Source organism: Podarcis gaigeae, assembly GCF_964106915.1.
Source record: "Podarcis gaigeae genome assembly, chromosome: 4".
Taxonomy (NCBI): domain Eukaryota; kingdom Metazoa; phylum Chordata; class Lepidosauria; order Squamata; family Lacertidae; genus Podarcis; species Podarcis gaigeae.
In genome coordinates, this window is record NC_139677.1 from 88,487,458 (window position 1) to 88,775,815 (window position 288,358).

The following is a 288,358-nucleotide window of genomic DNA, read 5'->3' on the forward strand; positions in this document are numbered from 1 at the left end:
ACTTGCATTGCCATCCCTCTGGCTGAGGGAGTCTCTGTCTGCTGCCCCCAATAACTGAAGCCTTCCCCATTTCCCCAGCTCAGAAACATGTGGAAATACTGTCATGCGAAGCCTAAACCATCAGCCTTATTTATTGGCTTTTGCTGCTTTATGTCAGGATGACCTAGTATCAAGCACAGGGTTTGTTTTTAATTTAATTCTTCTCCCTCCCCAAGCCCTGCGCCTTTCTTCAAATGGAAAGAACAAAACATGTTCTAAGGCTGCTAAAAGAGCAAGCATGTTCTTTATTTGTGGCCCCTTTTCAGCTAAAGGTCTCTAGCATCTGTGGTGACCTGAACTTTGGGTCCATAGTATGGATTGTTAAAAGGAGAGGCGAAAAGCAAAAACAGAAGCGAGGGGGTGCTTCACTGTCAACGCCGTTGCTGATTTTTCAGATTTTTCTGGCTGAAGTCAAGCCGAAGACTTTTCAAATGGTTTATCAATGGCTATTAGCCGGTGCTGTTTTTCTAGAGAAAGGTGCTGGAACTCACCAGGAACACCTCCCTCGTTCTCTGACAATGGCAATGGCACCCACCTGAGAGGTGCCAGAGTTGAGCTCCAGTGAGCACCAGCTGGGGGGGGGGGGAAGCCCAGCCATTAGCCAAAATAACTGCGCCATGCCTCCACAGTTTGATGCAGCAGCATTTCTGAATACCAGTTACTGGAAACCACGAAAGGGAAGAGCTTTCTTGTCCTGGAATCCTGCTTGTAGGTTTTGCACAGATTGGCTACTGCTAAAACAGGGACTAGATGGGCCATTAGCCTGATCTCGTGCTCCTAATTTTAACACTGACTGAGATCCGTCCTCTGTGCTTGCAAGACATTTTGCAAAAGAAACATCGGCAGCTGCCATAGACCAATGTGTTGATTAGCCAGTGCAGGCTTCTCCTGCCTCTCCCAGTTTCCTGCGCTGACCAGCTCCCATCAGCTTGGCTGTCATGCTGGCTCGCTCTGATAGAAGTTGTCCAAAATACACTGAGGGAACCCAGCTGAGGAAGGCCAGTCTTGCCTGCAGCAGTTCTCTTGGGATTTCAAAGGAGGGCCTCTTTTGTTCTTCCAGCCAAGATCTTCAAGGGATCGAAACTGGAAATTCCTGTGCACAAGCAGCAAGGCCAGGCCTTCACAGCTTTCACAGGTGTGCAGAAGGGAGACTATCATCCGTCTGGCAAGCATGCTGAAATTCCCTCTGCTGCACACCGTGCAAGAGCTCTTGCAGACTTTAGCATCTATATCACCCTCTCCAGCACTTTGCCAGCTTGTGGCCTTCAAAGTGGGAGCAACAAACTTTGCATATACATATGAAGGTTTCAATGACCCTGATGTTTATTTCCCCAGGTTTTCTTTATTGCTTTGAGCCAACAAATTGAGTATTCTCTCTCTGCAAGGCGCCTGGGTGCCATTCTTTTGGAATCACTGCCATTTTACTTGGAATATCATTGCTCTTTCACATGTCCCAAATTAGACAGCATGCCATGATTTTTAAGAAGTCTCCTTAGGCAAGTGTTTTGCTGCACCCTGTTTTTTCTTTTTCTTTTTAAAAAAGCTTTCTGGAAGTACCATGTGGCCTTCAGCATAGGAAACTCTTTTGTACTGAGTCAGGCTCTTGGATTTCAGAAAGGAACTGTTCCTAATCCTACCTGGAGATGCTGGGGATCAGACCTGGGACCAAACCATGCACTCTGTCACCATGTTTGATCCTTCCCTAAATTGTGGGCTGCATAATTGCTGTGGGCAACAATGACTTTATCATAACATCTTAAAAGTCCCAGGTATGAATGTCTGCAGCATTTGGGGGCGGGGGGGGGGAGGGGGGAAGAAAGTAAACAATAAATTTTCTGTGTGTTTCCAAACACAATTCAAAGTTTGGTGCTGATCTTTAAAGCCCTAAATGGCCTTGGCCCAATAGCCATGAAGGAGTGTCTCCACCATCGTTCAACCCAGACACTGAGGTCCAGCTCCGAGGCCTTCTGGCGGTTCCTTCACTGTGAGAAGTGAAGTTACAGGGAACCAGGCAGAGGGGCTTCTCGGTGGTGGCGCCTGCCCTGTGGAACTCCCTCCCATCAGACATCAAGGAGATAAAGAATTACAAAACTTTTAGAAGACATCTGAAGGCAGCCCTGTATTGGGAAGTTTTTATTGTTTGATGTTTTGTTATGTTTTTATATGTACTGTAAGCCGCCCAGAGTGGCTGGGGGAAACCAGCCAGATGGGCGGGATATAATAACTATTGACAACAACAACACAAGCATGAGTTTGACCAAACTGCGGGAGGCAGTGGAAGACAGGATGGCCTGGCGTGCTCTGGTCCATGGGGTCACGAAGAGTCTGACATGACTAAACAACTAAACAACAACAACAACTTGCTGCTACCTTTTCTTTGAGTATCAACACACTATTCCCAAATCACAGTCACATTAAAACCCCTGATACCTGAGTTGATTCCTTGACCAACCACATTCTTTTTCCAGCACCCCTGTGGGGCTCAGGAGCCCAGTTATGTCACCCCTTGCTTGCAAAGCCACAGCCTCTCACCCTTTCTTGAACCCTTGTGAAGTGTTCCCTCAGCCTCCTCCCCTCTCCTTGGGAGTCCTCTGGGCAGCAGCTGCCCCCCCCCGGTCTCTGAGCTCCCTCCCTGCCCCAAAGAGAGGTGCCTCCTCACACTGCCCCACAGGGCCTGCGAAGAGGATGCCCCCAGCCTTACTGGCCCAACGATGACTGGCCAAAGGTGAATGTGAGGCCAGCATCTTACCTTGGGAGGCAGTAGTGGGTGCTGCTGGGCCTGCGTGGCAGAAAGGCTCCCCTTCAGCACCGGGCACTCAGCTCCCAGGCAGGCCTTGTGCACAGCAAGTACAAGAAAGGCCAGTGCAGTGCCTGCCTGCCCAGCCGCCCAGTTGCCTCCCTTGCCCACTTGTTTGCTTACTCTGATGCCACCTCAGCTCCTGGCAACCAGGACCCCCTGACCAGTCTCAGAGGCACCATTCGCCAGGGGAGCTTGTGGCCAGGGCTGCTGCAACAAACAGCTGTGCAAGCCTTTGGGAGGCAGAGACGCAAGAGGGCATCAGAGGAGGGAGGGAAGGAAAGAGGGACAGAGGCCAGTGTTGCCCACGGGACCCCGGCCATCATTCAAGGCACCCCAGGGTGCCACAGCACACTGGTTGAAAACCACTGTCCCAAGGAATACACAGTCTAACCTTGAAGGAGGGTGTGGCGTTTGCCCTCCTATGTGTGTGACATCATACTGGATTCATAGAGAAAGGGTTAACTAATTGTAAAATGACTAACCAGTGGGAATCCAGTGGGCAGAGTTAACTGTGTACAGTGGTACCTCGGGTTACATACACTTCAGGTTACATACGCTTCAGGTTACAGACTCCGCTCACCCAGAAATATTACATCGGGTTAAGAACTTTGCTTCAGGATGAGAACAGAAATCGTGCTCCTGCGGCACAGCAGCAGCAGGAGGCCCCATTGGCTAAAGTGGTGCTTCAGGTTAAAAAAAGTTTCAGGTTAAGAACGGACCTCCGGAACGAATTAAGTACTTAACCCGAGGTACCACTGTATAAGGTTTAAGCACAGAGGGTTTTTTTTAGGGAGTTAGAGTTGTTGAGAAGACAGTCTGGAGTTAGAAGAGACAGAGAAGATAAGTCTGTGGGTTGGGCTCCTCTGGTGTGAGAGAGTGAGAGAATTTGTTAAGAGGAGTCAGTCAAACAGTTGAGATAATCAGTCAGAAGGTATTAGGAAGTTATAGGCCAGTAAAGAAACTAAAGTTAAGATACTGACAGGAATATTATCTGAGAAACCATAAACTTGTTAATGTTTGTAAAATAAACTTGGTTTTTTTGGTTCACTTTTAACAACTGACTGGACTCAGTGTTTTACCTGAGAGTAACGGGTTGGTCGCAGTGGGGAAGCGAGGACAGTGGTGGTGCAGGGATCAATAGACCGTTAAACATAGATCGCCACATAGGGGAACTGACTGAGATTAGGCAGATAAACTGAGCGAGGGCAAGAGCAGAATAAGCCCCATTGCAGGTGTATCTTCTTCGCCTCTGTTTTTTTGTGAGCGGTGGTGACTCTTCCACACAAAGAGGTTGTTAGTCCTCAGGGAAACAGCTCCACGGTCCTTGTATACCACCCAGGGCATACTTATGAATGGGTCTTGGTTGAAGACAACAAACTCGCCCTATTGACCTGAGAAGCTGAATGGACATTTGCAGCAGGGGAAGCTGAGATGTTAACCGAGTTAAAGATCTCGAATCAACGATGTGAAACTGCTACTTCATCAAGGTATCTGTAATCACCCAGGCAGCTGAAACCTTTGAATTACATGGTGGGGCTATCAGTCACAGCCTGCAAGGAAGAGGCTGATTCAGTTACAGCTTTGAGGTTTTCTATACTTTTTCATTTGATTTTGTAGGTGAGTAGATTAAATCTTTTTCCAAGGGTCCCCGGGCGGCAGCTGGGCAGGAAGGAAAAATGGAAGCCATGTGCCTTAAGTGAAAAGAGGATAAGCTTTGGGATGATAGGGTTTCTTTCATTTTCGCTTTCTCTCTCTCTCTGCATTATTTAACTATTAACCTCAGCTAATTAACTCGGGTTAGGATAGAAGGATTACAGAGCAGATCAAATGCTTCTGCGGAGCAGTGAAATGAGGTCAGACAGGGAGGGAAGACATTTTTCATCCACCAAGGCACAAGTGGCAGTTTATCCTCCTAACAACCCTGCGAGAGGTTAGGGTGAGAAAGGGTGACTGGCTCAAGGTCAGCCCAGTTTACTTTGTGGCGAGGCAGAGTGTTTAATCCTTAACCATCACAACACACCAGCTCCTCTCAAGTTTCTCACCCACACGTTTTCTCCCCTTTGCTGTCATTTCTATCCTTCATTCCACCAATATCCATACCCTATCCCTGCTCTTCCTGCTACCCCCCCCCCACTGCTGTTAGTCTGCCTCATCTTTTCCCATAGCACACTGGGTAATTTATTTCCCAGCGAGACTAGTAAGGTAGGGACATTTACTTAACCTGATTTAAAAAGCAAAAAACCGCAAAACACACCTAATGTGTCATTCTCAGATTAGAATGCAACTATGCACGTCTCCAAATTTTGCAATGCGGTTTTGGTTTTTTAAAAATTGTCTAGCAGCACCTTATAGGCCAACTAAGTTTGTTCTGGTATAAGCTTTCACACCAGAATAAACTTAGTTGGTCTATAAGGTGCTGCTAGACAATTTTTTAAGATTTAATTTAGTTATTTATACTCCGTCCCTCTGGCTGGGTTTCCCTGGCCACTCTGGGTGGCTGCCAGCACGTATAAAAACATAATAAAACTTTAAGCATTAAAAACTTCCCTACACAGGGCTGCCTTCAGATGCCTTCTAAAAGTCAGATAGTTGTTTATTTCCTTGACATCTGATGGGAGGGCTTTCCACAGGGCGGGCGCCGTTACCGAGAAGGCCCTCTGCCTGGTTCCCTGTAACTTCACTTTTCGCAGTGAGAGAACCACCATAAGGCCCTCGGAGCTGGACCTCAGTGTCTAGGCTCCCAGACACTGCTCCCAGTCACCAGTCTAGTTGCCACATTCTGGATTAGTTGTACTTTCCAAGACGCCTTCAAAGGTAGAGCACATTGCAGTAGTCCAAGCAGGAGATGTACTACTCCGGTGAGACCGTGCGCAGGCGGGTAGGGTCTCAGCCCGCGTACCAGGTGGAGCTGGTAGACAGCTGCTCTGGACACAGAATTGACCTGTGCCTTCATGGACAGCTGTGAGTCCAAAATGACTCTCAAGCTGCACACCTGGTTCTTTAGGGGCATGGTTACCCCATTCAGGACCAGGTAGTCCTCCACACCTGCCTGTCCCCAACCTCAAGAAACAGTGCTTCTGTTGGAATTCAACCTCAATCCCTTAACCGCCATCTATACTGTGCAGGTCTAGCAGCACAGCTTTAGATACAACAAATCTCGGCCATCTATGTGATGCATAGCACAAAGCAGCTAATGGGTATGCTGGCGGCTAATTACAAATTTGTAATTGGACTGACCTGCATTTCCCCAGAAATAAGAGCCAGGCTAATGAATAACATTCAAAAAAGGAGACTCAACGGAAACCATTGGGTTATTACTGGATTTTATTTTTTTGTTGAGGGTGAGGGGTGAGTCCCTCTATCATACAAAATAGATCTTCATTATCTTATTTATCTCATAGACTCTTGTAAGGAGCCTATTCAGCTATTGATAGGATCTATTCTTTGATGGAGAATTTCAAACCTTTTCTTCCCCCTCTCCCTTCCACAAGACATTCGGAGGAAGCATTCAACGGGGAAAATTGCTCCATCTCCTCATAATAGTTCAGCATCCACCTGCTGGGCTCTTGCAAGGTGAAAGCATTATTCCTGCAAGCAGCGGTCTCTTCTGGGAGACTGTAATCTGAGTCGAATGTTGCATTTGCTACTTCAGTGCTGACCTGTGTAGAATCAGGTGCAGCAAAAGCCGCAGAAACTGTTTGTCACCTCGCCCCTCTTTTTCAAGTCTGCTGCATGTGCACTCATCCTGCAAATATGGAATTTAAGGTACAGAAAATGGCACCATCCAAAATGTCACAACAAGGTGTCAGCATCGCCCTTGAGCCAGTGCCACCAACTGGACTCATCCACTTCAGCCTGACTGGGCTAGGCGAGCTGGGTAGCACTTCCAGAGACCACCTTCTGCACAGGAACAGGTCAAAGTGCTGTGGACTCACAGCTTAGAGTTGTGAGCACCAGATTCACTTCCACAAGAAGACAGTCGTCACACAGCAGAGTATAGCAGAGTATAAACGACTCGGAGAGCAGCTCTGTAGAATATCTTCTTTATTCTATCTACAACTATAATACACAACTATATACAGAGCTAAATGAGGTCTAAACGAAAAATGCTGAACTGCACTGAGTGTCTGCAGCTGCTCTTAGCAGCAACCTTATCTATACACACAATCTCTCTCCAACACTCAGTCTCTCTCTCTCCGACACTGGCACTTTGATGTGAGGCTGGAGCGGAATAAGTAGAGAGCAGATAATCGCCCCTCCTCTCTGGAGAATCAGCAGAGAACATCAGCAGATTCTTGGATATGGGAGGGGTGAAATCTCCTCACAAGGAGGTATTGGTGAGCTTGGAGAAACCCCAAAGTTTGAAGAAGCACAAATATGGAAAAACCAAAGGAGGATCCCCCCCCCCATCTCTTCAAAGCAGCTCTCAGTAAGGACTGAGCATATTCAAGGGCCACACAGCCCACTGACTTTTAGGGAGACTGGAATGGAAAATCAAGAGGGGAGGGTGAATCAGATGGTTCCCTGAACCGAAGCATTCTGCCCTCCCAACATTTTGTTGCAGTCTCTGGAAGATAGCAGTAGAACATCAAATTTCCACACCTACCGGGGCGGATTTATGCTGCCTTTTATAGCTACATGGCACCCAAAAATTCAGGAAATCCATCTTTTCTCAAAGTATAGTTGGAGTGAGGAAGACAATGCCACCTTTTAAATTCCATGCAAAGGAACAGATGACTTGTCAGAAATGCTTCTTCTTCTTCTTCTTCTTCTTCTTCTTCTTCTTCTTCTTCTTCTTCTTCTTCGACCACTCGTAGCTGAGTAAGATTGTCTTCCATGAACACGGCCTTAATGGTCTGAGCATAAGTGACTGTGGAAGCCAATTCTGGATCCACACATCCTTCCACAGTGGGGACAAAGGTTTCCAGGTGGGAGTTGATCATGGTGATGATTTACTAAATGTGCCTTCCTCTTAGCGCGTTTCTCCCTTTCGTCCTGAGTTTGAGCATCTTCAAAGTCTATGACACCTTTGGTAAAGGCTGTTCTCCAGTTGAACTAAAGAACACCTGGTGTATATAAAAAAAGCTCAAGAGATCTAGCACTTAGCTGACACTCATGATGTGCAGAGTTTCTTCAAAGCCACGAAGATCATCTATGTCAGAAAAGCACAAAGATGCAGAGTAATCCAATTTACTGATGACTTCCTGGAGTGGGTGGCTAATTTTTGACAAAAATATCCTGCTGCCGAGTTCACAGCTGCCCGAAAGCTGTACCTTTGAACCTGGAAGAACCTATATCTCCCTGGTGGATGAGCCACAATTCTGTTTTGTCCAGGTTCCTGTTTCTAGGAGTGGTCAGTCAAATCTTCTGGAAAGCCTATAAGCAGGGCATTGGGGCTAACAGCTCTTGACAGATCTATCTTTCATGACTTTGACTAACCCAAATTTAAGGCCATCTAAGGCAGAGGCATGGTTGGTGCTGTGGTCTAAACCACTGAGCCTTGGGCTTGCCGATCAGAAGGTCAGAGGTTCGAATCCCCGTGACGGGGTGAGCTCCCGTTGCTCACCTAGCAGTCAAAGTGCAAGTAGATAAATAGGTACCACTCCAGCAGGAAGGTAAACGGCATTTCCGTGCGCTGCTCTGGTTCGCCAGAAGCAGCTTAGTCATACTGGCCACATGACCCGGAAGCTGTACGCCGGCTCCCTTCGCCAATAAAGTGAGATGAGCGCCGCAATCCCAGAGTTGGTCACGACTGGACCTAATGGTCAGGGGTCCCTTCATCTCTTACCTTAAGGCAGAGGTATTCCTCACCATGAGCTATGGCACATGCAACAAAGGGATAATTATTTGCAGACTGTGTTGTTGCATGTTTTCCTGGTGTTTTATACTCACGGACGATACCTTTTAAAATTTATTTGCAGAGCTGGAGTCAGTATCTGGCACCCTTGGGATCCCAGGACCACGGTTGGGGGACACGACTGCTGTCCATCTTGTGCACTGTTCTGGCTTTTATATATATATTGCACAGTGTTCAGTGTAGATCACAGTGCAGTAACACAACAAAAATCTAGTATTATTAGTTGATTGAACAGGAGCTTGAGACTGAGAACAGGATCTTAAGTACAAGAAAAGAGGGAAAGAATAGATGCAAATACTCCAGAGAGTACAAAATATGCAAGTTAACAAAGAATTGACAAATGACTTTTGTCCTGAAAGATGTAGGTATTTATTTATTTAATTTTTATTCAACCTTTTCCTCCAAGGTCAAGGAAATACATGATTCCCTCCCTCCTCGTTTAATCTCCACAACAACCCTGTGAGGTAGGTTAGGCTGAGAGGCAGTGATTGACCCAAGGTCACCCAGTGAGTTACATGGATGAGTCTCCCAGGTCCTGGCCCAGCTAATTGCTACACCACACCGACTCAAATTAAATCTGAAACTGATCAAATATCAGGTGAACTGTGCCTGATAGGGTTACAACGTATGTCCCCTTCTTTTATAATAAGGGAACGTCTATAGTGTGAAGGGATCACAGTTGCCACAATGCAGAAATGTAAAGTGACTTGGCTGCTCTGCAGTTGTAATTCTATGAAAAAGGCAGTTGTGTGGATCCACTCAAAAATGTGTTTTCTCTGTGATTGCTCATTATGGTCCTTGAAAGGACAATCACCGTTTCAGTTCTGATCCCTGCTTAAATTCTTACATTGCTGATAAGCTCCAAGGTTTTGGTGGTGGGGTAGTATACAGAAAATAAACTTATTCCCTTCCTGGAAAGTTTTCAAAGACAAAATATGCCATCTTCGGTTATTAATCTAATCTAGGCTCTTCCTGACAGGAAGAGAACTTGATGCCGCAACAGCAGCAGAAATAACACATATTATTCCTTTCTCCCAGGCTGGATACCAGTCCCTTATAAGGAAAACACCAAATAATGCCATGCAAAACATACTGTAACCAAGTAAATCAAACTAATTGACTTCTCATTCGTGCTGGCAGATTTTCTCAGCCTCCAAAATGCTTCCAACGAGAATAAAAAGACTGGCTTTTTGTACAGACGGCGAAGGTCACCCATGAATCCTTTGCTGTTTATAACTGAAAAGTACACCATGATCTTTGGCAAAGGGTCTCCTGCTAAGTTAGTTATGCATCCTAATTCGTTACTGTAAGGACACTAGAGAACCAGGAGACTTGACACCACCGCTAAAGAATTCAAAGCAATATTTCAATCGGAAGACGATATCAGAAGTTAAACGCCGCCTCCTGCTGTTCTGCAAAGTTTTTGTTGCAGACAACCGAGCTGCCATTTTTGTAGCTGGAACCATAACAGATAAAGCTGTGCAGCAAAAATAATGTGACCGTGCCTCAGTGCCTGCGCTTAACTCGCAACACTTCCTGGAAGGCAAATGGTTCCTGAAGGCCATAGCAGTCAGGCTCCAGGGGCAGACAAACTTTAGCAAGAGCCACATTCTTTCTGGGAAAGGGGGGACAAGTGCCCGTGGTGGCAAATGTACAAAAAAGCGAGCGAGGCTTCAAATGTAGATGTTACCTTCCTACAGTTTTGGTGTGTATCCATCTGTCTTGGGAGCCAATGAAGGACTGCGCCTTTGGGGGTGATGTCAGACCGCTGGAGAGTTACAGCGCCTGCTGTGGCTGTAGAGACCGATACAGGAGAGACATGTTTTTGTTGACTGGTGACTGGGAGTGGCCGCTGAGACCACATAATACCAGTCCTGAAAGACCTACATTGGCTCCCAATAGGTTTCCGAGCACAATTCAAAGTGTTGGTGCTGAACTTTAAAGCCCTAAACGGCCTCAATCCTGTATACCTGAAGGAGCATCTCCACCCCCATCATCCAGCCCAGACACTATGGTCCAGCACCGAGGGCCTTCTGGCAGTTCCCTTCTTGCGAGAAGTGAGGTTACAGGGAACCAGGCAGACGGCCTTCTTGGTAGTGGCGCCCGCCCTATGGAACGCCCTCCAATCAGATGTCAAGGAAATAAACAACTACCTTGAAGGACATCTGAAGGCAAGCCTGTTTAGGGAAGTTTTTAATGGTTGATGTCAGGACTGCCGCTAGGTCCCAGCTCACAGAGGACCAACGCCCAGTGGATATTATATACAAAAGTCTTTATTGAAGTTTAGTTTCCATTTCCAAGCTCTGGGCGCGCAGACCCACGTCTTAACGCTAGACCGGCTAAGTCCCCTCTGACTCGCTGCTAAAGCCACACCAGTTTAAGATTCTCACTTTGCTCCACCTTCTACGCTGCTCCTTCCTACGCTGGGTCCTTCTGCCCTCTGGGGTTATCTCCTTCCTTGATTCCTCTGAAGCTGACCCCCCTGAGTCCCGCCCTTCCTTCCGGCGGGCTTTAGGACCTGGCTCCCTGTCAGGACTCCCTGCTGTGCCGCTCGCCTGTACATTTGAACTTGGCGCGCGCGCCCAGCCGGTAACCTTCCTTCTGACCGTTTCCCCGCTTCCGGATGTGGGCGTGGCCAGCCCTGCCTCCTCTCCTCCCGCTGGTGGCAAGAACACTGGTTCCGACTCCTGGGACTCCCCCTCCCCACTGCGCTCTGGTGGGGAAGCTGGTCCCGATTTCCAACTGCTGCTCAGGGACTCTCCGCTGGCCCCTCCCTCTTGAGGTTTCTCCCCTGGAATCTCCCTTGCTCTGGCCATCGGTGCTCCCTTCTGCGAGTCTTCCGATTCACTAGAGAGGCTTGCGGAATGACTCTGGCAGCTGTCACTTCCTGCTCCCCCTTCGTCCTCTTCCTCCTCACTCTCCATTTGCTCCCCCTCCTGTGTCTCTCCTTCTGAACCCCTGACAGTTGATGTTTTATCCTTTTTTTAAATATTCTGTTGGGAGCCGCCCAGAGTGGCTGTGGAAACCCAGCCAGATGGGCGGGGTATAAATTATTATTATTATTGTTGTTGTTGTTGTTGTTGCTGCTGCTGCTGCTGCTGCTGAGGCAGATGAACACCTCCATACAGGCAAGCAAGGTTATCTGAGTCAGGCAAAAATACTTAAGGTGTGTGAATGGAGTAGCCTTGAGAGGAAGGCTGTGGCTAAGGAGTGGGTGTGGCCTGGAGGGTCACATTTGGTTCCCTAGGTTCGAGGTTCCCCATCCTTATACAGTGGTACCTTGGTTTAAGAACAGCTTAGTTTATGAACAACTTGGATTAAGAATGCTGCAAACCCGGAAGTAGGTGTTTTGGTTTGTGAACTCTGCCTTGGAATAAGAACATGTTTCCCTTCCTGTTGAGTGTTTTCCACTTGTAAATTGAGTCCCCCGCTGCTATGGGAAAGCATGCCTTGGTTTAAAAACGCTTTGGTTTAAGAACGGACTTCCGGAACGGATTAAGTTCGTAAATCAAGGTACCACTGTATTACATCTAACTTTAGCTTCTGCTCATCTCAGAAGAAGAAGAAAAAGAGAACTTGCCCACCATTCACCCTAAGGTCCCAATGCAGGTGACAACAACTAAAAGGCAATCTTAAAAGCAGTTTAAAACAACTTACAATCACAAATATACATCTCAGGAGTCAGGCAGGGTAAAGAGGAGGATCTTCTGCATTTGTCAAAAGTTCCATAGTGAAGACGCCAGACATACCTCTGTGGGGGAGAGTTCCACATCTTAGGGGGCTGCCATAGAGAAGGCCCTATTGCAGGCCACCACCCTGAGCTTCTGAGGGTGGTGGAACAACCTAGCCCCACTGATCTTAACACTTGAAAGGGGTTGATATTTCAGATATCTGGGACCTTAGTCATTTAGGACTTCAAACACTAACGTGAGAACTTTGGATTGGTTCACAAAGGAAGGGACCGAAGCTCATAGGCAGACGAGAGGGTTTGCAGGCAGTGCATTGCCTGGCACTTAAATAATAAATAAGCATATACAAAAGGAGGAGGAACAAAAGGAACTTTTAATTATTTTAAATATTTCTTACATTCTTAGTGTAAAAGTACTACACAGATAGATGGAAGTAGCAAAATGCACCAGGAAGTACATGCTGGTGGTTATTATTTACACATACACATATAGGTGGCTGTACAGGGTGCAGATAATTACTAAATCACACTACATATAAACAAAAAAAAAAGTTCTATAATTTACTTGCAACCACTTCTTAAATATATTCGACTTTGTGGTATTATTGGATACAGATTCCAAATATTAAAATACAAAACAATACCTCAAAATTATATAAAACTCTAGTAGCTGTATTTTTTTTTTAATTTTTATTAATTTAAATGGAATTTACAGGTGTAGAAACTGCCAAGTCCTATTTGCATCTTTTACATTCCAAAGCACGGAGGACCTTCTTGCAAAAAGGAACCTACAAAGAGCATCAGATAATCAGAGCAATGCCATATAAATTATGAAATACTGACATGTGCAGCAACTGTATTATGCTGCATGGTAGTTTTCAGTGGCCGACAGAAAATATTACAAGGGACTCCAGTTTTCTGTGAGAAAATGAACTAAAGCTGCCATGAACAATGTTACAATTAAGTTAGATTTGGCAAACTGGAATTGCCCCAATCCAGCCAGGCTCAAATAAAAGTCAAACAAATGAGCAAATTGATCATTTGAAACCTTAGCTAATACAGGTGATCACAAGTCGAAGTGAGGGGATCATTCCTGCTTCACTTGTATAGGGAAGATGTTCTTGTCCACCTGGAGATTCAAACCTGTCCTCTACCTAGAGATTTCACTTCGGTCTGGTAAACTCAATTTCCAATGGAGGAAATAGTAAAGGTAAAGGACCCCTGACCATTAGGTTGTCATGGCCGACTCTGGGGTTGTGGCGTTCATCTCGCTTTATTGGCCAAGGGAGCCAGTGTACAGCTTCCGGGTCATGTGGCCAGCATGACTAAGCCGCTTCTGGCGAACCAGAGCAGCGCACGGAAATGCCGTTTACCTTTATCTACTTGCACTTTGACGTGCTTTTGAACTGCTAGGTTGGCAGGAGCAGGGACCGAGCAACGGGAGCTCATCCAGTCCTGGGGATTCGAACCACCGACCTTCTGATCAGCAAGTCCAATTTGCCAGCACAGTTTAAGCTCCTGTCTTTAAAATGTATGATGAGATGCACATGTGGGAGAGATCCATGTGTACCCAAATGCAATCCCCACCTGCCCTGGACAGCATGTTCGTTAAGAATTGACTCAAGCAAGTGATGTGTTAGTCACACCTTCTCCCTCCCTATTGGCTGAGTCTGCCAGCTTTCCTGTGCAATTCATATGAAGTCTCCCAATGGATTTGCCAAAATGGATGGTAGCCTTTCCCAACATGGTACCTTCCAGATGTTTTGGACCCCAACGCCAATCATCTCTGGCCATTTGCCATGCTGGCTGGAGTTGATGGGAGTTGAAGTTTTTTTTTAAAAAAACAAACACTCGTACTTGACCCTGTGGTTCATCATAACTGGGAAGATTTAAAATGCCTGAATGTGGCTCATGTTGTGGCATATTCCTGTTCCAAACAACACAAATAATGCCACAGAGGCTCCAAGAAGAGCATTTTGTGTTGATGTGTCGTTAGTTCCTTTAAGAGGCCCGGCACAGCCTTTATTTTATGTGGCCAGATTGAAAATATGTGATATAAAAGCAAGGAGCAACCTTGCAATCCCCTTGATTTTTGATAAATAACACCTGCTTGCTCAATGGCTCAATGTTTATCCAGTGAGCTCACTAGTTTATCCATCAAAACTCACCTCAGAGAGACTCTATACAGAGAAGGTCTAAATTAAATGTGTGGCAGCAGAAGCAGGGAGTCAAACTGTGGTGCTCATTTTTAGCAGCAGAAATAGTTTTTTGTTGCTTCCTTTTATTATCGCCATGACTAGTGAAAGTCCTTTCCTCAAGGGGATGGCACAAAAAACACAATTAAAGGTGAAGAGGAGCATTGTGGGTGAATGGAAAAGTAGCTGTAGTCAGGGTTACTTGGACCATCCCCCCTGGCCATAGTGTACTACGAAAGTGATTTACACAAATGAATCTGTGGAGAATAAGAAGAGTTTGGATTTGATATCCCGCTTTATCACTACCTGAAGGAGTCCCAAAGCGGCTAACATTCTCCTTTCCCTTCCTCCCCCACAACAAACACTCTGTGAGGTGAGTGGGGCTGAGAGACTTCACAGAAGTGTGACTGGCCCAAGGTCACCCAGCAGCTGCATGTGGAGGAGTGGAGACGCGAACCCGGTTCCCCAGATTATGAGTCCACCGCTCTTAACCACTACACCACACTGGCGCTCTGGAATGGAATAAGACATGAATGTACAGTCCAAGCACCATTGGACATAAGAAGAACCTCAAAGGCCCATTTTATCCAAGAGGACAAGAGTGCAATGGCTCCTGAACGCCTGAATTTTTGGCAAGTTGGGACCATTTAATACTGCACCACATAATCTTGCAAATTGTCGCAAGAACATATGGCAGTGCATACTGCCATGTGTGAGGAAACAGGCTTCACCTGGGGAAATATTCCTTCAAATACTTCAGCATGTCAGAATGAGACAATGCCTGAGCACCATGTTTCTCCTTGTAGATTGGTGGAATATGGCACAGACCATGGGACAGCACCTCCAAACAGATCTACAGCCCTAACAGTCCCCCTTTCCTCTCAACTGTATAAACGTAAGCAATGACACAGAACTATAATATTTATTTCTAAAGTCTCACATTTACCGGGAACTATTACGAACGCAACCTAAGACCGTTCAGAGATAAACTGAAGGGGACTCTTGTGAAGGGTAATCACAATTCTGTCCTACGAGCAGAACGTGCGATGGAAGTTCATGGAACTCTATACTCAAACATCAACACACAGAATCCAAACAGTACCTCAACAGAAATGCCTTTACAACCGATCATTCCGTTTAAAAAAGAAAATGAATTTCTGGTTGCCAGCAGCAGCAGATGACCGAAAGAGTACCATGTTCATCAAAGAAATAAAGAACTATTTCCACTAGGTTTGTTTAAGAGCTACAAAGTCGTTCTTAATAGGATAGCTATGTGTTTATAGGATGGTAAGCTTTGCCAAGGAGTCCTTTTCACTAGATGTCAAAGGTTAATGAGAAGAGGGAGGAGGTAGATTATCACTTAAAGCTTGTGGCTTTACTAGGCACTTAAATATCAACCAGGGTAAACCATTAATGCCAATTGCCTGGGCAATACCCTTTCTTGGAATGCATACTGTAGTGGAGGAGTGTAAAATAAGAAGTGGTCTTGCTGCTAATTTTATTTGTTGGCTGCTTGGAGTTGTCTATTCTCAGTTACTTCCGTTGCTCCAAGACAAAACAGATCCTTCTCAGTCTACATGAAACAGCGAATGGTCCACAATGCATGGCCATCGCTTGATTCCTCCACACATGATTATGGGCAGGCGAAATGTGTGATGTGACACCGCTGAAAAGCATGGCGTGCAAGCCTATACAGTCACACCTCGGGTTGAATATGCTTCAGGTGGAGCGCTTTCGGGTTGTGCTCTGTGGGAACCTGGAAGTAATGGAGTGTGTTACTTCCGGGTTTCGCCGCTCGCACATACGCTCAAAATGACGTCATGTGCATGCGCGGAAGCAGCAAAATGCGACCCGCGCAGACGCGCCACCGCGTCTTATGTTCCATTCAGGATGCAAACGGGGCTCCGGAACGGATCCCGTTCACATCCCGAGGTACCACTGTACATGCAAGATTTATCTGTAGCATTTTGAAAGGCTTTGACGGTACTGTTAGGCCTGCAGTGGTCCATTCGCACATGCAAGTCATCAGTGGAGGCTATGGTCCAACGATGAACAACCAGGTGTGAAACAGATGAGTCTCTGTGGAGATGTGTAGCCACATTTCGGTCGAGGCACCATTTATTTAAACCAGTAACTCCACCTGAGTGCTGTCTATCTGGTTGGCAGCTCTGGGTCCCACTGCTATCTCTGTTTCTATTGTAATGTCTTACCATGGATTTTGAGCGGACCTCTTGTAATACTGAATTTATTAATACGGAATATATTTCGTATCGATCAGCCCATCGAAATGTTTCACTTGTTGCGAAAGTGCTATACATACTTGTTCTGGGCATAATTTTCAGAACATATGAAACGAAGACACTCCACAAAGGTATTTGTTAAATTTGCGAGAGAAAATAATTCAAGAGCCTAAAACCATTGCATGTGTCAATATGAGCTAACAGAACAGATTTTATTTAAAGGCTCAAAATTACTAGTTCTCACTTGTTGCCTCGTGGACAGTGTAAATTTCAGGGTCCTCTTTGCTTTATTTGCTTTTGTTTATCCAATGGAAAAACACCACACCTTCCCCCAGTCTGAAGGACCAAAGGCAAAGGAAATATAAATAAATAAAAAAGCCATAAATTACTCCTGTTGTTGGTGTTCCAATTTAGGATTACAGCATTTCAGGGAAGACGGACTCTATAAATATAATTTATTAATAATAATTATATGGAAAAGACACAAAGTAGTGAACATACACAAACACACAATTGTATTTAAAAAATGCTTCTTAAAAACGAAAAGCACGCTTTTGATTAAACTGGTGCTCCAACTAATTGCCTTTGCAGCCCTATAAATGACATGTATTGCATCTGCAAATTGTGATCTCTGCGGACTTTTATCGCAAGTTTAAATAATATAGAAAATCAAAGACCTCTCTGAAATGGCTGGGACCGATTGAGAATCAAATGCTTAGTTGCTGGGGGCTAAGGCAGAGCTTTCCCAAGCAACAACGATTTGTTTTCAGCTCCTTATTTTTTTGGCTGCTATCATTTTGTCTTAAAAATAAAATGAATTTCTGGTTGCTAGCAGCAGACGACCAAAAGAGTACCATGTTTCAAACATCCCAAAACAAACCCAGTTTGAGTATTTGCACCAGGTTTGTTCCGTTTATAAGGAGCTACATTGTAAGCGGCTGCAGAAATCAAATCTGCCACACACAGGGCTGACTGGCAGACCCCCATATCTGTGTCAGATTAAATATATATATATATAAATCACAGTGCTTATTGCTTGTTACCATGGATACCATGAAGATGCTGCTGTCTGCTAACTATTACTAGAGAAAGACAACGTAATTCTCTGGAACAAGTCCTGTTTTGCCTTCATACGTCGCTTTGAGCCATCCCGGTTCCACAGATGGATATACTATGAAGAAGAAAATAAAAAGAGAAGGTGCCTCAGTACTCTCTTGTGACTACATAATGATGACCGTGACGCACAACAACACACATGGCACCTAATCTGAAAGGGGAGAAGTCTGTCTTGTGACACCTTAGAAGCTAACAAATTTGTCAGGCCACATTCACACCAAGATACCACTTCGAACTTCCCCCAAAGAATCCTGGGAGTTGTAGTTTCTTAAGGGTTCTGAGACCCCTAATTCCCCTGACAGAGCTACAGTTCCCAGAGTGGGTTAGCAAACTTAACAACCGTTCTTCCCAGGGAACTCTGGGAATTGAGGAGGGGAATAGGGGGGGCGTCTCTTAAACAACTCTCTGCACCCACAACTCTTTGGGGGAAGCCATGACTGTTTAAAGCGATGCCGTAGTGCTTTAACTGTATAACACGAATGTAGTCCTTTTGGTGCCATAGGACTCTCTGTTGTTTCTGCTATGACAACAACAACAACAACAACAGCAACAACAACGGGAGAAGTCTTACCATTGGAAAATATGGCTCCCTGAGGGAAGGAGAGTTCATGACTGTGTTCAGCCTTGCAGGAATACATGGCTTTGGCTTGCCTGAAAAACAAACAAGCATGGTTTATGTTGCTACAGAAACAGAAACATTCACACTGTGAACGCTGCTGGTAGCAGTCAATGAAGTGGCCATTGATTGAGAGGTGCAAGACAGAAAAAAGTGGGGCACTCTGAAGAACTGTGCATGCACACGAAAGCTTATACCCAGAACAAACTTAGTTGGTCTCTAAGGTGCTACTGGACAATTTTTAAATTTTTTAAAATTTATTTCGACTGCGTCAGAGCAACACGGCTACCTACCTGAATCTGTGTACACACCACACATTGAAAACAAATTTGAAGCACATCCCTGCTGTCAAAGAATCATTGGAACTGTCATTTACCCCCCCAGAGAGCTGCAATTCCCAGCAGCCTTAAACTACAGTTTCCAGGATTTTTTGGGTGGTGGGAAATGTGTTTTAAATGTAGGATGTGTATGCAGTTTGTACAGTGGTACCTCAGGTTACATACGCTTCAGGTTACATACGCTTCAGGTTACAGACTCCACTAACCCAGAAATAGTGCTTCAGGTTAGGGACTTTGCTTCAGGATGAGAACAGAAATCGTACTCCGGCGGCGTGGCAGCAGCAGGAGGCCCCATTAGCTAAAGTGGTGCTTCAGGTTAAGAACAGTTTCAGGTTAAGAGCAGACCTCCAGAACAAATTACCGTAAATACTTAACCTGAGGTACCGCTGAATGCAGTTAGTGACCGTGCTAAACAGTACTTTGGCCTAGCGGCTTATAAGACAGCCCTGCAACCAGGTAATCTATTCAAGATGGCAGCATAGAAGGCTGGCATGCAAACTGAAGAATGAGAAAGGCAGAAGGGGGCTAGAAACTGCCCTAGCAGAGAATGAATGTTTATTTGCGCCAGCCATCAGCCATAGCAATAAAACAACAATACGATTTACGAAGAGTAAAAATAAAAAGTCAATTATATAAAATACATTTTAGGGCTTTGAATCAATAGTCAAATAGTAGATCTTATTCTAATTGCCCCAGCTAAAAACCTTGCAACCTTTGCTGTCGCCTGCTCATCTTGATCTGCCAAGAGAAAGGATACTGTGGCAGTGGTTGGGTGACCTGGAATGGACAATAAAAGAGGGGTGATGACCTCATTCCTCAAGTCTTTTAAAGAGTGGAAGCCAGAAGGGCATGCGCCACCGATTCTGTACTGCCATCTCCACAGAGACATAAGTGTTTTTTTGTGTGGAATTTGTTGGAATCGTCCCTCAAGTACAGCCGAGGGCAAAACATTCAATCTTACGAGAGTAAAAGAGAGTCTATATTTTAGAATTGCTAGATTATGCAGACAGGGTGCCAGAAAGTCAAAGTGGGTAGGTGGAAAATAGTCATACCATGGGCAAAGTTTCCTTATTGTGGCCAAGTTGTTCCGGCACTCGATATCATTTAGGAGAAGTGAAAAGACAAGGCAGAGAGGGAAAGGAGCTGGGGAGGGGAGCCTCAGGAGTTCACTGCTAATACGATTTAAATCATGTATCATTTATCCTTGATAGTGCTGGGAGTTAGCCCATGGTCTCCCAGATGCTTCCTGCATGCAGCCCAGGGAAAGCTCTGACTTCATCCAGAGCTCCTTCCTAATCAGCACTGAATTTTCTCTCAGACACTACATCAAGAAGAGTGACTTGGTAAGTTTGCCTGTATGTCTGGAATGCAAAATACAGCTTGGTGGTTTGTGCAAACCATGACTTGGCATTCTGACTGCAGCCAGTTCATCTATCATCTAGCAAATGGTGTTTTTGTTATCTCTGGCTTGTTCTGCAGCCAACTGTTGCGCCTGCTCTTTCCCATCTCCTGAGCCTGTGGACCGAAATGCGATTTGCTCCCGATTGCTAATCACCCACCTTGAACTATTAGCAGCCTAAGGAGCTTTGATGTTCTGAGAAAAGATCTCACTGTGTGCATTTGTGAAGGTGAGATGCTATCTTTTTGCAGATAGCTTCATTTGATGCAGCCAGGAAGAGAGGGTGTGAAAGTAACATTGTCAGGTGGAACATGTCCTTTAGGAAGTTTCTCTTTCTCTGGAATAAGATAAGGCCTTCTAGTACACATTAAGATGGTTATATAAAGGCACCTCTATTTTTAAGAAGCTGGTGGTTTCCTGAGTCTGGCCTTTCAACTTGTTATAGTTACATTTTGTGGGCTAAAACTTATTTTGTTTACATTTTAATTATTTTATTCCTTTTGTAAATAGCCCATAAGGTGCAGTATAAAAATCCTTATAATAAATCAGCCAACCCACCGATGAATATTCCTAATGAAGCATAACAAGGAACAGAGAAGATTCTGTGAAGGTCAGCTATGGGGCCAGATCAACCAATACACCTCTTGGTCTCTCCTATCTGTACTGATATCTTTCTAGCACTGTTTAACCCTCTCCTTTCTCAAATGGAAGGGTTGTTTCTTTGGAAATAGAAAGTGAGTTGGCAGAAGGGCTGTTTTGAGGACAAACCCAAATCCGAGCAGGCCTGAGTTCCGCTTCAAATGAAGGGAGGCTTTCCCAACTTTTAAATTTCTTTATTTCATAAAATTTATATGCCACTTAATTGTAAACAAACAAACAATCAAGCAAACTTCAAAGTGGTTTACAAAATAATAAAACCATGAAATTATCTGTAACACCCCGCAACTTAGAACCTTCAAAAATATAAGCTAAAAACCACACGTCAGTATTCTACATGTCTGGATAAAGGTAAAGGGTAAAGGGACCCCTGACCATTAGGTACAGTTGTGGACAACTCTGGGGTTGCGGCGCTCATCTCGCTTTATTGGCTGAGGGAGCCGGTGTACACCTTCCGGGTCATGTGGCTAGCATGACTAAGCCGCTTCTGGCGAACGCCGCCTGCCTTCCTGCTACAGCGGCACCTATTTATCTACTTGCACTTTGATGTGCGTTCGAACTGCTAGGTTGGCAGGAGCAGGGACCGAGCAACGGGCGCTCACCCCGTCGCGGGGATTCGAACCACCGACCTTCTGATCAGCAAGTCCTAGGCTCTGTGGTTTAACCCAAAGTGCCACCCGCGTCCCATACATGTCTGGATAGGCTAGCCTAAATGAAAAGCAGGCACTGAAAAGAGAACAAGGAAGGCACCTGTCCAATGTCAATAGGTGGAGAGTTCCCAAGGTGTGGGCACTGTCACACCAAAAAATAAAATAAAAATCCAAGTTCTTTTTACTCTGAATACTTAGATTTGGGGTGTTGTTTTTTATTAAAAAAAGTTTTGGGCCTTCATGATTGCACGGTGGAAACAAGAGCATGATAATGAAACCATGTATATATACGGAACACTGAAGAAGGAATTGTGAAGTGCAACTTACCTTCCTGAGGGAGCCTGCTTAAGTGAGCCACCACTTTCAAACAGCTGGGCCTTCGCTGCTACCCTGGAACATACAAAATAATTTCTGGTTTACACACGCTCTTCAGAGCAACCCGAGGACCCAAATGCCTGCATGCAAACATGCACCACAACCCTCTGGGTTGACTTACACAGATCCTGGTCTCTGGTAGCCGTTACTTGATGCCGTATCGAGCCGCAGTCTCCTGCACATTTTTGGAGGCAGGTCTGGGTTTGCTGGGGCCTTGGGCGTCTCTTTGGCGTCGAGAGAAGTTAAGCTCTGTACCGAACCGCTGCAGCTTTTGTTACCTGAGTAAAACAGCGTCACACAAAATGATCTCAAGCATATTAAAAAAAAAACATTATTGAGCATCTGGCGAGAAAACAAAAGGCCACCACCTCACTGCAAGACCACAAGGAGCTGGGCGATTGGCATTAGAATAATAGAATCGTAACTTCTGTGAGGTGGTATATAATGAGATGAAAAGATGTTGAAATATACATTCATTAAAAAGCCAGAAGCATTTTTACTTGGCATTGTAGGGAATGATATTAATATTAATAGAAATGGAGACAAGAAGAATTACCGAAGAAAGAAGAGTGGCAAATGGAGTTAATGGACTATGCAGAATTAGACAAATTGACAGGAAGGATTCGAAACCTGTGGGACCAGAGATTCTTAGAGGACTGGAGTAAATATTTGAATTATCTGAAAAGCAACTGTAATAAACAGATTACGCTAGTAGGACTGCAAGAAGTTTTGTAAGGAGGATTATGCGAAATATTGCAAGGAAGATTAAGAAGAGAATATTGGTTAAGCATAATTAAAAGTAATAGAGAAATTAAGAAATGCAGGTTAAGTGATAAAGAATGGAAACTCTTCAGAGGTAGTTGACGGAAGTCTAAAATATTGTATAAGACAAAATGTATGTTAAATGACTGTTGGAAATGATATGTTAAAAATTAATAAAAATGTATTATTTTTAAAAAGAATCATAGAATTGTAGAGTTGGAAGGAAAACCAAGGCTCATCTAGTCCAACCTCCTGAAATGCAAGAATCTTTTGCATGATATGGGGCTCAAACCCATGACTCTAAGATTAAGAGGCTCGTGCTCTACTGTCTGTTTCGCTCAGGGTAGTACTTGACCTCCCCGTTGGTTTGTTCCAATCGCCTGTTTGCCGCATGCAGTGGAGAGAGCAAGCTGAGAGGCAGTTGTAGCGGAAAGCTCAGTGGCAGAGCATCTCTCCTGCATGTAAAAGGTAAAGGTAAAGGGACCCCTGACCAATAGGTCCAGTCGTGGCCGACTCTGGGGTTGCGGTGCTCATCTTGCTTTATTGGCCGAGGGAGCCGGCGTACAGCTTCCACGTCATGTGGCCAGCATGACTAAGCCACTTCTGGCGAACCAGAGCAGCGCATGGAAACGCCGTTTACCTTCCCACTGGAGCGGTACCTATTTATCTACTTGCACTTTGATGTGCTTTCGAACTGCTAGGTTGGCAGGAGCAGGGACCGAACAACGGGAGCTCACCCCATTGTGGGGATTCGAACCGCTGACCTTCTGATCAGCAAGTCCTAGGCTGTGGTTAAGTCCCAAATTCAATCCCTGGCAGGGCTGAGACTTCTGCCTGAAACCCTGCAGAGCTGCTGCCAGTCCGTGTTGACAATGCAGAGCTAGATGGGCCAATGGTTTGACTTGGTATAAAGCTCCTATGGTAAGGAAAGGATTGACCTTCGTCTTGCTTCTACCTTGCAAAAACGTAAATTAAAAATCTACCTTCCTGGACTTTGCGGCAGAGAGGCAGAGACCAAGCCTCTGCAATTTGCCCCTGCTGCATATGCACCATGTATTGCTAATGCTCAATGACATGTTTGCCAGAGGAAACTTCCTGCAGTATACAGAAACAAGCCTACACTATAATGAAGCAGCCTGATCTTTATCACTGGGTGAGATGAGAGATAGGCTCTGCAATGTAGTCACTGGAAATGATAAAGATGTTTCTCAAGACGATGCGTTTGCCAAAGTTTCCAGGATCGGTTAGCATAAAATCCAGACATGACTCAAAAATGGTGAAGAAACTACTGACACCCCAGGTTTTGGTGACCTGGAATTTTCTGTTTGACTAAGCTTTGGTGGGGTATCTTTTTTGCCTTTTTTCTAATTATCTAAACTTACAGCAACGGATAAATAATCATTATAGCCAACGTCAATTTAGATACATTATAAACATGGAAGTTTAACACAGAAACGCGCAATTATTGCAAGCAGCATTGTGATGATTTGTTCTTCAACGATTCTATCCTTATGAGGGATTTTCAAAACATGCCCAAATAGCTGTAAACACCCTCTATTTATTAAACTTTTTATTGGTGCTCTGCCAGATCTGTCTAGTTAGCCAAAATTCAGTGGAGAAAAACATCCTTATGGGCTGGTTGTTTTTTTTTTTAAAGGAGCACCACCAGTTTCATTTTATATTCTTCATTGTTGGTTTTTTTTTTTTTTTGCACATAATGTTAAATATGCCAGGTAGTATGCAACTAAGGCAGTGCAATGATTTTTGCTTCTGCAATGGGACTTCTCTCCCACTCCCTCCCCTCCCCTCAAATGTGATCCAGAGGGTTGGGGGGGGGGAACCCCCAGAACAGATGGAAGTGGCAGGAGGGGAGAAGAGGGAATGCTCTGCCAATCAAGTACATATCCTTGCAGTAATCAAAGGTTCACGTAGTGTTACTTTGGATACAACCCTAAATCTTCCTTATTAACTCTAAGCCAACACACAACACACAGGGCTCACCTTCGGCGGAAGGGATGGACCGGATGGAGGAAGCCGCTGACCTTTTCAATCCGGAGAGACTATATAGTCCTCTTTTGGTCAGGTCTGTTGGTGGAGTCACGGTCTCCGGACCGGTGACAGACGTGACACTATGGCAGTCAGACTCCATGTCTGTTTTGGCTGTGTCCTCCTTTGAGGAAGATTCAGGACTCGGCGTCCAAAGGCCTGAATTTTTCTGCCCGTTGGATGATGGGGACGAAGCAATCCATGGAACTCCTCCGGCTTTATCCCTGGGCTGAGAAGATGGAGGTTTCGTGGTGCTGTTTTGTTCCGATGAGTGAGATGAAAGGGATTCTATGCTGCCCATCGGGGTGCTGTCTGGGCTACTGCTGTAGGAATCAGCTGTAAGGTGGAAAGGGTGAGGAGGTGGAAGAACAGATGATGTTTACCAGGGTGCAATTTTGCTTTCTTGTGGGCAGGAGGGCAGCACTACTTGCTCATTAGCATCCAAGCATGGTCTAAATCAGGGGTGAGCAATCTGTGGCCCCTCCATATGTTGGGACTCCAACCTCAGCAGCCCCAACCAAGTCGGTCAACACTCAGGGATTATGTGTTCTGGAATTCAACACCATATGAAGTACTACAGGTCTAAATGGAGAGTGCCAGTCTTCACCAGGACTTGAGTTTTTCCAATAGTTCTATTCCTTGTAAATGGGTAAAACTGGTGGTAACTGCAACCAGACAGGTTATAGCGAGTAATTGGAAAAATGCAGAAGAGTTAGGGGTGAACCAATGGAGGAAAAAACTGAATAATATTATAATTTTAGAATATCTAACTGTGAAGATACACAGAATGAAAGGGTTTAAATGAGAAAGGGGAGGATTGGTTTGAGAAGATATTGAATTATTTGGGTAGGTTTGAACAATTTGGGGCAATTAAAATGTTAAAAGTTAAATAAACCTTATGGATGGAGGAGTCTTAACATATATAAAATTGTACATATGGTTGTTTTCAATATGTTATTATTGATTATGTGTACCCAATGAATCAGCCGCTTTGGGGGGGGGGGTTCACTGTTTGTGTTTTGGTGGTTGCTAAAAAATAAAAAATTTAAACATTAAAAAAAAGTTCTATTCCTTGGCACGAAATCCAACATAATTTGGTATTGGCTAAAGAATCCAGAGAATCCTGGCTTTAATTTAAAGAGGTAAAAGAGCTCTTCTTGTTATGATGATGGGTTTTAAATGCATGGGCCATACTGAGTGAAGGCTCAGAAGTCAGAGGACTTAGTGGGGCTCCCCCACTGGTCAGGAGGTAGAACTGCAGCATTCTGATCAAGCTTAGTAACCCTTTGTGATTAGAGGAAGCAGAATTTGCCAACTAAGAAAATACGTGCAGGTTTGCACCCTTACTTAACACAGGTTGCATATGCCAGGCTTTCCTCAAGCAGAATTTGGATGACATTAGGAGCTAAAACTATCTTTATAGCCTTCCAGACATAGAAGTGCGATAAGCCCTGATCTCAATCCACCAGCAATGAATGCAATGCCACCATTGGGCAATAAACACTTGCAGTTCCTCTGCCAGGCATGCAGAAATCATTCCATCAACACCTCTAAAACGCACAGTGACACCACTTCATAAATCTACTCCATTAACACCCAGCCTTTCTTCCATCCTGGAGCTGAAGGCAGGATACATGAGCTCCCACACAGTCTTTCGCCCAGGCAATGACCCAGACCAGACCAGTTTATTTTGAGCAGGGATGCTGCACCCTCTTACTCTGAAGACTGTGCTCTGCAACCAATCATGCATCTCTCTGCTGATGGGATGGCACAGAATGGGAAGCTATTTCCTTGGTGGATTTCACTGGTGCAGAGGGCGAACGAATGGGGATAACTCTACCTGTCTTTCGAACTAAACCAATTCCACTCTGCCTTAGCACATCAAGATGGACTTGCTTGGGCCAGGGTGGGGTGGGGTGCAGAATAGTAAATTGAAACAAACAGCAAAAGCTTGGAACCTTTCAGGGGATAATGCAAGATTTGCCTCTGCATACACACACACACACACACAGAGAGAGAGAGAGAGAGAGAGAGAGAGAGAGAGAGTGCTCTGTAGAGCAGCACCCCTTTATGCTCAGAACAAAACAACTGCTACCATCCATTAACTGCCAACTTCAGTAAGTGAGAATGTGCTAGTGGAGTAAGATTCACTTACTGTCTGGGTCTGCCAGGCACGGGGTATATCGTCCTTTGGGTTTGCGAGTGCCTGTGGAAAGGCAGATTGCTCTCGTCCTTCTTGAGCCCGATCGGGATTGAGGCTGTGGAAGAGGGATGTTGGGGTCTGGGGCTGTGTGGAATATCTGTCAGTTAAAAGCAAGGATAACTGAGAATCTTTTAGGAGCAGCTATATTTCATTTAGGGTCAAGAGACAACGGCCAGCCTAATGTTTTGATTTAGCAGTAAAAACTACTACTACTACTACTACTACTACTACTACTATTTATTACAGTGGCACCTCGGGTTAAGTACTTAATTTGTTCCGGAGGTCCATTCTTAACCTGAAACTGTTCTTAACCTGAAGCACCACTTTAGCTAATGGGGCCTCCTGCTGCTGCTGCCGCGCCGCCGGAGCATGATTTCTGTTCTCATCCTGAAGCAAAGTTCTTAACCCGAGGTACTATTTCGGGGTTAGCGGAGTCTGTAACCTGAAGCGTATGTAACCTGAAGCGTCTGTAACCCGAGGTACCACTGTATTATTATTACTATATTATTATTACTACTACTACTACTACAACTGATACAACACCCTTCATCCAAAGAGCACAGGGAGGTTTACAACATAAAAACACAAAATACATAATATCAAAAAAGCAATCCCCCTTGACACATTTAAACGGTAACAGACTGTTTAACCAGTCAAAGTCCGGTAGGAGAGGAATGTTTTCGCCTGACACCTAAAGATAAGTAATGAAGACGCCAGGTGAGTCTCTCTAGGGAAAGCATTCCATAAACAAGGTGCCAACACAGAAAAGGCCCATTCTTATGCTGTCCTCCTCTGGACCTCAGAAGATGATTGCAGGGTCTACCACAAACTAACATAAGAATCAAGGAAGAAGAAGCTGCTCTTGCCATTATCAAACATGAACGGGATGTAAGTTAGGCTGTGGAACAGCAATTGCGAGGTTCCATATTTATTGGCTTTTGAATTTATTTATTTTTTAAGTGTGTGCCTTTCAATAAGTTTTACAAGATTCCAGTGTTCTACCTTTTCATAATGCTCGATGAGAATCTCAACCACAATATTCTGAAACTTGATGTTCATCATTGCAGCCACGGTTTCCTCCTGGGCTCTCATCAGTGTGGGGCCAAAGATAACTCCAAGGTTGGAGATGGTCATGAGATTTTGCTGACTATGTAGTGATACCCTGAAAACAAAACAATTAAAACAAGGAGGAAGTTAATCATCACCCACTAACTTCCTGTTCGAAGAAGAGGTGCAGCAGAAGTGCAGGGTTATTATTTATTCTTTCTATCAGGCTTATAATTTTGACATGGTAAGACACCTCAGAATGACGTAAATGTTTCCCCTCATGGAAAAGAAAGCTGACTGGAAGAATTCCAAAAATATTCTTACTGGTTGTGCCCTGCATATTTTAAGAAAGGCTGCAAGTTTCAATGCATTTCTGCAACCAACTCGTGCTAGGCAACCCTGTTTAGGGAAGTTTTCAATGTTTGATGTTTTATCGTGTTTTTAATTAATATTCTGTTGGGAGCCACCCAGAGTGGCTGGGGAAACCCAGCCAGAAGGGTGGGGGATAAATAATAAATTATTATTATTATTAATTATTACTACAACAAACATTTTTTCTCTTGAATTTAAAAACAAGTCACTTCAGTTATGAACTTTTTTTCCTAACTGAGGCAGAAACCAAGCAAGATGCATTTTTCATTGGCTCTCAGCTTTTCTTTTCTTCTTTTCTAGAAAGGGCCACAAATAAATGAAGCTGACAGTGTGTAGCATAAACCGAAGTACACCAATCTGAATCTTTCTGCAAAAGCTACTGGAGCTAAAAGCCTCATGCCATAGACTGGGTTGGTTCATTCAAACCACTTTATGATAAACATATCCTAAACAACCACTTTCTGCATTGTGCTCCCCACACAGCATCTCCTAGGACCTATGCACACTCGGCTTTCAGAAACCTACACAACTCATTATGTCTTAGAGCATATGAATGGGATTCCTTGTACTGCAAGCCACACTGAATTCTCCTTTCCCTCAAAGAAGTTGGATTCTGTGTGACGAAGTACTTCCTTTTGTCTGTTCTAAATCTCCCAACATTCAGACTCGTTCGTTTCCAGGGAGTTGTTCCAGTCCCCTGGTCATTTTGACTTCCCTGTTTCTTTCCCTCCGCTGACGGTCTTCTGCTGGTTCCCTCACTGCGAGAAGCGAAGTTACAGGGAACCAGGCCTAGAGGGCCTTCTCGGTAGTGGCACCTGCCCTGTGGAACGACCTGGCCCCTTCAGATGCCAAGGAGATAAAGAACTACACAAGTTTTAGAAGACACCTGAAGGCAGCCCTGTGTTGGGATGTTTTTAATGTTTGATGTATTATTATGTTTTTATATATGCTGTAATAAGCCACCCAGAGTGGCTGGAGAAACCCAGTCAGATGGGTGGGGTATAAATAATAAAATTTAAAGGTTACTCATGACCACATAGCAGCTTAGCCAGTTTCAGTAAGGCCTTTACTTCCCAAAATGCACTACCAGAGTGTGTTGCAGTACACATTTCATTCCAAGAGCAGGGTTGACTTGGGGGATGATTTCATCAGCAGATGGCAACAGAAATCTACTGTCTGGGCCATGGAGGTTTCTTGAAAAATGCACACTTTAAAAGAACTCCCAACGACACAAAGGTTAGACATGATCTATGGTTAGGAACACCTAGTCGACTTTTAATGCTACAGAGGTTTTCATTTCATTATGTAGTGAAACAGACACATTGGTGAATGGACCGTGCCATTCACCAGGCATTAACAATCCTACCTGTACATAAATCAGACCATTTTCATTCCAGATGGCAGGGTTCAACGCTTCATTTAGAATGAAGCCTGTGAAAATGTTGCTTGTTTATTTGGATAAGTGATGAGCGGGATGAACCACGGGCTCATCATAAATCCTTCACTCGGCAGAATCACTCAAGATTTTTCTAGGGATTGCTACAGAAAGGTGCCATTTAGCCTGTGACACGGGTGGCGCTGTGGGTTAAACCACAGAGCCTAGGACTTGCCAATCAGAAGGTCAGTGGTTCGAATCCCCGCAACAGGGTGAGCTCCGTTGCTCGGTCCCTGCTCCTGCCTACCTAGCAGTTCGAAAGCATGTCAAAGTGCAAGTAGATAAATAGGTACCGCTCTGGCGGGAAGGTAAATGCCGTTTCCGTGCGCTGCTCTCGTTCGCCAGAAGCGGCTTAGTCATGCTGGCCACATGACCCGGAAGCTGTACGCCGGCTCCCTCGGCCAATAAAGCAAGATGAGCGCCACAACCCCAGAGTCGGTCACAACTGGACCTAATGGTCAGGGGTCCCTTTACCTTTATATGCTGAAAGGAACAGGGACCTGCTGTAATGTCTGCATATGCGTGGCAAGATTTAGACCCCAATGTAGAAGAGGGCCTCACCAAGGGGACTTTCTCGGTCCTGGGATGGAGTGTTCGCAGGATACACCTGCAGCACTTGTGTTTTTATGAAGTGGTTCTCTGCTAAACAGGGAAGCAATAGAGGAAACACCCACCAAAACAGGGCCAACTAGATTAGGTCAATTTCACATTGGGTCATTCCATGTCAAGTGATCCAATTATTTTTACCTTACCATTTTATATCGATTGCTTTCATTTTCAGTTTCCTAACAGTAGTATAAGAAAAGGTCCCAGATCTCAGTTTTTAATTTTTTTATCTCCTCTTGTTTTTGAGGGTTTTAAATTTTGAAAAAAATAAATAAATGACAATTTTGGCCTTGCCGGACTAAAAAAAACCCTTTAAAGCTCAGCCCAGAATTGATATATTTTAAAACTGAAAATACTAATCTCTTCAGAACATCATGGGCTTTAATAGGATATGGCACTTGATCAACTTAGTTTAATTTTTTAAGTTAAATTACAAAGTTTAAAATTTTAAAAAGTGATTAAAAATCCCCCCCCCAAACCCTGTATTGATTGTTTCCTATTTCTAAGAGCTTTTTGTATAGCCCGGCAAGGCCAAAATTGCGATTTTTTTTTTTGGAATTTAAAAACCTCATAACTCAAAAAACGGGAGGAGATAAAAATATATCTGGAGAGTGAGTTTTTTCACCATCTTCTCATGATTCTCCTAGACCCAGCTCTGCTTTTGGTGACTGAGGAAGACAATAAGAACAGCCTTGTTGCATCAGGCCAGTGGCCCATCTGGTCCAGCATCTTGTTGCCATGGCGCCCAAATAGATGCCTGCAGGAAGCACGCAAGCAAGACCTGAGTGCAGCAGCACTCTTCTCACTAGAAATTCCCAGCAACTGTCATCCTGAGGCCTATTGCTGCTGATGGAGGTGGACCATGGTCAACATGGCTGACACTGAAGTGTAAAAGGGAGGGAGCCTTTTCAGTTATGTGGCAAGTTATTCATTACAGAGAGTTACAGGAGGAACCCAACAAAGGCTGCCAATTTTGCCAGCAGCCCCGAGTTCGGTAAAGTATCCAGTTTCAAATTTAGCAGCTCAATCCTGCAGAACTCTGTATTTTTGAACTATATGTATTAAAAATAAAATAAAAATCATGGCGCTTCACGGCTTCATTTTGTTAAGTCAGATGGCTCCAGGGTGCTATGCAGATTTTCAGTTCCTTATCCAGAAAGGGACTTTGACAAATAGGGTCCAAACACAGGTAGGAATACTAAACCAGTTTCCCTTTCACTCTGAATTTATCTCCCACAACACGGAATATTATGTTGCTTTAGATTACCATGGTGACAAATTGGATAGTAAAGATGACAAAACAGAAAATGGAATTTGATATCATTCTAAGTAATGGCTAGCCACCAATCTGCAAACAGGTTCAAAGGCTTAGGTTCTTGCAGAAGTTTTAGAACATTACTTTTTTTCAGAACTTTTTAATAAACCAATTTTCCTTAGGCCTACTTTACTTTTCGCTGCGAAAAGTAATCTGGTATTGAAAGGTAAGGGAAAGGTGGCAATATCCTTTATTCCAAAAAAACAAAATCACTGTCTTCTGAAACTATTACTATTATTACAGGCCAATGTGAAGTTTTGGATATTGTCAATTTGCAGACTGGTGTGTGAGTTATGGGGTGATTTTCCTCCTTCTTCTTTTATATTAAGATGGCACAGCATGCAAAAATAGCTTCCACAATCCAGTCCTCAGAGTAAGAAGCAAGATCTGCTTATTTGCACAACTCTTATTTCGATTTTTTTTAACTCATCTCTTGCACTTGTGACATCACAGGTTTTTCGGTATGTAATTTTCAAAACGTACATAAAAGCATCTACATCACTTCACTTTTATGGTACTTTAACTGCTGTACACTTGGGAGCTGGTTCACACATGCACGATCATCACCTGGTGATTACGACATCATACGATGAATAATAATAATAATAGTAAATAATAATTTTTTATTTGTACCCTGCCCTCCCCGGCTGGAGCCAGGCTCAGTGCGGCTAACATAAAACTAACACAGTATACAAATAACATAAGAACATAAAAACAGGCAATCAATTAAAATACATCTTAAAATTAAAGTAAAGGTAAAGGGACCCCTGACCATTAGGTCCAGTCGCGGACGACTCTGGGGTTGCGGTGCTCATCTCACTTTATTGGCCAGGGAGCCGGCGTACAGCTTCCGGGTCATGTGGCCAGCATGACTAAGCCGCTTCTGGCGAACCAGAGCAGCGCACAGAAACGCCGTTTACCTTCCCGCCGGTGCGGTACCTATTTATCTACTTGCATTTGACGTGCTTTCGAACTGCTAGGTTGGCAGGAGCAGGGACCGAGCAACGGGAACTCATCCCTTTGTGGAGATTCAAACCACCGACCTTCTGATCGGCAAGTCCTAGGCTCTGTGGTTTAACCCGCAGCGCCACCTGCCTCCCTTATCTTAAAATTAGTTCAGAGCAAATTAAAATCTGGACAGATGGCAGTCCATGGGTAAAATTGAGAGTAAAATTCTCCAGGGCCAACTGTTACCACTGGTTTTATAAAGGACCTGTGAGCAGACTAGGAGGCCTCTTTAATGCTTGTTTTTATACAGAAAGAAAAGAATCAGACTGAACCCCAACCAAAGGCCTGGGGGAACAGCTCTGTCTTGCAGCCCCTGCGGAAAGATATCAAATCCCGCAGGGCCCTGGTCTCTTGTGAGAGAGTGTTCCACCAGGCCGGGGCCACAGCCAAAAAGGCCCTGGTTGAGGCCAGTCTAAACTCCCTGGGACCTGGGATATTCAGGGTGTTATTATTTGCAGGACTTAAGGTCCTCCATGAGGCATACCAGGAGAGGCGGTCCCATAGGTACAAGGGTCCTAGGCCGTATAGGGCTTTAAAGGTTTAAACCAGCACCTTAAACCTGATCCTGTACTCCACCAGGAGCCAGTGCAGCTGGTATAGCACTGGGTGAATGTGATCCCGCAGCGAAGACCCCATAAGGAGTCTCACCACGGCATTCTGCACCCGCTGGAGTTTCTGGGTCAGTCTCAAAGGCAGCCCCACATAGAGCGAGTTACAATAAAAAAGGGCCAGTGCAGCTGGTGAAGCTGGTGAAGCATAGGGTGAATGTGATCCCGCGGTGAGGACCCCATAAGGAGTCTCGCCGTGGCATTCTGCACCCGCTGGATTTTCTGGGTCAGTTTCAAGGGTAGACCCATGTAGAGTGAGTTACAATAATCAAGCCTGGAGGTGACCGTCGCATGGATTACAGTGGTGAGGTCAGGGTGAAAGAGTTAAGGGACCAACTGCTTAGCTCGGCGGAGATGAAAAAATGCCGCCATCATAGATCTCCTACCTTAAAGCACCAAAGGTAGTACTTTCCAGTAATAATGTGCAGAGAAATCAAGCGATGAGTATGCATGCATGTACGAACCAGGTCTTGTTGACATGCAACTAAACGTGTAAATCAAATCCACCAAAAAACACTATGCTTGAGGCAACGTGACAGAAATTGTACCCATGGTCACAGATTCACACCAGCAAAACCATCGCTTGCTGCTGTCTTCTGGAAATGAGAATGCGCATCTTAGCTAGCCACGCAGGTGAACACATATATTGACATGTGAAAGTCACCCATTCTAATTCATAAAGCAATTTATTTAGAAATAAACCAACCATCCCTCCTCATGTCTCACCATTCCTTTCTACCAACACATTCATTATTCCCTTTTTTGTTTTTGTTTTTTGGTGGGATGCTTTTTCATTTTATGAAAACAATTTATAAATAAAAATACAAAGATTATTATCAAATGTCTTTTTTTTTTTGTCCAAACTAAAACATTAATTCAGGGGCAAAAAAGAGAAAGAGGAGAGGGGAAAGAAAGAAAGATGGACAGATTCTCCATCTGTCCGCTATATATAAACATTTTTCACTTCATCCACTCCAGTATTACACCTAATTATTCCGAATAGATTTGTTTATGGGCTTTATCCCGTGATATTTTCTTTTGTAAATTAAGTTTTTATTGATTTTCAGTAAACATACATACATTCATAAATACACATATATAGGTTACATATTTAACTTAGGCTCTATCATGCCTCTGAGTTCCCTGAATTTCTTTGGTAAGTATCAAATAAAATTCTAATGTCACATACTTTATATATCATATTATCAACTACTACCCCGTGATATTTTCTGAATTGGAAAGCTCAACAAAACGAAAACGAGAAGGGAACAAGAATCCTTCCTACAGCACACAAACATTAGGCCTAAGCAGAGCAGTGCCATTTCAGTTTGTGTTTTTTAGAAAGACATGAAAGTATTACAGGAGATGAAAGGGCCTTGAGCTTCTTTTCCACAGACTCATTTTCCACAGACTCACTCCCTGGCAGAAACAGAGGGCAATTACAATTAACCTGTTAATTTAATGTGCGTTGCTTATTTGTCGAGAACCTCCAGGGCTCCAGCAACAAATACAATTCCAGTCAGCAGCTCTTTGCTCACAACCTTAGACACCTTAAGCATCATATAGGGCGGTATATAAATTCAATAATAATAATTTTCAATAATAATAATTTCATCTCTTTGGAATGAAGCAATTAGGGAAGGTGAAGAGTGGTGCCAGAAAATAAACTATACAGAAGCATCTTCCCTCCCTTTCATCTCTCCTCCCGGCCCCATCACCATAAAGGAAAGAAAATAGTTATTACTTGACCAAGTGCTTGATCAGGATGTCCAGCATCTCTCGGTTTTTCTCTGGCAGTTTGTGAACAAGTGCATGGACTGCTTCCACCCTGTAATTTTGGTCATCAGACTCTATTAAAATAATAATGGTTAAAAAACAAAACACACACAATACATTGGTTTGTTTGTTTAAAAAAAATCAAGGAACAAAACAGGCTGCATTTTAGCTCTAAGGATTGATTTAAACCAGGAATGGGGAGCTTGTTGCCATCCAGTTGTGACCAGACTACAACTCCCAGCATGTCCCCACCACTGGTCATGCCATATGGGGCTGATATTGATGGACTACAACTTGCAGAACCAGAGGTCAGGGATGATGGGAGTTGTAGTCCAACAAAAGCGGGAGACCACTGAGCCTAGGGCTTGCCAATCAGTAGGTCGGCGGTTCGAATCCCCGCAATGGAGTGAGCTCCCGTTGCTCGGTCCCTGCTCCTGCCAACCTAGCAGTTCGAAAACATGCAGTGCAAGTAGATAAATAGGTACTGCTCCGTGCGCTGCTCTGGTTTGCCAGAAGCGGCTTAGTCATGCTGGCCACATGACCCGGAAGCTGTACGCCGGCTCCCTCGGTCAGTAAAGCAAGATAAGTGCCGCAAACCAAGAGTCGTCCGCAACTGGACCTAATGGTCAGGGGTCCCTTTACCTTTAAATGATCCTCAGGGTCCTTTTCCAAGCCTACAGTTCTATGATCTATGATTTTGGCATTCCACTGGCTCAAATGCCCTAATCTAATGGTTTCAACTGTGCTTTTTTAAAAAAACCTGACTTGTTTTGTTGTATGTTTTAATCACAGATGCTCTTAATGCTTTGATGGAATCGCTTACTTCGTGCATTTTAGTTATGCATGGATTTTATCAATGGTTTTGTACTGTATTTATGCGAGTGCAAAATAAATAAAAATAACCACCACCTGTGGCCCTTCAGATGTTGCAGAACTACAACTCCCGTCATCCCTGGCCATTGGCAATGCTTGTTGGGGCTGATGGGAGTTGTAGTTCATCAGGAACTGGAAGCTTCAAGGTTCCCCATGCCTTGCCCTACCCAGGTCATTGCAGCGGAGTTAAAACTAGACCCCCAATTATTATTATTTTACATGACTGGGTTTACACATATGGATTTTACACAGTTAGCTAGTTTGGCCCTATGCCCAATATTTCCACTGTTAAGCCTTATCTCTCAAACAAAATCCCTGGGCAGCTGGTGAATGCAAGTTTCTCCCAAGGTTTCCCAAGGATTTGCGGTCACCAGCTTTCGGCTGAATTTTCACTTACTGACGGCAATGACGAAATCCTTGTGCAACTTGTAGGTCATCAGTGGCTCTGCAAGGCACCTGGGTAAAACATTTTTTTTTTGGGGGGGGGGAGAAAGAAGAAGAGTTTAGTACATTATCCAAATTTCTTGTTGGTTGCAAAATAGTCCCTTACTATTGCTCCAGGCTAAACTCGCTAAGATGTAAATGAAAGATAGCTCCAAGTGAAACTTCAAGCAACAGTACAGTTGGGAGGAGAAATTAACAGTACAGTTGGAAAAGACCAATCAAGTCATCCTGGCATGCCCTGCTGGAGTGAAACAGACAACGCGGGAGGACAGCACGCTTGCCTACTAAACTGTGGACAATTGCCAGATTCCTTTCTGCTACAGGGCTGATCATTCCAATTGTTAAGATTACCGGGCTGTGTATGTCTGGCTGCTTATTTGAATTCTCAAGTGGAAGAATCACCTGTTGATTCTTGTCTCCAGCCAGCACTTGGAACATGCGACGCTGCCTTACAAAATCAGGCCACACCTGCTACTTGGGAGAAAAGCAATGACAAACCTAGACAGCATCTTAAAAAGCAGAGACATCACCTTGCCAACAAAGGTCCGTATAGTTAAAGCTATGGTTTTCCCAGTAGTGATGTATGGAAGTGAGAGCTGGACCATAAAGAAGGCTGATCGCTGAAGAATTGATGCTTTTGAATTATGGTGCTGGAGGAGACTCTTGAGAGTCCCACGGACTGCAAGAAGATCAAACCTCTCCATTCTGAAGGAAATCAGCCCTGAGTGCTCACTGGAAGGACAGGTCCTAAAGCTAAGACTCCAATACTTTGGCCACCTCATGAGAAGAGAAGACTCCCTGGAAAAGACCCTGATGTTGGGAAAGATGGAGGGCACAAGGAGAAGGGGACAACAGAGGACGAGATGGTTGTACAGTGTTCTTGAAGCAACAAACATGAGTCTGACCAAGCTGCGGGAGGCAGTGGAAGACAGGGGTGCCTGGCGTGCTCTGGTCCATGGGGTCATGAAGAGTCAGACATGATTAAACGACTAAACAACAACAACCCAATAGTATCTACACTGGCGGGCTGACAGGAATATTTTCTTGGAAATGTAGTAAAGATGTCTGGCTGACACAAGGCTGGGTAAGCTTGGACTAAGCTATAACTAAGCTGTCATACTTCCTCCTTCAGCTGCACTATATCTTGGCAATTCAAAGTACCCTTTTGCATCAATTTTCTATCTATCCTAAATCATACTTTACCACCTCTCCTCAACATATCGGAGAGGGCACATTCCTGTGGGCCAGCCAGTCAGAGATATCCCAGGAGCTGAGACCGAGCAACGGGAGCTCACCCCATCGCGGGGCTTCGAACTGCTGACCTTCTGATTGGCAAGCCCAAGAGACTCCGTGGTTTAGATCACAGCGCCACCCACTCCCTCATAAAGCTTATAATGCAGAACACCAGATCAACCTCCTTTAGGATGGCATTCCAAAGTTAGGGCAGCACACAGAAAAGGTTCTCTACTTCGTAGAAGCATAACTTACTTCTGCTACATGAGGGTACATGGAATAGAGCCTTCCTAGAATGGCAGGCTGGTATTTATTTATTTTTTCATACCCCCACAAATGTAATCACCTATACTACAAAATTCATCAGAAGTATTCCAGGAGTTATAGTTTTGTTTACCCTACTTGAACGTCGTGTTAGGAAAGTAATGCTACGCCGTTTTGACAGAATAGATTTCCCAATTAAAGAGAGATTTACTGCCCGGTGCTGTGAACATTAGATAACCGTTTAGAAATTAAACAGGCCTCGTCGCAAGCAGAGGGGTTTATGGTGCATAATAACTGGAACAGATAGCTATTAAAATAAATGAATATTGGCTGGTTATCTCCGATATTATATGGTGCTGTTTCCCCATTATATTACACTGGGATTGCAGGGTGAAAGAAATATTGTTAAGCTAGCAGGAAACAAGAAATTTTGAAATCGCACAGCTTACTCACCTGAGGTAGTTCTTTAGTCCACTGGTAATAGTTTTGTTGTCCCAAATTTCCAAATCAATGTCCATGTCAGGAGGGGATTTTGGAGCTATGAAAGAGAAAGGGGGTGAATGTAGAATGTGTCTTAAATATCTAACATGACTGCCCCCAATACATCAGTGGAAGGAGAAGCATTGAGAGTCATCCAGTTTCTATGGTTCCAACCACTGGAAACACACAGCTCGTTCTCTGCACATGTAAGATCCTACCTAGGTTCACTCACCAGCAGCCCCAGTTAAAGAAGTTTGCTGTTCCATTGCTCTGCCAGTGATGATTTTTGAGTTTGGGATATTCATTTAAAACATTTTTATCCTACTTTCCCTCTTTAAATGCAGCATCTCTGACCCTGCTACGTATCCAGTGACTGACTTACAAAATAAATGACATATTGACTCCACCCCCATCGTTCTGCCCGGACACTGAGGTCCAGCGCTGAGGGCCTTTTGGCGGTTCCCTCACTGCGAGAAGTGAGGTTACAGGGAACCAGGCAAAGGGCTTTCTTGGTAGTGGCGCCCGCCCTGTGGAACGCCCTGCCACCAGATGTCAAAGAGAAGAACAACTACCAGACTTTTAGAAGACATCTGAAGGCAGCCCTGTTTAGGGAAGCTTTTAATGTTTAACAGACCACTGAATTTTAATACTTGGTTGGAAGCTGCCCAGAGTGGCAGATGGGCGGGGTATAAATAATAAATAATAATAATAATAATAATAATAATAATAATAATAATAAAGCACATTCAAGTTGGCGGTTAAGCAGCTAGGTTTCTTATCTGTCCTTAGAGTAGCCATGGGTGGCAAGGAAGTCCATTATATACCTCAGCCAGTTTCTCTCACCTGAGAGAAAAGGGCTTTTTAAGCCTCTACCTGCTTTCCTTCCTTAAGAGCAAATGAGATTTTGACAGGGTCCTTTGCTAATGCTCCTTGGTCTTGAGTGCAGATGAGATGCATACATAGAAGAGCTTTAATGAAACCTCTGCTGTTTATCACACTAGGGCAGAAGGAGGTTAGAGTGCTCTATATGCCTAAATCTCTACTTGCACTGGAGAAAGTGCAGCGTGCAAAGGAATTAGTCTGAATTAAAGTTTTTCTCGTGCAACAAACAAGCAAATAAACACAGAAAAATACAGAGAGTGTCTCCACTTTCAATTCATAGAGTCTCTTCCACATTTTGTTTACATTCACTATGACACTGTTGTCATGTACGTTATGCAGTTGGGAGAAAAGTGAGAGGAGAGAGGGGGAAATATTGATCTTCCGTTCTATTGCATGGTGCTTTTGCAGGATTTTTGTGTCAGCATCATGTGGGAAAGTCCTTTATTTATGGATTTATTTTTGTGAGAGATTGGAGGATCCAGAGCTTGTTTGGTTGGTTGCAGTGTGGTTTGCTTGTATGTGTGAGGGTTGGGTTTGGGTTTGAAAAAAACTCATCCTAACAACAAAGGGACACAGCAAAGGGGTGGTACCTACAATATTAAAAATACTACTCCAAGATACTACAAATCCCCTCACTGCGATTAAAGACCAATGAGAGCATGACATAGAATACAAAATAAATTCTACCATATCATAAAAAATGTGATCTAAACCTCTGTTGAAATCCATCTCAGCCAGAAGAAAAGAACTCACTCTGAAACTTATTTATAAATAGTACCTAACACCATGGAAGCTGGTGTTGATACACCCAGGAACCCCATCTAAATGCTGGAGAGGCTGTGCCACCTTTCAGACTTTGTTAAATGCAAAACATATGCAGCCACCAAACCCAGTTAAAGTGAACTGTGGACTAGGCTGCTATGTAAAATGGAATGACTGACATGCTACCTGTTCCATTTGCTCCTGCTTGTATACCCAGTTTTCACACACAGCACTATACACAATAATAGAAGAATTAAAATAAGCAAGATGGCACACAGCCACACTTACAAAATACGGTATTCATCAGCTTCTGAACTTTGGAATTCACGCCACCTATTCGGTACAACCCCAAAATTGTGATACCTTCAAAGGCCAAAAGAGAAAATGTAAGTTTTTGCCGTGTTAAGACACGGGCAGCTAATTTGATTTACTTATAATATTGGCACTGTTCCTCTCTCACTGCAGCAACTTACAGAACCAAATTATTTTTTTAAAAAAACCCACAAAGGCAGCAATCTTAATTACCTAGGAGTAATTTCCATTGAACACAGTGGAACTTAGTCACAAAATAAACATGAATAGGATTGTAGCCACACAGATCTGTGCCTTGGGAGCAGGTTCCGTTGAACTCAGTTGAATATGCTTCCAAGTAAACAGGCACAGAACCAGGCTGTATAAAGCTTGCAAATGAAAGTATTGCGGTTTAAGCTGAAATCCTCACCATTATGTCCACATTTACAATTTCATGGTTTCTGGTGCCATTGGAAGCTTGGTCTGGAAGAATGTTCTGGTTTCCTATAGTGAGTTTGTTTTGTGCAAGATCCCTCTCCTGAGTAGTTAGATAGTTCACAAACCAGCATTTTCAGTCAAACAACTCCAGATCCCTACTGTTTTCAGTATTGAAGAATCAGCTCTTTAGAAAGGAAAAGGTTTCGGAAATACTGGCAACTGTTAATTGGTCTTATGCTATTTTAGCTTTCAGCACTTTAGTTTCGGTTGGACTCAGAAATTAGCCCTACTGAACACTATGACATTTTATTCACAAAGTTAAATTGAGTACGATTAAGCACCTAAAACTGCATTGAAACTGTGGCTTACCTTCAGCTGTTTCACAAGTCACATTCAACCCCAGTTTACTTTAAACCACAGCTTGACATAAACAAGCAATACTATTCCCTGCGAGTTCTTTGCTGTGGCAAGGAGGAAACTACCCGGAGGCTGGCTTTGTGTTACATGTGAATCAGTGTTTGTGGTTTGTTTCCTCAACATTCTCTGATTTGGCTTAGAAGCAAAGGTTTTTCTTGGCTGCCTGATCACAGGGGAAAGCAAACCATAGAGGCTGGCTCACATGTAATGCAAATGGTTTGTTTTCTTCTTCTCATGGCAAATGGTTAGCATGGGGAGGAGCAAATTGGGAACATTTGAACAGCATGCACCAGTACTCGGTTCATTTTTATTAAACCATAGTTTAAAATAAGCTGGGGACCCTTTAGTGAAGAGTGAGTAAGTAATTCAACAAACAAATAACATTATTAATGTTGTTGTTTGAAAAAAACGGACTGCCACATGTAACCTCATATGGTGGGGTGTGTGTGTGTGTGTGTGTGCACAGCCTATTGTGCACAGCCTGTTCCATGTTTAAATCAAGCCACACTTTACAAACACATGCAATGGGCTATGTATTGCCTAGGTGAGATTTGCTGCAGCCCTGTGTCCAACGGTCCTTAAGGCACCAAAAATTTCATTTCTGCTAAAGCAGAACCAAATATCTTGCACATCACTTAATACATACCTCTCGTCTCCACTGCATGAATGCATTTCCTTACAAAGTTAAAGCCAGCTTCATTGAGGAACGCTGTCAAAATGGGAGGAACAAATTAAGCCAGACTTCCAATATCTGTCACAGTCCAGCAAGCAAACAAACCAGAAACTCGTGGCTTCTGACTAAGTAAATAAAATACTTATCTCAATATTCAATTGATTCATTCCAGTTATTTATTTTTTGAGGCCTAGCCCTCTTAGAACAGTGTTAGGAGTTACAGGACAGAAATTATTGCAATCTCTGGAACTGAACCTGATGCACATTTTTTCCAAACATGTTATTAGAAACCTCTAATTCTTGCAGTTTGTCTGGCTAGTTGCTGCTCAATATTGGAAGGAAAGGGGAAGGAGAAATGTGATTTGTTAATAGCCCTCAGCAAGTGTTGAAGAGATGGGGCCAGGCTCATGGGGAGGGGAAGGAGCCCATCCTGATACCTGGGTGGCTTTTCTAACTTCTAACTTCACTTATTTCAAGAGACCCTATTCACGGTCCAAAGGCACACTGTAATCCAATGGAGTTCAAGCACACATTTCAAGCACAAAATCAGTAAGACACAAATGCTTACATGTGCGCCTGAAATCCCTTGGATTTTGGTGCACCTATGTTTTTTAGGATCATGCCCACTGCCTTCACCTTTTAATGCACATCTTCGAAACATTCAATGTGTTAAAACAAAACAAAACAGTGGCATGAAGAACAAAAAGGGCACAGTGTGATAAAATTATTGTCACCTGGAATCTAAGACAGAGCAGTACTTAGCACCAACAATTCAAGAGAAAGTGTTGGAGGCTGAGAATTACATCATGATGAGCTCCTTGGGAAAGTGGAAATGTCAGACTAAACTGACATCCTAGGGCATTTGCGGGGCGGAAACAAAACAGGTTATTGCCAACATCTACTAAAAACACTTGAAGGCAGGAAAGGCGCGATTTGTTAGGATCTCTAATTAGCGCAGCCAAAATAAGCTGTTCTTCGAAGCTATTTCTAAAAGCATATCCATGGTTGATTTTGCTAACTGGCTAAATGAAGAAGAACAAAATGTATAAAAGCAATGTTCCTGACAAGATTGCCGTAACTGGTCAGGAGCTAGTAAATTTCTTACAATTTTAACACTCATATATAGTTTTGTACAGAATAAAAAGTGTTCCAGGGTCACTTTAGATAGGTAGTGTGATGAATGGGAAGTTCTTATTACTCCCTCTTCCTTGCCGGTGGAGAGGTCTGGGGAGAATGGTCAGTAAATGTCCAGCAGCAGTGACCTGAAAGCAGAGCTTTTGCTGGACGGCTAAGTTATATCGCCCCTAGCGGACAAAGAAGGGAGATGAACTTGGAATCCACCAGTCACCATGCTACTTACCAAAAGCACACAGCAACATGACTCCCCAACAAATCCCTCTATTTCACAGGGCAGATTTGCCACCCCTCATCCCCAAATCACTGAAACAAACTGTAGACAAACTAAGCTTACATATTGCAATAAAATCTGTGGTTTGTATAGGTTACTTTGAGAGAAGCCACAACTTTCAGATAGACACGGCTGTGGTTTATTGAGTTTTGTGATCTAAAACAAACTGTATGCACATAGCTGTAAACTAAGGACTCTTAGATACAGCACAAGTACATGGAAGCATCTACTAGCTGTAAGTAATTTGGGCAGGCTTTCTGAAGGCATAGTCATGACAAAAGGGAGTGTAATGGTACAGCAGAACAGGGGAAAGTTGTTAAGAAGCATTATGCACTTATGCAGAAGGACTCATAGGCATAGTTAACAATCTCATATAATTGAACATTAACTTACTTTCTTCTTTCTTGCTAATAATAGCTGGCAAGGTGTAAATCTAAAAAAAGAAACCAAGCATCACAGTCATATTTACTTGTTTAGTTTCCTAGCAGCTCAGGATGGGAAAAATTCCATTTTATCCATACCACAACTCTATGTGGAAGGGGGAGAGCAAGCAAGATGGTTTGCACACCATGATAAACCATAGTTTGCGTTTCACCAAGATTGAATTGTGAATGTGTTTCCCTCCCGCCATGTGGCAGCCACATGGCTCAGACAAGCCTCAGCAAGATTTGCTGTAGTGTCTGAACACTGGACCACGGCTTGTTTGTTCCGAACAAGTCATGAGCAGCAAGCCAGAAATGAACCCAAGAAAAAAATCAATTTATTCCTTGCTTAACGCCGCCGGCTGACTCGAAACGAACAAACCACAGTCCATTTGGGGACAAAGCAACAAGCTATGCATCAAAGCGGTTTGCAGGAATGAAACATAAAACGACAGAATAAAAAACCACAAAAAGGTTCAAATCAATTAACCATTGCAGAAGGATGTACTCTTAATTGCCTGCTGAGGCCTGGAAGGATGCAAAAGTTTTCAACAGGTGTTCAGAAGTTGGCACAGAAGGCACCTGCTGAATCTCCACTGGCAGAGTGCTATTCCACAGACCAAACCAACAAACCAAAAGCTTGGTTTCTCATTGTTGTCAAATGAGCCTTGTTAAGTTGTGGGTGAACATATCAGATGACACAGTGATTCTCCAAACAGCTCTTGTTTATTCACAGGTCAGAACAGAACTGAACTGAAGGGTTCAGCCAGCCTGCTTATATAGAGCTCCAGTACAACGTAACTGTAACAACTTTCTGTAACTATCCAATCACTGAACGTCACTTTCTATCCCTTATTTGTATATTTGGACCTGAGTAAAAACTATCTACAGTATCCCCCTGCTGGCCCAGGGTGAAAACTTCAGTACATAACAAGCCTCACCATCTTGGGGAATGATCAAGGACGCTCAGTGATCAAGCTGGGATGTAAGGGTTCAGGTGATCCCTGAGGCAACCTGGACTTCAGTTGTTCAGATGAGACCCATCTCTCGGTCCAACTACCTCCATGGTGTTAGGGATTGGAAGGGCTGTGAAGGGTGTGTGGCAGAGGCAGGGGGCCAGGGATTTGACCCAGGAGAGGAATCTATGGGGTTTGGCACCGCCAGCTAGGCAGTAGCCAAGGGAGAGGAATGGTCAGAGCAGTCTGAGAAGGAGGGAGGTGAGCAGGATGTGTCAGAGGCGGAGGAAGAGACTGTTCAGCCAAGGGATGGGCCAACTGACTCTCCGCCATCTCCCAGCCCACTGTCTTCTAGAACAAGGAGGGGCCTGAAGAGGGAGTGGCAGATTCCACATAAGAGAAGTCTCAAGGTGCAGGCATGCAACCTGTCAGAAGAAGGTAGGTTTGTGTGTGGTCCCATTGTTGCTGCAACTGCTTTGCAGGGCGCAGACCTGGGAAAGGGTGTGTGCATGTGTATCTGGAATACCATGCAAATTGCTGCAAGTGCGAGCTTTCATCAACAAAAAATGACCTATCAGACATGCGCCTTCCTTGACTGGGGTGCCTGGGACACACACGCACATCTGGTAATCACCCGAGAAAGGGCCTTCTTGGTGGCTGCTCCCAAACTTTGGAACTCCTTCCCTAGAAAACTAGACTGGCTCCCTCCTTGTTGTCCTTCCTCCTGCTGCTGATGACTTTGGGAACTGAGTGCTTTTATCGAAAGGGCTGGTGCCATTCTGTTTCTATTGTAATTATTGGTATGGCTCTAACAGATTTTATACATGCATATGGATTTAATTCTATCAATGTTTAATTGTTTTTTAACGATCCCCCTTATATTTTTAGTGGTTCTTATTTCTCTCTATAAGCTGCCTTGAGCCTCGTCAGGGAAAAAGGCAGAGTATAAATAAATGTAGAATGTGGTATCTGAGGTTAAGTACTTAATTCATTCCGGAGGTCCGTACTTAATCTGAAACTGTTCTTAACCTGAAGCACCACTTTAGCTAATGGGGCCTCCTGCTGCTGCTGCACCGCTGGAGCCCGATTTCTGTTCTCATCCTGAAGCAAAATTCTTCACCTGAAGCACTATTTCTGGGTTAAAGGAATCTGTAACCTGAAGCGTATGTAACCTGAAGCATATGTAACCTGAGGTACCACTGTATCAACATCGTCATCATCATTGGTCTCTAAGTGTTGGTGCTGACCTTTAAAGCCCTAAATGGCCTCGGCCCAGTATACCTGAAGGAGCATCTCCACCCTGTCGCTTAGCTGAGCTGAGGTCCTCATCTGAGGGTTTTCTGCTGGTTCCCTTACTGAGAAAAGTGAAGTTACAGGGAACCAGGCAGAGGGCCTTCTCAGTAGTGGCACCCTCCCTGTAGAACTCCCTCCCTTCAGATGTCAAGGAAATAAACAATTTTCTGACTTTTAGAAGTCATCTGAAGGCAGCCTTGTTTAGGGAAGTTTTTAAGGACTGATGTTTTATGTTTTTAGATATGCTGTAAGCCACCCAGAGTGGCTGGGGAAATCCAGCCAGAAGGGCAAGGGCGAGGTATAAATAAAATAATAATAATAATAATAATAATAATAATAATAATAATAATAAGGCTTGGGGAGGGGGTAACTGGCATCTTCATCCACCCAAGGTCTTTATCTACTTCATTTCTTTTTGCTGCAGCCAAAAATTGTGGAGCTTTGGAGGGGGGAAATTGTGTTGTGGGGACAGGATTAGGCCCCCATGTGACGGGTTTAGCCTCCCCCCACCCCAGTCTTAAAAGAGGCAAAGCAAATTTGCTGTTAATTCTCTGCCTGGAAAAAAAATATAATTCAAAAGAAACAAATGATAGAACAAGGATTTCCTTACCGGTTCTTTTCCATCCATTGCTTCCAGCCAGAGCTTCCGGTTGGATTCGGAATAAGCTTGTAGTGTAATGATCCCATGCCTATTTAAAAGACAACAACGAAAGCAAGTGATTCACTTGTTTTCTTTTCTTTTCACAAATTGTGAAGATTGTCTGAAGAGGAAAGTACCATGCTGAGTAAAATGAGAAGGAGTAGGCGCTAGAGCTGAACGGAGTATTTCCAGTGAATTTCTTATCCATGGAACATGTCTCTTCTCTATACAATATGCTCTCTTTCATTTTAAGAGCTTCCCAAGTGGAGCTCCTGAGGGCCAGCAGCTGAGACAACTAAACAAAACCACAGTTATTCAAACGGACTATCAAAAACAACATTAAAAGTTTCTGATATGGACCTTTGGTCACATTCTGCCTTGTCAAGGAGGCCTTCTCAAGGAGCCTGAATTAAAGCAATGACAACAAAAGACTCTAGGGTCAAACAGATTCAAGGAACGAGGGGCGGGACAGGGAAGGACCCTATTTATTTCAAAACTTCTCTCTTCAAAACAGGGGAAACATTTAAAAGCAGCCCTGAACGATTTGCCCATTGCAATGTTGGTAAACTGCCATCGCCTGGCAAGATTTTGTTACTGAGTGGCTTGCAGATGCTGGAGATGAAATAGAAACACGGGGCTTTTTTTCTAAAAAAGAAAAAAAAAAGAGCCAGCTGGCTCTAGCCCCGCAAGAGGAAGGAAGAGGAGAAGGAATGCCATCGCCTTCACCGCAGCCACCCCAGACTCCCCTCCCTAGGCACCGGTGGGGAGAATGACTGAGCTCCAGTCTGCGCTGCTACTGCGGAGACTGCTGGCATGTCGGGGCAACACAAAATGTTTACCCCTAAACATCCCCCAGACAAAAGCACTGTAGAAACACATTAACACACATATCTACTACACCTTCCCAAAGATTTCACTGTGTTTAAAACAAAAACGGCATATTACTTGAGGTACAACCGTACCACATTACTATAATTCCATAGGGCGCCCTGTGGAACATCCTCCCACCAGATGAAAAACAACTACCAGACTTTTAGAAAAGACATCTGAAGGCAGCCCTGTTTAGGGAAGCTTTTAATGTTTGACAGACTATTGTATTTTAATATTTTGTTGGAAGCCGCCCTGAGGGGCGGGGAAACCCAGCCAGATGGATGGGCTATAAATAATAAATCATCATCATCGCCATCATCGTCATCATCGTAAACATGGGGTCTCCCAGAGTGTATCATTCTACCAGCAATGCACCCCCTAGCCTTTTTTGGGAGGTTTCAGTGGGATGAACAGGAGTGACTGTGTACAAGGGGAAGTTCTGGTACCCTTCCAGAGACCTCCATGTAGAAGGTAGGTAGCACATTGTAGGTAACACAACGCATCAAAGGTAGGCTGCTGTAGACCAAGACAGACCATAGGTCCATCAAGCTCTGTAGTGTCTGCAGCAGAGTAGGGCGCCCCCTAGTGTTGGGGAGGAACAAGGGAGAGGGCTGCAACTTTTATATCTGACTTGTAGGCTTACCAGATGCATCTGGGTGAGCCGCTTTAGAAAGCAGGATGCTGGCCTAGGTGGATCTGGCCCGGTAGGGCTCTTATGTTTGAATAAAGCCAGGTAGGTTTTAGGTTTTATCTATAGCTATCTATAGAGCAGATGTGGGTGGTGCTGTGGGTTAAATCACAGAGCCTAGGACTTGCCAATCAGAAGGTCGGTGGTTCTAATCCCCGCGACGGAGTGAGCTCCCGTTGTTCGGTCCCTGCTCCTGCCAACCTAGCAGTTCGAAAGCACGTCAAAGTACAAGTAGATAAATAGGTACCGCTCCAGTGGGAAGGTAAACGGCGTTTCCGTGCGCTGCCCTAGTTCGCCAGAAGCAGCTTAGTCATGCTGGCCACATGACCTGGAAGCTGTACGCCGGCTCCCTCGGCCAATAAAGCGAGATGAGCGCTGCAACCCCAGAGTCGGCCATGACTGGACCTGATGGTCAGGGGTCCCTTTACCTTTATCTATAGAGCTAGTGTGGTGTAGTTGCTTAGAGTGCTGGCCGAGGGCCTGGGAGATCAGGGTTCAAACCCTCACCTGGCCAGTGCTTTTGGGTCAGTCACTGTCTTTCAGCCTAACCTACCTGACAGGGTTGTGGTGGGGATTAAATGAGGAGGAGGAGAACCATGTATGACATTTTTGAGCCCCTTGGAGAAAAATATGGGGTATAAATGCAATAAATAAATCATAATAAAAATATGGGGTAGGGAGGGAGAATATTTCATGATCTTAGGCTTGGAGGGGGCGTGAAAGGAAAGAGCATACAGACTAAAGGATGTACGAGAGAAGTGTTATCCACATCTTATAAATATAACATTTACAAAAGATCTGAGAGCCGATTTGAGTTAAGCTCTCTCTTTAAGGTGTAGGCTGGGTGACTGGAGAATTTTAAAGGCCTCTGGAACTTTCTGACTGGGTTGCCCTGGGCAAGATAAATAAACTAACAAATAATAATGATGATGATGATGATGTAGGGTTCTTTATTTTAATTCAACACAGAATCATAAAGGTGGGAGGGACCCAAGGGTCATCTAATCCAACCCCCTAGCATTGCAGGAATCTCAGCTAAAGCATCCATGACAGATGGCCATCCAACCACTGCTTAAAACATGATCTTTATGAGCGTACCCAGTTAAGAGTGTTATTTTCTCCACGTTCAAAGTCTATTCTGGATGAAAAGGTGAAAAACTCAATATAATTTTTCAGATGCAAATCTATGTTTTTGTCTGCTCTTAACGGTATGGCACAATGCTGCGTAAATGCTTTCATTTTCTTAAAAGGCATCTATAAAAACGCAAACCTTTCAAAAACTTCAATATCGAAGCAGAAGCGCTTGTCAATTGAATCCGTCTTTCTCCGGATGCAGGATTTCAACTTGAACACTTCCGGTGTACTCGGGACAAGACCATTCTGCAAAACATCAGAAAGGGGGAGATTGGAATGCTGAACCACCAAATTATTTGTTATAGATTTGTGGAGTGGAGTCCCTATGATGGTTGTACACCTCCTTCCAGCAACTCCTGCAGCCCAGCTGGTGCCAAACGCATTGCTCTGCTTTCCTTTGGACCACATCAGTGAGGCCAAGAGGGTATTTTTGTAATCTGAGCAGCCCAGGACCTCCATACACACTGCCTATGCTTGCGACAAAGGGAGGTCACTTTGGTGCTCCTAACACAGCTGTTTGACTTCACATCCGGAACCACACTCCTTTTTCTTTCGAGATGGACCAATGCCAACAACAAAGTAAGGCAGTAGATGTGCTGAATCAGTGCTTGGAAGAGACTGGACACGGGCCTATCCAGATAAGACTGAGCAGAGACATCACCTTGCCAACAAAGGTCCGTATAGTTCAAGCCATGGTTTTTCCAGTAGTGATGTATGGAAGTGAGAGCTGGACCATAAAGAAGGCTGATCGCTGAAGAATTGATGCTTTTGAATTATGGTGCTGGAGGAGACTCTTGAGAGTCCCATGGACTGCAAGAAGATCAAACCTATCCATTCTGAAGGAAATCAGCCCTGAGTGCTCACTGGAAGGACAGATCCTGAAGTTGAGACTCCAATACTTTGGCCACCTCATGAGAAGGGAAGACTCCCTGGAGAAGAACCTGATGTTGGGAAAGATGGAAGGTACAAGGAGAAGGGGATGACAGAGGATGAGATGGTTGGATAGTATTCTCGAAGCGACCAGCATGAGTTTGACCAAACTGCAGGAGGCAGTGGAAGACAGGAGTGCCTGGTGTGCTCTGATCCATGGGGTCACAAAGAGTCGGACATGACTAAATGACTAAACAACAACAACCGTTGGTGGGTGGTTCCTCTGACCAGCTGGGTGATGTGGGTGGCCTACTCTAGAGTTGGTCCCTCTGTAGGAGGAAGTTTGGGGGTTCTCCTGAATCTGCTGTTGTCACTTGAGGCACAGGTGGCCTTGGTGGCACAGAATGTCACCAATCTTCCAGATGTTGTGTTCCAACTCCCATCAGCCACAGGCAATGCGACCAATAGTCAGGAAAGATGGGAGCTGGAGCTCGATAACTGCTATAGGGTCACAGCTTCCTCATCAAAGCTATAGATTTTCTTTGGTCACTCATGAGTCAGCCAAAGTTGCCCCATGCTTCTCCCTGGTGAAAAATGGCCTTCCCTTCAGCTCTTCCGCTGACCCAAACAACTGCAAAGGAACAAGCTGCCCTTACAAAACATTTTAAAGCTGCCCTTACAAAACATTTTAAAGCTTTTCCCTTCCCCGAACTCATCTTCCGGTAACTGCAAGGCTCATCCCTCACCCACAAAAAAGGGCTACAATATTCAACTAATGAAAAGCATTTTATCTGGTGAAAAATTGTGATTCACACTAGATTCAGAAGCACTTAATGAATTTGTGGGGAGCAGATGTGTCCTCAGAAGGAAAGCCCCACACAGAGGGAAAGGCTCTTCGGACATGCTGTCTGCTGTGACGGATGTGGGAACTGCCCCAAACCAAGATTTCCTTCAGTGGTGTTACTTCATGACAGATGCCACCCTAAGGCTGAGGAGTTGTGGAGGCAGGGAAGCAATTCCGCCCTCTCGCCCTGCAAAGACCTTGAGCTCATTTCGGATATTTTCCCCTTTTCTTAACTTACACTTATTTCCTTCCGAATGGGAACAACAACAGGGGAACAAACCTGAATAAGCTACATCAACTCCAGGGCTGGTGTAGTTCGATTTGTGGTTTGGGAGCATGTTGGCGTATTGGAGTGGGGGGCAGCTTTGGTTTCAAACCTCCCCCTGGTTCTCCCTTGACATACTTCCAAACCTTGTGCCCTGGCATCCCTCCATTTCAGCCCAACCAACGTCGGGAGTCGACAGGGCAAAGGTTGCTAGAGTTTCCACAGTGGCAGCGAGGGAGAAAACTGGTATTGTACCCTCTTCTCCCAGGTCAGAGGTCTCTCTTCACCCGCAGAGAGAGGGAGATCTCATGTTTCCTATGGCCTGCTCTCCCTGGGGCCACTGGATTACTGGGCTGCTTGATTAATTAGCAGGTTCGTTAAAAGCTCAGCTTGGTTAACTGACCAAACTGAAATTCATTTGGTCACAATTTCTTTAACTAAGTGACGCCCCTGCCCTAAAGTGATTGTGAATTTATGCAGTTCCTCTCATGCACGAATATTCCCCCCAATCAGGAGTGCCAACTTGGCACCATCGCAGTCCTTGGCGGAGAACCCGGATCAAAATTGGCAGAGTAAGATCAGATATGATCAGTTCAGCTCGGGCTGAGGAGGGAAGATGGCGACGGTACCAGCTCTGACGCAGAAAGGGATATGATCAGAAAAAATCTTTAATGGGGGGAGAGTGGAGATATTTTTTTATTTGAATTACAAAAGGGGTGTACTTTACAGAGGTTGCATTTGCTTGCATGGAATATTATCACATACAGTTTGAAAAGAGGGTGACTGTAAACTCTGGATGCCTGCCAGCTGTCCGAGGGCCCTGGAGAGGTGGCGTGGCTTTTTATGGGGAAACCGAACCAATCTTTGTGTAACTTACTGATTTCCAAGTACACCCCTACAGTACATTTGAAACATCGGCTGCTTTGGAAAGATCAAAGGCAGTGTGACGTCGCTAATTAACTTCAACCTTGGATGGAAGCCCAGAGAGTAGTAGAGGAACAATCAGCAGAAAAGGAAGGGTCATCAAAGGAGGACTGTGCTTTAAAATGTGAAGACTGAGAACAATGTGGAAAAAGCCACCTGCGTGATTCCAGATATAAGGAATTGTTACATAAAACAAGATAGAGAGTTATAGCAGCGACTGATTGATCGAGAAAGGAGATTGTCAGTATCAGGATTGGAAACTTGTGATGTAACAAAGAAGATAGCAGAAAGATAAAGGAAGGACATTTAGCTCTTGCAATCCAGAACATGGGAGGTCTCATTGAAATTAATTAATTCAGACCCTATAATTGGCTGTATTGGTTTTTGTTTTTGAATGTGGTAAGATTGGGCTTGATTTGTTATTAATAGGAATGTTTTTCCCCTCTTTATTGGAAAATGAATAAAAATTATTTCCTAAAAAAAAGGAGTGCCAACTTGGCCCTGTGACCATGGGTACCCAGGGGCCGCGGGCACCGAAAATTGTGGGTGCCTGGCCCCTTTGTGGGGAATTTTGTGTGTGCTCGGGCACCCAGGGAGCTGGCACCTATGTTCCAAATAACTTCCCAGGAACAGTGAGACACAATGTGGTGAAGTAAAAGAGCTAGAAGGGCCCTCTTTCAGTGAGGAGTGCTATTAGGCATGCTTCCAACTTTCGAATGCAGGGTCCCTTTTCAGACAAAGAGGGCCTGAAAAGAGACTCTTTATAGACAAAGATTGAGGAGGGAGGGTAGAGAGATTTAAAGCGCAAAGCGACAAGAATCCTTCCTACATGTCTATTGCCCAAGTGGAGAATGACTGAAGATTAGGCAAAAGGAGCTATGAAAAGAATTAATAATAATAATATTAATAAATTTTATTTATACCCCGCCCTCCCCGGCCAGAGCCGGGCTCAGGGTGGCTAACACCAGTAAAATTACAATAAAAACACAATGGGGGGGGGGAAAGCAATTTAAAATACAGGTTAAAATGCAATTTAAAATGCAGCCTCATTTTTAAAGTAGCCCATGGATCAAAACCGTAAGGGGAGGGAAAACATAAGGATCAGACTCAGTCCAAACCAAAGGCCAGGCGGAACAGCTCTGTCTTGCAGGCCCTGCGGAAAGATGTCAAGTCCTGAAGGGCCCTAGTCTCTTGTGACAGAGCATTCCACCAAGTCGGGGCCAGTACTGAAAAGGCCCTGGCCCTAGTTGAGACCAATCTAACCACCTTGCGACTTGGGACCTCCAAAGTAATGTCATTTGTGGACCTTAAAATCCTCCGCGAGGCATACCAGGAGAGGCGGTCCCGTAGGTACGAGGGTCCTAGGCCATATAGGGCTTTAAAGGTCAAAACCAGCACCTTAAACCTGACCCTGTACTCCACTGGGAGCCAGTGCAGTTGGTAAAGCACTGGATGAATGTGATCCCGCAACAAGGACCCCATAAGGAGCCTCGCCATGGCATTCTGCACCCGCTGGAGTTTCTTGGTCAGCTTCAAAGGTAGCCCCATGTAGAGCGAGTTACAATAATCAAGTCTGGAGGTGACCGTTATGAAAAGTTGCAATTAGAACCTTCAAAAATCACGCCCCCCCCCCCTTTGGAAAAGTAGCCTGTCTCTTGAGGTTTGGCTTTTACTTGAAGTTAAATTAGTTGCTGAAAATTTACAGTGTACCTTGTTGGACGAATGCATGGGTGCAATGGCGCTAATGCACGGAAAAGGTTAAAGAACCCACAAATTACTGCCATTGCACTTATGATAATGAATAGAAGGTAGTGGTCAGACCCAGGAAAAGATCAGCAGAACATGTCTGGGGCTGTGTACATTTAAAGCACATTCTGTCACCCCCCAAAAAGGAATCCTAGGAACTGTGGTTTTTTTGAGAGTGTTGGGAATTATAGCTCTGTAGTGGGCAAACTATGGTTCCCAGATTCTTTGGGGTAGGATAAAGTGGTTTAAATGTATGCTGTGTACTCTGTGAAGGCCGAACGTGGAAAAGGTTCATTTTTAGTTTTCTCTAAGAAAGAAGCTTTTCTGCAAAACAATGACTGTCAATATCAGACTACCGTATTTTTTGCTCTATAAAATGCACCAGACCACAAGACGCACCTAGTTTTTGGAGGAGGAAAACAAGAAAAAAAATATTCTGAATCTCAGAACCCAGAACAGCAAGAGGGATCGCTGTGCAGAAAAAGCAATGATCCCTCTTGCTGTTCTGGCTTCTGGGATAGCTGTGCAGCCTGCATTCGCTCCATAAGACGCACACACATTTCCGCTTACTTTTTAGGAGGGAAAAAGCGAGTCTTATAGAGCAAAAAATACGGTACATAAAAACCGTTTTGATTTGGACACACTGTAACCCTCTAAGTAGCAACACCTTTCCTAGTTTATGTCCATTCCCTAACTTGAAATCAATGGAGGAAAAGCTACGGTGCCCTTTTCCAATTTAGAAGGCGGTCCACGATAACACTTACGACTTTCCCTCCAGATTTGGCTTCAGAAACGCTCATCGTGAATGCTTTCGTCCCTTTGTCGTAGGTACAGTAATGTTTTATCCAGGTGAACCCTAGAGGTCCTAAAAAAGAAAAATAAAGAAAACGGGAGGGAGGGAGAGAGACCAAGAGGTGAAAAGGAAAATTTGTACTTCTCTTATATGCATAAATGCTTCCTAAGGAAAAATATTCCTGGCAAAATAGATAGAACAATGGTTGCTCTCAGGTCAGGCTGGACCTCAGAGTCTGAGCCAGACATTTATTTATTTTTGTCAGTTTGGGGGAATAAAAGGAAGAGAGATATTCAGCCTTTTTTTAAAAAAAAAAAAAGATTTCACACATATTTAATGTATTTTCTGTTATGCCAGCTCACAGAAAAAACTCAGAGAAACCTTGGCGTGAGTGAAGTATAAACATATGTCCTGGTGTATTTCAAGTGAACTTTGCAGGCAATGCAACCCATTACTTCCACCTCCTCCTAATGCCAAATTAAGATTCTATCCTTTTTTGGGGGATAACATTCTCAACAAACCAATGTGTGCAGCCAAAGTCTATAGGGTAGTGAAACAAACAGGCCCAGTGCATTCATTTCTGAGACCAAGATAATGACTGCGTCACTTCTCCCCACCTCCTCAGCTTAAACAAATGACCAAATCCTTTCCCCCTTCAACAAGATCGTGTTGAGATGGCCTTTGACTGTTTAATAAAGCACTGCGTGTGCCCAGCATTTCATGGTGTCCTTGCACTCCTTTTAATAATGCTCAAGGTAATTTCCGATTAGCAGATTTCTTTTTAATCACATTTTGTTATTATCAGTCAACTAAAAGGTACAAAAGGTGCTCAAAGCAATCTGCCGCTATTATTAAAGTGGGGAACTCTGCTTCAGGAAAAAAACACACACAAGCCACGAAGGCCACGGGGCAGGGGGAAGAGGGTTTAGCAAAAGGCGAAAACACCTTGATGAGGAAGCCAATCACAGAATTGTAGAGAGGGAAGGGACCACAACAGTCATTTAGTCCAACCCCTTGCAATGCAGTCATAACTTTAAGCTACACTGTCATTGCACGTGCCGTTTTAGATTTGATGCTGTTATTAATGTTATTCTTATCACCATCATCAACAACAACTGCTCATTAACTATTATATTTATATCTCGCCCCTCCTCCCAAAGCAGCGGAGGGCAGCAAACAACAAGAGATAAAACTGCAAAACATACAAAAACATTTAAAATAATTCCAACCCAGGTGCAGACTGGGGAAAGATCTTTTGAGCTACAGAGCCAGCAGCTTAAGAGCCAGTCTACATTTTAGAGCTTATCACACCAGCACTGCAAAAACGGGAGGTTTCTGGGAGAGATGCTCCAAGCACAACTTTTTTCAAGTTCCTGATACAATGATGTCAACACACTGGAAGCCTTCCTGTTCCTGCTCCATGTCTATAGTGGCTCCTGGCAAGGATACTCACAATAGTCTGGTTTGCATGACACAGAAAGCCAAACGATGGCTTACTGGGAGCATGCAAACATCCAGACTTCGGGAGAGCAACTCACGGCCAATTTTCTCCTCCCTGGCCCTTTTTTATTGTAACTCGCTCTATGTGGGGCTGCCTTTGAGACTGACCCAGAAACTCCAGCGGGTGCAGAATGCCGTGGTGAGACTCCTTATGGGGTCTTCGCTGCGGGATCACATTCACCCAGTGCTATACCAGCTGCACTGGCTCCCGGGGGAGTACAGGATCAGGTTTAAGGTGCTGGTTTAAACCTTTAAAGCCCTATACGGCCTAGGACCCTCGTACCTACGGGACTGCCTCTCCTGGTATGTCCCAGGAGGACCTTACAGAGGACCTTACGGTCTTCAAACAAAAACATCTTGGAGGTTCTGGGCCACAGAGAGGTTAGGCTGGCTTCAACCAGAGCCAGGGCTTTTGGGGCTGTGGCTCCGATCTGGTGGAACGCTCTGTCACAAGAGACTAGGGCCCTGCGGGACCTGACATCTTTCCGCAAGGCCTGCAAGACAGAGTTGTCCCACCAGGCGTTTGGCCAGGGCACAGCCTGACCCCCTCCTTTGGTAATTCTTCACAGAACTCTAGCCCAATGGTTGCCATCAATTTGATTTGAACTGATTTTATAATGAATTGATTTTAGAATGCTGTATTATTTTACTGTTATTAGCCGCTCTGAGCCCAGCTGGGGATATAAATAAAATTTTATTATTTTATTTTTTATTATTATTTTGTTCCTGGGCTACACTGAGCCTTCTCCCCAATAACCATGACTTGTATCCTTTCTTACTGGTTGTGGTTACAAGGGAGAAAGTTTAACCACAAGCCCTGGTTTGGACAGCACACAAAGCCAAACTTGGGCTGAGCTGAGAGCAATAAGGAGGACCGGGAACTGCAGACGACCAAAGTGGCTCAGAACCTGTAGGTTCATGAAGTCCCAGCAAGGAATACTTTTGTTTATTGTGCTGTGCGAACCAGGCCAATGTGATGATGGCTTACTGTGTGGCTAAGGGCTGATAAAACAACTATTACTACAGAGGAAAGCTCGTGCACTCACCACTGATATTCCCTTATTGACAGCATTCCCATGGTTAGATGCTGGCTCAAAGAAGCATTATTATTGCAACAACATGTTTGCTGTAGGTAGTCGCTTTCTATACAAACACCAGTTATGTCTATGCAATGCTGCACGCTTATTGAGTTTTGGGAGAAAGTACTAGATTATATAGGGGATGCAGGTGGCGCTGTGGGTTAAAGCCTCAGCGCCTAGGACTTGCCGATCGAAAGGTCGGCGGTTCGAATCCCTGCGGCGGGGTGCGCTCCCGCTGCTCGGTCCCAGTGCCTGCCAACCTAGCAGTTCGAAAGCACCTCCGGGTGCAAGTAGATAAATAGGGACCGCTTACCAGCGGGAAGGTAAACGGCGTTTCCGTGTGTGGCTCTGGCTCGCCAGAGCAGCGATGTCACGCTGGCCACGTGACCCGGAAGTGTCTCCGGACAGCGCTGGCCCCTGGCCTCTTGAGTGAGATGGGCGCAAAACCCCAGAGTCTGTCAAGACTGGCCCGTACGGGCAGGGGTACCTTTACCTTTACTAGATTATATAAATATTTCCATGGTATTGGGGGTGGGGGGAGAGCAAATACTGTCATAGGATAATATTCTTTTAAATTATGTACTAACCATATGGAATTTGAGAACTGGTCAACCTAAATGGATTCCTCATGCCCTCACTACAGCTGAAAGACTGATATTGATCCACTGGAAGGATAAATCTATGGCCCCCTTTAATCAATGGGTAGAAGGGTGCGGGTGGCGCTGTGGTCTAAACCACTGAGCCTCTTGGGCTTGGAGATTGGAAGGGCGGTGGTTCGAATCCCCACAACGGGGTGAGCTCCCGTTGCTCTGTCCTAGCTCCTGCCAGCCTTGCAGTTCGAATGCATGCCAGTGCAAGTAGATAAATAGGTACCACAGTAGTGGGAAGGTAAACGGTGTTTCCGTACACTCTGGTTTCCATCACAATGTCCTGTTGAGCCAGAAGCAGCTGAGTCATGCTGGCCACATGACCCGGAAAGCTGTCTGTGGACAAACACCGGCTCCCTTGGCCTGAAAGCTAGATGAGCGCCGCAACCCTTTGACTGGACTTAACTGTCCAGGGGTCCTTTACCTTTTACTTTTACATAGAAGGCATGACAGCTCTTGCAAAATACAAACTTGTAGACATAGAGAGCTGGAGAGCTTGTAGTCATAGATTGTGTATGGGGAAATATACAGTGGTACCTCAGGTTACATACGCTTCAGGTTACAATCTCCGCCAACCCAGAAATAGTGCTTCAGGTTAAGAACTTTGCTTCAGGATGAGAACAGAAATCGTGCTCCAGCGGCGTGGCGGCAGCAGGAGGCCCCATTAGCTAAAGTGGTGCTTCAGGTTAAGAACAGTTTAAGGTTAAGTACGGACCTCCAGAACGAATTAAGTACCTTATTTTTCACTCTATAGGACGCACTTTTTCCCCTCCAAAAATTGAGGGAAAATGTGTGTGCATCCTATGGAGCGAATGCAGGCTCCTTGGCTTCAGTGATAGCAATGTGAAGCCTCCGAAGCGCAGAGGGAGCACTCCCTCCGTGCTCCAAAGGCTTTGCGTTGCTTTCACTGAAGCCTGGAGAGTGAGAGGCGTCGGTGCGCACCGACTCCTCTCGCTCTCCAGGCTTCAGGGATAGCCGCGCACAGCCCCTCCGGCAGGGAGAGGCTACACGGGGCTAAAGAGGAAGCCAGAACAGCGAGCGGGATCCATCCCGCTGGCTGCCTTGGCTTGTGTCATAGCCGCATGCAACCCCTCCAGCAGGGAGAGGTTGCTCGGGGCTATGGCTTCTTTAGCCCCATGTAGCCTCTCCCGGCTGGAGAGGTTGCGCACAGCTAAAGAGGAAGCCAAGACAGTGCTGTCTTGGCTTGTGTCATAGCCGCGTGCAACCCCTCCGGAAAGGTGAGGTTGCGCGCAGCCTGTACACTGCTCTTTGGGACTGGGGGGGAAATAAGATTTTTTTTCTTGATCCCCCCCCAAAAAAAAACTAGGTGTGCCCTATGGTCCGGTGCGCCCTATGGAGTGAAAAATATGGTACTTAACCTGAGGTACCACTCTAATGATATTTGCAATGTCATAAATAAATAAATGTTTATGTATTGGAATAATAATTTCATTTAAATACCTTTGCATTAGACAAGAACGTATGGAATTATAGTGTTTTTCTTTGCATTTCTTACGTGATTTTTGTTTCCTTTTTTTATTTGTTCACTTTATTTTAATTGAGATATTTTCAATAAAATGTACTACGATTGGATGCTGGTTCTCTGGATGACTAGGGTAACTCTCATATCCCTTTCATGCCAATCAAACCTTACTCAAAGATATCAGCACAGTGATGGGAAAGACAGCATCATCTGTCATAAAGGTAAGAGAGACCTGCTGGACCAGGTCAATGGCCCATCCACCCCAGGTTTCTTTTCTTACCATGACCAACCAGATGCCTATGGGAAGTCCACAAGGTAGAACCTCAGTCCAACAGCGATTCCCAGCAGCTGGTGAACAGAGGCCTAATGCTAAGTGTGCAGTTTGATTCGGATGTGTTAAATACTCACGCTTCTCTTGAACGTAGAGATAGCCTTCCATTGTCCACTGGCTTGGTGGCCTGTAGTCCTGGCTGGCAGACTTCATTCTCTGCATAAGCCGTTCTACTTCCTGCCTTGTGCTTTCAAAATTATTCCGGGTCTGTAAAACGACGACAACAATAGAAGTGATGAATTAAGCTCATGCCAATGCAATTTTGAGAGCGGCCTACCAAAATGGAACTGACGTCTGCTCTGAGGGAATTGAAGTAAAAGCAAGCCCTGTCAAATGCTGCTTTTACCACCCACCCCTAACTTGGACAGCCGCTCCAGAAGGTTACCATGGTGTTGAAAGCTGCTGAAGGGTTGAGGAGACACATTCACGTCAAGCATCCTTTTCACGCATTCATTCGTTCAGGCACTGAACGAGAAGCTAAGAAGTAGTTCAGGTCTATCAGCAAAAACCTGTCAACTCCATGTAAGGAAGCTTCCCTATGATTTCTGTTCTTCTACCAGACTGCTTGTATGAGTTTCCGAATTCCTCAAAAAGCGCAAAAATATACTGGACTGGAGAGGCGGCGTGCGAGGTTTGAAGAACACAACCCCTGTTTGTACGGAACCACTAACACCAAGTGCACAACTCATTTTGCAGCAAGGTGCTCTAAGGTAAAGGTAAAGGTACCCTGCTCTAAACCAACCAACAAAAAGAGTCAGATAAGAACAGATACTACACTTGATCTTAGCCAAAAGGCCGAGGTGGGATTGTCCGTTAGTTAATTTTGGAAACAGATTGGTATAGAAATATCGGGAATTGTGGGTAGGAAGGTGGGAATATTGAAATTAATGGTTTTTAGTTGCACCGAGTTAAAAATAAAAGAGGAATGTAAATGGGTAAAATTGATGGTAACTGCAGCCAGACAGGTTATAGCGAGTAATAGGAAAAATACAGAAGAGTTAGGGGTGAACCAATGGAGGAAAAACTGAATAATATCATAATTTCAGAATACCTAACTGTGAAGATACATAGAACGAAAGGGTTTAAGGTCAGTGAGAAAGAGGATTGGTTTGAGAAGATATTGAATTATTTGGGTAGGTTTGAACAATTGGGGGCAATTAAAATGTTAAAAGTTAAATAAACCTTGTGGATGGAGGAGTGTTAACATATATAAAATTGTACATATGGTTGATTTGAATATGTTATTATTGATTATGTACACCCAATGCATCAGCCGCCTGGGGGGTTTCACTATTTGTGTTTTGGTTGTTGGTAAAAAATAATTTTTTAAAACTTCTTAAAAAAAAGAGAGACAGGAAAATTCTCGGGTAAATCTTTTGCTCCAAGGGAAATGGAATTTGTGCTCAGGCAGAGTGGGCTGCAATTCTACTTAGCTTACTTGCAGAGCTACCCAAAATTTTGTGCTATCTACATGCCCACTAAGGGACGCGGGTGGCGCTGTGGGTTAAACCACTGAACCTAGGACTTGCTGATCAGAAGGTTGGCAGTTTGAATCCCCGTGACGGGGTGAACTCCCGTTGTTCGGTCCCAGCTCCTGCCAACCTAGCAGTTCGAAAGCATGTCAAAGTGCAAATAGATAAATAGGTACTGCTCTGGCAGGAAGGTAAATGGTGTTTCCATGCGCTGCTCTGGTTCTCCAGAAGCAGCTTAGTCATGCTGGCCACCTGACCCGGAAGCTGTAGGCCGGCTCCCTCGACTAATAAAGCGAGATGAGTGCCGCAACCTCAGAGTCAGCCACGACTGGACCTAATGGTCAGGGGTCCCTTTACCTTTACCTTACATGCCCACTAAAGAGTGGTCACACTAATTGAAGTTGCTTTGGCAATGTGTTCATTCACGGATGGGTTGGAGGGAGCTGGGGATGCATGAAAGGGACATTGCAACTCCGAATGGTGTAGGTGGCCCTGTTTCCTCTTGCACCTGTCCATTGTACCAATCAGTGCTTGTCCAAAAGTGCAAATGTTTCCTACGATGCTCCTACTAGAAACAGTGGGGGGGGGGGTTGAAATCAAGCGGGAGGCTATTTAGAACTGCAGTCCGCTTTAACTCAACACATGCATAGCCTTGAACACATTGACGTGCATAGCCTTGAACACATTTTTAAGAGCCTATCATAGGCTACACTGGATAGTACTAGACCTGCCAAGGCTACAGGAGATGTCCAGGAATAAAAGGATTAAAGGATTGCAAGAGACTCAGATATTGTGAGAACACCTAATGCTTGTTGACTTGGGTATGGCAACAACAAAGACTTTCTGTTCCAGAAAGAACATGTAGTGGATTTGTCAAAAACGTGGCAGATGCAGGAACGCGCGCCAGAAAGACGACAGGTTGTGTAACTAGCAGAAGTCAAATTCGCTTACCCCCAGGCACCCCTTTTCCTGTGCGGCAAAAATTCAACAGCAAGCACAGATACTTTCAGAAGTCCAACAGGGGCATGGAATCACCTGCCATGCAACTGAAGCTGGTGCATCTAACTGATGCACGCTCGTGGCTAGAAGCCCCCCTTGAAACTTATTAAGTGGCTTAGCTAAATAACTTATGGGCTCAGTGCATATTACGAACAGTAAAAATTGCCCTGCACCACTAGAGTAGCGACGACAAGAGTACAGAGAAGGAACGTGCTGCATGTCGTGAAGCAACAGTGACCCCTGGTGCTTAAAAAAAGTCAAGGGTTTACTTACAATCTTAATCACATTGCTCTTAATGCGTTTATCCCCTCCCTAACCTTCTTATTTGCCTCGGTTCTTTTGGGGAGGGAGATAAAGGTGGGAGGTGACTCCCACAAGGGACCATATTCTGCTCCCCCCATTTTACTAATCCTTTGCCTCACGTCGGCACTGCACCTCTATGCAGAACCTGAAGGTTTGAGCGAACAACTCAGCAATTTCTGTTACCCACACAAGTCATTTTGTTGTGCATATTTGTTTTAAAGCTGCTAATTGATGCCTTGGGCTCCTTGAAACTTGCATTGAACTTGCATTGATGAATTGGACTATGTCCAGTAGTTTTTAACGTTTGATCTTTATCAATATTTTCTCATGAATATTTCATATTGTTTTATGTAAACTACTTAGAGGTTTATAAGCCCCTTATCCACACCCTCAAGCCTTACTAACTGAAACATAAATCTTGTCAAGTAAGTAAATAAATAAATTTCCTACAGGTGGGCACTTTACTTCACTTATTAGGAGCTTATATGCCTTCAGGGAATTTTTTTAAAAAGGAAAGAAACCACTCCTAACCAACTATGTAATCTGGATAGAAGATGGCTTTTATTATCCAAATTTCTTCCATCTCTAACCGCCTACAGTATTGGATGTTAAGGGCGGAAGTTTAATTCTGTACTTTTCACAGAGGCTGGATTTGCAGAGAGGTTCTGAAATTCTGACTGCAGGTCATTCGCTTTATCAACTGCTTGCTTCCAAAGATTTCTCCCTTTAAACTATTCTTACTGGGGGAGCATTTCCAATTAACGGTATTATGTGAAGCGCTGGCAACATCAGCACCAGAGAATGGCATTGCTGGGCAGACCATGACAAGAGGAAGAGGAAGAAGATGCAACCTCCGTTTGTTAACCCAACAGCATGGATTAGGACCACTGGGAAATGGCCAAAAGGCAGACCCACGCCAGATGTGCTTGTATGTGTTTTCCACTGAAGACATTTTGCCCAAGCTGCCATCTCCTTAGATCTGGAGCCAAGATTTACCGTATTTTTCGCCCTATAAGACGCACTTTCCCCCCTCCAAAAATGAAGGGGAAATGTGTGTGCGTCCTATGGGGCGAATGCAGGCTTTCGCTGAAGCCTGGAGAGCGAGGGGGGTCTCCAGGCTTCAGGAAGCTATCCGCTAGCCGTGGGAGACCCAGCTCTCCCAGGGCTAGCGGAGAGCTTGCCTGCACCCAGAAGCTTGGGGCGCACTGAGTTCCGCATGCCCCAAGCTTCGGGATTAGCGCAACGCTCCGCTAGCCCTGGAAGAGCCGCGCAGCTCTCCCACGGCTAGCGGAGACCTTGCCGGCACCCAGAAGCTTGGGGCCGCTGAGCTCCGCACGCCCCAAGCTTCAGGATTAGTGCAGCGCACCTGGGGGGGGGGAATAATTTTTTCCCCTTTATTTCCCCCCCAAAAAAAACTAGGTGCGTCCTATGGGCCGGTGCGTCCTATGGGGCGAAAAATACGGTAGTGCTGGTCATTTGAAATCATCCCAAGGCTCACGGTCCCTTCTGAACAGCCTCACACCTCACCTGGGAAGGCATCCGAGGGCCTATGCTGTTGCTGGAAGGGGCCAGAAGCAAATTTCACCTCTGTACAGTGGGCTACATTCTAAACACACCTTTCTCTATTCTCCATTCTGACACATCGGACATCAGGCACACTGAGCGACAAGTGCTCAGGGTGCAATGTAGGGTTGCGAGGGATGTGGTCTGGGGAGAGGGGTGTGGCACAGAGAAAATTCTGTGGGGCAGATTAAGAGAGGCCTGGGGGGCGGGCGGGCTGCATTTGATTCCCGAGTCCTGAGGTTTCCCAGCCCTGTCTAAAACGAAGCTCATTTTCTCTGCACCTTGCACTCTGTCTGAATCAGTGATTCAGCTTCACACTCACTTTTTATTAATACAGTGGTACCTCGGGTTACAGATGCTTCAGGTTACAGACGCTTCAGGTTACAGACTCTGCTAACCCAGAAATATTACTTCGGGTTAAGAACTTTGCTTCAGGATGAGAACAGAAATCGTGCTCCGGCGGCGTGGTGGCAGCGGGAGGCCCCATTAGCTAAAGTGGTGCTTCAGGTTAAGAACAGTTTCAGGTTAAGAACGGACCTTCAGAACGAATTAAGTACTTAACCCGAGGTACCACTGTATTGTTATTTCAGCCCCTTGTTGAGCAGGACTGGGTGCATGCTGCAATTCTACGGATAGCAATGGCTCCGGCTTTCGGGAGCACAAAGGGTCGTTGGATTTTTATTTTTAAACATTTTTTTGGCTGGGATGGGGCTTCTATGGCCTGCATAGCTCTATCCTATTCCACATGTCTAGCAAAATAGCTTCTTCTTTTCTTTGAAGAAAAGCAAGCTAAAGAAAGAAAAATATGCAAAATGTATTTGATTTTGATCATGAAAATTGGGCCTTGCTTGGCTCCAAAACTGAATGGGCTAAGCATAGAGTTGTCCTCCCCATTCAAAGTGGGGCTCAAACCCACAACCCTGAGATTAAGAGTCTCATGCTCTACCAACTGAGCTAGTGTGACGCCGCCTGTCTACCTCTGTGCACAGGGCAGGGTTTATACATGCTTTTGCTTAACCTACTGGACATCCCGAATGGGGGTTGTTTATCTGAACTGGGAGCAGCGCAAGTTGTACTAATTCAAAGCATAGAGACGTGAAATCGATAACTGGATTCCCCACCCAAGGCAGGCAGGTGGAAATCAGCGTGACTAAGCAATACAAATGAAGCATATTGCATTTATGCATGAGCTCCCTTGATTTGTTTTCAAGAGATTTTAGCCTCGCAACAGAGCAAGGCTTTCGTTAACGCTGGAGTTCAGTGATCTGAGAAGCTGTGATAAATGCCACTCCTCCTTACATTCTGCAAGTTGAACTGCAGCTGTTGCTTGTATGGTTCAAACTCCTGGGCCAGCTCATATCCCTCGTGGTAAAAGGTAAATAATCCCTGAAGAAAGGCCAAAAGCTGAAAGGGAAGAAAAATGTAACATCCGTTATTAATTGTATTCCTTATCTGCCCTTCACCAGAAGGTCCCAGGGCAAGTTACAGCATATAAAACACAATTAAAACAGTAAAAAAACACAAACCACCCACAATCCCAGAACAATAATTCCATGCAAAGCATTACAGGGAGAATTCCCAAATCAGTAAATTTCAAGGGCCATGGAAAAGACATGTCTCTTCAGCAAACAACAGAAGCTGTAAAGAGACGGTGCCAGGCATACTTTGGTCAGGAAGGTGTTACGCATTCTTGGGGCCATCACCAAAAAGGCCCTCTCAAGAGCTGCTTGCTTCCCCGCAAAAATTCACACGCGGCAGAAGGGTGTCCTCCACCGATCTTAATCAATCGACTCATCAAAAGGGAAGGAGGCGCTCTTTCAGATATTTGAGGCCCACATTGTTTGGGGCACGCACACATGAATGCACGTATGACACAGGCATGCAGCAGAGAACTCTTAGGATAGTTTTGGAGAGGGGAGAATTTACTTTCAATGGGAAGAACATACCGTATTTTTTGCACCATAAGATGCACTTTTTCCTCCTAAAAAGTAAGGGGAAATGTATGTGCGTCTTATGGAGCAAATGGCGCTGTGCAGAGAAGGAGAGCTGTGCAGCGCCTCTTCAGCGAAGCGGGAGGAGAAATGGAAGGGGCTCCCTTCCTCCTCCTGCTTTGCTGGAGAGGCGCTGTGCAGAGAAGGAGAGATTTTTTTTCTTGTTTTCCTCCTCTAAAAACTATGTGCGTTTTATGGTCGGGTGCATCTTATAGAGTGAAAATATGGTACGTTGTTGTTATTGTAATGTCCAAGGGTGGTTTATAGTGCTGGTGAAGCCCCTTTCAGCCATTTTGCCAACTGCTTACAACATGGGCGTAGCCAGGATTTATGGTGTGTGTGTTTTTTTGGGGGGGGCATGGCAGGCTTCATGTTGGAGGGGGGAGAACCTGAGTTATTTTTGTTGATTTACTTGATTGGCTACACCCATGGTCTACAACCACAACGGGTCAAGAAAAGGAGTGGAAGATGGACTGGAGCAAAGGCACAAAGAGGAAAGACACAGGAGAGTTTGAAACAGGGACAGAAAAGGTGCAAACGAGAAAGATGCACACAGCCAGGAGCCTGAGAGATGAGTGGATTTAAAAATGTGCATTTCGATTTAGAAGACATCTGAAGGCAGTCCTGTTTAGGGAAGTCTTTAATGCTTGCTGTTTTATTGTATTTTAAATATTTTGTTGGAAGCTGCCCAGAGTGGTTGGGGAAACCCAGACAGATGGGTGGGGGTATTTATTATTATTATTATTATTATTATTATTATTATTATTATTATTATTTTCAAAACTAACAGCAAACTCCGAGGCGGGGGGAAGGCTGCCTTTAAATTTAGTTTTAATCAAATCTTGCCCAGGGATGATGTAGGTGATGTATCTGGCAACCTATCAAGAGAACAAACTGCAAAAGAGGTTTTGTTTACTTAGTTTGCTTTGCCATTTAAACAGAGGCCTGATTTTTAATCTGCGGGCAAACCTGTCAAGTAAACCTTTCAGTCTTCCTAATAATGCTCCAGGGCCAGCAGAAGGTCCAAAAAATGCAAACACCAAGCTTTCTGAATCTCCTGGTAGCCCATCTTGCTATTATACCCTCCAGGCACACCTGTTCACTATTCAAGTACTGCTGCCACCTTCAGATCAAAAACTGCTTTGTTATTACTATCATTAAAAAAACAAAACAAACCTGTTCTGTACTGAAGAAAAAGACTTACTGGCACTAGATGGCAGCAATGTCCAACTTAACATGAAACATTCAATTCCCTATACCGAAAGTTAATACAAGTTATTTGTTTGAGCAAGCAAGGTTTCCGGTGTCACAGCCCCAAACATATTTGGTTTTGTTTTTTCAGTGCTGGTGTATATGTCAACCCACCCATGTGGTCAGTGTGTACAATGTTCAAAGCTGCTTATGTACTGCTTAGTATACCTGCTGGAGATAATCTACTGGGATGCAGAGATGCTCAGTGTGTGCTAAGAGGTTTGAAATATTTCTCAACACACGTGAAACATTTCAGCCTTCGAGTATTGTTAGCCCAAAAATGAAAACAAGAAGAAATTCCTACGAAAGATGAATGGCAGATGAAATTAATGGACTATACAGAATTGGACAAAAATGACAGGAAGGATTCGAAACCTGTGGGACCAGAGATGTACAGAAGATTGGAAGAAGTATATGAATAATTTGAAGAGCAAATGTAATCAACAAATTACGCTAGTAGGACTACAAGAGGTTTTGTAAGGAGAAATATACGAAGTGTTACAAAGTAGAAAAAGATAGAGATATTGGTTATGAGTTTGAAATGTAATAGGGAAGATAAGAAATGCATACTGAGAGATTAGATTGGGAAATTTCCAGACAGGATTGATGGAAGTCAAAAATTTGAATAAGATGTAAAAGTATGTTTAATTACTGTTGAAAATGATATGTTAAAAAAACTAATAAAAATTATATATATAGAAGCAAAAGAAAAAAGAAAAAAAAGAAAAAAGGAACATTTCAGCCTTCACTAGGATTCAGTCTCAGATTTCCAGAGGCTCTCAGGCAGCAGGAATGTCATTGAATATGGCAGTTTCCTTCCACCTCAGCTTGAAAGGGAGTTTTGGAGAAAGGGAGCTTTAGCTTCCTGTTCAAAATGCAAATAGGGCAGACAAACAACTGCAATTGTCTCTGCTGCATCTAGTTTGACCCTCAAGGCCCCCACCTTTAGCCTGAAAGATGGAAGGTGTGAAAACTGAGAATTCTCTCGAGGTCCACAGACTTCACTGAGTGCGCCTGTGCAAAGTGTGAATGGCCTTCACCAGTGATTCACCCAATAAGCAAATACCCAACTTCTCCACCCAGCAGTTGTGGCCTTGCTCTTCATCAGACTCCTCAAGCAACAGAGAGAGCCAGGGAGGCACCTGGAAGAGAAGGAACCCAGGGAGGATGCCAAACACTGTATTTGAGGACCCAAAGTTCCACTTAATTTAATTCGGGAAAGGAAACACCAGTTCCAAGTGGTGTTTTGGACAGTAAAAGCAGGGGAGGCAAAGGTTTGCTTAAATGCAAACTGACTGGATCCTGCCCTGCGATCTCCTTGGCAAGGATGGGCAAGGTTAAAATACTTTCAAATAACGAAACTATTTCTCCCTGCTGTTTCTCAATTATTCTACCAATTATTCTTCCCACCCACTCCAAATTCCAGGACATGGGGCAAAGCCCCTGGGGAGGGCAATCTGAAGTTAGGCAAATAAATGGCAAGGAAAGTATCATTATTCCAGACCTAACTGCTCCTCTGGAAGTGGCTTTTCTGCTGCCGTTTTTTTTTTAAAGGGCCAACAGGGGGTAATGTTACCTGATATGCATAAGATCAGTTGTGGCCCTGAGAGAGATTTTTATTGGTAGCTTTGTTTTAAATGCAGCTGTTTTTAATTAGTGCTTTAAGTCAGATCTGGCCAGACTTCTACAGGCTGCATTCAGACACAACAATAAACAATGGATAATTCTTATGGAATGAGCCCAGACAAGTCTTAGGCTAGCACAGTCCCCTCCTTGGTGCAGCTGCAAGGAGAGCAGAAACTTCTGTTTTGCTTCCATTTTGAATTAACAACAGTTTAGTGTGACATTTCCACCCTAAACTGCGCCTAGTTAGTCTTAACTATGGTTTGCCAAAACAAGCCAACTTCAAACCTTGGTTTATGAAGCCAACGTGTTTCAATAAACTATAGTTTTATAGATTAACTAGATGCAGTTTACGGTTCGGATGTAACACTAAACTGTGTTTAATTAAAAATAGAAGCAAGATGCTTATACTCTCCTTGTCTTAGTGGAGAGAAGAGTAATACTTAAGAGTAGATCCACTGAAACCAATGGGAATCAAATTACACATGACTAAGTCACATTGAGCTTAACAGGCCCACTTTAAGTAGGACCAACTCTGAATCTAATCCATTAATGTGTTATGCAGCTGTTTAAAATGCTTTTGCTCTGCAGAAAACAAACACTAAGCAAAATTCAGGGTCCCTTATCCTTAAAGCAAAACCGTGGCCCATTTGATTGTTAGAAAACACCAATCTCTCATTCTCTCCCCTCATCCCTATATTCCAGATCACCAACAAAATCAACTTAAGACTGGATAACCAAGGATCTTTTGAGCTATCTGTATTTTTAAAATAAATACATGAACCAGGAAGACAGTAACTTTTTGACGAATTAAAGGCTAGAGGTCAAATTCCTACCCTATCCAAACTGGAAGTGCAATCTTCTTCCTGTGAGAATGAGATGACCAAAGAATCTCAGGGTCACCAACACTACATAAAAATAAATAAAGGACTTTTTTTTTGCGGGCTTCAGATGTTGTCATTTTCCCTTGCTCCTCATAGCTCAGCTGCTAACTCACCCTCATGGCTAGGGCTGCATTAAACTACCATAAGCTTTGATTTATTGCTCTGATTTATTTAGTGATTCAGAGCCTAGGTAAACATGCAACTGATAAAAGCACAACCGGGCGAAATCAGCCTCCTCAACCTCTAGCTGTACCGTGGGTCGGTTCACACAACATGTACTTTCAGCACATGGCCTGCGCATGTGAACGAGTCATCGCTGACTAAATCAACAGAGACACAAATGTAGCATCAGTGCCTTTCAATAGAGCTAGTTCAATTGCAAATGGGAACAAGGACAGCCATTGTTTGAAGTTCAGGTACAGCTCAGCTGGTACAGCATAAGGCGCTGAATCTCAGGATTGTGGGTTTGAGCCCCACGTTGGGCAAAAGATCCCTGCACTGCAGGGGGTTGGGACTAGGTGAGCATCGCGGTGTCTTCCAAACTCTACAGTTCTATGGTTCTGATTGGCCCTCAATCTTCTGCTGCCACTAATTTTAAAAGCTGATGTGTGAGATGACCATCATCTATAGCTAAGTGTGCCATTTCCACAGACACTGCAAAATCCAGTGATGTGGGGCATGTAACAACACTGCTCTTCTTCATGTGTGGCCAAAATGCTTCTCCATCTATTTGTTGAGCAGCAGAGGCATTGACCCTTTTGTAGGACTCTCTGCACGCAGAAGGTCTCAGATTCCATTCTCTGCATCTCCCTAAAAAGATCTCAGGTGGCTGGTTTGGAGAAGAACTCTATGTGAGTTCTTCTCACTCACGTGGGCAGAACCGGGCTAGATCAGGGTGCCTCAAAGTGCTGCTGAACTACAACTCCCATCATCCCTGACTATTGGCCATGATTGATGTGGCTGATGGGAGCTGGAATCCAATGACGGATGGAAAGCCATGTATTAGCCAATCCAGAAAGATCACCGGTCCGACCCACATTTGCCAGCTTTATAAATGAAGCCAGCAAAATATTAACAGAGATGTCTGTTACCATCAATGAAACTCTTACTTTGTACTTATGCAGGTTACCTGCCAGTATTCATGCATCTGTGTATTTAAGTGTAAAAAAAATAATCACTTGTTTATTTGCTCTGATCTATGTACTGTTCCGCAAATTTGCCTGCATTTAATTAAATAGTGTCCATTCCATTCCAGCAGCAATGGACTTCTTCTGCCAGGGTCAAGAGCAAGAACGGCTGCTACAGTTTTCCGGGAAATATTTTTGATAAAGCAGCTGCTAAAAAGTGAGGAGCTGGGTTATTTCTTTACGTCTCTCTCTCTCTCTCTCTCTCTCTCTCACACACACACACACACACACACACAAACGTCAAGGAAAATCTGAGCTGATTTTGTTTGCTTTGAAAATCTGCAGTTGTGTCCAATATCTTAACTCCTTGCTAAAAGTAAAAAAATAATAATAATCAGGAGTTTCTGGAAGGAGGCGTACAAGGCGCCATCCAACCTCCTTTGGGACTCCGCTCCATATTTATGTAGGTTTTACTCCTTAGCATTTTCTTCTCCTGAGGTCCAGCGCTGAGGGCCTTCTGGCGGTTCCCTCGCCACGAGAAGCCAAGTTACAGGGAACCAGGCAGAGGGCCTTCTCGGTAGTGGCGCCCGCCCTGTGGAACGCCCTCCCACCAGATGTCAAAGAGAAAAACAACTACCAGACTTTTAGAAGACATCTGAAGCAAGCCCTATTTAGGGAAGCTTTTAATGTTTAACAGATTATTGTATTTTAATATTCTGTTGGAAGCCGCCCAGAGTGGCTGGGGGAACCCAGCCAGATGGGTGGGGTATAAATAATAAATTATCATTATTATTACTCCTGGAGATGTCTCACAAGGTGGTGAAGGTTTAGGAGCATAATTTTCCTTCTCCTAGATGGGCTGCCTTCCCAGATTGATGAGCCCCATCTGCACCCCATTTCCCTCTCCAGAATGTGCAGAAACCGCCTTCTAGACTGTTGGACCCACTATTGGTCTCATCTGTTCAATCCACCAGTTCTCAAAGTAGCTAAACATGTACCTATGAAAACCTCAGGAGGACATGAGTGCATTAGCTTTCTCTATGTAAGCAACTTAAGTATGCTTACATACTCCAAAGTAAGTGTGCACAGGAGTGCAGCCTTAGAGAGTGAAGCAAGCCCCACTGAATTCAACTGAACTTACTCCCAGGTAAGTATGCCTAGGATTTCAGCCGTGATGAGGCAATCAAAGTCATATGTTGCTTAGCCCTTCCTTAGCAGTTCCATATTTTTTAATAACTTCCATACTCTCCCTTTCTTTTACTTCTTTAATAAAAGGTCAAACAGATTTATTGAAGTTTGAAGACTAATGCCTTGGTTAGGCATTCTGAGCCAATTTTTACATTATGATTTTTTTTAGTTATGTCATGTGTTGCACAGACAACACTGCTAAAGCGCAAGTCATTAAAATGTCATGCAGATAGATGGCAAGTTGTCTGCAATTTCATTCCATGCTGGATGAGGAAACTTTTACGTGACCATTCAAGGAACAGAGATTATTGTTCAGAACAGGCCTTTGACGGCTTCTGATAAATTCCCTTCTTTAATTAACCCATATATTCCACTTTAAATGCATAAACCGCAGGTTTAAGTCAGTGGTTTTCCAGAACTCTGTTCCTGGGAACCTGAGGGTTCCTCAGGAGCAAATTTTGAGTTCCTTACTGAGGTAAATAAGCTGACTTAGTTCAGGCGTCGCATTAAACTACAATGAAAGCAGCTGACCGATGGTTTGCCATGATGTATGAATTTGAAAAAAAAAAAAACCCACCATTTGCGATCAGCCAGCAAGTCAGTTCTGGAAGCAATGATGTACATTTAAAGTAGGCTTGCAACTGTAGTTTGTGCAGGCTTGGTGTGATATCTGAGTTGACAAACCATAATGAGGCCTGCTGGTCTGCCTCCAGAGACCCATGTGACTCAGAAGTGAGAATGTTCACCAGATGGAAAAAGAAAAGCAGATAAGCAGATCTAAGCCATGGTCTGCCATCTACATTAGGATAACAATACTGACAGAGGATAGAGTGGTGGTGAGACATGAGAAGAAAGCTGATTTCCAATCCTTCGAATGATGGTTTGCAGGATTTGCAATGTGCTATCTCAACACAGCCAACACGGGTGGCATTGTGGTCTAAACCACAGCGCCTAGGGCTTGCCGATCAGAAGGTCAGCGGTTCAAATCCCCACAACGGGGTGAGCTCCCATTGTTCAGTCCCAGCTCCTGCCCACCTAGCAGTTTGAAAGCATGTCAAGTGCAAGTAGATAAATGGGTACCGCTCTGGCGGGAAGGTAAATGGTGTTTCCGTGCGCTGCTCTGGTCTGCCAGAAGCGGCTTTGTCATGCTGGCCACATGACCTGGAAGCTGTCTGCGGACAAACGCCGGCTCCCTCGGCCTATAGAGCGAGATGAGCGCACAACCCCATAGTCGTCCGCGACTGGACATAACGGTCAGTGGTACCTTTGCCTTTATCTCAGCACAGCCAATGGCTTAACATTATGCCTGAAATGATCCCTTCCGTGTCATAACAATTCTTTCTCTGCAGCACCTAGCCTCAGTGCAGAATTAGGAAGGCTTTCTAGACATGTTGGGCCCTCTACATAAATGAAGAATAAACCAACCACATAATTCTTTGCAATGTGAAGGATTTTCACATACAGGCAAGCTCATCGGCAGACAGATAGATACGAAAAGAGTTTTGAGGATAGGAAATTTAAGCCACACTAACTTACAAGAAAGGAAGTGTAACACAACTATTAAAATAATGTTTAAGTGTACATATACATATATATTATGATATATCACATACTGTAAGTTTGGGTTGTGCAATTGGTTCATTCTTTGTTTATATTTCTACTTTGGTAACCACAAAAACTTACGGGCTCAACAAATTCAAACTTTTTTCTCTCTTGCACTTCTTGGATTTTAAAGACATATTCTAACGACGCTTCGTAAAAGTTTTGGTGTTCTCTGTCAATCTGTGTGTCTGCCTAAAATAAAAAGAGAAATAGAATAAAGCATTCATTTATTTACCATTTAACTATATAATAGCCAATAACGTTACCAATAAAATGCAGCTAAAAATCCACAAAACCTTAAAAAAAACAACCTCAAAGTGCAAAAAACACAGCGGTAATTTACACACTTTGTATTTATTTTTCACATGTGAAATAATGCTTTCCAGAAACCTGCATCTATTATGGAAAAAGACAGCTAGTCATTCTGGTTAAGAAAGTATCCAAACACATGCATTTATATAACTAGGCTCAAATGAAAAGACAATTCTCTACCAACACTATATTCGGAGTTCTTGTGCTCTATTTCAATGTAATTGTTGTTCAGATACTGCAATTTTATAAATAATCCATAGAAACCCCCTGCAGGGAGAAAGGTTTTATTCAAACTCGAGAGTAAAATAAGCACTTAACTCTACTTAGCCAGACCATGATTGGCTGTGAAGTATGTTATGAAACACATTCCAACTTGCTCTTTAATGGCAATTGCTTCTATTTTCCCTGCCATTAACAGAGACAGAATTACGCCCCAGTGAGAATTCTGTATGTGTAAATCCGGTACACGCAGGTAACAAAACAACTTCTCCCCCCCCCCCCGCTTGCAGTTGATTTCACCACGCAGACATCTGTTTAGTGAGTAATAATGAAGACTTAATTCCAAGTCCATAAAACAGCCTTTTACAAGTACATTACAACCTCTTGCTTATAACATGGAGGTGGCAGTAACAAATAAACAGAACAGCAGTGAATTTTAAAAGAGATGGGGTTCTCGGCATGAGCGGAATCCAGCCCTCCTCCTTTCAATTCTCGGACCCACGCGGACGGCCTCAAGTTCAATTAAGCATGTGGGGTTGCAGCTTCCCATTGAGACATTTGGTTGGCCACTGTGAATACAGTACAGACTAAATGGGCCATTGCCTTGATTTAGCAGGCTCTTCTTATGCTCTTAATCCTTCCTCTAGTTGAAAGGATCAGGTAAGCAGGTGATGGGTGAGAGCTCTCTGTTTGATGCCCTGGATAACCACTGCAAACCAGAGTTGACAGTACAGTGGTACCTTGGTTTAAGAACAGCTTTGTTGTGGTTTGGTCGTGTCCGACTCTTCATAACCCCATGGACCAGAGCATGCCAGGCACTCCTGTCTTCCACTGCCTCCCGCAGTTTGGTCAAACTCATGCTGGTAGCTTCGAGAACACTGTCCAACCATCTCGTTCTCTGTCGTCTCCTTCTCCTTGTGCCCTCCATCTTTCCCAACATCAGGGTCTTTTCCAGGGAGTCTTCTCTTCTCATGAGGTGGCCAAAGTATTGGAGCCTCAGCTTCAGGATCTGTCCTTCCAGGGAGCACTCAGGGCTGATTTCCTTCAGAATGGATCTTCTTGCTTAGTTTATGAATAACTTGGATTAAGAACGCTGCAAACCCGGAAGTAGGTGTTTTGGTTTGTGAACTTCGTCTTGGAAGCAGAAATGTTCTGCTTCCTGTTGAGTGTGTTCCATTTGCAAATTGAGTCTCCCGCTGCTATGGGAAAGCACACCTTGGTTTAAGAATGGACTTCCGGAACGGATTAAGTTCGTAAACCAAGGTACCACTGTACTAGGCTAGATGGACGAAACTGTATTTGTTCAGTGTTAGCCGGGTTGGAGAGGAAATGAACAGCTGAAGGAACTTGGCTGTTTGAGGAAATTTGGGATGGGTCAGTTATTAGTTCTGGCAACTATTCGAGGTTGAGTTTACGGCAGTCAACAGCAGCAAGAATTAAGTCTCCTGGATGTTAAATATCCAGCAAGACTCTTTCCAAAGTCCTTTGTGAAGCGTCACGCTACCTGCCTCTGCTAATTATAAAGAAACTTCCTTAGTGGACAGAATGATCTTCCTTCTATTTGACCAGAGCTGGAGGGTGCCATTCGCCTGACTTTCCTGGGGTCCACTAGTTCAAGGCCCACTGTGAGTCCAGTAGCAGCAAAAATCTGTAACAGACTCTTAGGTGACACAGCCAGGCTTAGGATAGAGAGAAAGGGATGTCTGCAGTTCTAAGGCATGAAGATTTTAAAGGAATGATGGGAACTACAAGGTGGGAGTTTGATTTAAATGAATGGGGATTTATACAAATATTTTTATTTTTTTGGTGGGACAGGAAATGTTCTTGATGTGCTAAGGGGAATATTATGGATGGTGAAAATGGTTTTGTAGAGCAGCCAAATGTGAAGAGTATGGAGCGGAAGGGAATATTATTCTACACAATCAGCCAATAAATTTCTACAAAACACACAAAATCCCACACTGGGAAGGTAGAAACAGTTGAGTTGGTCTTTTGTAGACCATCACACTCTGACAACCTGACCCAACATCTATGGAACGTCTTACCAGACCTCATCACTGCAAACTTTCTGGAAAAATCCAAAAAGAACTGCTCCCCTTGGCCTTTCTTCAATATTTTTATGCTGAGCTGCTGCCGATTTAAGTCGTATTATATTATTGCATGTTAATGTTTTTGGGTCTGATTGTTGTTTAATTTCTTACTGCTGACTTTATAGATTGATTGATTGTGCTGTGCTGCGTAATAGTATTGTGTAACTGCGCTACGGGTAGCCTAAAAATATGCAAAAGGCAAGGGTGCCGGCATGAACAACATTCCATAATCCTCAGATGATAATTCATTATTGTGTTTAGACAGGCAGGTTAATGGCAAACAACACAAACTGTGTAATTTCACTCTTTTGCTGTAAATCCTGGAAATAGAGAAGTCTATTGCAGGCATAGACAAACTTGGCCCTCCAGATGTTTTGAGACTACAATTCCCATCATCCCTGACCACTGGTCCTGTTAGCTAGGGATGATGGGAGTTGTAGTCCCAAAACATCTGGAGGGCTGAGTTTGCCTATGCCTGGTCTACCGGATTGGATTCCATTATTGATCAGAGGACACTACTAAGTTAAATCTTATTTAAGGTGTGTATTTTGCGTTTTTATTTATTTTTATTGTACAACACCTTGGGCTGCTTTTGGGAGAAAGGGTGATCTAAAAAGGCAACTAATCAACAAATGAAGTATAGTGACAAATTTATCATTATATTTAAACATATATTTAATATCCATATGCAAGTCGTTTATATGTACGTCAAATCTCTGAACAGAAGCATGGATGACTGTTCTACATAAATTCAGAAGGTGATTGTCACTTACCCTCGTTGATCCTTCCCCTTCCCCCCTCTTTATTAATGCAAATAAAATAATAATAAAATAAAAGCCCCAATGGTAAAGAGCTTACGTCTTGCAGGTGTGATTCCTTCTTCTTGGCAGATAAATTTAAGTGCTTCTCTAAGGTTGAATAATACTTTTCACTTTCTTTATCAAACTTCTTCTTTCCTTCCTGGAAAACAAGACATTCCAAAGTAAAGAACAGGAAACTAGAACCGAACGTATTGAAGAAAAGACTTCTCACCCATTGGATCAGGGATCCCCAAACATCTGACTTCACCTATCCCTTTATGAGCTTATGAAATTCTCATCAACCCCAACCCAAATTCTTGGGAAGGGAAATGAAACAAAGTCAAGAAACACCAATACATAATCAAGGTTCGTTAATCACTGACCCCCGTTACTAGGAATTGTAAAAATGTAAAAAATAAATAAATGAGGAAGTACAGTGGATGCTCGGGTTGCGAACGTGATCCGTGCGGGAAGCACGTTCGCAACCTGCAGCGTTCACAACCTGCAGTGCCACTCCTGCGCACATGCGGGTCGCAATTTGGTGCTTCTGCACATGCGCAAGCACTGAAACCCGGAAGTAACCCTTTCTGGTACTTCCGGGTTTTGCGCGGTGCAGAACCTGAAATCGCGCAACCCAAAGTGTCTGTAACCCGAGCTATGACTGTAATACTGTTGTAGTGTGGAATCCTCTTCTTAAATACAGAGGTTCCTCATTGCCAAGGGAGGTCCGCTGTGTACATGCCCATATTCGTTATTTCTTCATCGTTCACCATCACATTTTTCACACTATGCATCATTAACTTCTTTCCCACTCTTAGGCCTTTTCCATCCCCAAGGTCTACAGATTCATCGCCTGCACAGTCCCATTTAGCCATGCTGCGACTTGCATAGGTGACAGAGACCAGTGGGGATTGTGCCTAAGGAGAAAAACAACAGGCATCTTGACAAGTAATGACAGCTGCCCAGGAAGCTGCAAACTGCCCTCCAGAAGTGAAGGCCCTCTAGCAAACGTTGCTAATAATCCTTCCTTATTCCTTACCTCCCAACCCTGCACTGCAAAGTCCCATTTGATGGGAGAGCTGCATACTGCTACCATAAATTCTCACGTTTTATCTGTCCCTATATATTGACGTAGCAGTGCTACACACACACACACGTGTCTGGAAATGTTCAAGGTCAGACCAAAACTCTTATTCTTATTATCTTTGTAAGATGGGAGCCCCCTTCCCAACATTGAAGGTGGTTTTTAGAAAGCAAGGAAATAAATTCATGCATAACCACAGCCTACTGCATCTTTGCCCTCCATATGATTAAAAAAAATCAAATATCCTCTTGGTACATTTTTAATGCAACATGGATATACATCAGGTTAAGATATATATCGGAAGCCCTTTGCTTCTTAAAAGGAGGAAGGCGTTTCAGCAGATGCCAATGCAGCTTTAATAAATAATAATAATAATAATAATAATAATAATAATAATAATAATAAATTTTATTTATACCCCGCCCTCCCCAGCCAGAGCCGGGCTCAGGGCAGCTAACACCAGAAAAATTACAGTAAAAACATAATAAGGAAAAAAAACAACCCAATTTAAAATACAGGTTAAAACACAATTTAAAATGCAGCCTCATTTTAAAAGTAGCCCATAGATCCAAACCATAAGGGGAGGGAAATGTAAGGGTCAGACTGACTTCAAACGAAAGGCCAGGTGGAACAGCTCTGTCTTGCAGGCCCTGCAGAAAGATGTCAAGTCCTGCAAGGCCATAGTCTCTTGTGACAGAGCATTCCACCAAGTTGGGGCCAGTACTGAAAAGGCCCTGGCCCTAGGTGAGACCAATCTAACCACCTTGCGACTTGGGACCTCCAAAATGTTGTCATTTGTGGACCTTAAGGTCCTCTGCGGGGCATAACAGGAGAGGCGGTCCGGTAGGTACATGGGTCCTACGCCATCCTCCTAGCTTTGAGGAGATGAAGATCCACCTGCACACAAAGTGCAGCCCTCAGCCCTCGAAGCTTCTAACTCAGCTGGCATCAGAGTCCTGAGCCAGACATGTGGGTTTGGCCTAGAGCAATGTTGGCTGCTGACCTGTCCCATTCATGGCATCAAGTCCTGCCAGCATGCCCAGAGGAGCTTTCTGGTGGGGGAAAAAAATCAACAGAATGTCCTACCTACATAAAAAGGACTCTGCTGGGATCAGGCAAAAAGCCCACCTAGTCTAGTACTTTAGTCTCACGGTGGCCAGCTAGATGCCCTGATTGCGATTCCCAACAACTACCACCCACAGGTGCACTGATCCATTTTGGGACTAAGGGACGTTGCATTTTTCCGGAGGACAGGAAGTGACAATGTGCAAGGAACACCCCGGGTGAATGGGTCGGAGGCATGGGACAAACACTTCTTTTCTTCTACATGCAACTCACACCCGTTTGCAAGGAGCAACAAGTTGGCTGCTTCTGGGGTTTTTTAGTTTTTAATCTTGTCCCCCTCCAGGACATTTTCTCATCCAGACCCTCCCCTTGGGTTTTTCTCAGGCAAAGCCCATAATTTCACATTTCTTCCAACTACGCATGGTGAAACACACGGAGGAATACAGAACTAGCTACACGGCAAGAGCAATTTGAACAATATAAAAAACAACAACAAAAACCACAGAAATGTTGATATATAATCCTGAAATTTGTCCATAATGCGGCAGCTAGACTGGTGACTGGGAGTGGCCGCTGGGACCACATAACACCGGTCCTGAGAGATCTGCATTGGCTCCCAGTACGTTTCCGAGCACAATTCAAAGTGTTGGGGCTGACCTTTAAAGCCCTAAACGGCCTCGGTCCAGTATACCTGAAGGAGCGTCTCCACCCCCATCGTTCAGCCCGGACACTGAAGTCCAGCTCCGATGGCCTTCTGGCGGTTCCCTCACTGCCAGACAGCCACATCTGGAGAGCTGCAGGTCCCCCATCTCTGATCTAGAGCAGTGTCCCGCTTTGAGGCAGGATAATCTTCCTGTGAGATAGCCTAGACCACAATGTGCCCGAAAAAGTAAACACATGTGATAGATAAAAGCTTCAGATGGAAGTAAGCCAGCAGTTCTCAACCTGTGGGTCCCCAGATGTTGTTGGACTACAACTCCCATCATCCCTGAGCTCTGGCCTTGCTAGCTAGGGATGATGGGAGTTGTGGTCCAACAACATATGGGGACCCACAGGTTGAGAAAGGCTGAAATAAGCCAACCGAGGAACCTCAGAAATCAGGTGGAGATCCACTGGGTTCTAACCCACACAACCCCATGGATCTTGCTAGAGGACTGTTCCCTAAGTGGACACAGGATTACAGCCTCAAAATCCCAGTCATTTTTGCATGCATGCGATAAGAGATAGAGCTGAATTCTCTCTCTCTCTCTCTAGCTCTACATTACAACAGAAATCCCGAGGGAAGCAATTCTCACTGAATGCTCCTTTCACTCAATATTTAAGTGAAACTTACAGTTGAGAATCACAATCCAAAATGAGCTCCTGTAACAAACAGTTAAGCATTCCATTTGTTGTGACTGTGATAAATGAGCCATCTGAAATTCTGCAACATCTCACACTGGCTCCTGCCCAAATTCTGCCCACATGCAGAACTAGCAAGCATGGCTAACAGACAATTAAAATTCTTGCCTCCCTCACAGAGGCAAACAAAAGGTAGCCTGTTAAGATATGTGCAACACTTCATCCCACCTTTTATCTTATTTTTAAAAAACTGTTTTGAAAGCAGCTATTCTGAAAGAGAGAAGTTTAACAACCATGACTTCCTGTTCCTAGGGTACCCTGTGGTCTGAGAGCTGCATTTACTGGAAAGCAATGCTACAAATCTGCTTTTTAATTTTCTCTTATTTACCACATGCCAACATTCCTCTTTCAAACGACCCGAGATGGGGAAGAACGCGAACAATTGCAGTCGGTGCCTGAGCCATCGCTCAGCCGTTTTGACTGAATTTACATCTTCATTTTTATTTCGGACATGATGGAACTGCTGGGAATCTCTCCATAAAATGCTAGTGAGCCAGACTCTTCTGACTTTTAAAAAATAAATGACTTGGACAAATATTCCAGGAACGCTATAATTTATTATTATTATTTTTTTAAGCCAGGCTTCCAAACCGATAGGTCAGCAAGTACCGTAGAATTGCCAATGATTTTCAGGTCAACCTCACCCCCAGCACATGTGGAAGTTCATGCATAACCACCAATGAAAGAGATACGAGGGGGGGGGGAATCAAAAGCATATCAAGGAATTTACCTTGTAAAAAAGCCAGCGACATTTTTGAGTACGTTGACGAATCTTATGGAACAAGGGTGGGAAGCCTCAAGTCTGGGAGCTTCTCTCTTTGTCGTCCCCCCCCCCCCGCCCCAGACTCCCTCTAAGGAATGCCTCCTCCTCAGGCCACTGGCTCCTCACCTGCTTTTTCGTCACTTGGAATGTATTACAGTGGTACCTCAGGTTACATACGCTTCAGGTTACAGACTCCGCTAACCCAGAAATAGTGCTTCAGGTTAAGAACTTTGCTTCAGGATAAGAACAGAAATTGGGCTCTGGCAGCGCGGCGGCAGCAGGAGGCCCCATTAGCTAAAGTGGTGCTTCAGGTTAAGAACAGTTTCAGGTTCAGTACGGACCTACGGAACGAATTAAGTACATAACCCGAGGTACCACTGTAGGTCGTATTTTGGGGGGATGTCTTACTTTCAGGGAGAGACGGTAGCTCAGCTGGTTAGAGCATGGTGCTGATAATGCCAAGGTTGCAGGTTCGATCTCCCGTATGGGGCAGCTGCGTATTCCTACATTGAAGGGGGTTGGAAAAGATGGCTCTGAGGGTCCCTTAAAGGTAAAGTTAAAGGGACCCCTGACCACTAGGTCCAGTTGTGACGGACTGTGGGGTTGCGGCGCTCATCTCGCTTTATTGGCCGAGGGAGCCGGCGTACAGCTTCCGGATCATGTGGCCAGCATGACTAAGCCGCTTCTGGAGAACCAGAGCAGCACATGGAAACACCGTTTACCTTCCTGCCGGAGCGGTACCTATTTATCTACTTGTACTTTGATGTGCTTTTGAACTGCTAAGTTGACAGGAGCAGGGACCGAGCAACGGGAGCTCACCCCGTCATGGGGATTTGAACCATCAACCTTCTGATCAGCAAGTCCTAGGCTCAGTGGTTAAACCCACAGCGCCACCCACGTCCCTCTGAGGGTCCCTTCCAACTCTACAATTTTATAGAGAGGTATGGATGTCAGGCCCATGCAGACTGGAGGGGGGAAGCAGTCAGGTACACTTGCCCCGGGCCTCAGAAGGGGGGCAGGGGAATGCCAGCTGTTTTTCCATTTGTCTGAGTTTATAACCTTATTCTAACAAGACTCCTGCCTTGGGTATGCTCTGCATGGGCCTGGTGGATGTGCAAGCCTTCCATAGGACAAATGCACCCTATTGTGCAAAAATAAAAGTCACAATCACTTGTTCCACCCATTTATTTCATTTTATTTCTCCCTTTGGCTGCTACTCACCACTGGCCTTCCACCCCTGCCAGAAAGCAGCTGTCAGGCTGAAAAAGCTTCCAAATCCTTGTACACCCAGCAATATGTAGCTTATAGGCAACATCCATGAAGATCAACGCTACTTTTCCCTTGATAATCCCGTAACCTCCTATTTGTCAGGAACAACATGCGAAAGCAACTCCACCCCTGTCCACCATATATGCTTGGAAAGCAATGCAAAACATTTCATCACTTATTGCAGTGGTACCTCGGTTTACATACACTTCAGGTTACATACGCTTCAGGTTAGACTCCGCTAACCCAGAAACAGTACCTCGGGATAAGAACGTTGCTTCAGGATGAGAACAGAAATTGTGCAGCGGCGGCACAGCGGTAGCAGGAGGCCCCATTAGCTAAAGTGGTACCTCAGGTTAAGAACAGTTTCAGGTTAAGAATGGACCTCTGGAACGAATTAAATACTTAACCCGATGTACCACTGTATATTTATTCCTCAAACTGAATTATTTCCCCTTCCGCACTTGTTTTCACAGCTAACGGTATAAGCAGCTAACAGCATCAGAGGAGGAGGACTTTGGCCCCCTTCTAGGGTTTCCTAATTAGGCTTTCAGATCCCAGTGCCCTCCAGTTGTTTCTAACTACAACTGGGAGTTATAGTCAGAAACGTCTGTTAGGAACCAAATTGGTGAAGCGGGTTTAGCTGAATCAGTCTGAGCCTCTATTGCAGGTGTCCGTTCTATACTTCTAGGTAGCATCAGAAGGCAGCCATCCCTCATTTCAGGAAGAAGTTCCCCCTTCCTGGTGGAATGTCACAAAATCTGGAGCGCTTTCTTTTGTTTGCACAGATCTGGCTTTCCAGATAGTCTCCTGTACTGTATCTTGGAAGCAATAAATTCTTTCCAGCCTCCTTAATCAATGAGGAACACTGACCTCACCATCACTTTTGTTCAAATCTTTAGACAGCTGTTAAGCTTTGGCCGCAAAGTCAGACTCTGGTCCCCCCCCCCCCGCATGAAGTCTCTGATTCAATCTTCAATACCCACCCCTCTAAGAGACTTGTGGAATTTATAGGCTTCGCTCTTGCTTCTATGCTAAGTGCTTGGCCCAATTCTTACTGAGAAGATTCTCCCAGAAGCCACTTGGCCACGGACCAAACATTTCCTCTAATGTGTGACCACCACAGGCTTCCAGTTTATGACTGGTGGGAGGGTCATAAATTGAGGGTCCCGTAGCAACCCCCTAAAAGCAAGGTTAGATTGTCTGCCAAACACTAAAGGCTGTTAAGACAGTATGAGTGTCAAGCTGGAATAACTACAATATAATGGACCTACCACAGGCAAAGGGGCTCTATAAAGTGGGACTCTGCTCAGCACTAACCAGTCTACTTTTTCCCTTTTAAAAAGGAATATGTAACACTGGACATGATTACTGTGGTCAAATGTCACACTAAACCATGGGTAGGCAAACTAAGGCCCAGGGGCCGGATCTGCCTCAATCACCTTCTAAATCCAGCCCGCTGACAGTCCGGGAATCAGCATGTTTTTACATGAGTAGAATGTGTGCTTTTATTTAAAATGCATCTCAGGGTTATTTGTGGGGCATAGGAATTTTTTCATTCCCCCCTCCAAAAAAAAATATATAGTTCGGCCCTCCACAAGGTCTGAGGGACAGTGGACCGGCCCCCTGCTGAAAAAGTCTGCTGATCCTTGCACTAAACCATGGCTTAGCACAACATGCATGCGCAGGAAAAAGCCACAGCAAGCCCCTTCCCTGTTGCATGGCTGGGAGAACTTTTAGCTCAGCTGTGTTTTGATGGACAGACCATGGTTAACATTAACTGTACTCAGTTAAACTGTACTCAGTAAAAAAAGTCTAACCTGGTGTAAACTAACCATTGTTAATGTTAATCACAGCTCTGGTTCCAGGTGACATAGCAAGTTGTGGCTGGGGAAACCCAGCCAGATGGGCGGGGTATGAACAATAAAATATTATTATTGTTATAACAAAAGAGTAAAGGAATGCTTTCCAACTCCTCCGGCCCATGTGAACACACTGACCTTGGTGTTGCTAAAGCAAAAACGATGCTTCAACCATAGAATTAGTGAATGGTAGAGTTGGAAGAGGATCCAGGGGTCATCTAGTCTTGCCCCCTGAAATGCAGGAATTGCAATGGAAATATCCGTGACAGATGGCCAGCTGTCTGTACAAACTGTGGGGTTCATCTGCTGATTATAAAGTTGTCCATTTCCTCATTCTTATCATCTATCTATCTCAAATGGGCACAGAAACATTACAGCCCCTAGCTTAGATGACTTTCAAAGAGCATTAGACTTGATCCTCATGAATTTATCTATTTCATGCAGTCATGATAGATATAGGAAAATTATAGGCAGCTCAACATAAAAAAACCCTAAGATCATGGCCACTGGTCTCATCACCTCCTGGCAAATAGAAGGGGAAGAAATGGAGGCAGTGAGAGAATTTACTTTCTTGGGCTCCATGATCACTGCAAATGGTGACAGTACTAACGACATTAAAAGACCCCTGCTTCTTGGGAGAAAAGCAATGACAAACCTAGACAGCATCTTAAAAAGCAGAGACATCACCTTGCCAACAAAGGTCCGTATAATTAAAGCTATGTTTTTCCCAGTAGTGATGTATGGAAGTGAGAGCTGGACCATAAAGAAGGCTGATCACCGAAGAATTGATGCTTTTGAATTAAGGTGCTGGAGGAGACTCTTGAGAGTCCCATGGACTGCAAGAAGATCAAACCTATCCATTCTTAAGGAAATCAGTCCTGAGTGCTCACTGGAAGGACAGATCCTGAAGCTGAGGCTCCAATACTTTGGCCACCTCATGAGAAGAGAAGACTCCCTGGAAAAAACCCTGATGTCGGGAAAGATTGAGGGCACAAGGAGAAGGGGATGACAGAGGACGAGATAGTTGGACAGTGTTCTTGAAGACACAAACATGAGTTTGACCAAACTGCGTGAAGCAGTGGAGGACAGGAGTGCCTGGCGTGCTCTGGTCCATGGGGTCACGAAGAGTCGGACACGGCTAAACAACAACATAGGCAGTATAACACTATTGGCTGATGGTGAAAACTGGGAGTGGGCTGTTGCTTTCATTCCATTGCTTGTGTGTTTCCCATAAGCATCTGCTTAGCCAACTAGACCATTTCTCTTATCCAATAGAACTCTGCTTTTATCCTTGAGGGGATCACATGAAGATTGTGACTGATCCCTTCTTTGTGAAGGTTCATCCGTACAAAATTATGAGATGTTGCCACCAGTCTGTCAAATCTCCTGATGAAGCCTTAGGCAGCCCAGCTATCTGGACAATTTATCAGCCCAACGGACAAGCTCCCCTCTTCTTAAACCTAGCTATAGAGACTTTGAAACAGTAAGAAGTTTTAGATTTACCCCCCGCTCAAAGCCCAACTCTTGCCTTGTGAACTATATAACCTTAGAACACAAAAGGAGTGGCTTAACAACTTCACGGTCTAGAATGTCAGGAAGATTAAGTGAGAAATTCCAGAAAACTGCCCTTTAAAGCCAAATGTCAACAAATAAAGAATTTTATTTTGGGAAAAGGGAGAGGGTCAGGGTGGGGAAGAGAATGAGAAAGGAACCACACGTAAAGAAACTTGCACATCAAATCAAAATGCGATCTAACTTACGTGGTTACCTTTTACCTACTATCATAGAATCTGGGCTTCAGAGCATGTGCAGAGTTCCATGGAGAAAAGTAGCCCTGAAGCTCTCCATTGCTGGGGTCCTGATTTTGTTTGTTTTAAGAACTGAGAGTGAAGTCTAACCTTTTTATTTAATTGTCAAGACCAGTAAAAATGGGCTTTGAACAAAGACTGCTTAGTTTTGGGACAATACAAAACAGACTCGGTTGCTGATTATTAAGAAGTACCTTCATCTTCCTAATGACTCTGAAGGTACATCTCAGAACAGCTAGCCAATTCTGAAGAGTCAGTTAAGGAGGGATTACATTTAGAATGTGAATTCAGAATCAAAACCCAGGATATAGTCAATGGAACTTACAGAAGTGCAGTGCACCATATGAAAAATAGGCAGATAATCTAATAGCAAAATATGCACTTTTTGAAATATTACTTAAGTCTTTGGTGTGACAACTGCAAAAACGCTTCCTGCCAGAAATAACACATCAGAGATGTAAAAAATATTTCTAAAATTCTACTTTTCTGCATTTTCTGTCATATCTTTGAAACAAACAGCTTGAAATACGGCTTCCCCCTTCCAATAAGGAAGAAAACTTTAGATAATGCCCTGTAATATTTTTCCATACTGCGATCCATGCGAAGAGTAGCTTTCAGAAATGTAATATTTCTTAAAGGTTTTCTTCCCTTCTTTTGATTTTCTTAATTGTTTCAGCATGTTACTTGAAACAGTATCCTGTTTTGAAAACGAACAGCCAGAGGAGTGGAGTCTGGTTCCCTTCTTTATTCATCCTTTTCGAGTGTGTTTAATGAAATGTCATAGTGTGTATATATCCCTTGGACAATTCATCCTAAGAGCTGCTTTGCTTGACTAAGACCAAAGGTTCATCTGATTTAAGGTTCTGGTTCTAACAGCATGCGAGCAGACAGACACTTCTGAAATCTTGAAGAAGGAAAGAAGGCAAACGTCTTCTGCCATTTGTTCCCACTGTCTGGTCCAGAGATGCTCGTCTCGAAATATGGTGGTTTCGTTTAACTGTAATGGCTTATGGCTGTTGTCAGACCTAGCCATTATTGGTGCCTTTCTTTGAAATTGAAATACTTTATTGTCACTTGTACAACTTGTATACAGTGAGATTACACGAGCAACCCCCACTCAGCTCTCTTAGTCTTAATTCCCCTCGTTTACTGACGCACACCCACCAAACCCGAAAGTCAGTTGCCCTGTTGTTATTTTTTCATTCAGCAGCCTAACAGCCCACGGATAGAAGCTGTTTTTTACCCTGTTGGTGCGACTAATCATGCTTCTATATCTTCTGCCCAAGGGCAGGAGATCAAGAAAGTGCCGGCCAGGGTGTGAATCATCCCTGAGAATTTTCCACACTCTCCTGAGGCAACGTTCTTCTGCTATTTCTAGAAGGAAGGGTGTTAGCATGGGGTGGGCACTTGCTCAGCTGAGCACTGGGAGCCTTCCACACCTCAACCGAGCACCTTAAGTAAGCCCTTCCCCTCCGCCCCACATGAGCTGGAGACTTGCTCACCTGAGGTGCTGGAAAACTTATTCCCTGCGGGTCAAGGAAGCCGTCCTCTCTCTCGAGCTGGCATGCACAAGCAGGAGGACGCAGGTGGTCTAAACCACTGAGCCTCTTGGGGCTTGCTGATCGGAAGGTCGGTGGTTTGAATCCCCATGACGGGGTGAGCTCCCGTTGCTCTGTCCCAGCTCCTGCCAACCTAGCAGTCTAAAAGCACGCCAGTGCAAGCAGATAAATAGGTACCACTGTGGTGGGAAGGTAAATGGCATTTCTGTGCACTCTGGCTTCTGTCACGGTGTCCCGTTGTGCCAGAAGCAGTTCAGTAATGATGGCCACATGACCAGGAAAGCTGTCTGTGGACAAACGCCAGCTCCCTTGGCCTGAAAGCAAGGCCTGAAGCGTATGTAACCCGAGGTACCACTATACCACCCTTCATTCGTAGATCTGGAGACAGTTAGCAAAGCGTGTTCTCCTTCATGGAGAGCACGTGTTGCGGTGGGGTCTGCTGAGCCACCCCTCTGTTACCAGGCAGGGTCTCTAAAGATGGCCCGGGGCAGTGATTGGTTCACTGGGTTGCTGGGGTAAAAGTTATGTTGCAATTTTGGTGGGAGGGGTAAAATGTTTAAATACTCTGCACGCAGCCTAGAGCTTTCTCTTTGCTGCGTGCAACGGATCACCTGGAGCACTTGGACCGTCTGGAGGATAGTGGAGCGATCTTCTCATTGTCTCATTGTCTGGTTACATTTCTTTATTTTCCCCTTCTTTTTAATCTTCTCTAGTCCCTTAATTAATTTAATTCCCCCCTTTTTCTGTTTGAAATAGCAATATAGCAAGTTAGCAATATAAAAACACAAGTTACAAAAACAACACAGTACATAATCAAAACAAGAACAGAAACTAACCAATAACTCCCTTACAATCTAGGGATAGCCAATCTTAAATTCAGTTTTGCAAATCAGTTTGTGGCTTTTATAAGAATTCTCATGAAAATTCATCTGGGAGGCCAACATATCCCTGCCTCCCAACGACCACCTACCATCTACCATTAACCATCTACCACCGCTGTGAGTGTACAATTGTTGGACCCTAATAAAGGCCCCAAACAGAGGATGCCAAGGAAGAAAGAGAAAAAAATGAAGGGGAGTTAAAAAAAGAAAAAGAAAGAAGCAGCAAGAAGAAAGGAAAGAGAGAGAAGAAAAGGAAAGAGGAAAAAAAGACAAGGGGGAAAGGAGCAATAAATAAAAATAAAGAGGACTTCCTATTTTACATCTTCCAGTTAACATAAAAAAAGTTATTTAAGACATTCAGCCCATGATAACATCTGTCTTCTCCACTTTCTGCTACACAATATTTCTTTTAAATCCAAGTGTTTTGATGTTTATTTACAGATTCAGACTCTCTCTTTTTTTTAATAATATTCGGAAGGGCTAACAGCAGATGGAGAAACAAACATACTTTAAAAAACAGCATCTGCTAAAACAACTTTTTCCCAGCAACTATCAAGCAACATCTCGGCACAGACCTTCCCAGTTGGATGGCCAGAACCATCTTATGAGAAAATAAATCTCATGCTCAAGAACTGTTTACAATGCCCTTCCTGTTTACTGATGGAAAAAGGTGACTTAAACCAAAGGCTAACTAGGGACATGCAGGCCTTCCCTTAGGCTGGCTAAGCAACTGCCAGCAGATTTTAGAGCACGGTTGTTGCATGTCAAGGCCCCCAAGCCACCCCCCAATAACCCAAATCAATTTTGGTTTGGGTTTTTGGCACAATTTTGGCCACAACTTTATTTAAATACATCCGAGTGAGTGGTTGCTTAGGCATTGGTTCTGACTATCTGTCCTTGCCCAGGGGAGAGAACTGACTTCCGGATTCCAGCAAAAGCCAGTGCAGGAAACAAATTTTGGGGAGAAAATGAAGCTGGGCCTCAGTCCCTCACTTCTCGCCCTCATGCTCCTGGTGGCTTGCACGGCCCAAGTCCAATGCCAGGGACAAGGACGAAAAGAATGGCAAGCCCCTGGATTCCTTTAACGGAATTCCCTTTCCGCGCCACCATTGGAGGGGTAGGCACTTACCCCTCCACCAACCAATTTGAACCAATGCCTAACCTCCAACCTTACAAGTTGTGACGATTTGCTATGCAGTAGGCAAAACCAAATGGCACCAGCCAATCAGCCAAATGGACAAATTCCTACCAGGCCCCTGCCTCAAAGCAGACGACCCCATGAAAGGAATAGCAAGGTCAAGCGAACAACCCCCCCAATACAGGGAGGGAGGGTGGGCGGGTGATCCGGTGCAAGCAGCCAAGAGAACACTCAAAGTTTGGTGACCAGTGTTTAAAACCTCTGATACCTCCTTCAAAACTGGCAACAAACAGTTCTCCCCAGCGACCCGATTAACCAATTCACTGCCTGGGTCCCTCTACAAATCCGCCCAGCAACAATGGGGTGGCTTGTATCCCCCACCGCAACACACACTCTCTGTTAGGGAGAACACGTTTTGTGAAAGTCTTGAGTGCTGCTGCCCACAACACCCACTTTTTTGGCCCTGACAAAGAAATGGACACACTTAGGTCCATTCATTTTCAGGGTCTGGTGCCTCCTACCTCTTAGTGGAGATGTGCAGTTCTCAAACCCTTTGTGGAACTCCAAGTGATTCCCCAGAATGATGTCAGGGACTGGGAAGCCAAGATGAGGGCAGGGTGCATAGTTCAAGCTAGTTGCTGGTTTCCCAGACTAAGCTCAGGGGAAAGAAGGAGGCTTAGCTGGCAGCACAATAACTGTTCTAAGCTGAAACTCTCCATCACTGGGCTTGTCTGCGAAATGAGCACCAGAATAAGCTATACCTCTCTGCCTAGGAACATTTGTGAAGCCCTGGAAGAGTACCGGTATATTCCCTGTTCCCCACAAGGACTCTAAGCTCCCATCTTCCCTGACCATTGGCTGTGCTAGTTGGGGCTGATGGGAGTTCAACTCTGACAACGTAAGGCAAGAATTGAGACCAACCGAAGGACGTTTAATAGGCTTCGTCACCCAACCCCAGAAATTTGCTGGGAAGAAAAACATGCAGGGGTTTTGAGACGCGTTGGCAAATAATCTAAAATGAAGCTGGACAGCTGTTCTGCCCAATATCAGATCAAAATGCAAAACAAAGATCTTTTTTAAAAGATGTTGTTTTTAACATCTCTTTTGTGAGATTCATTTTTTTAAAAATAATTTTTACAGTGGTACCTCGGGTTACAGATGCTTCAGGTTACAGACTCCGCTAACCCAGAAATAGTACCTCAGGTTAAGAACTTTGCTTCAGGATGAGAACAAACAGACCTCCAGAATGAATTAAGTTCTTAACCTGAGGTAACACTGTATTAGTGTAACAAGATAAATTTCACATTTAACACATTAGAATTTCAAAATCAAACAAGATTCTTCCGAATCTTAGGACTTCCCTCCTCCCTTCTGTGGGTCCTTTAGATATCTTAATCAACTGCATATTATAGTTAATCCAAATTATAATCCTCCAGTGTGTCCAAAGTCTTGGTAACTTTGCAAAAGTTACTGAAAGCCATGTCAAAGAGTTCGAATGTTTACATTGGTCTTTTAAATACAGTCTATATTTGTCCCATTCTCTATTGAAGTTTTGATCTTCCTGATTTCTGATGTTCTCAGAAAGATATTAAAGCAGCCTTCTTCTTTGCCACCTCACCTCCATCAGTCAACATTTGTTCAAAGAATGATCGCAAAAGACCCCCGCATCAAATCCTGGAGAATTGTTGCCGATCAATGTACAGCGTTTCACTGAGTGAACTGGGACAACGGTCTGATCATTTACATGCTGAGCCCTGGGTTTAAGCCAAGACAGAAGCTTTAAGTAGGCAAGAAATCAAGATATATTCATGCGGCTGCAGATTTTACCTTGGTATTGAAGTATTCTACAGTATTAATAGGACTGCAGGCCACACTATGTCAGAGACTCTGGGAGAGCTGGTGTTAGCAGTGCAGTTAAATAAGCTGAGTTGCAAATCAAGATATCTGAGGAACCACCTTGTTCCCTACATCCCCTCTGAGGGTCTTTCTTGTGACGCAACAGGTATTTGTTCCACAGTTGTGCGACTAGGGTCTTTTAGCACAGTGGAATGCTTTCCTGCAGAACACACTTCCCATAACTGATGGACACGGCATTTTGTCTTCTACTGAACACTGCTCAAAACGTTTGTTTCTTCATAATTTCCCAGAGAGACAAGTCTATTCACTGACAGCATTTGGCTGGTGGTATATTACAGCAATCTTACACGTTCAAATGCACTTTTTTGCTTTAAGTTTGTACCGTTTAACGCTCTTATAAAGGCTCCACGTAAATAAAACCAAGGGGTCTCTATCTGAAATGTCACTCCTGCTGCGAATTCACTACACAGCTTAAGGCAGAGAACACTACAGTTCTCCTCCCTGCCCCAATCTGCAAACTACAGATAATGGGACGGACTTATCTTATGGGACTGGTGGAAAGATTGCAGCAAGGATAATGTACACAGAGCGCTCAGAACACTCTGAAATGCCACATCAATGCGAAGCGGAGCCAAATCAACAGAGCAACAAACAGATCTGTCTCTTGCTCTGCCAAGACCAACAGAGAGGCAGATGTAAATGTTAGAGGAAAGAGAAGGAGCCTTCTTCAGTGTCTTTAAAAAAGTATCTCGGTTTGCCCCTTCTGTCTTCTTTGATCTGACACTGGCAGCAATAAAGAGGGAGATGAGCATTTCAGCAAACATTGCTAAATGCTATTGTACAGGATGAAGGCTTTCGACTAAATGCAGACGGCACAGCAACCCGTGATCTCAACAACATTACCAGCTGGGGACCAGCAAAACCACATTGACCAAATAAGGAAAGTGACTTCGTGCCTGAAATCCTTTCCCACTTAGCTCACTCTGTGTTTTTCTGTCATTTGTGCAATAAATGATAGGGGTCACCCTCCCCCACTTTCCCCTCACAGCTCGAATGGAATAAACCGCCTAGCGACCCGTATAATGTATAGCTGGGCTTGTGTAATCTTGGGGTGTGAGTAGGAGGTAGAGGAGAGAGAGAGAATTATATTTCCAGAGACCAATCCTACACAGAATCATAGTTGAAAGAGATTCCCCAGGGGTCCAGCCCCCTGCAATGCAGGAATCTCAGCTAAAGCATCCATGACAGATGGCCATCCAACCTCTGCTTAAAAACCTCCAAGGAAGGAAAGTCCACAACTTCCTGAGGGAGACCATTCCACTGTCAAAACAGCTCCTACTGTCAGGAAGATCTCAGAATCTCCTCTCTCGTAAGTTGAAGCCATTGGTGCGAGTCTTGCCCTCCAGAGAAGAAGAAGAAGAAGAAGAGTTTGGATTTGATATCCCGCCTTTCACTCCCCTTCAGGAGTCTCAAAGCGGCTAACAACCTCCTTTCCCTTCCTCCCCCACAACAAACACTCTGTGAGGTGAGTGGGGCTGAGAGACTTCAGAGAAGTGTGACTGGCCCAAGGTCACCCAGCAGCTGCATGTGGAGGAGCGGAGACACGAACCCGGTTCCCCAGATTATGTGACTGCCGCTCTTAACCACTACACCACACTGGCTCTCAGGAGAGAACAAGCTTGTTCCATCTTCCATGTAACAGCCCTTGAAATATCTGAAGATGGCTATCATAGCTCCTCTCACTCTCCTCTTTTCCATGTAAAACATACCCAACACCCTCAACTGTCCTGTCCCTCATAAGGCTTGGTTTCCAGGCCCTTGATCATTTTGGTTGCCCTCCTCTGCACACGTTCCAGCTTGCCAATATCCTTCTTAAATTGTGGCGCCCAGAACTAGACCCAATATTCCAGGTGTGGTCTGATCAGGGCAGGATAGAATGGTAATAGGGACACTGTAGTTCTGCTGATGCAGCCTAGAATAGCATTAGCTCCTTTTGTTGCTGCAACACACAGTTGACTCATATTAAGCTTCTGGTCTACTAAGACCTCAATATCCTTTTCATGCATCTTATGAGTAAGCCAGGTGCCCCCCATCATATAGGCTTGTAACAATCCGAAGCTATTTAAACTTGCTCCATGACATTTTCATTCCACAGGACAGTTACATAACCAACACAGTAAAAGGTTCTTATTTTCTGCAAATGAAGTTCTTCCTGAAATCCTTTAGCTCCTCTGTATTAAGACTTCCAAAAATGTCAGAAATTGTTTTATTTTACTGTCCCTGTGTGTGTTTATTGAAATTAATATTTCTAAGTTGATGTTTTTAAACATCCTTCCCAAAATAGCAGAGCAACTATAGGTAAAGGTAAAGGTAAAGGTACCCCTGCCCGTACGGGCCAGTCTTGACAGACTCTGGGGTTGTGCGCCCATCTCACTTAAGAGGCCAGGGGCCAGCGCCATCCGGAGACACTTCCGGGTCACGTGGCCAGCGTGACAAAGCTGCATCTGGCGAGCCAGAGCCGCACACGGAAACGCCGTTTACCTTCCCGCTGGTAAGCGGTCCCTATTTATCTACTTGCACCCGGAGGTGCTTTCGAACTGCTAGGTTGGCAGGCGCTGGGACCGAGCAGCGGGAGCGCACCCCGCCGCAGGGATTCGAACCGCCGACCTTTCGATCGGCAAGTCCTAGGCGCTGAGGCTTTAACCCACAGCGCCACCTGCGTCCCCGAGCAACTATAGAGTATCTATTAAATATTATGGGGTGAGGATTCTAAGAATGGAAAGCTGGAGAGAGCCGTGGGGCTATGAAAATCCTGGGAACGCAAGCTGTTTATATCGCTGAAAAGGTTTCGTAACTTGGAGGGTTTCCTCCTCCGTTTTGGAAACCACATCAGAACCGTTCACCCAAACACTGCTGACTTCCCATGAACTTCAGCATCACTCAAACAGCATTTTAAACAATAATTTAATGCCGGCCTATGCTTCTGTCAAAATGCCGTATTCATTCACAGCTGCTTTGCAAACCTCTCACCTCCAATGAACATGTCACTTTTATTTTACAGCAAAAAGGGCATCTCTGTGGTGTGGAGAGATGTATAACCTGCCCCATAACTCAGGGAGGGGCAGATGCAGACATCCCCCCCCCCCTTTGAACACACTGGAATAATCCAGGGTTCCCCAAACTTGGCTCTCCAGCTGCTTTTGGACTACAGTTCCCATCATCCCTGACCACTGGTCCTGCTAGCTAGCGATGATGGGAGTTGTAGTCCAAAAATAGCTGGAAGCTCAAGTGTGGAAAACTCCGGCGCAATCTAATACACAATAACAGGCGGCTTCCAATGCTTGTTCACATTCAGAGACGTACTGCAGAGATTTATAATATTCATAGTAGTTGGGTCCAGGCTATCATATCATGACTTAATAAACCAAGCAGTGTATGTCCACATGCAGCCACTTCGCTCTCCATAAGCAGAGATACACGTTCAGGAAGTCACAGTCCGCTTTAAAACACGGCTTCATGTCCTGGCGAATCTTCTGGCGAACCAGAATCTGATCGGCAAGTCCTAGGCTCTGTGGTTTAACCCACAGCGCCACCCGCGTCCCAAATTAATAACATAATACAGCATTAAACATTAAAAACTTCCCTAAACAGGGCTGCCTGTCTGTTAAAAGTAGGACAGTTGCTTATTTCCTTGACATCTGATGGGAGGGCGTTTCACAGGGCAGGTGCCACTACCAAGAAGGCCCTTTGCCTGGTTAGAAGTGGCTGCCTGCAGATGAAAAATCATAGTTCATATCTAGAGAAGGTATCTTACATCAAGATATCTCAGAACAATGGGCATTAATTAAAGACTGTTGCTGATTCCTTTACTTCGCTGATTTCCCCCTGAAACACCAAGTGGGAACATAACATCATAATTTATTTATTTTTTGATGAGGGTGTCCTTGTGTGGACGCTGGGGAAAAACTTGCATATATGAGCAGCACCAAGTCCACCATAAACTGTGTTCCCAGTGATGAGTATTCATGGCTTCATCATGCAGTACAGTTTAGCTGTGGGGCTGATTAATTTGTTTTGAAATACTTATATCCTGTTTTATAGTCCCGAGAGGCTCTGAAAGCAGCTTACAAGTGATGTTTACAGCAAAAAAAAAATCACATTCAGTCTAGTAGCAGGGACAGAAACCACAAAATGAAGCAGTGACAATATTCAGAAACAACTTACTTTTGCTGCACCTATTTGTTCCTTGCGAAATTTCTCCAGTGGGGCTATTAAAACATCATTAGCATTCTGGATCTGAAATACATGTGAAAAAATATGCATCAGTTTGGAATACGACATTTTTAGCCAACTATAATTCCGATTCACTAACTTCTCAGATGAGAAGTGGCAAAATTCCTGAAATAATTCATAGAATTGGAAAGGACCTTGAGGATCATCTAGTCCAACCCACAACAATGCAGAAATCTATTGTCCAGTGTGGGGTTCGAACCCAGAACCCTGAGATTAAGAATCTTACACTCTACTAACTGAACTATTCCACTGACTATTGAGTCAGCTATTTCTGAAGAGCAAGCTGTATATGAAGACACCGGCTAAATTATGATTAAGTCTGTAACCTTCCACAGGCTTATTAGAGCGTAAGGCTGGATTTAGACACATCAAAGAAGCATTTCAGTTAAACGCGTTGCAAACTTTGTATGACAAATCGGGCTAGCAAAAACGGAACTCCACAGCGCCATCTGGTGTCACAGTGTCAGAATGCATAAACAACGCATATAAAGCACTTTTTCTTTGCCAATGTAGCTGAGTCCTAAGACTCAATGGATTCAGCTGGATTGATTTCTGAATAAATAAACATTAAGTATCCCGGGAACCTCTGCTTTCTTTGTTCTCACCTTTAAATGTTAAAGGACTAGAACCTTTGCTTTATGACGCATAAAGCAAGATACTAGCCCTCATGGCACCAAAATAGGCTTTGCTAATATGTGGATAAACAACCATCTCTTAACCTTTTGGCATATATATATATATATATATATATATATAGTTGGTAACAACCACTCACAGCTGAAAGTATATCTGACTAAATCAGCATGACAAATCAGTCTACTGGAAATCGACGGACTTAAGTTACCATATTTACACAAATCTAATACATCATCAAATCTATGAGCACCCTAGTTTTCTTGACGAAATTTGGCTAAAAAAGGTGTGCATTACATTCGAGCAAATACGGTAGTTGTGTCTATTTATTTCATTGGCTCTTCTCTAAGTATGACTTAGATGGAAGCACAAGAAGATAAAAGTTTTTACTTGGGGCCTCAAAGACAGAAGAGTAGGTTGTGGAAAAAATGTATTTCCATACAGCATCCACGCTGAAAAGGCCCTAACCTTGGTTTAAACTCTGAAGCAAGCCACAAATGAAGAATTTGGGGAAAAGATTGTTCTTTACTCCTTCCCATGTTTAACACTAGTAGAATCTCACCAACACACATATAATTAACACAAGTTGCAAAATCAAGCTTCTCCTGATATTGATTTTGGTTTAGCTTGGTGCAGAATATATATATATATATATATATATATATGCGCATAAAGTATACCCAGATGCCTGTTTAAAATATATTGCACTGCATATTCACTAAGAACTTGTTTTATAAAAAAAATATGATTTCTGGCCAACTGCTATGATTGTTCCCACTATATTTATTACTAGCAATCTCTCTAGATAGGAAATCTAAATAGACATTCCATCTGTCCCCAAAATTCCCCATTTGTGAGATTGAAGCTGGGTTCATTGTAGTTGTAGTTGTTTGGTTTAAAGCATATAAATATTTAAAGAGAAGAAGCATCATTATACTTAAGACTCCCAGAACTGCAGTTGTTTTAGAGTAATTAAGTTTTAGTGTTTGAGCAGTGATGTATTTCAATGCTAATTGTGGGATACAAGGGCAAGACGACTGTCTGGAGCAAAGTTTAATACAGCTATTCTCCCCGCCTCACCCACAAATAATTTGAATTCGGTGGGTAATTTTTATCTGTTATAATCGCCTTCTACTTAACATACCAAATGAACTGTTGGAGATATTTTGATAGCTGGTGCTTAAAGCTGTCGGTTGAACTGGGGGGAAAGAGGCTAACATGTCAGTCATTACTCTTAAAATCAATTACCATCAGAGTACCTTGTCCATATGGAACAAGAACGACACACACAAACACCGTCAATGAGACCTCTCTGCAATAGGTTTCACGGCCATGCTTTACAACTTACTTGTAACACTCAGTATTATATAGCAAAAGCAAACCCTGAAAAGATAAACTACAAATTAGGGATGGGGAGGAATCTGTTCTCGTTTTTGCACTGGGCGAACCCAATGTGATGCTTCCAAACTTGCTTGCGGACTGGAAGACAACTCTCCGATTACGCCCTTCTACGGATTGCAATTCATGGCACGCAAAAAACATACAAAACTATAAATTTCACTTACAGATAGGTAGCTGTGTTGGTCTGCCATAGTCAAAACAAAAAAAATTCCTTCCAGTAGCATCTTAAAGACCAACTAAGTCAGTTCTTGGTATGAGCTTTCGTGTGCATGCACACTTCTTCAGATAAATTTCACATAAGGGATAAAGTACAAAATGCATAGTTTGTGGGGGAATGCATTGAAAAGCATGTATTTTATGTAAAGAAGTACATGCAAACACATGTCCAATTTAAATGTGAGCTTATTTGTGCATCCTTTTCCAAAAATACGTGCAAAAGGTGAACCAATAATCAAGCACCAGATAGGCAGCGTGGTCTAACCCTACTATAATTCCTTGAAGAGCTCTTGGGAACTATTTTCAGCCACGCTATTCCTCCTCATCAGTAATGTGCAAAAACTTCCCTACTACAGCCACAGGGATTTCCAGCTTACCAGAAAGTTAACATTGCATATTCAGGGCATTTCTCTGCACAAGTAGATATGTAATTTTCCCAAAGCAGGATTTTCTAAGTGAGTAAGTTTGGATTCTCAAATGGCAACACGTCAGTCCCTCCTCAAAGCGCTGACTGGTCTGTTGTTTCACCATCTGCCAGAGTCTTACTCAGAAAACCAGACTATAAAAACACCCTAATAACTAATTGTGAAGCAATTCTCTCTCTCGCTGTTCTCTGTTGCTTCGTCCCGCTCCCCAAACACATGCAAATCCAGGATCGATATTTAGAAACTTGTTGGTTTATTCAAACCATGTACTGGTACTTTGGAAACAGCAACTTCTGTGGAGATCAATTGTATCCTTACTGATAATTTAAACATAGACATTGTGGCACAGCCGACTTTTTACCACAAAATTACAACACCTAATGAAGACAGCAGAGAAATCTGTGCTCCACTAGATTTAAAGGCCCAAGATAAAGCCGCAAAATCAAAATGTGCTCGATATCGTGGAATACCATTAAAGGTTGGGCAGAAGAATAGGACTAACTTTGGCAGGTGCCTAAAATCATGCCAAGCACACAAACAAAAATAAAACTATACCAACAAAAAAAAATGTGGCCAAGTTAGATAGAGTTCAATAATTTGGGTAGTGCCATGGGAAAGGTCCTTTCTCCAATTGCTACTTGCCCAAAGGTAAGGTCACCCGAAGAATTTGTATGATGTACGGTGGTACCTTGGTTTTCGAGCATCTCAGAAGCCAATGTTTTGGTTTTTGAACACCAAAAACCCAGAAGTAAATGCTTTTTGGAAGCTGAATCATTTCCGCTGTGTTTTTCTCAATTTTCTCAACTGAAATTGCTGACCGCTCTTTGCACCTTGGTTGTCAAACGTTTCGGAAGTCGAATTGACAACCGAGGTACCACTGCCAAGGAGGTTCATGGGGTTTCAGGCATGGTTGACTTGGGTTTAGTATGCCTTCCATTCCTCTTCTATACCAAAGGGTGTGTGTGGATTACTCAAAAGCTGCAATAAAAGCTCTCTACTACACCACAGAAATGAATGAGTACACAAATGAATGCTGTGTTTCCCGTAGAACACAGATTTAAAATGACAGAGATTATTAAATTTGATACCCTAGAAAAATAAGTTGGCACGTTCTGGTACCTCCATCAAGATCTGGAACTCAGCAAACACAAGAGATCCCAAAATGCTAATGTCACAAGAGGAGGTTTTGGTTTATGAGGTCATCTTAACAAGGAAAAACACACAAGCATTCCCAGGCACCCAGGCGCTGGCTCTCAAAAATTACTAAGAAAAGCCTGTAATAAGTACCTTATGTTGCTGGTCACTGATTCCCCACCCCACTCCCAGCCTTTCCACAAGCGGTAGAAGCCAAATCTTCATGCAGTGCGTACGTCAGGAATTCATAGAAAAGGGGAACTGTGGTCACAATTGTTTCTCCTTGTGAGGTCGACGTGCAAGGTGAACAAACACATGTAATTGCGTTTTTATTTTTTATTTTTTTAGAAATGTTAACAGCCTGACGTAAACAAAATACAAACACGGGTTGGGTTTTCTTTTTCAGCAAGTCAATAGAAGCAGAATAGCATCATAGGGAAGTGTTTCAGGATATAATGGTTGACTAGATAAATAGAAGGGGAAGAAATGGAGGCAGCGAGAGATTTTACTTTCTTGGGTTCCATGATCACTGCAGATGGTGACAGCAGCCACAAAATTAAAAGACGCCTGCTTCTTGGGAGAAAAGCAATGAGAAACCTAGACAGCATCTTATAAACCAGAGACATCACCTTGCCAACAAAGGTCCATATAGTTAAAGCTATGGTTTCCCCAGTAGTGATGTATGAAAGTGAGGGCTGGACCATAAAGAAGGCTGATTGCTGAAGAATTGATGCTTTTGAATTATGGTGCTGGAGGAGACTCTTGAGAGTCCCATGGACTGCAAGAAGATTAAACCTATCCATTCTTAAGGAAATCAGCCCTGAGTGCTCACTGGAAGGACAGATCCTGAAGCTGAGGCTCCAATACTTTGGCCACCTCATGAGAAGAGAAGACTCCCTGGAAAAGACCCTGATGTTGGGAAAGATGGAGGGCACAAGGAGAATCGTACGACACAATCGTACGTGTAGAGAATATAAAGGAGCGGACTGAGTACGCATCCCTGTGGTGTTCCTGTGTTAGTCTTAAGCATATTAGAGGTATAAGGGCCCAACCGAACCCTCTAGGGGCGGTCTGACAAAAAGTCCAATATCCACCCACAAAGTGATAATGGATAATAATTATTATTATTAGAAGGGGGCGACAGAGGACAAGATGGTTGGATAGTGTTCTCGAAGCTACCAGCATGAGTTTGACCAAACTGTGGGAGGCAGTGGAAGACAGAAGTGCCTGGCGTGGTCTGGTCCATGGGGTCATGAAGAGTAGGACACGACTAAACGACTAAACAACAACAACAACCGATACTATCAGGGGTGTATGGGGTGTTAAGGGAAGAGGAGTGCCTCTTGTAGGGGACATGTCATGCTTCTTCTGGGCTAGGATGCCTACCTTGCAGGGCCTTGCAGGATATCTCTGAGAGAAGGAAAGGCTAAGGAGCAAACCCTACAGAAATCCACAGGGTAGTCCCTAAGGTGGTTGGATAGTGCCTTGTATGCCTCCTTCCAGTAATTCCTACAGCCAGGCTGGTGCCAAACGTATTGCTCTGTTTTCCTTTGGACCACATCAGCGAGGTCGAGCGATGGGTCTTGTTATTTGGGCAGCCCAGGACCTCCAAACACACTGCCTACGCTTGCGCCCCAGGGAGGTCACTTTGGTGCTGCTAATGCAACCATCTGATTTCACCCCTGGAAGGGCACTCCATTGATGGATGCCCACAATATATGATCATATGTTAGAACGGATTGGAGACTGTGGTCCACTTCACCTTGCCTTTAGGTACCATGGCCATAGCTACATTATCTTGGTCCGGGTAAGGCAACAATGTCTTCCCACTGATTTTTGTAAATTGCTCTGAGAGCTCTTTTACCTAACACATAGAATATAAATGCTTTAATGAGATATTACAGATGCAACAGCAACGCCACCCCCAATTTCTAGGCTCAGTTAAAAAAAAGTCAATGGTTGCATGCAATGCTAAACCAAGGGTGTGATTGTTATTCAGCCTAAGGGCTGAATAACTGGTCCAGACTCTGTAGAAGACATCCGATGATTCAAATTTCATGCCAGGAGGAAGGACAGACTTATCTCCCAACTGTAGCACTATATTTCCACAGCATTAAGATCAGGACAAAGCTCTGCTTGAAGACAGGCTAAGAGAGAAATGATTTTGTATTCATGGCCCCTCTACATTGAGCAGCACTGACCCACAAAAAATGCTGTTTGGGGGGTTAAGGAGAAAGAACAGAAAGAATCCAAGCGTAACTATTGTGCTGGAAGAAAGTAATTGAAAGTTGTATTTTAAAATATCATTTTCATGAATGAACATGTCCAGGCACACAGCCAAAATCAACGTAGCTGTTTGTAATGGTACCATGCCTGGGAGCCCTTAGAACTTAAGAGACTACTGTGCAGTCCTCAATTCAGGAGAGTCAGAACACAGATTCACACTACGCACGCCATAAAAACATCCTGAGAAAAGGGGCACAATTATTTTTAAATGTACAGTGGTACATACGCTTCAGGTTACATACGCTTCAGGTTACAGACTCCGCTAACCCAGAAATATTACCTCAGGTTAAGAACTTTGCTTCAGGATGAGAACAGAAATTGTGCAGCGGCGGCACAGCGGTAGCAGGAGGCCCCATTAGCTAAAGTGGTACCTCAGGTTAAGAATAGTTTCAGGTTAAGAACAGACCTCCAGAATGAATTAAGTACTTAACCCGAGGTACCACTGTAATACGAATGGGTGGCCAAGCAGTTGCTTAAAGACCGCATCTGGCTCCTAAATGATTTTTTTCCTGGCCCCAAACAACCCTAAATTTTGTGCACAGATTCACTCATAGCAGGGGAAGAAGAAAATTGGTGTTATATATATATAGTTTTACACACACTTTTTAAAGGGAATACAGGAGTCCCACACTAACATTATAGCACTTTAGAATTTTGCATGTGGTGGCCTGGCTCTGGCATTGTGATGCCAAATCTCTCACGACTGGGGGGGGGGGGGGTAAGTCTGTGCTTCCTGGAGACTTGAAAGGAACCCTCAAACTCAAGAGTCATCCTTGCATTAAGAGAAAAAGACATTTATAGTCAAGTGATGGGCTCATTCTAACACCTCATGATATTTTTCATACAATTTAAGTAGACGGACAGGTGACACCCCCCCAACAAAAATGGCCCTCTTTCAAAAGGAGCAAGATTCCAACCCTCCTGAGCAAATCAGGAGTGAGCACAGAGGTTTGCAGCGGGGAGGCAAATTTCCACTGCACAAGCAGAAATCCTTGTGATAGTGGATCCATTTAGCAGGATACCTGCAGTTTCTTAATCATGAATTAGAAATCCTCAATTGGAGTCTCACCTTTGTATGCATATGCTGGGCGACCTTAGGTGAGCTGTTTACTATTGTTACACTTATTAGTTGCTTTTTTACAAAAGGTAAACTCAAAGTGACTTCCTTTAATTAAAGCCAGCATAAAACAAAGCAAAATAAAAGCTAAAAAAACATTCATGTATATACAATATGGTCTAACACATCCTACGCACTAAAAGGAGGCCGCACTATCTAAAACTCTCCAAGTCAAAGGCCAAAATCCTGGCTGAAAAGAAACGGTTTTGCCTGGCACTAAAAGTAGGCAATGATGGTACCAGGAAGGCCTCCCTTAGGAGAGTGTTCCATAAGTGGGGAGCCACCACTAAAAAGGCCTGTTCTCTGGCTGCCGTCCACCACACCTCCCTCAGAGAGGGCACATGGAGAAGGAAGTCTGGGTTGGTTGAGCTTCAGCTGTGACATACCTTCCAGAATCTAAGAATATTAAAGGCATTCCTGGTGGACCAGTCTACATGAACTATTTAGTTCAGCAACAGAAAGTTGTCTATGGTAAACCGCTTTGGGGAATTGTTGCTGTTGTCACAATCAAGCAGTGTATAAATTTTATGAAATAAAGAAAAATAAATAAACCCAAAAGCAACAGTCCTCTCCCACTATTTCCCCCTATTCAGGCATGGCCAAACTTGGCCCTCCAGATGTTTTGGGACTACAATTCCCATCATCCCTGACCACTGGTCCTGTTAGCTAGAGATAGAACCATAGAATCATAGAATCATAGAGTTGGAAGAGACCACAAGGGTCATCGAGTCCAACCCCCTGCCAAGCAGGAAACACCATCAGAGCACTCCTGACATATGGTTGTCAAGCCTCTGCTTAAAGACCTCCAAAGAAGGAGACTCCACCACACTCCTTGGCAGCAAATTCCACTGTCGAACAGCTCTTACTGTCAGGAAGTTCTTCCTAATGTTTAGGTGGGATCTTCTTTCTTGTAGTTTGGATCCATTGCTCCGTGTCTGCTTCTCTGGAGCAGCAGAAAACAACCTTTCTCCCTCCTCTATGTGACATCCTTTTATATATTTGAACATGGCTATCATATCACCCCTTAACCTCCTCTTCTCCAGGCTAAATGGAGTGACGGGAGTTGTAGATGACGGGAGTTGTAGTCCCAAAACATCTGGAGGGCCAAATTTAGCCATGCCTGCCCTATGTATTCAGAAGCATGCTGTCTCTGATCCTGTAGGTAGTATGCAACCATCATGACTAGTAGCCATTATTGCATAAGCCAGGTTTCCTCAAACTCAGCCCTCCAGATGTTTTGAGACTACAATTCCCATCATCCCTGACCACTGGTCCCGCTAGCTAGGGATCATGGGAGTTGTAGGCCAAAAACATCTGAGGGGCCGAGTTTGAGGAAGCCCGGATAAGCTAAATTACATGAGCACTTGAAAGCACAACATGAGTGCTGAGCATCACCAACGTCTTACATTTTGGGGGAAATTAAGTGCCTTGTTCCCGACAGGGTGTGACATGCTCATCGTTTCAGAAGACAGCATCAAGGGAAAGGACAAGAAAGTGATTGCTTTCATAAATGAGAAAAGGCAAGTGGCTTTGCCGTTTGAAATCCCATGCTACAATCAGTTTGCACTTTGGCTGAACCCAGCCTGGTAATATTATCTATCCCATTCCCACAGAGGATGTGTTGAGAGAGAGAGAGAGAGAGAGAGAGAGAGAGAGAGAGAGAGAGCGCACCAAGCTGTGTAGTGCAACTTTTAAAAAAATAATAATTTCATGGCAGTTTTGAAAGCTATGCAAGTTGTGTTGTGTTCTGCCACCTCAGCAAAAGGTTTTATTAAGTGAAGTGGAAATAGTAAAACCCTGAAGGGCATTATGCCCTACAATCAATATTATTTGCGTGTTCAGACCCAGACCCCCCCCCCCAAAAAAAAAATTCACACATGACTTAAATTTTGGTTTTGGTTTTTGGCAGAATTTAGGCCATAACTTGATTGATTACAGAAAGTGACTGGTTGCATAGGCTCTGATTGGACTAGCTCCCTGCCATGCAGGTAGCACTGACCCAGGGCACCAGCGTAGGTCAGCCAAGGGTGAACACCTGGATAAGCGGAAAGCCGGGCACGGGCTAACTCTGCCACCCCTGGACTCAGGCACGGGCACAATCCCCTCTCAGGGGTTGACCAAACCATCGAGTCCCTGGATTCCTTTAACGGAATACCCTTCACATAGGAATGGTGAGAGTGTTCTCCCATCCCTATCACCTGAACCAGAGCCTATCCGCAACCTTACAAGTTGTGACGATTTGCTATGTGGCAGGAGAAACCCAAATGGCAACAGCCAGTCAGCGAAGTGGGGAAAATTCCTGCCGTGCCCCTGTCCCAACAACAGACACACGACGGCATAGCAAGGTCAAGCGCAAAGCCCTAAAAGTAGGGAGAGGTGGGCAGGTGTTCCAAATGCATGCACCAAAAGAGGAAGCTCTGGGTCATGTGCATGGGCATAAATAGATCCCTCGAACCGTTTGGACTGCGTCCCATTGGCCAGATTGCACCCAGCTTCGAGGAACCTACCAATCAGGTGTTGTGGCTGGCCAATTGTACCCACCCACAACACAGGGTGTCGGTTTTCCAGGTCTCACCACAATACATGCCCTCTTTAAGTGAGGACCTGATTTGCAATATCTTTGCCGGCAGAGGGTTGTGAGGGGTTCCACGCAGCAAAAGGAAAGCACACATTTCAGACTGAAGATCAAAGTTTCCCGGCTGGTTGCGTTCTGTTGTGCTCTCTTTGTAACAGGTTGGATTAAATCATAGCATCTCAGTGGTCAGAAACAAAGGAGACAGAGAGGGCTTTTTAAAACCTACACGGGAGTTGGCAAAAATACAAGAGATCTACATCAAAAGCTTCTTGAGTGATAGGGCTGAAAATCAAGGTAATGCCGACAGAGGAAAAACAGAAAACAAATGGTGGAAGGGCACAGCAACACTACACAATCTGTGTTAATTTAAATCTGGGGCCTTTCACAACCTCAAGAATATGTTACACCTCACAAGGGAGTATTTGAGGTGTTCAAATTCGTATAGTGGTTAGTACTCTGCATTGTGGCCACAGCAACCTCGGTTCGAATCCAAGTCATGGCAAAAGTTTTATAGGTGGCGCTGTGAGTTAAACCACAGAGTCTAGGACTTGCCGATCAGAAGGTCAGCGGTTTGAATCCCCGTGACGGGGTGAGCTCCCGTTGCTCGGTCCCTGCTCCTGCCAACCTAGCAGTTTGAAAGCACGTCAAAATGCAAGTAGATAAACGGGAAGGTAAACGGCATTTCCGTGCGCTGCTCTGGTTTGCCAGAAGCGGCTTAGTCATGCTGGCCACCTGACCCGGAAGCTGTAGGCCGGCTCCCTCGGCCAGTAAAGCGAGATGAGCGCCGCAACCCCAGAGTCGGCCACGACTGGACCTAATGGTCAGGGGTCCCTTTACCTAAAGAAACAAGGGTTTGAATGGGACCCTGCCTGGCTCAACATTCCAGGTGTTCCCCACTACTGCATTTGCCTCCAGCTATGCTAGCCATAAGGAGGCCCAAGTTATTAATTGCTGTGTAGGGAAAAAGGCAGTGGAAGTAGCTGGCACTTCAGATGCCCTGGCAGAACATTTATTTTATATATTAAATTTGTATACGACACTTCATCCAGAGATCTCAGGGCTGTTCACAACATAAAAAATATAGTATATAAAAACACAAAATACATGATAAAAAAACAAAGAGGGGGACACAAACAAATAACTCCCCCTCCTACAAACACGCTTAAAAGGGGCGTAAGATGTCAATCAGCCCAAGGCCTGCTCGAAGAGGAACGTTTTTGCTTGGTGCATAATGAAGGTGCCAGCCGAACTTCTCTGGGGAAAGCATTCCACAGACAGGGAGCCACTGCAGAGAAGGCCCCGTTCTCGTGTTGCCAACCTCCGGTCCTCTTGTGGAGGAGGCACACTTTCCTTCCTGATTTGCCCCATTTACATGCCTGTGAAAACCACATACTCTCTTGATGTACACAAAGGGAAGAGAGAGTGAAGCTTGTTTTGCTAGAAAGCTCCTCCCGGTTGTTCATTTGCTCTGAATTGGACGCAGAAACCTCCCGAGTCTGGAAACCAAAGCACAGCACCACTACGTGTGACCAACCCACCAAGTTCCCATGATCTGTGCATTTTCTGGCTCCAATAATATTCATCCTGAAACGGAACTCGCAGTTCAGCCTGGAATGGAATGTTTCGTGTCACTGTTAAAAAACAGTGGTTAAAAATAAAAGCTTCTTAGACGGGAACGGGTTTTGGAGCAATTTGCTCTCGGAGAAAGAGCAGCCAAACACTTAAGTGTATCGTATGACGCTAGCATACCTGGTTCACTTTCTACCATGACCCCAGGATAAGCCAGTCAATTCAAGCACCAGGGAGAAGAGAAGAGCTCCCCAAAGGTTGCCTCATACAAAGCCTATTCTTGTTCCCATCGAGTCAACAGCAGCTCTGATCTGGATTTCAATCTCTTGGATTAAGAACACATGAAATTGGCTATCAGATCTCTTTAGCCTGCTGCTAATCATGAAACGCAATAAACAAAGGCAGCATGGACCTCATAGAACGTGGCAACACAGATGTTCTCTAAATTCCACCCAACCCAACTAGAAAGGGGATGGGGGTCAGTTCACTGCTCAACATAACATGCCACTATTTGGCTATATTATCCAGAGCTCCATGAAATCAGTCATCACCTTCATATAGGGAAGGTCCATTGTTCTGCAGGAGACCATCTTCTTTCCATGCCGAAGGTCCCAGGGTCAATTCCTGGCATCTCCTGGTAGGACTGGGTATGTCTGCAAGGATGTGCTTTCCTACTTAACTGGGGTCCATCGTGGATGCTTCCAAACAGGCATTTACTGTGATGAGATGGATATTCTTCATGCATGCAGGGTTTCCTTCTTTCTTTTTTTGTAGTGTCCTCATAGAATTGTAGAGTTGGAAGGGCCCCTAAGGGCCATCTCGTCCAACCCCCTGCAATGGCATCAAAAAGCCAGGCTGTATTCTCTACCCACCCACCCACCTACTGTATCCTTACCTATTAAATCTAGACTTGCCCTTTCCATGAAAAATCCTTTTTTTTTTTTAAGGTAGCACCTTACTGCCAACAACTCAATGGATAGAGCCTATGGCTTGCCGATCAGAAGGTCGGTGGTTCGAATCCCTGCGACGGGATGAGCTCCCGTTGCTTGGTCCCAGCTCCTGCCAACCTAGCAGTTCGAAAGCACAAAGTACAAGTAGATAAATAGGTACCGCTCCAGCAGGAAGGTAAATGGCATTTCCTTGCGCTGCTCTGGTTCACCAGAAGCGGCTTAGCCATGTTGGCCACATGACCCAGAAGCTGTATGCTGGCTCCCTCGGCCAATAAAGCGAGATGAGCGCCACAACCCCAGAGTCGGTCACGACTGGACCTAATGGTCAGGGGTCCCTTTACCTTTACCTTTATATGCTGAAAGGAACAGGGACCTGCTGTAATGTCTGCATATGTGCTGTTTTGATGTTCTAATGCAGGCTTCCTCAACCTTGGCCCTCCAAAAGTTTTGAGACTACAATTCCCATCATCCCTGACCACTGGTCCTGCTAGCTAGGGATCATGGGAGTTGTAGGCCAAAAACATCTGGAGGGCTGAGATTGAGGAAGTCTGTTCTAATGCTCACTACATACTGGGCAGAGCAGGAGATATGGCACACCTAGCATCCAATCCCATCTATGGCACCTGGTTTCGAATTGAAACCATGCTCAATTTTAATTTGCACTTTTCTGCACAACCTATATTTTTTTTGTATTGTTCGGAAACTGCTCAGGGTGTCATTGCAAACAGTAGACTAAAAATCCCGGAAATAAAACAAAACAGTCCCACAGTGATGCCTGGGCAGTTCAGGCTTTTCCACTAGAAAGCCTTGCTCCAGGTGCAGTAAGGAAGGAAAGGAAAGAAGGAAATTTCTCTATTGCAGCCTGGCAAGGACACTATCTTTGCAAATGTGTACAGTGTACAGCCACTGCCCGCTCGTCGCCACCAATAGCCTACAAGCCCACTTGCCGTAGCCGCCAATCGACTGCCCACCTCACCACAGCCGCCAATCACCTGCCCAATTGCTGCAGCCAATTGCCAGCAGGCCATGCCGCAGCCACCAATCACCCGTCCAATCTTCTGTTTCCTGCTGCCATTAATTGCACGTCCCCTCTCTGCATTCACTATCTGTGTATAAGACGACACCAAATTTTTGCCTTTTTTTAAAAAAGCAAAAAGCATTGTCTTATACAGTGGTACCTCGGAGGTCCGTTCTTAACCTGAAACTGTGCTTAACCTGAAGCACCACTTTAGTTAATGGGGCTTCCTGCTGCTGCCGCACCACCAGAGCACAATTTCTGTTCTCATCCTGAAGCAAAGTTCTTAACCCGAGGTACTATTTCTGGGTTAGTGGAGTCTGTAACCTGAAGCGTATGTAAGTGTACCACTGTACATGGAAAAATAATGAAGGGAGGAATACGGGCTTGCCACAAAATGTATGAACTACTGACTTCTGTCATAAGTCAGAGTGAGGCAGAGATGGAGAGAAGAGAAGAAAACCTCTGGACAACAAGCTTGGCCATGGCAAAGAAACTGGGGTTCATTTTCCTGCCTGCCTCTGCTCTGCTGCCCTGCTAGCTGCTTCCCAAATCGGTGTCTGTTTGTTTTTAATTTAAAATGTTTATAACCCACCTTTCTGCGGAATTATGGCAAGAGTAGTTTGAAGAGGATGCTAAGAAGTCTTCCCTCCCCACCAACATTTAAGAGTTCTCTAGAGAAAGAGAATGACTATTAAACAATCTTGATTCTATCTATCTATATATATGTAGATATGTCCCCAAGGGCTTATTCTGGCCTTCCCCACCTCCATCTTAATGCTTTTCATCTTCCTTGAGCTTCAGATAAATGGAAGGCTGATGGGAGAAAAAAGGAAGAACTATTTATAAGCTGCTCTCCAAGATAAATTACTTTGTGCGTCTTCAAGAAGAGCCTTGGAATCTATACAGAGGACCACCAGACCAAGCAGGGGAACAGGATCATCAGATAGGCAGGGACACAGCAGCACCAGAAAACGTGTTGCCCTAAAAAGAAGGAAAACGAAACTCTACAGATAGTGAAGAAAAGTGAAGTGTGGCAGCTCCAGCTCTATTACTCTTCTGTAAGTAAGAACAACAGTGTTTTGTGTAGCTCTCAGTTTCAGAAATATAAAAAGATACATGGTTCTCTCTTCTCCTACTCTGCAGTGTTCTAGACAAAAACTCCTGGGCACCCGAGTTTGTTTTTAAAGCCATTTTTCATTGGCTAGTAAAAAGCGGACTGTGAGGTATTCTTTATTTCTGGCTGTGAATGACTACGATGGGAGCATTACCGAGGCATCTCCATCTATCACAAGTGCTCTCCTGAATGCGCACAAAAATTACTCATCTAAATCTAATGCTACAATAGCAGTCCGCTCTGCCAGCAAAAACATCCATCCACTTTTCCAAGAGAGCATTAAGGTGGCTCGCATGGCAATGCTTCACGCAAGACACCAACTCTTATACACAAATTAGAGGCACCCAGCATGCCCCTGTACTTGTATATGAAAGCTGAAAAACAAACCCTAATATATCCAAGGATGGTACCATAATCTGCTGTCTACAGCTATTTAGCAAGCCCCCAAACCACATGGCGCAGTCCTTTGCCGTTTCAGACAGAAGGAAGGGAGGGAGCCGCATGTTTGAAGGCTTCCCAGTTTTTAAAACGAGGCCTATCTGAACATGCAGCGAATTTGAAAACAACTTGGATCCAATTTTACCAACCTGCTGCTCTCCAGATCTTTTGTCCCATTAGCCGCAGGAACAGATATTGGGAGAACCACAGTTTTTAAGTCAAATGACTGCTTGCATGGCGTTGAAGAATTGTAAGGTAAAGGTAAAGGGACCCCTGACTATCAGGTCCATTCGTGGCCGACTCTGGGGTTGCGGCGCTCATCTCGCTGTATTGGCTGAGGGAGCTGGCGTACAGCTTCCAGGTAATGAGGCCAGCATGACTAAGCCACTTCTGGCAAACCAGAACAGCACACAGAAACACCGTTTACCTTCCCGCCGGAGCGGTACCTATTTATCTACTTGCACTTTGAAGTGCTTTCGAACTGCTAGGTTGGCAGGAGCTGGGACAGAGCAATGGGAGCTGACCCCGTCGCAGGGATTCAAACCACTGACCTTCTGATCGGCAAGCCCTTGGCTCTGTGGTTTAACCCACAGTGCCACCCGCGTCCCTGAAGAATTGTATCCAGACCTAAAGTCATTGTACATCTCTGACACGTACAACAGAGAACCAGCGTGGTACAGTTGTTAGGGTGTCAGGCTACAGAGATGCGAGTTCCAACTCTCACAAAGCTTACCAGGTAACTTTTGGACTTGCAGTCCAACCTGCCTCACAGGCTTGAAGCATAAAAAGGTAGGCGAATTGTGAAAATACATCCTGGATTTCGCAGGAGAATGCTGGGCTGACAGTGATCACCATCGCAAGAAGCGTGGTTTGCATTTTTCCTGCCCTGCAAGCTAACAAGCATCCTTGACAAAGAAGTTGGGGGTGGGTGGAGAGGACGATCTGAACTTTTGCTTTGGTGTTCCGATGGCTTTATATTGGAGATAAGACTTTTTATTATATTTTCTTCATACAAGTCAAAGTTAAAATGTGCTCTCACTTAAAAGGTCACTGCAAGCACCTCACTAAGGTTAATAGATTCCCCATTTAAAATTTCACGTTTCAATGCCATTACCGTAAAAGGAAAACTATGAGCTGAAAGAATGCTGGATATTTAAGGAGTCTGATAGTTCACTATATATGTATATAGCTTGCAGACTTTAATGTTCTTCCTGGACTTTGAAAATAATTACTCCCTTGTTTGAAAGCTTTCCTGTTAAACTTTAGCTTGTAATAGACTTCAGAAGCAACAGAGGAATGGTGACCAGCGCCTGCCAGGTTTTAGTACTATAGAATCATGGTGATGTGGGCTGCTTGAACAAAAGAAACCTTTATCACACAACTAGTTATGATGCCTAGGGACATGGGTGGCGCTGTAGTCTAAACCACTGAGCCTCTTGAGCTTGCAAATCAGAAGGTTGGCGGTTCGAATCCCCGCAATGCAGTGAGCTCCCGCTGCTCTGTCCCAGCTCCTGCCAACCTAGCAGTTCGAAAGCATTTCAGTGCAAGTACCGCTGTGGCGGGAAGGTAAACAGCATTTCCGTGCAGTCTGGTTTCCCTCACAGTGTTCTGTTGTGCCAGAAGCGGTTTAGTCATGCTGGCCGCATGACCCGGAAAGCTGTCTGTGGAAAACGCCAGCTCCCTCGGCCTGAAAGCGAGATGAGCGCCACAACTACACAGTTGCCTTTGACTAGACTTAACCGTCTAGGGGTCCTTTACCTTTACCTTTTACCTATGATGCATACATGGCAGGGTAGCAACTGGAGGCCCTTGGGATATTAATGAAGTGGCCGCATCTGTTGTAAGCAAGTTCTCTTCAGTTCAATATTTTATTTAGTGCCTTTTTAACCGTGCCTATCCCTGAGGAAGCGAGTGATGTTCTGTCCAGGCTCAAACCAAACCTAGGCCTGCTTGCTTTTGCAAGTTTGTTGTGTCACAAACCATGTCCTAAATAGCAGCTCAACAACCATCTCCTGTATGCATCTGGGATGAACAGACCACACTTTGGCATTCAAGGGCACCCACTATGGTAGAAGGCATGCTAAGGTCAACGTTGCAAAATGTGCAGAACTCCCAATAATGCATTCATCTGGGGTTTGTCAGGAAGCAGTGAAAACAACAACAACAACAACAACCCAGATTCTTGTGTGCTGAGATTTCCATAAAGATGAATGAAAAACAGGAGCTTTTCCAGGAGAGGAAAAACACTGAAGGCGCAGACTTACCAGGCGTCTCCTCTCCTCTTCTACCGCAATCAATAACCGGGCAAACTCCTTCAGTGACTGGGCTATGAGAGAAGAGGGCAGGGGTTGGAAACAACAAGGCAGAATGAATTAATTTTATATTGCAAAGTCATGGCTGGTCTTCATGCAAGGAGTAAGTGGTGCTTATGAATTCTTCAGGTTCACCCTTGAGGTAGGGGAACGGCAGCACTGAAACTGGATTAGATTTGTCACGCAGGACTATCCTCAAGATCCCTTTCTTAATCTACAGTGCAAGGCCCCGACCTCTCCAGAGGGAACGAATCCATCACAAATGGAAGCCTCCGGGAAGAGCCCCAGAAATCAAAAGTCAAATGCTCAACATTTCGAAAACCTGTTTCGGGAGGATAAGATTGTCCTCCATACAGTGTGAGGAGACGTTCCTTCGAAATGGTCTACATGTTAAGTCTTGCCCTGGGAATGCCATAAAAAAGCACAAACAAAAAAAGCCACAGTTTCCCTGTAGGGAGAATTCAAATTTTAAGCCTACATTTCTTCTGGTGTGAAAGGCAGGCATTCTTGGTCCTTGCCTGCATGGTTTAGAGCAGGCTACTTGTTACAGCAGCCTTGGCCAACCTAGTATGCTCCAGATGGTTTTTTTTTAACAGAATCATAGACTGTAGGGTTTGAAGGGACCCTGAGGATCATCTAGTCCAACCCTCTGCAATGCAGGAACAGGCAGCTGTCCCATACAGGGGTCAAACCTCCAACCTTGCCATTATCATTGCCATGCTCTAAGCAACTGAGCACGACAGAAGCTCTGCAAATTAGATCTCCTCCTTGTTGCAGATTAGGATATTTTTGATTAAAGAGAGGAGACAGAATATACAGTGGTACCTCAGGTTAAGTACTTAATTCATTCCGGAGGTCCGTTCTTAACCTGAAACTGTTCTTAACCTGAAGCACCACTTTAGCTAATGGGGCCTCCTGCTGCCACGCCGCTGGAGCACAATTTCTGTTCTCATCCTGAAGCAAAGTTCTTAACCTGAATCATTATTTCTGGGTTAGCGGAGTCTGTAACCTGAAGTGTATGTAACCTGAAGCGTATGTAACCTGAGGTACCACTGTAAATCGGGAGAAGATGCATTTTGAAAGGTTGGTTCAAATGACCATGCTCTAAGCAACTGAGCTATCCAGCTCCCATCAACCCCGGCTAACATGCTCATTGCTGGGGCTGATGGGAGTTGTTGTCCCAAACATAAGGAGGACACCAGGTTGATAACGGCTACAGTACAGAATATCTGCCATCCATACAGTGGTAGGGAGGTGAACAACTCCCTAGGTACCATTTTCAGCATTCTTCCTATATGTAACTCAAGTGATAGGTGCACCAGCAAAAATGGTACCAAGCGAGAGAAGGCTCCCTGCCAAATGCTCCTGCCTGAATTTATTTGATTACTGCAAAGAAATAGCATCTAAGGAGAACGAGGCGGTTTCCGTCTCCTCGGCGGATATATTCTGGCCAAGAAAATATCATTTATATTCATTCTCTGAAGTGCGCAATCATCTGTTTTTCTAATCAAGAGGTGCTCTCTTCTGAGCACTGGAGGATAAGGCCACATTCCATTCAGTGGTAGGCTGGCAACCCGCAGGAGTCGAGCACAAAGGATGGAAAACAACACACAAAACAGAATGACACATAAACCCAAGGTTGATTAAGTATCTCGATTAAGCACTTTGCCTTGCTATTGTTGTTTCAAGAGCCTGTTGTTAGTTTGAGAGTGCCTAAAATCTACTAGGCACCCTAGCGAAACAGAAACAGAGGGCAATTCCAGCCCATTGGCGCACAACATAAATTAGACAAAATAAGACACTGCAGGAAAATTAGGGGGGTCGGGATAGGAATGGCATGTCCGTTTCCTGGGTCAATTAAAGTAGAAATACAAACAGCAGACTGTCAGGGGAAAAAGAGGTTTCATGGGAAATTAAAAGAAAAAAGAAAGCGTAAGAGCGAAATGAACAAGCGTAAAAACAGCAAGCAATGAAAAAGCTGGACCTCCAGATATTTCTGAACCACAACTCCCTCATCCCTGACCAATGGCCATGCTTGCTATGGCTGATGGGAGTTGTAGTTCTGCAACATCTGCCCTACCTTTTATTATATGACCAAGTATGTGCAATCAGTATAATTATATTCTTACCCTGCTTATCTTGTCCGAAATCTTGGGAGACCTTCTGTCAGCAGGCTATATTAAATCAGATGGACCAATTAGCTGACTTCTCTACGTAGAACCGAGATGGCTCAATTGGTAGAGCATGAGACTCTTCATTTCTGGGTCGTGGGTTTGAGCCCCACGTTGGGCAAAAGATTCCTGCATTCCTGGACTACATGACCCTTGTAGTCCCTTCCAACTCTACAATTCTGTCATTCTATAAAGCAGCTTAATAAGCTCCTAACTTGCAAATCCATGGGATTGCAGCATGAGTGGCTTTTCCTTAATGTCACACTACAAGAAGAGAAAGAACCAAAAAGAAATCTGCCTCTTATCCCATAACAGATATACTGTACTTTTCGGTGTATAAGATGAGATTTTTAAAAATAAAAATAAAGGTTTAAAATTGGGGGTTGTCTTATATACGGATAGTGCATGGGGGGACAGCCGCAAGCAGAAGATTGTCAGCGGCAATTGGGCAGGTGATTTTCGGCTGCTTGCAGCAAACGACTGGTGTCTTTGGCCATGCGTGCGATTGTCAGTGGCTGTCAGGCGGGTGAGTGATTGTCGGCAATCCACCCCCCCCCCAAGAAAGCTCAACAACTCTGGCCAATTTCCCCCCATTTCCTTAATTAGGAGTCCCCCAAAATAGGGGGCGTGTTATACACGGAGGCGTGTTATACCCAGAAAAGTACGGTAATCCTGCAGCATAATAAGGAACTGGAACAACACCCCTGTTAGGAAAGGTTGGGATGTTTGGGAGGAGGAGAAAGGAAATTTAAGAGAAGTGGAGAAATAGAGAGACCGCTCCCTTCTCTTCTTAATACAAGTATCTGGGGTCAGATGAAGCTCAGTGGTGGGTCCAGCAACAGGACGTAAAACTAGTTATGGAATTTGCTGGAAGATACACTGGTGGCAACTACCTGATGCTGCTTTAAAGGTGGGGTTAGACCATTTCAGGGACGCGGGTGGCGTCATAGCAGGGACCCGAGGTACCACTGTACAAAGGAGGGCAGGTCTCCTGTGTTTTTGTAATTATACAGTGGTACCTCAGGTTAAGTTCTTAATTCATTCCAGAGGTCCATTCTTAACCTGAAACTGTTCTTAACCTGAAGCACCATTTTAGCTAATGGGGCCTCCCGCTGCCGCCACACCGCCGGAGCACGATTTCTGTTCTCATTCTGAAGCAAAGTTCTTAACCTGAAGCACTATTTCTGGGAGCAGAGTCTGTAACCTGAAGCGTATGTAACCTGAAGCATATGTAACCCGAGGTACATCTGTACAGAAGAGGGAATTTTTGAAAGTGCACCTTGTTCTGCATGGATGAGACCATGAGACTTCAAAAAGTATTTTGCATCTGCTATAAATAAAGGGACTCTGTCAACGTTCCTACCTGACCCCCATTTATCTCTGCCTTTTATGCTATTTCGGAAGAAAGTCAAGCACATGAAAAAGGGAGATTGTGGTGGTGTGATCCAGCTGAGGTCAAGGCACATTAGGAGTCTTGACCCACCAGTTGAAGAACCATGATTCAAGTCCTCTTGATATTTAAAAAATCCATCCACTCTGGTATGGAAAGGGTCAAGGGAACAAAGGCAGGTTTTATCAGGAAATTAAACATTACAGGAGCTCAACATATTTCTGGGAAGCCTCTTTGGGAACAACATTTAATTTCCGAATAAAATATGGAACAAATGCTATGATGTGGGAGTCTGATGAACACAACAAGGGGAAAAAATGGGGGTAAATGAAAACAAGATAAAATGGTAAGTCAGAAAACAGAAACGGGGAGGAAAGGTTTCTGAAATTTATGCAGTAAATATTTGGACAGGTTGGCTTTTTTTGCTTTCCAAAACGGGGGTGGAGGAATGAGAGAGAGAGAGAGAGAGACAGACAGACAGACAGACCGACCGACTGAACGAACTTGCATGAACTTCTACATTGTGTTGCAACACTGGTGATTTAGAAAACAGCTCCTCTTATACTTTGCAAGCATAACCACTAATTCTTTACCAGCAATTATTTTGCATTTTATGCAGGAACACTGCATCTAAATGTTATCAAGGGACCATTAGGGAAAGGAGTGCCTCTTAGCAGTGGCATAGCGTTGGGGGTGCAGGGGGGCCCGGCCGCACCGGGCGCAACATCTGGGGGTTAGGGTTAGGGGGCGCAAATCCATGGGTCAGGGGGTGCCTTGCCCTGGGTGCTGACAACCCACGCTACGCCATTGCCTCTTAGACTCGGGTGTTCAAATGGTCCCAGCAGCTTAAGTCAGGTCCGTATGTGTTAAGTTTCAGACTGCTTACTACAATGGATGCTTTGGTGGTATGTCAGTCCAGACCCTCAGCTTGCCTATGTGGAAACCCCCAGGTCCACCAAGCATGCAAAACACACCCTTTTTTGATAATAACCCACCCCGTCAGGCCCCTGGCCAATTTCCACAACTTATCCCCAGTTCTGTAATTCTGAACTTTAAACTCCACCAATGTTGAATCCTTAACCAATGTGCAAATGGTAAACATAAAGTATGGTCTAATAAATCACCCATTGTAAAATTACAGACAGCACCAGCATTATATTCATCATTATTATCAGCACTAGTAAATCTGACATTAGATCAGATATACAATTCACGCTGGACCAACTTTTAATATTTTCAACCGGCAGGCGCCATACTCATTTGCGGTAAAGATGGTAAGGAACATATTGTTTGCATTTTCATTCATATTCAGGCAAGTACTTTGTAAAACAGTTGAGTTTCTTGTAAAGTCGGCTAGACAAAATGCTTCCAGATTATATCTCTGTGGAAACAAGCTGGTTTTAACCACAGCATGATTTGGTACTCGTCATGCAAGTTGCACTTTTACTTGTGGGCGTTGCCACCAGCTTCTAGTTGGTTCCTAACCATTTATCCGGTGACACAGACTTCACGTCACCTAGGAAGGTTGGAGCAACGACTGTTTGCTCTCGCTCTCTCCCTCTTCCCACCTCTACACATTTATTTCTGAGTCACAACTTTTCAAAGTTCACAAACACATTCCTAAGCAAGACATCAGACAGGTTAATCAATCTTGGGGAGCCTTGGTCAATCCTGCAGATGCATTCACCATGTGCCATGGCCTACTTCTCAAGCTTTCCAATCCAACCTGGGCAATCCATGCTGGAGACATGAGGACCAGTCTTTGCTGTACCCTAAGAACAGTACAGTGGTACCTCGGAAGTTGAACCGAATCCATTCCAGAAGTCTGTCCAACTTCCAAAACGTTCGGAAACCAAGGCGTGGCTTCTGATTGGCTGCAGGAAGCTCCTGCTTCAAATCAGAAGCCACGGAAGTCACGCCGGATGTTCAGGTTCCAAAGAACATTCAAAAACAGAAACAATCACTTCCAGTTTTCAACTGTTCAGGAGCCAAACCGTTCAACTCCCAAGGCGTTTGAAAACCAAAGTACAATGGTACTTCGGGTTAAGAACTTAATTCGTTCTGAAGGTCCATTCTTAACCTGAAACTGTTCTTAACCTGAGGTACCACTTTAGCTAATGGGGCCTCCCGCTGCCGCCGTGTGATTTGTGTTCTCATCCTGAAGCAAAGTTCTTAACCCCAGGTAATATTTCTGGGTTAGTGGAGTCTGTTACCTGAAGCGTCTGTAACCTGAAGTGTCTGTAACCCGAGGTATCACTGTACGACTGTATTAGGCAGATGAAGTTGGGACCTAAAGTGCAGCTCAGTATAAAGAGGTGTGGGATAGAGCTATTAATCTATATTAATATGTGTCATTATAGTAAGACAGGGAATATGCAGGAGAAATGATTCTGAGGAGATGTGGTGGATGTTTGTAGAATTTGTACTGTTAAAATGGAAAGGGGTCACACCATCGCAAGAGGTGTTGAAATTTTGGGAGGTTGGGTAGTTACAATGGCATGGTCTCAGTGGTGGGGTGCACATTTTTATTATTTTTATTCATGATTATTACTCTGTCAAAATAAAAAAGATTTCAAAAAAACACACCAAAACCCCCCAAAATAAATAAAAATAAATAAAGTGCAGCTCAGCACATCTAGAGAGGACACCAGGAAGATGATTCCGAGCAACCAGTCCCTACCTTTTAGCTCAACCTATCCCACAAGCATGTTCCAAAAATATATACAGTGGTATCTCGGGTTACAGACACTTAGGGTTACAGATGCTTTAGGTTACAGACTCCACTAACCCAGAAATAGTACCTCAGGTTAAGAACATTGCTTAAGGGTGAGAACAGAAATCGCATGCTGGCGGAGCAGCAGCAGGAGGAGGCCTCCATTAGCTAAAGTGGTACCTCAGGTTAAGAACAGTTTCAGGTTAAGAACGGACCTCCGGAACAAATTAAGTCCTTAACCCGAGGTACCACTGTAGAGAAAAAACACATGTGAACTACCCTGAAACCCTTTTAGTATTGTTTTCACAGTTTTGTGCATTTGGATGAATAAAAAAGGGCTTGATTTGTCAACAAAGTATATGGCAATGCATGGTCTAGCTTCTTTTAACATTCTCCCCTGCCTCTGGAGCTGGCAAATGTTCCCCAGTTGACAGATGTTATACAAGTGGACGGCTGAGCCTGGTAACAGCACCGACTGAGTGATCGACTCAGCCACACCTGCAGTATTCTTCAAAAAGGCATTTAAATCTAATAATCATAATCTTAATTACAAGAGCCATAATAATAGTGATTTAAAAAAAAACGTGGCGGGATTTATGTTTAGCCCAATCTTCAGGAACTGGTTTGTCCTCACTATAATAGGGGTGGGAATCCTTTTCCAGCCAAAGGGCTCGCTTTGTTCCCTGGTGGGCCAACTTCTGAGGCCCACATGCCTGTGGTGGGTGAGGCAACAGATGTGATCTTTGTACAGTAGCTACAGTCCAGCCACACACAAAAACAGAGAGTTTTCTACATACACACTACTGAACACAGGCAAGGAAGATATGGTTCAGGAATAAATTACAGCAAGTAAAACAAGAAGGTGTCCAATTCTGGGCACCACAATTTTAAGAAGGATGTTGACAAGCTGGACGTGTGCAGAGAAGAGCAACCAAGATGATCAAGGGTCTGGATATCAAGCCTTATGAGGACCAGTTTAGGGGAATGAATATGTTTAGCCTAGGAAAGAGACTGAGAGGAGATATGATGCCAACTTCAAATATCTCAAGGGCTGTCATATGGAAGGTGGAACAACTTTGTTCTCTCCTGCTCCAGAAGAAAGGACTCAAACCAATGGCTTCGAGTTGCAAGAAAGGAGATTCTGACTAAACATATGGAAAAACTTTCTGACTGTAAGAGCTGTTTGACAGTGGAAAGCCACTTCCGCCCTGCAGAGGAGGTGGGGTTGCAGGCTTCACGCTCCCAGCCCCCGCGCGATTGGGGGAATCCCCGGCCCCATCACCCCCTGGCCAGCCAATCGGCTGGCTCTGGGGGCGTGGCCTGCCCTATTTAACAGAGGTGTGCACGGGGATTTCCCTCTTTTGCTGCCTCCAGCTGCTCCTGTTTCCCACCCTCCCGCCCTTTAAGTCTTTTCGTTCCTTGACCTTGCTATGGACCTTGGTTGGTTGCCATTGAGGGGCCTGGCAGGAATTTTTCCACTTGGCAAATTGGCACCAGCCACTTGGTTTTCGCCTACCTTGTAGCAAATCATCACAACTTTCTTGGTATTGGTGATTAGGCATTGGTATTGGTATGTAGATGGAAAATGGGGAGGAAGCGCCATCACCTGCCCCACATATTGAAGGGTAGTCCGATAAAGGATTCTGGGGGGCATGGCCCTATCTGAAGCCTATGGAGGTGAGGGCCTAAGGCACGCCCCTGAGTGGTGACCCCGGGAAGTTCCTAGTTAATGTGCATCAGCAGGACGCCCCTTACTGGTGGTTAACCCTTGCCGGACTTCAAGCGGACATAGTCCGGATATAGTCGGTTAGGACCAATGCCTAAGCCAATACTGCTCATCACCTGTAACCAATAAAGTTGTGGTCTTATTTAGCCCATTAACCTTAATAATTGTGCCATGTGTCTTCATTTCCACTGGGGGCGGGGGCAGGAACTCGCCACGCAACTGTTTCCCTTGGGAGGTTGTGGACTCTCCTTCCTTGAAGGTTTTTAAGCAGAGGTTGGATGCCTTGAGGTTGAGATTCCTGCATTGCAAGGTGTTGAAGTACATAACCCTCAGGGTCCCTTGCAACTCCATGAAAGTGGAGAATTTGGGAATGAATGGTGTTCCCTGGGGAGAGAACCAAGGGTCAGAAAGAAAGGATGGGGAGTCTGCATTTGGTCCCTGGGTCTGATGTTCCCCGTCCCTAGATACTGTTATTGTTATTATTATTTACCCACCTTTCACCCTAAAGTCCCAGGGTGCATTACAACATTAAAACACAATATTAAAAACAAATCAAAACAGATTATATGAGGGCTGAGCAGTTGCTCTTCCACTAAGGGGCCAGCAGGGGGCAGGGCCTGGGTTGTTGGCACCCATCTATCTCAGTGGAGTGTGCCTCCAGGGGTGAAATCCAACTGCTGGAGAATCACGGTGCCTGCTGTGGCCGCAGAGACCACCAGGTCATAACTGCTGCCTCTTGTGTTGTTTGTGCTGTATGTTAGCAGCACCCAAGTGACCTCCATGGGGTACAAGACCCCCCTCTCGGCCTCAATGGCGGGGTCCAACAGAAAGCAGAGCAATATGTTTAGCACCAGCTTGGCTGCAGGAGTTGTCAGAAGGAGGCATAAAAGGTGATAGCTGTGCATGCAGAAGCCAGGCCCTGTGACCAGGACTGGGGCCTTCCTAAATTTGTTCTGGCGAGGCAAGGCACGGCCGCACAGGTGAGGCCGATTGGTAACTCACAGCACCTGGTGGCAAGAGCTGGGAAGGGATATAAGGTCAGCATTTCCCTTCGGCTCTTTGCCACAGCAACACGTTCCCTGCCTTGCTGCATTTGGTTCCTTGACTCCTTGATCCTCGGACCCTTGACTTCGTGACTCCTTGCTTCCTGACCCTCAGACCCTTAGCTTCTTGACTCCTGGCTCTCTTACCCTTGGACCCCTGGCTTCCTGACTCCTGGACCCCCGTTCCTGCTCCCACCCCGCCATCTTGCCCCTGGTCCTGACGTCCCCTGCCGGGACTTTGATCGCTTGTGAACTGGACCATGACACAAGGCGCCACCCAACCGTCTTAGGAACTCCACTCTAGATTTGTGTAGGGTTTACTCTTTCTTCGGCCAAATATGTCCCTCAGGTAGCGGGTAAAGGCTGGGTTAACACTCACACTTTCTCCCTCTCTCCATATGCTGAGGGGATGCAGACAGAGGCAGCACATCTTGGTGACACAGAAGGCCACTGAAAGTCCTATGTGGTCCTCAGGCCATTCACACAGTTTAAACAAACCAGTTTCTGAGAAGATGCATCCCACGACATTGGGCGAGGGGGATTCTTTTCAGAAAGTGGCCTCGAACATTTCTAACACCGGAATATCCGAAATCTAAATAGAAGCAAGTGTGTGAATTTTGTTACTTTTTATTAGATGCAAATTTTTGTGAGTGCGTGTGGTTGCATTTTTTTGTAATTGCAATTCAAATGCTTGCAACCTGCCCTGAGACCTTAGGATGAAGGGCAGGTACTAAATGAAAACCATAACAACCATCACCACAACAGTGGTTTGCTGCAAAGCATATGCTTGCTGACATATGATGAGGAAAGGGGGAGGCACAGCACACGAGACAGAAACTCACTGGGGTTTGTTCATGTAAGTGGAAACCTTTTCCTGCAAGTTCCGCAAGGAGTTATTGAGGTTTCGGAACACAAATTAAATGCAGAATATAGAAATGCAAACAACGAAACTCATAGATGTTACACTCTGTGGCACATTTGAAGTTATCTTGGATACCGTTGCAGTCTGTTTTCTATATCAATGCTGTTTTGCAAATCGAATGCAACACCACATTTTGTGCTATAATAGGAACAACGTCTGAAACCAACTTTTAACATATACAACAGGATGAATATGCAACTGTTTTTTTCTGTCTGGCGGTTTCTTTCCCCAAAGCCAAAACAGGTTTGCAGCTGTTTTCTCTGGAGCTTTCCCAAATCCAGAAAGAGCCTGAAAAACAGTACGTATTGTCTGGAGCACTTAAAATCTTTGTACTCTTTTACAGAAAGGAAACCCATTCATTTCTAGAAGCGAAAAAAAGTGGCTCTCGTTGACTAATACTAATGGAAGCTTAAAACTCAAAGTAAGGGTTTTTTTTTTGTTATGATTTAATAAATTCTCTTGAGCTCTACTCCCTTCACTCGGATTATTTATAAAATATTACCGAAGACATCATCCAGTTGAAAAATATTTTAAGGATATTAATATATACAGGGCTTTGTTTCCAGAAACAGACAGATGTTCTTTTTTATTATTATTTTAAGCGCTTTCCAGGTGTTCTTCCTAAACAGGTTTTTAAATGAAGAGAGCAAAAATGGCGGGTTGTACTTCAGGCCTAACCCCATTTGTCAGGAACATATCAGTATTCCTTCTGATTCTGCTTATATCTAAGGAAAACATGGGCGCAGGTCTTGTGCCCCACTGAATCTTGCTTAAGCCCCTGACTCACATGTGCATAGAAGCAGATTTAACAGAGAGGTCAAGTTTCCCCTCTGTGAGGTAAATCCAAGGCAGACTCCCTCAGCCGCCCTTCCTGAGACTTAAGGACCAGCATCCTCAGGTGTCAAACCCATGAAATACAAATCCCCACCTTTTTATGTTAATAATGATATAGGCAAAGAGAGAGAAAGAGCTTGCCTCATTAATTCCTGCCTGAGCTCATAGCTGTCAAGCGTCCCTTATTTGGCGGGACAGTCCCTTATCCCAGCGCCATGTCCCACTGCTGTCCCTTATTGATGATGTCCCTTAAATAAGCTACTGAAGGTAATGGTGCCCTTTCTATGTCCAGCTGTCCTTTGTCAACAACAAATTGTTGCTGTTTTTTGTGTTGAATATATGCTATATGGTAATTTATGTGCCTAATAGGTATCTAAAGCCATTTGCATGCAACAAAATATGTATTTTATCAAAGTAATTGTTGATCCCTGATTTTGGCTGCTGATCCCTTATTTTCGAGGCTGCAGGTCCCTTATTTTAAAATCTGTAAGTTGACAGCTATGCCTGAGCTTGTGTTTTATTTGTTTATTACCAATTACACCAGTTTCAAATTAGATGATGATGATGATGATGATGATGATGATGATGATTTTGACTGTTGTTTACTGCCTTGGAGCCCTTGGTGGGCAGAGAAGCTGGGTATAAATATTTTAAACCAATAGAGTATATTACTAACAACTTAAACAAAACCTGCTTGCCTAAACCAAACCTGAAAGGGAAGTCCAATACCCCAATGAAGCCTCCTGCTGTTTGCCAAAATGTCCGAGGCACTACTGTATGTGGAGAAGTAGCCCCAACAATAAAATAAATGGGGAAGCCCTTGCTTTAGAGTAGATGACAAACCCCCCTGCTGTAGACTCTGAAACAGGCAAGGTCATGTAGCTGGTCAGGAGTGGGGAAACTTTTTCAGCCCTCGAGCCAAGTTTCAGCTATTATTATTATTATTATTATTCACACACACACAAAACTCCACATCTCCTCTATATTCTATCAAGGCAAGCATTTAAAATCACATAAACCACCAAGACCAAAACCCCAAATTTTGCATTTCTACTTGAAATGCTTTCTGGTTTCATACTGCAGTTTAGGGTCCAAATAAAGCCACAGCTTCCCATTCCTGGAAATTCCATTTCAAAGTAAACATGATACAAGTCTGCAACTGGTGTACAAAATTAGGTATGGGCAAAGGCATGGGTATGATGCACATTCCTGATATAGTAATAAGCTGTATTTTATCAAGCTCTTCATCCAAAGCAACCACCAGGCCCCACGAAGTTTGGCAGATATTCATAACATGAAAACTTTGCTAAGGAGGTTAGATCTGTAGCCAGTTCGATGTATGAGATCACCCCAGGAGGGCTACAAGGATGTTGTAATGACAGTAGGATTCAGAAACCTACTACCATTAGAGAAACAGTTTGCGGAGAACGCTGGCTTGGATTCCGAGTATAACTAACTCCATATTCCCCATGCAAACTGGATGCAAATTCTCAAAGCACTTCAGAGACTGCAGGGCGTTTCAAAAAGAGTTTTGAGATAAACCAAACATCCCACTGGACGTGCCCAAACCCTGCAAATGCATGACACTGCAAGGAAACTCCAATTACAATCACACTCACTTTTTATCAGCCTTCACCAAACCTGATGCCCTCCAGATGTTTTATTAGACTGTCCTCAGTCTAGGGCTGATGGGAGACGTAGTTCAAAATGTCTGCAGACATATCAGTGTTAGAAACTCAGATATATAAGCTAGGCGCCAAATGTCTCCTTAAACCAAGGTTACAGTCACCCAAGCAGAATGTCTAGTTGCCATTTTGGGGCAAGACGGCTAGCAATTTTCATTTTCCTAGTGATGGACTGACTGTGATTGATTCTCAATTAAACATCTGGCTAGTTCAAATGACAACCTTGAGCTAGGTTAAGAATTTAAAGAAAAGTCACTTGATCCAGGGGCAGTCCATATAGATATTGGCCTGTTTCTACCTCTTTTTCTTTATGGTGACTGCTCTTGCTCAGGCTGCACAGAAAAAGCAATTTGATTCCTGAAATTCATTCTGATTGCGCAGATAAAATATAACGGATAGAATTCTACAGGATGGGGTGTTAGTGTGTGAAAAAAAGTCCAGATCCAATGATCCCCAGATGGTGAAGATCCCCAGATCCTGGCTAATTTCGAACAGTGAGCTGCCACCCCAGCTCCATCTGAACCGCTTCTGAGAATGTGAATCCAAATTCTTCCTGAATTTTGGCTCACAGGACAATGTCTCCACTTCTGATGAATTCAGGGGAAATCCAGGCTGAGAAATATTGTCTCAAGGATTCAGATGCACACCCAAAAATGCCAGAAGCAGTTGGGCAAAAACCAGGTCTAGTTGTAAATAAAGACAAGGGAAGTTCCACACTTTATAAAGAAACAGGAGGAAGTGATGGTTGCCCACTTGGTTGGCTTGAAAAGAGGATTAGGCAAATGAATGGAGGATAAAACTATCAATGGCTGCCGTTCACGACAGCTTGGCTCTGCTTCCCCAAGCAAAAGTAGTAATGTTTCTGAACACCAATTAATGGAAACTGCCGGTGGGGAAAGAGCTCTGGTGCACAGGTCCTGGTTATGGGTTTTCCACAGGCATCTGGTTGGCCACCATGAGAACAGGATTCTGGAATAGATGGGCCTAATCCAGCAAGCTCTGGATTATGGTAGCTAAAAAGGACTGGACTACAGAGCAATGTGTAAATCAATGTTTAAACACAGAACAGGGAAGTTGTTTGAGATCTCAAATGATTGCTACTTCATTATACTTTGATGCCATTGACCCTTCGGAAAGTTGAGGCCACTTTGCACGGGGATCACAGTGGCTTCCTGTGCAGGCAATGAATTTAGGTTAATCCCTTCAAAAGTGAAGCAAACTTTTGCCACAGAATTAAGTACAGTGGTGGTACCTCAGGTTACAGACGCTTCATGTTACCGACACTTCAGGTTACAGACTCCGCTAACCCAGAAATAGTACCTTGGGTTAAGAACTTTGCTTCAGGACGAGAACAGGAATCGCGCGGCGGCAGCGGGAGGCCCCATTAGCTAAAGTGGTACCTCAGGTTAAGAACAGTTTCAGGTTAAGAACGGACCTCCGGAATGAATTAAGTTCTTCACCCGAGGTACCACTGTACTCCAAGGCCATATTTTGGTCCATCTGCTATCTAGAAACTCATAAATAATACCTGTATGTATTTGACTGGAGTGAGGCAAGATGCTTATCTCAAGGGAGTTTATTCCAACCAATCGATATATCATCTTGAATCGCTGACATGGTTGCCTCCAAGTCCCTTTCCTTAATCATGTGAACACTTGATAAATCTTCCACATTTTGAACCAATTTGCACCTAGCCTGGAATGTGAACTTTTCACTTTGAGTTGAAGAGCCAAGGAACTGCCCACCCTCTCTCAGAAGATGGATTATACTGATCCACCACACATAAATCTATGCCAAGAGAAGTTTAACAATGGGTACTGTAAATCAGTTTGAAACTCTTAAAAACTAAATTATTAACTTGGTTTCTTTCCCAATGAATTTACACATGGTCTCTTTTTTACTGAATTACTTATTGCTTTCGTCACTGGTCAAGGTTGAGAAGACTAAAGAAATTAATGGGTGTGGATGTGGGTGTGAGGAATCCATCCCTCCTGAGGAAAAATGTTAACAAAGAGCAAAAACCTTGGAGCCAGGAACTGGGTGAGCATGTGACCAACACAACCCCAATGCTCAAGACATCCATGGAGCTGGAAAAGAGTTGATGGGCACAGAGGCTCAATGCTCCTCTGGCTTTGCCTGGCACATAATGCACAGGATCTTTGGCGAGCTGTGCCACTCAATTCTGGCCTCTCTTCTTAGGGCATTTGAAGGTACTTTGCTCTTTCAGGTGATGAGTGAGGAACTGGGCAAAGCAAGGAAAGGATAGCACAGGTGGGCATGAACACTACCTCATCAATGGCGAAAGGGTGGGAATTTTGTTTGCTTTCAAAAACGCATTATTTCATGAGCTTACATAGAGACTGCCTAAGTTAAGCTGTGCAGCTAGGATGAATACAGTCAAGAGTTAAGTCTAAAATTGATCCCGTAATCTGCTTTATACTCTCCACCCCCATCGTTCTGCCCTGACACTGAGGTCCAGCTCCAAGGGCCTTCTGGCAATTCCTCACTGCGAGAAGTAAAGTTACAGGGAACCTGGCAGAAGGCCTTCTCGGCAGTGGTGCCTGCCCTGTGGAACACCCTCCCATCAGATGTCAAGGAAATGAACAACTATCTGACTTTTAGGAGACATCTGAAGGTACAGGGAAGTTTTTGATGTTTGATGTTTTCTTGTGTTTCTAATATTTTGCTGGAAGTCGCCCAGAGTGGCTGGGGCAACCCACTCAGATAGGTGCCATATGCAGAAGGTGATGATGGTGGTGGTGATGATGATGACGACATCTATTTAGTCTATTTAATTCAGTATTGTCTTCACTGACTGGCAGCAGCTATTCAAGGTGTCAAATAGAAGACATTCTTAGACCTAGAGCCTTCTGCACGTACAATTATGGTGGCCTCCAGCACAACAGACCCAATGGGATGGGTTTTCACATGGTTTTTCACATGTGTCAATGCACACTTGAGCATCTTGTCAAGGGGCCACACCCAAACCGACAAAGCTCCCCGGACCTTCTCCTCTTCTTCAGCAATCGCCTCTTGCTCTGGCCCAACCAATGGTAGAGCAATAGGCAAAGAAAGTTCAATTAAGACGCCACGTACGGATTGCTCAATGGCTGGGAAACAAGCAAGAGAAGAACGCAATGGTGATTATGATGGTGAGTCTCTGCAGAGGGGAGTGTGGTTCATGGAAGCTGACATGCCTGAGGACCCTTCAAAAATGCCTTTAACTCAGTTGGTAGAGCATGAGACTCTTAATCTCAGGGTTGTGAGTTTGAGCCCCATGTTGGGCAAAAGATTCCTGCATTGCAGGGGGTTGGCCTATGATAATCTTCATGGTCCCTTCCAACACTATGATTCCATGTTTCTAAGAAAATCTGGAGCTGGCGCTGGCCTTTCCTTTTCCTTTCCGACGCAAGAGTTCAGCATGTCGTCAGCTTGTATCCTCAGCACAACTCAGATGAGGATTAGACAGAAACAAGTGGCTTGTGTAAGACCACCCAGCAAGCTTCAAGGTTGAGCAGCCAAGCTTTGAGCCCAACACTCTCCAGGCCATGTCCAATGCTCTAACCATCTCCCCTCTCCATCCCAACCTTCTGGTATGTATGCTATTATTAGTCTGCAAACAAAACCCATACCTCTTAGCACGAAAAAGCACACACGCTACAGAATGGAGAAACAATTTCTGCTATCCGTAAGGCATACGCACATTTTTAAATGAGGAGAAAACACACCTGACATCTCAATAACTGCAGCTGTATAATCTTTACATGTGGGTGGCTGCGTGTGGGTGAAGCAATAAAAAGCAGTGGAAGGGTTTTGAAAAACAAAGCAAAACTTGTGTCTCGTTAAATAGCTTCTGGCTTTCAAAAACACCTGCCCAAAATATTCTTGAACTCCGGAGGGGAAAAAAACCTGAAGAATTTTCGACATATTTTCCCACAGCCAAAGTCCTCACACTAAGCAAACTTACTAGCTGGAAAGTTGGCAGAAATGAAGGTTTGGGAGTCTGGTCAATAGATCAGTCCCAAGCAGCGGTGAACTAGTCAGCTGAATTCAGTCAAATATTGTGATGTACAAAATATTGAGAAGGACACCTTTATTTCTAGTGTTTCGCTCAAATCAGATAACAGGGGCAAGAGTAAGGGCCCCATGATCCTAGCCCTGAAAGTTTTGGGGTCACTCATGTGCACACCCCCACATTTAGGGATGGGCAATGCCTGTCCTACAAACTCTCCGCCAAAATGTTTCTAACGGCCTAAGACCCACGTACCTATGGGACCACCTCTCCTGGTATGCCCCGCGGAGGACTTTAAAGTCCACAAATGACAACACTTTGGAGGTCCCAGGTCGCAAGGTGGTTAGATTGGTCTTAACTAGGGCCAGGGCCTTTTCAGTACTGGCCCCGACTTGGTGGAACACTCTGTCACAAGAGACTAGGGCCCTGCAGGACTTGACATCTTTCCACAGGGCCTGCAAGACAGAGCTGTTCCACCTGGCCTTTGGTTTGGACTCAGTCTGATCCTCAGTTTCCCTCCCCTTATGGTTTTGATCTATGGGCTACTTTTAAAATGAGGCTGCCCTAATATATTATTATTATTATTATTATTATTATTATTATTATTAGCCTTCCAGTTAAGCCACATGGTCTTCCACCATAAATTGAAAGAAAACATGAATACACTCCAAGGTCTTCAGCTTGTCAGGGGAGTGATGGGGAGGAGGGAGTCATTCTGTGACTTTGGAAAAGCATGAGATCCTTTCCCTCCCTCACCATGCATTTCCCATGCACACCTGAGGGGATGGGAAGCTACCAGTGCATGACCTAATGGGTTCACAAAACAAATTATGTTATCTATTAACATTCAGCGAAACACATGTAGCACTAGAGGACAACACAGACAAACCCCCGAGGCCAAGGAGTCATCGACCACAGTTAATCATGAGCCAGCAATCTATGCTTCTGCTGATGACGGCAGATCAAAAACGATCTGATTCCGTGACCGCTAACACTCAGTGATCCCTTACTAATTTCCTCCACCACATCATAGAGGAGGAATTCTGCTTCATTATGCAGCCCAACCAGGAAGACACATTCTCCTGGCTCTGTGAACCGTAGGTGGCTGTGGGTTTTTTAGGTAAGCTATTCAACACCTTGCAATTTACAGCTTAAGGCTTTTGGTATTACTTTTCGAAGGTGAGAACATCTGGGAACTCTATGAAATGGCTTTGTCTCAGCCTTACTGGCTAAGAGCACTAGGTAAGTATCGTGGTAGGTTTTCAATCCTGTTTCACCCAGGATTAATAAACACAAGTGTCTGAGGATTGGTGGAAATCATTTCACAATGATCTGAAGTCTGGGGTGAACTAATAATCTCCTAAACCCATTCCTACTCAGCTAACCCCATCTACCTTCCACCACAGTCCTCTTGTGACTATCAAAATTGCCACCACTGCAGCTGTAATACTCTTCAAATCCACCCTCTACTTCCGCACTCCAGACACAAACTTCAAAAATAGTTTGTTACCATTTTGTTTTGTTTTCATTAATGAAATGAGCCTTTCCTCGACTTTTAAGTGAGGGTTGAGGGATCTTTTTTCCACCCACAAGGGCAATGGCCGCACTCTGCCCTCCATCTAGGCAAGGCAAGAGTCCTTGACACACTTCAAAGGACACATTACGGACAGGCAAAAATGCACATTACCCAAGAGGAGAGGTTTTTAAATCTATTAGCTCTAACATACTTAAAGGTGCTCAAAACCCAACAAGCTATTGAAGCCACTTCCGCCATGCGCTAAAAGTACACCTCCTTCGCTCTTAGGGAGTGGCGGGGGAAAGAGAGGAGAAAGGAACAAGGTATTTCCTCTGGCTAGTAACCCTGAGGAATATTTGTGCAAGCACGAAGGACAAAGACAGGAACCATTATATGACTTAAATAGCTGTGAGTTTACATACTGGCAAATATTTGCACACATTAGTGCCACCTAAGTCGCTCGCCCTTTTGTGATAAGAGAGACCTTGCTTCCATTTGAACATCGGAAGCTGCCTTCTGCGATGTCATTAGTCCATCAAGCTTGTTTTTTTTTATCTATACTGACAGGCAGTGGTGCTCTAGTGTTTTGGGCTGGGGTCTCTCCCAATTGTACCTGGAGATTCTGGGGGTTGCACCCGGGAAGGGCGTTCTGCATGCAACGTCTGCCCCTGATCTGCAGGAAAAGTTCTACTGTCAAGACCGGAACTTGCAGATTCAATTCTTACTTGACTTGATTTCTGAACCTTGATTCCTGCGAACTACTATGATCCACTCATGCCCAAATTTTGCTCAGCCCTTCGATCTGCATGATTGTTGTTGTTTAGTCGTTTAGTCGTGTCCGACTCTTCGTGACCCCATGGACCAGAGCACGCCAGGCCCTCCTGTCTTCCACTGCCTCCCGCAGTTTGGTCAAACTCATGCTGGTAGCTTTGAGAACACTGTCCAACCATCTCGTCCTCTGTCGTCCCCTTCTCCTTGTGATCTTTCCCAACATCAGGGTCTTTTCCAGGGAGTCTTCTCTTCTCATGAGGTGGCCAAAGTACTGGAGTCTCAGCTTCAGGATCTGTCCAGTGAGCACTCAGGGCTGATTTCCTTCAGAATGGATAGGTTTGATATTATTGCAGTCCATGGGACTCTCAAGAGTTTCCTCCAGCACCATAATTCAAAAGCATCAATTCTTTGGCGCTCAGCCTTCTTTATGGTCCAGCTTTCACTTCCATACATCACTACTGGGAAAACCATAGCTTTAACTGTACGGACCTGCATGATACAAGTGCATTTATTGGGGAACCTTGTGAAGTTAACCCTTAAGAAAAATGGGAGTGAGGGAAGAGACATTGCAATGAAGGCTTTGTACATTGCCTTTCAGGAAAGAGAGGGAAATCTGAGAATGTCCCTGTCTTGAGAATGCTTCCCACAGGATGCTGTTCCTTTCCCCAAAGAACAGTGATAAATGAGCCAGTGCAAATGGGGCTTTACAGCTGGGAGACAGAAGGAATAAGTGAGCCTGGAGAACTTTTGCAAAACACACGTGTTAGGCAGGGAGCAGAAGTAAACCATACCAAACTCTTAAACACTTTCAACAGTCATGGGCTTTCCCCAAAGAATCTGGGACCTGCAGTTCTGTGAGGGGTCTAATTCTCAGAATCCTACACAAACTACAGTTCCTGGTATTCTTTGAGGGGAGTGGTGGCTTTTAAAGAGCTTGAAATGTATGGTCTGAATGTGACCCTAAGTTAAGAAAGTCATTTGAAGCCAAGTAGCTCTGCCAACTGCAGAAATGTGTTTTTTATTTAAGGTTGGGGCAGAACTGGGTTACAAAGTCAGCCTTTCGTTTGTCACATACCCCCGGTGCTGCTTCTTCGTACCAGAATCCTGGCTGCATGACCCAAGAGGTCGCCATCTTGGAACTGAATCTACAAATGAACTTCATGGCTGCCTAACTTTTTACTGCATTTCCCCTCTTCTTTTCCTCATCCCACACATTCCTCGTGCCTTTGTGTAACATCTTGCCTGATCTAGAGTTCCAGAGAACTCAAAAGCTTTGCCAAACTCCTGTGGCATTTTGGTTGGTCCTAATAAAAGGTAATACCCAACTGTGGAATTTGAAGTGGTTGGGGTTCTCCCCCCAATAGACAAGTATTGCCAGCTATACTTTTTATGTGCCAAACAAACAAAAAAAGAAAGAGTTAATGGCCCAAATACATAGTCAGATGGACAGCATATAAAATAGCAACAATAACTACTACTACTACTACTACTACTACTACTACTACTACTATTAATCCTGTTCCCAGTGGCCACCCAGATGTCTATGGGAATCCCAAAAGGAGCACCTGAACTTCGTAGCACAGTCTAAGTGAACACACTCTCATTTTAGTTCCACTGAATTTTTATTTTAAAAAAAACCCACCAGGCACTTGACATAGAATTGATCTAAATGTCACCCATTCCCTGCCAATTTATATTTCTCATCCAGTTTCAGAGATGAAAGCTCACTTCATGATAATGCATCTTCAACAGCTAAGATGCTTGCATCTTCGCCATCTATCATCTGCGGCTGAAAGATTGCAAGTGTCATTTTGGAAGATGAAGGAATTGCAGTCATTAGCAATAGGGGGAGTGATGTATTGCGTTTTCAATCTAATGTCCATCCGGGAAGGATTAATATGGCCATATCATACCACCCCACAGATAACAGCCAAAAATATATGGGATTTTTACATGGTTTTCATTTCTTCACATTCTGTCATCCCTCTCTAGCCATCTCTCCCCATAGGTGGGGTCCCCTGTTCTTATTCAAAATGATCAGCCTTTCTTCAGCTATAGCATCTCTCTCTCACACTCTCAGATTAACCACATGTAAACATTATTTTTTAAACCCCAAAAAGTTCCAGGCTACATTTCAATATCTCATTGATTAAAAGTCAAGCTAACAGGATGGGCCATGAATCTTACGCCACTGCAGCCTTGGAAAAGCTTGAACTCACACAAATCCTTGGATATCCACAGCATAAAAACTGGTGATCCCTGATTTGAACAGTGGGTGATCCTGTTCACATGAAAGAACACATTACACAGCTTCTGCATACATTGTCCAACTGATTTAGAAACAGTGAAGCAGAATAGCAGCTATAAAAAGGATTAAGTGATTGTTGATATTAGCCAAGAATGGGAGAAACATAGCGTGACGCTATAAATTTGAAGCGAGTCCAAAACTGCAATTTATGTAGATAGCAGATTTATGCAGAGGGCAGAAAGGAGAGCAGGTGGTACCCATGCTAGATAGGACAGTCAAACTCTGTAGCTGGCTCTCCCAGACGAGACCCAATCCTAAAAGTATTCCAATGAGAATCATTATAATTATTGTCTTGCACAACCTATGCAATCTTGCAATGTCGCAATTATAATATTTTGCATTAGGAAGACTGAAAACCCATCATCCTGTCTATTCCTGGCTTCTGAACAGAAGTGCCAAGAGAACACTGGTATTGTAATTCTAACAAGTTCTACTTTGCATAGGATTAAAATCTTAGTAAGGAGAGAAGAAGCAGTGTAGAACACTCACCAATACTAATTTCATCATCCGTCTCAGCATCTCCAATGCACTCAAACTGAAAATCTTGAAGCGACTGGGAAAACTTTTGTACTGCTATGGATAGATCTGTAAAAGAAAAAGATTGAAAATGATCAGAGTGTACATTGCAGAGAAATACATATTTGGAATACACTTACTGTAAATATATATATATATATATGTGTGTGTGTGTGTGTGTGTATGTATGTATATGTATATATGTATGTGCTTTCGTAGATTTTCACGGGTACAGGAATGCAGGTTTTGGTGTCCTCGGGTGTCTTCCCGTGTAAAAGTTGGGGTGTCTAGGCGACGTTTCGACGAGGTCTCACTCGTCATCTTCAGGCTGGTGCTTTCGGCTTCTTGTTACTGGAACAGAGCGGGATCTCAATGTTTGAGTTCCTATAAATACTGTAGAGGGGGTGTGGTGTCTAGCCTCCAATGTTCTGGGCAGAGAGGAAGTTCCCAGGCTAGTGTGCCTTTTCTTCTTTTGTTCCTTAATTACTTGAGGGATACCTTGAGTGATTTCTTGAGTGATATCCTGAGTACCACTTAGGTGGGTCATTAGGTGTGGATTAGTTGCTAAAGTCTTTGTGTCTTGACCTCTTGAACTTTGTGAAGAGTTTTCCTGAGAAGATGGCTGTATTGCACTTAGTTGTGCTTTGGCTTGGCTTCGTGTATAGGGGCGAGCTGTGGTTTTGTGGCTTGTGTCAGCCAGATCTGTGTAGGGATTGCAGGGGGGTGCAGCATCCGGAGGTGCCACCATGGATTGGCTACTGGATGGTGTCAGTAATTCATCTGTGGAGAGGGTCTGGGTTTGGGTCTGGTGTGGTTGATTGGTGTTGGCGTTCTGTGTGCCTCTGGATTTGGTGTCAGTTTTTGTGGGGAGGGCTAATTTCCAGATGTCTGGCAAGCGGGATGTGTCGTCACGCTTGTTCATGTTGTGAGGGTGTTTCTCTCTTGTGTTTCACGCTTGTTCATGTTGTGAGGGTGTTTTAACACGGAACATCACCACAAGAGAATAATCATGGAAGCCATCGAGATAGAGAAACACCCTCACAACATGAACAAGCGTGACGACACATCCCGCTTGCCAGACATCTGGAAATTAGCCCTCCCCACAAAAACTGACACCAAATCCAGAGGCACACAGAACGCCAACACCAATCAACCACACCAGACCCAAACCCAGACCCTCTCCACAGATGAATTACTGACACCATCCAGTAGCCAATCCATGGTGGCACCTCCGGATGCTGCACCCCCCTGCAATCCCTACACAGATCTGGCTGACACAAGCCACAAAACCACAGCTCGCCCCTATACACGAAGCCAAGCCAAAGCACAACTAAGTGCAATACAGCCATCTTCTCAGGAAAACTCTTCACAAAGTTCAAGAGGTCAAGACACAAAGACTTTAGCAACTAATCCACACCTAATGACCCACCTAAGTGGTACTCAGGATATCACTCAAGAAATCACTCAAGGTATCCCTCAAGTAATTAAGGAACAAAAGAAGAAAAGGCACACTAGCCTGGGAACTTCCTCTCTGCCCAGAACATTGGAGGCTAGACACCACACCCCCTCTACAGTATTTATAGGAACTCAAACATTGAGATCCCGCTCTGTTCCAGTAACAAGAAGCCGAAAGCACCAGCCTGAAGATGACGAGTGAGACCTCGTCGAAACGTCGCCTAGACACCCCAACTTTTACACGGGAAGACACCCGAGGACACCAAAACCTGTATATATGTATATATACACACACACACACACACACATATATATATATATATATATATTATACACACACACATATATATGCATACATATGTGTATGTATATATGTCTATCTGTGTGTGTGTGTGTGTGTGTATTCTCTCCTGTATCCTGGTATACTTGATTACATGATTCAAGGTAAGGGACACATCGAAGGATAATGAAGGATCACATAACCTTGCTTGATGTAAACATTTAAGAAAATAAAAACAGAAAGCACACACACACCACCACCACAGATAGACAGGACACAGGTACACTTTGGAGGATGGATGGCGACTAACAGATTGAGCTTGAATCCTGACAAGACAGAAGTATTGTTTCTGGGGTACAGGAGGCGAGCAGGTGTGGAGGACTCCCTGGTCCTGAATGGGGTAACTGTGCCACAGAAGGACCAGGTGCGCAGCCTGGGAGTCATTTTAGACTCACAGCTGTCCATGGAGGCACAGGTCAATTCTGTGTCCAGGGCAGCTGTCTACCAGCTCCATCTTGTACGCAGGCTAAGCCCCTACCTGCCTGCAGACTGTCTTGGCAGAGTGGTGCATGCTCTGGTTATCTCCTGCTTGGGCTACTGCAACGCACTCTACATCCCATTGTTTTCTATTGATACACTGTATTCTCTGCAGCCCTGCTTTTGCAAATCCTGGAGAACACACTGGAAACTGAATTGCAGTTATTCAAAACAGAAGCTCATCTGGCAGTCTTCTTGATATATTGAACTGCTGCGCTGCCTCTAATATTTTACGTAATGTGTGTTCTTTATTACAAAACACGTGGAGTTAAATGCACTCTCGGCGAATGTCCCGCAGACTCACTGGATGCTTCTTATTCCTAGATATGCAGAAAACATCTACTGAAGCAATGTCTCATTCTCGTTTGACAGCTGCACATATGAGAGGAGACAGCAGAGCTTCTGCTGCACAAGTGTGAAGAGTAGAGGTTTTTGGCAAGTACCATTACCCTTAATTCTTCTTTCCGGGAGGTATCCAACTAAACAGTTCTGCTAGCACAAGGGGGTTTTAGCTGCACAGGGAGCTTCTCCGCTTTCTCCTCTCCCTGTACAACTCCTAAATCTATTCTGGGGTTTTCCCCAATCCTCCAGAACAAATACACAGGGCAGACAAGGAGCAGGCAGGGAGGGGCAAGGCTACAGTAGTTTGACTGTGCAGCTAAAACCCGCAGCACTTGCCTCAAAACTGAGAGATCCAGAAGAAGCAACAGGGACATTTCACCTACAGTGGTACCTCAGGTTAAGAACTTAATTTGTTCTGGAGGTCCGTTCTTAACCTGAAACCGTTCTTAACCTGAGGTACCACTTTAGCTAATGGGGACTCTAGCTACCACCACTCAACCACCGCGCTATTTCTGTTCTCATCCTGAAGCAAAGTTCTTAACCTGAGGTACTATTTCTGGGTTAGCGGAGTCTGTAACCTGAAGCGTCTGTAACCTGAAGCGTCTGTAACCCGAGGTACCACTGTACTCAGTTCCTGTGAGAGACCGCGCTAGCAGACCAAGACAGAAACCAGGTGAGTAGTTATACAGAAAAAGATGAAGATAATCTATTTCACCCAGGAATCACTGAGACTACCACATGCCTGCAAGCAACCTTAGTCAGAATCAAGTACAGTCGTACCTTGGATTCCAAACGCCTTGCGAGTCGAACGTTTTGGCTCCCAAACGCCGCAAACCTGGAAATGTGTTCCAGTTTGCAAATGTTCTTTGGAACCCAAATGTCCGACACAGCTTCTGCGGCTTCCGATTGGCTGCAGAAGCTTCATGCAGCCAATCAGAAGCCACACCTTGGTTTCCAAACATTTTGGAAGTTGAACGGACTTCCGGAATGGATTCCTTTCAACTTCTGAGGTACAACTGTATACCCTTCTGTAGTTAATGGAAATACATTACTTCTGGTAAATGAACCACCATAGCACTGGAGGGCCATGAAAATTTCTGCCCTGGGCATTTTAGACATTTCTACTCATGTACTATCTGAAACCAAATGGGTTGCCAGGTGTGAAATATATTGACATATTTTTAGCTCTCCTACCCCACTGATACATCACCTTGCCGACAAAGGTCCGTATAGTTAAAGCTATGGTTTTCTCAGTAGTGATGTATGGAAGTGAGAGCTGGACCATAAAGAAGGCTGATCGCCGAAGAATTGATGCTTTTGAATTATGGTGCTGGAGGAGACTCTTGAGAGTCCCATGGACTGCAAGAAGATCAAACTGATCCATTCTGAAGGAACTCAGCCCTGAGTGCACACTGGAAGGACAGATCCTGAAGCTGAGGCTCCAATACTTTGGCCACCTCATGAGAAGAGAAGATTCCCGGGAAGAGACCCTGATGCTGGAAAAGATTGCGGGCACAAGGAGAAGGGGACGACAGAGGACGAGATGGTTGAACAGTGTTCTCGAAGCTACCAGCATGAGTTTGACCAATCTGTGGGAGGCAGTGGAAGACAGGAGTGCCTGGCGTGCTCTGGTCCATGGGGTCACGAAGAGTCGGACACGACTAAATGACTAAACGACTAAACAACAACAACAAAAACCCCACTAATATGGTTGGTGCCAAGTCTAAAAAGACTTTTCCGCACCAGATAAAAAGACCTCCTTATTTACTCAGGTCTTAGGGCGAGTGTGCCTCTTAGGTTTGTTGTTAGGATTATCAGTTGTAACTGCTACACACGTTTTATGGTTTCATTATCTGATAGCTTTATCATTGCATTTGTAACCTGCTCTGGGATTCCTTTTCGTAACAAAGAGTGGAGGCCAGAAATATCTTAAGTAAATAAATGAACATGGAGATTTTAAGCTTTGGCCTCAGCATGAGAGGTCAGGGTGAACAGAAACGCCACTGCAATATTTGTAAAGTCTGAGGCACTTCAGTGAAATGGACATTCACTCTTTACAGCTCAATGGAAATGTCTCCTTTTTCGTTGCTTCTGAGTTTATCAGAAGGGGTAAGCAGGCACATGTCAGCGTGGGTGGAGGGGGGAGAAATAAATGATGGACTGCACCCAGCAAGAAGCAGGCACAGAGGGGAACTAGCCATGGGTGCAAGATGAAATGACCTCATTAAACAGAACCAAACAAGTGTTTGAATAACATTGCTATGTATAGTCTGGGAAAGGCTGCACCCCGTTCCAAAATTCAGCAACTAAATAGCAGGCTGACAGGCCAAACATCCGATCCACGGAACACAGTTGTTGCAGGGGTGTGTGGGTGTGTTTTTAAACTGGATGTCTGGAAGTTGCAGTCCTAGTTTACATCCCCCAAGTGCCCCTTGATAAATACATCTACAGACCAAGCTTCTTAAGATTCCCATTTAAATATATCCCAATTTCAGATGTAGTGCTACAGCAGCTGTTTTGCTTTGGGAAGCAAACTGGACTAGACTGTTCTCCTCACTGGTCAAATGCCGCCATTTTGGGGAAAGATATCACACGTTTCCCCATCCACACTAACGACAGGATGTGTTCAGATTGAGAACTGTGGTTGTAGTCACACTTGAGATTTCCACTCTATTCATGGAGGAGAACAGATATCATGAACATCTTGATTTAACTGTTTTGGTCTGAGCTAGGGATAACTTTTGTACTTTTATGCTGTGCACTGCCCTGAGATCTTCAGGTGAAGGATGGTACACAAATTTAATAAATAAATAATAATAATAAAAACCTCCTGCCAAAATGGCTCATGAAATGACAGTTGCTCAAAATATATACCCAAAATGCCACACAGAATATGGGAAATGACATACATTTCCTTGCACATACAATAAATAAAAAGATTCAGAACTATTCTGAGTCTTCCACAATTGGAAGTCTTCAAGCAGAGGTCGGATAGCTATCTGTCATAGATAGCTTCAGTTAAGATTCCTACATTGAAGGGGGGCTGGACTAGATGACCCTTGGTGTACCTTCCAACTCTACAATTCTAGGATTCTATGTGGAAGCATGCAGGAAAACCTGGAAAGGAAGCAGCAGCTATAGTCTGACAAACAGTACATCTGAAAAGGCCCTAAAAGGTAAAGGTACCCCTGGCCGTTAAGTCCAGTCGCAGACGACAATGGGGTTGCGGCACTCATCTTGCTCTGTAGGCCGAGGGAGCCAGTGTTTGTCCGCAGACAGCTTCCAGGTCATGTGGCCAGCATGACTAAGCTGCTTCTGGTGAACCAGAGCAGTGCATGCAAACACTGTTTACCTTCCTGCCAGAGCGGTACCTATTTATCTACTTGCACTTTGATGTGCTTTCGAACTGCTGGGTGGGGCAGGAGCTGGGACCAAACAACGGGAGTTCACTCCATTGCGGGGAATCGAACCGCCGACCTTCCAATCAGCAAGTCCTAGGCTCAGTGGTTTACACCACAGTGCCACCTGTGTCCCTACACACACAAAAAACAACAACAACCCACCACTGGTCCTGTGACCATTCTGAATACAATCTACTATATTAAACCACTACTAAACTGCACTGTCCTGCCAACCTAGCAGCTCAAAAGCACGTCAAAGTGCAAGTAGATAAATAGGTACCACTCCGGCAGGAAGGTAAACGGCGTTTCCGTGCGCTGCTCTGGTTCACCAGAAGCGGCTTAGTCATGCTGGCCATGTGACCCGGAAGCTGTACGCCGGCTCCCTCAGCCAATAAAGCGAGATGAGCACTGCAACCTCAGAGTTGGCCACAACTGGACCTAATGGTCAGGGGTCCCTTTACTTTTACCTAAACTGCACCGACATTTTTTCCCTACAGTCGAGCGGTATATAAACTTTATGAAATAAATAAATCTAATGCTGTGTGCTTCTCCTATAAAAGCCCAAGCATTATAAAACCAGCAATTGCATGGAAACATCCTCTGCTTTGGGGATTATGCGTCAACCCACACACAGCTTGATGTGTCGAGTCAGAAACATATGGCATAGGGAGGGTTTTTATAAAAGGAAATGTTATCGTGGTTGTAAAACACCAAACCCATTTGTTACGCAAAATGCTGAGCGAGATGAAGGCACTATGAGAAAACACATCCCTTGGTAACGATCGCTTTTAAAGCAGTGGTTTTCAAAAACATCCTGCTTTTGGAGAATCGCTTTCCCACATCAACTCAGATGGTAGAGCAATAGGACTCAATAGGTTGTGGGTTCAAGCCCCACATTGGGCAAAGGACTCCTGCATTGCAGGGGGCTGCAAGAGATGACCCTCGTGGCCCCTTCCAATTCTACAATTTTGATAGAACTGGATGAATCAAAATGGCAGTCCGAACTTTTCAAAACTTCACCAGGTTTGGAGAGTGGTGTTATCATTCCTGAGCAATACGCAATACCACATACAAGACTATAAAGGTAAAGGGTAAAGGGACCCCTGACCATTAGGTCCAGTCGCGGACGACTCTGTGGTTGCGGCGCTCATCTCGCTTTATTGGCCGAGGGAGCTGGCGTACAGCTTCCGGGTCATGTGGCCAGCATGATTAAGCCGCTTCTGACGAACCAGAGCAGCGCATGGAAACGCGGTTTACATTCCTGCCGGAGCGGTACCTATTTATCTCCTTTTACTTTGACGTGCTTTCGAACTGCTAGGCTGGCAGGAGCAGGGACCGAGCAACGGGAGCTCACCCCGTCGCGGGGATTCAAACCGCCGACCTTCTGATCGACAAGTCCTAGGCTCTGTGGTTTAACCCACAGCACCACCCGCATCCCACATACAAGACTGCTTGCAGGTTTATTCATCCGTCCTGCTTTTCTTTCATTGGGTGCTCAGGTTGTCTAAAAAACTAAAAACAAAGCAAGAGAAATAGCTTTAAAAAAAAAAAAAGTTTAAAGGCTTGGTAAGAGAGAGAACAGAGGCAACAGGAAAAACGTGAGGCAGTGATTCTTTGGTAGAAAAGTAATCTGAGGGGCAAGGGATAAGACCCCCTTCCCTTCAGTTTGCAGCTTTGGCAGTTGTATTATACAAAATATTTGAGATCTCCACTTAGCTGTTGTTCTGGCACACTTTCACAGTATAGAAGAGAGTGTGTGGAAATGTACTTTATAAATAAAGGAGGACAAGACTGCCAACTAGTATGAGGTGTTTGGGCTTTGAATCTCGGGTTCTCCCCCCTCTCTAATAATCATTTATTTATACCCCACCCATCTGGCTGTGTTTCCCCAGCCACCCTGGGCAGCTCCCAACAGAATATTAAAAGCACAATAAAACATCAAACATTAAAAACTTCCCTAAACGGGGCTGCCTTCAGGTGTCTACTAAAAGTCAGATAGTTGTTTATTTCTTTGACATCTGATGGGAGGGCATTCCACAGGGCAGGACCACCACCAACACTATAGCCCTGCTAGGTAGGAAAGAAAACTTGGGACTTCAAGCTACCAGAACAGTCAACAGCCAGGAAACTAGATCAATAATCAAAAATACGCTGAAGGTACAAGTGCGCCCTGCTGACATGTACAGGACCCCCAACAGCTGCCGTGCCCAATACAGCCAATTTCATTCCTGCCACTGTGGGACATCTCCCTTTTTTCACCCTCGCTTTTCTTTTTCCATAGCTAAGATTGTAAACATGCCAGCTGGTAAAGTGATTATGCTTAGCGAAGCCTGGAAGAATTAAAAATGGCTTTAAAATAGGAATAAAGAAGTATTTAGAAGAAGTAAGTTAATATTACCAGGCATATCCGGTGGGGCCCAACGATTAGAGAAGGTATCCCCAAACTAGGCCCTCCAGATGCTTAGGGACTACAACTCCCATCATCCCTAGCTGGACCAGTGGTCAGGGATGATGGGAATTGTAGTCCCAAAACATCTGGAGGGCTGGGTTTGGGGGTGCCTGGATTAGAGGAACACATAAGGGGACCCTGAAGTCTTTACTGCCACCCATCCTATTCTGTTTCACCTCAGGTAGCCCCCCCCCCTGTACAACCCTGATTTTAAACTGGCCGGGGTATTTTCCCCTTTTCACAAACACCCCACTCCTCTCAACTGCTAGAGAAAAAAGCCAAATGTGCATAAATATATTTTAAAGTAGTAGCAGTGAAATAAAAAAATGCATGCCACAAGACATTAGCAGTCAATGCAAGACATTTAAAGCACTATTCTACCATTTTAGCAATCACTGTTTCACCCCCCAAGAATCCTGGGAACTATAGTTTTTTAAGGGTGCTGAAAGTTATTTGGAGAGCCCAATTCCCAAGTGCTTTAGCAATCCTTCCCAGGAAACTCTCTGGGAATTGTAGTTCTGTGAGGGGCATAGAGACCCCCCAACAACTCTTATAGCAGCCTTAACAAACTACAGCTCCCAAGATTCTTTGATGGAAGGCATGATTGTTCAAAGGGGTACTGGTAGAATGCATTACATGCATGATGCAGGTAAGACAGAAACAGCAATAAATCAGAGAGAGAAAGAGCTGGGCGGGGGGACTCTAAACTTTTTTTAACAAAACCCACTGGCTTAGACCAACAGTCATTTAACAGTGCAGAGACAGAAACTATGCAGCCAGCAGCAGCCTCTCTGTGCAAAGCCTTTTTCCTGTGGACAGATGTGAGTTATAGTCCAAAACTAGGGTGGCCCTGTGGTCTAAACCACTAAGCCTCTTGGAGCTTGCTGATCAGAAGGTCGGCGGTTCGAATCCCCACAACGGGGTGAGCTCCCATTGCTCAGTCCCTGCTCCTGCCAACCTAGCAGTTCGAAAGCACCTCAAAGTGCAAGTGGATACATAGGTACCACTCTGGCAGGAAGGTAAACGGGGTTTCCGTGCGCTGCTCTGGTTTGCCAGAAGCGGCTTAGTCATGCTGGCCACATGACCCAGAAGCTGTCTGCGGACAAACGCCGGCTCCCTCGGCCTGTAAAGCAAGATGAGCACCGCAATCCCATAGTCGTTCACGACTGGACTTAACGGTCAGGGGTCCCTTTACCTTTACCTTAGGAGGACATCAGTTTGCAGACGGCAGCTCTATGGTCCAGCTTACCACCTTAGCAAAAACCAGTGCCTGAGCTGGCAAGCTTGAGCATTCTTACAAACAAAGATAACTCTATATCTATCTATCATCTATCTATCTATCTATCTATCTATCTATCTATCTATCTATCTATCTATCTAATCTATCTATCATCTATCATCTATCTATCATCTATCTCTATCATCTATCTATCTATCTATCTATCATCAATCTATCATCTATATCTATCATCTATCATCTATCTATCATCTATCTATCTATCTATCTATCTATCTATCTATCTATCTATCTATCTATCTATCATCTATCTATCTATCATCTATCTATCTATCTATCTATCTATCTATCTATCTATCATCTATCTATCTATCATCTCTATCTATCTCTCTATCTATTGCTTCAAAAGGATGGGGACACTTTTCTATCACCACTGTGAAATCCCTTATGATGAATCAGAAAGAGGCTATATTTTAATGCAAGGTGGGAAACCTGAGGTTTGCAGTCACCCAAGGCAGTTCATCACCCCACATAATGTGTCGTTCCCCCCCCAAACACAACTCTTGTGGCTTCCCACCTGTAATAATGCCTTTTACAGGTCAGTATAAAACCAGGGTCTCTGGCAGCGAAAACTAGACACAAACAGCCTCCACAAACCCCTCTGCTACCCTGATAAAGACAGTGACTGTTTGCTGGTTGTTTGCAAGAGACGTCAGCCAGTCAAAGGGGAAAACCCACGCTGTTGCAGAGCAGAGCACATCCTGCCAAAAAAATGTAAAGGCAAAAAGGCCTTTTTGACAGAGCGTTTGTTGTCCTCGTCAGTAAATGCTCCCTCACATATCTGCTCAATGCTTTGCATTTCCGTCGTGTGTCAGCTTGCAAGCAACGGAATAATAATGAGCCACGTGATGCCGTTTGGGTGCTGACTTCTCTCCTCAAGTTAGGGATGCAAGTCAGAACTGTTCCTAATAGAAAGAAGTGGACTAGAGGTGGGAGACAGAAAGGTTTATAAACAAGAGTCCCACTATTCCTCTTCTTCCGTACATTTGAAGTTGCTCAATAAAAGAGAAGTGAAAAAGTGATCCTCTACTGCTCCACTCTGTCTCTTTCAAAACCTGAAATATAACATTTTTCACTATGTACATTACTGGTTCGTGCACACTGATATCTGGCTTATTGCTGCCGTGATTTCAACTCTCCTCCAATGCAAACGAACCAAACAAAAATTTGCTGCTCCACACAGGCTTTGCATGCTATTAATTTTTTTTAAAAAAAATATTTTCAGTCTCCAATGGCCTACCACACTAAAAATAGACACATAGTGGTGACCGTAAGATTTAAAAATGTGCAGCTGATGCAAGGCAAAGGAGTCAAGATTTCCAAAGTTCTTTGATGTGGCGAATCGGACTTTAGCTATGGAGTTTTAGATTTCAGCTTGAGCTCAAGGCAATGAACAGTATATTGAAGAAATCTTGAAACACACACACATACAGCAGTAGTTCAAAAAAACAAAAGAAGAGAATAAAAGGATTTAAAAGTACAATAGTCATTAAAAATAATCGCACCACAGTTGTCTGGTAAGGGGGCAACCATTCACCAGTTGTCCTGTGAGGGAGCAACCATTCACGACCCAAAAGCTTCCCTGAAAAAAATAAATTCTAACCACTCAGAAGAAGGCCTTAAAGAGCCTTGAAGAGGTTACTACCTGTTCCTAAGTAGGCATATTTCTGGGGATACTGACATCACCCCTATTCTTGTGTCCCAAAGTTCTGAGTAGATGGGTAGATTTTTATAGGAAGAGAACATGTTCCTTCAGCTATCCAGGCCCCATACTGTGTGAAGGGTTTTTAAGATCACATTTGCCTTTCATGTTCTTTTCCAGTTTGGTCTAATTTGACATGAGAGTCACATGCTCCTAATACAAGGTCATTCTTGATAGCCTGGCCACTGTGTTCTGAACAAGGTGCAGATCTAGTTTGCTCATGACTGGGCAATATATTGGTAAATTGTCCGAAATTGGCATGGAGTTCAGATCGCAACACCAATTTCAGACCAGCAATACATCGCACCAGCTGAAACTGCCTGCTGGCAGGAAAGACACAAGCAGGCAGATGGAGTCTGAAAAGGTTCTGGCGAGCACCCAATTCAGTCACATTTTATATAGCGGGTTCTCCTTCATGGAGAGCACGTGTTGCGGTGGGGGCAACCATGACATACCTTGTTGCTGGGCAGGTTAATATGGATGGTCACGAATTTGATAGGCCACCTCTAATTGTTGCTGGGGAGAATTTAATGTTACAAAAATGTTTGATTGATGGGGGTGGTATTTATTCCCTGCGCGCAGCATCGAGCTTCCTCTTTTCACAGCACGCATCAGATCACCCGCCCACCCTCCCTATATTTAGGGTTTGTTCGGGCTGACCTTGCAATGCCTGTCATGGGGTCGTCTGCTTTGGAGCAGGGGCCTGGTAGGAATGTTTACCATTTGGCTGATTGGCTGTTGCCATTTGGTTTTTTGCCTACTGCGGAGCAAATCGTCACAACTTGTAAGGTTGCGGTTAGGTGAAGGACCCCTGACCATTAGGCCCAGTTGCGGACGACTCTGGGGTTGTGGTGCTCATCCCGCTTTATTGGCCAAGGGAGCTTCTGGGTCATGTGGCCAGCATGACTAAGCTACTTCTGGCGAACCAGAGCAGCGCATGGAAATGCCGTTTACCTTCCCGCTGGAGCGGTACCTATTTATCTACTTGGACTTTGATGTGCTTTCAAAATGCTAGGTTGCAGTTAGGCACTGGTTAATTTTGGTTGGTGGAGGGGGTATGGTTGGCTGTGCCTGCCCCTTCAATGCTGCTGCTGCAAGGATATTCCATTAAAGGAATCCAGGGACTCGCCATGCTCTTGTCCGGACCCCTGTCAAGGGGCTTGGGTCATGCAATAGCCCCTGGGAGATGTGAGAGTCTGGCGCCCAGCTTTATTCTCTCCCCAAAAATGTTTACCCTTGCTGACCTCCACAGGCTTGCGGTTGTCAGTTCTGTTCCTACCTCTATGTGGGAACAGATAGTCATTAACCAATGCCTAAGCAACCACTCACATACTGTATTTCAATAAAGTTGCGGCCAAAATTATGCCAAAAACTAACAAAGATGTTGTGTGAACTGGGGGTATCCTGGAGGGCCTTGACATGCAAACTACCAAATCTGTACACCGCTTGGAGGTTATCAGTTTTGAGCAAGCAGTTTATGAATCAAATTTTCCAATTAAATAAGGGCATCTGTCATCTTCGTCATAAGCAGCTACTGACAGAGGCTATGACCCAGGCTTTGTGTGCACATAGGCAGAGAGGACGCACACCCTGAACTTTGCTTCAGTAAACGAGTTCATATAAAGGCATCGGCATATTTTGAACAAGAAGCATGTTGGAAAATATGCTTCTGAGCTTTGACGGAAACATGCCACTATTTTCCAGAGAGGATTCCTCTGGCGTGGCAGCCTCACTGGTGAAATGTTTCACATGCACAGCCACCGCTCAGCAACAGCGATACCAAAGGATGGCATGTCTCATCAGACCTCTATCATGCCACTGTAGACAGAGCTTTCATCCCATGCACAGGCATCAGCCCAAAACGCCCGGTTTTTACGCCATGCTAAAATCAGAGGTAGCCCATGTGTTGACTTCCAGGTGTTGCTGGAATACAAGTCCCATCATCACCATCATGGCTAGAGCTGGAGCAGATGAGACTTCCATCTGGAGCACATCATATTGACTACCCCTACACTGAACCATGATTTCAATCAACCCATAATTAAAGCAGAGGTCAAGCTACCCATAAGTTACTTGTTACTTCGCTGCAGTCTGTCATATCAACTCACTCCAACTGACACATGAGTACGACATACAGTGGTACCTCGGTTTACAAACTTAATCCATTCCGGAAGTCCGTTCTTAAACCAAAACCGTTCTTAAAGCGAGGTGCGCTTTCCCTTATGAGGCCTCCCACTGCCAGTGCCCTTCCACCGTTCGGCTTCCATTCTTAGACCGAGGTAAAGTTCTCAAACCAAGGCACTAATTCTGGTTTTGCGGAGTTTGTAAATTAAATCATTCTTAAACCGGACTGTTCTTAAACCGAGGTACCACTGTAATGTGTTTCAAACAAGTTCACTAGAAACCATGGTTTAGCACCAAGAGTGTGGGACCTTTTTTGGGTCAAGGGTTGCATTCCTTTCTTAGCCACCTTCCAGTGGTGGGTGGTGCCACAGGGAGAAATGGATGCAGCAATGAATGTAAATTTTATCTTTGCATAGTAAGCTAGTTTCTACCCATGAGTTCCTCCTTGTCCTCCATCAGGAATGCAAGAGGCATTTTCAGAGTTCAAGTCCATATTCCAGCCATGCAAAAACAGTCAAGAAGCAAGGGTCAGGGAGGGATGTGGCCTTGGGGAGAGTCTAGAGCAGGCATCCCCAAACTCGGCCCTCCAGACATTTTGGGACTATAACTCCCATCATCCATAGCTAACAGGACTAGTGGTCAGGGATGATGGGAACTGTAGTCCCAAAACATCTGGAGGGCTGGGTTTGGAGGTGCCTGCTCTAGAGTCTAGTTCAGTGTGACATCCAAACGTGCCCAACACTTCAGTGGAGGCATTTTACGGATTCAGCACCACGTTACAGAGCAGTGTACATGTATGTATGATTCAGCTCTTGCTGGGAAGTGCTCTGTAGGCCCAGCTCATGCAATTTCCTGAAACGAACCCGACTCCAAGGATCAAGTCCAAGATTGCTAACAGCACACGTTCATCCGCACCCCAGAATTGAGCAGGACTTTAACTCTATGAAGCAACTGAAACCATTAACTGCCAAGAGGCACTTGACAGCTGCTTGACCTCCCCTTGAGCAAACGCCCAACATTTTTTGGCCGAGGTACCTTGAGATGGACCCGTATGACAGCGTTAGGCTGGGCCTTCGGCATACAAGCCTTTTCTTTTACTTTGACTGCAAAACCGTCAAGAAGCGAGACTCCAGTTCTTTCATTCAAATCGGTGGCACGTCAAAATCCAAGAAACTACTTCTTCCTGGTTCAGCTCCTTTCATCACTCCTTTTCCTTCCAGGGACTTCAGTTTATGGTACACTAATCAGCAGTGGACTTGCTTGACCTTTGGATTTCTATAGGCTATTGCCATGAGGGAACACTTCCAGTCTAGGTAAACTGGAACTCCGCGGTGTTTCAGACATACCCTTTCCAAATACCTGGTGCCATTCACAGTTCGCTGCTCCCCAATGAAGTGCAAACTCAACTCACTAGACAGAAGCAGCTTGCAATCATACATATATTTTAGAATGAAACATGGCTGCTGCAACCAGCCTTCCTTGTTAGGTGAGGCTATCATATTCCCAGATGGATCTTTAGAGAAAATAACAGAGAACGGATTATATCATCTTAACCAAACTTCTGCAAGCTCCTTGGTATGCCCAATGAGCTGTGTATTTAGAGTCTATCAAAAACAGAGGTGGGGAATCTTAGGCTCGGCGCCATATGTGGCCCTCCGATCCCCACTATGTGGCCCTCAGAACTCTCCTCAGACCACACCCTCATAAAACAGCTGGTTTTAATGAACCGTTAAAGACTGTCCATTTCTGGGACAAATGTCCTGACAGTGCAACGTGCCATGCTTTCGCTAGCCACTGCTCTTGATTTGGACTTCCAATGGGAGGCCGCGAACAATCTGGCTGCAGCAAGAAGCATAAACACAAGAGGTCCGTGCAAGTTGGTACCACACTCTAAGAATACGAGCGCCAGGGCTGGGTCTGAGAATAATATTTGTGAGGTGATAACGGAGAGAGCATCAAAATTTTGGGTCCAGAATCTCTGAACTACGCAGCAATCCCACTACATATGAAACACTGTTCCGGTGTGTCCACTGCTTTCTCTCTTTCGACCTGTTTTGCTATGGTGTAGTGATGTATGGAAGTGAGAGCTGGACCATAAAGAAGGTTGGTCACCGAAGAATTTATGCTTTTGAATTGTGGTACTGGTGGAGACTCTTGAGAGTCCCATGGACTGCAAGAAGATCAAACCTATCTATTCTTAAGGAAATCAGCCCTGAGTGCTCACTGGAAGGACAGATCCTGAAGCTGAGGCTCCAATACCTTGGCCACCTCATGAGAAGAGAAGACTCCCTGGAAAAGACCCTGATGTTGGGAAAGATGGAGGGCACAAGGAGAAGGGGACGACAGAGGACGAGATGGTTGGACAGTGTTCTTGAAGCTACTAACATGAGTTTGACCAAACTGCGTGAAGCAGTGGAAGACAGGAGTGCCTGGCATGTTCTGGTCCATGGGGTCACGAAGAGTCCGACACAACTAAACGACTAAACAACAACAACAACAAGTTCAAACACATAGAAAATGACCAAAAATCTAACAAATCAGTTCATAAAAACACCAGCCTCCACGGGGGGGGGGGGGGGGGGAGGGGAAAACACTAAGAAAAACTGATATTCACGCCTGCAAAGACTGTACTGTGATCTCTTCAAGAACAGCAGCTGTGCTCATCTGAAGCTGCAAACATAAATGAGAGCCCCAGGCTGCCTTATAGACAAATACATCTGTCTTGTGGGATGAAGAAGCTTGCGCAACAACACATTTGCTAGGCATTAAAAGGTACCACAAGCACTCAAGTTATTATAGCCTGCATCGAGCATGGTCCCCGAGCTCAGGTGCAACTGGAAATTCATGGGTGTTTTCTGGGTTTAAAAAGTTGCTCTACAGGTTAAAGGCCGGGATCCAAAGTGCACACCCAGGAATTTGCACACACCCAGTGGGATTTTTATCCTTATTTCTTGGCCTTTGGAAGAACAGGCAACGCAATCCCACAAACCATTCCCATCACCACATGTTGAGTTTCTTCTACAGCCGTTTTCAAGATGCAGAGGTTGTTTACCATGCAAGGCAGAAAGGGGCTGAAGTTTGTGAAACACAGGCCCAGAGCCTGCCTGCAGAGCACAAAAGTAGCCGTGCTGGTTTTTTTGGATCCTGGCCACAAAAACAGAAGCGTACAATTTTTTATCTTCTCATTAATCCTTGGAACAGTCCAGTGCAGTAAGTCATGTCCCACAGACAGGAATTGTTATTTTCATTAGGATTTGTTTGTTCAATGTATACCTGCTTTTCCCTATAAAAGGCTCAAAAGTGCCTACCATAAGATACACAGAAATAACACGGTAATAAAAACTTGGCCATTTGAATACGTGTCTCTAACAGCTGGTTTACAAATTTCTGTGCCAAAGCTTGTTCCTAAGAAGTTTTTAAAGTACATATTTGACAAAGTAAAATGAAAGCGACAAGCGGAAACAAGTTTGTTTTTGTGGAACACATTTATTGCATGCAGATTCCGCATTGCTATTCAGTGGAACCTCGGCTCCCGAACGCCTTGGGAGCCGAACGTTCTGGCTCCTGAACGATCGAAAGCCATAAGTAATTGTCCCAGTTTTTGAACGTTCTTTGAAAACTGAACGTCTGGTGTGGCTTCCGAGGCTTCCAATTGGCTGCAGGAAGTTCCTGCAGCCAATTGGAAGCTGCACCTTGGTTCCTGAACCATTTTGGGAGTCAAATGGACTCCCGGAACGGATTAAGTTCTGGAACCAAGGTTCCACTGTAATTACCAGAACTAGGAATCTGTGGATGAACCCTTGCATACAAAACCAGAATTAGATTCCGGTTTGTTAATGGAAATTATAAACCACAGTTTCCCATTGCATCTGAACCAGGAAACTGTGGTTTAAACAAATGTTGACTTAAAGCATGCACAAAGGGAGGGGACCAAGATGCAGGCAGGCAGTCATGATGCTTCTTCTTAGATCTGATAAGTCACAGTTTAATGAATAAAACAAAGAGCGTTACACCTGAACCAGGCCGTACAGATTTGAGCAAGTCATCATTTGAGCCTACCTCACAGGGCAGTTGTGAAGGTAATACTGAAATGAGGAGGACTGTGTATACTGCCTTGAGTTCTTTGGGGGAAAGGTGAGATATAAACGTAACCAATAAATTAAAAGGATACATAAATAGAAGGCGCTCCCACAAATCAACACTGAAATCGCTTAAGACACTCATCCTGCATGTAGTGAGTTAGGCAAAAATAGTGGCAGTCTAAGGGGAAAAGCAATGTAACTAAGGTTGGGCTGAATTTACTGCCTAGCATTTTGGAAAGCGGAGGGTGGATAAGACAGAGCACATATGGAATTAAGAGTGGTTATCTAGGCATGTCGAGTAATGAGCCCTTGGAACAACAAGAGAAGCAGCTAAAGCGAGGGTCATGGGAAAGAGAAGCTTCACTCACCCCTTTTCCTGGCAAGATTTTCTACACTTGGGTGGAAAGCAATTTGTGTTTTGCAAGAATGGGGAAAGGAGGCGGAGGACGACAACAGAATTAGAGAGCCATCTGCATATTTGGTTAAAAAGAAAAAAAGGATGAAGAAGGGGGGGGAAGCCTTTTGCTTTAAAGGAAATGAAACACATTCTGCAGCAAATTCCATCGATCCTTAAGAAGTCAGTGACACACAGCCACTGATTAGCTTTCTTTGATCGTACAGCTCAGATCGCTCACATGACATTCAGGACTGCAAAAAGCAGTTGGTTCCTCTTAAGCACACATACAAAGCAAAACTGATGTGTGCAACCACTGTTTACGCACGGCCAGGACCCAACAACTCTTGAACCCTACGTTCACTCCTGGGATTCAGCAAAACACAAAAAGGGGTGGTGGTGGAGATAACTAGACTTAGCCCACTGACAAGGAAGCTTCAGGCCAAAGAGTTCAAAATAGTTGGAACACCCTGTGCAAAATAAGGCCCTTACTGTGCAGTTAAGCAGAAGACACTCTTTATATCCTGGCATTTAAAACTACACGTTTCAGTGAAGAGAGCTGCTCTTTCATCCGAATTGCAGGCTAAACACAAAAAGATGCTCGGACGAAATTAGGGAGAGAGTAGTAACACAACTTCTATAGTAAGAAGCCATGCCAGAATTGCGCTGCAAAGGACACACACCCTAAATTTAAAGCACTGCCTTCCTCTAAATATGTTTTGGGCATTGTGGTTTGCCAAGGGTGCTGAGAGTTGCTAGGGGGCTGCCATTCCCCTCACAAAACTGCAATTCTTAGAGCGGCCTGGGAAGAGGGACTGATTGGCAAGTCACTCTGGGAGTTGTGGCTCTGTGAAGGAACAGCGGTGTCATAATGACTCTCAGCACCGTTGAGCATCCACCAGTTTTTCCGAATGTTTGGTCGGAATCTCCTTTCTTGCAACTTGAAGCCATTGGTTTGAGTCCTAGCCTCCAGAGCAGGAGAAAACAAGCATGCTCCTCCATGTGACAGCCCTTAAGATATTTGAAGATGGCTATCATATCTGCAAGGGACACGGGTGGTGCTGTGGGTTAAGCCACTGAGCCTCTTGGGCTTGCCGATCAGAAGGTCAGCGGTTCGAATGCCACGGCGGTTCGAATCCCGCAACAGGGTGAGCTCCTGTTGCTCGGTCCCTGCTCCTGCCAACCTAGCAGTTCGAAAGCACATCAAAGTGCAAGTAGATAAATAGGTACCGCTCCAGTGGGAAGGTAAATGGCCGTGCACTGCTCTGGTTCGCCAGAAGTGGCTTAGTCATGCTGGCCACATGACCCGGAAGCTGTACGCCGGCTCCCTCAGCCAATAAAGCGAGGTGAGCGCTGCAACCCCAGAGTCGGTCACGACTGGACCTAATGGTCAGGGGTCCCTTTACCTTTACCTTTAATAAAAGGTATTACCCAACTGTGGAATTTGAAATGGTTGGGGTCCCCCCACCACAGATGAATATTGCCAGCTGTACTTCTTATGTGCCAAACAAACAAAAAAAGAGTTAATAGCCCAAATACGTAGTTAGATGGGCAGCATATAAAATAACAACAACAGTAACTACTACTACTACTACCACCATTAATCCTGTCCCCAGTGGCCACCCAGATGTCTATGGGAATCCCAAAAGCAGCACCTGAACTTCGTAGCACAGTCTAAGTGAACACACTCTCATTTTAGTTCCACTGAATTTTTATTTTTTAAAAAACCCGTTGCTCGGTCCCTGCTCCTGCCAACCTAGTAGTTCGAAAGCACGTCAAAGTGCAAGTAGATAAATAGGTACCACTCCAGCGGAAGGTAAACGGTGTTTCCGTGCGCTGCTCTGGTTCGCCAGAAGCGGCTTAGTCATGCTGGCCACATCACCCAGAAAAACTGTCTGCGGACAAACGTCGGCTCCCTCGGCCAATAAAGCGAGATGAGTGCCGGAACCCCAGAGTCGGTCACGACTGGACCTAATGGTCAGGGGTCCCTTTACCTTTATCATATCTGTTCTCAGTCTCCTCTTTTCCAGGCTAACCATAAACAGCTCCTCCAAGCGCTCCTCTGCGCAAGTTCCAGCTTGTCAACATCCTTCTTAAATTGTGGTGCCCAGAATTGGTCACAGTACTCCAATTGTGGTCTGACCAAGGAAGAATAGAGTGGTACTGTTACTTCCCTTGATCTGGACACCATACTTCTGTTGATGCAGCCTAGAATAGTATTAGCTTTTTTTTTGCTGCTGAATCACACTGTTGACACATGTTAAGATTGTGGTCTACCAAGACCCCTAGATCCTTTTCACATGTACTGCTAGTAAGCCAGGTGTCCCGCCATCCTATATTTGTGCATCTGGTTCTTCCTGCCTAAGTGCAGAACCTTACATTTGTCCCTATTGAAATTCATTTTGTTAGCTTCTCCAATCTGTTACGGTCATTTTGAATTCTGATTCTGTCTTCTACAGCATTAGCTACCCCTCTCAGTTTGGTGTCACCTGTAAATTTGATGAGCATCCCCTCAATTCCTTCATCCACGTCATTTATAAAGACGTTGAACAACAACTGGCCCAGGACAGAACCCTGCAGCACCCCACTTGTCACTTTTTTCCAGGATGAGAAGGAACCTTTAAAGAGAACTCTTTGGGTTTGGTCAGTCAACCAGCTACAAATCCACCTAACAGTAACCTCGTTCTACCCACATTTTACCAGCTTCCTCGCGAGAATGTCATAGGGGGCATTGTCAAAGGCCTTACTAAAATCAAGATACACCATGTCCACAGCATTTCCCTCATCCACCAAGTTTGTAATTCCATCAAAAAAAAGAAATCACACTAGTCTGGCATGACTTATTTTTGAGACCCCCATGCTGGGTCTTAGTAATCATAGCATCCTTCTCTAAATGCTCACAGACCAATCTGTTCTAGGGCCTTCTCTGGTATCGACTCCAAGCTCACCTGTCGGTAGTTACCTGGGTCTTCCTTTTCTCCCCCTTTTTGAAAATGGGGACAACATTTTTCCACCTCCAGTCTGTAAGGACCTCACCTGTTCTCCAAGAATTCTCAAAGATAATAGACAAAGGCTCTGAAATTACATCCACAATCTTCTTTTATTCCATCACAGTGCTGAACCTGATTGCTTGCTTTGAAGCTGCGTACACAATCCATACCTCCTCTGTAGTTCCCTGAGAAATGCTGTCTGTCAGATCTCCATAGCAGGAGGCAACTTGTAGACCAACTATACTTCTGAGGCTGCTATCAAAAATACATTTGCTTAGCCCTACTGAAATGATTATAGACTTCGCACAAATGGAGCTATAAAGCCTTCTGCTGTTGAATCACGTTTAACTATGTGCCTTCCCCCAGAAATTTCTAAAGCTGTAATGCTACAAAACAGCTTCCTTGGTTTCAATGGTGCCACATTTGACCATTGTACTGAAAATGTAAACAAACAATTGGCAATCCCAGGAAAATCCCATTCACAAGGGCAGGTCCGCTGCATTATAATTGCTGCAGGAAATGCCAGCCTTACAAATTTGCTCAGGAACATAAAACAAGCACATGCACATATCTGTGAGAACTGGATCGGACAGTGTTACCAAGCAAGTGTACATGGAGTTTTTAAAACAATGCACACATTGCATCTGTATATTACATACTTGGTGTTTCCCACAATGACTACAGCATGCGGAGTTGACCCTAGAACAGGGGTCAGCAAACATTTTCACTGTCCCTCAGACCTTGTGGGGGGCTGGACTATATTTTTTTTGGGGGGGGGGGATGAACGAATTCCTATGCCCCACAAATAACCCAGAGGCGCATTTTTAATAAAAGGACATATTCTACTCATGTAAAAACACTAGGCAGGCCCCACAAATAACCCAGAGATGCATTTTAAATAAAAGCACACATTCTACTCATGTAAAAACAAGCTGATACCTGGACCATCCGCGGGCCGGATTTAGAAGGCGATTGGGTCGGATCCAGCCCCCAGCCCTTAGTTTGCCTGCCCATGTCCTAGAACAGGGGCTAGCAACCTTTTTTTAGCCGTGGTCCGGTCCACCGTCCCTCAGACCATGTGGTGCGCAGGACTATATTTTGGTTGGGGGGGGGGGGAATGAACGAATTCCTATTCCCACAAATAACCCAGAGATGCATTTTAAATAAAAACACACATTCTATTCATGTAAAACACCAGGCAGGCCCCACAAATAGCCCAGAGATGCATTTTTAATAAAAGGACACATTCTACTCATGTAAAAACATGCTGATTCCCGGACCGTCCGCAGGCCAGATTGAGAAGGTGATTGGGCTGCATCAGGCCCCCAGGCCTTAAGTTGCCTACCCCTGCCCTAGAATCATAGAATTGTAGAGTTGGCAGGAACCGCTAGGGTCATCTAGTCCAACCCAATGCAGGAATCTTTTGCCCAATGTGGGGCTCAAACCCACGACTCTGAGATTAAGAATCTCCTGCTCAACCAACTGAGCTGTCCCTTGCTGGGTTGCACCACCCTACTGAGGCTGCAGTTCTAAGCCTCTTCTAGAATAAGTGAATTATGGACTGCAGCTGCGTCGCATACCAATGTCATCCAACTTTCTGAGATACAGACAGAGACAAACAAACCAAGCAGCCAAAAATATATATATCAAATAGGTAGAAATTTGATACGGCTGGCTTCTGAAAGTGAATTGCAGAAGGAAATGTAAAAGTTTTGTTTAGGTTAAACAAAAAAATAAAGCAAAACGAAACTTCGCATGTACAACAGGGTCTGAATTGGCAGTGAATGAGCAAGAAAGAGTTGTGGAAAGGATCAGCCAGTGTTCAGCAGCTGTGAAAAGAGGTGAATTTTGTGTGAGGTATCATTGGGAACTGAACATAAGACTGCCAATATCACAATGCTGTTATATAAATCTAAGGTGTGACTATGCTTGGAATACTCTGTACGGCGATACCTCGGGCTAAAAACTTAATTTGTTCTGGAAGTCCGTTCTTAACCTGAAACTGTTCTTAACCTGAGTTACCACTTTAGCTAATGGGGCCTCCCACTGCCGCCACACAATTTCTGTTCTCATTCTGAAGCAAAGTTCTTAACCTGAGGTACTATTTCTGGGTTAGCGGAGTCTGTAACCTGAAGCGTCTGTAACCTGAAGTGTCTGTAACTGAGGTACCACTGTACAGCTGTGGTTGCGATGTACACAAAAAAGGTTACTGTAGAGCTCAAAGATGTGCAGAAAAGGGCATCCGATACTATCAAGGGGCTGGAGAAACTCTCCTCTATGAAGGAAGGCTGAGTTTAGGCTGTATTAGTTTGGGGAGTAGGGGAAGGTAAGGAGGGTCATGATAAATCATACAAAATTATGTATAGTGTGGAGGAAATGGCTAGGACTGAATGGCTCAGAAGAAGTTTGTCCATGCCTCGTAGCGTTATTTAATTGTAGCACCCCAAAGCAGTTTACAAAATGAACCTCGGAAATATTAGAAAATTAGTAAAACTCATGGTCATCCAGCGTAGCCAAATGTTGGAAGCTTCAGGGCAGACAAAAGAGAGTATTTACTTCCCACAGCTGGGATAGCTCAGTTGGTAGAACATGGAACTCTCAATTTCAGGGTCATGGGTTTGAACCCCATGTCGGGTGAAAGATTCCAGGGTTGGGCTTTCGTTTTGCCCCCCGCAGTTTGGTCAAACTCATGCTGGTAGCTTCGAGAACACTGTCCAACCATCTCGTCCTCTGTCGTCCCCTTCTCCTTGTGCCCTCCATCTTTCCCAGCATCAGGGTCTTTTCCTGGAAGTCTTCTCTTCTCATGAAGTGGCCAAAATATTGGAGTCTCAGCTTCAGGATCTGTCCTTCCAGTGAGCACTCAGGGCTGATTTCCTTCAGAATGGAGAGGTTTGATCTTCTTGCAGTCCATGGGACTCTCATGTCTCCTCCAGCACCAGAATTCAAAAGCATCAATTCTTCGGCGATGAGCCTTCTTTATGATCCAGCTCTCACTTCCATACATCACTACTTGGAAAATCATAGCTTTAACTATACGGATGGGCTAGAAGACTCTTTTTCTCCCTTCCAACTCTACAATTCTATGATTCTGTTATTAGACTGGCCTTTGGCCTGATCCTGCAGGGCCCATCTTAGGCTCTTTTTATTCCCTGCATACCTATTTCAGTTGAATGTAACTTCCCCCACCCTACAGCTTATTCTGAAACTAAAATCAGGAAACCAGGACACCGTTTTGGGGGGGCGGGGCAGGCAATCAAGGGGGGGGGGAATTCCACAAAGCATCTTCTCTCAAAAACAGACGCCTACTGTATTTTAAAGTGACATGGCAGACGTACTAATCTCTCCTACTAACCCCCACAAAGGTTTCAAAGAACATAAACAGGAAACACCCTTATGTGCAAACTGAAATGCTTTCAACTTGTCTTTTTGACCTTCGGCTTGCAGATGCAAAGGTTCGATATGTTAGAGAAGAGACCGAGCTGTAAAACGCAGAGATGGATATTCAAACAAATGGGCTCCTCTCAATATATGCTGAATTAGAAAGCAATAGGGCGTTTCAGAGAGAAAAACCATTGAATTAAAAATATACACAGAGCGGGGGGGGGGGGGGGAGACTGAATGCAAGATTCACTACAGACTCTTCAAGGCACATGGCAAGAAGGCATGTCCACTCCACTCCAAATAAACAATAGCATAGTTTGGAGTTTATATCCTATCATAAGCTACTTTGGTGATGATCCCTGAAGGGATGGCAGCCAGGCATAGAAGCACTATATAAAAACATTACAGATTCATTTTTTAAAAGAAGAAAATCCAACAAGATTAAGGACAGAGGAATCTGATCAATGCTTTGCACAGGTTCCTGGTGGAAGAGGATCATTTCAGAATGCATAAGTAGCTTACAGAATTTCTGGCCCAGAACAGAATTATGGCCACTCAAAACAGTTTCTAAACCAGGTGGGTAGAGAGGCAGGTAAAAAAATAGTTTAAATCTACTGGAGATTAATAGTTAAAGCAAACAAACAAACAGAGCATCTGAGGCAGTGTATCTTTGAGCACCAGCCCCTACGTGCAAACAAAGGACATAGTAGAATCACAAAATCACAGAATTGTTGAGTTGGAAGGGACCCTGATGATCATCTAAACCAGCCCCCTGAAATGCAGAAATATATAGCTGCCTCATTCAAGGATCGAACCTGTGACCTTGCCGTTACAAGCACCACACGTTAACCAACTGAGCCAGCCATTCAGACGCTATTGTTGTCTCCTCTCTGCACCCTGCAATATGTAATCAATTCTCCACAATTCCCAAGTTTCCACTCTTTTTCTAACTATTGCCTGGACTTGAATTCCTGTGATTCCTGCACCACAGCGGGTTGAACTTGATGACCCTTAGGGTCTTTTCCAAACCTGCAAAGCTACGATTCTATGAAATAAAATCAATGCCCTGGCTTGCACGATACAATTGTTGTTGTTTAGTCGTTTAGTCGTGTCCGACTCTTCGTGACCCCATGGACCAGAGCATGCCAGGCACTCCTGTCTTCCACTGCCTCCCGCAGTTTGGTCAAACTCATGCTGGTAGCTTCCAACCATCTCGTCCTCTGTCGTCCCCTTCTCCTTGTGCCCTCCATCTTTCCCAGCATCAGAGTCTTTTCCAGGGAGTTTTCTCTTCTCAAGCGGTGTCCAAAGTATTGGAGCCTCAGCTTCAGGATCTGTCCTTCCAGTGAGCACTCAGGGCTGATTTCCTTCAGAATGGATAGGTTTGATCTTCTTGCAGTCCATGAGGCTCTCAAGAGTCTCCTCCAGCACCATAATTCAAAACCATCAATTCTTCGGCGATCAGCCTTCTTTATGGTCCAGCTCTCACTTCCATATATCACTACTGGGGAAACCATAGCTTTAGCTATATGGACCTTTGTCGGCAAGGTGATGTCTCTGCTCTTTAAGATGCTGTCTAGGTTTGTCATTGCTTTTCTCCCAAGAAGCAGGCATCTTTTAATTTTGTGACTGCTGTCACCATCTGCAGTGATCATGGAACCCAAGAAAGTAAAATCCCTCACTGCCTCCATTTCTTCCCTTTCTATTTGCCAGGAGGTGATGGGCCCAGTGGCCATGATCTTAGTTTTTTTTTATGTTGAGCTTCAGACCATATTTTGCGCTCTCCTCTTTCACCTTCATTAAAAGGTTCTTTAATTCCTCCTCACTTTCTGCCATCAAGGTTGTGTCATCTGCATAACTGAGGTTGTTGATATTTCTTCCGGCAATCTTAATTCCGGCTAGGGATTCATCCAGCCCAGCCTTTCGCATGATGAATTCTGCATATAAGTTAAATAAGCAGGGAGACATTATACAGTCTTGTCGTACTCCTTTCGCAATTTTGAACCAATCGGTTATTCCATATCCAGTTCTAACTGTAGCTTCTTGTTCCACATAGAAATTTCTCAGGAGACAGATGAGGTGATGAGGCACTCCCGTTTCTTTAAGAACATAGGGCTTAATGTGAAGAAGCGTTCTGACTGATGGGTAATATATATTGGGTTGAAAACACATGTTAAATTCAGAAGGACACATAAATGAGGACTGTTGAGGGGATCCCAAGAAGGGAGGCTTTTCAGCAACAATGCCAGAGCAGCGAAATGTCCTCCCCAGAGAAGCCCGCCTGCAATCTACTTTAATGTTGCTTGGTACCAAGTGAAAACCTTTGTGAATTTCCCCAGCCTTTTTCATCTGTTTCAGATTTCAGCTGCCTTTCTTCACTGTGACTGCTGTTATGCAAATGTATGCTGTTGTTTTCAAGTTGTTTTTATCCCCCCCCCCCCACGAACCACCATGAAAACTTTTGTTCTGTGTCCTATAAAAAAAAGCAACACTGGAATTTAAACAAACAACAGGAACAATTATCGTGCTCGCCCTACGCTTATGACCGTTCTTGCTTCATGCTTTAAATCTGCAACATTCCATTGATTCGGCTATTTTAGGGAAAGGGCCTTGGTGCTGCAATCCTTTAAAAAAAAAAAATTATTAAAGTTTTCAATATTAATCCAATAAAAATCAAAAAGAAAAAGAAAAAATAACAAAAATACAAAAAATAAAAATAATTAAAAACACACAAAGTTTCGATTACTTATTTTCCATTAACTTATTTCCCAGACCTCCTCATACCTCCCTTTTTCGTATTCCAATTCAGATTGTTAGTTCAGCAAATCCTTATCAATAAATTTTAACCTGCTTCTAGACCTTCTTTTTTCTTTTTCCCCAAATTCTCTTAAGACATTACAGCTGGAAACCACTTAATTTCTATCCAACATCATTTTAACATTCATTAATTTTGCAATATTTCTGTAGATAGTCTTTAAATTTCTTCCAGTCTTCTTCCGCCGACTCCTCTCCCTGGTCTCGGATTCTGCCAGTCATTTCTGCCAGTCCCATATAGTCCATCACCTTCATCTGCCATTCTTCCAGAGTGGATTGGTGCTGCAATCCTATGCACTTACTCAAGAGGAAGGCCCACTGAACCCAGTGAGAAGTACCTACCCATGAGTAAGGAGGCACAGGACTGCAAAGCAGGTGGTTAGCTGCTTTGAATATAACGGAAAATGGATTAAATCGCCTGGTACCTTCCTGAAGACTACAATACCCATCAACCTCACCCAGCACAGGCTTATAGGAGTTGTAGTCCAAAACATCTAAAAGGCACCAGATGGGGAAAAAAATAGTAGCATCTTTTTTGCCAGGGTGCTGTGGACAAAGGACCAAACTTATTTGTTTTATATAAGCCTGAATATTTAACTCTGGGGAAAGTGTTGACTCTGCTAGCAGTTCTCAGCATGCTGTTCTCTTCCCCAAAGAAAAGGAAAACACAGAAATACCCTTTCAACTGCAAGAATTTTTATTTTATTTTTTTAAAGAAGAGTTTTGTCCTTGGCATATGGTTGATGAAAACAAAACCAATGTTGCAGAGAACAGCTCAGGCAGAAAACCATTTTGAATTAATTGTTAACAGGAAACTGCCAGGTTGACATAACTGGTTCCCAGTCTACAAACCCCCAAGAGAATCCATACAGGATCTGTTAAGTCACTTTTTTCCACTCTTAGCAAGGGAGGGGGTGGGGAAAACATTCACGAAAACCACTTTTTTAGGAGCCAAAACTTTTTATCTCGTAAGAAGTGTGATGCAAAAGAAAGGAGGTTGAAATTCCGTGCCGGCTTGGCTGTGAGTAAGTGCCACTGAACTCAAAGGGACTTACTTGTGGACTCACTTGCAAAAGTATGCACTGTACACCTCTTATAAAGCAGAAATGGAAAAGTCCAGATGGCAAATATTCATAACTTAAACCCTTGATTAAAGTTTGCCCTGCTGGGCGCCCTAGATGACCCTTGGGGTCCATAGCTGTCAACTTTTCCCTTTTCTTGCGAGGAATCCTATTCGGAATAAGGCAATTTTCCTTTTAAAAAGGGAAACGTTGACAGCTATGTTGGGTCCCTTCCAATTCTACAAATCTATGATTCTACTGCAGCAATCGTGGGACATTAGCCAGAGTACACTCACTGCATCATTACTTAAGTTACTTAAACCCAGCGAGTCTACTACTACCCTGTATTCTGAACTTTTAAATGGATTTATGTTTATGCTTTTAAATTTACGTTGGTTGGAGACATTTTAGGTAACAAGCAACTGGTAAGTTTAATAAGCATCAAACATACCCCACATAAAGAAACAAAAATAAAAACGCCTGATTACTAGGCTGCCTTACAAATGAGAAAGGATCAGAAATAGCTGCAGCAGATCACATCTCTGTGAAGAGTGGACACCAGCCACAGTTCAGCAACACGAAGGTTGAAAGAACCATCTTGCCTGAAGCTTATTATGGAAGTGTAGAAGAAACACAAGAACCATCTCTTTCACAAGGAAAAGGTTGCACCATCAGCCTGCATTCTGAATTGCCTTCTTCTGCCAGTTTAATCATTTACTTTAAAATTTATTCTTAGTGGAGGTATGGAACTCATTTGGAACTTTCACCCTAGTTGCAGATTAAAAGCATCTTAACTGAAAATGGTACTCCCTAGCCTTGATTCTGAGAAATATTTCTGTGCAGAACGTGGGGCACTTCTGTACAAAGAAGAAGCAGCTTTTTTGGAAGGGGGAATAAATGTGCAGATTGGAAGCCCACACTCCACAAGGTGTTATGTCTCTGGAGGAGAGAGAAGGTACACTTGCTCACTTGCCCAACATGGAAGGACTCACCAAACCCAGGAGTCTTAAGACAGCAAATTGGCTTCAAGGGATTTCAAAATAGCATACTTGGTTCTTTGCAAACGTCTCAGGGGTCCTATGCAACACCCATGTGAAATGTCCCTATACCCGACACAAAATCCAAGGGAACGGCCAAGTTGTTTCCTTGCATCGACAAAGCGGTTTCCCATAGATTTAGTGGAATTTCTCAAGCTTTGGCCGAGAGGCAGCAAAACAACAAAACTGAACATGCAACTTCCTTGCGCAGAGGGCTGTCAAAGTAAACAAATTCCAAAGCACCGTGAGAAATATGCGCTTCTTCCGAGCTTACATTTCAGGACATTTTCAACAGTAACAAGTGCGTAATTTTCAGATGTGAACTTAAATGATTACACACGCAGAATCCTTCGCTGTTACTTTAGAGCGGAGGCAAACACTGAAAAGGGAAGCACCGTGAGAGTTAGAATAGGAAAAGAGAAGGGAAAATGCAAAAGCCCAAAGCCCACCCCCATCCCTAACCGCTGAAACTGGTTTAGGGGCAAGAGTAGGCGGCTTCCAACCGAATATTAAAAACAATACAGCGTCAGACATTAAAAACTTCCCTAAACAGGGCCACCTTCAGTTGTCTTTAAAAAGTAAAATAGTTGTTTATTGCCTTGACATCTGCTGGGAGGGCATTACACAGGGCAGGCACCACTACCGAGAAGGCCCTCTGCTTGGTTCCCTGCAACCTCACTTCTTGCAGTGAGGGAACCGCCAGAAGGCCCTCAGCGCTGGACCTCAGTGTCCAGGCAGAACGATGGGGGTGGAGACGCTCCTTCAGGTATACAGGACTGAGGCCGTTTAGGGCTTTAAAGGTCAGTGCCAACACTTTGAATTGTGCTCGGAAATGTACTGGGAGCCAATGGAGATCTCTCAGGACCGGTGTTATGTGGTCTCGGCGGCCTCTCCCAGTCACCAGTCTAGCTGCCGCATTCCGGATTAGTTGCAGTTTCTGGGTCACCTTCAAAGGTAGCCCCACGTAGAGGACATTGCAGTAGTCCAAGCGAGAGATAACCAGAGCATGCACCACTCTGGCGAGACAGTCCGTAGGCAGGTAGGGTCTCAGCCTGCAGAGAGGCCCAGTTTCAAATCCAGACTCAGTCCATCCCAAGGGCCACATTCCCTTCTGGGGACCACATTCCAATGGTGGGTGGGCAGAGCAATCGTAACGTTGTAAGATAATACACCTTACCTTTGTACAACAGGCTAGTTCCTACAGTCTTCCTGTCGGAGATTCCTGTATTGCAGGGGGTTGGACTAGAGAACCTTTGGGGTCCTTCCAACTTTACAATTCTGCGATTCATCCAGGCAAACATTATGAGAGACATTCCAGCCAGGCAAAAATACTTGGTGTGGTCAATGCGAACAGCCCTAAATATAGGGAGAGTGGGCAGGTGATCCAATGCGTGCAGCGAAAAGAGGAAGCTCAATGCTGCGTGCAGGGAATAAATAGCCCCTCATCAGTCAATCATAAAATTGCTACACCAAATTCCCCCCAATGACTGAGGAGTGCCCAATAAGAGACATCTATATTAACCCGCCCAGCAACAGAGGTTGCCCCCACCACAACACGTGCTCTCCATGAAGGAGAACCATAGCTGTCAGCTTACAGATTTGAAAATAAGGGATCAGCAACCAAAATAAGGGATCAACAATTACTTTGATAAAATACATATTTTGTTGCGTGCAAATGGCTTTAGATACCGATTAGGTCCATAAATTACCATATAGCATATATTTAACACAAAAAAACAGCAAACAAACAGCTGGACATAGAAAGGGCTCCATTACCTTCACTAGCTTATTTAAGGGACATCATCAATAAGGGACAGCAGCGGGACATGGCCCTGGGATAAGGGACTGTCCCACCAAATAAGGGACGCTTGACAGCTATGAGGAGAACCTGCTTTTCCAAACTAAGCCACCTTTTGGAAGCACCCAAACTGCTCCCATTGAAATCGATGGGACGTCAGTCAAGCTTTGACTAACGGGTCTCGACTGAAATCTGTGTGAAACGAAGAAAACTCACTTAGTTACTAATAAATCAACGTAGAAGAAAGAAGCCAAGGGGAAACGTCATGCAAAAAGAGCAGTAACAATTATCTGGAATCAAAATAGTGTACACTCGTACCCTCTGAACTTACTCCTCTACAATTCTCACTATACCAGAAAGAAATATACACTTGCCAAATCAGAATCACACTTCGTGCATTGTGTGATGTGAGCTGCTAGTTTTTACAATGTCACAAGACTCCTCCATACTGTAAAGTACTAACTAGGTGAAACGGACAACTACACTTGCAGGAAAAGGTGACTCAGGATTACTGCATAGCCTTTTAAATTATCTTTACTATCGCAACGGCAATCCTGTGCCAGAGGCTGCGTAAGAGGCCTTCAAGGAATTGAAGCGGAGACTTCGCATTGTTCAGCTTGCCCTTGCTCTAACTGGGTTTTCCTTCAAAACAAGAATAAAGAAAGGCAACGCTGCCTGATACTGCTTTGAAGCAGAAAAAGATAACAAAAGCACATATCTAAAATCCCTTCTTCCCCAAAACATACCTTCCAGAAAATGAACACCTGTGCAATTATCAGTATCTGTCATCAATAAAATTGCAAACACGCCGAAATATGAATAGGCCATTTCTTGTGGGGCATCTCTACTTTCTCCTTTCACGATAAAATAATTTTGGGTACCTAAATTGTGAAATTTTAAAACTGATCCTGGCAAGGTGAAGCTATCTGGAAAAAGTAAAGTAAAGGTATTCACATATATAGTCACATACAGTGGTACCTTGGTTGTTGAACTTAATCTGTTCCAGGAGCTTCCTGTACTCAATCAGAAGCTGCAGAAGCCACGTCAGACGTTCAGCTTCCAAAAAAGTTCGCAAACCGGAACACTTACTTCCGGGTTTGCGGCGTTTGGGAGCCAATCTGTTTGGGAGCCAAGCCGTTCAACATCCAAGCTACCACTGTATATAATTTAGTACTTCCTTTTATAGGGTTGCCATACTTCAAAAAGTAAAAACCAGGACACCCCAAAAGTTGTTGAGCTTTCTTTCTTTAGAAAGACCCCAAAATTGTTGAGCTATTTTCAGGACAGCCTAGTAGTTGTTGAGCTTTTTCTAAGACAAACCCCAAAGTTGTTGAGCTTCCAGAAACGTTTCCCCTGGACGTCACTTCCACCTTTGAAATCCTGAATGTATGGCAGCCCTACCTTAAATTTTTGCTGATTTCACCTGTGCTGGTCCAACAACCTCTTCCAGCATCATCAGAAAGGGCTGAGAGACAACCTGGTCAAAAATCACGCCAGTCAGCAATTGATGCTCTGATGGTCAGACCCAGTACAGTGGTACCTCGGGTTAAGAACTTAATTCGTTCTGGAGGTCCATTCTTAACCTGAAACTGTTCTTAACCTGAAGCACCGCTTTAGCTAATGGGGTCTCCCGCACCACCGGAGAATGATTTCTGTTCTCATCCTGAAGTAAAGTTCTTAACCCGAGGTACCATTTCTGGGTTAGCGGAGTCTGTAACCTGAAGCATCCGTAATCCAAGGTACCACTGTATATGGAAGTTTCTTTGCAGTACCAGTCACTATTTTAGGTTTTATTATGTATGCTGCTTTGAGGTTTGTTTGCTTTCTGATTGAGCAATTTATACATTTCCCTAAACAGAAACAAAACAGTTGCAAAATGCACAAAGCAGCTAGCTTTGTTGCTGCCAAGTCCACTCAAAGGCGACAAAGTCGGGTTGTGTGTGTGCTTTTGTCACCGTCCTTCTAAAAGAGACCCAGAGATTCAATTTGCAGAAATTAAGTCAAGCGAGCCTTTTTCTTGCTAATGGCCTGTTAGTTTTGACAGCTCTTTCCTAAATTCATTATGAGCAGCAAGTGCTACTGAGATCAACAGGGCATGTTCAAAATCCAGCCTTTTGGGGAGCTATTTTATCACAACAGAGACAGTTGATATCTGAAGTGTAATATGGCAGAGAAGTTTCAGACCAGAGGTGAGTGGGTGGGAGGAAACTACTAGAATTATTCAGGCCATCTTTTTGCAAATGGCTTTTTATTTCTTGTGGCTTTTTAGGGATACACTCCTGGGCTGCATGCTTTATATAATAATAATAATAATAATAATAATAATAATAATAATAATAATATTTAGATTTATTTATATCCCGCCCTCCCCAGCCGAAGCCGGGCTCAGGGCGGCTAACAACAAAAATAATAATTCTGCATCTTGAAAATGCGATACAATGGGACTTCCGGAGGCGGCGCAAAATAGCAATGGCGGTCCTCTTTACCTGGTGAAGAGGGGCTCCGCGAAAAAGGGTCGTCCGCTACGGCAAAGCGGAGACCCATTAAGAAAAACCGCAGGCAGAGTGAGCCTGCGGCCGTGGGACTCGGCGGGCGCCCAAAGCCCCCCCGGAAACGAAGAAGGGGCTCCGTAAGGGGCTCCGGAACGCGAAAGGGGGAGCGGCGCTGTGAGTTCATCGCTCTTTTCGTGGATGCAAAGCCGCGCTGCTGCTGCTGATGAGCGCCGACCTTTCTTCTTGAAAACATCAAAATTGGCTGCTACATACCCGTGAGTAAGGGGAGTTAAACATCGGAAAATTTGGGAATTTGGTTGAAATTCGGCTGAAAACGGGAGGCGAGTAACAGGAAGTCCGTCTCCCGATCCTGCTAACCAGATTAAAGCAATTGCGCAGAAGAGTGCTGAAGCGCTGAAAAGGGACTGTAAAAGTAAAACGAGGGTGTATTTGACAGACTTTGTAGCGAAAAGACAAGCAGGAAATCTTTGTAAAAGTTGTGGATTTTATTTTTGGGACTTTCTTCCTAATTTTGAGCTATGTGGAGTTAAAAGAGACAACCCAGTGATCGGGCTGTCAGCGTGCAAAGGAGAAATGTCAAACTGCTGATACTGTTATTGGAGCTTAACTGATACATAGACTGAGACATTAACGTTTAAACATTGTTGCTGGGACCCTTCTTGACACCTTGTGGCTTTTCTTTAAGACAAAGAAAGCCTGTGGAAACTTCCTTTTGTGCTCTGGAACTATCAAAGACTTAACATAGGGAATATAAGAACTTCAATGGCGGACAAGAGCTCTCTCCTTCCTTGAAACTTTGAAATACCCCCACCTAGAGGATTGTGGAGATATAGAGGCCTGGGAACTGTACTTTATTGTGATTCTCTGTGGTTAAATTGTTTACACTCTGGACTTTGTCTAACTTATGAAACAAAAGAAAATTTGACCTTGAACAGAGGCAGGTGTGGAATGAGTGGCACAGGGAGAACAAGAGCAGCTAAAGCTAAAGAGAAAGAAAAGAAACCAGGGCAACTTGTTCAAACAACCCTATCTCATCAATGAAGATCATCCGTCCCAACTGTGCTGACAGCACAGGAGGTGGAATTTGAAGAGCCTGCTGCAGAGCCCGTTGCAGAAGATATGGCAACTGGAGGATCTGAAATAGTTCTGAAGCAAATCTTGGAACAACTTGGAATTTTAAATCAAAAAGTGGACAACCAATCATCAAAAATTGACCAAGCTACATCCTCTATTACTAAATTATCTGAGCAAGTTTCCCATCATACTCAGGCAATTGAAAAATTACAAGGGGCAACGTCTGAAAATTATAAGCTTGCGGTGGAAGCTTGTCAAAAAGCAGAACAGGCGAACAAAAAGGTTGATGAGATTAGGGGGGAAGTAAGGCCTCTGAAAAGACAGGTAGGGGAACAACAAGCCTACCTGTCATTGGTTGAATTGAAAAGTAAGGAAAATAATCTCAGATTAAGGGCTATCCCAGAATTGGAGGAAGGAAACCTACAGGGATTTTTAACACTTTTGTTCTCCAAATTCTGGGGGATAGAGGAAGATAAGGACTTTAAAATTGTGACTGCCTTTAGACTGGGAAAATTGATAAAGAAGGACAAGTCCAGAGACTGTTTGGTTATTTTGAGATCGAGAGAGGAAAGAGACAAGATACTAGGCCTACATTTCAAAAAATCCTTGGAGATAGAAGGAAAAAAGGCTGAAATTTACAGAGATATACCTAAACACCTTTTGGACCTTAGGACTACTTATACAGATTTGACCAAATTGTTGAGATATAACACAATCCCTTATAGGTGGGAGTTTCCGCAAGGACTATCATTTACCTACAAAGGAAGGAAGGTAAGAATTAAAACACCGGAGGACCAACAGAAGTTCCTACACGACCACGAGGAGGACCTCCAGAAAGGAGCCGCAGCTTCTTGGCCTCCACCACCACCGGGACCATCTCCAAAGCCTACACCGCCTGGATCTGGACCAACATTACCACCTCCGGGATCGGAGGGAAGCCTAGACACCCCATTGTAGACCCACCAATTAGACCAGGATGTCGCTGCAGCTTCTTAGTTGGAATATAAATGGCGGAAATTCTCCGGAAAAAAGAAGAAAAGTATTTCATATTTTGAAAAAAGAACAATTGGACATTATTTGCCTGCAAGAAACGCATGTGACAAGGCTCCACAGAAAAGTGCTAATTAATAAAAGACTAGGCCAAGAATTTATCTCTTCGGACAAAGTGAAGAAAAGAGGTGTGGTGATATATGCAAAGGAGAGCCTGTCACCGAAATTCTTATTTAAAGATGAACACGGCAGAATTTTGGCGATTGAAATTCAGACACAAGGAGAAAAATTTCTGATATTAGGAATATACGCCCCAAATGAAGGAAAATCGGAATTTTTCAGGAAGCTGCATGAGATTATGCTGGATTACTTAGATTATAACAACATCATCATGATGGGTGACATGAATGGGGTTGTGTCTGTAAATATGGATAAGTCGCAAAGTGCTAACATAACGAAAGATGGCAGACTACCTAAAACCTTTTTTGAAATGACTGACAATGTGGACTTAATTGACATATGGAGGGTTAAGAACCCCCTAGGAAAAGAAGGGACTTTCTTTTCTGAAGCTCATCTGACATGGACACGAATCGACCAAATATGGATAACTAGAGGACTGGCACCCAAGACTAGAAAGGTGGAAATCTGCCCAAAAACCTGCTCCGACCATAATGCTTTGAAAATGGAATTGAGACTAAATACAACCGGATCCTTCAGATGGAAAATGAATGACACCTTATTAAGGGACGAGAAGATTGTTAAGAAGGCCCAAAAAACTTTAAAGGACTATTTTGAGATAAATTTAAATACCACTGTGGAAAAAAGAATAATCTGGGACGCAAGTAAAGCAGTCATGAGAGGGTTTCTAATACAACAAAATACGATCAAGAAAAAATTCTGGAATGAAAAGAAGGAGAAGATATTGGAAAAAATAAGAGATGGAGAGAAAAAACTAAGATCCAGGCCAAAGTCGAAGGAGGTGCTGAGAGAAGTGAAATTTTTCCAAGCACAATATTTGAAACTGATAAATCAAGAGGTGGAATGGAAAATTAAACAAATGAAACAAAGATCCTTTGAATCAGCAAATAAGTGTGGGAAACTGCTAGCATGGCAGTTGAAAAAGAGACAAAAACTTAATACTGTTACAAATCTAGAGATTGAAGGGAGAATGGTTCAGAAACCCGAGGAAATTAGAAAGTGTTTCCAGAGATATTTCAAAGAACTTTATTCACAAGGGCCACAGAAAGATTCAGAGGTGGACCAATTTCTTAAAACCAACGGATTACAGAAAATACCTCAGGAAATGAGAACAACCCTGAATAGTAATATCACACAGCAAGAAATTGAAAGCGCCATTCAGAAACTCCAATTAGGCAAATCTCCAGGCCCCGACGGACTTACCTCCAAATACTATAAGGTTTTGAAAGACTATTTGATACAACCTTTGTTGGAGGTTTGTAACCAGATTATGGAGGGGAGGAAGGCACCGGAAACGTGGAAAGAAGCCTTCATCACATTGATACCCAAATTAGAAACTGAAAAGACTCAGTTGAAGAACTACCGCCCCATCTCACTCCTAAATGTGGATTACAAAATTTTTGCAGACATTTTGGCAAGTAGGTTTAAAAAAGTGCTTAATGAAGTGATCCATAAAGACCAGGCTGGCTTTCTCCCTGGTAGGCATTTGTTTGGCAACACAAGAAACATTATCGACATTTTGGAACTTTTACAAACAAAACTAAACACTAGAGCGGTGTTAATTTTTATTGATGCAGAGAAAGCCTTTGACAATATTTCCTGGATGTTTATGAAGAAAAACTTGGAAGGCATGGGAGTGGGGCGGGGGTTTGAAAATGGAATAGAAGCAATATATTCAGAACAAAAAGCGAAATTGATAGTAAACAATGTGGTGACAGAGGAGTTTAAAATTGAAAAAGGGACACGGCAGGGGTGCCCCCTATCCCCCCTATTGTTTATTTCAGTTCTGGAGGTGCTATTGAACATGATTAGAAAGGACCGGTTGGTACAGGGAATTGAGGTCGGAGTGAAACAATATAAATTGAAAGCATTTGCAGATGACCTGGTATTAACATTGCAGGAGCCTGTCTCTAGTACTAAAAGAGTGTTAGAATTAATTTCGGACTTTGGTCGGGTGGCGGGATTTAAGCTGAACAAGCAAAAAACTAAGGTTATAGCAAAAAATTTGACAAGTACAGAAACAGATGAGTTTGTGAAAGAAACAGAATTAAATGTGGTTAAAAAAGTAAAATACCTAGGGGTGTATCTGACCTCCAAAAATTTGAATCTGTTTAAGGACAACTACGAGAAATGTTGGTTAGAAATCAAAAGAGATTTGGAAATATGGTCAAGATTGAAACTTTCCTTGTTGGGCCGAATAGCAGCTATAAAGATGAATGTATTGCCAAAAATGCTATTTTTGTTTCAGACCCTACAGGTCGTGGACAAGGTGGAATGCTTTGGAAAGTGGCAGAGGGATATTTCTAAGTTTGTTTGGCAGGGCAAAAAGCCCCGAATAAAGTTTAAGATACTAACTGATGCGAAAGAAAGAGGGGGATTTGCCCTGCCAGACTTGAGGTTATATTACGAAGCTGCAGCCTTCTGCTGGTTGAAAGATTGGATTTTACTGGAAAACACTGATGTCCTAGATCTGGAAGGGTTTAACAATGCTTTTGGGTGGCATGCATATTTGTGGTATGACAAGGTTAAAGTGCACAAATTGTTTAAAAACCACATTGTCAGGAGAGCAATTTTAATGGTCTGGACAAAATATAAAGACTTATTGGAGAGTAAGACTCCGAGGTGGCTCTCACCGGTGGAGGCCAAGGCACGTAAGAGACCTAATATGGAAGCCAATTGGCCCAAATATGGGGAAATTATTGAAAAGATTGGAGACAATTGGAGGTTGCAGAGCTTGGAAAAACTAAAAAACAAGGTGCGAGATTGGTTGCATTATGCACAAATTCAAGAGGTCTTTAAAGTAGATAAGAAGGTTGGATTCCAGGTGGAAAAATCGAAACTAGAGACAGAATTGTTAGAACCAAAAAGTAAACTACTTTCGAGAATGTATAACCTGCTGCTTAAATGGAATACTCAGGATGAGACAGTCAAATCCGCCATGATAAAGTGGACGCAGGATTTGGGGCATAACATTATGTTTGAAGACTGGGAAAGGTTATGGAACACCGGAATGAAATTTACGGCATGTAGTGCCTTGAAGGAAAACATTATGAAAATGATATACCGGTGGTACATGACCCCAGTCAAGCTTGCTAAGATATATCACCTGTCTGATAATAAATGCTGGAAATGTAAAGAGGCGGAAGGGACATTTTTTCACCTCTGGTGGACCTGCCCGAAAGTGAAGGCCTTCTGGGAAATGATTCATAATGAACTAAAAAAGGTACTGAGATTTACCTTACCTAAGAAACCAGAGGCCTTCCTTCTGGGCATGGTGGACCGGAGAGTGTTTAAGAAGGACAGAACTTTTTTTATGTATGCTACTACAGCAGCAAGGATTCTGATTGCAAAATATTGGAAGACACAAGATTTACCCACACTGGAGGAATGGCACACGCAGTTGATGGACTATATGGAACTGGCCGAAATGACTGGCAGAATCCGAGACTTGGGAGAAGAAACATTTGAGGAGGATTGGAGAAAATTTAAAGACTATTTGGAAAAACATTATAAGTTGTATGAATGTTAAAAAATGCACCTTTTAGGAAATTCTAGCTTCAGTAATGTTAAGTTAAAGAAATGGAAATTAAGGTACAAGGAGTCAGAGATAGAATAATGAAACAACTTTATTGTGTTAAAATGAAAATGTACATGATTTGGGTTATAATACATTTGAAATTGGGTAACATGATAAAAAGGAAGATACAATAAGTATTGAAATAAGTTAACAAATTGCAGACGTTATGCATTACAGAGAATGCAGGGTTGGGAGGACGTGGGGAAGTCCAACAGATTTGGAAAAAAGAGTAAGAAAAATTTGTAACCTTTCTTTTTTACTTTTATAATACGTTCTTTATTCTTTTTTCTGTATTTTATAAAACTAATAAAAAATATTATAAAAAAAAAGAAAATGCGATACAATGTTTTCAATGACTGTATTTTTATCCTTGTGGATTAAAAAAAACACACCCACAAACCAGAGCACTTCGGAATACTGTAACCTATCAACATTGCTGTCCTTATACTAGATACGATGTTGCAGTGTGATGAAACCTTTAGAATATGATATTTATTTAATCCAACCCCTCAAGGCACAAAGTCTTATGAAAGCCACTTGCAAATATTTAACTCTTCGCAGGAAGCAAGAAGTGTTCTCACCTGATTCTAAAGACGTGGGGAGGAAGGGAAGGTTGCAATTTAGGCTGCAATCCTAATTGTACAGCCAGTGTCCAAAACTTTGCGACAGGGAATTTCAGAGCAGTTTCTAAGCTATGGGCGCAGTACTGCGCCTAAGATTTCAGATTAAAAATGCAGAGTGGAAGAAAGGGGGACCTTTTTCTGCTTCCCCACTTCCAGCTACTCTCTGAAGACTGGAGGAGAGACCCTCTTAAGAATATTAGGGGGGTGGGCAGGGGAAGGACTAGACCATGTGAAAAATGAACATAATATTTTAGCTGCAGTTCATTCATTTCCAGCTTTGTATTCTTGTTATGAAAAAAAAAGCTCCTAGACATTCTGTTGTTGCGTCCATAACCTAGCCTTAAGGTGCCATTTAGTTCCTAGTTTTCACATCTCAGTTTCTGACATTGTGTGCAGCACTTAGAGACAACTGCCATTAAGTGGTATATAAAAAGGTAAAGGGACCCCCTGACCATTAGGTCCAGTAGTGACCGACTCTGGGGTTGTGGCGCTCATCTCGCTTTATTGGCCGAGGGAGCCAGCGTACAGCTTCCGGGTCATGTGGCCAGCATGACTAAGCCACTTCTGGCGAACCAGAGCAGCACACGGAAACGCCGTTTACCTTCCCGCTGGAGCAGTATATGTTCATCTACTTGCACTTTGTGCTTTCAAACTGCTAGGTAGGCAGGAGCAGGGACCGAGCAACAGGAGCTCGCCCCATCGCAGGGATTCGAACCGCCAACCTTCTGATCGGCAAGCCCAAGAGCCTCTGTAGTTTAACCCACAGCACCACCTGCATCCCAAATGGTATATAAATTGTCTAAATAAAGACGTAACTATCTTAAAATAAGAAGCTGTCTATAGCATATTCCCCCTGGGTAGCTTAGTTGATAGAGCATGAGGCGGTTAATTCCAGGTTTGTGGATTCGAGTCCCATGATTCCTGCATTGGAGGGGGTTGGACTAGATGATCCCTGCGGTCCCTTCCACCTCTACACTACTATGCTTCTATTGTTCTTTGACTTCAACTACTCAGACTCTTGCTATTTTCCTGGCATTAAGCAATCACCTCCTTTTTAAAAATAAAAAAGGGAAAAACTGCAGTTGAATATTTGGCATACGGTGCCTTGAGTTCCTACAAATTTCCCCGGAAAGATCTGCAACAGCAAGGCATGCAGCAACCCATTCCCCTTCACTCACTTACTGAGGAGTTCAGCTTGAGAAACTTCAACATATTTAGCGCTCTTGAATTCCTTCCTCCCCCCCCACACCCCCCAAAAGAGAACTTCGAATGGCAAGGAAACTGATAGAGAAAAATGCACTGGGAAGTGTAGGATAACAACTGCTGGATGCAAAGTCATCTCACCCGCTTGCAAAGGCGGCATAACCTTCCTGCTAACGGTGTGCAAACAAATGAATCCTCAATAAACAGCATAGGCTGTGTAACCTCTCTGCAAATTTTGTGCAAACAATTTGGGAGGAATGCTCAATAAACAGGTCACTTGGAAGCGTCCTTCGTCAGCTTAGGGCCTAACAAGATGTGATGTTAAATGTGCCTTCTCCGTGGTGACTCTGGAATGCCCTCCTCCATGGAGGCTTGACTGGCACCCGTCGACACTACAGATTTACACCATCAGGTTAAGACATCGGGGTAGCCAACCTGGCGCTCTCTTGGACTACAACTCCCATCTTCCATAATCGCTAGTCATGCCTGCTGGGAGTTGTAGTTCAAGAAAATCTGCAGGGCAGCTGCAGGTTAGCGATCCTGGGGTTAAGACAGTGGCATCTACCCAGGCATTTCATTTGTAGCCTCTGACCCTAACCCTAACCCTCTGCCCAATTATTTTGCATTATTCTTGCCTCTCATTTTTATTGTTGTGTGAAGGGTTTTCCGTTGCTTTTGTTATACCATATTTTTATTGTTGTGCTCTCCATGGATGAAAGGAAGAAGAAGAAGAAGGGTTTGGATTTGATATCCCGCCTTTCACTCCCTTTAAGGAGTCTCAAAGCGGCTAACATTCTCCTTTCCCTTCCTCCCCCACAACAAACACTCTGTGAGGTGAGTGGGGCTGAGAGACTTCAGAGAAGTGTGACTGGCCCAAGGTCGCCCAGCAGCTGCATGTGGAGGAGCGGAGACGCGAACCCGGTTCCCCAGATTACAAGACTAGCGCTCTTAACCACTACATCACACTGCGTGAGTTAGATTTTTCATTTATTAAAAACACACACACAACAACAACATTAACAACATGCAACTTTTTTAAAAAAAAACCTGCAAATAGCATCAGCTGGGAGGAAGCTGATAATTACCGAGATACCAGTGGATGGGTGGGCGGAGAAGTGAACTTAACACTTTCCTCCCCATATGCGGTCCTGAGGAAAATCCCTCCCATGGAAGTGCTGTTTGCATTGGGAATAAAACTTCCCACTGGCACCTATGAGAGAATTTACTCCCCAAAGCATATTAATAGTTTCAGAACCGGGTTTTTCCAGCAGACCACAACAGGGGTCGAAAGGGTTAAATTCCCTCTCTCCTGCTTGCTGCCCTCCCAGTAATTATCACATTTAATGCTAGTTTGTCCCTTCCAGATAGCAGCTGGAGAGGAGACAAAGGATAACAGGGTTAGGCAAGGGTTAAAAACAGAGCTTCCTCTTCTTTTCCCGGGATTCCTAAATATATTTCTGGGGGAGAATTATGGGAAGTCAACTTACACCGAAAAGAAGAGAGGCAGCCAGAATCAAATTCAAGGAACAGAACACAGAAGCAAAGTAACAACGATCCCTTCACATCATGGCATGCGCTCTGGTTCACAATTCCAGATACCCGCTCATTCTATAAGGAGCATGAGACTCTGAATCTCAGGGCTGTGGGTTCAAGCCCCACTTTGGGCAAAAAAGATTCCTGCATTGTAGGGGGTTGGGCTAGATGACCACCGCGGTCCCTTCCAAATGTACAATTCTATGATGTATGAAACCATTTGGGGGGGAGATATATGTACCACTGTCGAAGCCTGGCAGAAGGGCAACAATACAGTGAAATACAGTGGTACCTCGGGTTACATATGCTTCAGGTTACAGACTCCGCTAACCCAGAAATAGTACCTCTGGTTAAGAACAGAAATCGTGCAGTAGCGGCGCGGCGGCAGCAGTAGGCCCCATTAGCTAAAGTGGTGCTTCAGGTTAAGAACAGTTTCAGGTTAAGAACGGACCTCCGGAACGAATTAAGTACTTAGCCCGAGGTACCACTGTAGTGGCCCCACCCTCTCTGGTTCTGCTGCCACCACGTCCCCAGGAACCAGCCCCCTCTTTTGTGAGCCCTGGATGAGGAAGGTATGCCAGCATATCTTGAGCTAAGACGGGTCTGGAGACTTAATGCCACAGGCTGAGTCAGGAATTAAATAGCCGAGCCAGAGATCTGCTGCATGCATCCTAAGTTGCTCATCATCCCAGAGGATCTCGCCATAACACTGCCCTCTTACAGACATGAGGCATCACCCAATTCAATGGGAGTGTGTCTAAGAATGTGTGTCACAGAACCATGCAGGATCAAACACACCCCTGTAAAAATAATAACACAAACATCTGATGCAGAAAGTGGATGAACTTCATTTGCCAACGGCTTTTACAGTAAGTTTAGGAGGAGTATTTTGCAAGTTTCGACCAGCGGTTTTTAGTTTTTACACATTTATTCTGCCTGGTTCTGTTTTTTAAATTGGTTTCCACCCTTCCCATTCATTCCGTGTTCTTTCTATAACAGCGATATACCAGAAGAGAGACACAATACTTACTTAACGCGACTTGCAAAAAAATTAGTATCTTGGACACCGCTTTGACTAACTGCATGGAAAAGGAATAAAGGCTGCAATGCTAACACACACTTGCTAGGGAGTAAGCCCCATTGACCACAGTGCAGCCTACGTCTGAGTAAACCCACTGGACAACTACAAACCCACAGGCATCTATCTGAAAGGAAGCACCATTTAATGAGTTGGGCTTCTGAGAAAACATGCACAAAGATCCAGATGCAAGTTTTGAGATTGTAAACTCCTAGGAGGCAGGGATCCATCATTGTTGTTTTGACTCTGTACAGCAACTCTGAACGCGACGAGTAGAATCATTAGGCTATCAAAAACAAGTTAGGAAGGAAAGTTTGAAACAGAAGAAAAAGTACATCACTGGATATGTCTCATACTCATAGGAACATAGGAAGCTGCCTTCTACTGAATCAAACCATTAATTCATCTACTTCAATGTTGTCTATACTGACTGGCAGCTGCTTCAGGCAGGGGTGTCTCCCAGCACTACCTGGAGCTACCCCAAATCGAACCCAACAGGCTATCCATGCAAAAGCAAAATACTTTGCTGCAGAACTATGACCCTTCTTCCTCAATCTGCCTTATACTAAGTCAGACCATTGCTCCATCTAGTTCAGTGTTGTCTACACTGACCGGCAGCAGCTCTCCAGAATTTAAGGCAGGGGAATGTCCCACCCAAATGTGGAGATGTCCCAGACCGAACCTGACACATGACCCACACAAAGCAAAACACTCTGCTACTGAATTATGACACTTCTCCTAAAGCTGTTTTCTACTAAGCTCGACCACTGGCCCATCTGCCAGCAGAGCCAGTGTGGTGTAGTGGCTCTGTGGACTGTTAGACTAGGAGCTGGGTTCAAATCCCCACTCAGCCATAAAACGCACTGGGAGCCAGTCGCTGCCTCTCGTCCCAACCTACCTCACAGGGCTGTTGTGGGGATTAAAGGAGGAGGGGAGAACTACGCATGCCACCTTGAAGGGAGGTGGCTTATAAATGCAACAGATGACCTTCTCTATGTCCCCAGTCCTGGCAGGTTCGGAGGGTGACAACACAAGAACGGGGCCTTTTCTGTGCTGGCTCCCCATCTGTGGAATGCTGTCTCTGGAGAGGCTCACCTGGCACCATCATTACATATTTTTCCCCCCACCACGCAAAAAACGTTCCTCTTTACCCAGGCCTTTGACCATTAAATAATCTATGGACTTTTAAAGCTGTGGAAGCGAGGATTGTTATGATGATTATTTTACTATCATGCTATTAATTTATTATGCTTTTAATGTTTTTATTATTATGCTCTGTAAAATGTGTTCTTAACGCTGTGCAGCACCCTGAGATCTTTTGATAAAGGGAAGTATATAAAGTAATTAAATAACAGTAAATAAATAAGAATCAATAAACGGACCAGCAGCGGCTCTCCATTCACACAAGGAGGAGGACACACATACGCACACCTGAAGATGCCACCAGCGGGACCTTCTACCTGCCGAACAGCTGCCCTGGCCCGGAGCTACGCCCCTTCCCCACCAAGCACGTACGTGTCCCAGTCCCGGGACGACGGCGCCGCGAGAGAACTTTTTCGCCTTCCGACAGGGGCGCGCTTTCTCCGGATCCATTCAAACAAAAGAACAGTTCTTCTTCCCCGCCCCCTGCGCGCAAAGGGGATCGCGCCACCGCCGGGCATTCCCCCCCCCCCCGCGCAGCGTCCGCACCCGCTTCCCCTGCAATTTACCCCGCGGTTACTTACTCCGGAGCGCCCCGATGAGCAGGCTGCCGTCCTTGATGAGCTCCTTGATGAACTTGTTGGTCCTCTCCAGCTCCACCTCGTGACATTTCAGCCTCTCGCGAAAATCCGGGCTATCCAAATACGAGTCGCTGAACTCCAGGGTGGGCAGCCCCATGGCACCGGCAGAGAGGGAGAGGAGGAGGAGGAGGAGGAAGAAACGCCGGGCCGAAGGGTCGGGGGGACGTCGGCGAAGCCCGCGGGCGCCGGGGTGCGGGGTCTCGCCGCCCGCTCTCCAGCCCAAGCCGCGCGCAAAAAGGGGACTGTCAGCTGGTTACATGGCGCGGCCCGAGGCGCATCGCTGGAGCCGCGGCGCGGCGATAGCTGCGTTCCGCTGCTGCTGCTGCCGCCGCACTCCTCTTCCGGCAGATCCGGGCTTTGCCGTCTTCCCCGCCAGCCCCGCCGCGCTTAACCCTTCTCTGAGGCTCACTCGGCCGGGCCAAGGAAACTCTCCTCCCAGGTCAAGGGAGGGAGACGCGCCGCAGGGGGGAGACCGAGAGGAGAGCGTTCTGGTTTCGCGCGTCTGGCCCAATCAGGGCGCGCGGCCGCCACCCGCCCACCCCCTCCCGCGCCCACGGGGCCACGCCCCCGCGGGATCCTGCTCAAAACTTGGGGAAAGTTTTTTGGGAAGGCCATCCCAACGAGAGAGCCTCCGTACCTCCCAAAAGGGAAGGGGAAAAGAAAAAAAGGGGGAAAGCATTTGTTTTCCATTTGCGATAGATTTCAAACGACGCTGTTCTAGGTCATAATGGGTTACAGTCGAGTAACTCTCTGGTGCTAATATGTGTAGTGCATGCTTTATATACAGTATAGCTTTTTGAAAACTCACCAGCCCAACAAAATGGGAGAGCTTCCCTACCTCCAGAAAAGTAAAACAAAAGTTTTATTTTATACTTGCGATAGGTTTCAATGATGCTGTTATATATGTCATAATGGTTTGCAGTGTATGCTTTTTAGAATCAAGGAATTGTAGAGTTGGAAGGGACCACAAGGGTCATCTAGCCCAACCCGCTAAAAATACGAGAATCTTTTGCCAAAGGTGGGGCTCAAACCTAGGACTCTCATCTTCTCCCTACTGAGCTATAAGTGGGTGGGGCGCACGCACACACTCTCTGTATGTGTTTATATTTGAAAATGCAGCCATCAGTCAGAAATTAGTGCTTCCCTCTAAAATTATAGAAGAAAATAGCTTTTATTTTATCTTTGTGATAAAATGGTGCTGCTATAGGTTATAGTGGGCTGCATATTTCTCTAGCATGTGTATAATGCGTATGCTTTAAAAAATACACATACAGTATATTATTATTTTTGAAAATACAGCTGTAAAAAGTCAATAGGATGTACAGATCAATAAAAAAGGATAAAAACCCCACAGCCATGCATGCTTTTGAACTTTACTGAGTTGCATTCAATTAACTTTCACTCAGAGCACATTCCTTTAAATTCATGAGCATGACTACCTTAGGTTCATTAATTTCAAGGGATCCGCTTTGAAGGAAAGTTAGTTGAATGCAACCCAGTAAAGTTCAAAAGCAGGCAGTATATATACAATTTCAATATATTGGCAAATAAAAATAGCAACTTCCAAACTTTTGTCTTAAGCCTATCCCATTGGCTAACGAAAGGGCTTGAGTTTTTCTACAATGGGTAAATTCTGCAAAAGTTTTCCTATGCATACATACACCTGGGTGTGGGATTTCTAATCCACCCCCACTCAGAGGATCCTGGTAGGACAAACAGGTCAGTAAAACAATACTTTTTAAAAAAGAAATCTGAAAACATTTTAAATATACTGTAAGTGTAATATGTCATGTGCAGAACACAGAAATTGATTACCTTAGTAATCCTTACACAACAACCCTGTAAGGCAGGCCAGTAATAATATAGCCCAATAAATATAGCAAACAGAAATGGAAAAATAATATTATGAGGGTTAGGGTTAGAGCTAATGCTACCGTCTAAACTATAAATATAACAATGTGTGGAAGAGGATGAAGTTATCGTAATTAGCAGCAACAAAGAGAATTGTTTGTGGCATAAGCTTTCATCGACTGTAGTCCACTTTAATCAGATGCATGAAATGTTATCCTGAGTTGCAATTATACAAGCACGCTTCTGGGTGGGGCGATCGTAAAAAGTGAGGTCACCGGGAAATACAATGCAGAGAACTTTAGACAGGGATAGCTACATATTTAGTTCTCTCTGACCTCACTTTTACAATCCCCCACAACGACGCTTCCATCGGAGCAAACTAACTGCTTTCTATAAAAGCGGATGCCATCATAACTTTACTGGTCTTTAAAAGTGTCACGAGACTCTTGGTTGTTCTTTCTACAAAGAACCAATAGTGCCACTCCTCTGGAAATAATTAACGGCATCACCATTCAGGGAACTTGGGCAAAGCAACCCTGCTAAGCGGGGGGGGGGGGGGCAGGGAGGTAGGGAAACCGAGGCAGAGGGTCCAAATCTTCCACAGCCCTTCCAAGCAGATGGCTGCAGGGGGGGAGGGACGGGGGGAGTATACATTTCCTCCCTCTGCCACTGCTTGATTGGTAACAGTTATATATACCCGATCATAATTGTACTGAAAGACAGTGTGGGGTAGTGGTTAGAGTAGGACCTAGGAGAGACCCGAGTTTAAATCTTCACTCAGCCACAAAGTTCACTGAGTGACCTTGGACCAGTCACTGTGTCCTAGCCCAACCTACCTCACACGGTTGTTGTCAGGATAATGTGTGGAGGGGTAAAACAGTTGCAGGGAAGGCGGCCCTAAAAATAAAAATATGGGGCAATATCCGACTGAATTCTTCCACTAGCACAAGGACTTTCGGCTCACCTTATTACTCCATGTGCCCCTTGCCTGACCCCTAAATCTGGAGAACTAGGGGAACACCCCGGTATAGAGGAAAGGACAAGGAAGTTTCATTTCCTAGCTTAAAAAAAGTCCTTACGGACTGCTAAAAATATTTATTTAATTTAATAAATAAATAAAATATCCACCCCCGATTTTATGATTCATCAGAGCCTCCCAAAAATTGGGTGCTGGAGAAATTTACAGTAACCCAAAAAAGCTTCACTTTCGGGGTGGGTGGGGGAAATCTGAATATTTCAATAGACTTGGCCATAAAAGTGTAGTCAGTATTTATGGGGAAAATGAGAAATGAACTTTGCTTGAACTCTTTCCCTCCACACACTCTGCCTTTTACGATGCTTTGTTATTTTTTCGATCCTGGTGTTTTCATTGCATTATGGGAGCAACGGGAGAGCCCTCCCGCAGGCAGTTAAATGGTTATCATCCATATTTTCCCATTCTGTGCGTTTTCTCCTATTCCAGTTCAGAGAGCGCTGGTGTTTTAACATCTTTCACCCACTTCACTATTTTCAGTTGCTGCCTGCAGATATTTCCTTAGGAGCTGCAAACCCATCTCCATGTTGATTCAAAACATATCACGTTCGTTATAAACCATCTTGGGTCCGTCCATTCCGAGCCTGTGAAAATAGATGATTAATTTGTTTAGGTCAACCCTCCCCCCCCCCACTTCAGGGTTCAAAATCCGAAGAACAACAGCCTGCAAGTTTGTGGGAAAATAAACAGCGTTGTGGTCTAGCCCTGAGGCATGGACCGGTTGACTTGGGTGGGCTAGTGTCTGCCGCCTGATACCTCAGGAGGAGGGAAGAGGAAGAGGGAGAAAATAGAGACTGAGTCAAAGGGAGTATTCCTCTTAGCAACAGATAGAAAATTGCCCAAGGCCACATCCACACCGTACATTTAAAACGCTATGATACCGCTTTAAACTGTCATGGCTCCACCCAAAGAATTCTGGGGCCTGTAGTTCGTTAAGGATACTGAGAGTTCTAAGAAGACGCCCAATTCCCATCCCAGAGCTACAGTTCTCAGGAAACTCTGGGAATTATAGCCCTGGGAGGACACCCTTAGGAAACTACAGCTCCCAAAATTCTTTAGGGAATGGCACGACGGTTTAAAGTGGCATCATGGTGCTTTAAATATTTACATGAATGCCAGGCAGGGAGAAGAAGGAAGATTATAAGGCAGTCTTTCCCAGCCTGGTGGCCTCCAGTTGTTTGAACTACAAGTCCTAACAGCCCCAGCCAGTACTGAGAGCTAAAACATCTGGAGGGAAAGACTGGCTGAAGAATTGTGCAGGTAGGTAACTGTAGGTAACATGCACTTAGAGCCTAAGGGTTGTTTAAAAATAAAAAGTTAGCTCAGAGATGGGGAACCTATAGACCTTCACATTCTGTTTGGGTTTCTTTTGCAGGCGGGTGGTGATGCAGTTCCGCTTTTTAGACAACATGTATGCGGCAAGCCTATTGCCAAGTCTAATATTATTGAAAAGGAAGATTTACACAGGAGTCCTGTTATTTGGGTGATCCGATTGCATTAATTTTGGAAGACCTGCTGGATTTGCAGCCTGGGAAAGCTATGCACAGAGCCGGGGACTCAATGCAAATGTGTCATAAAATCTGTTTTCTTCTTCTTCTTCTGGCTCTGATGAGCCATCCATTATTGTGATACGGATGTGCATTTCAAGGGCAGTGCAATAGAGCCAGGCTTTTTTTCTCTCCCTTTCACTGTTTTGAGAGTCGCCTGTGGAGGATTTTAGCTTTCTTCTGACGGGAACCTGCAGTGGAAAATCGGACAGGGACCTCGTGACATCAGCCAAAGTACCAGAGCATTAGGACATATGTAGATGCTGGAATCCACTGGCCCTTATTTAATTGTTATTTTTCACAAGTGAGTCTTGTAACAGAGCCTCTATTGTGTGTACTGCCACTTACTCATCTGTCATAAAGACAGCTTGATCCACTTGATCTCACCGGCCAAACATCTCCATTGATCATTGGGAAATCACTGCTCTTTCATTTTCAGACTTAACCTTTTCCTTTATAGAATAATAGGAGGCTTCTGCATTTATAAGTAGGCAAAGCAACTACGTGCAGCCCCACATTGCACAAGATACGTTCCACTGACAAGAGGAATGTGTATAAGACCCCCCCCCCAATTTTTTGAGGTTTAAAATTGGGGGTCATTTTATGCATAGATAGTGCATATGGGGGACCAGTGATTGGTTGCTGTCGCAAACAGGAGATTGTCAGCAGTGATTGGGCAGTGGCAGCTGCTGCGGCAAATGAGCGGGCAATTGGCGGTTGCTGGTTTGCGTGCGATTTGTAGCATCCATCAGGCAGGTGAGTGGTTTTTTTGCAACCCCCCCCCCCCCGAACAGCTCAACAACTCTGGGTAATCCTCCCCAAAAACAGCTGAACAACTCTGGGCAATCTCCCCCCATTTTCTTTATTTGGAGTCCCCCAAAATAGGGGTCATGTTATACATGGGGGCGTGTTATACATGGAAAAATACTATATATATATATATTTTTAATTCCGGCTGAATATATATTTAGAATAAGAAAAATGACAAGTGGGATCTGCAGCACAATGTTGCAGCTCTGAGGGCTTCCAACCAGCCAGGCATAATACTCCATTTTGTTCCTGCTCTCACTTAGTTTTCATGCCCACTCCCAGTTCCATCAGTTTGCCATCATTTTTGTCGGAACTCCGCATGACCGATCTGGTCTTCTGGTCGAGCCTTCGAAATCTCCGTTAATCTCCGATGGTGATTAATGACCTAAGCCTTTGATGAGACTTCAGGCACGTTCTCATTATGCAGAGTATACAAACAGCAGCAGAAGGACGAGAAATATGAGCTACATCGCTACGTTTTATTTCTAACTGCGCAGGACAGAAAAGAATATACATCTGCTCTCTGTGAGGCAGAGAACCAACCAGAACAAAGAAACAGGAAACCAGTAACATCAACATCCGTCTCCCGTGAGACTTCCAACAGTCTGGAATGTAAACAGAGTCTTGTGACTCCAAGAACTGCACAGTGGCATAAACAGAATCCTAACAATTTCATGGCGACCGACCATACTCAATCCTCACCGTGCTATTTTGGGTTGCTTCCCCGCTTTAAGGCCTCCCCCTCCTAAGGATGGGCAGTGCTTTTTCGAACACACTCTTGGGGAATGGGTTTACAAGGGTCCACTTTTCGGGTGTGCTCCCTTGGGATGCAGCGAAGTGGCCCCCTCCCTCGGTGCATTTCACAGCACTTCCCCCCTCCCAGCTGTTCACATCAGCATGACCTCATTAGTGTCAGATTCATTGATGTTTGCATATGCACCAGGGGGCACTGGCAGGCCAGGTGTGACTTTACCCCTATGCAAAGACTAGGCTAGAAAGGTGAGTTAGGAACAGCTTAAGACTCCAATCAGTGTGAAGCTGGTCTGAGAAATAGCACAACGAACAGTGGTGTTTTATAACAAAGTTCATGAGACATATGCACTTTGGATAACATCCTGTAAAGAAGGATTAAAATCCAGAACTGGAAATGCAGTTACTGCCCAGTAAATGGGAGACTGCCTTGGAGAATAAGTTCATGATTAGCATACAGGACAGGCCCAGGTCTAAGAATATCTGCTTCAGTCTCCAGCACTGAAGAAAGATCTCTATACACAGTAATAGGGATGGATGAATTTGTCAATTTTTGTTTCTGTTTCTCATTTTTCGAGTCTCACCTTCTCCACTTTCCACATCAGTTTTTTTGCAGTCCTCACGAACATTTATCAGCACTTTAGTACGGCCTCCTCTCAATACACATATTTTTGCATGGAGTTTTTCCTAATGTCCACATTTTTGCAAAACAGGCTTCCCTAATATAAAAAGCATTTCTGTCTGTTATTTTCACCAATTTATGCATGTTTGTAAACCCTTTCCCTAGACCATGCATTTTTTGGTACAATTTCCTTGGTTGACGAACTGTGCTGAAAAATTCAGAAAAGTGCATATTTGAAGGATCCTGTTTGCTTTTTGCTGTGGAAAGCGAAGCTTCGGAAGATCCACCTTTAAACTCAGACAGAATCAAATTTCCCCCCCCCCCCCCCGCCAATTCCTATCCACAAACATGGCTTGCCTCATTAGCCCTGGTTTAGCGTTGCAAATTCCCCAGCATGGATTCTGCAACTTTAACAGGCCCAGACATGGCGGAGTTTGACAAACGAAGCTTTACATGATGAGGAATTGCTGAAATATCACCTGTGAAATTTCTGCATGGTGGTTGAGTGCCCTGGCTTTGGTTCAGGCCCATTTAAACTGCTCCCACCCTTTCCCAAACTCTCTGAGACAAAACTCTGGTCTTACGCGTCATCTTGAATCCCCTTCCTTTTGGTGCTCTCTGGCTCCCCCTACTGCTCCTTTTCCCCTGTTGGTTGTTTTGATTGCTTTTTTATTATTATTATCAGAAGCAAGAGCAGTAATTAGGCAGGAAATGAAGGATGGGAACCGAAAAGGAAAGGAACGGGTGACCTTGGCAATGAAGTAAAACCGAGCAAGGAAGCTGTGCAGTCTGAGCAAGCGAAGAGGCCAGGGTGAACTATTTCTGATTCACAGGAAAGAAAGCAATGATTACTCTTTCTCTGTGATGGGAGACCCGCAAATCAAATTTATTCCATGACGCAAGAACCACCCGCTTTTAAAACTGTGTGTTGGTTGGCATCCCTTGGTCTTGGGAGACAATGGTGGAGTGCTCCTTTGCGGGGTGGAGTCAAAATGTTGGAAGCTTTTAGTGCCCGCTGTGGCTCTAGAGACCGATGTGAGAGAGAGATGTTTTCTTGTAGCTCATGGTTTTTTGACAGGGGTCCTATGCTCAGACACTGCTGTGGTCAGGATTCCTGCATTGCAAGGGATTGGACTGTCCAGCCAGAGTAGTGCATGCCCTGGCTATCTCCCACTTGGACTACTGCAATGCGCTCTACGTGGGGCTACCTTTGAAGGTGACCCAGGAACTACAACTAATCCAGAATGCGGCAGCTAGACTGGTGACTGGGAGCAGCCGCTGAGACCATCCTGAAAGACCTAGATTTTTAAAGAATTTTTTTTGCTGTTTCTTTATTTTTTTGTTTAAATAATACAGGGGAGGAAACACAACAAAAAAGAAAGAAAAAAATATTGAAAACAATCCAAAGACATTGAAAACAAATATTGCATACTTATAATACTCCCCTCACCCACCCACAGATTCCCTCTGCCACAATTTGACGTCTTTGAATCTGTATTTCCACCTTTATCTTTGCATTCTCCAGACGCATCATTCTTTGTATTTCTTTTATCTCTTCTCTTTTCCAATCCATAGTTATACTTTACAGTTTTATTCTAGGCATATTAGCATATCTACCTTAGAACAATATTTTAACATATAATCTTCGAAACATTTCCATTCCTTTTTAAATTTTTGATTGACCGATATCTTATGGTTGAGGTTAGCTTTGCCAGTTCTAAATATTCATTTAATTTGCAAATCCACTCCTCTTTTGAGGGCAAGATTTGAAATTTCCATTTAGAAGCAATCACTACCCTGGCTGCCGTAGTTGCATATAGAAAAATTCTTTTTTTCACTTGCAGTATATCTTTCCCTATCAAGCCTTGGAGATACGCCTCTGGTTTTTTAACAATTGGGATTTTAAACATTTTTGTTAATTCCTCATGTATTACTCCCCAAAATTTCTTAATCTCCTCACAACCCCACCACATGTGTATTGTTGTTCCTGCTTCTTTGCCATGTTTCCAACAGAGGATGGATTTCAATTTATAGATTTTGGCCAGCTTAAGTGGTGTTAAATACCACCTGTGGAACATTTTAACAAAAATAATTTCAATCTTATAAGAGGCGGTAAATCATATATCTTCTCGCCAGAATTTATCCCATTGCTCTAAGTATATCCTGTGTCCGGCATCTTGAGCCCATTTGACCATAGTTTCCCTGAAAGACCTACATTGGCTCCCAATACATTTCTGAGCACATTTCAAAGCGTTGGTGCTGACCTTTAAAGCCCTAAATGGCCTTGGCCCAGTAGACCTGAAGGAACATCTCCACCCCCATCATTCAGCCCAGACACTGATGTCCAGTGCTGAGGGCCTTCTGGCGGTTCCCTGACTATGAGGCTACAGAGAACCAGGCAGGGGGCCTTCTCGGTAGTGGCACCCGCCCTGTGGAACACCCTCCCATCAGATACCAAAGAAATAAACAACTGTCTGACTTTTAGAAGACATCTGAAGGTAAGACATCTGTTTAGGTAACTTTTTAATGCTTGATATTTTATCTTGTTTTTAAGGTTATGTTGGTTGCCACCCAGAGGGGCTGGGGAAACCCAGCCAGATGGGCGGGGTATAAGTAATAAATTGTTGTTGTTGTTGTTTCTTCTCTCTGCACTCCTCCCAGCAGTCATTCCTCCTCTGGTCAATGCTATGGATGCATGACCTGACTGTCTCCAGGAACTGTTGTTGTCTGCAAGGGATTCCTATACAGCAGGGTTGATGTTGCAAAAAATGCACAAATATATTAGATAAGGAAATAAATAATATTTTTGTACATGGGTTTCAGCTGTGATCACATTGCATAATAGGTTTTATGTCACAGACATTTTTACATGCGCGCTTCGCTCATCAGAATGTGGAGGGTTTGACATAAAACGGTAAAAACGTTGTGAGAATACAAGTGCTTCACTGCATTAAAAAGAAAATAAAAACCTAACATGATTTCAATAAAATGGCACTAGAATATTATTTCCTTCCTTATATCATCCAATGCAAATAAAACAATTCCTCCAGCCATAACATTTCCAGTTTAAGAAATGAAAGTCAACATTTCCAGACAATTCCCCGCAAGAAGGGGGAAAGAGCTGTTATTAAAGTGGCCCTTTTAAAAACGCAGTTTAAAAATAGTTCGCGCAAACATTTGCTCAAGTTGAAATGTATTAGGTGAAAGGTTCAGCCAGGTTTTTGATAAGCCTAAAAATAGTCGGCTCAAATATTTGCCCAAGTTAGAATGGATTAGGTAACAGGTTCACTCAAACTTGCTTCAGCCTGGAACCGCTCCTTCTGAAAAGTTTATTTATTTTTTTTCAGTTTGCATGACTCGGTCCTGAAATGCCCTCTAGTGTTGAGAGAGAGAAGACACTCCAACTTCACCAAGAATCTTTAAAGGCAGTGAGAGTGAATTAAACCCTGGGAAATTTAAATTTCAAACTTGGTTCACCCATAATGCTAAGGCAAGCAATGGCTTAGGAGGAATATGCAAGCATGAAAGCTCCCAGAGATGAGCTTGCAGCTGGTTTGTTCCTCTCTAGTCCTTTCTCGCTGCCCTATCACATTGAGTGGCGCTGTGGTCTAAGCCACTGAGCCTCTTGGGCTTGCCGATCAGAAGGTCAGCGGTTCAAGTCCCCGCAACTGGATGAGTTCCCGTTGCTCTGTCCCAGCTCCTGCCAACCTAGCAGTTTGAAAGCACGTCAAAGTGCAAGTAGATAGATAGGTACCGCTCCGGCGGGAAGGTAAATGGCGGTTCCGTGCACTGCTCTGGTTCGCCAGAAGCGGCTTAGTCATGCTGGCCACATGACCTGGAAAAACTGCCTGTGGACAAACATTGGCTCCCTTGGCCAGTAAAGTGACTCCACCGCCTTTGTTCTGCCCGGGCACTGAGGTCCAGTGCCAAGGGCCTTCTGGTGGTTCCCTCACTGCGAGAAGGGGGGTTACAGGGAACGAGACAGAGGGCCTTCTTGGTACTGGCACCCGCCCTGTGGAACGCCCTCCCACCAGATGTGAAAGAAATAAATGACTATCTGACTTTTAGAAGACATCTGAAGACATTTAGGGAAATGTTTAATGTTTTATCTAGGTGGGGCAACACAGTCAGATGGGTGGGATACAAATAAACAAACAACAAGAACAACAACAATAATAGTAATAGTAATTAGATTGAACTGGGGAACCTTTTGCAGAGTAGATGCCCTGGCACTGTACTACAGCCCCATTTTCACATTTCTCTCCTTCCATCCCCCCCTTTCATGTGGGGTTCACACGGGCATCTGGTTGGCCACTGTGGAAAAGAGCATGCTGGATAGCCATCTTCAAATATCTCAAGGGCTGTCACATGGAAGAGGGAACAAACTTGTTTTCTCCTGCTCTGGACGGTAGGACTCGAACCAATGGCTTCAAGTTACAAGAAAGGAGATTCCGACTAAACTCTTGGGATGCTTCCAAGGGAACGGGGGCAATTTGCAAGCCCCCAGCTGGCTCCAGCCCACCAGCTGGTAGCTGGGCGATCTCCAATCCTTGGATCAGCATGAAACAGTGACCCGCAGCTTCAGAAGCCTTCAGAAGCTGGAGCACGCTCTAATCAGCAGAGTAAATAACATGCAACAGAAGTGGCAGGAGACGGCTGTGAGAGCATATCTACAGGCAGTTTATTCAGTGTATATCAGGACAAAGGAAAAACATGTCTTCTCCCTCTCGTGTCCAAGAGCAAGCAGCAAAAGCAATAGCTATACACACAAACGGAGGTTCCCAGCAAGCTGTGCTGGAGTGTAAACAGACATGTGACATACAGCAATTCCACAGGTCTGCTGAGGTGGAACGGAACATCAATATCCTAACATAAACATCAGGAAGAACATTCTGACAGTAAGAGCTGCCTGATAGTAGCACAGCCTCCCTTGGGAAGTTGTGGACCCTTGGAAGTTTTTAAGCAGAGGTTGAACGGCCACCAGTCCTGGGTGCTTTAGCTGAGATTCCTGCATTGCAAGGGATTGGACTAGATGACTCTCGGGGTCCCTTCCAACTCTACAAATCTATGGTTCTATGACAGGCATAGGCAAACTTGGCCCTTCAGATGTATTGGGACTACAACTCCCATCACCCCTAGCTAACAGGACCATTGTGTCAGGGATGATGGGAGTCGTAGTCCCAAAACATCAGAAGGGCCGAGTTTGCCTATGCCTGTTCTATGACTAGAGAGGCATTGGGGCTGATCGACCATGGCTCTTCTTGTGTTCCCTTGAAAGCTAGACATTGTTGAAAGGAAATTGTGGGCGTTCCATCCATGCATGTAAGGATTTGCTCATACGCATTCAGAGAAACTGGAGCCTGATATTTGTTTAAAGTAAGTGGTTTTCAATGCAATCAGAGCATGTTCACTCATAAGCAATGGACTTATTATTCACTCTAGAGATTTCTGGCTTAATCCCAGGAACCCCTACTGTGGAAAAATGTATTTTCTTTCTTTTTTAAAGCAATCTAATAAATGAATCCAAAGTCAATCAATCGTTAATGCTTTCCAAACAAGTGTGCATCCCTTAACCAGGCTATTCCGTGGCTATTATCGAAACGCTTGCCTGTTGCTGATAATAAAGTATTCAGCTTCGCCGGAACAGTTAATCTTGAAATGTCTTTCTCCGAGAGGGATGTAACATTGATTAGATGGCTGTAAAAAGATTGTCATTGACTATAATTCCTCAAGATGTGACTGGTTTGACAGGCTAGCAAAAGCAACACTGTTGGCTTGTCATTGATCATGTTACCTCTTGATAACCCATTCAGGTGCAATCGGTAGCAGGCGAGGACCTTAATCTGATACTGCTTTGTGTTTCCTGGGTGCATTAATCAAAATCTCTGCTCCTTTCCAGGATGCCTTTTTTAATCATTTAGATATAGCGCTTGGCAATGGTGACAAGGAGCTGGCAATATTTATCTCACTCAGCCTTGCATGATTCTGCTATGGACGGGCAACGCAGGAGTCCCTGCAGTATGAAGGTTAAACTGATGGTGAACGCAAGACCCTTAAATGACCTCTGGCATGGTTCCAACCTACAATTTTTCCTGCCATTGTTCATGCGCCCAAAGCCCGCCCACTGATGGGCGAAGCTTCTGCCCTGCCTGTCAACAGATTTATTTATATGCCACTTTCCCACCTAACGTTCAAAGCAACTCACAAGTTCAGCAAGCAATATATAGTTGTAACAAAAACATCATCAGCTATCCCAGGTGCATAAAAATAATGGGTTGTGTCCAACCAACAGCAGACCTGTTGGAATTATTGAACCCAACTCAGTTTATGTCCATTAATTTAAATGGGTCTACTCTGAGTAGGTTTGACCGTGAATGAAAGCCAAAATTTATATCCACAGGAGCAAGCTAACAAACTTGACACTATTAAATCTTCCTTAAAACATATGGAAAACATTTGTTTCATAAACAAGAACAGTTGTCGCAAGCCCCACGACATATTCAACTTAACAAATCTGACATCAATTAATTCAAATCACTCAAATGCCAGTAGACAAAAAAATAAAATAAAAATCAGGAATGAAAGGTTACCATTTAATTTCTGGATTTAATTGCTTTGTCAATGCAGCAGCGTTACAAATCAAATCAAAACTTTATTGCGGTCCAAAGACCCACAAAACAATTTCAAAACTAGATACAGTTAAAACAACCAGACAGATGGAAGAAACCAGGGCAGTCATTTTGTTTTAACAGTGTTACAATAAGGCAACAAAAAACCAGGAGCATAGATTATTTACTGCATTTGCATCCCAACTGTACTCCAAAGAGATCGAAGTGGCATCCTCCTAAATTTGCCCCCCACCCGACCCTGAGTGACCACAGCTCCTCAAAATCAAGTCTCTTCTTATTTGTATCTCTGCACGTCTTAACTTGCACAGACTCGTGCTGGGTTCTGTCTCTTGCTGGTGTGTGATGGAATGTTGGAAACAATGGCAGGGGTAAAAATGTTGCCAGTGGCATAGCAAGGTCAGGTGGTACCTGGTGCGAAAAACTTCTTGTCACCCCCCCCAACACACGCATTGAAATCTAGCTGTACTCCCAAGATACTGCAATCTACTCACAGTATAAAAAGACTGGCTATGATCTACCCATTGTCATTGCCAGGAGTGGTTGAGCTTTTTAAAGGGAAGGATTGACCAAAGTTGTTGACCTTTTTCTGGGGTTACAGGGTTTGGGTCCTGGGTTGAGGGAGATGCTGCTTTTCTCCTTCCCTCCAACCTCTGTATATTTGCTTGTCTGCCTCCTTCCCGTCCTCTCCCTGCCTGCCTCCTACAGCAGCCCAGGAGCGTAGGGCTGCCAAAACAAAGGAGGAAAGGGGGAAGGCCACCGGCAAAGCAGTGCAGCTCCACCCCTTCCCCCGACGGATCGTGGTAGACGGGAATCGTGGGTGGGCGGCATGCCGAATGTCACCCCCCTCAGTAATGACACCTGGGGCGGTCAGCCCCCACCGCACCCACCTTGCTCCAGCCCGAATGTTGCCTACCTCTGCTCTACCATCTCATGTCTATCATGGCATGTGAACATGCATCCAGCCCTTGGGAAATCTCAAGAAATCACAGAGCATCAGAAAGGCCCATTTGGTCCAGCAACCTGTTCCCACAGGGGCCAACCAGCTGCCCACAGGAAGCCCCAAAGCTGGACATCTCCTCACATGTGATTCCAAGCAGCTCTGGTATTCAGAGGCATATTGCCTCTGGCAGTGGTAGTTACTTGACTAGAAACCATTAATAGTCGTATTCCCCAAGCATTTGTCTAATCCTCTTTCAAAGCCATCCAACACACCACAACTTGTGGAAGCGAATCCCATAGTTTTGCTATGTGCTGTGGGAAGAACTCCTTGCTTCTTCTGCCAGTGTGGTTAAGAGCGGTGGACTCGTAATCTGGTGAACAGGGTTCGCTTCCCCGCTCCTCCACATGCAGCTGCTGGGTGACCTTGGGCTAATCACACTTCTCTAAAGTCTCTCAACCTCACTCACTTCACAGAATGTTTGTTGTGGGGGAGGAAGGGAAAGGAGAATGTTAGCTGCTTTGAGACTCCTTTGGGTAGTGATAAAGCAGGATATCAAATCCAAACTCCTCCTCCTCCTCCTCCTCCTCCTCCTCCTCCTCCTCCTCCTCTTCTTCCTTGATCTTCCAGCGTTCAGCTTCATTAGGTGGCTCTCAGGTCTACTATGATGAGAGAAATTCTTTGCATCTCTCTCAAGCCTTCTCGCTTCGCTTGTCTTTTCCCGAAGCTGAAAAGACCCACACGTTGCAAGCTTTCTCCTGAAGGGAGTTCCTCCATCATTTGGGTTGCCTGTTTCTGAACCTTTTTCTAGCCTCCCTTTCACAGCTTTCACAAAGTGCCCGGTGAAAACGGGAGAAGGCCTTTTCTCCCCAACAAGCGCTAAATGGCACAATAAAGGATCTAGTATTAGAGATGAGTTTTCTGTTAGCTGCTTAAGAAAAGAAAAAAAAAAAAGATAGATGCTTCTGCCCACCACCAAAGGAGTAAAATTGTCCCTTCTCTGTCATATTCCCCTATCGTACTTCTGGCAAGTTATCAACCAGCATAATGCTACTGCATAAAACAACATGCCCCGTTCCATTAAAGTCCCCGTTTCTAAGCCTCAGGCCCAGCACACAGCTTTCTGAAGTATAATACTGAGGGTTTATTGGATTCCAAATGTGGCCTCATTTGCACTTCCGCTGTCTCTCATAACTCTGGCGACAATGCATCTGTCAAGTGTGTATGGGAGGAAAAGATCTTCTGCACTTTAATTTAGGCTCCATTTTCATTTTCTTTTTCTGACTTTTTTTTTAAAAATGCTTATCCTTGTTTGTTTTTGCTTATTCTAGTTCATTTTGGTTGTAATCAGGACAGAGGCTTCTAATTGATGAACATTCCCAGTTTCCTCCCTCCCCCCCCCACTTTTTTTTTTGGCAGCCAAATTTCAATAATTGCGTATTTCAGTGGGGGAAATTATCTCCAATAATCGGAGGAAGCAGACTTTCAAGAACATTTTCAACTGACGGGAATGTGATTCATGACAGCCATGGCAGAGTTTTATGAGATACACTCTGTCGAAAGTGCACTCAGTTATGTACAAAAGAACCCAAAGTCAATTTGTGTTTCTCTTACTTTGTAATTCATTGCAGTCCTGGGGGGGGGGGGGAGTGGTTTATGGGATAAGTTGCCGTCTTCCCACAGAGGGTGGTGAGAATTTATTTAACTAAGCATGAAAATAAGAGTAGCCCCGCCAGTTGATGAAGTGGGGGCCACTGTTTTGGTACAGTTTAATTTATATTTCAGCAGAACTCAAAGTGGCTAATTAATGCATATCCCAACAGAAATTGATCAGTATAAGAAATACAATATAAATCCCACATCCAAAGCCCAAACAATACTAATTCAATTTAAAAATAAATAAATAATGTAAGCGAACAGCAATAAATATCTCTAAACAAGATGCCCATGTAAAGCAACCAAGAACCACCAAAGCAAATCACACACATCAAGATGTATTAAAATGCAACAGAATTACAGTATATATCATCATGAAAATCCCATAAATATTACAGAAAGAAGCACACATAATAATACAATCAGCAAAATCATTGGCATGCAGATTGTATTCCAAAATCCAATCTAAACACACAGCCACCACACAGAGAATTGCTCAACAATCACACTTTTCTTCCACTCTATCTACTCAACTCTCACTTCAATAAAACACTTGGGATCAGCTAACGAATAATGTTGTACAGAAAAATAGGCCTTCTTCAGTGCCACCAAGCCTCTGAATACCAGGGGACAATAGTGGAAGAGAGCTTTTGCTCTCATACCTTAGTGGTGGGCTTCCTGTTGGCATCTCTTTGACTGCTGTAGAAAGCAGGATCATGGATGAGAAAGGCCTTTGGTCCTGTGGTGGCTTGTGCCCACTGGGACTGGTGATAAAAGGTAAAGGGACCCCTGACCATTAGGTCCAGTCGTGACCAACTCTGGGGTTGTGGCGCTCATCTCTCTTTATTGGCCGAGGGAGCTGGCATACAGCTTCCGAGTCATGTGGCCAGCATGACTAAGCCGCTTCTGGAGAACCAGAGCAGTGCACGGAAACACCATTTACCGTAAATTTCGCTCTATAACACGCAGATTTTTTCTCCTAAAAAGTAAGGGGAAATGTCTGTGCATGTTATTGAGCGAATGTGTGGTCCCTGGAGCTGACTCGCCGGAGCGCAGGGGCAAAAATAGGCAAAAATCAGGCAAAAATAAGATCGGGCGGTCGGGCGGAGGGAAGGCGGAAGCTGCTGCTTTCCTGCATTCTGCCTCAGGGTCTTACTGCCCACCCCCTTCTGTTGCTGCGTTTGCTCAAACTCAACAAAGAGCAGGGAATCCCCTGCCCTCCTGGCAAGCAGAGGGTTAAGGAAAGGATCGAGTTCTTCCTTCTAATTCTTTCCTAGTCACACTGCGTGCAGGCTCCAGCCCACCACCTCCTCCTCTCCGTGCTCTAGGGACTCGCAGGCAGCCGAAAAACATGCAGGTGGGAGAAAGAGAGAGAGGGCTGGCTTGGGGGGGGGGACATTTGCCTTCCTTTCCTCCCCCCCACCCCGTTAAACTCCTCCCCTGCATTCTTAGCCAGCTGCTTCTCCGCACACCCCTCTTGTGCTTCTTGTCCCTTCTGTGTTTTTCCTTCCCTCCCCATTTAAAACGTGGTGACAAAGCACGGATCCACATGGATCCTCAGGATTTTTGCATTGGGTCACCCCAAATTCACCATCAGATCACATAGCATGTTCATGGCTACATCTTGCACCAAAAAAATCACGCACCCACTGTTGCCTAGGGTCACAGTAGTGCAAAAACGTGGTTACAAAGCACGGATCCACATGGATCCTCAGGATTTTTGCATTGGGTCACCCCAAATTCACCATCAGATCACATAGCATGTCCATGGCTACATCTTGCACCAAAAAAATCACACACCCACTGTTGCCTAGGGTCACAGTGGTGCAAAAACGAGGTTACAAAGCATGGATCCACATGGATCCTCAGGATTTTTGCATTGGGCTACTCCAAACTCACTGTCAGATCACCTGTCTGTGGCCACAGCATGAACCACAAAAATCATACATCCACTGTTTCATTTAGAATATTTTTTTTCTTGTTTTCCTCCTCTAAAAACTATGTGTGTGTTATGGTCTGGTGCGTGTTATAGAGCGAAAAATATGGTACCTTCCTGCTGGAGTGGTACCTATTTATCTACTTGCACTTTGACGTGCTTTCGAACTGCTAGGTTGGCAGGAGCAGGGACCGAGCAACGGGAGCTCACCCCGTCACAGGGATTCAAACCGCCAACCTTCTGATCGGCAAGTCCTAAGCTCTGTGGTTTAACAGTGCCACCCATGTCCCCTATAGCACAATAGGTGACAATTATTCACACAATTAGTATTCTTGTTCAAAAACAATTTTTCACCATGTATCAGATTTGTGAGAATACGACAACTACTCACAAAGTGCCATGAAAACTTATAAGCTATCTAAAATAAAGTGAACTTGCAGAGTTAGATTTTACTAAGTTCTTACCACTTCTTGACTCAATTTTTGTTGTTTCTTGTTTTTTAAGTAAGTTCAAGAAGAAGGTGGGTAAGTTCAATGATGTTCCCGGTAGCTGTGAAGTGCAGATGGAAGACAGGGTGCCAGCATTCTATCCCCGTTTCACCCTAGCAGTCCATAAAGTTGAAGAGATGCTATTTCACCCCCGACAGGGCCAATTTATTGGGGTTGGGTGATAGCCCACTCCCTGAGCACAGTTTTCTGGGCTTCCTCAGTAGTCTTGAGCCTTTAATGTGACTATTAGTGCTAATTAATAATAATTCAAACAAAATCTCATTAGAATCATCATAATACATTTCTAAATGTTCAATTAAATGCAATTAAATACAAAATTAACACAAAGGTACATAATTATATACTTACATGTAGTTATAGAAACAATGTCTTGGCTTAAGCATAAAGAACTGAATAGCTTAGCAAGGTAGCCATGTTTGATTACAGATATACTGTATATACTTTCATTGTGGGCTTTTTAGCAGGTGTTTTATAGTAACAAGGAGGAGGAGACGGAGGAGAGGATGTAAGTATTGATGGTATCATTTCCATCCTCTCCTCCATTTCTTCTCCTCCTTATTAATGTAAAACACCTGCTAAAAAGCCCACAATGAGAGTATATATATCTGTAATCAAACATGGCTACCTTGCTAAGCTATTCAGGTCTTTATACTTAAGCCAAGAAATTGTTTCTATAACCCCAATAAATTGGCCCTGTCGGGGGTGAAATAGCAGCACTTCGACTTTATGGACTGCTAGGGTGAAACAGGGATAGAATGCTGGCACCCTGTCTTCCATCTGCACTTCACAGCTACTGGGAACATCATTGAACTTACCCACCTTCTTCTTGAACTTACTTAAAAAGCAAAAATTGAGTCAAGAAGTTGTAAGAATTTAGTAAAATCTGACACTGCAAGTTCACTTTATTTTAGATAGCTTATAAGTTTTCATGGCACTTTGTAAGTAGTTGTCTTATTCTCACAAATCTGATACATGGTGAAAAATTGTTTTTGAACAAGAATACTAATTGTGTGAATAATTGTCACCTATTGTGCTATAGGGGACATGGGTGGTGCTGTGGGTTAAACCACAGAGCCTAGGGCTTGCAGATCAGAAGGTTGGTGGTTTAAATCCCCACAATGGGGTGAGCTCCCATTGCTCAGTCCCTGCTCCTGCCAACCTAGCAGTTCGAAAGCACGTCAAAGTGCAAGTAGATAAATAGGTACCTCTCCAGCGGGAAGGTAAATGGCGTTTCCGTGCACTGCTCTGGTTCGCCAGAAGCGGCTTAGTCATGCTGGCCACATGACCCGGAAGCTGTACACCGGCTCCCTTGGCCAGTAAAGCAAGATGAGCGCCACAACCCCAGAGTTGGCCACGACTGGACCTAATGGTCAGGGATCCCTTTACCTTTATATGCTATAAGGGTTGCACAATCATTATTAGCGGCACAGGTTGTATTTCTTCAGCACTGGGACTGGTGAGGCAGAAGGCAGGAAGATCAACAATAACTGGAGCCAGAGCCAGTCCATCTTCCTGCTGAGTTCTACAAGGGCAACACTGAGACTAAGAAGGAGGAATCCAGCAGGTGAAGCCACTGCTTGGACCAGCTCTAACCTCAAAGGCAGGCAGGTGGGGCTGGCTGAGGGCAGAATGAAGTTGGTGGGGCACTGACCCATTTGACCTCCACTGCTTTTGGTGTGCTCTAACAGGGCACTTCTTCTAATTTATTTTTTTAAAATTTATTTAACATAATTGTTACAAGGTATAAGCAAAATATTGCAAATATATATTTACATATATATTTCAAATAAGCACATATATATGAAAAAAGGAAAAAAATAAAAAAAAATAAAAGAAGAAAAGTTGGAAGAATTTCTTCCAAATTTATTCTACAAATATCTCAATATGAAAATAATAATGAAATTTCATTGATTGACTTCCATCGCTTGCACTGCACTTCCTATATACATTTTAAGCAAGATTGTATTTGTTATTCCGTATTTTTTTAGCAGGGCACTTCTTGCCCTGAGGAACATAATTTGGGAAAGCAGCCTACAAATATTGACAGCAACAATGAAAGATTTGCGGCTCTCCGTCAGGGATGGCTCAAGATTTTAATTTTCCCTCTCTCACACACTGGGGAAAGTGTTTCCTCATGAATTTCCTCCCTTGCTGGACTTTCCGGACAAGCAGTAGAATACTGGTAAATGGTTAAATGGCGGTGGCGGCAGGATCTAGCTGCCATTTCAATTTCCCCAAATGTTCCTGAACAGTGAGCGGCATTGTGGGAAATTAAAATGGTGGCTGAACTGATCATAGTAATGGGTTGTGGGAGAAATTAAGGGCAGTCCAGAACACTTAGAATCAAATGTAGAATTAAAGACTGCCTTGTCCTATTCTGAGTACCAGAACTGAATTGAACTCAGAATCTTTCCACACAAAAATTCACTCCGGCTCTCTCTGTCTCCCCTTGACCCACCAACTTTCTTTGTTTCAGGAGTATAACAGGAGTCATTTCAGTAACGCCATTGCTGGGTGATCTCCTTCAGACATCTACCAGTAGATTCCTATCTGCTCACCCCTTGTGCAGAGGAAATTTAATAATAATAATAATAATAATACTAATAATAATAATAATAATAATAATAATAATAATAATAATAATAATAATAATAATTTATTATTTATACCCCGCCCATCTGGCTGGGCTTCCCCAGCCACTCTGGGCGGCTTCCAAAAAAATATTAAAATACTGTAATACATCAAACATTAAAAGCATCCCTAAACAGGGCTGCCTTCAGATGTCTTCTAAAAGTCTGGTAGTTGTTGTTCTCTTTGACATCTGGTGGGAGGGCGTTCCACAGTGAGGGTGCCACTACCGAGAAGGCCTTCTGCCTGGTTCCCTGTAACTTGGCTTCTCGCAGTGAGGGAACCGCCAGAAGGCCCTCAGTGCTGGACCTCAGTGTCCGGGCCAAACGATGGGGGTGGAGATACTCCTTCAGATATACTGGACTGAGGCTGAATGACAGTTGCTGGGAATTGCAGGTGAGCAGAGTGCATCAGACTGGCCACTATGAAAACAGAATACTGGACTAGATGGGCCATGTTCCGATGAATGTCCATTTCGGCTGCAAACAGCGGGACTGTTGTGCGTCCAGTCCGCTTCCACTGTGTGAACCTGCTCCTCCCATCTACAGCAGAGTAACTTGCGCAGAGTGTGCCTGTGTGGAAGAATCTCAGCCATGCAGTAAAACTCACGTACAGCAGCTTCCTATTCTACCAAGCTTTTATTGTACAGCAGCAAAACAAATAAACAGTTTGTTAAGTTGTGGGTGAACATATCAGATAACACAGCGATTCTTCAAACAGCTCTTGTTTATTCAAAGGCCAGAAGAGAACTGGGCTGAAGGGTTCAGCCAACCTGCTTATATAGAGTTCAGCTACAAAGCAACAGTAACAACTTTCTGTAACTATCCAATCACTGGACGTCACTTTCAATTCCTTATTTGCATATGTGGACCTGAGTGAAAACTATCTACAGTATCCCCCTGCTGGCCCAGGGTGAGAATTTCAGTATATAACACAGTTCAAACAGTTCAGCCAGGAGAGAGTGATGGCATGATGCCTCTCCTATCGCAGCCAAAACAGAAGGTAAACCGTTCACATAACAAAGAAGTGAACACACCCCCAGTGACAGGAAGTAACTTCCCATGAGCTGTTAACCCTGTAAGCTCTGGTTATCCTCACAGGCCATTGGCCTCATCCAGCAGTCTCCTCTTACGTTCTTAATGCAAGGATTAAGCTAACAAAATCTCATTGTGAGGGAGAATGAATTGGAAAGTGGCAGGGTTGTATGGTTCAGCGCAATTAATTTCTTCCATGTTTTATATCAATTAAAGCCAAGGGAGGAACCGTCCATGCTAGATCAACTGAGGTCTAGAAAGTAGGGAGGAGAGATAGAGTAAGGGAGGTCAGAGGAAGCACTGAATGTCCTTCTCTTCAAACTTTATCTCCAGCCTTCTGAGGAGACCATGAACTAATTTTTAAAAAGTTGGAGCTTGCCATCTGCAGTTTTTACAAGTAGTACTCGAATCAAGAATTATATTATATATAAATAACACACACACATAAGTGAAATGAATCAGGGGCACATTTTTAGTTGATTAAGGCTGCAATCAGGGATAGATGTAGTGTCAATATTGGTGATCCTAGCTTCTTGTTTTTCCAGTCTTACATTTACTTTTCCACATTTCAGCTGCAATATGTTTTTTTTAAAAAAACCATATTTCTGCATAGCTTGATAGTTCAGTTAGTTAGAGCATGGTGCTGACGACACCAAGGTTGCAGGTTTGATGCAGCTCATATTCCTGTGTTTCAGGGAGTTGTACTAAACGATCTTCAGGGTCCCTTCCAACTTTATGATCCTATGAGGTACCTATGTCTGATGTCCTTCTTTGACATTTCAAAATTCCTCATGAAAATAAACTTAGCATTTTAGCATACTAATAAACACATTTTTGTATACAGTGTTGACTAATATACACATCATTTTGCATGCAAGTTCCTCTAATATAATGCATTTTTGCATGTTGTCTTCATAAATAAATGCACACTGTCTCCTAATAGGCACATTGCATATATATATATATATATGAATGTGCATTGCACAGAGTAGCTGTGTTTCATTCCATGCATTGTCTCAGAAAGTGCAAATCAGGTAGTTAAAAAATGCAAGCCAAACCCATTGCTCCCATTTTGGCAAGCAGTCCCACCCCCTAATAAAATGCCTTTTAGTACACATTATTGGGTTGGTGAACTGCATCGCAAAATTCAGAGGAGCTCACATTTAGGATAGCTTCATTTCAGCTCATGGATTTGTTCAAAAAGGGTGAATTAGGCAGTTCCTTATTAAAACACACACCCCTTTCTCTTTAGCGGCAATCCCTGACATTCTTCCCTGTTTCATGATTTGTTCATTCATGCCGCAAGATGAGTCAGTCTAATTGCCGAGAGAGGATGAGATGACAGCATTTCTGTATTTTTATTATTTTTTAAAAAGGCCAAAGAGCTTATGAGATACACAGGTCTGTAATACTTTGGAGTGCCAAAATAAAAAGTCCCATCCACGCTGTTTCAGCTGTGGACAAATCAATGAGGGATCAGTTAGGGTCATAAAAAGTAGATAGCTGTGTTCAGTCTGGTTTTAATGCTTTTCTGTTGACTAAAGAAGAAGGAAAACAGAAGGGTGAGCAATAAACATTTCTGTCCAAGACTAGATTGAAAATTAGAGATCAGACTTTGATTTATTGCTGTATCGTGGTACCTCGGGTTACATATGCTTCAGGTTACATATGCTTCAGGTTACAGACTCCACTAAGCCAGAAATAGTACCTTGGGTTAAGAACTTTGCTTCAGGATGAGAACAGAAATCGTGCTCCAGCGGCGCGGTGGCAGCAGGGGGCTAAGAACGGACCTCCAGAACAAATGAAGTACTTAACCCGAGGTACCACTGTATTCAGTTGGAGCCCCCCAGAATGGCTGGGGAAACCCAGCCAGATGGGTATAAATAATAAATTATTATTATTATTATTACTTTCATTAGCCAGAATTTTCATTTTTGTCCCATGGAGGTTCAGGCTACCCATAGTTACTAGCCAAAATGGTTGTTTTACCTCCATTGCTGCACTCAGATTCTAATTTAGGGCTTTCACAAAATGTGGTCACTATGGCCACTTTGAGAAGAACATGCTGGACACACTCATTGTATGTTCTTAGATTAAAGACAATATAGATTTGGACCCTGGAAGTTAAGGTATATGGCATTCAGTTCAGTAACCTGTGGCTTTTGCTCTCTTTCCTCTTTCTTCTTCTGGACTTATCTCATATCCTAAAATCAAAAACCTGCCACGAGCTACTTAGAAACAAGCCAATCTTGTCTCCCTGCATGTTATTTTGGCTTACCCTCCAAATCCTAGGAGCTGCAGCATTGAGACAGTGGCTCATAGGACCACTATATTCATTAAAAAAAATGGTGGTGGTGGTGGGAAATCTCTTGGTGGTGTTATTGCAGCCTGTAGACCTACTTTGAGATCAATGAAGCTTACTTCCAGGTTTGAGTGTCAGAGATTCCTAGATGCAGGGATGGGTGGGAACTTCAGTTCAGTTCAGATTTAAAGGCAAGCCTATCCAATTTTCATTTCCCAGACCAATAAGGGAACTGAAACAAGCATCCTTCAAAATGGGCAACATCGTTCTGCAGCAAAGTAATGCTTTCAAAAATTAATATAGTTGGGTAAAGTGTGCAGAAAAAAATGCACATATTAGTGACAAGAACATACCGAAATGCATTCTGTTTGCAAATATGTGCACATTGGGCAAAATTGCATACAAAGTTTTGTATAATGAATTTATGCAACTGAGGAATTTACAAGAGGACTTTCTTGAAAAACCCAAAGAGATGTGGAAATGTGGAGAAATGGATCTAAGAAGCGGGGGTGGTGTGGTTGGGTGAGAAATTGAGAGGAACTGAAAAGGACAGATTCACCTGCAGTGATGTGACTATTCCATGTTAGGACTAGTTTCTCCCTACTAGTTGTGTCACTCACTATTAAGTTCCATTTAATTAACGAGACTTGTTTCTTGGTAAATGAGATCAGGCTGTCTGGCTGCAACCCTATACTTGCTTACTTTGAGTAACTTCCACTTAACTTGGGCTTACTTTTGAATTAACATGCACAGGAACAGGTAGCACAGCCGCAGTTCTATGATTTAGAAGTCCCATTGACGTAACTTATGTCTCTGAGTAAACATGGTTGGGATCAGCCTGTAAAGGTATGACCACCTGCTTGTAATTTTAAAGAAATGTGATCCGAGCACAAATCAAGTCAACAGTTCTGTCACAGGATAATCACAGAGGTGACAAAAAACGCACACACTCACTTTTAATAATGGCACAGCAATAAAACTGCTAGCATGTTTGCAAAGCTAAGCAGGGTCCAGTCTGGTTTCAAATTGGATGGGAGAACGCATGTTGACATACCTGCATTGCAGGGGGGTCGGACTAGATGACCCTTCTCTCTCTCTCTCTCTCTCTCTCTCTCTCTCTCTCTGTGTGTGTGTGTGTGTGTGTTTTCCTGTAAAAATTAGAAGTCCATGAACAATTAGTCAGGTTAATCATGTTTGGCCTATAAACCTCTTCTGAATTGATATAACTAATTATAGAGCAACGGAGTTAAAAACAAATGCATACACACAATGAATACAGCTTAAAGTGTTGGCTTAGGTTGTTTACCATTATAGTCCACCAGGAGTTTGTTCTCCTAATTATCCTCTGCATAATATTAACCATCATAATTACTTGCTAAAGTAGCTAGCTGAATGTTATTTCATAATGTTTAATGTATGCAATCTCTAATATATGCAACGGCATTTATGATTTAGTTGGCTGCATCTAGAGAAGTGGAGGGCCTTATAGTGATTAAAGATGTTAACAGTTCTTATAATTCATCCATTTCCAGCTGAAACAACATGGCATCCGTTTATGAATGGTTCCATCAATTGCCCAGATGCATTTACACAGCCTATCTGTTTCCAATAGATAGTCTTCTATAAATACACTGAATCCCACTGGCACTGCAGTTCTAGCGTTTAATGCATCATGGTTACTGCATGTGATTTGCCTTCCTGAATGCTGAGTGTGGAGCAGTGAGGGGGACAATGTTCAAAGAACATGAAAATAGAGTTCATGATGCAAATACAGAGTATAAATTATCAGTAAGAATGCTGAACGGAGATATGAATCTCCTGAGAGCAGCAAGGCATCAGAATGGACTGATGCTCAATGGCTGAGGATATCTTGGTAAACAAAAGGTCGCAGGGTCAATCCAAGGCATTTCCAGAGTTTGGCATGCACTAGTTCAGCTGCATAGAGTTCACTGAACTAAGTCAAAAATCTCCTGAACTGCACCTGAAAATGGTTCCCATAATTGCTTGGTGGGTAAAAGGTGAATTATATTCATTTGAGGGTAGTACTATGAACCATTTCTTCTTGATATTATTCCCTGCCCCTGTCCCCAGCAGGAGGTTTGGACCCTTAGGTGTGATGAAAGAAAGAAAGAAAGAAAGAAAGTCAATCTGGCATTGATAAAGAAAATTAGAAAGCAAAATGTGGAGGCAAATTTCTAGCATAAGTTTATCCTTCCTGTGTAAGTCTCAAAAAGGGGGCATGATGGAAGCATGGCAGGGACAGGACCAGGAAGGAGGGATTTAGACAGGATTCTAAGCCCTAAGCTTGGTTGTGTGACCTATCGACCTGGGGTAGAACACTATACAAATGGCTTGTTTTCCCTGTGTTAAACTTAGACAGAGCAGCAGCCCTGCTGCTAAACAAAGTTGGATCTAGAGTAATATCACACCAGCTTAATTTACACTGGTTTGTTTTATGTTGTGCATAGGACTGCTGCCTTAGACAGTCCAGGTTAACAGGTTTTCATTTCTATCATTTCTCCATGGGATGGTGCCCACTGGCCATCTTCCAAGATAGTCACCTGAGAATTTCCCTAATCCATGCTTCATCTGAATTCTTTCATTGTAATATCTCGTATTAAATCTTACCGTTGTTTTTAAGTCCTTGAAAACAGGAATGCATCAAGGTATTAAGATTTAACAATTTGTCTTTACTGAAGCCTAGTTGTGTATCTTTTGGATCTTTGAAAAGATAATAGTGTTATTCTTTTGTACTTTATCACAGGCATGTATTAAAAAAAATATTTTGCTTTGCTACATCATTTGCATTTATAGTCATCAGTCAACTGTATGTATAGGCCTTGTTGCTATGGGGATTCATTGATTTAAGAACCTACATGCGATAGAATGTAGGAGCAGGGCTGTCACCCTATGGGAGAAATCCCAGTCAATTAATCAGATGAGTTTCTATTGAACAACTGAAAAGAATTAACTTGCACATATTTGCATGGGGTGAACAGTGGTTTCAGAAAGCAACTGTGATTTATTTGTGTTTGGAAGGTACATGAATGAGAGTGAAAAATATATATATATATACAATGCCTAATCTTACCCGCTTGGACTACTACAATGCACTCTACATGGGGCTACCTTTGAAGGTGATCTGGAAACTACAACTAATTCAGAATGCGTCAGCTAAACTGGTGACTGGGAGTGGCTGCCAAGACCATATAACACTGGTCCTGAAAGACCTACATTGGCTCCCAGTACGTTTCCGAGCACAATTCAAAGTGTTGGTGCTGACCTTGAAAGCCCTAAACAGCCTTGGCCCAGTATACCTGAAGGAGCGTCTCCACCCCCATCGTTCACTGAGGTCCAGCGCCAAGGGCCTTCTGGTGGTTCCCTTCCTGTGAGAAGTGAGGTTACAGGGAACCAGGCAGAGGGCCTTCTCAGTAGTGCCACCGCCCTGTGGAACACCCTCTCTTCAGATGTCATGGAAATAAACAACTATCTGACTTTTAGAAAACATCTGAAAGCAGCCTCGTTTAGGGAAGTTTTTAATGTTTGATGTTTTATCGTGTTTTTAATATTCTGTTGGGAGCTGCCCAGAGTGGCTGGGGAGGCCTGGGCAGATGGGCGGGGTATAAGTAATAAATTGTTGTTGTTGTTGTTACCATCATGTCAGAGACTACAGCTACCTAAGGCTTAAAAACATAGGAATCTGCTTATGCTGAATCAGACCATTGGTTCACCCAGCTCAGTGGTGTCCACACTGGCAGTCAGAGGCACTCTAGGGTTTTCAGCCTCTACCTGGAGTTGCCAATGACTGATCTTTCTGCTTGCAAAACAGATTCTCCATCACTGAGTTATGGTACATAGACATCAAAATTTTACACCTCTTTTTGAATGCCTGATGAAAGTTGTCATGCTTTCTTCTTTATCTGTAACTATTGCTAATGGGGGAAATTGTTTGTTCTTGAATGACCAGAGCGTTATTTTCATTTACACGTACCTCTCCCCATATAAACTGTGTCTTCCCACATAAACCATCCTGGACTCTGCATTCATCATCTGAGGCTCTTCTTGAGCGGTCTTCCTGAGCGGTCTGGAGAGTGGCAACACGAGAATGGGCCTTCTCTGCAGTGGCCCCCCATTTGTGGAATGTTCTCCTCAGGGAGGTTCACCTGGCAAAACCTCCATGATATATATTTTAGGTGCCAGGCAAAAACATTCCTCTTCAACTAGGCCTTCAGCTGATTAATATTCTACTGCCTTTTAAATTGGGGGAAGGGGGAGTATTGTTTTGCTGTTTTGTTATTAATTATTTACTTTTTTATCCTGTGTTTTATTCTGTGAACTGCCCTGAGATCTTTTGATGAAGGGTGGTATAATAATAATAATAATAATAATAATAATAATAATAATAATAATAAAGTTGGACTGTGTTAATTAGTTTATTTTTATTCTTTTTAATTATTAAATGCTTTCAACACCACCACCAACAAAAAATACATAAAAATACATAATAAAATAATTGACATTGACCCAGAAACTGGTGCTTAGCAATATGTAAAAAAATAACAACCGGATAACATAAGTTCTTATCCCAGACTGGTATTTGTATAGAAGGCGATAATCAGATGGCATTAAGGAAAATGTTTTATAATGTGAGGGAGGTCCACCATTTCCATTTGTCTCCATATATGTAATAAAGCTGTGCCAATCCATTCTAAAGGAGTCTTTGTGCTTCAGGCCTTGTGCCATATTATTTAATTTTCCCAGAAGTGCTATTTGCCATATTTTGTTCCACCAATTTGTCAGAGAAGCACCCTCTAAGTTCACCCATTATCTCATTATTATGAGCCTGGCTGCCAGTAGAAGAGAACTTATTAAAGGTTTAGACTGTAAGTTAATAGTGTCCTCAGCAAAAATATTGAGGAGAAGATTATGTGATGCTAATTTAATGAAGAAAATGAAAAAAATAATACTTGAATGCATATTGGAGAACCTATAAGGGACCACAAAATGTAACAGAGCTCCCTCTGCATGGCCAGGATGGGTTCAAGACGTGTTCTGTTACTTCTGGGTTGCCGTGGAGCACAAGCCAAAAGCGCTCAACCTGAAGCATATTCAACCCGAGGTATGACTGTACACTTTTTCTGTAGCACCCCTGTGGGGCTCAGGAGCCCAGTTCTGTCACCCCTTGCCTGCAGAGCTGGCAGCCCCTCACCCTTTTTTCAACACCCTCTTTTGTGGAGTGTTCCCTCACCCTCCTCTCTTCTCTCCCCTTCTTAGGAGTTCTCTGGACAGCTGCAGCTGCCGCCCTGGTCTCTGAGCTGCCCCCCACCCCACCCCAAAGAGAGGTGCCTCCTCACACTGCCCCACAGGGGCACAGGAAGCACCCCTGGCACCATTCGCCAGGGGGGTTTGTAGCCAGGACAGCTGCAACAAACAGCCCTGCAAGCCTTTGGGAGGCAGAGACGCAAGAGGGCATCAGAGGAGGGAGGGAAGGAAAGAGGGACAGAGGCCAGTGTTGCCCAGCGCACCCCTGGCCATCTTTCAAGGCACCCCAAGGTGCCACGGCACACTGGTTGAAAACCACTGCAAGAATGGATATCAGTGTAAAACATATTCATAGCAAAGCTGGGAGATAATGAAAGTGTTTTCCAAGATACAAAGAGGAAAGGCAGCCAGGGTAAAAGTCAGAGGTATTTCCAGATAAACTCCTCCTTGGCCAAGACCATATTAAGGTGTGGGTGATTACTGATGATCGTCATGAAAGTCTACTACACCATTGCATAATCCTCTGGTTTTGCAATACCCTGCAAGACGGTGAGTGAGTTTCCTGTAACTATAATATGATCTGCTTTTTTAAGGCCAATTTCCCATCATACCTTGTTTCCATCCCCGGGCTACCAAAAAGCCCATCTTTCTTACTGGAATACTCATATTCTGCGTGAACCGTGATATTTTCTGGATGGTGCTGCATTCAGTCAAGGGAGCGCAATCTGAAGTCGCACACCCCAGGCACACTTTTACCACCCCAGTGAGAACGAGATCGCAGTCTCTGTCTAATTGAAAGACTGGTGTTGATCAGGCTGCGGGTCACTTTTTTCGCCTCACGCCGAGCTAATGAGTCAAGCTCTTGCCGTTTCATTTCCCTGCCAAGTGTATTACAGTGATCAAAACTGTTCTATTACCGGCACAAATCCTTTGCCCATCAAGCCCACAGAAATTAAAATTAAAATTGCATGAAACCTTGATCTTGTTCTCCATTTATCACGCCAGTTGACTATATATACAGGTACCAGCTTCTCTATTGTTTGAACAGCTCCCCCCCCCCCCCCCCGTCTACAGCAAAAGAAAAAAGGGGGGTGGGAGAGAGAGAGAGATAAACCTTAAAACCTTAAAATGTTGGTATATAAATTTAAGAGAGAAAGAAACAGTGCTCTTTGGCAGAAATTCAATTTCTGTACCATGCCGAAAGATATGGCATCTCATAATTTTGCAGGCCTTAAAATAGTGCTTAAAGCAAGGGTAGACAAAATGGTTGCCCTCCAGATATGCTTGAACTACAACTCTCATCATCACCTCGACTATGGGCCATGCTGGCTGGAGCTGATGGGGATTAGGATTCAGAACATTTGGAGGGCACATTGTTGGCCACACAAACACAAAGAGATAAGATATATATATTGGTGGTGTTCAGTGGTACTGACACCAGTTGTCAGGCTCCAGGGAATCTGATCCCCCTTCCTCATGGCAGCTGCCAGTAATGGAAGAAACAAGAAACTCTTACCAAGGTATTTTATACAATATTCACAGAGAGAGACGTAGGAAGCAGTCTCTCAGATAACGACATTGCTCCGAGTAAAGTCCCACCCCCCTCCATCACTCCTATTGTACGTCATCCCTGCACCGGCTGATCTGGGCTTTCTGCCTCTGAGTTTTCTGTTCTACTACTCTCAATGCTCGCTTGGTCCTGGGAGGGAGAGGTCAGGAATGCTTTCTAAAGACACCGAGTCTACCATCTGTCTCTTCCCTGGTGTTTCTTCTTCCTGCTGCTCCTCTCCCAATATTTCCCATCTTCTCCCTTCTGCAGCATCTGAACTTCTGCAAACCACTGCTGTAAACCTATACTGTCCTCCTCTTTTCTGGAAGGTTCAGGAGGAGGGGGGGACGGTGTCCACCATTCCTCCTCAGTCTAGTCCCTGACACCAGTGCTGTCCAGTTGATGCTGAGCCAGGGCCTTTTCAGTGGTGGTTCTCCAGTTGTAGAATGCCCTCCCTAGTCAGGTCCAAGGCTAGTAAAGCTGTGGTTGCAATTGAACAATGGGCAGTCGGTGTCTTACTGTTCTTTTGCAACCCTGGCTTAATATATTTTATATATATATATATATATTTTTATTAAGATTTTTAAACATAAATACATATATAATGATCAATGTAACATATATCATAACATAGTTTCTTAACTTCTTTGGACTCCCTCACGTCTCCCGCTCCCACTTGCATCATTGTCAATTCTTGCCCGCAATTTATCATCTTGTTTACATTATTGTATCTCATTCATTTAGAATATAATCTAGTAATTCTCCCAAAGGTTTAACGTCCTAATTGCATCTAATTTAGTGGTGGCCAATTATTTATGATCTAGCCTCCAACTTAACATTCAACCAAATTACAATACTTTTTAAAATAAATCTTAAATTTCTTCCAATCTTCTTCAACCTTCTCTTCTCCCAGGTCTCGGATTCTGCCGGTCATCTCGGCTAGTTCCATATAGTCTATCAGTTGCATCTGCCACTCTTCCAGTGTGGGTAGATCTTGAGTTTTCCAGTGCTTAGCGATGAGTATCCTTGCTGCCGTTGTTGCATACATAAAAAATGTTCGGTCCTTCTTTAACACCTTCTGGCCGACAATACCCAAAAGGAAGGCCTCTGGTTTCTTAGTGAAGGTATACTTAAATACCTTTTTCAGCTCATTATATATCATTTCCCAGAAGGCCTTCACTCTAGGGCAGGTCCACCAGAGGTGAAAGAATGTTCCCTCATTTTCTTTACATTTCCAGCATTTGTTATCAGACAAATGGTATATTTTGGCAAGTTTAACTGGGGTCATGTACCATCTATATATCATTTTCATTACATTTTCCTTCAAAGCATTACATGCAGTGAAGTTCAGCCCATTGGTCCACAACCTTTCCCAGTCCTCAAACATAATGTTATGCCCAATGTCCTGTGCCCACTTTATCATAGCCGATTTAACCATTTCATCTTGTGTATTCCATTTTAACAGCAAGTTATACATTCTTGAAAGTACCTTAGTCTTAGGTTCTAACAGTTCTGTTTTCAATTTCGATTTCTCCACCTGGAACCCTAACTTTTTGTCATTTTTAAAAACTTCATTAATCTGAGCGTAATGTAACCAGTCTCGCACTTTATCCTTCATTTTCTCCAAACTCTGCAATTTCCAATTGTCTCCATCTTTTTCTAATATTTCCCAATATTTTGGCCATTTGGCCTCCATATTGGGTCTTTTTCGGGCCTTAGCTTCCAGCGGTGAAAGCCACCTTGGAGTTTTATTTTCCAATAAGTCTTTATATTTTGTCCAGACATTAAACACTGCTTTTCTGACAATATGGTTCTTAAAGGCCTTATCGATCTTAACCTTGTCATACCATAAGTATGCATGCCAACCAAAAGCATTGTTAAAACCTTCCAGATCCAGAACGTCAGTGTCCTCAAGAAGTAGCCAGTCTTTAAGCCAGCAGAAAGCTGCGGCCTCATAGTACAGCTTTAGGTCTGGCAGGGCAAAGCCCCCTCTTTCTTTCGCATCAGTTAATATCTTAAACTTAATTCTGGGCTTTTTGCCCTGCCAGACAAACTTAGAGATGTCTCTCTGCCACTTCCGGAAGCACTCCGTCTTGTCCACAATCTGTAGTGTTTGAAACAAAAACAACATTTTTGGCAATACATTCATCTTGATAGCAGCAATTCGGCCTAACAAGGAAAGTTTCAATTTTGTCCAACTATCTAAGTCTCTCTTAATTTCTGACCAACATTTTTCATAATTATCCTTAAATAGACTCAGGTTTTTTGCTGTTATATTTACCCCTAGGTACTTTACTTTTTAAACTACATTTAATTCTGTCTCTCTCTGAAACCGTTCTGACTCTGTAATTGTCAAGTTTTTTTCCAATACCTTAGTTTTCTGTTTGTTTAATTTAAATCCCGCCACCCGACCAAAATCTTGAATCAATTGTAATACTCTTTTCGTGCTAGATTCTGGCTCCTGCAGGGTCAAAACTAGGTCATCTGCAAAAGCTTTAAGTTTATATTGTTTCGCTCCGACCTGAATTCCTTTCACCAACCGGTCCCCTCTAATCATGTTCAGGAGCACCTCCAGAACCGAAATAAACAACAAAGGGGAAATAGGGCAGCCTTGTTGTGTTCCTTTTTCAATTTTAAACTCTTCTGTAACCACATTGTTAACTATCAATTTAGCCTTTTGTTCTGAATATATTGCATCAATCCCATTCTCAAAACCCCGTCCCACTCCCATTTCTTTTAAATTTCCCTTCATAAATTTCCAGGAGATATTGTCAAAGGCCTTCTCCGCATCTATAAAGATTAACACTGCTTTTGTGTTTATATCTGTTTGCAAAAGTTCCAAAATGTCAATAATGTTCCTTGTGTTAGCAAACAAATGTCTACCTGGGAGAAAGCCTGCCTGGTCCTTATGAATTACTTCATTTAAAACTTTTTAAAGTCTACTTGCCAGAATGTCTGCAAATATTTTGTAATCCACATTTAAAAGAGAGATGGGATGATAGTTCTTAAGTTGTGTCTTTTCAGCTTCCGATTTTGGTATCAATGTGATAAAAGCTTCCTTCCACGATTCCGGCGCCCTCTTCCCCTCCATGATTTCGTTGCTGACCTCCGTCAGTGGTTGTATCAAATAGTCTTTTAATGTCTTATAATACTTGGAGGTCAGCCCATCTGGCCCTGGAGATTTGCCCAATTGCATGTTCTGAATGGCTTGTTCAATCTCTTGTCGTGTTATTTTGCAGTTCAGGATTGATCTATTTTCTTGTGACAGTTTTGGTAGCCCATTTTCCCCCAGAAATTGTTTAATCTCAACCTCATCTTGCGGCCCTTGAGTGTATAATTTTTTGAAATATCTCTGGAAGCACTTTCTAATGTCCACAGGGTTCTGGATGTTTCTTCCTTCAATCTCTAAGTTTGTAACTGTATTTAGTTTTTGTCTCCTCTTCAACTGCCAAGCTAGCAGTTTTCCACATTTATTCGCCGATTCAAAAGTTTTTTGTTTCATTAATTTAATCTTCCACTCTATTTCCTGATTTATCAATTTAGAATACTGTGCTTGATGAAGTTTAATTTCTTTCAAGATCGGCTGTGACTTCGGGTTTGATCTTAACTTCTTCTCTAATTCTTTAATTTTCTCCAAGATTTTGTCTTTCCTCTCATTTTGTGTCCTTTTCTTTACCGCATTCTGTTGGATCAAGAACCCCCTCATCACAGCCTTGCTTGCGTCCCAGATGATTCTTTTTTCCACCATAGTGTTCAAATTTATCTCAAAATAATCTTTCAAAACTTTTTGGGCCTTCTTAGTGATCTCCTGATCTCTGAACAAATTGTCATTCATCTTCCATCTAAAGGAGCCGGTTGGTAGTAGTGTCATGTCCATCTTTACTGCGTTATGGTCGGAGCAGGTCTTTGGGCAGATTTCCACCTTTCTGACCTTCGGTGCCAGACCTCTAGATATCCATATTTGGTCGATTCTTGTCCAAGTCAGCTGGGCTTCAGAGAAGAATGTTCCCTCTCTTCCCAAGGGGTTCTTCGTTCTCCAAATGTCAATCAAGTCCATATTGTCAGTCATTTCAAAAAAAAGTCTTTGGTAGTCTGCCATCTTTTGTAACATTTTGGTTTTGTGACTTATCCATGTTAGTTGATACGACCCCGTTCATATCTCCCATCATGATGATGTTATCGTAGTCCAGATGATCCAGCATAGTCTCATGCAACTTCTTGTAAAATTCCGATTTCCCTTCGTTTGGTGCATAAATTCCTAATATCAAGATCTTCTCTCCTTGATGTTGTATCTCAATTGCTAAAATTCTTCCATGTTCATCTTTAAATAGAAGTTTAGGTGACAGGCTCTCTTTTGCATATATCACCACTCCTCTCTTCTTTACTCTATCCGAAGATATAAATTCCTGGCCAAGTCTTTTATTTATTAACACTTTTCTGTGGAGCCTGATCACGTGTGTTTCTTGTAAACAAATAATATCCAATTGTTCCTTTTTTAATATGTGAAAAATTTTCCTCCTTTTTTCCGGGATGTTGCAGCCATTAATATTCCAACTCAAGAATTGCAGAGACATCCTGAATAAATCTGGTTATTTTCCTGGGGGTGGTATCTTATTCGCTGGATCTTCCGGTTCCAAGGGTGCAGGCACTGCTGGTACTCCAGGCCCAGAGGGTGATTCAATTCCTTTTTGAAGGTCCTCTCCGTATGCAATCAAGAATTTATCTCTGTCTTCCAATGTTCTGATTTTGATCTTCTTCCCTCTAAAAGTAAAAGATAGTCCTTGAGGGAACTCCCACCTGAAGATAATTGAATTGCTCCTCAACAGTCTAACCAATTCAAGGTAGTCAGATCTAAGGTCAAGCAGTTGTTTAGGAATATCCTTGTAAATTTCAATTCTTTTGTCCAAGATGTCCAGTGACTTTCCGTAGTGTAGGCCCAAAATCTTGTCCCTTTCCTCCTTTGATCTCAGTGTTATCAAACAGTCTCTGGGTTTCTCTTTCTTTACAAGTCTTCCAACCCTGGCTTAATATTTAGCATCTTTTAAAATTTGGCATTGAATGCATATTTTGCCAGTTGGTTGCCAGGTGACTACCCCTATATTGGGGGGCTACGTTCCGGCGCCGCACATGCATAAGTGAAAATCACGTAATTGGGGAGCACCTTCTAAACTCCCTTTAAAATGCCCTTTCTGCTGCTCTCTCTCCAATCCAGATCAAAGATAATGTACCACAAATATCCACAGCTGGAATTGAAGCTCTGGGATTGGCTGGAGGCTAGAGGACGTTTGGAAAAACACACAGACTGCTGCTGTGCTGCCACACACATCAGCTGTTAGGTGGGGAAGCTGAGCAGCCTCAACAATGCCCCACTGAGCCTCCAGTCTCTTCTCTGCCCTCAATGAACTCCTCTTTGGGTTCAGGGAGGGTCTCCTCAGGAGCCTCAAGGACTCTCCATATCTCTCCCTTCATTTCCAAGTACGAATTAAATTATTTAATCAGTTGCATGCTAGTTGATCATGTGCAAGCTAGGGGATTCCTTGTTCCTACCACCTGTCAAATGTGTCTTATTGAGGACTGGGCACTTTCTGATTCATTCCACCTGACAAAAGTGGTTCCCCCAACCCAGCTGTACAGAAACTCCACCTTGCCTGAATTAATTTCTCCCCCCTCGCCAGCATTGTTTAGACACACAGCTTTGTATCTGAAAGCACGCCCTCTGAAGAGTTGGGAAGCAAGGAATACAAAGCTGGTTCAGAGTGATGGATTACCAAGTTAGCCCATGGAAGTTATGCTTTGTTCATTGGTACAGCTTAATAGCATATATGGCTTCAGAAATAAGAATAGAGGTTGCTTTGCTTTTGTTGTTTTCCTCCTTTTCTGCAAGAAATGGAACTTTGCCAACCCTGTCACCTAATTTTTAAGATTGAATAATTGCTGCCAGTTTCCACTTATTGAAGGCAACTTTTAATAATAATAGAGTAGCTGTAGTATAACAACTAAGACTGTGAAATGGGGATGTTTAATAGCTCAACTCAGCAATGAACTCACTGGAATACCTTAGGAAATTTTCCTATTCCAGGGATAGTGTAAACTAGCTTTTTTGGGTGGGTGTCAAAGGCTACCTTTACTCTTGGTCCTCCTTGTTCTGTATGCCAGTGGGGAGCGGGGCAACCCATAGTTTCTCCCAGAGGACTAGGAATGGGTGAGAAACACAAATCGCTCTGTACTTAATGGAGGATCTACCTAATTTGAACTTTCTGAAACAATGGACAAACCAAAAAACAGCCACCCATTGAAATTTGCACTTTCCTGAATTTTGCGATGCAATTCTCTAGCCAAGTAATGCATAGGGGAAAGAATGTGTATAAATACATATATCAGTGAAATTAATGTACAAAATCATTACTATGGGGAAAACTGATTTGCAAATGGGTGTATATTATGTAAAATTGCACAGAAAAATGTCCTATTAGGGGAAAAATTCATCAAAATGCTGGGGGATTTTCACGAGGACTTAAAAAAATAATAATTGCAAAGTGATGTAGAAAACTCAACTTAAGTTGGAAAAAATGAGAAATGGAGAGAAGCCGCAACTGGTATTTATGCACATCCCTACATAGTCATCTTCTTTTTCTTTGGCGATCACTTGAAACCGAGTAAGATTGCCTTCCATAAGCACAGTTTTAACAGTGAGTCCGTAAGTGACTGTGGAGGCCAATTCTGGATCCACACGTCCTTCCACTGTGGGGAACAAAGGTTTATGGACGGGAGTTGATCACGGGGGGGGGGGGGGGGCAGGGTTTTGCCAAGTGTGCCTTCCTCTTAGCATGTTTCTCCCTTTCATCCTGAGTTTGAGCATCTTCAAAGCCCATGACACCTATGGTAAAAGCTGCTCTCCAGTTGAAGCGCTAAATTGTAGACTCGTAATCTGGTGAACCGGGTTTGCGTCTCTGCTCCTCCACATGCAGCTGCTGGGTGACCTTGGGCTAGTCACACTTCTTTGAAGTCTCTCAGCCCCACTCACCTCACAGAGTGCTTGTTGTGGGGGAGGAAGGGAAAGGAGAATGTTAGCTGCTTTGAGACTCCTTTGGGTAGTGATAAAGCGGGATATCAAATCCAAACTCTTCTTCTTGTTGTTGTTGTGTGATGATGCTTACTGCCAGGTTGTGCTGGAGGTGAGGGGTTTTCCCAGCCTTGGATAAACTCTTTTCGGCTTCACCAAGACCTGTTTCACCAGTTTGCCTGCCCATTCGGCCAATGGCAGATGGACTTTGGTGCCAGGCCTGGGACGGATCGGACTGAGCCCAGGTTGGTGCTGGGTCATTTTTTCTGAGAAGGAGGCAGTAGGTCAAATAAATTTGGGAACCTCTGATTTATTTCAGCTGGCTGTAAATGGCTTCATCACCCTCGTCTCTAAGTAGAGCACATTTTTAATGATAGCTGTGCTTTGGTTTGGAAATTCGGTAGCGTGCTTGCTAACCTCCAAGCCAAACAGAACTTCTGCGCCAACCTTGGTTGTGTCTACGTCTTAAATGCTTGCACAAGGAAGGTTGCAGAGAGCGAGAGGCAGCAAGAAAGGGAGGCTTGGAACCATCCAATTACTACAATTAGTTTCTATTTTACCTGCAGCATTTCCTACCCAGTTTTCGTCTGTCAGGATAATGAAAGAAGTGTTAATGGTACCAATTAAGAAGTGTAAACGTGATTTATTGGTCTTTGTTACTTTCCAGGTCACTAAAGATGCAACAGGAAGACATCCAGCAATCTAAAGACAATTTAAACTGAAGCAGTTTCTTTGCAATTTAGGCGTTTAATTAAAGGCTTTTAAAGTTTAATTAAAAAGTTAAATCATTAGTCTAATTCTGGAGGGAGGGGGTCTTCCTGCCTGCCCGTGTGCCAATTATATAGCAGAAAGTAAGCAATGGGGGCAGATTATTTGCAAAACTGAAATCTGATCATTCCCTCCCAATTAAGCCAAAACACATAAAACATATATTTCAGAAAGGCAGAAACAAATAGCTAAATGATTCAATTAAAAGCAGCATGAAGTAACCCATCCGAGAGAATATGTTTCTTCTCTTGATATGATTACCTGCAATTATTCTTTGAAGGATGATATCACATGAAAATGTGAAAGAAACTTTTAAAAAAAAGATGATGATGTTTTTCATTCCAGTAAAGCCACATTTTTTTTGACAAAATTTTTTTTGACAAAATTTTTTAATTTTATTTAGAACATCCTCATTTTTCATGCTTTTGGGACATTCCTTGAAAAACATCCATTTATTCCTTTAGAATCATTGTCCTAATCTGCTCTCATTTTCAGATGGCGTCAAGTAACTGCCCTCAGTAGCATAGTCATTTTTGAGTGATGTGATCCTATTCACAGTGTGATGCTTGATAGCCTTGGTACATCTATAGCAGGGATGTCCAACAGGTCGATTGTGATCGACTGGTTGATCCCTGGAGTTTCTGGTAATAAATCCCAACATATAACTCCCTAAAAAAATCTCAACAACTTTGCCCTGAAACCTGCCCCCCCCAAGGGGTAGATCACTGCCAGATTTTTATTCTGTGAGTAGATTGCAGTCTCTTGGGAGCTGGGCGTCCCTGATCGACAGCATCCAGTCTAGAAGACATTGCCCCCACCTACTCTCATAGTTTATATGAATTCTAAATGGAACCCCAACCAGTAATCTAGCCACTGCATTTTTTAAAAAAATAATTTTTATTTCAAAACCATTTTTTTTACAAACATCAAATTCAAAATCCATATTCATTTTCTAACATAAGCCTATTATATAGATTACCTAAATTAAAATAGATCTAATTGCTCTTGGCTTCCCTTTGCTGTATGTAAATACAACAAAATTAACAAATTATATTATAAATGATATTATAGGTTCCCATATACCCCCCACTCCCCTTCATCCATGCGCGATCTCAGTATTTTACTTCTTCCATCTTGTGTTGCTATAATTTAATAATTATTCAATTGATTCTATTATTATTATTTTCTGCACGTTTTACACATTCTCTATTAATATTTCAATTCCGGAACCATATTTTTTCATGTATTCCTTCACTCCATCCCACTCTCCAATTATTCTCTGATTTGAGTGGCCTCTAATAATTGCCGCCAATTTTGCCATTTCTACAAACTTGCAGAGTTTGTTTTGCCATTCTAATAGTGATGGGATTTTCTCACCCACTGCATTTTGGGCCAATGGAAGTTTCCATGCCATCTTCAAGGGCAGCCCCATGCGCAGCACATGGCAACAATCCAATCTGGAAGTTACCAGAGCATGCAGTAGGAGGAGGAGGAGCTTACGGCAGCATATCTTTGGTTGAGGTGGACTTGGAGACTTAAAACTGGAGTACCCTGGCTACGCAGAGGTCCCATTGCATTCAACCCAACAGATCTTAGGTGTGGATTGTCCCCTAAAAGCAGAATTTTCCCCATCTTGTTAGAAGTATTCCTGGTTCCCAGATTGGGGGCAAGTTTGCAAACTAGTTCTGGAGCCTTATAATTTTGTGCCTTTCCAGAGGAAATAATAATAAAAAACCCTTAAAGAAAATGAGAAAATGTCTTGAATTGATATATACCAATAATAACAAAACCACTATTTAATATTTTCTTTGACTTTATTCATGATTGCTTCTTGCAATATTTTCAAGGAAAAATAATTAAATTACATTTTTAATTAAAAACAATTTACACCCACACCATGTTAAATATTAGTTATATTTTAATTATTAGCATTTATGTTTAACTATTATTATTATTAAGCATACAAGACCCTTTCCAGCTTAGATTACTGCTTAATACGAGGCTCTGTGTTTAGGATTCTGCTGTGCGAAGTATGAAGTGTGGGTTCTAGCCCTGCCACTCAGAGATTCAGAGAAATCTCTAAAAATGGATATGTATTTTATATGTTATAGTTCTATATTTGTAAAATCAAATAAAATTTTTTTCAAAAAATAAGTAAATTTGGCTTTTCCACATTTCTGTTGAATTTGAGAACCTTTGTTTAAACAACAGAGAAGTTTAGAGGAAAGGCAAGGGAGAGGCAACATGATAGAAGTTTTTACACTTACGCATGGGTTGGATAAAATATCAATTAAAGCACCCATGACAGATGGCCATCCAACCTCTGCTTAAAGACCTCCAAGGAAGGAGGAGTGTTGGAAGATTCTAGGAAGATAAAAGGAATTACTTCTTCACATAGGACAGTAAGCCGGGATGTACACCTCGTGAGATTTCATGCAACAAAATACAATGGGAGAACAACCCCAAGTTGAAACAGGAAAAATAATATGAGTTGTGCTGGTTTTATTTTGCAGTCAGTGAAAGGATTTGCAAGAGCCAATTTCGCCAAGTTTCCAGTGGCTGAAATTCTTCTGCTCTTGCAGGGTTGCCACATCAATTCTAATCACATATAGGATAAAGCAGTGTTTCCAACAAAGGAAGATGAAATGTAAGTGGCCTATAAATTGTCATAGCAGCACTATTTAATCTCATGCTACCTTTGCAAGGTCACCCCCTGAAGAGAAATCAGAAAGCGAAATCGTAAAGATTTATTAAGGGGTGCAATCCCATTCTCAGATGCATTCACAGATAAATTGCATTATATAGGAAGTTCCCTTATACTAAGTCAGGCTACTGGTCCATTTAGCTGCTGGTCATATTTTCCGTGGCTCTCCAGGATTTCAGGTACAGGTTTCTCCCAGACATTTATGGAGATGCTGAAAACTGCACCTGGCTCCTTCTGTATGCAAGGCAGGTGCTCTACCACTGAACTACAGCCCTTCCCCTTGGCAGAGTTGGGTGGGCCCACTTTGATTTGTGGTGATTTGTGCCTACCTGGAACCAAAGAACAGCCTTTCTAAAGCCAGGCTGTCTCCAAAGTGTTGCAGTTATGAATGACAACACCATATAAGGAGAATGCCAAAGTAGGAGGAGAGCCTGACTTTACTCACTGAAAACTCTAGTTTCCAATGCAGTTGCTCGAATCTAAATTGGGCCTGTCAAACTTCCTGTAAAATACTTCCGGGGATGACTTATTTTACCACCTCCTATCTCTTCAGCATCTGCCTGCATGTTTTTCCTTCGATGATTTGTGTATTGATGGTGGGATCACTGCTGTTTTTATGTTCTCTTTCAGATTTGCAAACTGGGTTGAGCAATTTCTTCTGTGGAGGGGAAATGTGGGGTACATATATAGTGTTATAAACCAGTTCCTTTGTTAAGGTTATGGCCTTAGCTGGCCAGTTAAGTACTGCCATTTACATGTTCAAAAATGTTGCTCTCTTGTCATAGAGAGATATGGGTGGGCCTTTTCTCGCCTCACCTGGACTGAAGCTGTGGGATGAGTTATTGATGGAAAGGAGAGGATATACTAAACACAATTTATCCCTCCAGTCTCCCATGTGTGTGGGTTAAGCAGAGTATTAAGATCCCACCCTTGAAAACCAAAATAAAAGCTTTGGAACTAGGCTGTGAAACCTTTCCTCAGACCCTCCAAGTGTCCCTATTTTCCAGTGACATTCCAGGGAGGCGATGTTTTCCTTTTCTGAGCTATTCTAGCTAATGAAGATTAGCTGGCTCTCCCTTTATTTCCCTCTTAATAAAAGAACCAGGCAACAAATTATAAAGTAAGCTTAGAATATAGCATTTACTTACTTAACAGCAGCAAAAAATGAAGGTAAAAATACTTCTAGGTTTCAAAATACATACCGTATTTTTCTGTGTATTAGATGCCCCCATGGGGGACTAAAATTTTAGGGGGGGGGTTGCCGAAAATCACTCACCCACACATGCCGCAGAATCCACCTCTCATCTGTCCCATCGCCAGCAGAAGCTGCAAATCGCCCGCCCAATTGACGCAGCGACAGCCAATCAACACCAGCCCTTGATGCAGCCGCCAATAACATGCCAAATAGCCACTGACAGCCATGCCAGCAACCAATCAAATGTCCACCCTATGGACTATCCATGTATAAGACGACCCCCACTTTTTAAAGAAAAAAACCCTAGTCTTATACACAGAAAAGTACGGTAGCAACAATGGAGCACAGACAGACATCTGTCTGTGTTGAAGACATGGTGTGGAATTTACTTGCGTTCAAACCATTTTCGGAACTTAAATGGGCTTTACAGTTCTTTTCCTGAAAGAACAGACGTTTCGGCATGACCAGTTGTCAACAACACATGATATAAGACCAGAAACTGTGAAATATAACCAAGCAAGACAGGTTTTCTCGATGGGTTTTCGCTTGTTAATAGACATAGCACTCTTAATCTCTACATGGAGCTGAAGCCAGTATATTAAACTAAAGCTGCAGACGTGCGCATGAACATTTCCCATCTGTCATGGCCAAACAGCTGAATCATTAGGCATGCAAATCCTGCCTATTTAAACATGCAAATAAAAGCTGTGCTTCCACCATGGCTGCGGAAGGAAAGTTCTCCAACGTGGATGGGCATTGACGTGCATTTATTTTTTTCTTCTGAGTGCTTGTTTTGTTAAAAGGCAGCCTGCCAGAGAAACAAGGGCAGAGTGGTTAGTTCTATGGGAAATGTGTAGGTTCTTAAACTGTGATTCCCCTTCAAGCAAACAAAGAAAAATGTGAAGGTAATAATAATAGTTCTAAGTGTTTTTTGGGGTGGGGTTTCAAGCAAGAGGTTGGTGGCACCCACATGCCCATTTCGTATAAGAGAACAGTCTTCCTGGGTAAAAGCAGGGCTGGATCAATGCGTTTGGCTAAATATAGCCTTAGGCTTTCATTTTGGGAGTGAGAAGAGAAAGACAGTGACAGGGGGAGAGTGGTAGTTTAAAACAACTGCAGAAGCTTGAGTCAAGGAGAAATGGAGGGGACTGAGAAGGAAATGGCAGTTTTGAACAACAGTAAAGTAGGGATAGTAGGACGCAGGGGGGCGATAGCGGTTTTAAACGCTAGGCTTCTGTGTTGCATTCCCAGAGGTCAATGCAAATGCAGATTGACACTTGGCTCCTCTTGAATTATTTTATTTTTAATTTAACAAAATTTAACGGTAAAGGTAAAGGGACCCCTGACCATTAGGTCCAGTCGTGGCCCACTCTGGGGTTGCGGCGCTCATCTCGCTTTACTGACCGAGGGAGCCGGCGTGCAGCTTCCGGGTCATGTGGCCAGCATGACTAAGCTGCTTCTGGCGAACCAGAGCAGTGCAAGGAAACGCCGTTTACCTTCCTACTGGAGTGGTACCTATTTATCTACTTGCACTTTGACGTGATTTTGAACTGCTAGGTTGGCAGGAGCAGGGACCAAGCAACAGGAGCTCACCCCATTGCAGGGATTCGAACCGCTGATCTTCTGATCGGCAAGCCCTAGACTCTGTGGTCTATCCCACAGCGCCACAGACCGCTTAATAGAAAAATGAAATAAAAATTTCTGAGCACTTTATATCGAGCAGCCGAAAACATTCGTAAGAAAATACTGAGAACACCCACAGACTTTAAGAGATCAAAACAGTATTGATTCTTTTGATCAAAGAGGAAACCTTCACATTTTAATGGAGGTGATGTTTGGAGAGCAAGCTCAGATTCTTCCATCCTGCAAAGCCTTGGCTGGCAATGACATGGCAAACAACAAGCCGAGCTGGGGAATGCGTTGGTTGATTCCATCAAGAGGAGCAGCCCTGTCACAGAGGTGCCTCCTTGCCTTCTCTCTAGCGAGAGAGAGCTTAATTTCTTTATTGCAAACACTTGTCAGGACTTCTTGCCTGCATCGAGCAAGTGGCGGGAGCCGGCGGGGTCGAAGGTCTCCTGAATCCGACTCGAGGAGCAGATTACTGCTGGGTTCAGAGGAGTGTGCCAGAATGCCCTCTCCACCTATCTGAAACTTTGACTTGTTCTTTGCAACGCACGCACGTACATTTCCCACCAGCCCTTGAATGCAAGTGCCTTGATTTCTGACACAGAAAACATCAGGCAGCTCGCATCCCATAGCTACGGCTCTCTTTCAAAGCTCTTCATGGCCCTCATTCCTGTAAGCTCACGCACTCTGTCCTGCAAGCGCCTCTGTCTTCAGTGAGCATTTCCTTCCGTGCCACAGTGTGACATGTTTTTCTCCTTTCAATTATCCGGATTCTCTCCACCTGCCTTCCCAGTGAACTGGGGGCACGTCATCCAAAATTCATGGCTTCTTCTTTTTGTATATTAACGATGGTCTTTGTTCACCCGGTTTTTAAACAGTTAAGAAACATCGCTATTGTCAGGTTATGCTTTTGATAATGAAGGCAGCCAAGGCAGGCAGACGGTGTAATGAGGCACAGCAAAAGCAGCAGCGTAAAATGGAAAAGAGCCCTTTCCTGATTTTTCTCTGACATCTTTGTTTGTAAAGTGGAAGGAAGATGGACAGATTTTAGCTTAGTTACTCGGTTTTTCAAAGGTGGATTCTGGTTGTCAATCCAAGGGCTGCAGAGATGCTTGGGGTGGGTGGGAAATGTGGGCAGGAAATTTAATCCATCCAGTGCAGTAGGTCTCCATTAGGGATATTGCAGAATTCTAACACAAGCAGGAGCCAAAATTGCTGACCTTCAGGTATTTATCCCATGTCCATAACAGAAATCAACCCAGCAAATACAATCATTATTTGCTTTCAATCTGCAAACAAGGCGCAACTGGTTATATCTCTCTCCTCCTCATTTGCACTGCATTCCCTTTGCATCAAACTGAAAAGGGTGGAATCACTGATGGAGGAAGGTGGCTGCGGGGTGTGTGTGACATTGCCCCCCCCACGCTCGCTGGGTAGGCGGCGGACCACTAGGGACGCTGCTGCCGCGGGCAGCTAGCGGTGCTCCCCCAATCTCCATTCGGGTGGCAGGCGGCTAGCCCTGCCCCCACAGGCTGGCTAGCCCCCCCACATGCCATTCCAGGTGCCGGGACAGGTAGATTCGCTCCTGGGTGGAACAGCGTAATGACGGTGTAACTGATGTAATTTATATATTTTACGTAATTAATTAAGTAAATTACAAAAGTTGTGTCATTTTGCTACAGCGGGCACTGAGGGAAACAATGCAGTTTTGGGCAGAAGGCAAACTGCAGTGGAAAGGAAACAGTGCTGTGTGTGATGAATACAGAGAGGAAAATGAAACGATGCCTTCTTACCTCTCCACAGGCAACACAGGGTGATTCCAGATAGGGGCTGATTTTGCAAATGGGTTGTTGAGGCATGGACAGTGTGCACACAGGTTTTGACGCAGCCAGAAAGTTCTTCATGCAGCAACTCTTTTGCACAGATCCTTCCTTTTTAAAGGAAAGAGAAATAGCAGTTCTGCCTGCCACATCTCAAAAAGAACATTGTACAGCTGAAAAAAGGCGAGCAAAATGACCGTGGTGCTGGAAGAACTTTGCTGTGATGGAAGGTTACAATGTTTGGGACTTTTCAATTCCTTTTGTGCTTGAAGTTAAGTCAAATAGTGTTCTTTCAGGACCCTTCCTGTCTACAAGACTCTGTTCAAGGGGTGTCATTAATCGCTGTTCTGTGATCTTTTCCCAAGTGTATTTTACTGGATAGATGAGATTTTATGTCCTGCTTAACAGCCCCCCTCCTGCCCCCACCACTGCCTTTTTAGAAGGGTAAGGATCATTTGGCCTGTTAAACAGATTTTCAAGAAGTCCCATATGGTGAAAGATATTTTTTTACAGACCCATTGTTCTCTTTTAGAAAAAGAGATTGTCCGAGGCGTTAACGAGAAGTGGAAAATTGCTGTTCTTCATGTAGCCAAAAGGGCATTTTCAACTTGTCAAGGTAGAATCTTTCTTTAAGAAGCACATTTTAAAATGTAATGATTAATGGCCAGAAATAGGGGTCCAGTTCATAACTGCAAAGGCTGTGTGCAGCGACTTACTAGGATGAAAATATTTTAATGAGTAGAAGATTTAAAATGTACTTAGATACTGTCACGGGCAAAACTTTAAATAATGAATTATTCTCTGCCTCACCCCCCACAAATTATTTAGGCCACAGTCTTACCAGGGAGCAAACACTGTTCCCAGGGACCCAGGTGGGTGGAAAGTTATTGCTAGTTGGTCTGTTACAGGCTCTAGGAAGCAGAAAGCTTAGTACATGTGCCATTTTGGCGAGCTGTTTCTGTGGCAAGATGGTGTCTTTAGAGTCATTGGCTCCAAAGGCTTACAGACCCCCAAGGGTCTTGATACTCAGCTGTCTCAAATACTCCAGTTTAAAGAAAAAAGGTTAGGGAGATAGATTTAGATTCCACACATCCTTTTCTGTGTGCTCTGGCTGACGTGAGCTGGCAGAAATTGGGATGTGGATGGGCCGTTCCATTCCACCAGGCCCCACCTGAGAATTGCTCTGCCCATTTATTCACAAATATGTAAGAAGAAGAAAATGTGGGGAAGCTTTTTTCAGCTTGGGAGCCACATTCCCCTTGGGAAACCTTCCAGGGGCAGCATACCAGCAGTGGCTGGAGCCAGAGGCAAATGTGGGAGGAGCCACAAATGCACATGTTACCTTTCGTACAGTAGGCTAGTTTCTACACACATCCAAGCACTCCTCTCCATCTGTCCAGGCAGCGAAGCAGCAGCATCGGAGTTCCAGCCGGGGGGACGGGACATCAAGGAACATACAAAGTAGAGGTGGTGAGGGACATGGCTTGGGGAGAGGGAGCGGGGTTGAGGAGGAAGTGTTGCCTGGGATATTTGCAAAGGTCAGGCCCTTGAGTTACATGTCAGGAGTCCAGAATCCCTGCTTGATAACACAGTAAGCGTAAGTAATTAAAAAGGGGGATTTATTGCATAAACAGATAGCTCTGGAAGGTTCCAACAAAGCCTCCAGCATCATTATGACCCTTCTGACAGAAGATATTGAACTTATGACCCTTACGTCTTTTGTTTTGCTTCCTATCTAGCAGCCCTCCCATTCTTCGACTCTTCAGACTTAGTGGATCAGCTCCAACCTCTTACTGCGAGCTTTGGCTGTGTTCTAGTCTGCTCTCAGCTACTGCCTTATCAGCCTGCCCATCAAGGTCTGGAAGAGCCGAAATCTGCAGCTGCCGGCTCTCCTCTGCCTGACTAACATCTAAGCCTCTCTGTCCCTGGTTGCTTTCTGCAGTTGGCCACAAACCTTCTCTTGGAGCTGGCTCTTTCCTGACATTACGGTTCCCTACTCCTAGAGAAGTGCATGAAATGGAAACAAGCATCATGCAGACTCCCACCAGGCCGCAGATGAGCTATGTTGCATCAGAATTCAGACCAACTATTGCAACATTCACACCACATGTTTAAAGCACTATGGCACCACTTTAAACAGTTGTTACTTCCCCCAACCCCTGCATGGATCACTGCCTTGCCATGGCGAAGGGGCTTGAATAACTCAGAGAAGCTATGAGCTATGCCGTGCAGGGCCACCCAAGATGGACAGGTCATAGTGGAGAGTTTTGACCAAACGTGATCCACCTGGAGGAGGAACCGGCAAGCCACTCCAGTATCCCTGCCAAGAAAACTCCATGGACAAAGACAACAGGCATATAAAAGATATGACGCTGGAAGATGAGCCCCTCAGGTCGGAAGGCGTCCAACATGCTACTGGGGAAGAGCGGAGGACAAGTACAAGTAGATCCAGAGCTGATGAAGCGGCTGGGCCAAAGCCAAAAGGACACTCAGTTGCAGATATGCCTGGAAGTGAAAGGAAAGTCCAATGCTGTAAAGAAAAATATTGCATAGGAACCTGGAATGTAAGAACCATGAACCTGGGTAAGTTGGAGGTGGTCAAAAATGAGATGGCAAGAATAAATATTGACATCCTGGGCATCAGTGAACTAAAATGGACGGGAATGGGTGAATTCAGTTCGGATGACCATCATATCTACTACTGTGGGCAAGAAACCCGTAAAAGAAATGGAGTGGCCCTCATAGTCAACAAAAGAGTGGCGAAAGCTGTACTGGGATGCAATCTCAAAAATGATAGAATGATCTCGATACGAATCCAAGGCAGACCTTTTAACATCACAGTAATCCAAGTTTATGCACCAACTACTTGTGCTGAAGAAACTGAAATTGACCAATTCTGTGAAGACTTACAAGACCTTATAGAAGTGACACAAAGAAGGATGTTCTTCTCATTATAGGGGATTGGAATGCTAAAGTAGGGAGTCAAGAGATAAAAGGAACAACTGGCAAGTTTGGCCTTGGAGATCAAAACGAAGCAGGGCAAAGGCTAATAGAGTTCTGTCAAGAGAACAAGCTGGTCATCACAAACACGCTTTTCCAACAACACAAGAGACGACTCTACACATGGACATCACCAGATGGGCAGCATCGAAATCAGATTGATTATATTCTCTGCAGCCAAAGATGGAGAAGCTCTATACAGTCAGCAAAAACAAGACCTGGAGCTGACTGTGGCTCAGCTCATCAGCTTCTTATAGCAAAATTCAAGCTTAAACTGAAGAAAGTAGGAAAAACCGCTGGGCCGGTAAGATACAATCTAAGTCAAATCCCTTATGAATACACAGTGGAAGTGAGGAACAGGTTTAAGGATTTAGATTTGGTGGACAGAGTGCCTGAAGAACTATGGATGGAGGCTCGTAACATTATACAGGAGGCAGCAACGAAAACCATCCCAATGAAAAGGAAATGCAAGAAAGCAAAGTGGTTGTCCAATGAGGCCTTACAAATAGCGGGGGAGAGAAGGCAAGCAAAATGCGAGGGAGATGGTGAAAGATACAGGAAATTGAATGCAGATTTCCAAAGAATAGCAAGGAGAGACAAGAAGACCTTCTTAAACGAGCAATGCAAAGAAATAGAGGAAAGCAATAGAAAGGGAAGAACCAGAGATCTGTTCAAGAAAATTGGAGATATGAAAGGAACATTTCGTACAAAGATTTCCATAATAAAGGACAAAAGTGGAAAGGACCTAACAGAAGCAGAAGACATCAAGAAGAGGTGGCAAGAATACACAGAGGAATTATACCAGAAAGAAATGGATGTCTCGTATACCCCAAGTAGTGTGGTTGCTGACCTTGAGCCAGACATCCTGGAAAGTGAAGTCAAATGGGCCTTAGAAAGCACTGCAAATAACAAGGCCAGTGGAAGTGATGGTATTTCAGCTGAACTATTTAAAATTTTAAAAGATGATGCTGTTAAGGTGCTACACTCAATATGCCAGCAAGTTTGGAAAACTCAGCAGTGGCCAGAAGATTGGAGAAGATCAGTCTACATCCCAATCCCAAAGAAGGGCAGTGCCAAAGAATGCTCCAACTACCGCACAATTGCACTCATTTCACACGCTAGCAAGGTTATGCTTAAAATTCTACAAGGTAGGCTCAAGCAGTATGTGGACCGAGAATTCCCAGAAGTGCAAGCTGGATTTAGAAGAGGCAGAGGAACCAGAGACCAAATTGCAAACATCCGCTGGATTATGGAGAAAGCTAGAGAGTTCCAGAAAGACATCTACTTCTGCTTCATTGACTATGCAAAAGCCTTTGACTGTGTCGACCACGGCAAACTATGGCAAGTTCTTAAAGAAATGGGAGTGCCAGATCACCTCATCTGTCTCCTGAGAAATCTCTATGTGGGACAAGAAGCTACAGTTAGAACTGGATACGGAACAACTGATTGGTTCAAAATTGGGAAAGGAGTACGACAAGGCTGTATTTTGTCTCCCTGCTTATTTAACTTATATGCAGAATTCATCATGCGAAAGGCTGGGCTGGATGAATCCCTAGCCGGAATTAAGAAGAGAAAAAGAAGAGGAGTTTGGATTTGATATCCCGCCTTTCACTCCCTTTAAGGAGTCTCAAAGCGGCTAACATTCTCCTTTCCCTTCCTCCCCCACAACAAACACTCTGTGAGGTGAGTGGGGCTGAGAGACTTCAAGGAAGTGTGACTGGCCCAAGGTCACCCAGCAGCTGCATGTGGAGGAGCGGAGACGCGAACCCGGTTACCCAGGATTACGAGACTACCGCTCTTAACCACTACACCACACTGGCTCTCTAATTAAGATTGCCGGAAGAAATATCAACAACCTCAGATATGCAGATGACACAACCTTGATGGCAGAAAGTGAGGAGGAATTAAAGAACCTTTTAATGAGGGTGAAAGAGGAGAGCGCAAAATATGGTCTGAAGCTCAACATCAAAAAAACGAAGATCATGGCCACTGGTCCCATCACCTCCTGGCAAATAGAAGGGGAAGAAATGGAGGGAGTGAGAGATTTTACTTTCTTGGGCTCAATGATCACTGCAGATGGTGACAGCAGCCACAAAATTAAAAGACGCCTGCTTCTTGGGAGAAGGGCAATGACAGGCCTAGACAGCATCTTGAGAAGTAGAGACATCACCTTGCCAACAAAGGTTCATATAGTTAAAGCTATGGTTTTCCCAGTAGTGATGTATGGAAGTGAGAGCTGGACCATAAAGAAGGCTGATCGCCGAAGAATTGATGCTTTTGAATTATGGTGCTGGAGGAGACTCTTGAGAGTCCCATGGACTGCAAGAAGATCAAACCTCTCCATACTGAAGGAAATCAACCCTGAGTGCTCACTGGAAGGACAGATTGTGAAGCTGAGGCTCCAATACTTTGGCCACCTCATGAGAAGAGAAGACTCCCTGGAGAAGACCCTGATGTTGGGAAAGATGGAGGGCACAAGGAGAAGGGGACGGCAGAGGACGAGATGGTTGGATAGTGTTTTCGAGGTTACCAGCATGAGTTTGACCAAACTGCGGGAGGCAGTGGAGGACAGAGGTGCCTGGTGTTCTCTGGTCCATGGGGTCACGAAGAGTCGGACACGACTAAACGACTAAACAACAACAACTTCCCCCAAAGAATTCTGTGGTTTGTTAAGGTTGCTGAAAGTTGCTAGGACAGCCCAGTCCTCTTCAAACAGCTACAGTACCCAGAGGTCTCTGTGAAGAGGGATCATTTGTAAACCACTCTGGGAATTGTAGCTCTGGGAGGGGAATAGTGGTTTCCTAACAGTTTTCAGCACCCTTAGTGAACTACAGCTCCCACAATTATTTGGAGGAAGCCATGACTGTTTAAAGTGGTAACATAATGCTTTAAATGTATCATGGGAGCCAACTCCTAGGGGCCAGAGTTCCTTCGGCCTCCCCAACAAAATATTTGAAGGGGCAGGGCTCCCCACAAAGTTGATGGGCATTGCCATTCAAGTGGTGCGTGTCTTGTGATCAATTGTGAGGGATGATATTTTATTCAAGTTGGCACCCTTTGAAATGTACGCTGTGAATTTGGCCTAAGTAGTATCAGCAAGGTAATCCTATCCATATTTATTCAGAAATAAGTCCTATTGAGCTCAGTAGAGTGTACTCCTAAGTAAGCATGCTTAAAATGGTATCCTCAATCTACCAAGTGCCTCTATTTTGCAATTTAAGCAAGCTTTTACAACCACCCTGTTTAAAACAACTGCATAACATCAGTGAAAGTGGAATGGCTGATGCAATCTAATAATTTCTTTTAAAAATAAAATAAAAAGGCCAGCACGCCTGTGTTCCATTTGCAAGTGTTTCATTTTTAGTTTCCTAGACTGTGCATATATGTGAAAGATCTACTGCAAGGAGATTTATTTTCCTTGTGTAGTTGATTGAAGATGATTGTCTGTCTGTACAGTAGACCTAATTAATTTCTGACACCAAGGTCATTTACAGTGTATAGGAAAAGTAATCTCTTGGATGGAACACAAATAGACCAAAGATAATTGCCGGGGACAAGGACAATATATTCTGCCACCCACGCCCCCAACCGAGACAGGGTTCAATGCCATGAAACAGAGTTATAGCTGATGATCAGCATTTCACAATTCTTCCATTGCATTTTTATCTTCGTAAGTTAGGCTTGTCTACAGAACTTTCAGGGAAAAGAGCTTCCTAGCTCAGTGGGTCAACAGGCTGTTGGTTCAAGACCCATAGAAGCTGGCTGGAAGCAGGTGAGTTCTCCCCTCTTGGAGAGGGACCCGATTTTTAGTGGTAGACCACATACATTACATCCTGAAGATCCCAGGCTAAGCTTATAGTATTTTCTGTCTCAGTGACACTGGCCTGGTTATGCCCACAGAATGGGAAATGGCAGGATCCTCAAGGATGTGCTCTTTGGGGAGCTGGCTTCAAGCACCAAGCCAGTTGGCAGACCAACTGTGTGTTACAAAGACGTCTGCAAACATGGAAAGAAGGCTGGCAACATCAACCCCACCATGTGCAAATCCCTTGCAGATGACCACAGTGCTTGGGGACAGACGGTCAAGTTATGCATCCATAACAATGACCAGAGGAGGAATGGCCACTGGGAGGAACACAGAGGGAAGGAATGCCATGGTGCATCTTCAGCACCACAACCGGACGCCTTCATCTACCCCAGCTGCAACAAAACATGTCTCACCCGTATCAGGCTCCACAGCCACAGCAGGTGCTGCAATCTTCCAACAATTTGACCTCACCCCTGAAGGCATACTCCATTGTCTCCCAAGACAGACTGCTGCCAACCAAACTTCTGATGGGAAAGACCTCTGACTGAGATGCTGGTGAGGACTGCTGTAGGACAATACTGAACCAGTGGTCTGCGTCTGCGTGAGACCAGTTCCTATGCCCCTTAAGTCTTTTTCCCACAAAGAAGCAAATTGTCATAATCAATACATTGGCATATATTTAGCTTTCAAATTGCCCATGTACTATATCAGCACTATGCTGCTGTCTGGATCTTCTGTTGCACAGGCTTCTGGGGGAAGAGACCGTAGTTATGTGCCTGCAAAAGTACCCAGGTTCAATCCCTGAAATTCCCAGGGAGGGCTGGAGAAGACTCCTGTATGGATCCCTGGAGAGCTGCTGCCAGTCAGTGTAGACAATACCAAGCTAGATGCATCAACAGTCTGAGGTATATATCAGCTTCCTATGATCCTGTTGCTTCTTGGGAGAAAAGCAATGACAAACCTAGACAGCATCTTAAAAAGCAGAAACATCACCTTGCTGACAAAGGTCTGTATAGTTAAAGTTGTGATGTATGGAAATGAGAGCTGGACCATAAAGAAGGCTGATCGCTGAAGAATGGATGCTTTTGAATTATGGTGCTGGAGGAGACTCTTGAGAGTCCCATGGACTGCAGGAAGATCAAACCTATCCATTCTGAAGGAAATTAGCCCTGAGTGCTCACTGGAAGGACAGATCCTGAAGCTGAGGCTCCAATACTTTGGCCACCTCATGAGAAGAGAAGACTCCCTGGAAAAGACCCTGATGTTGGGAAAGATGGAGGGCACAAGGAGAAGGGGATGACAGAGAACGAGATGGTTGGACAGTGTTCTCGAAGCTACTAACATGAGTTTGACCAAACTGCAGGAGGCAGTGGAAGACAGGAGTGCCTGGCGTGCTCTGGTCCATGGGGTCACGAAGAGTCGGACATGACTAAAAGACTAAACAACAACAACATGATCCTGCTGGGGCCTGTGATGCCCCTTTTACTATCAGGCAAAGTGAAGTCTTGTTTAAGCCTGCTAATTAAGTTCCCAGTGCATGGATGCAACCACTCCAAAGCATTACAGACCATTTCATAAACCATCACTACGGAGATTCTAGATGACTTGGTCATACACACCCATCTCTTTCCATAAATATTGTTGCAGTTTCCAGCATGTAGGAGGACCCATGCAGTTCTTGCGAGTTAGTATTTTTTTAGTACTTAAGCATTTAAGCAATCATGTAAAAGCACTGGAGTATCCGGTGTAAATTGCTTCAACATGAGAAATTATGTCTGGGAGAGGCAGCTTACAAGACATACCAATGTGCATGGAAAAAAAGAAAAGTTCCCACCCGGAATGTATTAAAGATACTGATGACCTTTCTTCCAGAACTAAAGCGAGTGGAAATAATTGTACTTACAGCTCCCTTCCCATTACAATCCTTTAAGAGAAGAAACTACCAGGAGCAGAACGGGGCCTAGAGTAGGTCTCTCAAGTAGCCTTGTGCAACCACTAACTAACCCACCAAGCACAAAGCAGCTCACTAGTCATTTCCCTCACTTATTTCATTTTTATCCTACTCACACTGGCTCCACCTCTTCTGTAACTATTTCCCACGCTTTCCAAATCCAAGAATTCAACAGCAAAGAATCCTTTGTACATCCTTGGAGGTTCCCTGTAAGTTCTGGAACACTCAGCCAGCACAGATATAAACACTTCTCCACTGCTTAGCGTTGGTCTATCTAGCTCAGTGTTGTTGACCTTGGCTTGGCAACAGCTCTGGGAACATAAGACTGCTGGATCCGGCCCACAACCCATTTAGACCCACAAGCAGGCACTGGTATGTCCTCCCCTCCTGCAGTTTTCAGCTAATGGCACCGCATTGCGTGACCAGGCCGCGACAGCCCCAGCCCCCAGGGATCATAAGAAAGGAATAAAGACTCTGACAACATGTTAGGTGCTCTACATGGGGCTACCTTTGAAGGTGACCCAGAAACTGCAATTAATCCAGAATGCAGCAGCTAGACTGGTGACTGGGGGCAGCTGCCGAGACCACATAACACCGGTCTTGAAAGACCTACATTGGCTCCCAGTACGTTTCCGAGCACAGTTCAAAGTGTTGGTGCTGACCATTAAAGCCCTAAATGGCCTCGGCCCAGTATACCTGAAGGAGCGTCTCCACCCCCATATTTCTGCCCGGACGCTGAGGTCCAGTGCCGAGGGCCTTCTGGTGGTTCCCTCATTGCGAGAAGCAAAGCTACAGGGAACCAGCTAGAGGGCCTTCTCAGGGGTGGCGCCCACCCTGTGGAATGCCCTCCCATCAGATGTCAAAGAGATAAACAACTACCTGACATTTAGAAAACATCTGAAGGCAGCCCTGTTCAGGGAAGTTTTTAATGTGTGATATTTTGATGTATTTTTAATCTTTGTTGGAGGCTGCCCAGAGTGGCTGGGGAGACCCAGCCAGATGGGCGGGGTACAAATAATAAATTATTATTATTGAATTAAAATTAGGTCACAACTTTATTAAACTTCTGAATGTAGGAAAACCTTGGCTTAGGCCTTGAGCCTGTATCCCTTCCAGCCCCCCAGCCAGGGGAACTGGGGCACATCAGGGTAAGTGGGATATGGGGGTGCAATGCAAGACGTATGTGTACACAGGCAGCCTAGCCCATACCCCCCCACACAGGATAGTTCACTGACAACCTTTCAGTGTATGGCCATCCATTATATAACCTTTTTAAGAGGGGACCCTGGAATCGCCGCCGCAGGGGGGTGAGTCACCACTTCACACCCCCCCCGCATTATAGGGAAGAAAAGACTAAAGGATTCCATCCAAGGCCATAAATCACCAAAGTTGTGACAAATTGCTACAGGGAAGACAAAACCTGCCAATGCAGGAAAATTTCTTTCCAGTCCATCAACAGCCACCAGTCAAAGACTGTAGCAGTGCCCGCTAAACAGGAAGAAAAAGTTAACCTGCAAACAAGAAAACATTAAACTAAGGGAGGGGAGGGTGGGTGAATCTCCTGAGCCAACTGCCTGTCTACTGTTGGCTCCACCCCCTATAAATGTTGGGACTGGCCCCACCTCCCAGCAATGAAATTTGACTGCTGAGGCTGGGCGTGAACCTCCAAAAATTAACACAGAGAGGCAAGCCAGCCCGTTTGCCAGTAAGCTCCCTGGGAACTGTAGCACTGCACGCAATCCTGCAAGGGGCACCCACAATGTAGAATCATAGAATCATAGAATCATAGAGTTGGAAGAGACCACAAGGGCCATCGAGTCCAACCCCCTGCCAAGCAGGAAACACCATCAGAGCACTCCTGACATATGGTTGTCAAGCCTCTGCTTAAAGACCTCCAAAGAAGGAGACTCCACCATACTCCTTGGCAGCAAATCCCACTGTCGAACAGCTCTTAGTGTCAGGAAGTTCTTCCTAATGTTTAGGTGGAATCTTCTTTCTTGTAGTTTGGATCCATTGCTCCGTGTCTATGTAAAGTGTGAGTGCTCATTACTGCCTTTGACCATGGGAGAGAGAGCATAGCCTTCATCATGGCCGGAAGCCTTATCCTCCACAAATTTGTCTGATCTTCTTTTAAAGTCAGCCCAACCTGGAGATGTCAGGCATCAAACCAGGATCTCCTTGCATGCAAGTGCTCTAACACTGGGCTGCAGCTCTTTTGTGCCCCCCCCCCATCATGATCTTCAAGCACCTATTCATGCTCCCCTGCCTTCATCCATTTACTCTCACGGCATCTCCCTAGCCATAGTGCTCACAGTGTAGCGTTTTTTTTTCAGATAACACTTACATAAAGTCTGTTCCCTTAGCAACTGCCTGGCACATCTCCTCCCAGCTCTGCCATAATAAGTGGCATAACTAATGCCGGCGGAACGTTTACCCATCTCTGAAACAGGTTTTTTTTTTATCACTACGGTAAATGGGCTGTTCTTGAGTGAAGGGTGGGTTTTAAAATGGTGTGTTATTATTTCGACTCAGGCTGTAATTTGTTTACACAGATTGGAATATTATTGTGCGGTTGTTGTTGGTTTTTTACAGATTAGAGCTGAGTAGGCTACTTTTTATTTATTAAAAAAATGAATAAAATAAACGTAAGGAGTCAGACTAATTTCTTTCCCTCCCATTAAGTTTTTGATTTATGCTTTGTTTGCAAACAGCTGCTGATGCCTCATGAAAATTTGCAAAACAGACACCCCATAGATAATTCTGCTAATATATTATGCAATGGTATCATTTCTACTCACTTGCCTTCTCTTCATCTGAGTAAAAGGTATATATAGGGACGCGGGTGGCGCTGTGGTCTAAACCACAGAGCCTAGGCCTTGCTGATCAGAAGGTTGGCGGTTCGAATCCCTGTGACGGGGTGAGCTCCCGTTGTTCGGTCCCTGCTCCTGTCAACCTAGCAGTTCGAAAGCACATCAAAGTGCAAGTACATAAAAAGGTACCTCTCTGGTGGGGAAGGTAAACAGCATTTCCGTGCGCTGCTCTGGTTTGCCAGAAGCAGCTTAATCATGCTGGCCACATGACCCGGAAGCTGTATGCTGGCTCCCTTGGCCAATAAAGCAAGATGAGCACCACAACCCCAGAGTCGTCTGTGACTGGACCTAATGGTCAGGGGTCCCTTTACCTTTACCTTTATATATATGGAACCGCATCCAGCAGGGGGATGGGGGAATGGTTGCAGTTCAGAACCATACTAAACCATTGGTTAAAATGTGGGATCTGAGAAGTTCTGAGTTCAAATCTCAGATTAGCCGTTGAGTCCCCATCCCCCTAGACTAGACTTGGACAAGTCACATTTTGCCAGGCTCAGTTTCTGATGCATAAATCTGGAATAAGCAACCATTATGTAAGATGCTTCCAGTAATGCCTAAATCAGCCCTTATCTGACATAAACTGATGGATGTGCTCTGGAATGCTTAGATGTGAGATGGTCTACATGCCATTTCAATCACATTTAAGTACTTTTGAATTAAAATGTCAGCCACTTTGAATTTCTCTTCCCCCTCGGCCTTTTCCCTGTTGTTCGCCCTCTGGGACATGGCATTCCAGGGCTTATCATCATTGGATTTCTGTGTTTATCTTTGCTGGCATCTTCAAAATTAAATTTAAACAAATTAAAACATCCACCTACATTTGAATTTGATACTGTGGATTAGCCCGCAAATGAGACGCGACTCTCGAGTTAGTATGTGAGTATTTGCAAAGCTAATCAAATATTTACTCCATTCAGTCTCTGCTTATGTATATGTGTGTATCTTGCATTTCTCTATTTCTCAAACAACCAGTTGTGGGGGACCGGGTGGGTGGGAGGGAGGGAGGTGGACTGCTTAGTCTAATGAGAATTTCTCGTTTGTTTTGGAGATGAGGCGTTTCCTGCATTATCTCAACCGCTACGCAATTATTTAGGCCCCAGATCTGTTCTAAACCTATCTTTCGAAAATGTATATCCATTTCTTCTTAGAGGAGGTCAGCTTGCTGTGCAGAGAGGACCCTGTTGTTATTCAATTATGCATCTATACTTCTGTTCCAAAACAGAAATTAGTTGTAAGCCTCACACGTTCTGAGCCTGCCTTTTGCCCTCGACAAACAGAAACAGCGTCAACTTTGAGCTGCTGAGATTGGCAATGCTGTAAGCCGTAAGAGGAAGCTTCTTCTCAACCCCAAATCTCTTAAACTGATTATACTTCTGTGGTGCTGTGCTCTTTCCTTTTCTATTCCTCTCTTTGCACTGGTTAGCTGACGGCGGCTGCAATCCGTCACACAGGGACTTTGGGGGCAAAGCCTCATGGAACTCAGTGGGGCTGGTGGATTTAATTCCATTTATGAATCATTTCCTATAGAAATGCAGGAAACCATCTTATAGTGAATCAGACCACTGGTCAATATTGCCTACACTGACATGCATGTCAGGGTTGGAATTCAGCAATGAAACAATAAATCATGCAAGGGAGGTGAAGTTAACTCTTTATTCACGGAAACAAACTGCAGCTCAGGTTTAGTGGTCTCAGGAACTCTTTCCAAGAGGTCTTGCATACCCTCCTATTCAATAATAATAATAATAATAATAATAATAATAATAATAATAATAATAATAATGTTATTTATACCCCACCCATCTAACTGGGCTGCCCCAGCCACTCTGGGAAGCTTCCAACATATATAAAACATAATAAAACATTAAACACCAAAAGCCCTTCCTATACAGGGCTGCCTTCAGATGTCTCCTAAAGGTTACATGTTACTTATCTCCTTTGCTCGTGGGTCACCTAACTCTATACTCTCCAACATTTCTCTGATGAAAATAGGGATGTCCTAAGGAAAAGCAGAACATTCTGGGATCAAATCAGAACTGGGATGGCGTCTGTAAATCCTGGACTGTCCCTGGAAAATAGGGACACTTGGAGGGTCTGATCTTGTGAAGCAATTGCAAGGACTGAATATTCCTTCCCTAGTTGCCTAAAACATTGGCTTCTTGTTGCTCCACCCTCTTGATTTATCTGTGTGTTCTGGGAAACCTGACAGGAGTGGAGCGGATCGCAGCAGGAGGGGAAGACTTCCTGTCTTCTTCCATAGCATGCCTACACTCAGGTTCGGAGTCTGCACTGCCCTCTGCCACAGCCTCTTCTTGCTCACTAAACCCTGTTGCCTCGTCAGCTTCTGACCTCTCCTCCTCCCAGGACTCAGCTACATTAGTAGAGAAAAAGCATTATAACACTGTGACACCAGATGGCACTGTGGAGTCCTGTCTTTCGCCAACATGATTTCGCACAATGAGGTTTACAACACGTTTTCCTGAAACACTTTTTTGATGTATCTAGATCCAGAACAGTCTGTCCCCTCTTCTCCCTCTGACAAAGCATTGGCATCCCACCACCAATTCCCTGGCTCTGAGTCTTCTTCCCTGGGGGTTCCCCAATCCATGACACAGCGTCTCTTCAGGGTTTCAGGCAGGGGACACTGCTAGGTGCACCTGGAGATGCCACTGAAGATGAACATGGGACCACCTCCATACAGATGAGCTACAACTCTTCCCCAACCAATTAGTAATAAAAAATATGTAAAACTGCTTCATCTATAAGAATTTTTTTTTAAAAAAATATATGTGTAAAAAACAAATCCAATTCTAACAGGAATAAAAACCCTCACTTTAAAGGTTTGTTGATAAAGGGAGATCTTTAAGAGGTACAGATAGAGGTAAAAGGTAAAGGTAAAGGACACCTAGATGGTTAAGTCCAGTCAAAGGCGACTATGGGGCTGCGGCGCTCATCTCGCTTTCAGGCCGAGGGAGCCGGTCTTTGTCCACAGACAGCTTACTGAGTCATGTAGCCAGCATGACTAAACTGCTTCTGGTGCAACGGGACACCGTGATGGAAACCAGAGTGCATGGAAACTCTGTTTATCTTCCTGCCACAGCAGAACCTATTTATCTTCTTGCACTGGCCTGCTTTCGAACTGCTAGATTGGCAGGAGCTGGGACAGAGCAATGGGAGCTCACTGCATTGCGGGGATTCAAACCACCGACCTTCTGATCGGCAAGCCCAAGAGGCTCAGTGGTTTAGACCACAGCGCCACCCATGTGATGATACCTACCTCACGTAAGATTTACCAAAGGGTAAATGTCACACTAAATGCCCAATTTGTACATTGAAGGGATTGGATCTCTTGATGAGATGGTATTTGCAGGAGACCATTGCTGAATTCAATGATCAGTTGGGTATATATGGAGAGAGGTTACTTTTTAGGCCAATCTACACAGGGTTGCCCTGTCAGGGTCTGAATTTGAAGCACTGCTAGGAGCAGTTTCTAGCTCATTTGATTTCCTTAGCATGTACAGTTGAAGTGTCAAAGCAAAATGCAAACTAATAGACAGAGACTGTGTCTTTGGGAATAATTTTATTATTATTATTCCGAAAAGGCTTTATGTTAATTAGAACCCACAACTGAGTATCACTTAGGATAATTTCTAGTTCTTAAAAAGAAAACAAGACCAGGCACACAAACTCATTTTTTTCAGAAGGCAAAGGATGGAAATGCTGAATTACACCCTTCTTGGCGAACCCCCACAATGAACAGCAACATTGAATTAACTGTGTGCTTAGCAATCATGAGCATTAGTGACCGTTGATTTCACAAGGAGAAATAATGCTGGCTTATTTAATGAGCCAACAGGTAATGTTTGTATTTCTGCTAATTATGATGGAGATGTGGAAGCACTGAAATGTTTAATGGAAATCTTTTTGAAAGGCAAAATGCCAATATACTTATATGATGCTGAGAAATAGTTTTGTGTAGCTTAAAGCAATTGGATGCCTAAAAACTGACTCCTTTGGGAAATAAAAAGTTGTCCAGTCCTATAAATATTATTCAATGCTTTACTAATCGGAACTTCTTGAAAACAGGTGCAAAACAACCAATGATACATCCAGAAAGTTGTATAAAGCATGTGCTTATTCAAACATAGGTTCTTCTTCTTAAATCTATAACATAATTAGAATCAGAGCAAAAATCAAAGCTCTGTGCCTCCCATAGCCTGCATTAGCCTGCATCCAGCCTAAGGCTATGCAGCTCCTGGAGAACATCTTGTCACATCCTTATACAACATCCTTCGACTCTCTGTGCCTGGAAACAGAAGACCAAGAGGCAACTCCCTTTTAAAAAGAGGATTTGCAACTGAATACCACAGGCATATGATCTAAGGTTAAACACTCACATGAAAGCTAGCAGAGAACAGTAACAGTTAATTATCAACCTCTTAAGAGCTCAGAGAGAACTTTAGTATGCTGAACAATTTTCCAGTGTTAAACCCCTTCAGCTTTATACATACACGCGCTCTTCATTTCAGTGGGCAATTAAACAATTAACATTTCAGACCATGGACTTGATGACTTTTGGGCCCCATATCTCCTGATTTTCTCGCGTTGTTTCAATTTTTAATGATTATATTTGAATGATTATGTGGTTTTTATGCTTTCTAAACTGCTTGAGGAAGCCCATTTTGACACTGAGCAGCATACATTTCAAATAATAATTTCATCATCATCATCATCATCATCATCATTATGTGCCTCCCTTTCTATGGTAAAGTGCTTCTCTTACTGAGAAGAGTGATAAACCAACCATGCTGCATTTGGGGATCTTTCTGCTCACTGTGCTAATTGGGTCCTGGATCTCTGCCCCCAAGTCCTTCCCATGGGGCATGAGTCTGTTAGGCCCCTGGCCATAACAGTTAGTTGAAAACTGCCAGAAATAGACCAAATACAGCAGCTCTCAGGGGAGAGAAGATGAGTTTCAATTTTTAAAAAAGCTTACAGGTGACCCAAGTATTCACCGTGTGGTCCTTGGAGCCACTTTAAGAAGTGCTATTTGAAAAGTACCCTTAGATTAAGCATCTCTTGAGAGTCTCCTCACTTAGCTGCTCACGACCGTCACCCCTTTGAAACTGATTGTTTTAATTGAGCGAGTGGCTTCGAGGACTCCCTTTGTTACCATTAAACGAAACTGCCATGCTCACCTCTCCGGCTTCCCCCAGCCCAACTCATTTAGCCAATGATTTCTTTTAAAAGGCTGCAATTTATCTCTCCATTTCATTACACCAAATCTCTAGGAGGTAGTTTAACCCTAAAATGGGAACCATTATCTAAACCTGCTTTAATTTGAACTGTTAAGTGATTCACTTCAGAGGCTGTGGGGTTTCTTTTGTTCAAATTGGTTAGGCGTTGAAGTAAATGGTTTGGCAATATTACAGAAAGGTGTTGTTGTTGTTTAGTCGTTTAGTCATGTCTGACTCTTCGTGACCCCATGGACCAGAGCATGCCAGGCACTCCTGTCTTCCACTTCCATGGAGCTGGTAGACAGCCACCCTCGACACAGAATTAACCTGCACCTCCATGGACAGCTGTGAGTCCAAAATGACTCCCAGGCTGCGCACCTGGTCCTTCAGGGGCACAGTTACCCCAATCTGGACCAGGGAGTCCCCCACACCTGCCTGCCCCCTGTCCCCCCAAAACAGTACTTCTGTCTTGTCAGGATTCAACCTCAATCTGTTAGCCACCATCCATCCTCCAACCGCCTCCAGGCACTCACACAGGACCTTCACCGCCTTCACTGGTTCTGATTTAAAAGAGAGGTAGAGCTGGATGTCATCTGCATACGCATACTGATGGTCGGGAATCAGCATGTTTTTACATGAGTAGAATGTGTCCTTTTATTTAAAATGCATCTCTGGGTTATTTGTGGGGCCTGCCGGGTGTTTTTACATGAGTAGAATGTGTGCTTTTATTTATTTGTGGGTTATTTGTCGGGCATAGGAATTCGTTCACCCCCCCCCCAATACAGTCCGGTCCCCCACAAGGCACCCTGCTGAAAAAGTTTTGGGGAGAGGACAGAACACTGAGGCACCCCACAAGTGTGAGCCCAGGGGTCGGAACACACATCTGCCAACACCACCTTCTGGACATGGCCAAGGAGAAAGGAGCAGAACCACAGTATAACAGTGCCCCGAGCTTCCAGCCCCTCTAGACCATCCATATTAGAGTTCATCCGGTTCAAAATGATGCCTACTTTGTAGTTGGTGTGGCTGACAAGGAGCCTGGTGTGAGCGAAGTTTTTAATGTTTGATGTTTTATTGTATTTTTAATATTTTGTTGGAAGCTGCCCAGAGTGGCTGGGGAAACCCAGGCAGATGGGCAGAGTAGAGATAATAAATAATAATAATAATAATAATCCCTTCCTCGCCCCTCCTTCCTTCCCTCTCGCTGGTGCTCCTCCTCAAATGCTGCCACTGGTCTTATATGGTGTTGGTTCGCTGCCCCTTGGCCCCCTCTGCCACCCTAACCTGACCTCTCATCCTCCTTCTTCCCTCGTCCTGCTTCACGCTTGAGTCTCTTCTGATGCCAGCATGGGCAAGAGGCTGGAGCTGCAGCTCAAATCATACTTGGGAGCCTGCCATCTACCTCTGGCCCCTGGCTGTCTATGTGAGTCAAGTGGCAGAACGGGGCTGGGGTGGTGAGGGAGGCAGGAGGCCGAATGTGGGGGACTCCCTTCCACAAAGTGGTGGAGAATTTGGTGTCATGAGAGTGTGTGTGCCCCTCTATCCCCAGCCACGTGCCTTGACTTGTATTTTGCCAGACCAAAGGTGGCAACCCTACTACTTAGGAGTGGTGCTATGTCAGGGATAGGACCAATGGGCATTATCTGGCTTCTGCCAGATATTTTCTTATCGGCAGAGGAAATATCTGTATCTGTCTCCAACTGGCCCAGTGTTGGTCCCTAGCAGGGCTTCATAGCCCTGGCATTTACCCATCCATGCAGTGTTATAATGCCAGGCCTGAGGAGGAATTTCACAACTGGGTGCCACCCCTGAAAAACTACTTTCTTCAGTAATGTCCAAAGGCAGAGATACCCGAAACTCCCTTATCCCAGCGCCGTGTCCCGCTGCTGTCCCTTATTGATGATGTCCCTTAAATTTCCTGGGTTTCAAAGGAAGCAGCTCCTCTCCCTCCCTCCCTGCCAGCCAGGGAGGAGGGAGGCTCCAACTGTGTTGCCTGGCTGCGTTACTCACCCAGTAAGGAGTCTAAGAACGACTGGGGGGGTGGAGCTTGCATGCCTTGTGCCGATCAAATCGGCCACATTGCCTGGGGACTCACCTTTGCTCAGCGCTTCCCAGCGGAGAGGTGACGGTGGTTTTACTTGCTGCATCCCCTTTGGCGGGTTGCTGTGCTGTGGGAACCACCGCTTGAGGCTTCGTTTGGCTGCTGGCTGGGCTTTCTGCCTTTGGCTCGGAGGGGCTCAGAAGTTGAACATACCTGTGCCCGGAAAATCCCTTATTTTGGCTGCGGATCCCTTATTTTCGAGGCTGCTGGTCCTTTATTTTCAAATCTGTAAGTTGACAGCTATGAAATCTACATTTTGTGTTACAAGCTTTGAAAACTGTTTGGTTTGGAACGTCTTATTGGAGAAGCTCATATTTCAGAACAGTGGATCTGGGGCAACTTTCTAAGGTCCACCTAACATTAACTACAAAATATGGAAATTTCTGAATGATGCGTCAGTGCAGCCACTGTCATGGAATAAATGCACAAGTTTTTAATGGTCTACAAAGATTTCTAGGTAAGCTGTAGAAAGATCCATTTTCTCCTAGGGATCAAAATGTAGATCTGTCAAGTGTGACCCAGAAAGATTTCTTTCCTAAGCTGATACCAATGTAAGACTTACCACCATCCCTCAAAGTCATGATTGCGGCCTGAATACCAAACAACTTCCCAGGAGATACATTATGCTAATCACTACCGCAATCAGTTATTTATCATTCTTACAGACATGTATTTTCCATTTATGCTAACAGGGTGGTTGATTGGATTTCTCTCATTAAATGGGCAGAGTCAAAACCAGTCTTATAAACTGCTGTTCAAGTTAATTGGGGAGTACTTTAGTACTTGGAAACTGAAAATTAAGGTTTTAAAATTATAACCTACATCAATCAGGCATTCTTCCGACATTAAGCCAAAATCAATCTGCTTAGTGTGCTCAGCATAAAGTTAAAGTAAAAAGAAGAAGAAGAAAAATCATTTGCTGGAAAAACCTATGAACTCATCAAGGGAAGGTAGACAATGCTTGGCAAGGACTACATGCTGTGTTTTTTGTTTGGGCTACTCAAGGAACTAGTCCATAAGTAATTAGACAAAGTAAATGTGCAGGTAGCATATCATACCCCTCCATAGTTGTTCTTATCATACATTGCATCCATTTATTGAAGTCAAATAATTCCCATTTCTCTCCCTTTTCTGTTCTTACCCCTTTCCTTCTCCTCCTTTCTGTGGTCTGGCTCCCATAGTTAAAATAACTGTGATCCCAGAGCTAACATCTACTTATTGGATTCTTATATAAGAATAATAATAATAGGAAGAAGAAGAAGAAGAAGAAGAAGAAGAAGAAGAAGAAGAAGAAGAAGAAGAAGTCATTATATGTTGCCCATCTGACTGAGTTGCCCCAGCCATTCTGGGCAGCTCCCAACAAAAAATAGTAAAAGCACAATACAACACCAAATGTTAAAAAACTTCCCCATATAGTGCTGTCTTCAGATGTCTTTTAAAAATCACACAGCTGTTTATCTGTTTGTCATCTGATGGGAGGGCATTCCACAGGGCAGACATCACTACTGAGAAGGCCCTCTGCCTTGTTCCCTGTAACCTCACCTCTCACAATGAGAGAACCACCAGAAGGCCCTCAGAAATGGCTCTCAGTGTCCGGGTTGGACAAAGCGGGGTGTGCTTGGTATTCCCAAGACAATGTAGTCATGGTTCTACTTTCAACATCATTGTATATCACGATCTGTTCTTATGATAGGAAACTGAGGTGGTACATGCAACCAGGACTGCAGCCATATTGGGTCGTATTTGACAAAATTGTCCTGTTTATGCAAGGACTTCTCCAAAGGGTCATCTGGTGACCTGCTATGCAGGGAAATTTATTTAAGGGTTGAGTGGTTTCAGCCCTGAAAGCTCATTGTCATGAACTGGAAGAAGATAGGAAATCAGAGTCATGAGTTTGGAAAAGTTGCTTGAGGACTAAAACCAGTGCATCACAAGCTTTTTTACTTTCTTGAACTGTATAGCAGTCGAAGGCAAACCACCCACTCCGCTGACAACATTCAAAGCGCAGCAACAATAATCTGTTCTAAGAACATCCAAGGATGATTTCCTCTTTCTGTCGCAAGTATTTGTTTTGCAACATAAAGGAACCACAAGACTTCTTGTCTTTTCTAGGGTAGCTTTCAGAGGTACGCATCTAATCCACCAAGGATAATCTTTATCTCAGGTGGCATCCAATACAATACAACGCTCTTCCCAGGACAGCTTTTCGATATATGGATGGATTTAGAAACATGTTTACCAAAGATAATGGGTTGGTTTGGCACTGTGCTTGCAAGCTCATGATGTTTTTCAAAAAGGGGCACTCGAAAGGACGATTGGATCTCGCCATCTCAAAAAGCTTCCTTCGTGTCACAGATAAGGCGCCATATCATTAGACGACAGAAAGAGCTTGCTCAGCCAGGCATGAGGTCAACAGCATAAAATGCCACTTGCTAGGGCTTTGACACGGATACGCTTCATGAAGCTTTCAGTGTCTCCTCTTTTTCTTTCTTTAAATAGTAATAATAATCAGATGGTTTCTGTTTCTGAAAAGAAATTGGTGCAATTTCCTGTCATAAACAACATCAGGGATTCAAAATTATGCTGAGTATTGTCACTCCTAATTGGCAGGTGCCTGCCCCCTGCCTCCGTTGTTCATCTGCATAATTAAGTTCTTTTTCTATTATTCTATATTTGTATTTACTTATACTTTATTGTATTTACTTAGACTTTCCCTATTACAATCAAGAGGCATATTGTCTCTGTTTCACTCAGAGAAGGGGAAACAGATAACCCTGTAGTTGGGAGATATTTTGAGAACCTCGAGAACGGGGTATAATTATCAAGCAAAACGACTTGGGCCCAATTTGTACCCAGCCAGTGTAGACTGCCTTGTCTCCAGTCTGCAACATCAGATTCCATGTGGCCTCAATAGAAAAGTGGTGTGTGTGTGTCTGTATCCCTCTATATATTGTTGGACTGTTACTCCCAGCAGCCCCAGCCAGCACATCCAATGGTTAGGGTGATGCAAGTTGTACTTTAGCGACACAGGGTCACAGCCCCTTCAAATCAAATATAGATACTACCACTGGGTAAAGGTAAAGGTACCCCTGCCCGTACGGGCCAGTCTTGACAGACTCTGGGGTTGTGCGCCCATCTCACTCAAGAGGCCAGGGGCCAGCGCTGTCCGGAGACACTTCTGGGTCACGTGGCCAGCGTGACATCGCTGCTCTGGCGAGCCAGAGCTGCACACGGAAACACCGTTTACCTTCCCGCTGGTAAGCGGTCCCTATTTATCTACTTGCACCCGGAGGTGCTTTCGAACTGCTAGGTTGGCAGGCGCTGGGACCGAGCAGCGGGAGTGCACCCCGCCGCAGGGATTCGAACCGCCGACCTTTCGATCGGCAAGTCCTAGGCGCTGAGGCTTTAACCCACAGCGCCACCTGCGTCCCCTACCACTGGTAGGGTACTGGTAGCCTACCACACATCGTGTCCTTAACACGATGCCCCTTACTACCACTGGGAGGGGGGAATAAATGTAGTAAGGGGCATCGTGTTAAGGACACCCTCAAATTTCGAGATTCCTGGTTTTTGAGGCCAAGACACATCTAGGTTTAGACATATGTGGGTCTGGAAGCAAATAATTGTTCTAGAAATAGGTAGAAAAATGAAGCTTATACCGAGTGTACATCATCATCATTATTATTATTACCACCGGTATTATTATTATTATTGTCTGTTTTGCTTCCCTTCCCAGTTAGTAATTAAGAAAGGAAACACCTTTTGTCTACACAAGATTGCTGATGATCCTCATGAAAAGGCAAAAGCAGATTGCAGATTGATAGAAGTTCTCACTGGCTTATGGATTTTCAATATATGCTGTTTGTCTGCATCAGCGAAAAGCACCAGGTCATTACAGCCTTCTGTGACATTCATAGCTAATTTACAACAAGGCCTCTTATAATATGCTACTTAAGCAACAGCCATTCTATAATTGAAATTTCTGTCAAAGTGCCGACAGTAACAATCTATTTTTATTTCCCAGGTTAAAAAAGAAAAGAAAAGAAAACTTGTTATGATTTTGCAAAGTCATGCGCCCTTAACAATATGCATGCCATAAAGCTATAGTGAGGAGTGCTTAGAAAAGTTCCCAACCTTCAATAAGTCAAATTATTAAAAGGTCAGAGAGGTTGTCAGTAAAGATCTGAGGCCTTTCTCTAACATAAAAACCCCTCTTAGGAATAAAAGCCTTCATTATGGAAGTTGTTTCCAATGTAGCGTTATGTAAGCTTTCTATCAGGGAGATTATTATTATTATATATTTATTTATACCTCACTTTTTCCCCTGATGGGGAATCAAGGCAGCTTACAGATAAAAATAAGAATGCATAAAAACATAGGAAAATTATTCAAAAACAATTGAACACTGATAGAATTACTGTCAGGAGCCGGTGTGAGGAGCTGATCAGCAGTAAAACACCTGATGTCAGAGATGTTAACTCTTTATCCAAAGAAACCAAAACAGCTCAGTCCTAGTGGTCACAGCAACTCTTGTCCCAATGAGACTGTTGTGAGATGGAAGGTCCCTGCTTTCTCACAACTGCCTAAGTCCTCTCCTCCCCTGGGTCCTTCCCAAGCACCCTGAGACTTCTCCACCTTGTCTGTCTTTGCTCCACCCTCTTCATACCACTTCTGGTCCTGGAAGGCCAGGTAGATGGGGAGCTGGTCGTAGTAGGAGGGAGAGACTCCCTGGCTTCTTCAGAAGCCTGCCCAGTGTCCAATTCTTGACCTTGCTCCTCTCCAGCCTCCACTTCTGCCTCTGATTCTGGACTGCTCCCTGTCACAGCCTCTGCCTGTTCACTAAACCCTGTTAAACCTTTTGGCTTCTGATACCTCCTCCTCCCAGTCTTCTCCCTCTGACCACTCATTGTCATCCCACCACCATTTCCCTGGCTCTGAGCCACCTTCACTTTGGGGGTGCCTTTGGGGGTTCCCCAAATGGTCCCCCCACTCCTCTGCATCCAGCCACTCCATGACAACTACACACACACACACTCCACTCCCATCGTTCTACCCGGATGCTGAGGTCCAGCTCCAAGGGCCTTCTAGTGGTTCCCTCATTGCAAGAAGCAAAGCTACAGGGAACTAGGCAGAGGACCTTCTCGGTAGTGGCGCCTGCCCGGTGAAACGCCCACCCATCAGATGTCAAAGAGATAAACAACTACCTGACATTCAGAAGACATCTGAAGGCAGCCCTGTTCAGGGAAGTTTTAAATGTGTGATACTTTAATGTATTTTTAATCTTTGCTGGAAGTCGTCCAGAGTGGCTGGGGAGACCCAGCCAGATGGGCGGGGTACAAATAAATTATTATTATTATTATTATTATTATTATTATTATTATTATTATTACACACACAGAGAGAGATTTCCACTCGCAGAACAGAATCCCCCTCCTGCGCCAACAAGGGGGGGAGGTGGAATGGGGCTGGGGAATCCCCAGTCATGTTTCTGAATATCATTTGCTGGAAACCACAGGAGGGAGAGTGCAATTGTGCTCAGGTCCTCCTTGTGGGTTTCCCATAGGCATCTGGTTGGCTGTAGTAGATTGGCCATTGGCCTGATCCAGCAGCTTCTTCATATGTTATTGAAGGAATGGGTTTCCCAAACCCAAAACTGACTGTGCAGGCAGTTTTAAAACTGCACCAAAATCCCTATTTTTTCTTAGCTAAAATGCATAAACTTGAGCCGTTGAGCAAATGCATAACAAGAACACAGCTCTCTCCTTTATCAGTTTGTGACGTCAGGGATGACCCTGTACTGTACCAGTAGAACAGAGAATACACGTCAGTGCCTTATCTCATGTCCTGACCACAAAAGGCACACAGACCTCAGTTCGGGAACAATGCCAGAAGCGTGTTCTCGGAGATGATGACCTCTTCCTCCAAGATAAGAGTAGGAAAAGGAAGATCCTTTTACGGTCAGAAGTACAGGAAGGAATTCCCTTTTATGGTTAAGAATATCAGAGCAAGAACATACGTGATGTCAACCTGCGTACATAGGCTGACGTGGTTGGATTTATATGGGAAGGAGGGAGAGGGTGCCTGGAGGATATATATACTGCATGAAGCTTGTCATTTCTTTGGACGTGCTGTGGACTTGATCACACAAGTGCCTTCTGCTATCCGGAGAGCAGAATAAACTCTTTCTTTGAACCAACCTCGGTGTCATTTGACTTCCTTCCTCCTGTCCTGGAGCAACACAGACCCAATCGGTGAACTCCAATAAGGCTACATTATTATGTATTGTGACCCCCTGCAGTATTTACAAGCACTGGCACTTGTCTGGCTGCTTTCATTCTTTGTCCCAACCCTCAAGGTAGACCATCTCTCGCATCATTGGCATGTTTCAAAACAACAGCAAACCAAACCCAAATATGTAGCTCACCACTTAAAAAAAAGCAACTGTACTATGATACGTCTGAATTTACAGTTGCCTGCTAGGCTGAAGTTGGAGTTGTATGTCCACATTGGAGTGCATATGGAGGTCATGTTCAATTCCAGAGATCTCTCTCCCAAAGCTGCTTTCCATTCATCACTGCTCTGGGCATGCAGAATTGAAACCATCCCATTCAGCATTTGACAGGACATAAGATAAAAGTCAATAAAAAGAGAATAATTTATTAAAAAGATCTAATGTTACAAGAACAGTACACAGGAACCAGTATTTGACTGTGTCTTTCACATAGTATATACCATTATATATAGTAAATATATACACGCTGTATACAGGATATCTAACATTTTTGAGACGGGACTTTGTTTCGGTTTCTGAACAAAGTTCTTTTTTTTTCTCCTCCTCCGATCATTTTTCAAAATTATCATGACATTATACAAAAATACAGTCTTCCCAGTTAAGTTGGACTGCTCTGTTACAATCTCATCCAAAGGAAACAGAAAAAAGAATCAAAATGACAAACCTCTTTTTGCAGCAAAACAGCCAAAGACCCCCAACCCCTTCAAACAAAAGAATAACATCCAGAAATAGGTGTCGTAAGATGGAAATGTCATCTTCTACAAAGGAGGTGGCAAACATTTAAAACATGTTTATTAATAGGTTGAAGATGCAACATACAATGTTCTGCACAGGCTAGAAAGAAAACAGACCCCTTTGCAACCCTGCAATGTAATTTGTCAATGGGATGTTGGGCTTTGGTGCAGCTAACTAAAGCTTGGCCATTCAGATCTATGGCACAATCTCCTGGTCCTTACTGGGGACATATATCAGAAAAACCTATTGGTCGCGTGAGATGTGCTGCAAGCTTGCAAACATGCAGGGATCCCACTGCAGGTTATTATGGGATTCCAGAACATGCCTATAAGGAACTCTTATGTTCTGTTGACTGCGTTTGGAAAGCTGTGCTTTATATGTTGAGTTACAGTCATTGTTTATGATCCAAAAGAAGAAGAAGAATGTTAGCATACAGGATTCCTGTTGCATGTAGTGTTGGGAGCAACCCACTCCCTGGTCTACATAATTTCAGCATTCCTTCATCAATGGGGTGACGAAGACACCCCAAACCCAATTCATTGAGGAATGTTTATTAAAGATTCTTCTGATGACATCATGAGTTTCTGCATCAGTCTGTGCTTCTCCTGACATTGATAGGACCCTCTGTCTGCTTTATGTTGGTGGGGGCAGAGAGGGACCAGTCAATGTTGGGATGAGCATTGTGTGTAGGTTGGACTCAAGGCTCCAGTGTGATTCTGAAAAGTTCATCAGGATTGTACCAAGGCCCAGTCACCTCTGTGTGCTGCAAGATGGGTTTTCCAAACTTGGGTCTCCAAGTTGTTTTCGGACTACAGTTCCCATTAGCCCTGACCACTGGGATGATGGGAGTTGCAGTTCAAAAACAGCTGGAGACCCAAGTGTGGGAAGCCCTGGATTAGCCTGTCCACTGAACTTATTTGTGGAGCTAGCAGGGATAACTGGATCAGAGCTGTGGTTGGGCCAGGAAGCTTTCTCCTCATTAGGCACTGTCACTACATGGTGTGTGCTAGGGCCCAGAGCCATCAGGTAATATTCTGGCATTTTAAGATGTTTTAAGCTGCATTTCAGAGATCATTTGTTGCCAATGCCAGTTCCTGACTGTGGAATGTCTATTTGCTACATGCATATGAGTGGCTGGAGTGGCTGTGTGTCCTACTTTACAGAGCCCAAGCCTCTATCTGAAGGGTTGTCAGTTCTCTGTTTGAAAGACTGTCAAATTCCTATTTAAAGATTCAGAACCGTAAGGAGAAAGGGCAGATCGGTCTCGAAGTCACTCACCAGATGTTCACCCCGAACACTAGGCTAAGCAGGCACACAAGCAAAACGAGAAGCCTTTCATTTCTCTTGAAAATTATAGTCATCATTTCTAAATGAAATGTTCATTCCTATCTTATGCAAGATTACGTTCTTATTGATTTTTGTAAGCCATTGCCTAAAGGGTAATGTATAAATGCTGCAAAACAACAGCAATAAATAAAAAAATAGCAATAAATAAAAAAATTGCATTCACAATTAGCAATACAAATTCTATGCTAATATGCTTTTGGTGACACATAGCAAAGAATGACACTTTCCATAGCTGGTCCTTCTTATTTATTTAATTTATTCATTGCTTCTTCTTGCCCCAGGCAACTCAAAGCAACTTTTTAAAATGGAAAGACCTGGTTTGTCTTTCCCGAATAGGTTTGTGGCAATTGCACTCTTAATTTTCTGCTTTAAAGTTATGGACCTTCCTTTTTTATCACTGTAGAATTACATTCTCTCTCTTTGCTCACCACCAGAGGCAGCTGCTTCCTCCTCCTCCTCCCGCCCCACCCAGGCATCTTTCAGCAAGTCCTTCAATTGATTCATTAATTGCTGCTTTTTAGACTTAGAGGTTTATATTCTTAAGAAAGGGCTCTGAGGAAGTCTTTATCTTGCCTCTAAAACCTGCAGTGCTCATTCTAACCATTGTCTCGGTGTCGCAGTGGTTTAGAAGTCCTTGTTCCCCTCCTTTCTATGGGAGCATTATGCATCGAAAGACGAAATCGGCAGGTGGCAGAAAGAAGAAGAGTTTGAATTTGATATCCCGCTTTATCACTACCCGAAGGAGTCTCAAAGCCGCTAACATTCTCCTTTCCCTTCCTCCCCCACAACAAACACTCTGTGAGGTGAGTGGGGCTGAGAGACTTCAGAGAAGTGTGACTGGCCCAAGGTCACCCAGCAGCTGCATGTGGAGGAGCGGGGAAGCGAACCCGGTTCACCAGATTACGAGTCCACTGCTCTTAACCACTACACCACACTGTTCTTCCATTTATTTTCCAAGGTGGGTGGTAGTAGAATGTAGCAAAACACACACCTGACACTGCACACTTATCTTACTTTGCCTGACATCACGTCAGCACCATACATTTAAAGCGCACTTAAAGCACATGACTTCCCCCCAAGCTTTCTGGAAACTAGTTCCTTCTCAGAGCTACAATTCCCAGCACTCTTAACAGCTTTCCGTTCCCAGGGTTCTTTGGGGGGGGGGGAAGCCACATGCTTTAACTGTACAGTGTGGATGTGACCTGACTTTCTATCTGTCCTTTTAAAAACAGCAGCACAAGCCTATGTGGGACATACCCCAAAGAAAGCAAAATAAACAGAAATCCCCAGATTCCATACAAGTTTCCTCTCCAAAGAATCTGGTACTGGCAGTTGCCCAAAATTCCATGACTAAATATGACAACCTCAGGCTATATACTGACTTTCGCGGTCAGCATGATTCCTTCAAGCGTATATAACTTAAAAGTTGCTTCCTTGCCTGTACCCTTAGCAGCTTAGGGCCCTCGTATTTATGACACCACCTCTCCTGGTATGCCCCGTAGAGGACCTTAAGGTCCATGAATAATCATAGTTTAGAGGTCCCGGGCCCTAAGGAAGTCAGATTATCCTCCACCAGGGCCAGGGCCTTCTCAGTGATGGCTCCGACCTGGTGGAATGCTCTGTCCCATGAGACCAGAGCCCTGCAGGATTTAACTTCCTTCCGCAGGGCCTGTAAGACAGAGGTATTCCACCTGGCTTTCAACTTGAACTTAGCCTGATCTTTTATTCCCCTTTCTTCCCTCCTCCTCATCTTTTTATGAAGATTACCTGCTCTGGGATCGCACAGCTAATTCCCCCCTGGTCTCCTCGCTGGCCCAAATAAGACTAACTTAGCCAGCTAGCCCTGGTGATCATCTAATGTTTATTGGATAGATTTCCCCCCTAAATTGATTTTTAAATTCTGAATTTATTGTTATTGACGTTTTATACTGCATTTTATACTGGGGTTTTTCCTCCCTCCATCAATTAAGTGTTTTGAATTTGTTGTTAGCCGCCCTGAGCCCGGTTTTCTGAACCGGGAAGGGCAGGGTATGAATAAAAATTTATTATTGTTATTATTACCATATTCACCACCCTAGAGCATACTCACATGTGCGTTTTAACACAGACAAGAGCAGAGGTATTTTGGCTTGGGTGCTCCTGTCATGAGAGACCTTCAGAATGTCAGCAGATGTACACACACACACACAAATACACACCTCTTCACTCTGCATTGGAAGAAATGGGGAAATGTGTGGTACTGCAAAATAATCTCTGGGATTAAAATGGGCAGCAATGGTCCTAGCCCTTAACTGGACTGGACATAGTAGCCTAAATTAAGAAATGGGGACCTGTGATAGTACCAGTGCTCTTTTTCTAGAAAAAAAGAGGCGCCGGAACTCACCATGAACGCCTCTGTTTTTCTCTTATAATGGCAATGGTGCCCACCTGAGAGGTGCCGGAACTGAGTTTCAGTGAGTTCCAGCTGGGAAAAAAAAGCCCTGGATAGTACCCATGGTCAGGGTCACATTCAGCTTTTTATTTTTCCATTTTTAACTTCAGTTCCCAAGAGTCCTCACAATAAAAAATGCCTGCATTTTAATGTGCATTTCCCCCAATATATTTGTTGTGATTTGCCTATGTATATGCTTTTTGCAATCAGTTCCCCCCCAACAAAATTCATTTTTTTGCATGTTATTTTCAATTCCATGCATTTCTGTGCACATACTCTCATAATGTATTTGCACACTTTTTATTTGGTACGGATTTTTTTTTCTGCAGAACCGCCTCGCAAAATTCAGAGGTGTGAATTTCAAAGGAGAGGTGCCTTCCGGTTTGCATATGGTTTCGGGAAGTGCAAGTTGGGTATGTTTGCATTAAAATGCAAATGGAACCAAATCTCTTGTTAGGGGTGGTGGGTGAATACTCCCGAAACTTGAACCTGTAGCTCACGTAATGTGAGTCAGAGCAATATGGTGTAACAACCTTAGTGTAGACAGACGCAGAAAGATGGAGAAGGGGGGAAGGGAGAGGAAGGAAGGAAGGAAATAAATAAAGGAACTTGGTAGACAAATGGATAAAGCAATGCTAAAATAAAATGCAAGAGAAAGAACTGAAAATGGTCCCAGTCCTATATTTGAAGATATATCCTGGATCTGGAGAGGCTGAAGGCCACTTGCTTAGAAAACAATGTCTAACAGCATCAATTCCAGCGTTGCTTTGAACATGGCATTGCCCTGTTTGAACAGTGTACACGTTTTTGACAGCAAATCCAGGCAACACCACCCTGTTTCGATCTCGAAATGCTTCTTGATATCCTTCAGCTGAATCACCAAATATAGACAGTACAGTACCATACAAAAATGGACTACAAAAATAAAGGTCTAAAGATTGACAGCTGTTTGAGGATAACAGCTCTGTCTCTTTGCATTCGTTCGGGTTTTTTTGTTTACTTCCAGTTAGCAATGACTGGAGGCTATGATTAAATGCCTGGCGAAGGTTTCATTGCCATTTGCATTCTCTCTCAGCTATATTCTCGCTGTTAGAAAATAAGCATTCTCTCTCTCTGTTGTTAAGGTGGACAACAGCTGGTGCAAAAATAATACGGCTGCGTTTCATTCCTTGCCGAGCTGCTTAGAAAATTACCTTGCAGTGAAAAAAAGTGACTCGCATGCCCTGAGAATAGAAACAGAGCAGAAAAACAATAAAAAATTACCATAGTTTGCTAACTTGATGTGGCCTCATTCATTTTTTTTTTTTAAGGTGACATTTTCTACAATGATTTAGAAAAGGCCTTTCCAATAGGGGAAAAAAAGCAATAAAGCCAGCCTTATGAAAAGAGGGAGGGGGGATTTAGACTCCAAATATTTATCAAACTTTTTTTCTTAAAAAAACCTAACCCATAACAACTCAAACAAAATAGATGTACTGTACTAGACGCCACAATTTAAACTACTCATGATACAAGACTGGTGTCAGCTAATATAGAAACGCATTAGAAAAGGAAAGTAAAATTGGACAGATTTTTTCCATTTGCTTACAAAAGTTGATTTTGTACAATCTGCATATTTTCTCTGTTGGGCAATAAATATCCCCTCCCCCATAGAGGACATTTACAAGAAACTGAAGAGAAGAAACCTGATGAATTGTTTTAGCATTATTCGCCACCCACAACACTCTTCCTGGTGCACCATGTGTGTTTCTCGTGTCTTTGACCATTGGGCTCTTTGCCTTCTGCTTCTTCCATGGATACAGAATTCCATCCAGTGATGTTATCAAGCTAAACAAATCAGAATGATGAATGAGGAAAAGGTCCACAGTCTGTCTTCACCACGAGGTTGACGGGACCATTAGTACCAAAAGGAACGTAACAGTCGATGACGAAGTAGAGAAAGCATGTAGGCTTGACTGAGAACTTGTGACTTTTCCACCTAGGACAATCAAAACAAGAGACAGAAACACAGAATTTTAGAACTGTGGTGTTGGAATCGACCCAAAGAGTTGTCTAGTCCAACCTCCTGTAATGAAGGAATCATAGCTAAAGAATCCCAGATGGAATGGTGATCCACGATGAGGTAGTAACTCCCTATCAGATTTTGGCATTTTGCAGTTCCTAACCCAATGATCTGCTGTGATTTTAACACACCAATACCTTGAGAAAAATTCAGCACAAGGGACTCTTTGATCCAACCCAGAATATGCATATTTATTATTTTTTTTGTGTCGGTGTGGGCTTACTGGGACAACACTGATGATTCATTTTAATTACAACAGGTCTGATTGTTTTTTCCAAGTAGGATGGCTCTGCCTAGCCAAGACGTAAAATAAATAAATAAAATACAATTAACTTTGCATTTGGCAAGAAATTATGAGAGTAAATAACCTTCCCTTTGTTTATTTGAAATGCATGTCCTTTGCATACTTATTAATCAAGTAACATTAGTTATTGTTAATCAATGCAACAGTAAACAATGCTCGATGTCATCCTCCGTTTTAAAATTAGCACTGTCGGTCCTTTATTGGCTGAGGCTATGTAAACAAACTAGGAAGGTAATGTTCTTTCTTTATGAAGTACTCTCTCTTACTCATGTTTTGTTGACAAGAGGACTCTGGTGGGACTCTTACACCCAACTGAGATTTATATCAGAACTTTGGACCTTTTGTTGGTGTTTCAGCAGAGAAATATATGAGCACAAGTTTAGACCAGATGTTTTCCTGATGTACACCGAGGGAAAAGCTGATGTGGTGCTGTTGTCAAAAAACTCTGGATTGCATTATGGGTGGGTTCTCCACTTCCAGCCACTGTTGTGGAGAAAAGTGTGTGTAAGAGAGACAGTGTGTTCAGAAACAACCCTAAATTAACACTTGTCCACCTTTGCTTTTGCTTCCGTCCACCATGTGGCTCAGAGAAGAGTGCCTAGGAGAGAATGAGACCTTCAGGATTCAAAAACTTCTGCACCCCTGGTGCAAAGGGTCATAACCTGTGTGGGAACTTCCATGTTTCTGCAACAGCCGTTGCACCTAAAACTCTTTAGAAAAAGCTTTCACCTTATTTAACCCACAGTCTTTTCAGTGGAGGGCATTCACCTGACCAGTGGAGAATCATCAAATAAACAAGCAATGAGATATCAAACATTGCATATGCATGTGTGGTCTGACCCCCAAGATGTTTCCAAGTCAGCCAGGAGGCAACATAGTTGGTGTCGTCCTCAACTGACTTGACTGGATCCCCTTTGATTTTGGCTGCAACATCAGGATTTAAAAATTCCTTTAGAATAACAAGCTGACCAAGACCCCTAGGACTTTGCTCAATATGCTGGAAGCAAAACTTGAGATATAGAGCACATGGAAGAATCCATGCCACTTTAACAAACCGCAATGATACCATGCTATCTCATATATTGGTCATTGATAAGGCAGGATGTGTAATTTAGATGGATAATCTTGCCACATCTGGTCTATGGTACGGCAATGGTGATAACACAATAACCCCCATCGTTCTGCCTGGACACTGAGGTCCAGCACCGAGGGCCATCTGATGGTTCCCTCACTGCGAGAAGCCAAGTTACAGGGAACCAGGCAGAGGGCTTTCTCAGTAGTGGCACCTGCCCTGTGGAACGCCCTCCCACCAGTTGTCAAAGAGAAAAACAATTACCAGACTTTTAGAAGACATCTGAAGGCAACCCTGTTTAGGAAAGCTTTTAATGTTTAATAGACTATTGTATTTTAATATTCTGTTGGAAGCCGCCCAGATCGGCTGGGGAAACCCAGCCAGATGGACAGGGTACAGATAATAAATAAATTATTATTATTATTATTATTATTATTATTATTATTATTATTATGCGTTTCACTTCCTTACCTGAAAAAGATGGTACCCTGATTTGAGAGCTCGGCATCCCATCCCCTCCTTCACTGACTGCGCGAACCTCTATGATATAGACCCCGACATCAGGGAGAAGCACCACTGCAGATGTTTTCTGTGTTTCAATGACTTGACTGTTGCTGTCACCTTCCTGCCTAAACAAGACCTGCGGACAATATGAACAGCTGTAGAATATCTAGCATCCAATGAAGAACATGGCAATCAAAGCAAGGGCTAAGCAACTGGGAACGGGGCTTATGGAATAAGTAAGAAGGACAATGTGTATGAAATTAAGCATGGTATGAAAAGAGTGGATAGAGACAAGTCGTCCCCATGCCCAATAATCTGATGCCATTCAATGAAACTGAATGTTGGAATCAGGCTGATAACTGCAGGTACCTCACATCTGGCATCTCCATCAGTGCTAACCGTAATTTATACTAACCAGAGTTAGAGAAGAGGGTTTATGGTGATTGATAAAATAGTGGCAGAGCACTGTAGTTAACACTCAGCAGGGATGTAAGGAGGAGATGGGCAGGAAACAAAAGGGAGGAGGGTTGCAAGCCAGCAAAATGCTCTTGAACTTTGAACCATGTGCAAGTTCTTGCCATGCTACCCTTTGTTCAGTTAATGTAAGATATGAACCTTCTGGACAGTGAATGTATATGTTGTCTCGAGTGCTGTTGGAAGTATGCAAGTATTAAATGGGAGGGAGGGAGGGAGGGAGTAGGGCTGGATTTAGTTTTGATGAGGCCCTAAACTACTAAAGATAATGGGGCCCTTCATATGTCCAGCTGTCTTTTTCAACAACAAATTGTCACTCTTTTTTGTGTTGAATATATGCTATATGGTAATTTATGGACCTAATAGGTATCTAAAGCCATTTGCACATAACAAAATATGTATTTTATCAAAATAATTGTTGAACTGAAATGCAATCTTATATTTTGGAAATGTTCATCCAGTTTTTTTTTCCTTTAATTTTTTGGGGGGCTTGTTTAGTTTATAAGTAAGTCCGGCACTGGGAGGGAGGGAGGGAGGGAGGGAGGGAGGAGAGATCATTTGGCTATAGTGTATATGCCCATTTGTATATGCATTTGAGATTGCAACTGGGTGTACATGCAAAAGCGTATGCATGTGTGATCAACAGTGGATATGCATTTTTTTTGTGGGGCGTGTGTGATCCAATAACCATTTTCAAACCACTTATGTAGGTAAAGCTTCTCATTCTTCAAAGCACCAAAAATGGAAGAGTGAAGCCAGATGCTACGAGTACAGATTGCTGATATCCCCAACACAATCATAACAAATCTCAGTATTTGCACTTCTGCTCCATAAAGAAAATATTAATTTTAATGGCATTTACAACACCTCATGTTTCTGGCTTTCCTTAAATCCTACTGCAAACACTATCAAATTGAAGCGTTAGCGCGGATTTCACTGCAGTCTGTTCCTATTAATAGTCAAATGGGGCGGCCTTAACGGCATCAGGCAGCATATATTATTCAGTTCATAATCCACACTTGACAATCACCATATCCAAAATATACTAAGGTATAAAGGCATTTAATTTGATTTTAAGGCGTGGGTGGGTTGTCCTTAAAAAACATAGTGCTTTTGCTTGAACTCCATGTTTAAAAGAGAAATGGAAATAGATGGCGACTGGAGGGTGGAAGGAAAGGAAGTAGGGTTGAGACATCCATCCTTACAGGATCTCTGGTTCAACTACTTCCTTTTTCATGTCAAGATGCAGCTCTGAGAGAACAACCTTCCATTGATGCCCATGTGGAAGAAGGCCTCTGTGTGCATATGCGTTGAGGAACCACATGCTTAGGCGTGTTCTACGCAAGCGATTCCCCACCCCCATTCCCAGTCTAGTTGCTCTAGTTGCTGGGATTCCACAACCATATCCTTCATGGCGCTGTCAGGCAAGGAAGGTCCAGAGGAAGGAATTAACTCTTTATTGTCAATAGACTGCAGTGGGTTCAGAGCAGAGTAAACACAGAATTCTACTTCACCCCCCCAAAAAAAGAAACTTTTATAAATAAATGAAGTATTATAAGTTTAATTCTTTAAAATAGCAACAACAGCAACATCTTACTAATTAGTTTGTTTAATTCCAAGCTGAAAGACATTGTTTAACCGCTAAAGTTCCAGTGTTCCAGTGACTTTTGTTCTTTGTATGATCAGCTCTGTATAACTGGTTTTGTTCCATTCCGAAAATGAATTCATTTTATTATCCTGTATGACTGAATATTGGCAGAGGAAGTGGCATTGTAGAATAGCGATGATCTTTACTGTCAAAAGTGCACTTACAAGTTAGGAAAAGGCAGGTCCATCAGTCCCACGTCTCTCAGCTACTTCTAGGTGCACACCCAATGGGGAAGTCGCTGCAACAAAAATTCACCCTAACCCTAACCTGACCTCAGCTTATGTATCTTCCCCAAGCAGTCTAAGACTCTACTTGCATGTAATCTACTTCTGCTCCTCCTGCTTCAAACCCCTTCTGGTCCTGGGAGACAGTGGCCCAGGAGAGGTGGGGGCAGGAGGAGGAGCTGTGGAAGCCCTTAACTCTCCACCAGCCTGACCTCTCTCCCCTTCCTCCTGCACCTGTTTTTCACTCTCCATTCCTGCAGCTTCTCCTGCCTTTGCCTCTCTCCTCCAGGCTGTTACAAGTTCAACCAGATCATTCACCTCTTCTTCCAAGTCAGTCTCTAACCCCCCTTCTCCTGGCGTCCACTCATCAGCATCCAGCCACCACTCCTCAGTGTCCAGTCAGTCCCTGACAATACCTTAGCTTCATTAGCTCAGAAAGAATGAGCTGATTGGCTACCCTTCCCTTGAATGCTTATGTCATGGCAGGTGCAAACAAGCCAAGAAATCTTCCATAAACCATGGTTTCCCATTTTGTCCCAACCAGGAAACTATGGTTAATGGCTTTGGAAATTTCAAATAGCACTGATCTGCTATTTTTGAGAGGAGGAACTAGAATTAAGCCCCCACATTTTGCCCTACCCAATGGGCAGCTGATCAGTGCAATTGCTAATTGTTTGAGAAGGCTAAGCACATACAGGCTTGGCTAATGGAAACCGACACATGGATCGGGGCCTGCGAATTCGATACTTTGGCTTCTCAGTGCTGAAGAGCCTTGCAATGCACAGTGTGAAATAAGGAAAAAGAGAGGAATGAAAGAACATAGAATTCCGGAGAACGAGATGGTAGATATGTCGAAACTGACCTTGTATCCCATGACATCTGATTCATTAGCTAAAGGTTTAACAGGTTCCCATCCCAAGGAAACATGGGAGCCATCTTGTATCCACATAATGTTGCTTGGCGCTTGGCTAGGAGCTGAGAGGGAAGATAAAAACAAAGAATGTTTTGAAATACATTTTTGAAAATTTGGCAAGAGCACCCAAAGAGCCAGACAAAGTTCAGTGACATAGTCTCTTGTTCCAGAAGTGTCATTTCAATACCTACTGGATCGTTTCATCTCCCCTTCCTATTCCATGCCAAAACCTGTTAGCCTTATTTTCCTGAAAAATAACTTCTTGAGAATCTCAAATGCTCTCAGTCCTCCTTGGAATACAGATCCTTTGAAGTGAGCTCCTGAAGCCAAACAACACAGCAGCCCTATTTTGTTATTCAGCATCTACTATCTACCTCTCTCCCACAAGGAAAGGAAGACCAAGAAAAAGGAATGGAAGCCTTATTAGGGCTGTACATTACAAGGAGGAGAAGAAGAGTTGGGAACCTACGAGATTTCTTGGTGGTGGCACGGACGGCACTGCTGGGTGGTCCATACCCCGCTGAGTTGTACGCCTTCACTCTCAGGTGGTATAATGTGTTGCCTTCAAGCCCTGTCAGAATGATGGATGACTCATTTCCTTCTGTCCTGGTCTTTTCAGCCGCTTCCTCTTGTTCCATATCTTTCCAGTAACCAACCTGCCAATGGAGAATTGTGTGAGCGACTGACCACGACACTCATGGGGTTCTTTCCCTAATGAGTTCTTTCCTTATGTACATTCATAATGTCCATAGCACTATGGAGTGTACAGCCCTCTTTGAGAAAATGTCAAGAGGACTGGAGTAACTCCACTAAGAGGAAAGGTTGCAATGCTTGGATTTTATTTTTTTCCAGTTTAGTATGTGGGGGTATAAGACAGAGGTGTATTAAATTACGGTTGATGTAGAGAAAGTGAATAGACATTTTAAAAATCTCCTTTTCATATTACTTGAATCAGGGGTCTTCCAATGAAGCCAGTGTGGAGACGTTCTTCATGACAGGTGTAGAGAAGTACAGTGGTACCTCGGGTTAAGTACTTAATTCGTTCCGGAGGTCCGTTCTTAACCTGAAACTGTTCTTAACCTGAAGCACCACTTTAGCTAATGGGGCCTCCTGCTGCCGCCGCGCCGCCAGAGCCCGATTTCTGTTCTTATCCTGAAGCAAGGTTCTTAACCTGAAGCACTATTTCTGGCTTAGTGGAGTGTGTAACCTGAAGTGTATGTAACCTGAAGCGTATGTAACCTGTACTTCTTCCCACCGCACAGAGTTAAATAATGGAATTCATTCCCACAAAATGTGATAATGGTGACAAACACCTTGGGAAAGGATTAGACAAATTCAGGGAGCATTGGTCTCCAATGGCTACATTTTCTCCATAATAATATGCTGGTTTAGGTTTATAGGTTCATTTCTTTTATTCCCACCTATAAATAATTATATTAAACCATGTCCCTAGCAGTCAGAAATAATTACTGTAATTTAGATAGAAGTACAATACGTTTCATCATAGTGGGGAAGGCTGCAGCTAGGTGATCTGCATACCTGCTCTGTCTGCTGTTCAAGTGCTTCTACCTGCTGATGGGCAACTCTCTTATTCTTAAACTGGACTTTGATTGGACAGAACTTCGAATGGAAGGTGTCTTTGAGAGAATTGTAAAGTAGGGCATGCAGCCACCTTATGGATGTTAGAATTTCTGATCTATGATTGCAGTCATAGGATTGTTGTCTATCACATGACGTTATATGTTTTGACTCCACAGAGTTGGAAGTGATGGAGACAGGATATTTGTGTTACTGTGTTCCATGAAGTGGGACTATTGTCCTTTGTCCTTTTTCTCTTTGCTGTCTGATGCTATAGAGAGAGGGAGCCATGTTGCAGTGCCCTGTGTGTGTTTACATGTAAATAAAGTAGATTAGCCAAAATGCTGAGTTGCTGAGGTCTGTCACACATGATGTGCAAACTCTGCGGATCCCTAAGTGTGCTGGTTGGTATCGGTTGCTGTGATGTTCAGGCTGAAGAAAGCTTATGAAGCTCCCGAACGATCGACCAGGAGGGAGGGAACATGCCATTCGGGCATGTGTCTCTACCAGGGTCCTACTCAAGTGTAGGCTGAACTCCTGACAATGAAAAGGTCTCAAGGAAAACCACAACTCACTTCCATGTGGGATTGGCCATACCCTTCCCAGTCGCCCAGCGACAGGGTATTACACTGTTAGCACATTAAGGACATCCTTGGTGGATCAGGCCACTGAACCAACTACTCCAGCATCCTATTCTCACAGCAGCCAACCAGATGATTACAGTAAGCCCCAAAGCAGGACCTGAGTGAAGCAACACTTCTCCGTCCTGCTGTTTCCAGCAACTGGCATTCAGAAGCATTGCTGCCTCCAGAACATAGCCATGGGTAGATTTATCCTCCACAAATTTGTCTATGAGAACATTGAGATTCAGTGCACCACAGCATGGGATGTTGTTGTGTTGAGGAGCTAGATTGAGTGAGCAAGAATGAGTGCTGACAGGAAGTCAAAAGTACTTCAGAGGATTCAAGGACAGCCCACCTCTGGTGGGTTCTCCAAGAAATTTACTCTTCAGACCTGGCAAGCTTTGAACTGAATCGTGTGAGGAAATGGCACAAGCAATATTTCCTTCTTTGGCGCAGCGAGAAAGCTCTGAGCCTGGGTAATGAATTGGAGATGACAGAACACCTGAGGAGACCTTGTAGTGGGTTAATCATACCGGAGCAGCATCGCTGGGGACAGAGAGGCGGGCTGTGGGCTTGGTTTGAGTTACTCAGATAGGAACTCGTTTCTGTCAAATGCAATTCAGGAAGAATCCTCTCTGTGGATCACCTCCCTTCCTTTGCACACAGAAGCCCAAATCGTTTTTGATGTTTACAAGTCTGTGGCAGTCACTGCTTGCCTTTGCAGAGTCCCCCCCCCCAACTCTCTGGGGGGCTACGCTGGCAGCATATGAATACCAACTAGTTCCTTTGTAATCCATTCAATGTAGGCACCAACTTCTTGAAAGACGTCGGGCTTTGCAGTGAGCAAAACTGCTTATGTCAAGGTTAACCCCTGCCCACCGCTGACTTTTGCTCAGCAAAACATCTACCAAGTTGATGGCGGTGGTGATTTATTTCCGAAGCGCCTAAAAGTTTCTAGGCACTGTACACATATTAAAGGAGACAGAAGCTTACAAAATATGGAAAGGAAAGGAAAAGGAACATTCAAAGCAGCTCGCAAAATATCGAAGAACATATAATATTGGAAATTGACATACACACCCAAACACATATGCATACAGACAGATACCAGTAAGGAGACAGAATATAACCAGCAGGAGAAAATACAGCAGACAAAAGCTAACCTTATTTTCCAAAAGCCCACTAAACCTACAGTGTTTTACATGGCACCTGAAAGACTAGGAATGGGCCTCTCAAGGGAAGCAGTTCTAAAGCCTGGGTGCAATGACCGAAAAGGCCCCGTCCCATGTAACTATCCCTTAACCGCCACAGTTTTATTTTTAAAAAATATTTTATTAAAAGAATTTCAGCTATAGAGAATAAATGAATGAAAAACAAAAGAGAAAGATAGTGCAAAGATACAATAAGAAAAAAAGAATATAATACACTAAATATAACATTTATATAATTATTATATAGATATATAAATAGTATTATTGTCCTAATACATATATGATTATTGATAACCTACTGTATTCTGTATAAACTTGTTCCAGATGTCAATATATTTGTCCAAACAAAGCCCGTGTCTATAAGTTGTCCGTTCACATGTTGCGAGTATTGGCATCTCATCAATCCATTGATTAAAGGGGATCATATCTTTATTCTTCCCTAACCTCCAAAGTTGAGCATTTATTTTTAAGTGCAGAAATCAAGATCAAGGGAACTTGTCAATGGGATCACACTCAAGCAAGGTGATGCAAGCAAATAATTTCTGAAATCCAGTGAAAGATACATGCTTCCCTTGGGAGTCCATGGTGCTAGGAGCACACCACACATTTAAAGCATTCTTATACCACTTTAGCAGTCATGGCTTTTGCTAAAGAACCCTGACAGCTGTGCTTTGCTAAAGGTCGTTAGAAATTGCAGCTCTGTTGGGAGTGTGTGTGTGTCTCCTAACAATCTCTCTGCACCCTTAACAAACTACAGTTCCCAGAAGTCTTTGGGGGAAGTCATGGCATCACAGTGCTTTAAGTATGCTGCGGGTAATTAGTTGGTGTTGTGAATTAGCTTTAAAGGGAATTGTACCTGTTGGTTTGTTTTTCTTCGAACTTTCCTATTTATTATTGTTGTATCTGACTCCTTTTACCTCGTACAGACACCATTGTCCCACTTTTGGGGAGATGGATGTATTTATGACAGCGCCAGTCCATCAGCCTTTTCCTTTCATGATGCTGGCCTATAAGAAGACTGTGCATTGATTCCAATTTCATCCAGAGGGCAATTTGGCTCTGAAGAAGCTACTCATAATTATCTAGACAACATTTCCTCAGAGAACGAGGCTTACAGCCCAATTATGCAGCAGCTCGCAGATTCAAGCAGTCGCTTCCAGTGCCAGGGCACAGAGGCAATCTGCAGCTGCTAGCAATTTTTCAGGGTGAGCAGAGCAAAGGTGTGAATCTCTGCTTGCCCCCCTGCAGCTAAAGCTGTCCCAAAGGACTTAGAACCTCAGGTAATGCGTTGGACTTGGGACAAATAGACATAATAAAAATGCCTACAATAAACAAAACACGGCATGTGATATATATGTGTTGCCCTTGCCTCGTTATAACCCTAGCTGTTGAAAGCCAGCCTTATGAAAAGGTAGAGCTTTGTGGAATACACAGGGTTGGATCCAGACTAAGGGGAAACTCCTGTGGCAAGACCTTCTGGGATGAAAAGCTTAGGATACATTGGATTTCTGGCTCAGCTGGTGTAAGTTGTTCATCTCAGTTCAGCCAGCGCTCAGTCAGCTGACCTCAAATTTAAGTCCCTCAAATGGGGCATTATGGGGGTGGAACCAGAGAGGGAGGACTCTGGTTGGCTCCTCAGCCCATTCAGCTTAGTCACATGATCTGGCAACCCAGCATAGAGCACTGTTTTAAAAACTTGTGTAGCCTTTGCCAGGTTTCGGCAAACCAGCCGCTGCCGACCCGCTACTAAGAGCCAACACACCAATGAGACACAATAAGGCCTCCGCTCAGGCAGCAGAAGACCCTGAGGCAATGCTTCCTGGGTGTTATGCCTGCTGTGCTGATGTTGTTTGGAAAGCAGTGGTGCTGATTTCAGCTTGGACGGTGCCAATTTCCAGCAACACCTCACTGAAACTGTGCCAGATCTTGTGGAGCACATGAGAGCTCATGAAATTTGGGTGAGATCTTGCTGTAAATTGGTGCAATCTCGCCCAAAATTGTTGCCAATGCTAGCGCCACTTCTGTTGGGCAGGCGCCTCAGGTGACACATCCAGCGTGGTGTAGTGGTTGAGAGCGGTAGTCTCATAATCTGGGGAACCGGGTTCGCGTCTTTGCTCCTCCACATGCAGCTGCTGGGTGACCTTGGGCCAGTCACACTTCTCTGAAGTCCCTCAGACTCACTCATCTCACAGAGTGTTTGTTGTGAGGGAGGAAGGGAAAGGAGTTTGTTAGCAGTTTGAGACTCCTTAGGGTAGTGATAAAGCAGGATATCAAATCCAAACTCTTCTCTTCTTCCTCTTCTTCCCGTTTTTCCTCAAGTGGCAAAATAGAACATGCAGCCGCTGTTGCTACTGAATAGGGTTTGGATCTGGTGTAGTTTTACGCCCGCCTAACTTACACCAGATTGATATACAGAAGTTTATTGGGCATAGGATTGCTACCTCGGGTCCCACTGACACCAATCGGACATGGCTTTGTCATGCCGAATGAAGTGCTTAAAACCTGCCCTGCAGTTTTGTGAATATTTTCTTCCTCCCAGGGCAATTTAGAATTTCTTTATAATTCGGTGGCTACAGGGTTGAGCTGACCTTATGATTTCCCCTGCACTCAACATTTCTCCAGCACTCTTGCAACCTTCCTGATATGACAAAGGCCCCCTATGAGAAGTTACCTCATAGTGTCTTACCCTCAGCTTTAAAGTGAGAGTAGCTGGGAAGGCTGGCTACTGAGCACCCGAGACTGATGCAATCACTTACTTCATTTTTTAAGGTAAGTTCTTCCTTTTACCTTACATTTCCCCCCACATTTATTTCTATAACAGGAATAATACTCTGCTTTAAGAAATAACAACAAACAGGTAAGAGACACCATCCCTGCCTTTCTGTGCTTACAAGAAAGCCCAGTTGGAGATATCATGAGTTTCCAGGAAATATGGGCACCCAGGAAGGCTGCAGAGCACTGGAGAGATATTATCTGCAGAATGAAAGGACAGATACTCACAAAGCCCCTCAGGCATCTTGATAGTCAGGGAAGCAAAACAAAAGCCCCACACATCCTACCATGACAATGTTTCTTCAAATTTTCTCTCCCCTTTGATAACTCTCGGAAGCTGTTCATTTTCTCATTAACTGAGAGAAAATGGTTAAAAAAAAAAAAAAAGCAAGCTGAAGAAATTTTCAGTGCTGCCTTAGTCACGATTCACTTTTCAAAACTGGATTTTAATAGTATTGATGTTCAGCTTAAACATCCTTTGAGTCTGGCAAGTTTCCAGCGGAAAAGCGTGGCAGTGGCAGATGGTAGCTTCAATAGCTTTTTAAAAAACACACAGATTCATGGCCAGGGAGCCAATTCATATATTGTAGGAATGTGATTGCTAAAGGGAGCCTCCACACAGCATTCCTCAAGCTGCCACATGATGGAGACAAGCAAAAGGGGAGAGCTGTATCTCCTGTATTTTTTGCTTATGATCACCCAGGGCTGGCCATTGTCAGGTTAAAGAATGCTGGACTAGACAGATCAGCAAGACACTTTATGTTTCTATAGATTACAATGCTTTTTTGTGGGAGTACATAGGAAACTGTGTTGTACCAATCACAATATGGGTCCATCAGTATTGTCAGCACGGACTGGGACTGCCATTCCAAGGTTTTAGACAGGTGTTTTGCCCAGTCCAACCTAGAAATGCTCTGGACTGATCTCTGCAAAGCATGCTCTCTACCACTGAGCTATGGCCAATCTCCAGGTAGGGGAATCAATAAGGCACCAGTAATGTCAAAAAAGCGGGACGCGGGTGGCACTGCGGGTTAAACCACAGAGCCTAGGGCTTGCCGATCATAAGGTCGGGTGAGCTCCTGCTACTCGGTCCCTGCTCCTGCCAACCTAGCAGTTCAGAAGCACATCAACGTGCAAGTAGATAAATAGGTACCGCTCCGGCGGGAAGGTAAACAGCGTTTCCATGCGCTGCTCTGGTTCGCCAGAAGCGGCTTAGTCATGCTGGCCACATGACCCGGAAGCTGTATGCTAGTTTCCTCAGCCAATAAAGTGAGATGAGCGCGGCAACCCCAGAGTCGGCCACGACTGGACCTACTGTTCAGGGGTCCCTTTACCTTTACTAATGCCAAAAAGCACACTCATCCAGTTGAGAGAACCAGTTATTGTATTACCAACCACCTCTGGTGTTTAGACCTGAAGGGGTGGGAGCTCTTTGTAGTTCTGCCACCCTCAGAAGAGTGGAAAATGACAGCCCACGGGGACAGTTTTCTCTGTGGCAGCTCCTAAATACTGAACCATGGAAAACAGCAACCAGAAAAGGAGGCCTCTGTTGGTTCAGAGCAAAGGACTATCTAGCACAGACTCTCCAAGTGTCCATAGTTTCCAGGAACAGTACCGGATGAAGGCAACCCCCGAGCCAAGGAGTTGAGTTACAACCATTAGAAGACATCTGAAGGCAGCCCTGTACAGTGGTACCTCCAGTTGCGAATGGGATCCTTTCTGGAGGCCAGGCCGGATCTCGAGGTTTCTGCAACCCAAGGATCACTGTTCTGCACATGCACACGGTGGTAAACCACTTCTGTGCATGTGTGCACGGCGAAAGCCAGTCTGATACCTCTGAGTTTGCCGCTTTCGTAACATGAAGTTTATGTAACCAGAGGGTTACGTAAGCCAAGGTGCTACTGTATAGGGAAGTTTTTTAATGTTTAATGTTTCATTATGTTTTTATATATGTTGGAAGCTATCTAGAGTGGCTGGGACAATCCGGTCAGATGGGTGAGATATAATAATAATAATAATAATAATAATAATAATAATAATAATAATGTAAAGTTAAAGACCATTTGGTCCAGTCATGGCTGACTCTGGGGTTGCAGTGCTCATCTCGCTTTATTGGCCAGCATGTGGCCAGCATGACTAAGCCGCTTCTGGCGAACCGGAGCAGTGCATGGAAACGCAGTTTACCTTCCCGCCGGAGCAGTACCTATTTATCTACTTGCACTTTGACGTGCTTTTGAACTGCTAGGTTGGAAGGAGCAGGGACCGAGCAACGGGAGCTCACCCCGTCATGGGGATTTGAACCGCCGACCTTCTGTTCGGCAAGTCCTAGGCTCTGTGGTTTAACCCACAGCACCACCCGCCTCCCTAATAATAATAAATAGGATGTCCTTATTTTTATCAGAGAAATGTTGGAGGGTATGCTAGTCTGGCATTATATTTCCCACTATAATTTTATCCTCATATCCTCGTACTCTGCCTTGCTATATCTTCACAAAAGTGCAGATTATAAATTTGCTAATAAATAAATAAATATAAAATAAAGACACAAAATCTACTTTAAACAAAACAACCCAAACAAATCTCCATCCAGCTGCATTTCTCAATGGGGAAAAGTACAAAGTTAGAGGATGCTAAATGACCAGCCTGCATTAGCCTCAGAAGCAATGCTGGCGGTTCTTTGCTGAAAACCCAGGGCCACATGACCGATAGCTCTGACTGCCATTCAAGGATGCCTTTGAAAGCGGACAATTGCTAGCAATATACCCCTCAGTACAAAACACAGCAGACCTGCGGTTGTTCCAAGTAGGTCACAGGGGACTTATCTCTCCTGTCACTTTTGTTAACAAAACATGGCAGCAAACAATTGCAAAAGAAACAGGGCAGCCAACCACCCCGAAAAAAATTATATATTGCAAAAATAAAATAAAAATGCCGCCGATCGGAAAACCCTCTGAAGTCTCGAAAACCTGCTCTATGGATTCTATACTTTACTTAGCATAATGGGTAATCCAGCCCTGTCTGAGTAACTTCCTCTCCTTTTGTTACTGCTGTATGATAACTATTAAAAAATGGACAGAGCTTTCACCGCATCATCCTTTTAGCCGGCCACAGGGTTAGGGAAGCAAAAGCAAAACCCATCACAGTTTGTATTTTATATTAATACCTCAAATCCCTGAGGTCTTCCCAGGCTTTCTTTGCTATGTCTCCACGCAACGAGAATCTCTGAAACAGATAATCCTGTAGCCTGGACATCAGTTGGAGCAGCGCTGGGTTCTGTAGGTAAGGGGCGGGGGGAATGAAATAGTGAACTTCAGCTGGAACAAAATAGCAGAGCCAAATTTGTCATATACTTTCCCTTTAGCCTCTCTTATTGCTGGGGATAAAACTTCACAGTTGTCCTGAGCATCAGCAAAAGCGACACAATGAAAACTGTTATTTCTATTGCTTTCCTTTATGTCACAACTGTTCATATCCCTATTACTGACAGGCCCAGGGAGATGGGCTATTGAGAACTCCGATGCTTACGCCACAGCCCACATGCATCTGAATGTTTTGTGACAAACTAGCACAATCCTAAGCGTTTAAGATCGATGTGGTGCGTGGGAAGAGAGGGTTGATTATTACCGTGGTTGCTTCTTTTATTAAAGCATTTATAGCCAACTTTTCAAAACATGCACTGAAGGAGGCCTACAGTAAAATAGTCGTGATGCAGTCACAATATGACACCTGGATAACACATCAAACCTAAGTTCCTATGTTTTCATAGCATGAAGCAAGAAATGTTATGGAGTCAGAGAAATATTATGCTTCGATGTTTTCCACCCAGTATGATGGTCTGTGCCGTAAGTGTACCTTGTTTTCTGTTTTATGCAATTCAAAGATTTGTGCAATGAAAGCCATTTCCTGGATTTTATATCATTGAAGCAATTACCTTGTTGTCAGGGAAGATTGCGGCAGGACAAATAATTTGCAAGCTCCCCAAAATGGTGGGCGGCAGTTTTCTATAAATGTGGAAATTATTTCCCTTTCACAGAACTGTGTTGCTCCAAATGGAAAGTGAGGAGACCAAAATATAAATAGCTTTTCCCCATATGGGAACAGAAATCAAGTCTTTTTGCTTAATACGAGAAACAAATGCTTGCTTTTTTGTTGCATTGCATGCCGTTATTCACTGGGCTTTCACCAATGCTAGACACTAAAATGCAAATTTTCAGGAAAAGGTTGGGAATGCACAATCTATGAATAAGCTCTGGTATAATTTTCTGAAAGTTTATGGAGATGGAATGGTAGCTTTTATTGATTTGGACCGGAAAAAGAGACCATCAAATCTGCTGTGAGATGAAATAGCCCATAACTCAGTACATTGCTGAATGTTGTTTGACTAACACTAAGAATAAGATTGATAGGTCCATTAGGTTTACCTATAATTGTTGCCAGTGTTACGATCATAACCTTTTATTAATATTCCAGCATCAACTTCCAACTATAAATGCCTTTGTAGAACTGTGCAGATGAAAGGTCCAATATCTATAAAAGTTCTTTTCATAATATTTAAGATATTATGCGCAGGGTCTCAGCTACACTGTTTTCTCATTTGCAAAGGCTATCATGTGGACTTCCATGTTTAGTTTACCATAGATGGCTGTTGTATCTAAAACTAATGGGAGAGCTTCATTCATTAAGTGAAAATGAGCCTTGGAAAGGTAATCAGTGGGTATCTCTTTAAAAATTGTGTCTTTTTTATACTAGTTTGCCATGGGAAGCCCATGTTGTGAATACTCCTAAGTATCCACAGGAACATAAAATGAGCCTGCTGGAACAAGCAAATGGCAGCTGGTTACTCCTGCCATAGCCTAATTATTATCAGTTTGCAGTGATAAGGAGGGAGGCTTTGCCACTGGTACCTCTGACGTTATGGAAGTCAATTCCTGCTGAAATATGAGAGAGCCCATCTGCATTGGCATTCTGCTGGCTTTTGAAGACACGCCTGTTTACACAGACTTTCTCTTGATCTCTCGAGTGGAGTCTTCTGTTTAATTACTGTTCTGTTCTAATGGGATGGTTTTATTACATATTTTAATCTTTCAATGGGATTTTTTTTAATTGTGTATTTTAATTACGGATACTTATAATCTGTTTGTGATTTGTTTTTATACTTGTAAACTGCTTAGAAGCCTATTTGGGCATTCAGCAACATATTAATTAATTACAGACATCAGATTAAAAAAAATGGGAGTGGAAGACTGGGTTCACCAACTCACCTCCCTCTGCAGAGCAAATGACTACGATAGGACTGAATGGCCCATCTCCTTTGTTGTTGTAAGCGCCAACTTTCACTTCGAATGGAGTCAGGGGAGGCACACTCTCGTCTCTGTAGATGAACTTGGAAGCATCAGAAGAGGTTACCATTTTTTCCTTCCAGCCTCTTGTCCCGTTGGGCCGGAAGGCTACTATGTACCCAAAGCTTTCTCCATTCTGGAACTCTTCAGAAACTGGCTAAAGAAAGATGAATTCGGTTATTCCTCTGGTTTGAAGTGGAAGATAATCTGTCCAAAGCTATTTCTTGGATAATATTGCTACCATGACTACTACCATGATTAATTTTTACCTCCCCTTCACCCTAAGATCCCAGGGCAGGCTATCATGATTTAAACACAATGTTAAAAACAGCTTAGGGCAGCTTGTAAAGGTAAAGGTCCCCTGATGGTTAAGTCCAGTCACAAATGACTCTGGGGTTGTGGTGCTCATCTCGCTTTAGTGGCCAAGGGAGCCGGCATTTGTCCGCAGACAGTTTTGCTGGGTCATGTGGGCAGCATGACTAATCCGCTTCTGGCAAAACCAGAGCAGCGCACGGAAATGCCGGAGTGGTACCTATTTATCTACTTGAACTGGCAAGCTTTCGAACTGCTAGGTTGGCAAGAGCAGGGACCGAGCAACAGGAGCTCACCCCGTTGCGGGGATTTGAACCGCCAACCTTCTGATCAGCAAGCCCAAGAGGCTCAGTGGTTTAGACCACAGCTGCACCCGTATAAATAAGGCAGATCCTAAAAATATGCATCTCGAGTGTCAAGAACCAAGCAAAGGGGGGTGTCTGCAACCTTCAAAGCGACACAATATGGGAAGGAAAAGGTTAGGGGATAGCATTTGGGACACTGCTAGCATGATGAAGCTCATTCAGCTAGATGAGACAAGCAGCCCAGTACTCAGAAAGTCCCATTGAGTTCAGTGGGACTTATTCATAGGGGTTAATACTTTTGGTGCAGCTGGCATGCTTTTGAGAAGGACGAGGAAAAGATGGAACTTTATAATGCACTAGGATGCAAAATTTTAAGGCGCTGTATGCCAGTATAATATACTTTAATTGTTGGGAGATACTTTCTCCTTTTTAAATGTTAGCTTCATGTAAAACAACAACAACAAAGGGTTGGATCTGGACTTTTAGAGCAGTCAAAAAGTTACACTGGGCTATGCAGGATTGGTTGCAGTCCTGCTAGGTTTACTCATAGGTAAGTCCAAATGAATTCAATGGTGCTTACTCCCAGCTAAGTGGGCTTAGGATTGCCGCTAAGTACAGCCATTGAACTGAATGGCATTTAAGTTGGTCATGATTTTCCATTGTGTTCAATGGAACTATTCAGAGGGTGACGAAGGGAACAATCCCTATGCACAAAAAGCTGGTGTAAGACACACTGGTGTAAGTTACATCTAGGTCAAGTTACAAGAGGTCCAAAGCCTGTTGAGAAGCAAGGCTGCTGCTCTGCCTAAGCCTGGCAGACTCTAAAACTGTGTTCTATGCCAGGTCCCCAGGTCACATGACCAAGCTGAACAGACTTACGAACCAGCCTAAGCTTCCCCTTGCTGGTCCTGGTCTAGCTGCACCCTAAACTGCTCATCCTGGTGGATCTTGCCATAGGATTGCCCCCTAAGTCTGGATCTAACCCAGAAACAAACATTTAAGTCACCATATTCATAAATAAACAAATGAACAGAATACGTTTAAATGCCCAAGCCAAACCTTCGATATAATTTGAGACTTTGGCCTCAAATTATGCTGTCTGAGGGGGAGAAAACTTCCAGTTATCATTGTCCACCTATTAAGTGGCGTTCTGGCATTTTTCTTTTAAATATAATGCAGCGAGAATTCTTGGAAGTACCACTGATTTTCATAATTCCTGGCATTATTTCCTGACATTTTGAAATGAGATGCCTGAATATCGCTCCGGTTAGGAGAGCCTACTGCTAGCAGGCAGCATCTCATTACAAGGAAATCCTCAAAGTTTGCTGCTGCGTTGCAGAGTTCGGTGCTGCTGGCATGAATCGCAAGGCTCTCAACCAGACGAAACATGGCGTTTTTAATTGGCACACACGGGAGCCTTCTTCCCATTGTAAATAGTAGGCATTTGGGGTGGGGGTGTGTGGAGAGATCCATTTCCAATCTATACGCCATGCTCTGGTAACTTCCAGACTGGATTATTGCAATGTGGTCTATGAAGGTGACTCAAGTTGGTCCAAAATGCAGCAGACAGATTACTGGCTGGGGCAGGCTTCCTCAAACACGACCCTCTAGATGTTTTGGGACTACAACTCCCATCATCCCTAGCTAACAGGACCAGTGGTCAGGGATGATGGGAGTTGTAGTCCCAAAACATCTGGAGGGCCAAGTTTGCCTATGCCTGGGCTGGGGTTCCATATAACAGTTCATTTCCAGGTTGAACAGTTCCAGGTTGACAGTTCATTTCCGGGTCAAATTTAAGGTGCTCGTGTTAGTATTTAAAGCTCTAAATAGTCCTTTTTATAATGTACCCGGCAGATGGAGAATCACAACCAGAGCCGTAGCTAGGTGATCTTGCGCCCCTGGCAGAACCATCCAGTTTGTGCCTCCTAGTCATGGACAAATTAGCTCTTCTTTCTGCCTCTCCTCCAACCCTCCACCCATTCAATTCACTCTTTGTTTAAACCTTTTCTTATGAGTCAATAATCAATATCTTGATTATAGGTGTATTTATTTTTAGCCGATTTTGCGGGGGAGGGGGGCTCATCTGCGTCCCTGGCGGGGGCCCACCCCACCACCCTCTAACTATGGCCCTGATCAGAGGTTTCTTCTTTTTCTTTATCTCTGCTCTTTCTTATCTCTTTGTTCTCTTCCCCCTTTCCCCCCTCTCTCTCCTTGTTCTCTTTCTTTCTCTCTCTCTTTCCTCTCTTTCTTGTCTTTTCGTTTCTATTTATCCTCCATAAGTGCCATCTGATACAGCGGAATTCATCTTATTTTTTTTATTTTATTTTTATGTTCATCTTAAAGATTGTAGGAAATGCAAGAGATTTAATTGGAAATGCAGGGGTCAGCAAAGTCCAAAGGCACACTTTTAAGATTAAACGACAAAAACAGCACTATAATTTAAGGCAACTTGCTGCGATCTCTTCAGTATTTATTTACCTATTTAAAATATTTATAAGCCGTTTCCCCAAGCAAAGCTCCCCCAAGGTGGCTTCCATGGTAAGAATGTCCAAAATACAGAAGCAATAGAAAATGCAAAATGCACTAAAAGTTAAATGAGCCAGCAATAATAAAACACCCACCCAGCAAAGATAAAACCCAGTTTCCCTATTCATTGAGTTAACAGAGTGGTATAGCAAAAGAAATAGAGATCACACACAGGCCTCCTGAAACAGGAAAATATTCAGATTATAGCGGATTAAGGATTATAGTGTGGTGATTTTCCTGAGGTTTATTATTTTTATTTACAAATCTATAAACCGTACTTTCATAAAAACATAGGATGACATATAAGGATAGAATCGAGAAAAGAGCCACAAAAACATCCACAATACTTCGATAAATATCAACAAATACCGACTGGTTAAAAGATAAATCATGTTGTAAAAGCCTGCATAAGCAAGCAAACAAAAAAGTTTTCAAAAGACTTTTGAAGGAAGGGAGGGATGGTTTCCATCAAACCTCTAGTGGCAGGGAGTTCCACAGGACGAGGTCTGCCACACTAAAGGCCCAGTCCCTCGTGAAGGCCAACCAAACCTCAGGGAGGGAGGAGAAAGAATCAGCATGTTTAGTGAAGCAGGATGGTTTAGTGAAGAGAGCTAGGCCCACACTCCTGCCTAGGAATGGGCAAATCTGTCAATTTCGGGTCTCATTTTTCCAATCTTAAATTCAGTTCTCCACATTTTGGAGCAATTTGCATTTATTTATTTTTTTTAAAAAAGGATCCTCATGAAAATTCACCTGCATTTTCGCCTGAATTTCTTCCAAAAAGCACATTTTTGCATGCAGTTTTGACGAATTCATATATTTTTTGCAAGCATTCCCCTCCCCATAGAGCGTACTTTTTCCATTTTATTTTTACTAATACCTTCACCTTGGATTTTTTTTGTACTTCTCCTAATACATGCATTTTTGTCAAAACTGGTTGGCGAGTTGCATTGCAAAGGCGAATTCTGAAGGACAGCTGTGTTTGGGTTCAGTCATTGTTTCAGAAAGTGGTGAATTTGATCCATTCAACATTCAATGCAAACTGAACCAGATTTCTTCCTCGTCCTAGTTCTACTTTTGTGGACTCTCCTTCCTTGGAGGTTTTTAAGCAGAGGTTGGATGGCCATCTGTCCTGGATGTTTTAGCTGAGATTCCTGCATTGCAGTGGGTTGGACTAGATGGCCCTAACCTGTGGGTCCCCAGATGTTGTTGGACTACAACTCCCATCACCCCTGAGCTCTGGCCTTGCTAGCTAGGGGTGATGGGAGTTGTAGTTCAACAACATCTGGGGACCCACAAGTTGAGAAAGGCTGCTCTAGGGGGTCCCTCTTAGCTCTGTGATTACAGACACTGCAGAAGCAGTGGGGTGAGGGAAACTTGGTGGTCTGAACTTGTTGCTTTAATATCGGATATGGATGCTGAGATTGCTCCTTGGTTATCCCAGGTTGTGGTTTAAGTCCCGAATAATAAACCAGAATTAATTTGGGGGGTTCTGCTGGACTCTCCACAGGATCTCCAAATGACTGCCACTTCCTCTTCATGCTAAATTGGGCGCCGCAGGGAGATTTTAACCGACATTTAAGACCTGATCTTCTGAGTGCCTCTCTTGACAAGCTTTGCTGTGGGGAAACCTCTGTGCAGATCTCTGTACCCTGCTCTCAAAGAAGTCAACATGAAATGAGGCCTTTAATCAAAAGAGCTCCTTACCTCCCATGCTATTACTAATTCATGCCTTCTTCCACTTCTGCCACTTACATTAGCAGGAGCTGTCTTTGGAACTGTGAACAAAAGAGAGAGAGGGGGAGAAGGGGGAAAATTGAGAACAAGCTAGTTTGTGAAGTCACCCCCCCCCCCCCGTCAAGAAGATGATGCGTCCTGGGCAAATCAGGTAAAGAAAAAAATCAAATAAAGGAAGATGCTGCTATCTCTGGTTGGATTCTATTTCGAGTAGAAACCCAATTATCCTGATGCACTGCGCCAGGAAGATTTTGGGCATCACCTGGAAGGACAGAATCTCAAGCCTACATTCCCAGCATGTTTGCATTCCTTTCTCAGTGACGTCTATGCTTGGTCATGACCACAGAATGGGAAATCAGTATAAAGTAAGCAGCACATAAGCGGCACAAAAAACACTAAAAAAACCATTCTACGTTCTAAATCTTATATTAATAATCCAAAAATTGAGAGAGCTATGTACATGATCTACTACAGAAGCCACAAACAGAAAACTCATTTAAATTGTGTCCAAAAGGAAGATACAGTCTTTAAATGTTCCTTTAGCCAGGCTCCTGTAGCAAGTTGGATCAAACTGAGTGTCGGTGATGTTACGCGCAAGGGTTAAATATCGACGAGGATAAGGATAATAATACTAGTAGTGCAAAACAAATGAACAATTAAGCAGAAAAAACGCATAGAAGAATAAAAATACGATTCAATAATATCTATGTGAATTTTTTGCTTTAAGTCTCTGCTTCCCACCCCAAATTTCCTGCCATTTGGACAACATAAGAGTTATTCATTGAGTACAACTCCCATCATCCCTCAGTCTTGGCAGTACCAGCTAAAGCTGATAAGAACATAAGAAAAGCCTTATAGATCAGGCCAATGGACCATGTAGTTCAGCACTGTAGCCCTACAGTGGCCAACCAGATGTCTGTGGGAAGCCCCAATGTAGGGCCTCCCAGCGACTGACATTCAGGGGCAGACTGCCTCTGACAGCTTAGGTAGTACATGGTGAGAGTCCAGTAATATGTGGAGGGCCATAGGTTCCTTATCCCTGGTTTATAGAATAAAGGAACCAAGTCTTGGTTCAATTATTAGCTATCTCCTCCCGCATGAACCGATCCAACAATTACAACAGTCTTCAGAGACCCCACTCAGAACGACCCTATCTTCTGAGTTGAGGGACCTTCTCAGTGAAGGCACCTTCCCTCTGGAGTGTCCATCCTCTTCCAATTCACAACCAGCTTCTACTTTCAATGTCCTTTAGAAAAGAGCTGAAAATGCCACTCCCCACAACTTTGAAGGAGGTTTGCTATTGCAGCCTGCTCTGAATTTGCTGGTTCTGCCCTGTTTTAACTTACAGTACTGATTTATTTTATTTGCTAGTTTTATAATAATAATAAATATTTTTTTTATTTATACCCCACCCTTCCCGGTTCAGAAAACCGGGCTCAGGGCAGCTAACAACAAATTTAAAACACTTAATTGAGGCAACAAAAAACAAAAAACAGCATAAAATACAGTATAAAACATGAATAACAATAAATTCAGAATTCAAAAATCAATTTAGGGGGGAAACCATCCAATAAACATTAGATGATCACCAGAGCTAGCTGGCTAAATTAGTCCCATTTGGGCCAGTGAGGAGACCAGGGGAGAATTAGTTGTGGGATCCCAGAGCGGGTAATCGTCATAAAAAGGGGAGGGGGAGGGAAGAAAGAGGAATAAAAGATCAGGCTACTAAGTTCAAGTTAAAATGCAGGTGGAATAGCTCTGTCTTACAGGCCCAGTTCAGAGCCACCACTGAGAAGGCCCTGGCCCTGGTGGAGGATAATCTGACTTCCTTAGGGCCCGGGACCTCTAAACTATAATTATTCATGGACCTTAAGGTCCTTTACGGGACATACCAGGAGAGGCTTTCATTGTTATTCTTATAGGAGTGCTTTCACTGTTATTCTTAGACAACTTGAGAACCCAAGCAATTGTGGGTCAGAATTCATATCTTCTTCTTTTGATAAAGAAGAAAACGTTATATGCTTGTTGGGGTCAGCTTCAGGGACATCAGTTGCCCACCCCTAATTTATATAATGGCACAAAGTGATGGCATCTGAAGGCACAGCTGTGCCAAATTCTGTCTTTTGCTGTTGTCATTATCATGCCATTTCTTTACTAGTCCTTTGGTAGATAATGGAGCTGCGATAACGCAGTCTATTAAATCACTTCTCGAAAGAATAGCCTCTCTCCTCAATGCCTGCAAGGCTCGTGCTTTATTTATTCATCTGTCATTGGGCTGATTTAGAGCACCGACGCCCTTTGAAGCATCTGAGCTGATGGCCTTGTTTGTTACTCGGCCGGAGATGAGCACCTTTCCAGAGGATCGTTGGTAATAGCCTGGTAGGCTGAAGCCCTCCTTAAATGAGTAAATGTTAAAAGAATAAACCTGTCCAAAGAATGAATCTCTGTCTGCCCTGAACTGTAAAATACAGAGACGTACAGGGAAACTCTCTGAAATGAATAAGCATTTTAAAAATAAATATGTCAAAGCAATATCCTCCCCCTCATTGCACCAAAGCAAAAAAGCAAAAAACCCCAACAACTTGCAGTCAGAGAATGAATACTCTTAAATGAATAAATGTTCGATGAAGAAAACTATTAAAATGAGCCATTCCCCCCTGCTTGTCACTAGAACTGGGGTTGTTTATGGGCAGTTTCCTCTGGAAATTCACTTAATATTATGGAATATGTTTTTCTACCAAGAACTATTTGCCCATAAGCTATGTTTATTGCCACACAATCAGTACCTAGTTCCTAATCTAGATATTAATTATCAACAGCAATACACATACTGGCTAGTTTGGGTTTGATTGGTGGTTAGGCATTGGGTAAGCCTTTGTTTATTGCAGGGGAGGTTGTAGCCTCTGCTTGCCCCCCCCCCTTTGATAAGGGTATCCTGTTAAATGGATCTGGGTGTGTGTGGATCCTGTCCAAAGTCCAGATGTGGGCTAGGGCCATGCCATGACCCCAAAGGGAACCCCTTGGGGTGCCCCTATTTTACGTAAGTCATAGGGCTCCTCCTTCTGGTAGTTTACCCTTAGTTGGACTCCCTGCAGACAGGCAGGAGTCAAGATATACCTGGGCTTCATCCAATGCCTAAGTCAAACCTCTCACATCTGTAACCAATAAAATTGTGGCCTGTTTTAGCCCATCAACCTAAATACTCATGTCTGTGTGTTTATTATGCGCTCTATGTGGGGCTACCTTTGAAGGTGACCTGGAAACTACAACTAATCCAGAATGTGGCATCTAGACTGGTGACTGGGAGCGGCTGCCGAGACCATATAAAGCCGGTCTTGAAAGACCTACGCTGGCTCCCAGTACGTTTCCGAGCACAATTCAAAGTGTTGGTGTTGACTTTTAAAGCCCTAAACGACCTCGGTCCAGTATACCTGAAGGAGCATCTCCACCTCCATCGTTCTGCCTGGACACTGAGGTCCGCCACCGAGGGCCTTCTGGTGGTTCCCTCACTGCAAGAAGCCAAGTTACAGGGAACCAGGCAGAGGGCCTTCTCAGTAGTGGCGCCCACCCTGTGGAGCGCCCTCCCACCAGATGTCAAAGAAAAAAACAACTACTAAACTTTTAGAAGACATCTGAAGGCAGCCCTGTTTAGGGAAGCTTTTAATGTTTAACAGGTTATTGTATTTTAGTGTTTTGTTGGAAGCCGCCCAGAGTGGCTGGGGAAACCCAGCCAGATGGGCGGGGTATAAATAATAAATTATTATTATAATATTATTATTAATCCACAGGGAAATACAGAACATGAAGACCCTAACCAGGGAGTTTTGTGAAAAGGGAGGTGAAAAAAATTGCTCTAGGAAACCTATGGCTACCCATATGTTGTTGGACTACAACCCCCAACATCTCTGACCATTCGCCATGCCTGCTTGGGAGTTGGGAAGAGAACAGAAGAGTCTTGAACAGGCTGAATGTCCATCAAATCCAACATTTTATTCTCACAGTGGCCAACCAGATGCCCATGGGAAGCCCCATAAACAGGACCTGAGTGCAACACAAACTCTCCTTACTTGTGATTACCAGCAATTCCTAGAGTGGAGAGCACAACTATATAATAATAAACTAAATCAGGGATGGGCAGCCATTTTCCTGTTGAGGGTAGCAATCCCTCAGAGTAATCTGTCAAGGGCTGCATGATGACTATGGGCAGCACCAAACACAGTGATGGGCAAGACCAATGCCCAAAGCAATCAGGGCCACCATTCCCTCTCCCTCTCCCTCTCCCTCCCCCCTCCCTCCCTCCCTCTCCCTCTCCCCCTCTCTCTCTCCCACCCCTTTCTCTCTTTCTTCCTCTGCATGCATTAGGTTGCCTGAGGAGAAAGAGATCACTCTTGAGAGCTGATTGTGATTGCACAAGGCTTTTGAAATTAAGGTGAGGGCAACTTAAAATTAGGCGGATTGTCACAGGTTGCCCATTCCTGAAATAAACAGATGGCAATTGGCTTCATTTAAGCAAAGCTCCAAAAGATACTGCCTGAGGCAGGCTGCTTGATTCTGTCTAATGCTGGGGCTGCCTCTGGCTGCTTCAAGGTGAAGATCAACTTGCTGCTGCCTGTTCTTCCTGTATATTGGTAAATACTCAGATATTACTGAAGAACTTCAAGTCCCAGTATTCCCTATACACTTGAAAAATAACACTGTGCAGCTGTTTTGTAGCTTCATGCTGCCTTGGGAATGAGAAACATGAAACTACAGTTTGGAGCTTCAAAAATGAGCTCCCAAGTTCCTCCTTCCACTTCTGTGCTATGATTGCTTCCCTGACTTCCTGGTTCATGCAAACCACAGTTTGCTGTTACTTCCAAATCAGCAAACTATGGTTTGCACTTGTCAGTTAATCAGCATCTGGATGTGTGCCTCAAATATATTCGGATCTCAATATTTGTCACAAGGACCACTTCCAGCTATTCATATACAGTGGTACCTCGGGTTAAGTACTTAATTCATTCTGGAGGTCCATTCTTAACCTGAAACTGTTCTTAACCTGAAGCACCACTTTAGCTAATGGGGCCTCCTGCTGCTGCCGCGCCACCGGTGCACAATTTCTGTTCTCATCCTGAAGCAAAGTTCTTAACCCGAGGTACTATTTCTGGGTTAGCGGAGTCTGTAACCTGAAGTGTATGCAACCTGAAGCGTATGTAACTTGAAGTACCACTGTAATTTTGCCTATTAAAGAAGGCTTTAAATACTCACACATTTTAAGCCACCTTTTCTTAAAAGGATAGTTTCATGCTGATGATGCTGGTGCTGAAGCAGTTATAAGCTATTTGTGTTGATTCTACCATTTTTCTGCTGGGCTTGAATTAATTCCACCATTGTAATATGGTAGGTTATGCCGAAATTGAGCATTGATTATATTCAGTATGTTGGTAGCCGCCTTTTACAATGTACAGTTGTACCTCGGGTTACATACGCTTCAGGTTACATACGCTTCAGGTTACAGACTCTGCTAACCCAGAAATAGTGCTTCAGGTTAAGAACTTTGCTTCAGGATGAGAACAGAAATTGTGCTCCGGCAGCGAGGCAGCAGCAGGAGGCCCCATTAGCTAAAGTGGTGCTTCAGGTTAAGAACAGTTTCAGGTTAAGTACGGACCTCCGGAACGAATTAAGTACTTAACCCGAGGTACCACTGTATATCTACATACAGAAGCATGCATATTAATATAAAAAGCGATTTCTCAGGCAGGCATTAGCGTGTACCTCTGTGTACCTCTCTTGTTTTGCTCAAGGTCATACATTATTAGGCCTTCCTTATGTATCAGAATTTGAAAAATTACTCTCCTTTTTCTTGGCTGCATACAGATTTAAGAACTGGACAGTGCCAACCTGATTATGTGTTCTAGACCACACTTTGCTAGTGGCATACTGTGTGACCTTGGTCAAGTCACTTTTGCCCCCGTTTCCCATGCTATCCTGCCGTCTGTCTTGGTAATTTATTGCCTTAAAGTTATTATTGTCTCTTAATTGTCAATATGGCTCTTATCATAATTAAGATCAGACAGGACCCTGGAGCAAAGGGTGCAGGATACAGCGGGTGAGATTAATCTAGAGAGAAAGGAGGACAAATGTGGAACGTCTTTGCAACGAAAAGATACATTGTGGTGGGCGGCACTCTGGGAAGAGCAACAGAAGCAGAGGGGGGCTCCGCCAACTTATAGGCAAGTGAAGGAATGGACAGATTAGCTAGCACTCTGCAAGTGTTGACTGGACAGCAAGGGCAAAAGCCAGTGATGTTGGAAGCCTGTTGAAGCATTCAACTACCTACATCCTTCGACACCTTGCAGGAGAAACAGAAAACCAAGGTACTCAAATGCAAAAGCCCACTATGGACAGGCCCCATCCCCAAGTTGGAGGCACACTGGAATCACACACACACACACACACACAAGTCAACACACTTAGGTCCATCCATCCCTAGCTGGATGGGGCTATCAGTTTGGGTTGTGTAAGTTTCTTGTTTTTAAAGTCTTAAATTCAGTTCCCCACAGTTCAGGTTATTCGTTTGAATCCTCACAAAAATTCATTGGTGATTTGGTTCAAATTTATCTTAACGAGTACATCTTTGTGTGCCATTTGGAGTAACGTGCATTTTCTTTGCCAGCAGTTTTCCTGAAAAGAATGCAGGTTGGTAAATTATTTCTAGGAACCACTCTATTCCCGTGACTGTCATTTGCTTTAAACTGTTCTTAATATTGACTTTTAACTGGTTGTAATCCACTCAGGGATCTGATGGTGAAGGGCACATAATAAAGAAATACTAGAAATAGAAATAGAAATAACAATAGAAATAACAGAAATAACAGAAATAATAATAATAATAATAATAATAATAATAATAATAATAATAAAAATACACATGGGGTTCTATCCAAAGGAGCATTAAGTGTCTTCTTCCATCAGCGCAATTCCTTGCACAATGGCATGCTCTTCCTCTCATCTGCCTTGCACCCTCCCAAATTAGAAGCTTTCTTGTTAAAATTCAAACAAAATCATTTTTTCCCTCCACCTGGCATCACAAGTCTGAAAACATCCACAGAGGCATGTGTCCTAAGGGGGAATAGCTAGCAGTAGCCAGGTGCCTGAAAAGTGGAAGTTTATTTATGTGTGCGCACCTGTGTGCATGATGCTAAGTGTTGCGTTGTGGTTAAAGCCCCTTTTCTTCATGGTGCTTGATCTCAGTTAAGAAAACAGGAATGTCAACAGCTTGACAAAGCTTTCCTGATGAATGGACTAAAGCAGCCTGGCGATTCAGCAGACTCTTGAATTTCTTTGTTGTCATCATTTCCTTTTCCTTTATATCTTTCTTATTTATTTATTTATTTATTTCCTTTTCGCTTTGCGGTACACATCGGAGAAGCCGACAAATGTTAAACGAAAACCCTTTCATGGTATGAAAGGGCACCACTGAAGTTCACACCCTCCTAGGCAGACGTTTCCCATCTCATCTCTTCTGGAATTAGATGTGAAAATGTGTCACTTCTTTCCAAAGGAGTTGGTCCAACATATCTGAACAAGTGGAAAACAGCAGGGAGTGTGTGTGTGTGTGTGTGTGAAGATTACAGAATCTAGTTCATATATCACGCATTGCATCGTAGGGAGCTTGAAATGCAATTCCTATGCGTTGCCAGTATCTGAACACATTTCCCCCTTCCCCTCCCTTTTAATGCAATGCAAACACTGCTTTCTTGAAGTACATTTAATTTCAATTTTAAATGACAAGTTTGCATCATAGAGTCTTTTGCCTCATCTTCCACTAAGGCCATGCTACCAAGTATTACTTTGTAGGCCAGCGGCAGCCAATATGGTGCCCTTCAGATATTACTGACCACAATTCTCATCAACCTCAGTCAACATGGCCAATGGATGCTGGGAGCTGTAGGACAATAGCATCTGAAAGGCACTATGTTGGCTTGTTGTTGGCCTCCGTCTGTCTCAAGAGACAATGGAGTGTGCTTCTGGGGGTGAAGTCAAATCACTGCATTAGCAGCACCA

The 288,358-nt window shown here is 43.9% G+C and overlaps 2 protein-coding genes across 5 annotated transcripts in view; both read right to left on the reverse strand.

Moving 5' to 3' along the window:
• Positions 1 to 12,740: 12,740 nt before the first annotated feature.
• On the reverse strand, positions 12,741 to 181,198 carry ARHGAP42 (Rho GTPase activating protein 42). The gene is made up of 24 exons (XM_083736395.1): positions 180,649 to 181,198; positions 134,968 to 135,063; positions 113,340 to 113,401; positions 96,131 to 96,202; positions 77,281 to 77,382; positions 73,883 to 73,993; positions 65,435 to 65,539; positions 59,876 to 60,005; positions 54,730 to 54,830; positions 49,453 to 49,562; positions 46,595 to 46,673; positions 43,707 to 43,746; positions 41,879 to 41,941; positions 40,375 to 40,449; positions 38,416 to 38,500; positions 36,419 to 36,477; positions 35,117 to 35,222; positions 27,984 to 28,143; positions 26,934 to 27,078; positions 24,734 to 25,114; positions 22,092 to 22,248; positions 21,923 to 21,985; positions 18,507 to 18,586; positions 12,741 to 17,990 (listed from the first exon to the last, which is right to left on the reverse strand). Exons 1-24 carry the CDS (start codon positions 180,800 to 180,802, stop codon positions 17,902 to 17,904), a joined length of 2,625 nt encoding a protein of 874 aa, XP_083592521.1. The 5' UTR covers positions 180,803 to 181,198; the 3' UTR covers positions 12,741 to 17,901.
• A 71,341-nt stretch (positions 181,199 to 252,539) lies between these two features.
• The window catches only part of CNTN5 (contactin 5), a 701,719-nt gene continuing 665,900 nt past the window's right edge, over positions 252,540 to 288,358 (reverse strand). For 3 of the 4 annotated variants that reach the window (XM_083736193.1, XM_083736191.1, XM_083736192.1), the window contains 7 exons: positions 280,283 to 280,353; positions 275,355 to 275,589; positions 273,257 to 273,366; positions 264,379 to 264,565; positions 263,859 to 263,971; positions 260,618 to 260,786; positions 252,540 to 258,686 (listed from right to left, as the gene is read on the reverse strand). In XM_083736193.1, the coding sequence (XP_083592319.1) occupies positions 258,583 to 258,686; positions 260,618 to 260,786; positions 263,859 to 263,971; positions 264,379 to 264,565; positions 273,257 to 273,366; positions 275,355 to 275,589; positions 280,283 to 280,353 (989 nt within the window). In that variant the 3' untranslated portion in view covers positions 252,540 to 258,582. The remainder of the gene's footprint in view (positions 258,687 to 260,617; positions 260,787 to 263,858; positions 263,972 to 264,378; positions 264,566 to 273,256; positions 273,367 to 275,354; positions 275,590 to 280,282; positions 280,354 to 288,358) is intronic. The other variant, XM_083736194.1, reaches the window with a different exon arrangement.

Coding starts and splice junctions, on each gene's coding strand:
- ARHGAP42 (XM_083736395.1), bottom strand. CDS start 180,802: ATGGGGCTGCCCACCCTGGAGTTCAGCGACTCGTATTTGGATAGCCCG. Junction 113,402..134,967: donor GGATGATGAAATTAGTATTG/GTGAGTGTTCTA, acceptor CTTCTCTCATAG/CCCAGTCACTGAAGGAGTTT. Junction 36,478..38,415: donor GGACTAAAGAACTACCTCAG/GTGAGTAAGCTG, acceptor TGTTTTACCCAG/GTGCCTTGCAGAGCCACTGA.